This window comes from Equus quagga, chromosome 20, assembly GCF_021613505.1.
Source record: "Equus quagga isolate Etosha38 chromosome 20, UCLA_HA_Equagga_1.0, whole genome shotgun sequence".
NCBI lineage: Eukaryota > Metazoa > Chordata > Mammalia > Perissodactyla > Equidae > Equus > Equus quagga.
In genome coordinates, this window is record NC_060286.1 from 30,788,485 (window position 1) to 31,076,842 (window position 288,358).

Below are 288,358 nucleotides of genomic sequence, written 5' to 3' on the forward strand. Positions count from 1 at the left end.
CTTTAGGAGGCTCAGCTTTTTGTGTTCGTTTCCCTAATTCTATGGTATTTTCTATCTGTCTGGCAGAGATCTTGTACAACCAGATAAACCTGCAAGTCCCAAGTTTATAGTGACGCTGGATGGTGTCCCCAGCCCCCCAGGATACATGTCAGATCAAGAGGAGGACATGTGCTTTGAAGGAATGAAACCCGTAAACCAAACTGCAGCCTCAAACAAGGGACTCAGAGGTCTCCTCCACCCACAGCAGTTGCACTTGATGAGCAGGCAGCTTGATGACCCAAATGGTAGCTTTTCAAACGGTGTGTTGAGAGCGCAGATTTGCCCTTTTCAGGGTGCTGTCATTGTGAAGGGAATCTTTGACATGTGTCTCTACCTTGAGTGAATATTGGTTGGAGGCCTTGCTTATATTTATAATTCAGTAGTGGCCTTTTTTCTTTTTTCAGACAAAATGACTAGTTAAATGTGAGACTCTTTTTCCTGTGTGTGTTTCATAGGTGGCCTGTTATTCCAGTGGTAAAATGGAATTCAGCCATGGAAGTCAAGGAATACCTCTTAATTAGGCTTGTTAAAGGATGAACCATCATTCTTGTTCACTGTCTACCTTTTTGCCTTTAGAAACTATACTTGTTACTTTCCCCTTGTACCAGCAATACTCTCTCATAATTAACCTGACAGAAGGATGAATTTTGATTTTGATGCTGTTTCTACCTCAATGAAATTCTCTTGAAAGGAGTTTCTGACCTAATCTGTCAAAATACTTCTTGAAAGTTGAGAAAAGACCTTATGTTTAAGTTAGTTTTGAAGCATTAAATATTTAGTAGACGTCAGAGGAATTCAGTTCAGATAGTAGCCTGCTTTCAGGCAGAAGAACCTTTCTCATCACTGCTGCTGCTTTCACTGGCTGCCAGTGGCAGGTGCAGCACCATGGCTCATTTTCATTCATGATAGAGAATGATACGCAGGCTCTCATCCCTTCTAAAGTTTTTAGAAACACCTTCATTGGCAGGGGAGACAATTAGTCAATCTTAAAAATGAAATAGTTTCAAAGAAAAAACAGTAATAGGTTTTGAAATTGTTCCAAAGTAATCCTTGTCTTGACAGAAGTATGAAAATGTATTTTCAGTCACTAAAAATACATTAGCCTTTAGGGGGAGATGATGAGTGAGTGAAGAGAGATCACTGTTATCTTGAACCGAATGCTTTTTCTGCTAGTCAGTAATGTAGTGTCATGGTTTTGATTGTTGGAAGGAGTTGAAAATCTGAGCCTATCGAAAGGAGGAAAAATTTTAAAATGATAACAAAGGTGGTAAGAACTGTAGTAGTCAGGCAGGGCGAATTTCTTGCCCCTGTGTATTTTATCTAAAATAAGAGAAAATTCTGGTGTTTTTGTTACTTTGGTTTTCAGTTTGGTAGCTTAATTTTTGGAATATTAACGTCTAATTTCATTAAATGTTATTATCCACATTGGGCTTCATTGGCATATATATCATAGCTGTGACATTCTAAACAATGTGTTAGTAAAAATTCTTGCCTGGGTCGCACAGGCTGTGACCATTATGGAGTGGTGATGAGTCCTTTACCATTGCTTTGATCTAAGTGTTTCTGCTGCTCAAGGATGGAGCTTTGTAGCACTTAGAACATAAGTGATGCCAGAGAGACTCCTGAATAACAGCCACAAAGAGGCTCTGCTCTCTCTTGCTCTGCCCTTCCAAGCAGGGAGTTTGAAACTTTGTAATTGCTTTTGGTGGCTTTTTGTCCAGTGTTTCAAGGATGCTACCAACAGCAGCATCCATTTTAAGCCACCTCCACTGGCCATTATATGGCAACATAGATCTTACGGCTTGCAATAAAAAGTGAATTTGCCTCTTAAACAGGAGGAGGAGTTGTTGGGTGGTGTTGTCGTCGTTGTTTTTGGTGAGGAAGATTAGCCCTGAGCTAACATCTGTGCTCATCTTCCTCTATTTTGTATGTGGGACACTGCCACAGCATGGCTTGATGAGCAGTGCATAGGTCCCTGCCCAGGATCCGAACATGTGAATCCTGGGCCACCAAAGCGGAGCGTGTGAACTTAACTGCTACACCACCAGGCTGGCCCGCAGGAAAAGTTTTAATAGCTTGTGAAGTACATGTTAGGTAAAACCAAAGTCATGACCTTGGTATATATGACTTAACAGTACCATCAGAAAGATAAAGTTTCCTTGTAAAGTATTTAACTTCTTTAATATTGCTTGTGAGTATCTAGCTACCTTACTCCATTTTCCAGCCAGTCTGCCTCTGGGTATTCTCTTCTTTCATTTGGCCTGGGTTCTCGTGTATATACGTAGTCTAAAGTATGTTTTTTTTTTTTTTTTAAAGATTTTATTTTTTCCTTTTTCTCCCCAAAGCCCCCCGTACATAGTTGTATAGTCTTCGTTGTGGTCCTTCTAGTTGTGGCATGTGGGACGCTGCCTCAGCATGGTCTGATGAGCAGTGCCATGTCCGCGCCCAGGATTCGAACCAACGAAACACTGGGCCGCCTGCAGCGGAGCGCGCGAACTTAACCACTCGGCCACGGGGCCAGCCCCTAAAGTATGTTTTTTAAGAGGAGGGTAAGACACATTTTCTCTACAGGGATGACACAAAAACCATTTAAAATTGGAGAAAACTCCTCCTTCCAGCTCTATCAGATTTTATTTGAGACTAAGGATACTTTTATGTCCTGGAGATAAATAATGACTCTTACTGTTTCTAAAGTAGCATAGAAAGTTTATATATCAGGCACAGTCATAATAGCTCTTTGATGATGCTCCTATCTGGGCTTCAGGACTGGATTTTCTCCGTAAGGAGACTGAGACTGGGTCACTGGAACACTAAGTACTCAGATACTAGCTGCTTGCATTGTTAGGTTTTGACTGGCTGCCTATTTTGCCTTCTCATTTCCATTTTAATCATAAAACTCTAAGGAAGACATTATTTTCTCTTTGTATAGATGAGGAAACTGAAGTTCTGAGATGTTAGATAACACTTACCCAAAATGTCTAGCTCAGCTAGTAAGTTACAGAGCCCAATTGAAGGGCCTGACGTCGGGCAAGAGGACTAGAGGGATGTGGTTGGAGTGATAGTGCTTTCATAAACATAAACCGTGATATGTAACACCCAACATGCTAATTTTTATTGGCTAGGGTATCTTGGGCCAGAAGTTGGCAGCTCATTATGGCCTTCAGATGTAATTTTATTTGATTTATTCTGTGTTTCAAATTTGAATTAGTTGCCAGCATTTAAAATTTAGATGTCACATAAAAATGCTTTTGGCTGTCTGAGTCAGGAGAAAATCTAGCAACACAGGTTTCCCACATTATAGTAACTGACATTGTAACTGGACACGACCTAGTGAGTGGAGTGGCAGGGAGCCCTGGGGATGGGGCATGTGCTTGCTCTCCGGTTAGCTCTTCCTCACCTCTCTTTGTTTCTTCCGCACCGAGACTTTCTGCCATTGATCATCTTACACCCAGCCAAACTCACTTTGTTGGGTGATCTGCTTGGCACTGTAGGTAATATTTGTGACCCATTTTTGGCAAAAGTCTTTTCCTCCCTTTGTAGACACTGATGCGAGTTTATCACCTGGACGTAGAAAACTGGGTATCCCTGAGTGAGTGGGAATGCTTTTGTGTTTGAACCACTCATAGTCTTGCCTGAAAATGAGAAGTAGTTCACATTCTTTATCACCTTGTATTTTCAGTTTCCATTTCATTTTATTGGCTCCCTTCTTGATATTCTTTCCTCCTTTTTATATTTAATTCAGCTCTGAAATAATTTTGAGAATTGGGTTTTTTTAATAGGAACTTTGGCTCTATTTGCAGCATCACTGTCCACTTTACTTTTCACAGTGAGAACTACAGTCTGCTTACTAGGAGTCTTATAGGATTCTGTTATCAATGTTAATCAGATTATTTGGACTCATTTTTGTATAACTGTAGACATAGAAGAAGATAAGATGTTAAGGCTGAGTTTTGAGGGAATTTATTAAAGGTGCCATGTACTGAATTGATTATAATTAATGAGATGCTTTTAATCCCTTTCTCTTTGTAGCTGAGATGAGTGAACTGAGTGTGGCACAGAAACCGGAAAAACTGTTGGAGCGCTGCAAGTACTGGCCTGCCTGTAAAAACGGGGACGAGTGTGCTTACCATCACCCTGTTTCACCTTGCAAGTGAGTAGCAACAAACAGATTGTGGTTGTCAGGTTAATTTCTATTTCTTATAGCTTGTTTTGTTTTTTCTTTACTATGGACAAGTTTGAGTTTTGTAACTAAATGCTGGGACCCTTCCATGGCCCTTCCCCAGAACAGCACATCGTGTATATGTGTGTGTGTTTGGGGATGGGGAGATGGGAGGGGGCTTCTTTGTGCCTTATACCTATGAGATATTGAAATTTCTGGGTTTCCTTGAGGATTCGCTACATTTAAGGAGCTGGGTATATGATAACTGCCCCAGTTTGTATGTGTTGTGTTCATACATACACAGATTTTAAGGCATTGGGGAAACAACTAGTTACAGATAATGAGAAGACATTTTTGGACTTGGGTATAATTTTTCCTTATCAGCTGGCTGGTTCTATGGAAGGAGCTTTGAGAGATGGCTTTTAGAATTCTCACATATTATGTTTACTTTCTTGAGTTTACATCGTAGCATATTGCAAAATCCTTAATTACAGAGTGAGTGGTGTGATTCTTATCATTGCAAAAAACCCTTCTACCCTTTATAAGTGGCTTGGGCCCGAGTTGAAAATCTGTTATTACCCCAGGCTTTGGAATAGACAGTTTTGTCCTATTTTGATATCTGGCCTCATTTAAAAGTGGAGTTTCCTTTTTTCTTTTACTTCTGTGTTTCTCAAAACAAACAGTGATAGAGTATAAGGAGCCTCTCTACAAAAAACTAATAATGCAGTGAGATTAAATGTGAATATTAAATGCTATTTTTGTTTTATAGAGCCTTTCCCAATTGTAAATTTGCTGAAAAATGTTTGTTTGTTCATCCAAATTGTAAATATGATGCAAAATGTACTAAACCAGATTGTCCCTTCACTCATATGAGTAGAAGAATTCCAGTTCTGCCTCCAAAACCAGGTTAGTGACTGTGCACTATTACATTTGGGTAAAAAATGGAGAATGACATTTTGTGACTATAAACTGAGTTAAAAAGAAGAAAAAAAGGAATAGTTTTAGAAATCATTGTGCCAGAATCTGTTAATCTAACCATGTTTTAAAGAGTAAGTGTGTCCATCCTGTAGGATTCGCAAATGTTTTATCTTGACTAATGACTATATAAACTTCCTTATTGTATTTTAATTTAAAAATGGTTCCTATAAAAACATCAGACTACATTAAAAATTATTTTGCCAAATAAATTTGATCAGTCTTTGTCCCTATTTTTGTCAGCAGTTACAACACCAGCACCACCTTCTAGTAGTCAGCTTTGCCGTTACTTCCCTGCTTGTAAGAAAATGGAATGTCCCTTCTATCATCCAAAAGTAAGAACTTTCATTTTCCCAAAATGAATTTAGTGGTAACTTCTCAGTTCTGAGACTTGGAAGATCACTTGCAAATTCAGTGTCTTCCCTTTTTTCTCCCAGTGTAACTTTTTTGTTAGAGTTAATTTATGCTCTTAAGACCTTCACATTATTCCTTACTTGTCACTGAGCCCGTCTGGTCTCTTAGGCTGAGTGGTCTGAAACTATTTGATGTTAGTGTCCTAAGCTGTCAGGAGAGTGAAGCTCCTCTTTGCTAGTCAGTTTCCATTCTTCTCTGCCCCTAAGCATGTGGGTGGGTTTTTCCCTCACTTCTCATGCTGGAACTGAGATGATGAAATCCAGTAGTACTGCTTAATACCATCAAAACTTGTACTGATGGTTTTAACTGGGTACTAAAAATTAGTTGATGTATCTCCAGCTGTTACTTGCTCAGAGTGAATGATCTCCTTTCTGAAATAGCAGCCTGAAGACCATGGGAAAGGCCTTCACTTCCCGTGACTGCATTTGGGCACAGATGAGGGTGCTCAGTGAAGAATACGGGGGATGTTGGGCTGGATGTCCAGGGTGCTTGTTACGTTGAAAAGAAGCTTGTATTATATGCTAAGGTTCCTTTTGAAATTTGCCTTGCTGTTATTCTTTTGGTAGGATGTTGTGTCTTAGTGGGGGTTCATTTTTCAAGGCTTCAGTAGTAGTCACATGAATGTTATGGTCTGTATCTCTTGCTCTGTTAGTGTTAGGGTGAGCTGGTTACTGTCATCGCACATTGTTTTTTTTGTGTTAGCTTCGCAGATGCTGAAATTCTGTTCTCTCTCTTTAGCACTGTAGATTTAACACTCAGTGTACGAGACCTGACTGCACATTTTATCATCCCACCATTACTGTACCACCACGACATGCCTTGAAATGGATTCGACCTCAAACCAGGTAAAGATTAAAATTAGTTTTTCTAATGTCATTTCAAATACTTTCTAATATGTAAGTTTCTTAAATTTATAGGCACATAGATGTGGGGGAAACTATCACTTTGATTCTTCTGTTTAATTATAGAAGGGTCCTTTGGAAACATAATTTACTACATAAACAAAGTTTTGTGGTTTTTTTCTGCTTTTTCTCCCCAAATCCCCCCAGTACGTAGTTGTATATTGTAGTTGTGGGTCCTTCTAGTTGTGGCATGTGGGACACCACCTCAGCATGGCCTGATGAGCGGTGCCATGTCCGCACCCAGATCTGAACCAGAAAAAGCCTGGGCTGCCGAAGCGGAGTGCGTGAGCTTAACTGCTCAGCCACGGGGTCGGTGCCCCAAGTTTTATCTAGCAATTGCTTATATGTACGTAGGTTATCTCCAGATCAGATTTTTAACTTCTAAACATATGCTATGTGAACGTACACCAAGGTCTTCAAGAATTAAACTGCTTGCAAATGTCACGTCAGTTTTTTAGACATTAGTCATTGTAAAATATTGAAAGATATTTTCGGAATATTTTAGTTCTGCCTATAAATTTAAATATGTATGTTATCTTTTATGTACCTTATATTTTTTAAAAGGATAATTCAATTATATGATATTTGTAATCTGTAGAACAAATATTTGTTGTCTGAAAATACTCAACTTCTTAGCTGACGTATAGGGTTTATATGGATGGAAAGCCGTTGGTTAAAAATATTTTGGTTTTGTTTATTCAGTGAATGACACCTAGTCCTTCCTGGCAGAAGATCGTGGAGTTTGAAAGTTTCCATCTGCTGATGAAAGATATTTACAGAACTTGTCAAATCTTTGGAACTTGGAATATATTGCTTTCATAATATGAAGTTTATTTGCCTATCTGAAGTGTTTAATTTTTCAAGTTTGTAAGTTTATTAAGTGGTTATAACGTTGGGTGTTTTTTTGTTGTTTGTTGTTGACTATGGAAAAGACAGTTTCAGGAAAAGCTAAATTCTATTAAAACATTTGCGGCGTGTTTGTACACAGCTGTTTCAAGTATCAGCATTTACAATGTGGTGTATCATTGTCAGTACTGATAATCAATCCGTGTGGGGCCCCAGTGTTGCTGTGTGTATAGAGATGTAGTGAGGGGAGTGTCCTTATTCCGAATGTTGGATTGCTGCTTTCACTTTTCCCAAGGATTACATAATAATGTTCATGATCCACTGTGAAAACAGGAGTGGCCAGAAGTGCTGAGGCTGCTTAAAGTAGTTATTCAGTCCTACTTTTTAATTTTAAGTTAATTTAGTTTGAAAAGCATGGAACTACAGGCTTTTTGGGTTGAGTGGTGCTTTGGCAAAAGGTTCCCAAGTAGCTAATCCCTCGTCTTCTGGGAAAGGACGAGTGATGTGGGCACGTAAGGTGAAAACACTTGGAATGGCAAGGGCAAAAAATAGGAACAATTCCTTAAAATGCTTTCATTTACTATTAATGTATGTTTTTTAAATAAATATTTTGGGGAACTACATTATCACAAAATTATACAAAATTTTTTACAAGTATATACATAAAGTATCAGAAAACAGACTTTACACTCACAAGATTATACTTATACATATATATTCTCACATTCTGAAAAAACATTCTCAACTCCACAGAAAATATAGTTATTGAAGATGATTTTTTAAATGTAAAAATTAGATTTAGTATATTTTAAATGACAGACTATATAATTACAGAGATCAGATGGGTAAACTGCAAAATAGGACTAAACTTTTGGACTACTGAATTAAAATACAGAGTTTCATGTGTGTGGTTTTTAAAACTGTTAAGGCAAGAAGTGTCAAATGCTTTAGAATTAAATAACAAACAGATCACTGATTTTAAAGACGATGTATAGTAGTTTTTTGAAAAGTAAAGCTTAAAGTTGGTTAGAAAAAGAGTGAATTAATGCAAAAGGGATAATAAAGACTCAGACATTCTCAGGACCAAATTAAACTAATTATTAAAAAAAAAGGTCATTGACTTGCTTAGTAGTATACCCAAGGGGTAATAAAACCACATGTGTAAAAGTCCATGTTTAAGAGTGTAAATCCAGCAGTCTCTTTAGTGGCCGTTGCTCTTCCATTGAGAGAAGAAAGAATTAACCAGCTATTAAACCATTTAAGTTGCACTTGGCTGTGCTGATTCCAAAGTAAAGGCTTGAAACATCAGAAGAGGAAAGACAAAGCACACAAGAGCGTAAAGCTATCACATAGTTAGGCTTGGGTGACATGACAGTTCCACTTCATTCTGAAAGTTTACTCCATTGAATATAAGGCATTTGTTCATTCCAGTGTTACTTAACTATAGAAATGCTTTACATCTCTGCAGGAGAAATTTATTTTAAATTGTCTTTTCAGAAATTTAAGCAGACTTTTAGTATCATTTATAAGTGGTTACATAGTTGCATTCTCATAATTCCACTATGAAGAACATAAATGGGAAACAAGGGCTTAAGTGGTTTAGTTCAGCCATATAAGGAAACAACATGCTAAAACCGGGTTATTTTTTTCTATTTAATAGACACTGCCTGGAAACACATTTAAGAGTTTAATCCTGTCTGTCAGTTGCTGTGGTTTATGGGCAAGCTAAGGTTGATTCTAAAACATCTGTTAGATAACTTGGTCTAAAATGAACCACCATCAAAAAGGATCACAAAAAAGGAAGGGAACAAGTGTGGCTAGTGGTATGCAGTGGGTGGCACCAGAGTGCACAGTGTGCTTTGGCATGCATTTATATACAGAGATGGAGCTACCAGTGCCAGGAGAAGTCTCAGGTTACAAACTCAGGAGCTTAGTTAAATACTGCACACAAAAATAATTCTCTGGGTTAAAAATAAACACAGGGCAGAATATGTGGCCTCTCGCCATTACTCACCTTCCCTTAGCTGGTGGTGAGTTCCAGCAAGGTTGTTGTGGGATGACTACTTAAAACCAACATGACTGGTCGTGAAACTGACAACAGAGGTTAAAGCTGTCTGACCAGGTTGGCCACTGGGAAGAACAAAAATGCAATGGAAGCAGTTTTACCCTGTATAGTTTCCTTGCTTAAGGTTACAGTTAGGGTTTCTACCTGCACTGCAATGGAAATGGAATTTCTCTTTCGCCAAAAGCTGGCAAACTTGACTCACAAGGACAATTTGAAACTGCGACAGGCTCAAAAATGGAGGGAGAGAATGGTTCAGGGGAACTTTTTCCCCTTTAATTTACTGATGACTCCTTTATGATAGAAATGTAATATTAGTAAAGTCTAAAATTTGGCTTAATTTAGGAGAATTCATTGATGTGAATAATGAAAGAATATGATCTTATGTTTCAAGCAAAACAAATGCCTTAATCAGTCCTTCAGACACAGCTGTTCAGAGCTTTAAAACTGACCAGGTTCAATCACTGGTTAGGCTTTCTCTGATGTAATTCAGCCATTTCTGTTTTTAGTATTTACAAGGTGTTAGACATAGAAAACTGAGATCTCCAGAAACCTGAAGGGGTCTGTTACGCTACAGAGATGATTAACATTAAAATAAAGATAGGACCAATAGAGCATCTTAAACTTCTTCACACTTAGAAAAATATATTTTTAAATAGCAGTCTACATGATTTTCAGTCTTCAGGAAACTACAGATAGGGTAAACCACAAATTCCTGAATGGCAAGTACTGATCTTTGGCAGCATTTAAAGTGAATAGAAATAAAGATCTAAGAGTTCAGCCCCAATCTACCAAAAAGGAACTTCAAAAGACAAGTTTCACAAGTGGACCTGTGCTCATTCCTTTTGGAAGTCAGCCTACGGGGTGGCATACGTCTAACTAAACAAATTTTTCCAATAGAAAAAATGCTATAAAAATTTTATTTCAAGAGTTACTAAATTGTATAACTTTGTAAATGTGAATGCTTTATATGTTAAACAAATGTTTCTATAAGACTACATCTTTAAATATTCAGTATTCTCTCCCAGTTAAATACTGTTGATATGTAAAACCTTAAAAAACTGTACACCATTGGAAATGATTGTTCGTCATACTACTTTTTCATTAATGAAGCTGTAATTTTAATTTTTCAATTATAGAGATGTCTTCTGAACATAAGACTGACAGCTCAAAAATGAAAATGTAGCATTCATATACTACTAACTTTGGATTTGTTCCTGAATTTAAAACTGCCAGGAGAGAAATGTCGTTTATAGAAAAGGCTTTATTAATGCTTAAGCAGCATTATATTCTCCAGTAAAGCTTGTATGTTTCCTTAGGGAAAATGTTTGCCTTTTGAAAACTGTGATCCTTTAGGGTGATGGTGTGTTTCCTTTCCTTTTGTAAACACAAGGATAAAATACTTCATTAAACAATGAACCTTGAAAATAAAATCTAAAAGAAAAACAATTTTGCTAAAAAGATGAGAATTATCCAAGTTGGGGTTTTAAGGTTTTGGTTTGCTTTTTGAGGAGTGCTCTCCCCTACACCTCCCAGCAGGTCTGCCAAATCTGCACACACCCCAGAAGTGGGGGGTTGGCTTTCACCATCAAGTATTTATGCAGTCCTTCCTTGAAAAGTAATTATCTGGCAGTGTATGAATTATGGACAAGTTATCCAGTGCATATCGAAAATATTTTGAACTTATCAATCTTCTATTTTGATGATTCTGGGCATTTATCTCTGTTACAATCTTAAGTTAGCACCACTTGACCATGCAGGGTTTGGTTCTGTTTTGTTTTTTTCTTCTTTAATTCTGGTTTCTCAAGGCTGTTAATTTATATAGAGTCTTCTCAGCATCCATATCTTTCAGTGAAGCATATGTACACATTTCCAGACAAATAAACTGCAATCAGAGAAAAAATTGCAGTGAGTTCATTATATTTCTAGATTTTCAGAAGTTTGTTTTTCAGTTGAGCTTTCAAATCATAGGTGTATAAAATTTTTCCTCATTAACTCTTTTTATTATGTATTTACATAGTATGTGACTCCAAGGAGCCATCGAGTTATGCTACCTTATTATGATATTGACTAGCTGAGTCCATAAATTGAAGCTGTAGAAGCAGCGGTATTAAATCTCTTAATAACTAATAAAGGATAGTCTGCTCTTACTGAGCTGAGGAAGTAACCAACCTGCAGTCATCACCTCCAGCACTAACAACATGTCGATCACCACTGGTAAATCGAATATTTGTCACATGGGGTGAATGACCCAAGAACCTTTTGTGCTTTGCCTAAAAAACAATGAAAAACAAACAAAGCTGAGGGGGCTGGCCCCGTGGCCAAGTGGTTAAGTTCACGCGCTCCACTTTGGTGGCCCAGGGTTTTGCCAGTTTGGATCCTGGGCGCGGACATGGCACCACTCATCATGCCATGCTGAGGTGGCGTCCCACACAGCACAGCCAGAAGAACCTACAACGAGAATATACAACTGTGTACTGGGGGGGCTTTGGGAAGAAGAAGAAGAAAAAAAGCTGAGGTGGTGATGCACACAACAGTCAAAGGTTCCTATCAGGAACCACAATCTCCGTCAAAAAGGCTATGGAGAGAGTAAGCAGTCAGGACCACAGCCAATGGTGAAATGCTTTTCCAGAGTTAGTAACCGATCTGCACTTAACACAAACCAGGTTATTTGGGCAGTCAGATGTCTCCAGGTACTCTGAAAATCTTCCTCTGAGGAAAAAGCACTTGAAACTTGGTAACTGATGAAAGTTTTGATGAAAGGCTTATCACAGCTTTGTTAGCATAAGTTTGCAAGGATGGTGTTACTTTGGGGCAGAGGGAGATAATTTCTAATAGTTTTTATTTCAAAGTAATGGATTTAGGAAGCTGGAAAAAATTTTAGGAACACAAGTATTTTCAAATCAGGAGACAATAACATTTTAGCTATTATGTGGGGAAAAAGTACTGATGGGTAAATTGGGAGTAAATTATATAAAATACTAAACCAAACACAAACTTACAAATTTTTCAGGACATGGGAAGTCAAATAACTTAACCATGCCAAAGTCATCTCCTGTTACAAGGCTGACTCCTGAATGAGATACGCAGGCACAGTTAACATCGGCTCTCTCAGCATGTCTGGACCAGATTCCCATAACTTCATCTCCTAGAATACTAGAGAGAAAGTAAAAGAAAATCCACCAGAGCAAACACAGATAGGTTTACCATACTAGAAAAGTTTCTTGGCAATTAATCTCTAAGTACCTCATTATGTTATTTAAAATAGAGGAAGTAAATTATGATAAGGCAAAGTTATCTAGAGGGCTGAATTTCACCTGGGATGTTAACCCTCCCTCCACACTTTTTCTTAATGAAAATCAATAATTACGAGAGTTTATACATTAAAGAATCCTTTACAAATTCAATTAATACTTTATGAGAGCTGACAGAACTACTTTTAAAATGAAAAGCAGTGCATATGCTATAGGAATTTGATGGCATTTTCATTGACTAAAAACATGGATACTCGTGGTTCCCTGTTACACAGCCAGCAAATTTTAACACATTTATAAGGTTTCATTTCTAACAGCTGCAAGATGGCATTCTTTTAAATAGAAAAATAATACCACTGCCTACCAGTACCCAGTATGTGTTTTTATTGTCTGTTATTAAATCTATGTTAAGGAAAATATCAGGGCATCTTTAAAGTTATAACTTTGATTTTCTTTCTTTAAAAGAACTGAGAAAGCATAGAAACATGTTCAGTCAAAAGAGGTCCCAGCATGAGCATATCATTCTCTTAGGAAGAATTCAAGATGTTAATAAACACAAAACTCTATCACTATTCCCTAGTGAAATGGCCCTAACTGTTCAGAAATAGGGTTTTCCAGTTTTCCTAACTGACCTTCGCTCAGTTCTTCCCTTCTGAGGATATGAAATGTTTACCTAGTCCATGTAGCCCACGTAATTCGGTTAATGGCAGCCTGATCCAGAAGATGTTTTCCCGAAGGCACTTCATAGACACGCCGTTTGTAGCAACCAGTGGAGACCTTTCATCATATTAGAACGGGACAAGAATTCCATTATGTGAGAGGCCAAATCCAGAAGAAGTTTACAGCATACTAGCAATGTGCTACTTGATTTACATTTCTAACATTAAGAATGTAAAAAATGACTACAAATCTGTTAGAAAAAATGGAGAAAAGGACTGATAAGAATAGGATAGTAAAGAAATTACACAGAAACAGGGAATAGTAAATAAAGGCACAAGTTCAGAAGCCCTGGCACTCAGGAGTTTTACATGCATTCACTAACAAAATGTGAAAGCAGAACTATTCTTGTAAACTGAGTATATAGTATTGGTACATACCTGGAGATACCTGCTGTCTGCAGAGAAGTCCATTTGAATGACAAAGCTTGGAATGTCTTTGCAGTAGCTGATTCTGTTAAGGGTGGGGCCCAAGGTTAGGTCATAAAAATCCACTGAGTTCTCACTAGAACCCACTGCCAGAAACCGGCAATCTGGACTAAATCTGAAAACATAACAAAATATGTGAAAGATGCATTAGACCACGTGAAATAGTAGAAACATTTTAAGACCAGTGACTTTCCCTTTTTAGCTCTCAAAACTAAGTTTATGTATGATATGGGTCAGACAGACTGAGCTGATAGACACAACTGATTATGTATTCTGACACATTTGTCTGTATTACAGCAAACAAAAAGCTTTCTATATTTCACCTCAATTTTAAATGGTTCCTGAATTTTCATCTCCTAATTCCTTTAAAAAATCTCAGTTTTTAAAAAGCCAGTAACAATTACATATTACGAAGTTATGTAATTCACTAAGATAGTCAGGATCATCTGGAAAGATTGTGTCTTAATAGATGAAGAGACACTACTTGAAGCTTCGAAGAAGTTATTGTAAAAGACATAAAATACTATTTGCCTCGTGATGATGAGAAGAAGTATGGGACAATTCAGTCTTGTGAAAACATTCCATGAGTCTTGCCGAGGTACCTTAGGGACACCGAGGGGCTAAGGGCAGCCACCATTACTGGTTCATATACTGAAGTGCTGAGGAAGGTTTCAGTGGTAAAAGGGTTCTTACTGGTGAACAGACCTGGATTCAGTGCGCTATGCTGATCACAAAGACATGTTCAGTAAATGACGGCCTCTGTGGAAATAAGCTTAAGCACTGAAAAATAAAGGTTCAAGAAGCATCTAATTGACATTCTAGGGCACAGTAGATGTTTAACGAATACTGAACTATATATTCAATGGAGATTATGAAGAGAAATAAGAGATGTTTGTGGTTATAACTTCAGTTTTCCAGGCTGCCAGTCCTGAAGGGCAGATGGGAGATAATTCCTGGCAGGATGAACTTACTGAACATGTCCAGTGTGATACTTACTCATCAAACATTCCCTGAGTACTTGCTATTATAAGGCACTGTGCTTGGTTGGTGCCCAGTGGACTCATAACTTAGCAAGGAGAAGTAAATAAGTACATAAACAGCCGTATTTCAAGATATAATTTATGATGTGATAAAATGCTACAGGCACGAGGAACCTTTTTTCAAATGCAAGCTGGATCACTTAAGAGTATACCAGAAATACTATTCCATTTGTTGACTAACCTGATATCATGGATTGCACATCGTCTATCTCTCTTCTTTCCCCATATTTTTAGAGAGCTCACCAGTAAAATAATAAATTCTCCATTTTTCATTCCAATAGCCACCATGTCCCCTTCAGGGCTATAACACACAGTACGAGCAGCATGTCCCAAATTCACTTTGTTTAACATCTTCTGCATAAGAACCAAAAGAGTCATAGAGAACTACATGAAGTAGAGTACTTACGAAGTAAACCAATTTCTCCCCCAAATTCTCAACATAATTCTGAGAGTTCAAGTGCTAGCAATTTAGAACTTTTCTTCTTAGAAACTGTAACATCTTTTACAATTTTTTTGTACCTACATTGTTTGTACCTACTTTATCAGCAATATCCCATAGTCTCACTGTCCCATCTTCTGCAGCAGAAAGGAAGAAATCCCTGGAAGGATGTGTTGCTAGTCCCCATATGGGTCCATCCACATGACCATTAACTAAAATATTACACGCTGCATTTTTCTCTCCAACTTCAATTATTTCAGCATTCCTTGTCCCAACTAGTATCTTGCCCTGAAACACAAGTGGGACCAATATATTTAATGTAGTACAACAGGTGCTCTTAATAATATAAGAAAGACCCTGTTGCCTTATGTGATATGGTGATTTATAATAACAAATAGATAGGGGGCCGGCCGGTGGCCAAGTGGTTAAGTTCACGTGGTTTTGCCAGTTCCAATCCTGGGCGCAGACATGGCACTGCTCATCAGGCCACTCTGAGGCGTTGTCCCACACAGCACAATCAGAGGCACTCACAACTAGAATATACAACTATGTACTGGGGGACTTTTAGGGAGAAGACAAAAAAAAAAAGATTGGCAACAGTTGTTAGCTCAGGTGCCAATCTTTAAAAAAAAGAAATAGATATTTGGTCTTAGTCCCCCTTTTCTGGCATAGAACTCCTAAAACCCTTAGAATTTCCTAAGTGATGAGCACCACAAAGGTGTCTTTTGTTATGTTAATGAGGTGACTTTTGGACCCCACTCAAGGATGGGGGCTGGTTGCCAGGAGACCCAACCATCTGATTAGAGGGTTAGAACGTGCAGTCCTACACCCGGACCTCTGGGGAGGGGAGAAGGGCTGGAGATTGAGCTCAATCACCAATGGCCAATGATTTAATCAATCATGCCTATGTAATGAAGTATCCATAAAAACCCAAAAGAACAGGATTCAGAAAGCTTCCCAGTTGGTGAACACGTGGAGATGCAGGGAGAGTGGCCTACCTGGAGAGGGCATGGAAGCTCCGCGCCCCTTCCCACACACCTTGCCCTATGCATCTCTTCCAACTGGCTGTTCCTCAGCTACATCCTTTTACGATAAACCGGTGCCCTAGTAAGTAATATGTTTCTCTGAGTTCTGTAAGCCGCTCTAGCAAATTAATCAAACCCAAGGAAGGATGGGGTCATGGGAGCCTCTGATTTATAGCCAGTCAGTCAGAAGTACAGGTTACAAACTGGATTTGCAACTGACATCTGAAGTCCAAGGAGGAGTCAGTGGAACCTCCAACCTATGGCTGGTTGGTCATAAGCACAAGTGACAACCTGGGCTTGCGACTGGTGTCTGAAGTAGGGGGTACAGTTCTGTAGGACTAAACCCTTAACCTGTGGAATCTGATGCTATCTCCAGATAGATAGATAACCTGCTTTCAGAGAACTTTTTGGTTTGAACTAATCTAGCAGCACGCCAATCATCAGTTCCTGCCGAGGTTTCTATGACTAGAGGTACACCTGCATGAGCACGAGGCTGGGCTGCATGTTGAGAGTTCACACTAAAATACAGAACTTTAGTTTTGACTTTAACTATGATATTTTAATTTAATTGAGGTCATATTGGCTTATAATATTGTGTAAATTTCAAGTGTACATTGTATTTCATTTTCTGTATAGACTACATTGTGCTCACTACCAACTGTCTACTTTTTATCCAATGACTACGATATTTCAGTCTGAAAATCTTCAAAGAGTTAGTCTAAGTGCATTGGGATTAGAAAAAAGTATTGGATTTTAGTTAAAAATAAGTATATAAGCTTAACTATTATTTAATATACAAACTGAGAATAACACATTATATAATCTATAAATACACTGATTATGAGTGCATGCATGGTCAAAACTTTTTACAGAAATGTGTATTTTTAAGAAAAACAGAGACAGCTGCTCTAATCAAAATGAGTCAACTAGCAAGGAAATGCAATTCTACCACAGTTGAATTAGCAGATTCAGGAAAACACAGGGTTTAAATACAGTGAGTAGACAGAGGGACGCTTCCCATCTCCTGCCCCGCACCCTGCAGAGGCTGCATCTGTGCCCACAGCAGAGCGGCCTCACAGCAGCAGGACAAGGCAGAGTCCCAGCGGCAGGCACCGCCACCTCTGCAGCATTCAGTCGAGTTGCAAAGGGTGAGAGAACCACAGAAATAACTGTTCTGTTTTCTGCCGCACCGTAACAGCTCAGAGAACATCTTACTTTGCCTCTGCACACAGAACGAACACAGTCTGTGACTTGTCCTGTCTCAAGCCTGAAGGCTCGGCATCGCCTCAGTTCCTGATCCCACAGTTTGACTGCTCCTCCTTCCTTTGACCTGAGTAAATAAGAACCCAAACCAAAATAAGCATTATTGACTATTACAAATAATTTTTACTGTAAACAAATACTGAATTATAAGCAGAATATTAAAAAAGGCCCTGATTATAATTTACTTCTTATATTCTCCTAAACTTTCTATGGCAATTTTAAGATATACTCTCTCAGTTAAACACTCAGTTTAAACAAATTTTACTTTATGAAAATTCATTTTTCTGACATGAACATAATTTTAGACTCCTCATATATGTATCTTCTCTCATGGTACTTCTTGATTAAGGAAATGTACAAAATGATTTTTAATGTCAAAAGGATAATAGAAATGTAAGGCTAGATAATAGGATTACAGATGCTATAAAATATATTTTTAAGGGCCAAAAGAGAAGCACATTTCTTTCCTACCATTATTATTAGAACATCCTCCTGAAACAGGTTTAGCAGCCTACTAAAGATTAGGGGCGTACAAGGCTTGACAACGTGTGGGAAACACAAGTGTCAGAGTAATGTGTAAAAGACAAAATATCTCCTGTTTACAGTTTTTCTCTTGGAAGAACTGGAAAATGCATTCCTTTATTTTCTGCTAGACGAATTGCTTATCTTAGGAAAAACACATGCCCATGTACCACGTTACAGTCTTCCTTTATGTGAAAAGCAAAAACTACTGCCTTCGAGATTAACAAGTATATGTGGGTTCTTTCAATCCTGCGTCGAAATGTACTTCCGTATTGGTCATGTATACAGTATATTTTAACATGCATATGAATACGTTGGTAAGAAATCAATTACACTATCTGGTTTCTGTTGGAAGACTGAAAATCACTCAGAAAAAGGTTTCTCCTCAGACTTAAATTTTGAGGTCTTGTATTAAACAGCTTTAATTAATAAATCTGCTTCAAGCAAAAGCAAACAAGGCAAAGTTTGTTCCTAGCACCCGCTCGTCTTTCTCTAATGCAGCACTATGCATTGCACCCTGAGTAGAGTTTGAACAAAAAAGAAAGCAGGCATTCAAGATGCATCCTGGGTTCAATAGCAAAAATTCCCCCATGGGTCACCTCAGCAAATACTTATACAGGCATATAGACATTAAGAAAATCAATTCTTAACTTGCAGGATAACTACCTCAGAAAAATTACCACTCAGTTGTTGGAGTTTAGGTTTCTCTACAATGTGAAAAAATTGGAAGCGATTTAAGACCAGAAATAAGAACCAACAAGAAGGCAGATAAAAGGCAATAAAGGAGAAGCATATAAGGAGGAGGGTCAGAGAGGATAATCCATATAGCTCAGAAATAATTAAAAAAACTAACTGCAAACCTCAGGTAGATCACAATGCATATTCAGTAGGGCTGTAAAAAGAAAGAGGACTCACGGCCTTTCCTTGCCACCAGTCACAATAAGTCCGTCTCGCAGGGTGGTGTACATGGCAAACACAGGCCCATTGTGAGCTCTGGCCACAATTCTACACAATATGTGATCTTTCCACACACAGACATCTCCACTGATGGTACCTGTAAACGTCAAGTTATTCTGAAAAGGAGTGGGGAAGGGGGAGATAAGTTCAAACAGAGTTCAAACAGATGCAATTCTCTATGTGAGTGCGCGCCTATCTCACCTTCTTTGATACAGAGAGCATGGTATGGTGGGAGACAGTGGACTCACGAGTCAGACAACCTGAACTCGAGGCTTAGCTTTGCCAGGGCCTCTTCCTTTCCCAGATCTGCTGCTCATTAGCTGGAGTAACCTTAAGGAGGCTTTTAACCTTTATGAGTATCAGCTTTTTCACATGTAAAATGAGGGAGTTCAGTCTCTAATAATTCTAGTTTATATTCTCCCTTTGGATTACTTCTCTCTAGCTGCCCAAGAAATAACTTAAAAGTCATTAATAACTAAGTGAAAAAAGAATAGGAATAGGAAGTGAAAATAACTTTTTATTAGGTTTGATAAAGTATTTTGTCACAGAAAGTAAAACTATTATCTATAACAAAATTATATATAAAATTAACATTTGCCATGATTTCTTAAAATCAAAGTAGCAAAAGTTAATGCAGTTCTGCAGTCAATCCAAAATAAGACAAATCTGATAAGGTAAGAAAAGTTTAATAATGCTTTAGGTCACTTTGGGATTGCAATCCTGATACAGTTCATTCATGGGGAATCTGGAGAAAGCAAATCCCGTATCATGTGCTACTTTCATCCCATTGTAGCTCCACTTTCAGAGCAACTAGTATAAGATCTTTCACCAAAAACAATATGGAAAGAACCAACAGGAAAATAAGACTTTGAATTATAATGAAACAAACTGAGATTTCCTTTAATCTTTCTTAGAATATTAGTTTATAGGTTTAATTTCCCTACAACAATTTAATGTTACTCCAAATTCCTCAGCATTTATGCTTATTCTCTATATCCCATATGTGGAGAACAATAATTCTATTTGTTATCCAGAAGCATCACTAACTCGTGCCTCACCTGTGATTAGAAGGTAAACGCTTCAAGCGTAGAATCCAGTATTTTACTTCCCCTGCTCTTTCATAGCCCCTAGCACAGAGGACATTCAACGAGGCCTGAACTAAACATCAACCCACCTTGTGATGTAATAAAACATTCTCATTGATTGCATTGTTGCTTCAAACATAAAAAGTCAATTATGACTAATATTTTCATCTTCAAGTTTATTTTCTATTAGGAATGGGCGACTGACTACATAAGGAGTTTTATATGTGAAGAAAGTTAATCTACATGGGCAAAGTAAGGGCCAGAAGCATTTGAATGTGTGGGTTTTTCTTCGGAAAGGAATTACTGGTCTTACATTAAGAATCCCCAAAATATTTAACTGAAGTTTGACGTGGCACGACCAATATTTTCAAAATGTTGAAAAACATTTTTCTCAAAAACACAAGCATGCTTAAAGGTTCAAAAATTATAATTTTCTTCCCTCAAGTATCACATACCCACATAAACGCTTCAGTAGAGAAATCCACTTAGGTTTTTTGATGCACCACAGGATTTAAAAAGCCTGGTCAGGGCAGGGTGTTAAAGGAAAGCAGATGTGGATTGTAAACCGCAAGCCCAGATGGGATGGGGGAGGGGAGAGAATGGCTCTTGAACACTTTCTATTAAGCCCAGGAACTGTGCTCTTCTGCTTCTTCCCCTAAATGAGAGACACTGACCCAAAGCACCACTAACTACGTGATAAGCAGTAAGTTAAGATGACAGAAAGCAAGAGAAATCCTAAACTCAAGTACCACCTTAAACACTTGAAAATTACATTTCTTGATTTATCTTTCTTTGATTCTGACAAATTTTTAGGACCTAGGAGATTTAGGGTGACAATTACAAAATTAATGAAAGTTTCTGAGAACGGCAATGGCCCAAGGACACAAATGTTTCATCATAATCCTTCTTCCTCATTAACTTTCTTTCCCACACTCTGATTTCTGAAAGAATCAGATTCTGAAAGATGAAATACATGCATGACTAGGAGATATATGAATGATTGGTAGATTACAGTGCCATAGAAACAACATTAATGTGGCTTATCTAAGGCAAGAAAATTCACAGTAGCCCAATTTCCATAATTCAAAGTTACACTACCACACGCATTTTAAGAGACATACTGCACCAAATGCAACAGCAAGCATGGTCTGCATCCGGGCGTCTTCCAGTGTGCTCAGTAGCCCTTTTTTGCTAAGAAGAGCCCTTCCTGCCAGTGTCCAGAACTTCACATGTTTTACTCCGACAGAGACAAACTGAGAATCTGAATCTGGCCGGAATTCTGCCACAAAAATACGTTGGTTGTGACCAGCCCTGCTGGCAATTTTGGCACCTGATAAAAAAGATACAATAAAATCATCTTAAGTTAGTGTAAGAAATAAGCTAATTTTTACAGGATCAAACAGTTATTCAAAATATACAGTTCAAGAGTCTGGCCTGGTGGCCTAGTGGTTAAGTTTGTGTGCTCTGCTTCGGCAGCCCGGAGTTCACTGGTTTGAATGCTGGGCATGGACCTACACACTGCTCATCAAGCCATGCTGTGGTGGCACCCCACACAGAAGGACTAGAAGGACATACAACTAGGCTGTACAACTACGTGCTGGGGCTTCAGGGAGGAAAAAAAAAAAGAGGAAGACTAGCAACAGATGTTAGCTCAGGGCCAATATTCCTCACCAAAAAGCATACCTTAAAAAAAAATACATATATATATATATATATATATATATATTTCAAAAAACAAATGCTTATAAAGAGAGGCCATGTCCCTTGCACTGCTACTTCGCAATCACATGATGTACAATGTAGAGGGTCCTTTTTACATATTTTTGCAACTGATGTATGTATTTATGGAGAGCTTCATAATCAACTAAGGGGCATTTTAGATTTTAGAAACCATTAGCTTATTTTTTTCTATGTAGCTCTATGAATTTCACTTTTTATAGTAGCTATGGAACAGAACATTTTTACCTGAAGCGTTAAGTAATATTACCCTACTGATCTTCCATTATCACTTACAATATACTTGATTTCCATTCTTGATTAAGATTCTCCATAACCAATCAAATAATAATTAGCAAAAGTCACTTATATACATAGTTTATTACTGAAAGAAAAGAGCAGTAATATTAATAACTTTCATTAATTTATGTTTTGTGAGCTTAAAATTTCACTGGTTTTTGTGTGTGTGAGGAAGATTGGCCCTGAGCTAACATCTGTTGCCAACATTCCTCTTTCTGCTGAGGAAGATTGTCACTGAGCTAACATCTGTGCCAGTCTTCCTCTATTTTGTATGAGGGATGCCATCACAGCATGGCTTGATGAGTGGTGTGTAGGTCTGCACCTGGGATCTGAACTACAAACCCTGGGCCGCCAAAGCGGAGCAGGCGAACTTAACCACTACACCACTGGGCCAGCCCCTTCACTGGGTTTTTAAAGTAGAACATACAATAACACCAACTGTGTATTATGCATTGTGTAGGGCTGTAGTGAATAATGGTTTCAATCACCAAGTTATGGCAAATATCGAATAGAGAATTCACACTACCCAAGTATTATTTTTAAAATCACAGAGACAAAGAATCCTACCTTCTTGCCATCTCCAAATGGTAATAGTATGTTCTGGGTCTAGTCCCACAGACAGTAAGAGTTTGCCAGTAGCACTGAAGCTGACTGAACACACTCCCTTGGAATGGTAGCATCTCAGTATAGATAAAGTCTGCTTGTTCATTGCATCCCAGATGTGGATGGAAGGAGCTGTAGCTAAATAAAGATAAAACCCAAAAGTTGTAATAGACCTTTTACAAGTGTTTCCATTTCTAAAGCTTAGGATTACTTATCCCTGAAACATGGAAAAAATACGTACCAAAGAAACACTGTGTACTTAAAAGAAAATAGCTCAAAAGTAAGACTAAATTTTTAAAAAAGAATAAAAGGGAAAAGGAAGGAAAGGAAAAGAAAATACAGAATACTTCTTAAGGCTATAGTCCAAATTGCACTTTTGAGAAAACAGCATTTAGAAAGGCAATGGCAATCACAACTTTAAACAACTCCTTAAAAATAATGCATGTTTTAGACACATGTTAAATCTTTATATAATTATGTGGAGAAATATACAAATATTATATAATAATTAAATACCAGGGTATATTCAGTACTTATCTGAAGGAGAGATGAAAAGCAAACAAACTGAGACAGCAACAGGTAGGAAACCACTTGAACGATCTCAAAAGAAATTTCCAACCATATAGATACGTGGTAAAAAGCTAAGTTCACATCACTTTATAAGACAGTAGTTTGGTTTTCTTAAACTGGATTTTATGGGAGAAATAAAGCTGTTAACCTTTAAAAAAAACTCTATTTGTTGTTATTCATCTTGGGTAACTGTTTCTACTGCTTAAAAAATTTTCCCAATTCTCTGCATTTCCTAAGTTAAAAAAACCCCAAAGCTTTGCATTGTCCTTATGTCATAAATAAGTCAATTCAGCAGCTAACTCAGTCTCAGAAATTAAGTAATTTTAGTAATCAAAATACTAAAATGCATTTGCTTCAAATTGTAAATCTGCTACAAATACTGCAAAAATAAGGAAATGTTAAATAAGACAAGCTGCCTTAAAATCATTCGATGAAGAAAGAAATTCTGGTCTCTAAAGAAAATATTCTGATAAATTTAGACTATATTCTATCCTATCTACAATTTATAGTATACAATGATAAATTAAATCTGACAAGTTCTTTAAACAAAGCAATTAAAGTACATTAAACCAGGAATTTGAGTATCATTAAGTAAAAATTGTTTAAAGATTTATACAACCATAAAAAATAAAAACTACATGGAAAGAGACATAAAAGTTTACCATACAATAGGCTATTTCTATGTGAAAAACTGACCACAATAATTTAAGTACTAGACTAAAATTAGAATTTTCCTCATTAAATAAAAGTCAAAGGATATGAGGGACTGGTAAACCTAATAATCTCAATAAGGAATTTTAGGTGGTTTAGATCTAAAATGCAAATATATACTGGCAGATCACTCTATAATTTTTTGCCAGTGATAAATATTATATAGATTTTCTGTGATATAGAAACATTTTCACCTGTTTACAAAAAGCACTTCTGGGCAATCCACAAACTACATATGCCTAAATGTGATGAGGTAGATAACGGATTTTCAAGAAACATCACTGAGTTCTTTTTGTCTCCAAATTTAATAAGGCACAAATTATAAAGTTTCATCCATCTAAAATTTAAATAGCAAGTAATCTTAAGTAAATTGAATTAATGAGCTTTTCAAACATTTATAAAAAATTAAACAACACGCAAGTGAAATAAGCCAGCGAGAGAAAGATAATCTGTGTATGACTCCACTCATATGAGGAATTTAAAATTATGGACTAAGAACAGTTTAGTGGATACCAGGGGAAAGGTGGGGTGGGGTGTGGGCACAAAGGGTGAAGTGGTGCACCTACAACATGACTGACAAACATTAATGTACAATTGAAATTTCACAAGATTGTAACCTATCAATAACTCAATAAAAAAAAATTAGAAAAGCTAAAAAAAAAAAAAATTAAACAACACGGTAAGAAGCTTATACCAGAAATTTATGTTTTAAAACATATAGGTATGACTATTATGGGACTGTTACACATTTAGACTGTTCTAAACTCACATCAATAACGTTCTATGATTTAAATTTGTGGAAATTCTCAAGGCCTGACTTACTATAGAAAGATCAAATTATGTTCATTAAGTACACTTTATTTTCTCCTATAATGTGAAATGGTCATTCATCATGCTAGACTAGTGTGGATCCCACTCTTACTCCTCCCCTTCCTGTAGGCCACCAGATCTAAGTGCCTATCCTGGGCCAGCATGTTCCAAGGGACATCTCACACTTTCCAATCCCTGCTTCTAGGCAGGTATTTTGTTTTGTTTTGTTTTTTGTTTTTTAGGAAGATTAGCCCTGAGCTAACATCTGCCAATCCTCCTCTTTTTGCTGAGGAAGACTGGCCGTGAGCTAACATCCGTGCCATCTTCCTCTACTTTATATGTGGGATGCCTGCCACAGCATGGCTTGCTGAGCAGTGCCATGTCCACACCCGGGATCTGAACCAGCAAACCCCGGGCCGCTGAGAAGCCGAACGTGCAAACTTAACCGCTGGCCACTGGGCCGGCCCCTAGGCAGGCATGGCCGGCCCCTAGGCAGGTATGTTTTCACATGAGCTCAGGCTCAGAGAAGTTAAGCCACACACAACTCAGAGCTGTTAGAGCCAGCAGTGGTGTGCTGTCATCAGTCCCCAGATCCTGCTCCTGCTCTTTCCATCATGTCAAGCTCTCTCTGGAAAATCAATCTCACCACCTTTTCATAACCCCCCCTTTTTTTTTTTTTTCCTGAGGAAGACTGGCCCTGAGCTAACATCTGTGCCCATCTTCCTCTACTTTATATGTAGGATGCCTGCCACAGCATGTCTGCACCTGGGATCTGAACCGGCGAACCCTGGGCCAGCAGAGTGGAACATGCAAACTTAACTGCTGCACCACCGGGCCAGCCCCTTCATAACCATTCTTGACTTTTAGTCTCCAATATAGAGATTCCTTTAAACTATTAATAGGATCTCATAAGATTCAAAGTTTTAAAGGATACTCTTTCTCTATGCTCTAGTTTGCCTTTGATGTAGCATAATAAAAACCATATTTTAAAACAAAATTGTAATATGGGCCATTAAGTGGGCTAATTGTATCTTTCCCTTCAGTTTCTGTAATAGAGAATTCTTTGCCACACACCCAACATCCATTCCCTTTCTCTTTTTTTTTTTTAAATTAGAGCACTATTTTTTTTTTTTTTAAGACTGGCACCTGAGCTAACAACTGTTGCCATCTTTTTTTTCTTTTCTGCTTTTTCTCCCCAAATCCCCCCAGTACATAGCTGTATATTTTAGTTGTGGGTCCTTCTAGTTGTGGCATGTGGGATGCCACCTCAGCACAGCTTGATGAGCAGTGCCATGTCCGTGCCCAGGATCCAAACTAGAGAAACCCTGGGTCGCTGAAGCAGAGCGTGCAAACTTAACCACTTGGCCACAGGGCAGGCCCCCCTTTTTTCTTTCTTAATAAAGCTCCAATTTTATTCAGGAATCCACTTCTCCCTCATGTAGTGCAAGTTATTCAGGGGAAAGACACTGCATGCTCAACTTATCTCCCACTCTCCACCCCCCCACCCCTGACATCAGTGATTTAGTTCAGTAACCCAGATTTAAGCCAATCAGCACATGGGATTCCCCTGGTGTCTTCTTAGTACAGGGTTTGGCTCATGTCTTAAAATGACTCAGGCTAAAAGGAAGTACTTTTAGGTCATGGATTTGAAAAGTGTTTTTACCCACTTTCCCAGTGGATGAAAAAGCAAGGAAGCATGTAACTCCAACTGCTCCTGGAAGTTCTTTTATCACCACCAATGCAGTCAGCCTTATGGGTGAAGCCACTGCTGTGGATGGCAGAGCAGAAGAGACGGGAAGTACACGGAGCTCCTGCAGCAGCAAACTCAGACCACCCTCCCTCTTCACTCGTGCGTGCTAATGAATTTCCTTATTTTTCTGTCGTAGAGGGCACACAGTATACTACCAAAGTACACTACTAATGGACAATTGCCTATTGTGACTAATAGTGACCAAGGCCAGAGAGATAGCTCTCTCTCCTTGAATTGCCTTAAAGATCAAAGATGTCAAATTCTTAGCTTCCGATACAAAGTCTTAGGTGGGCTGAAAAAGCTGCTTCAGAGACAAGATGTTCTCTTAAGCGTCTACTCAAAACACATCTAAGGTATTCAAATGGTAACTATATCATATCTTTTCTAATACATATATTTACTCTCCCACATTCCAAAGTGACAATTTCAAAAGCTTATCCCCACCTATTTCACCACCTCCTCACTCCGAGCGGATGAAAGGGAGAAAACAGAAGCCATCAGACAGGAGCTTCCTTCTCTTCCCACCCCTAAACCTACCAGTCTTCTTGCATTTGAACCTACACTCCCGTCATTCCTTATGTCTGTGGATAAATTGCTCCCTGCCCAACTATTTCTCTCAAAGTATTCCCCCATCTCATTTAGCCAGATGCTCAAGCAAAAAATTAACAGTGAGCCTGATTCCTCACTTTCTGTCATACCCCCACATCCAATTCATCAGAAAAGACTGCTGGCTTTACCTTCAAAATATATCCCATATTCATCTAGTTCTCTCCATTTTCACTCCTACCACCCTAGTCTAAAAATGTCTTTCGCCTGGACTACTATAATAGCTTCCTAACTTCCTGATTATTTCTCTTTCCCCTTTACATTCTCAACAGTGCGGAGAGTGATTTCCTCCAAGTATACATTAGACCACATCATTTCCTTGCTGAAAGCTCCCTAATGATGGACCCTGCACTTGCCATGAATCCAAACTCCTTTGCATGACCTGCAAAGCTATGCGTGACTGACTCCTCTCTCTTGCTCTAAGTCCATCTCAGAGACCTTACTCTAGTCACACTGACGTTACTGTTTCTTGATCCAGCTTTAGGGCCTGCACAGGAAAGAGTTAAGGGTTACTGTCATCAGAAGGGCCTGCTAGCTGGGCTAGCCCTTGGCTAGTGTGGCTAAGACTCTGACTTTTGAAATGTTCCCTATGTTGATGAGGTTGTTTTGTCCACCCAGGGCACTGAATACCTGCTATCTTCTGGGAGTACGGTATTACAGTAGCTGTGGCTTTGTGCCTATGTGACCAGCCGCCCAGTAAAGACCCCAGACTCTGAGTCTTATGTGGACTTCCCTGGGCAGAAACACTACACCTGTGTTGCTGCATCTGAACACTGGTGGAGGAAGCAGGTTGTGTGTGACCCCGGGGGGAGTTTGCTGGGGGGAGACAGAAAGCCTTTGCCTAGATCCTCCAGACCCTATCTGACATGTCTTTTTCCCTGGCTGATCACTGTAATAAGCTAGCTCTAACTATCTTGGGGTCCTTTGATTCCTTCTGGTGAATCACTGAATGTGTGGGTGGGTCTTGGGAGTCCCAAAACAGGCCTCAGCCTGGAGCCCCCAGATCATCCCTCGGCTATCATTTTTGGTATCATTAGTGGCCTAGCTAAATGTTCCCACCACTGAGTAAACAAACATTTTCTTTCACTGCCATCACCTTGTTTGTTGTTTATATTACACTTATTACCATCTCAGCCCATGTTAGTTTTAAAAATTTACTTATTTATTGCCTGTCTCCCTCTAGAGCAGGAGTCAGAAAATTTTCCTGTAAAGGGTAGATAAAAGGCAAAATTGAAGATACTACGCAGGTACTCGTGTAATGAGAAAAAAATGTCCACAAAATTTTTATTGATAAAACTCACTGAAAATGTTTATAAATACAGATCTACTAATGAGAAGAATGAAATTTTTTTGGGTGGGAGTTAATAATTCACTTTAAGTGGGTTCAAAAATTGATTGCAAATGTTCATCTGCTAATGATGATCTGTAATAATTTTATATATTTCAACTTTGAAAATGTCTCAACATAGATAGGTACTGCCAAATACAAATAACAATCCACAAGCATGTTGATTTTTAACTGAGCATATTAATCACTTGGAAGGCATTTAGAGAATTCTATCAGGGTCGCGTCTTGATATTTGCCTTTCAGCAAGTATTACATTATAGAATAATCACTTTAAACTGAAGGTTAGAGGAAACTTCCTCAACTGTATAGTTAAATAAATTTTTGAAATATGGAAATTTTCTTTGCACTTGCATCAAGATCTGAAAAATGCTGCTGGAACTGTAGTCTGAGCTCAGAAAACATATTTGCTGCAAATTTGTGGGAATGGGCACCTCGATTCCTGTTTTAATTTTTGACAGCATGGGAAGTGTATGATGCAGTTTGGCATTACCTGTGATTCAAATATTAGTTGTCATCAAATGACTTTATTACAGTATAAGTTTCACATATAAGAACTGAAATTGTAACTTCAAGTTGAATTCATTAAGAAACATTATCAAGTCTGCAGCAAAAACTAATTTTCAAAGCCATTCAGTTTTCCATAACAGAGACTGAGGACAGCTATTCTCATTCAGAAAAATTTCAGCCTTGGCTCTGAGCTCCAAAAATTGCAAGCAAACTTTACCACTGCTAAAGCATTGAATTGCTGTGGGGATAGGCTGAGTCAGGATATTCACCTTCTCTTTCTAACAGAAATTCATGGAACTGATGATGGTTAAGTCTATGAAAGCAAATGAAGTTAACTGCTGACTCTCAATAACAAAATACTGAGATTCAATAACACACGATAGATTGAAATATTTTCTACAGATCACCTGCCGATTAATAGCACAATGAATAATCATAGACTTTAAACACCTTAAATTTTCATAAGCTTCGTAAACTTAACTAACTAACCCTTTTTTCTGCTCCACCTCCACACATATTTTTACTACCATCAGCTGTGATACATCTTAATATATTCCATTTCAGGTTGTACTAAATTACTGTTTCCTTAACTTCTTTGAAAATATTATCTTTTGTAGTTGTTCCAAGGAGATTATTTATAGACACTAACTCTTCAGCCACTCAAAAGTCAGCACTGATTCCTGAGATAAACAACTGCCAACATTTGTCCACCAATGAAGAGCCAAGGGAAACCAGTCAAAAGCATTTTTTTTTGTCTTGTTTTTAATTGACTATTGATGCTATACCCAATGTCCTCAACTCTTTTAGCAACGGTTTTCCCAAAAAGCTAATACTCTTAACCAAGTTTATTTTCTCTGGACATGTCAGTAAACAGCTTTTCTTGATTGGCTAACAAATGAAGCATTCAGAAACTTACTTTGGTTCTAGCCTCATTTTATTTTTTATTTTTGTGACGAAATTCTTTTGTGATGATATATTCTATTTTAAACTTTCCAATTTTTCAGATTGTTGCTTTCCTGTGAGTTGGGAATACTGTGATGAAATCTAGGGTGAAAACGTTGACATATACATTGTCTTCTTTTAGCACACCTATAGTGTCATTGCATAATAAACACAATGTTTTACCATCTAATTTGATAACACTATAGTCCATACTTCACTGTGCCTTAAAAGTGTGACATGAAAAGCCCACTTCATTTTTTCCCCCTTGTTTTGACATGATAGATACATAGTGGTTAAAAAATAAAAAATCTTGTGGTACAGAGATACACATAGCACTTAATATCTGTCAGGTTATAACTGCATCACTGCAATTTGTAGTATGCCAAGGCAGCAGTGCAAATCGATGACAGTGTCATATACAGTCTCTGTTGCAACTATTCAAGTCGGCCATCGTAGCACAAAAGATGCCATAGACAATATGTTAACTGAATGAGCCTGTGTCCAATAAAATTTTATCTATAGATACTGAAATTTGAATTTCATATAATTTTCATGTTTTGTGAAATTTTATTCTTCTTTTGATTTTCTCCAGCTATTTAAATTAGTAAAAACTATACTTAGCTCATGGGCTATACAAAAACAGATGGTGGGGCAGATTTGGCCAAAGGGCTGTAGTTTGCCAACCCCTGCTCTTGAGTGTAACCAAGAGAGCAAGGACCTCGCTTGTTGGGTTGAACACATTTGTAGTTGAATAGTCAAATCACAAAATCATGCTTTACCCTAGGAGGGGAGGGAAATAGATACAAATCACTGGGAAATGTTTCTTATCAAACTGCCAATTCTTACTAAATTACGTAACTGAAAATTGAGTTGAAAAAACATAGTTATTATAATATCTAAAAACAACTAATAATAGCTTTTCTAAATTCACAAAGTCATGGTCAAAATAAGAATAAAAGTTATTTAAATCTTTAAATGATCTGTTGATCTAATACGTGCAATAACTGGGATGTCATATAAAAATAATAAATTTAAAAAAATTTTTAGCCAATAAAATTTATTGATTCATATTTAAGATTAAGTTTTAATCTCACCTCCACTCTTAAGAATTATAGGATACTGGCAAGTTAATACCTACCATGAAGAATTCTTGTGATGACTAAATAGGCAATACATGTAAAGTACTTACCCCGGTGCTAGGCACTCTAAAAAGGTCAAAAAATATTAGCTTCTTTAAAAACACTATTATTATTATTGCGGATTGGGCTCAGTATCATGCCATTAAAATGATGCATTTATTCTTCATTAAAAAAATCTAAAATAGGTTCCATATCTTATTACTCTATAAAAATTTGAGCTTCATTATTGAACAATATAACAGAAAATGATAAATTTTCCTTACCTGACATATCTGCTGAATCACCTATAATGGAAAAGTAGCAGAAAAATAATTATCCATAAATACTAAAAGTAAAATTTGTAAAAACTCAATTATAAAATAATAATTTTTAAATAATTTAGATAATAAAGTATCATATATAAAATTTATTTTATTACATGAAATTGCATAAACTGTTTCTAAGTGAAGTCACTAATACATTTTAACATTCTACGTATCTGAACTTTCAATCTTTGGATCAATATTTTATTTTCTTAGTTTTCAATGAGTTACATGAAATTTTAACAACTTTTAAAATAATATTGATATGGTTTAAATTGATGTGACCACTATTTTGGTTACAAAGTGAACTGTTAATAGACCCTTTAGAGTTTAAATGTTTCTCTACTTGCAGGAAAGAATTAGATCTAAACTTTCTGACAGAAATGATGGCAAAAATTACCATATAACTCAAGAAAGAAAAAGTTCTTAATTCAGGCCATAAATTAACCACTTTTTAAGTTTTTTTAACTAAATATTTTCTGTATGATTAAAAGATCACCAAGAAAGAAAGCACGAGAGCCTATGCTCCTTATATTTGTGTGGAAATACCTCATTAGCCAAAATTTTAAGTCTTTAGAAAGAAAGGAAGGAGTAAACATTGAGGAATCCTTTCAAGATAGATGGTTATACTTTGCTTTGGTAGAGCCTTATAGCCCTAGGAAATAATGATTTCAAGGACATATTGATAACATAGGCCCATAGTGTTCTGATCAGGAATATGGGAGAAAAGAGAGGAAAGTACTTGATTCTGCTGAGCAGACCACTCAGGAAATACCACTTTTAGTTCTGAACATGCTCTGATAACAACCAAATGGTGAGAAGACTGGAAACTATGCCACATGAAGGATGGCTGAAAGACTGAGGGTTTTTGGTTTGAAGAACAGGCTTGTCCCTGCATATCTGCAGGGCCTGGGACAACAGTACAGATAAAGACCTAAATGTCATAGGCCTAAATATTTTAAAGTTATCAATCAAGATAAGATTATTAAATTAAATACATTCCATCCTCCTATCTTGACAAATACACCCCTGTAATAACCTGGAAGGCATGGTTCAAATTCAGAACTCCTTAGAGTTTTGGGCAGCATGATATAACCTTATACCACTCCCAGCTTTATCCCACGCCACAAGGAGCCATGGAAGCTCATGTGTGGTTATTCCAGGCTGCAGATCAAAACTCCATCATCACGAACCCAATGAACAGCTAACCCTTGGCCATTTCTCAAGAGTACCCATATTGGTTATTCAATCTATCATTAGGAGCATGGACTCAGAGAAGAGGCTCAAGCAGGTCCAGATGTAGGTTTAGGACTATTTGACAGAGAATTCTGGGATTTCAGATATGCAAAGCATGGTCCAGTGGGGAGGAAGGTTCCCCCATGGAAAGCAATCCCTTTGCTCTCAAGTACTCTTTGTCTCATGGAATGTAGTTGGAGGATGTCCAAGTGGGCCTTCTAAAAGGGAAGTAGTAGATTAGACTCAGGGAGAATATGATAGTTCTCTCCAAATACTGGAAGATAATGTCATGGGGATAAGTGATTAGCTGTTCTAGGTGCCCCAAGAATGAGGATCAATGACTTGCAATTAAAGAGAGATCAATTTCTGTTCTATATGAAGAAGCACTTTATAACAGAGCTTCCTAAGGAGAAGTTAGACTATTTTGTCAGGCATTAGGTGACGACAGGGTTAAGGCATATGTAGGAGGCCCTTAATCAGAGATGTTATACAGAAGATTCAAACGTCTAACGATAAACTAGATAAAATGATATATTTGGCTCTGAGATTCCAAGATTCTAGACAAGAAAAAATAAAAGTCTGAACATAACTGACTAAAATACCACAAAAGCAAATATTTCAAATCCTCTATAATCAGTATGATTTTTAACAGAGAAACATAAATATTTTAGGCAGTGTTTCGTGCTTTGCAGGTATTTCACAAACTTGACAGGCAAAGTAACTACTGATTCAATTCTCTTTAGGTTCAGAAGAGAAAAAGTCCCTCACTCTTTGGTCTTCTCTTGAGTCTTACACTTAACTAGTCATCAGCGAAGAATTTTCGTTATCTGTTTTCTGGAAGGGTACAAGTGGGGCAAGGCAGGGGGTAAAAACAGGGTCTAAAATTCACCTCTGCACTGCTGCACTTTGACTTGGAAGGAAAGAGAGGGGAGATAATTAGGCATTCCACATTCCCTACGGTGTTGCCTTTCAAAATAAAAAGAATACATATATTAAATCATTATGTTGTACATCTGAAACTAATACAGTGTTATATGTCAATTATATTTCAATACAAAAAGTAAGGAAGTGGAGGAGAGGGTCAAATTTCATAAAAGATTTGTGACCACAACATTTCTTAATCAAAAGAGAAAACTACAGCACTAATACGTTAAACAAACTTGCTTAGCAGAGGAGCAGAAGGGTAAGGAGAAGGAGCAAAGTTGGGAAACGAAAAAACCATACCTTCTAGAATTCTATTCATAGAATGTAAATTCCATTAACATAAAGACTTTGTCTTTTTTTGTAAGCTGCTTGTATCCCCAGCACCTAGAACAATACTTCATAAAGGGTAAGTGCTCAATAAGTTTGCTGAATAAATAAATGTATTCAAAAATTAACTGAGCAATAACTATATGCCAAGAGGCACTGAACTTGGTGCTTTGTGACCAAAATGATAACATGGTCTCTCTTTCCTCATGCAGAGTGAAAAGAAGATTTCAATTTCAAAAAGCTTAGCACAGAAAGGGCCTAGACCTAGGTATTTATCTTCAAAGATCAGAGTGTACTGTAGATAAAGGGGGAAGTACAGTAGAAAGCTTTACAGATGGGAAGCATACAAGAGCCTTTGTGGCTAAGTGGGAAATAAGCAACCCAGAGAACAAGTTCCTAACTGATCAATTTAGTACTTATATGAAAAATGAAGATATTATAAGCATAAATTACGTTATTCAAGAAGAAAAAGACATCTGGAAAGCTGGCTTAGCAATTGAGGCTCACTGAGATTCAAGAAACCCAACGATTCCAATCATTTTTACAAACTGCCTCAGAGTTGTGAAGGTCCGACTGACCAAATCTATTACGTATTATTCATCGTGCTCACTGATTGGCAGATATGTTCTAAATAGACCTGCTATCCTCTCATCATTTTGCTTGCAGACTTATAGCCTTTGTTTGAGTTTTTTATAGAGTTAAAAGAAGACAGCAAGACAGGTGATTTCAAAACAGTTGGCAAATTAGACCAATGCCAAAGAAAAGAAAAAGGCAGAAGGGACTTACTACCATGGAACAGACTTGGCTTCCTTCTTTCTAGCCTAACCCCTGCTGGAGCAAATAATGTTCTACCTCTCTCAGTCTAGTTACTTTCTGGTCCCCCTTGTTTACCGTTTTCTCCTCAAATTCTTCCTTCTTGCTTTACATCTATCAAATTAAGCCTTTTTGGTGATCAGAAATTTCTACTAAAGGACTAAATCCAACTATTTCAACCACTATAAAAGAGATTACTCAATTCTAAACTATCTGAACCAACTCAGATAATCACCAAAGTGAAAGAAAGTTACCTGGAAGCAAATAATATGGTAAAACCGGGTGTGTGCTTTATGTACAAAACACATTTTGAAAAATACATAAATACATTTTATTTTTTTCCCCAGGATACTGAATTAATGTAAACAAGACTATTGGTTAAAACAGTTTATTTTTAAAATATAGAAACATACCTACTTGGCCAGTTGCTACTATGTTGATAAATCTGGGGTGCTGATTTACAGTGAGGCATAGAATATCATCATTATGTTCCTGATAAAAACTCTGAGTCCCTATAAAAAAGAATTTGAGAATTAAATTTGAAAACTTTTAAGGTATAACCATCAAATTCACTTATCCAGAGCAATAAACGACTCTGTTTAACTTATTTAATACAGATTTTTTGAGCACTTAATATGTGCATATCAGCATAAGGATGAAAAAAATAACTCAAATCTTTAAAGGGATAGAGCCCTGAAACACATAAACCATGGATTACAAAGCTAAAGACATCAAGTGCCACATTAAAGATCAAAATGCTATGGGACTTCATAGCAGAAAAGGTCTTCTTATCATGAGTATATGGCACTCCTGCACTGACATGACAGATTTTGTAAATGTGAAGATGGGTGGGGAGGGACGTTCCAGGTAGAGGAATACTTTAAGGAAAAGTACAAGGGTACAAAGGCAGTAAAGTATTGGTATGCATATAAATGGCTCATTTGGCTAAAATATAAGGTCATGAAGAAGAAAAGTGAGAAATATGGTTGGAAAGGCATTTGGAACTAGAATTAAAGAGGATTTTGAATGCTAGTCTATTAAATTTCACATTTATTCTGTCTCAGTGGGGAGGTACTGAAGAATTTTAATCAAAGAAGTAACGTGATTCATCTAGTAGCAGTGACAGTGAAGAGACCTTAGCAGACTATGACCATGCAAGAGGTAATAAAGGTGGTCTTATGCCAGTAAAACACAGAGGTGGGAAATGAGGTCATGATGGTAGGCTGGATCCAGATTATAGAGGGCCATCAATCAATACTAGGTCCTCCAAAAAAGCAAAACAAAACAAATTTAACAATGACATTTAACAGACTTAATATTACTTTAAAACTTCTTCTCAAAGTGAAAGGTGCTTTATATTTTCCAGGGCTGAGAGTTCAGTTACAGGAACAAACAAGCAATTATACAAGCTGTTGGCTAAATCAGTAGATCAGACTGTAGTAGATAAGACTTCCTAGACTGTGAACACAGCAATGTATCCCCATACTGGTGAGAGCCAAATAATCAGAACTGGGGCAAATGCCTAGTCTTCCCTCTGTCCCCATCTCTGCACCCGATCATTAGAAAGGTGATTAATTAGAAATCAGAAAATTAAAAATAAAGAAAATTACAAGTATAAACATGAAACTGCATTTACACATTCATTCCTTTCCAGCTTGTCCTTTCTTATTCTCTCTAAAGAATACAGGAACCCTCAATTAAAGAAGATTTTCTCTCTAAGTAGTATTTTTTTAAATGACACAAATTGTTAAATGGAAAATCACCACTGATTTCTGTGTGATCTTGGTGAATCCTTTTCTTTAGGAAATCAAAACAGAAAGACCATATTAATGATTAATATTAACCAGGTGTAGGAGACCATGACTCACATAATCCACTCTTTACCTATTCAGAGTGAAGCTGTCAGAGAAAAAGTCAAAAATGTTTGGACTAGATGATCTCTATTTTTTCTTCCAATTTTCAAACTTTACGAAATTTAGAATTACATGTAATAAAACAGAATTCAAAATTAAATACTGAGTGTCACTAGTACGATTATCACATCATTGGTCATCGAATGATGCTAAGAGAACTTTATTTGCTTTCAAACAATCCAATCAATTAAATAAACATCAGAAGTACCTTCTCACCTTCTTGAATCAAACAAGGTATCAGGAGTAGGGCCACAGGCAAGCAGCTTGCTTAGCTAACTTCCTTGGCTTTCCAAGGCCTCAGAAAGAACACTGGCCACCTCACTCCCACCCCATAGCAATCACTCACCCAACAAGCTAAAGTCACTAACTCTCTGAGACAACCATCCGACCATCCATTTTCATGTTAAGGTAATGGGGAAATAGAATGAAGTTACAAATATTTAACTATAAAACATGGCTTCAACATACAGGAAACTGTCACTTCTAATATAGACCTCTGAGCACTCTACATTGTGAAATCCTTTTTTGCTGTCTTATACTCTCAAGACCGTAAATTTGGTTACTTGAAATATTACTAGAAAGTAATACAGTATGAAATATTTATATTCTAGACTCATGCACTTTAATTATTTATAGTTTTAACAAAGAATTTTAAGATGCTAACTAAAAAATTCTAAACTGAAAAAAAAGTAGAGGACAGAGAAGCAGAGTTTCCTACCTGTAGCAACATTGTGCAGAATTCCAACAGATGCAGCGTGATAAATTATATCATCACCATCATTTAAATAGTGAACATTATTCCTACAGTCTCTGCCTCGATAGCCAAAAACAAGCTCCAACACAAGATCCTATAACAATGATAAAACCATTATCCAATTCCTCATGTCCAAATGTTCACCATTATTTTGTTGTATACAGTACTGGTGTCTTTAGTCAAAACAGAGCATGTTTTTTTCATGTTTTACAAACTTCAAACACAAAATTAAGCTAGACATACTTCTCTACATAACCTGTTCTGGGCAGCTGAAACACACATTCCATACTTCTCTGCATAAAGTTATAAAAATGAAAAGGGATTCACAACCTGATCTCATTCCAAGAATTTCAGTTCTTATGATTTCACATGTTAAACACCAAGATCCTTCTTGTGCCCAAAAGAAGATTTTGATTTATGTTAACTGTTAATCAAAATATCTGATCTGCAAACATAACTCAGGATAAATTATGTCCAAGTGATATACTTGTAAGGATCCAAACAGTACATCAGTATCAGTGCAGAAAACTAAGCACATTCTCTCTGAAAACTCATGCCAAAGTTCTAGCAGGTAATTCTGCTACTGAAAGTGTCCATTTTCATTGACCTTTTGAAGCTGAGTTGGCAGGGGTGAGGGAGTACAACCACCACCCTCCCACAGCCTTAAGCCCTTTTTAAAAAAAAATTATTTCACTGAGGTCACAGTGGTTTATAAGATTGTGTAAATTTCAGATGTACGTTATTATATTTCAGCTTCGTACAGACCGCATTGTGTTCACCACCAATAGTCGAGTTTTCGACCTGAATTTAGCACAGTTTGTTTGTTGCTGCTGATACTGGGATTGTGAAATGCCTGGGAGAACGTTCCTTCTTGCCCAATTATTGTGGAAGGTGTCTTTGGTTGGAAGCAGGGCCTTCTCTGAACCCTACAGTGAATACATCACATAGGATAAAAGTTTCTGATTTGATATAAGTCTTTAACTTACAAATTCAAACCACTAAGTATAAGACACTTCCAAGGTACCTATGCTTCTATAAACCATAGATCATTCACACATAGTTAGATTTAGAAGTTCTCTGAGATACAGTTCAATTCAAGGTACTATTCCTAGAAAACTAACAGAAAGACTAATAAAAATTATTTTTAAAAAACAGGATATCAATCCAAAACTCAGACTTGACAATTCAGCAATTTTTACAACCAACCAAAGAAGATCTTCAATAAGTTTATTTTCATAAAAACTAATGACAAGATTTGCGTGTTTTACAAAAAGGAACCGAATGAACTCTGGGTACATTTCAAAACATAAGTTAACACTGGGGAGTGGACTTTCCTCACCTCTATAGGTCTCTTTTTCTTGCCGACATTGTTTGTCTGGAGTTTCTCTGGCTGTGGCGGAGCCCTGCTCACGGGGGGCCTGAAACAGGGAAGTGCGAATGAAGAAAGGCATCCAGTGCTGGGTGCCTGCACTGAGCCTCCCTTGCCTGCCCTCCAGAGAGGGATGTCTGACACACCTTCACAAAAATGAACCCAATCTGTGTTCCTCACTAGACCATGCCTCTATATCTTGATATCTTCTAAAGCAAGAAGGTGGAAAGAAAATAGTAGAACTTCTGTTCATTTTACTTTGAATTTCTTTGGTGTATGTTGCACAGTGTAAATCATATAATAGCACATTGTAATTTTTATAAAGATAATTTATACAAGATATATTATTGCTTAAAATTATACAACTTGTAAAATTATACAAGTTAAATGGATAAAGTTTTAGTAAACCAGTTACTTCTGTTGTATGAATCCAATAATTAAGATGCTACTCATTTCAGGGATACTGATTTCAAAGGAGAAAAATGTGGAAAATGTGAATAGAGGTAAAGAACACCAAGTAACACACCTCATTAGTGGTAAATATGAAAGATGACAAAAATACAAAGTGAGGCCTCATAAAGCATAGCAAAGAGAAAGGATTACCTGGAACCTCTTTTCAGCAGCAGATAAAAAAGGGAAAAGATTACAATATAAATTTGAATTTAAAACAGTAGTAAAATACTTCCTGTAATAAAATATTTTCACAAGTTTAATGCCGATAAACTACATGGCATATATTAAATACCTATTGTTTTTACTTAATATACCATATAACAAAAGGCTGAAGTTACTCCATTAATGGCAGGGAAATAAGAAACAACAAGGTGAAAAAGAAAAATAAATGCAAATTCAACATATTCTATGTCGTAAACATTAAAGCTTGCCATTCTTAGTTTTCTACAGTGCAATCTGAATTTCAAACAAAATATTTAAGCTGATCTTTGTTTTTAAGAAAGGGCAGTAAAATGTTGACAACTAACTTAAAACGCTGGTAGCACTGGAGCTGCTATTCAGGAAACTGTCCAAGGAGCCTAAGCTCCCTCCCTCACGCCCCCCAAAGCCCCCACCCCCTGTGACCCAAGACTTGTTTCCCAGTCAGCCAGTCCAACCAAGTAGGCAGAGGGAGTCACTCAGGACCATGCTGGATTTGGGATTTTGCTAGCAAAGGAAGTAACTTCTTTTAAAAAAAATTCCCCTAAATAACATAATGATCGAAACAGAATAGGAAGGGATCACAAAAGTCATCTCATCCATCTCCCCACTGAAACCAGGAATCCTCTTTCCATGTCTAGAATATCCCTTTAGAGCACCAGTGACAAGCAGTCATCTCAGCTCTGCAGGAGCACTGCTTGTGACAGGGAGGTAACGTCTCCGTAAAAGTCGTTCACACCCAAGACAGCAATTCCACTTCCACTTAGCTTTCTTCTTTTTGAAACAAGTGATTCCCAAAGCAGCGAATTACTCTTTATGTGAAGTGGCCTCTAGAACCTCCCTCATCCTGTGTCTCTTTCTAGACCACTGTAAACTGTCAGTGTTGCTTTAAAATGCAGAGACCAGTCTTGAATAAGCTACTCCTGATCTGAGGCGAGATCTGAATGTTTTATTTCTGTTAAAACAGTATAAGACTGTGTGGGCCTTTTTGGAAGTCACATCACACTCTAGACTCACATCTTTGCACACATCATCCCCTGCTTAAAATAGATAATGGATTCCTGCTGTCTGCCAAAGAAATTAAGGAGTGCCTAATATTGGAGTTTCTGCACAATCTGGTCTCAAATCTACTTTTTTCATCCTTATCTTCCAGCATTTTCCTAATGGTACCTTTTTTACTTCTAAAATAGACTAGCTTTTTCCACACTGTCCTGTTTCAGAAACTATCTGAAGACATTTTCATCTCACTAAAGAGGCTATGAAAGTACCCCCAAAGAGTCCTTTCATGCACATATCATTTTACTAAACATACAAATACCATCATTGCCCTATGTTCATGTTTTTAAATTAACGAATATATTAAAGATGCATTGAATGAAGCTAACAAGTTTATAAACAAAAAATTTTCACTGATAAATATGTGTGGTTAACAGTTTGTTTTTATGAGCCTCTGAAGCTTAAAGAAAAACTGAAACTATCTAGAGTATAGGAGTTTGTAAAAAGTCATTTGTAAAACCAATGATCATAAGGAAGACCCTCATAACACCACCCACATATTGTATTAATAAATGCAACGCTCTTGTAGGATTTTTCCTATTTTATTTTCTGGTTCTTTCTCAATAAATATAGTTCAATGTTTTATAGGGGGAAAAATCAATACCTTAAAATACTATAAAGACCAAAAGAGAAGAGTAAATTTTTGAGTAAAATATTTTCTTCAATAAAATACTTACCTTACTACCCCCTGCCTTTGAAAGGAGCAAGAGGAAAAAAGGAAACATACATGAAAATTGACGATGAATAAAATGTAGCAGTTCCATAAACAGAATAAAGGCAACATGTTAACAGAATTCTAAGGAAATACAAAAATGCCTAAATTTTATGTCACATTGTTTTGAATATTTTTATTCAAAAATATTGGAAATTTGATTGACAATTAACTATTTTAAATATATAAGATTTGCTACAAAAATACATATAGAAAACAAAATTATTAAAGTCATTTATGAAAAAAGACACTACAAAACTATCAGCCAAGTACAGTAGTTGTCAAACTGCCATCAGAAACATTTTCTTTTTAAGTGGATCAGATATTTGACAAATATTTGTTTTAACTGCCTACAAAGTGTTTTGTTTAATATTTGATGACAATATATTTTATTTGAAATATGAAAACAATTATTTATACACACCATTTTATCTCCTCACAAATATATTCAAAGTTGGTAAAAAGAAATATCTCTTCTTTTTTTTTTATCTCCTTCGATTGTTTCATTTTATGAAAATGAAGACTCCCAACTATGAACCACATTAATAAATTCTTGTGCCTCGGCATTTTCAGAAAAATATAGTATAGGTGAATCGTAAAATAATTTGAGAACAAAATGCAAAATAATTTCAAAAGTAATTTTGAAAAAGGTATAAACAATGCAAGCTAACAGCAGAGATTACAATTATGACTGTTAATTATTCTCTGTCAGCAGTAAAATATTTCCATCTATCATAATTTGGGTCACTTCAGCAATGAGCAAGGAAATTTAACATGGCTTCAGATTAAAATTAGGTCACTTTTTCTGATATATCAAATTTATCTGATAAATGATAATACTTTTCTTAAAAAAATAATAAATGAAAAAGATTTATGGGAATGTCCAGGGTTCCTTCTTCCCTACGGTATAGATATAATTTCCTTTAAGTTTAATATTAAGCACTATATTGCAAATATTCTATTAGAAACATCTATATTTGCATACTTAAATGTATTACCCTAACCAATAAATACACAGGTAATGTTCATTACTTGGTGAATATTTAACTTCAGAAAGTGTTTCTGTATTAACCAGGGTATCTCCTCAGGTTACTCTGTATTTCCATTCCAAGGGAGGGATGTCACTGGTGAAGATCTAACATTTAAACTCTTTATATGCATTATTTCATTTAAACCTTGAAATACTCTATAAGTTAAGGATTATCAGGTTCATTTTACCTCTCAGAAAACTGAGGCTGAGAGAGAATGGATAGTTTTTCAAGGTCACACAAATGGTAAATGATACAGATGAATATTTTAACCCATTTATCTGAATCCAAAAACCATGCCCTTTGCATTGTATGATATCGCCTCCTACCAAGTCACTTCAACCTTGAATCCTGTACAAGTATTTAGATTATAGTATGGTTAGCTTTCTTAAAACTTACCTTTAATTTAATATTTTGCCTCTTTATACATGACGGCAAAATTGATTACTACTCTCTATCCCTTTCTGTAAGGTGACCGTCTATTGCTATTGTCTGAGGTGTATCCTCAGCAAATCGGGCACCTGGAAGAAGAGCTGTGGAGACATCGCGACCTCAACATTCCACCTAGAACTTTCCTGGGAACTCTGGGGTAGTCAATTCTAGAGAGTCTCTAGCTCTCCCGTTCTCCACCACCAACATGCCTCTCACCATTCCAACTTCATCCTTTTCCCTAAATCTTAAACCCAGACGTGCAAACCCAAATCCGTCTGCCAATGCCTTCTTGTGATACCACTTCTATCTAGCTGAGCACCAATGGTCTTTGGCACCACCCTCACCAACTAAAACACTCAGTTGAATTTTCCACAAATTCTGTTCAATGCGAATGAATTTGCTTTCTTTTTTAAATTCTCCCTCAAATACTCCTACTAACTTCTCATAATAAAGCTTTTCTCATCACAGCTTTCTACAGAAGAGGTCACTGCTGTTTTCTCCTCCCACTCCCTCTTTGTTCCTCACTGTTGTTTCTAGATAATTTTTTCTTTATCATTTCTTAAAACCTCTTTGCTTCTAAAACTTATGCCATTCACTGATCCATATGCCTCTTTATTGTTTTCTATCTTCCCTAATGATTTTAAAAGCATGAGGTTCACAATTTCTCTCTTGATCCGTCACCTAGTTCAGAGACTTTATTAAAATATCTTTCCTCATAAAATAGCTGTATATGTGTCCTTATTTTTGACTTACTGATTCTAGACAAAGACCAATAATTCCCGTTAGACAAGCTATACTTCAACTTGCCTTTTTGGAAAGTTTTTGAAATTATGATTTTCTATCCTTGATTAAAGGCACATGGATAGAGAAGCCTTCTCAAAATTTAATCATATCTCTGTTCATGTGCTTCCTAAAAGGAACTTGGTATTAGATTCAATTTTTATTATCTCCTCCAACCCCATCACATATATTTATAAAAGTTAGCAAATAACATTCCTTTAATCATACAGACTTTATACATAGCACCATTCTCTCAACTACTTGTAAAAGACTGCATCACCACCAAAAAGCAATTAAGGATAAACTTGTTTTCTAAGAGATGCTGGGAACTGTACAACGCAAGAGTACCACTCTTTCTTAGTTTTCGCAGAAATTTATTCAGTTAAGCAATAAATTCAATTTTTAACACCAAGATCTTTTTCTTCATCTAGTTTTAAACTTGATTGTTACCTCTCATCAACTGAGGGTTCTTTTTGTTGCAAATGAGGCTTGATTCCAAACATTGGGCGAATATTTGTTGATAAGGCTCTGATGGTGTAACTGATTTCATTCTCCCTTGTAACATCACTGTCATAGCCTACCATCAAAATATAAGAATTATTCTCTAAGTAATAACTTAAGACACCAAGTATGATTTTATAATTTGAATATAAGGACTTCAACAATATGAAATGTTAAATAAATTGTCACAGCCAAATTATGAAATAATATACAACCAGTAAAAATGATGTAGAAGAATATTTAATGATATGTAACAATGTTTTCAAAGTATTTCTAAGTGATAATGGCAGGCTACAAAAAGTAAGTCAATATCACACCATTTTTGTTAAAAAAATTATGCATATAAATGTGCATACCCTTATTGATATACCCCAAAATGTTAATAGAGGTTACCTCTGAGTGGTCAAATTATGGATGCTATGTTTATTTTTCATTGCAAAATGTATTTTCTATGAGCTGGTATTACTGGTATATTAGGGAAAAAAATTATTTTAAAATATGAGGTTAGATATTATAAAATTTATTTTAACAGTACTTAAGTTATGATTATCTTACATTTGTAGATGAAGAATATCTAAGTCATCAATACATGCCAGCCTGTTATTCTTGAGTCAAAAGACCAATTTTGGTGTTAAATAAACCAAAAAGACTAAAAACGCAATTATTCAAACATTATTATTGCTTAACTTCTACAGTTTAAATCAGTTGTGCTAAATTTTTTCTACGTTTTTGTTAAAATAAAATATTTTAAAACCACATACCCCCATCTTCTTCAGAATCTATATCAGATTCTTCACTATCACAAGGCCTTTTTTCTCGATAGCCCTCCATTTCATTTGTCCAAACCATTAAAGACATATCTGCACCTCCTAAGGTAACCAACATGCTGTCATCATAAGTCCAGCGAACATTTGTGACATGTGTACTATGGGCCACATACCTCTTAAACTTTCCAAATTTTCCCTAAAGATAAAAAAAATTCAAACAGTCTTTCTGAGAAATTTCATTACTTGAAAACTGTGAGTTATAATTTTGAATTTGTTTCTTAATATATGATTAGAAATTAATCATTACAAATGCAACTTATAAAAAAAAGTGAGAAAATACTGAAAGTCACTAGAATAAAAAATAACGATTCCCAAGCCTGGTGAGAAATGGATAAAACTAGTAGTTTCACACACTGCTAGTACCATGGACAACTTCTTTTGGAAATCAACTTGGTATTTTTCATTAAAAGCACAAAAGTGTTCTGACCTTTGACTCACCAATCCCCTTTCTAGAGATCTACGCTAAAAAATGCTATGTGTGCAAAAAATATTTACCACAGTATCTACTTATAGCAGTGAAAAACTTTAAACACCTTAAATGTTCAATAAAGTTGTAGTTAATTACAGTGTACATCTATGGAATAGTACCTATCTATTACAAAAAATGGCTACTGTTGTTGGAAATAGACAAAATAACTTAGAAAGTCAGAATATAAATGCCCATGCACAGCATGGCCATGTTAACAAAAGTAATTATCAACCATTTTGGTATATACCCATGAAAATATGTTTTATCGTAATTCATTAGTGTTTCTGTTTATAAGTGCTACATATGGGAATGTATTTTTCTTTTAAATATCAAGAAAAATCCACATTATAGATACTGGCAACTTTTAAATCTAGAACATTAGCATTATCAAGTTACGTAAGTAAATCTCAGATCAATGTATCATAAGCAGGTTTTATATGGACATCTTTTCAAGAGTGTTAAAATGAGGAATGCCTTAAATATATGAAATATAGGGATAGCTAAATCAGTGAATTCTCTGGGAATGAAGATTCAATAAAAGTTAGCTGAAATAGGAGGAGGATCTGTCAACAAAACACTGCAAGAAGGTAGCTTCCCTAAGATTTTGCGGTTCTTGCTACAGTAAGGTGAAGAAGGAATCTGTAGCTCAATACCCTAGAGTCTATTCTTAGGGCATCTCTACCATCAGAATGCTAGAAGTGAAGTTTCTGACGAATAAGTGTTTTATTGGAACACATTCTTATCAACTAAAGTTCTACCATTTAAGTGTACCTAAAATAGGGATCTGCGAAATATTTTCTTGTGCATTTGAGTTTGCTATATGAGTTTTTAAACTTGCATTTTCATTTCAATGCTGAGCTTAGAATATGAATATGAGCAGTTACTTGAGACCATCATGAACTGAATATCATAATATGATTTCAATGCTCTATTTCCAATTTATGTTTATGTTCATGTTGGTGCCACATTATAACATATATCTGAATTTGTGACAATTAAGAAACAAATGCATCTGGACTTGATAACGTGAATTTCATTTTTGTGCTAAGTGAAAGCCTGATGTTTCCCAGTAGTCTGAATAGAGGAAAGCAAGAAGAGAACTGAGTAATCACACAGTGGCAGAGGCATGTAGTACTCCAAAGAATCTGGACAGTTTGGTTTTAGCAAAATAACATCATTCATCACATTAAATCAATGTTGTTTATGTTAATTTTATAGGTGTTGCACTTATAATATCTTGTATTTAATTGCTTAAAACATTTTAAACTTATAAAGCTGTAAATATAAAGTTTATATTTACTGTTAATAGTATATATTTAATCAGAAGAATATTAAAATTAAGTTAATATTGGAGACAAAAGGTAGGTTTCCTCTAAAATGGATTATTTATATTATTCAATATTGAGAAACTGCACAATTTAATATATAATTTAAGGCACAGGATCACAAATTATAATAATTCTTCTAGATAAAAGCTATAAATATGATGTCAAGAACAGGAAACACAATTCTGAACCTTTCATATTATATTACATATGTAATAGTAATATTACAACAACGAAATGCTAGGAAAGGGAATTACCCTAACCATTTTCATAATTATGATCATTAGGAGAGTTAAAGAAAAACACATACTTTAGCAGGATATCTAAATAACTTCACAAATCCCAAATCATCCCCAGTAGCTAGGATCATTTTGTCACTGGTGAGGCAAGAGGCAGTTACATCTGTGACTTCTCCAATTACTGGCCAAATTCCCTCACAGCATAAACCAAGCACACTTGTCCATGATGCCCAACCAATTTTTTCTACCTAAAAAGGGGAAAAAAAAAATGCTGTAAGTCTGTAATATCCAAACCTAAAAAATTAACAATCAAGTCTGAATATTTTTCTTTGTAATTAGATGTGCCACAATTAAAATTAAAAATTTAATTAAAAAAGTTATTAGTTGTCTTGGTTTTGTAGCTTCCAAAGTCCACTAGTTCCTGCAGAAAAATTTTACATAACACTATTCAATATTTACTTACTAAATATCCACTGTATGTTCTAGATGCTCAGCATACAGTGATAAGAAAGAAGACCATTTTTACTCTTAGAATAATCAAGAAACTTCTTCTTACACTTCATGTCTAAATTTCTACTAATACATTATAAACATGTTTTCCAATTAATCATTACTGGAAGTTAAGAACTTTTATTTACAGTCCTTTTCTTATTAAGCCACTTTCATGTTAAATTTGTTTAGCCTCTCTTTCTTAGCCATGTCAAAAATTTCTGCTAATACTGTCAGGCACAAAACTGAACACATTTTTTTCTTTAAACAGGAATTTGCCAACAAACATTTTAGGCTTATGGGTTCCAAAAGACTTGGCAGACATGCAATACTCCAATCTTAGATGTCATGTCTCCTATTTGCTATTGTCTGCTTCTTTAAGGAAAGTATTAGAGCACAGCTAGACAAACAAGCAATTTATTCCCTTAATACAGCAGCTCTTCCTTTACTCATCTAGGTAGTCTGACCCAATAAAATAACTCGCAAAGAGAATATCAATAATTCAAATAATCTGAGAACAGGCTTCATGTGTAACCAAATGATGGAAGGTACATATCAGTTTTCTAACCACTCTTAGTCATATTAACAACACTACAACAGTACTATCTTCCTACCTCCACACTGGGGATGGTTTGTTTCTTTCCTCTGGGAGCCTCAAAGAATAACTGTTCTTTAGCACCAGTGTTGACCTGTAAAAGCTTTCCTTAAAAAAAATTAAAAATATATATACATATATCATCTTATGTTTATAATTTTATATTTTTATACATTTTATTATCTTAAAAGAGACCATTCAAAACATAACATGAAAACTTGAAAGTATAAAGAAAGCAATTAATAAAAGTAAATTTTACTACCTAAAAATATAAACTTCATATGTTAAAAGAACAAAAGTAGTTAATAAAAATTACAAAAAGTCTATGAAAACAAATACTTTAGAAATGCAAATTAAAAAAGAGACGTCATTTTTCACCTAGCCATGTCAAAAACTGAGAAAGTTTAACATATCCAATTGCTGCCATGGGTGTGAACCCTGATGTTGGGCATATAACCTGATACAATTATTCTGGAAGGAAGTTTGGCACTTGAATAGTTTTCAAATGAAAATATATATATATACACACATAAAATATAAATACATATTCAGTTAGTGTGATGTTTAACTTTTACGGGAAAAATTAAGCTTAAACATAAAAACCATTTTCCTCTGCAGTCAACATATATTAAGAGCATTTGACTTTCTTAATCTCCATGTAATTAATTAAACTCATAAATTGTTTAATTTTTGTGTATGTATATACATAAAAACTATTTCTGTTGTTACGCATATCTAAAAAATCCTAGAAACAAATTTTGCAACTTTTAAAAAAAGTATTTTAACTGCATTTGGAAAAAACGTTAATTTATAATACTAGATTTATATAGATGAAGACGTGAAACAAAAATCCTTAAAAACAGAGCATTTAAAATATTTATCTTTTATCCAAATTTATTAAACACTGCCATATGCCATGCATTCTGCTAAAAAATAAAGATACACATTAAATTACGCATATTTTTAGAGAATGTATTTTATATCAAATGATGGGGAAATGACATTAAAATCCTCATTACTATTTTCCAAATTTTCAATTACTATTTATGTCAAGTTTATCTGATAAAAGGAAAACAAATGATTAAAAAAATTTTTTGGTATAGTATTTAAATTACTTTATAAATTAAACAATTTACCCCTTACTGTACTATCATTTGAATTACACTAGGAGAAGTATTGAAAAGTCTAAACTTACAGCATTTCATCTCCACAAGTGAAATAAAGCAGTGGAAAATAATTTTGAGAATGTTTATTTTTCACAATGCTTTTGAACTCATCCATTGAATCACTTTGTTTTTTTAAAACAGCTATACTAAATCAAATGAAACTTCTATCAAACATTAAGTTATTTAAATTCTTACCTCTAATATCCCAGTCAATATGGGTTATGTAACTGGTAGCGCCTTTGCATATTCCTACTCGTTTACTACTCATTACATTGTATATATCTATAAAGCTGTCATGGGATGCTACAGCAAGATATTTCCCAGAACCTATAATAGAAACGTATTTGCTTGACATTTTCTACATTTAGAATATTTTTACACTCAACAACTAGAGTTAATTTTCTTAATATTTTTGGGAGGAACTCTTAGGTGTTTCATAAGTTATAACAAGACGTGTGAAATGACAAATGGCAACATATTTTTCAAGCATATTGTAATCAACAAAATGAAATAAGTTTTTATTGTAGTGAAGTAGTTCAGTGGAAAGCAAATGTCAAAAACTATATGCAATGTAATTTTGATACACTTTGCATTTAACCAAAAAACCCTCTAAATTTACAAAACATGGAAGTAAACCAGCATAAGTAAATTTTGCCTTAACTATAGTAATTCCTACATTACAGTAGGTTTGTCATAGACAATGAATATGTGAAAAGTGATGAAGCAAAATTAATGTAATTTCCAAAGCATTAAGAATATAATGAAGACAGTCATCCAACCCCTTTTACATTACAAGTGAGGAAACTGAAGCTCAGAGAAGTGCTTTGGCCCAAGTCACACAGAAAATTGAGAGAGAGAAATGGCACTAGGCAAGATATTTTGCCACGGATCTAATACAGGGCTTTTACTTCTCACCATGCTGTCTCTTCTAGTCAAAAAAGTAAAATTATGAGATAAAATAACCGTTAACAAAAATTACACACTGATATATTTACTCACTGCCAGACTCAAGTAAATAATCAAATATGATTTCAGTGGAATCTTACCTGGTGAAAATCGAATATCTGAAATAATATCTTTTCTGTGGTGAAAAGAAACAAGATCCTCTAGAGTATCTGCATTTGCCATTAAGAAACTTCCATCATTGAGACCTACAGCTAAAGCTTTACCATCAGGAGAAAAACAGCAACATCTTCCACCTAAAAGAGAAAGAGCATGTATCAGGTAATCTTCTTTAATTTAAAAAAAGTACGTGCTTAAAATCAAAACTACACTAAGATATCACCTTACACCTGTTAAAATGGCAAAAATATCCCAAACAAAATGTGACAAATGTTGGAGAGGTTGTGGAGAAAAAGGAACCCTCATACACTGTTGGTGAGAATGCAAACTGGTGCAGCCACTATGGAAAACAGTATGGAGATTTCTCAAAAAATTAAACATAGAAATACCTTATGACCCAGCCATCCCACTACTGGGTACCTATCCAAAGAACTTGAAATCAGCAATTCCAAAAGTCCCATGCACACCTATGTTCACTGCAGCATTATTTACAACAGCCAAGACATGGAAGCAACCTAAATGCCCATCAACTGATGACTGGATAAAGAAGATATGGTATATATACAATGGAATACTACTCAGCCACAAAAGAAGATAAAATCATCCCATTCACAACAACATGGATGGACCTTGAAGGTATTATGTTAAGTGAAATAAGCCAGATAGAGAAAGACGAACTCTGTATGACTCCACTCATAGGTGGAAGTTAAACATAGAGACAAAGAGAATTGATTGGTGGTTACCAGGGGAAAGGGGGGTTGGGGGGAGGGAACAAAGGGTGAAGTGGTGCACCTACAACATGACTAACAATAATGCACAACTGAAATTTCACAATGTTGTAAACTATCATAATCTTAATAAAAAGTTAAAAAAAAAACAAAAAACAAACAAAAAAAGTACGTGCTTAAAGAACCTTCAATTTCAAAGGGATTCCTTATTTATTATGGCCTCAAATCAATATTAATACAGAGTCAAGGGATCCAGATAATAAAGTTTTCTACTGAAATTAGTCGTATGGAATTCTAAGCAATAATTAATACAAATCATTCCCTCTTCTGAATGTAACAAAAGTACTGATATTTACCTTAAAAGAAATTAAGTTGATGAAAAAGAACGAAAGATTTTAACTGACACAAAAAGCCAATGACATATGTGAAAAATTTCTTTTTAGGGGGTTTCCACCTTTGTAAGTTTCTATCCAACAAATCAGAAATTTAAGAAAAAAGGTCATTTCTATAAAAACGCTTTCAAATTTAAAAAAAATCTGACAGGCAATTAATAGTTTGAGGTAAAAAGATCCATCCATACATGTTTCAAAACTGCACATGAAGAAATAATGACATTAATATAATTAATATTAAAAAATAAGGGTTAATGCTGCATTGGCAAACACAAAATATGGGCTTACTCTGACAGCAAGGGATGCAGCAGGCATTTTCAAATACCCTAAGGCTGGGGCCGGGCCTGTGGCTGAGTGGTTAAGTTCACATGCTCCACTTTGGCAGCCCAGGGTTTCCTCAGTTCGGCTCCTGGGTGCGGACACGGCACCACTCATCAGGGAGTGCTGAGGCGGCATCCCACATGTCACAACTAGAAGGACCCAGAACTAGAATACACAACTATGTACTGGGGAGCTTTGGGGAGAAGACGGAAACAACCAACCAACCAACCCTAAGGCTTTTGGAGTCTTGCATAGACTTCAGAGAGGGAAGATGGGGTACAGCTGTTACAGAATGAAAAATTACAGAATGAATTGAGAACAAGTAGTCATTTAATTATGAAGCACATATTGGTAATGAAGAAATTAGGGTATTATTTCTGAGATTTATAAGAGTCAAGAGATGACAATGACCTGGAGCAGAGTGGCAGCAGCAAAGGTGATGAGAAATGGTAGGATCTGGATATATTTTGAAGATAGAGCTGGCAGGACTTTGATGAATTGCAAGTGGAGTAAGGGAAAAAGATAAGTGTCAGGGCTATGCTTTTGTTTGAATGGTGATGCCATTTACTGAGATGGTACAAGTGTTTAGTTTTGTACCCATTAAGTTAAGGATGCCTATGAGAAATTCAAGTGAAGACATCAAGGAGCCAGTTTGATAATTTAATACTTCTCTGGAGCTGAAGGGAGAATAGGCTAGAGATATAAATATAGGAGACAGTAGCATACAGATAGTAGTTATAGTTAAGAAACTGGTTAAGAGCTTGTTATTAATTTATTATGTCTCACCTCCAAATCCACCCCTCTTTTTCCTGCTATGTGAGCCAGACCCTGTTAGACCTTTTTCCTTTGCCAGCTGATTTGATTTTGGCCAATAGAGGGTGCTAGAGGACCCCTGAAGGTTAAACTAAAAGGAAGGGATTTTTCTTCCTTCTGGTGTGCTGGAGCTAGTGACCAATGAGGAGGTAAGGGGTGTGGTCAGGGAGGGGATGGGGGAGTTTCTATGCCACCATAGCAGAGGATTTCCTAGATCAGCCCTCTGACCAGTTTCTTTTCCACTGGCAGGTTGTGTTCCTGTGGCACCCACACCCTTTCCAAGAGATGTGAATCTCAGCCTGGGGGAAGAGGGGAAGCGTCCATCCACTAAGTTTACTCCTTGTTCACTGTCCATTAGCCCTATGGGTGGTCACTGCTTTCTGCAGTTGCTACATCTATACACCTTAGAATGCTCTTTTACTCCTTTTAGTAGTTAACCATCATTTATTAGTTGACACTTCTTATTAAATTTTCCCTGTTCAAATTACTGGGGTGGTTTCTGTCTGCTGATTGATATAGAATTGGTATTGAAATGGTCACAGCAGACAGACCAGTAAAGATAGGATTTTTGGAATTGGTTAGTCATGCCTTTGGGCTTAAGCACAGTGCTGAGCCCTTGCCAGTGGGAAATGGGATGCCAGTAATGCAAGGTATCCATTGGCATGACAATTAATCAAGTTATCTCCTGAGGTTGATTGTAGCGAAGTATATACTGAAGTGCGTGCCCTGGGAGTCCAAGGGGCTGCTGCCCCTGATCATTACAAAAATGATGATGACACAAAGACTGTGTTGTGCAATAGATTCCACTGAGTGCATGGAGCCTTTACAGAAAGAAGCGTCAAGCTCAGGTCCTTAAACTTTCAGCACGAGTCACAGTCTGAGCAGGGAGAGCTTCTGTGGCAAACCTAAAAGAATCTTTGATGGGGCTGATATCGCTGAAAATTAAACACAAAATTTAACTGTATAGGTTGCAAATTTACAATGTCAATTGAATTCATAGCCTCACCAAGTTTCTTATGTGAAAGTTAGGGCATTTATTGGCAAGGAAGGGAACTCTGAAACTTGGAATGGGAGCATCTGGTTGGACTCAGACAAAACTGAGAATCTTAAATTTCTGTGTTATTCTGAGTCTCACTGGCCAGTGCAAATAACCTGCTCCCCTGTGTCTGAGAAGAATGACAATCTGCAGCAGATGCCTCGCAAAGGGATGCTTAACCTTCTGAAGAACTATGACAACTATTCCTCTGTTGTCACTAGACCCCTAACTTGGATCAAATCTCAACATGCTCTAGGGCAAACTTGCTCTAGGGCAAAAAGTTGGCAAACATTTTCTTAAAGGACCAAATAGTAAATATTTTCAGCTTCGCAGGCCATATGGTCTGTCTCAACTAATCAACTCTCTACTATAATGCAAAAACCAACCTAGACAATATATAAGTGAATGGGCATGACTGTGTTCCAATAAAACTTCATTTAAAATATCAGGAGCTAGGCTGGATTTGATCCAAGGGCTGACCCCTGATGTAGAGAAAGGAATCTAAAAGCTTAGGAAGGCAAGAATATTGAAGTAGATTTTTCACATGCAACCTGCACACCCACCCACCCCTCAAAAGTCTAGAAAATAGTCCCTTCACAAAAGCATTGAGAAATACGTTAATTAAGGGTAGCATCTGCATCCTTGAAAACCTCTGTGGCTATTCTCCTATGTAGGTAAGCAATGGGAAATGTTCCCATTAATATGGGCTCCTTGCTGTAGCATCACTTAATCACCAAAGACAAGGTAGATTCTTTTACCAAAAAGGGCAGCAAGGATGTACTGATAATCAGAATGTTTTGGCCTGTGAGGATTTCTGTTGGTGGCTAATTAATCAGGATATCTCCAGGAATAAAAGAGATGAATAGGCTACTAGATTAGTGTTTGATCTATATAACAGAAAAATACCAGACGTGGTGGCTAAAAAAATCTAACTTAAATCACCAGAGTGGAGAGTCACAGATTCTCAACCAGTTTTCAGACCTAAGCCAATTCACACACTCAGACCCCCTTGACTTAAGAGGAAAGGCAGGTCCCTTTGAGGAAGGACCTTGTAGCATTGCCACAAGTATATAATGTAAATCTTCCTCCAAAGATCCATGGCCACTTATTGGAATGACTGTGACTGAGAAAAGGAAATATCCAAACTTTGAGGAATTACCAGACATAATCTTGAGAACACAAAATGCTGCTGTTGTGCACCAGTAAAAGTGGGACCTGACGGTGATCATGTGATAGAGTTTTAGTCAAGTTTGAATCACAGTGGACCCAGGTGGTCTGTGGACCCCACCCAATTCCTGAATTTGAATAGATATGCTTGGCAACTGGTAGAATTCTCTGTGCTGGCTCTCTGACCCGTGGGGTAAGGGTCATTATGACAGGAAGAACGAAGGGAAAACCCCTGGAAATTCCTCTCTCTACTAAGACAATAAACCAGAAGCAAAACCACAAGCCTGAGAATTGCAAAAATCAGTGATACTACCAAAGACTTGAAATATGCACAGGTGAGAATGACTATCACATCATCATTTAAACTTGCCTGTTTGGTCTGTGCTGAAATCAGATGGATTTTAAATAATAACTATGGATAATAAATTTAATCAGGTATGACTCCTATTGAAGCTACTCTTCCAGTTCTTTACTAGAACAAATTAACAGAGCCCCTAGCATTTTGCATGCAGCTATTGTCCTGGTTAATGCTTTTTTTTTCCACTTCAATTTGTAAGGACCACCAGAAGCATTTGCTTTTACCTGGCATGCATCTGTGTACACCTTCAAAGCCTTGCCTCAGGGCTATTTCAACTCTCCTGTTCTTTTGCCATAATATAGTCCACAGAGATCCTGATCGTCTTGACATTCCACAAAACATCACAATGGTCCACTACATTGATGATATTATGCTGAATTGATCTGAGGAGCAGGAAGCAACAAGTACTTTAGATGCCTTAGTAAGACATAAGTGAATCAAGAGAGTGGCAGATAATCCCCACAAAAATTCAGGGACCTGCCATCTCAGTGAAGTTTCTGATTTGGAGTATGTCAAGATATTCCCTCCAAGATAAAAGACAAGCTGCTGTACCTCCCATCACCTACCACAAACAAAAGGAGAAAAATGTTTGGTAGGCCTTTTTGGAAGCAACATATACTACATTTGAATGAGCTGCTTCTACCCATCTGTCAAGTCACTTATAAGGCTTCTAGATTCCAGTGGGGACGAGAAAAAGAGAGGGCAAGGTGATTTTCCACTTGGGACTTAATGATCCAGCAGATCCAATGATACTAAAGTGTGTGTCTGTGGTAAACAGGGATGCTTTAAAGATGGAGCCTCTGGAAAACTACCAAAGGAGAATCATACTGCAGATCTCTCAGATTTGGAAGAAAATCCATGCCCTCCTTTACAGATAACCATTTTCCTTTTGAGAAGCAGCTTCTGGTTTGCTACTAGGCCTTGTTAGAGAATAAATGCCTAATCATGGGATATTAGGTGAATATGTATCCTGAGCTTCCTATCATGAACTCAAAGTTACATGACCAATCCAGCCATAGATTGCATGTGCACAACAGCAATCTATCATCAAGTGGAAATGGTATATAAAAGACTGGTATATAGGAGCCGGCCCTGTGGCTGAGTGATTAAGTTCATGCACTCTGCTTTGGCAGTCCAGGGTTTTGCCAGTTCGGATCCTGGGTGTGGACCTAGCACTGCTCAGCAAGCCATGCTGAGGTGGTGTCCCACATGCCACAACTAGAAGGACCCACAACTAAAATATACAACTATGCACTGGGGAGAAGGAGGAAAAATTTTTTAAAAAATTAAATTAAAAAAAAAACTGGTATATAAAAGACTAGGTTTGAATGGATCTGAAAATTACGAGTAATTTGCATGAACACAGTTGGCCTGGAATCCTTCAATCTCAAAACTGCAGTCTTTCAGGGTTTTGCAGTTTTGTCTTACAGGATGCAGTATATGCTTTGACTCACAGACCACTATATGGTGCTGTCTACCTCACAGCCAGAATACGTGGGTCTAGAAATCAAGAGGTAGAAGTGGGAGTGTTTCTTTTGACTATTATATCTAATAACCAACTTGTACAATTTTGTTTTACATCCTCGCAACTCCGAGTTCTGCTGATTTAGTCTTAGGTCCTAAGAGCAAGGAGAATGCTTTCAGCAGGGGACATAATGTTTCCACTGAACTGAAAGATGAGACTGTCACCTGGTCATGTTGGGCTCCTCAGGCCAATGAACCAACAGGCAAAGGAAAGGATTGTTACACTTCTGGCTGGAGTGATGGATCCTGATTACGAAGGGGAAATTGAGTTACTGCTACACAATTAGGGCACAGCGGACTACATCTGGAACCCAGGGGATTCACTGGGATGCCTCTTTGTCCCTCCATGACCAATGGTAAAGCTTAATGAAAAACAACAGCAACAAGGAGAAAAAAAAGAGGCAGAGAGAGTGAGATTTCACATCGCTCAGTAATGAAGGTTTGTGTCACCCCATGAGTAAAGTAACTCCCATCACCTGAGGGTCTGGCTAAGGGCAAACGAAGTATGGAATGCATAGTTCCATCCCCATCCAAGACAGAAAGTCAAAGATACCAACCACAGCCTATAACCAGTTACAGAAATGGACTATACATAAATGCTTGTAATGTGTATATATAAACTATTTACTTCTTCTCTCCCCTTTTTCTCCTGAATATTTTATACAGTTTGTTGGAGGTTAACTTTATAATTTACTCCTAAGGTAACAGAATATTCAGTCAGACTGTGACTGAATTGGAAAGTAATTAATATAGTCAGCAACGGATACAATGACTGTTGGGATTGTGTGTCTTTTCCCTTTGGGTAGAGGATGAGAATTTCTTCACCTGTACCAAGGGTAGCTGCATCTCTTTGGGTAAAAACTTTTTGGGTAGAACATAAACATAAGGTTAGGTCTGTGGTTATACTGAACTTCAAACGTCTGTACAAAAGATGAATATGGATGCTGATTAGACAAATAGGTTATTCATGTCTTGTTCCAAATCTACCATTCTTTGGGCCTTATAGAAGATTTTTCTCTTCTACCAGCTGACTGATCCAAGTTTTGCCAATAAAAGGTGCTGTAGAGACACTACAAGTCCAAAGCAGGAGAAAGGAACTCTCCTCCCTTCTTCCAGTACTCGACTTTACCTACAGAGGCAGGGCACTGGCATGCAGGGGGTCTGGCTGCATTCCCCACAGTGGCAGCCTCCACTGAGTCCTCTAGCAAGTTTTCCCACCAACACAGTAATGGCGCTAATGATTCAGCTGTGATTTGCAGCCTCCAGCAAGATGCCCCACCCACACAGCAGCAGTCCTCACAGTTCAACAACCTTTGCCCTGGTTAAGTTCTTCTCCAAGCAGTGGTCCTGCCATTCAGCTCTGGCCTGCAACCTCTGGCAAGCTTTTCCTTCACCCAGTGACCACTCTCACTGTTGCACTGAGGCCTGCAGCCTCTGGCAAGCTTCTTCACCACTGACAGACTGAGCGTTCAGCCAGCCACACCCTTTCCAAACAGGTCTGAGTCTGCTTTAAGTTCTTTCTTTGTTCACTCTCCCTCAGCTAAGGAAACCTAGTAGTTGCTTTCTATGGTGGCTACTGCTATAGCCTTTTCAGCAGGAAACCATGTTTTACTAGTTAACAATTCTTTTTATTAAATGTTCCCTGATCAAATGACTAGTATAGTCTCTGTCTTCTGACTGGACAGTGACTAATATAATCATCTACAGTGATGGTGTACATATGAAAAAAGGAAGGCCAGGGAGAGAAGTCTGGAGCATTTCCATATGTAGAGAGCAGGAAGAAGAGGCAGGGCCAGCAAAGGGAATAGAAAAAAAGAAGCCAGTAGAGGGGGGAAAAAAAAAGACATGCATGGGTTCCAGAGTCAAGTGAAGAAAGAATTTCAAAAAAGAAGGAATGATCAATTATGTCAAAAACTACTCTGAGGTGAGTAAGGTGAGGACCAAGAGCTGACCAGAGATTAGCAGCAGGTTCAACGGACCAATAGAAATAAAAGCCTAACTGGAGTGGTTTGTGAAGCAACTGTCATGTGAAAACACAGAGAAGTGAGCCCACCATATCAAGTTCTGCTACAACGGAGAACAGAGAACCAGAAAGGTACTGAGACCAAGCATCACAGCTGCACGTTTTACTCAACCTTAGCCAGGAGTTGGGCAAAGAGCAGGTGCAAAGTTGAGTTTAAGCAAAGATTAACATAACAAACATCTTTAAAATACATAGCTGAGCTCATTAAAAACTAAGAGAAACTCCCCAGGGATTAAAAAAAAAAGGTAGGAGAAAAATAGAGTAATAAGATAAAGGCACATCTGCCCTGACCGCAGAGGAGACTAGTCTTGCGCCTGGTCCTCCTGGATAAAAGTGGAATTCTTGAAAGGCTATACATTCATTGTATTCATACGGCACTGGTTTTCAAATTCTATGCCAATTTTAAGTTCCAAAATATCAGTAATACCGTTATTTCCAAATTTAAAAATAATCTGAAACATTAGTATCTTGAGGCATCCAGAGATGCCTGCATATATACTGCAATACATTTCTTAATTGAACATACGTTATATAAATCATGTTTTATTTTCTTCTGTCAAGTTTTATGGAGAGAATAGTCAACTAAGCAAAGCTTCGACTGTGAGAGTAATTCCTAGTCTAGTTCAAAGACTTCCTGTACAAGTCGAATGTGAACACTGTACTAGCTTCCTAGAGCTGTCATAACAAATTACTACAAACTGGGTGACTTAAAACAACAGAAATCTATTCTCTCACAGTTCTGGAGAATAGAAGCCGGAAATCAAGGTGTTGGCAGGGCCACGACCCTCTGAAAGTTCTAGGGCAGAATCCTTTCTTGTCTCTCCCTAGCTTCTGGTGGTTGCCAGCAATCCTTGGTGCTCCTTGATTTACCTCACTTTCTGCTTCTGTCGTCATATTGCATTCTCCCTATGTCTGTGATCCTATATGTTCACACAGCCTTCTTATAAGGACACCAGGCATTAGAGATTTACAGCCCATCCTAATCCACTATCTCCTATTAACTTGATTACATCTGGACCTATTTCCAAATAAGGTCACATGCACAGGTACTACGGGTTAGGACTTTCACATATCTTTTTGAGGGACAGAATTCAACCCACATTAGACATGATAATAATGAGTTAGGATTTCCTTCTATAAATCACAAATCTAAAGACATTGAAAACTGAAATGCTTTCTATGAAAAAAACATTAAAGCTCACTATGAATAAAAGGGCTATAGTCCCTATAAAAAATAAGTTATTCAAAAAGACATCCTCAAAGCTATCAAACAAGAGAGAGTATTATATGATGAAGGAGCGGAAATTTAGAACTGAATTGTATTTATCTTTTCATCTTACTCAGACTACTGTATAGCGTAGTCAGTAAGGGCCTTTTGGACATCTGGGAAAATCTGCACAAAATTAATTACTTTTGCAACTCAATGATAATACCATTAATCAAGTTTGCTTTTTAAGACTGCTTTAAAAAGAAAGATTATTTCGTTTTCAATTTTTCATGCTGAAACTTTCTTCATTTTATGAAGCATTTATTTTTTAACAACTTATCAATAATTAAAATAATGTAGTTATACATATATTTTTGTAATTTATTTTTACTTATTTATGTTTACAAATTTTGTATTTAAATATACTATTTAGCTTCACTGATTTTTACTTTTTAACTTTTCTTTTGACTTATAAATACCTTAAGATATAAAATAGATATTTAATTATACACAATTTTTTTTTTTTTGCAAAAAACTTTCAAACACCTATATCATCATTTTGTTCTAGTATTACAATCATGTCTCAAAGGAAGAAGAGACTTTTTAAAAATGTGCCTGGCAGTAAAGAAAGACATCAGGAAACACAAAATCTCTTTGGAAGAACACACCTTCAATTCAGACCTGAGAGGATTCTCACAAGCAAAGAAAGCCCAAACAAGCATGACCGTACAATCCAAATTTTTAAGCACACAAGAAAATGGACCACCAGGAGGGAACAAGCAGGAAAATAACCAGAAAACCCCAGAAAGAAAAACACAGTAGAGACAGATCCCCAAAGATGTCACATAACTTGATTTCATATTCTTTATCTGATAAGTACAGTTAGAATTAAAGACATAAAAGAGGAAATCTAAAACATAAGGAATAATATGTTATAAAAAAAAGTCTAAGGCAAATTTGAAAAGAAAACAAATAGAATTTCTAAAAACGAGACTTATGAAAATTAAATACCTAATGGGTAGGTTAAACAGCAGATGTGAAACAGAATTAAGAACCAGAATAAAGATCTTAAGAATGCTGCACAGCAAGACAGAAAATGTGAAAAGAGCCAAGACATGGAATAAAAGTGTAGAATTAAAAAACAAAAAGCCCATTAAAAATCCAGATTTGATCATAATTAAAAGCTAAAGCCAAGGGATACAAGTTTCTAATGAGAACTTTCTACGATACCATTATACAGAAAAGGACAAAAGGCTGGCAAATATTTAGGAAATATTTACTCTACAGACACTAAAAATATGGACATTAATTCATATTGCATATTTATACTTCTGATTATTCTATAACTAGTTATCATAAAACTGAATTATTTGGTAAAATTCTCATATAATAGTCTACATTAACTATAACAGCTTATTTTTATAAAATGTTAAGCCTCAGGCCATAACACTTGTATATTCATTTGTTGAAGAAAATATTATTCTCTTACTGAATGTTTGAAAGAGATAATTGTGCTTCATAATATTTAAACCATTATGACTTCAGTAATTTTAAGTAAGTCAACCAGTATAAAATCATACATATCCCTTTGAAAATATAAAAATTCACCTGTTTTCCTCTTGAATCAATGATGACAGAAAGAAACATAACAGTGACTACAGAAGAATAAAAATATAGAATCATGATTTTTCTTTAAAACCTAATACAAAGATCTGGTCCTAGAAGGAGCCAGTAATACTGGCAGACAATTTTTCAGGACTGATACAAGAAATAAATTCACAGATTCAGGAAGCACAACAAAATCTTAAACAGAATAAATTAAAATAAACCAAACACTATGCCTGATTTTATTAAACTACAGAACTGCAAAACAAAGTAAAAGAGAACACGGGAAACCAGAGGAAGAATAGCTCTCAACCAGGAACTCCAGAAGCAGTTAAATTAGCATTCATGAATGAAAGTAAAAAATCCAAACACCTTCAGACTAGCAGCACAGCATACCAAGGGCAGGGTGGCGGTAACAACTCACCCTGAGGGCAATACACTTCCTATTGAGAATTTAAAACAATAATAAAACTGAATAAAAATTAGTTTGCTTTTTAAGAACTGCAATGTCAGTGATAAAACAATTCTGCTACTGATAAAACAACAGACCATCCCCACCACTCTGTTCTTAGTATGCCACTGGTTCCGACAAAAGAAACTGAGAATTTCCAACAAATCTTTATTAAAGATATCCTAAGACTGTATTTTAGGAAGAAGGAAAATGACGATAGAAAAAAAGTCTGAGATATAAGAAAAAAAGGTGAACAAACAAATGTATAGACACATAGATAAATCTAAGTAAACACTGACTGCATAAAACAACAATGATGTCCAACTGAAGGGGGGTTAAAAAAACCCAGAGATCCTCAAAAAATTAAAAACAGAACTACCATATAATCCAGCACTTCCACTCCTGGGTATTTATCCAAAGAAAACAAAAACACTAACTGGAAAAGATATACGCACCCTCATGTTCACTGCAGCATTATTTACAATAGCCAGGACATGGAAACAACCTCAGTGTCCAGTGATCAATGAATGGATAAAGAAAATCTGGTATATATAGACAATGGAATATCATTCAAATAGCTGTAAAAAAGGATGAACATGGATAGACCTAGGGGGACATTATGCTAAGTGAAATAAGTCAGTCAGAAAAAGACAAAAACCATATAACCTCACTTATATGTGAAACCTACAAAAAAAATAAAACACAACACCAAGCTCGTAGATACAGAGAACAGATTGGTGGTTGCCAGAGGAGGGAGCTGGGAATGAGTGAAATGGGTGAAAGAGGTCAAAAGATATAAACTTCCAGTCATAAAATAAATAAGTCATGGGGATATAACGTACCTCATGGTGACCATGTTAATAATACTGTATTGCATATTTGAAAGCTCCTGACAGAGTAGATCTTAAAAGTTCTCATCACAAGAAAAAAAAACTTTTGTAACTCTGTACGGTGATGGATATGAATTAGATTTATTGTGGTGATCACTGCACAATATATACAAATATTGAATCATTACATTGTATACCTGAAACTAATATAACGCTATATGTCTATTATACCTCAATTAAAAAAAAAGAAAAAAATCTGATGGGTATTAATAGCAAGGATGTTCCAAATTTGGTCAGGACTTGGCCTTGTGAAGAAAAGAATATCTGGCACCGTGGTTTCTGTGTACACAGAGGTGTGACTGGTTTTGGAATCTTATGGTAACCTTTCACATTGGAAGTTCAAGTACAGAACCACTGAAATTTGGTAATTCTCTCTAGTTTTCACCAAAAAGAAGAGAATGAAAATGCTGGACATCAATAACTTTAAGAAAGGGACAGTGACAGGAGTTCAAGTTTCTAGAGACTGTGATTAACTTCACATTTTTACTTAAGTGTACACGCTAAATATTTAACAGTAACCCTAGAAGAAGAGAATAGACTCCGTAACTTTTAAGTCAGCGGAAAGAAGTAAAAATAAATTAACTGATTGAATTACAAATTCATGTTACCTAACTTCAAGTTGGCCCTTATGATGGCTAGACAATCTTTTTCTTTATCCGCTGATTCCATCACATTTCTTACAGTCACAATTTCCAACTTTTTCAATCAGAGCTCCTCCTACAATATCCCCATTCTAAAAACTACCACTCCATACGACCTTACTAAGAAATTTGAAGCTCTCTGAATATCCTTTCCGCCCTAGGTTAATAGTAACAGCCCTGCTCCAACAGTGGCACCCCTTGTCTCTCTACACTGATAGGCTAGCATCATTTGCCTCCTACAAATGTGCTCAGTTCTGTTTCATTCTCCCCCCAACTCTGCCACCCCCTTTTAAGGTAAGGCCTTCTTTTTTAGTTTCTGATTTTGAATTACACATAATCCATAATCATAAAGGGTAGAAAACTTAGCTTCTATTTTCTTCCTACATTCTTTCTTCCAACACGAGGTTGAAAACTGGCTCAGTTTGATCACAGCAGGTCCCATAAAGGAAAGACTGGGTATAACTAGTTTTTTTAATATAGCATTGTGAACAAGTGGACATAGAATAAATATTTAGTCTTTTTTATATACCTACTATTGCTTTCTTACATTTGTGAGGGTTAGAATATTATGACAACTTAATCTATATTCAAGTCTGAGAGCTCTTACCCTTTTTCAATTTCCGGACAGCTAACATACAATGACTAGGAGACAGATCCCATATTCTTAAGGTTTTATCATCACTCACAGTAGCACAGATGGGCAGATAAGGATGTGTAGCCAAACCCCACACCTCTCCTTCCATGTGTCCCTATAAAGAAAACATAGTTCAGATCAACTTAACCTAAAGATATGTGTACTCAGAAGACAACTAAAGATAACTTTGATAATATATGATAATGATTAATGGATTAATCTAATAAAAATTTTCTCTTTATGTTTGGAATACACCTTAAAACACCTCTGTAACAACTTTATCTCCACAATTACAATATAATCAGATTACTACTAAAATTAGCTTAAAATCCTAAAACATTCACTGGGTGGAGAGAACAGGAATTGGCTGCCCTGGAATGTTACTAATTGCCACACAGGAGGGACTTCCTGCATGAGAGAGTAAGAAGCTCCACAGACCTGCTCACCAGTGAAACTGTTGAAAATTATTTTTTTAAATAACTATTTAAAGTCTCTGGAAATAGTTCTAAGGAAATACAACAAATGAAGAAACATTTACTCAAGAAAATCTGCTAATTATCAAGAACAGTGAGAGTCAGCAGTATTTGAACTGAGACCCACTCCTTTCCTGCCTCTTCTCAACTCATTGACAGAGAAACTCCTCACCAGACTGATGTAACCAAGAACACAGGGCTCTCTCTCTCTCTCTCCCTCCAGCCAGTAGTTAGAGGGCTATCTTCTCAAAAGGGGCAGGTGTCCGCATTTCTCATCCTGCCGTAAGCTACCTGCTAATGAGGCTAAATTCTTGGTGAGTGCTGCTGAGAGGTGGGAGCTCCCTTCTTTTGCCCGCCCCCTGTGCCTAAATGGGGGCTCTACCTTGGGTGCAAGGCCACTAAGAATACAGGGGCCTCAGCGTCAACCCAGTAAGACCTGAAGCTTCTGCTCCCTTCCCTCTCCAGTATTAAGCATCTACAGCAAGGGACACTCCAAAAGAAGCGCTCCATTGTCCTCACCCTCAACACCAGAGCCTTTGATCAGAGATTTTGCCTGGAGGGAGAAGCAAGCCATAAAACAGCTCTTAATCTCTTCTCATAGGAACTGACCTTATTTACTGACTGCACAGTGTGGAAAAGTTCAAATCTAAAGGTACTCTCAGAAACACTAGAGGTTGCGATGAAAGCTAACTGGGAGGCGACTGATAGAATCATCGGACATAAAGGCTAAAGTCAAGGCCAGCTAGTTTGTCCAAGAGAACCAGGGAAATCTCAAAGGCAGTTGAGAGAAGACTGCTTAAAGTCAGAACAAATCTCCAACACTACCCTAGGGAACTGCTGCTTTTAAGGAGACTGAATTTAATTGGTTTAGTGGAGCAATTTATGCTTCAGGGAAATGTTGAAAACAATAGAGCAATCAGCCATCCATCAACAGAGTTTAACAGTTGGGTGTGGTCAGAGAAAGAGAGTATCAAAGAGGAGAGAACTCTTCACAAATCATTTCTTTAAGCCAGTATTACCATGATGATAAAATCAGACAGATGTCACCAGAAAACTACAGACCAATATCCCTTATAAATATGGGTACTAAAATCCTCAACAAAATACTAGCAACTGATTCCAACAACATATAGAAAGAATTATACACCACAACCAAGTGGGATTTATCCCAGGAATGCAAGGTTGGTTTAAAATCTGAAAACCAATTAATGTAATACACCAGATCAATAGAACAAAAAACAAAACAAAATGATCTTCTCAATAGACAGAGAAAAGGCATTTGACAAATGAAAGTCTGTCATGATAAAAACATGCAACCAACTAGGAATAAAAGAGTAATTGAGGAATGTGGATAAAGGGCATCTATGAACAATTCACAGTTAGTATTATACTTAATGGTGAGAGATTGGATGCTGCCTTCCTAAAATTAGGAACAAGCCAAGGATGTCTGCTCTCACCACTTCTCTTCAACATTGTATTGGAGGTTCCAGACAGGATAATTACGCAAGAAAAAGAACTAACGGCATCCAGATTGGAAAGGGAGAAGTAAAACTATCTCTACTTGCAGAAGACTTGATCTTACATATAGAAAATGCTAAAAAATCCACTAAAAAATTATTAGAACTAATAAATGAGGTCAGTTATTTTAACAAATAACTGAGACTTGTACACTGTAAAATGATAAAATACTGTTGAAAAACGTTAAAGAAGGTCTAAATAAATGGCAAGATCCCATGTTCAAGGATCCAAAGCCTTAATATTGTTAAGAGGCACTACTCCCAAAACTGATCCATAGAATTCTGCTACTACAAACACTGTTGTAGATTTTTTTGGGGTGTATACATATATGTACTTCCATTGTGTACATACATTCCCACACTTTTAATTACTATAGTTTTATATTATCTTTACTTCTAGCATGGAGAGTTTCTCAAAAATTTGATTATTTTTGAATATTTTCCCTTTTAGATGATTTTTTAAAAATCTTTCCAGAATTTGTGAAAAATCTTATTAAAGCCTGGATTACGATCATATTGAATTTATAATATATTTAGTTCTTTTATGTCTTTAGTAAAATTTTACAGTTTTCTTAACACGTCTTGCATATTTTTAGCTATACAGGCATACCTTGTTTTATTGTGCTTTGCCTTATTGCACTTTGCAGATACTGTTTTTTTTGGTTTTTTTAAGATTGGCACCTGAGCTAATCTTTAATTAATTAAATTAATTTAGTTAATCTTGAATTAAGATTGGCATCTGTTGCCAATCTTTTTTTTTTTCCCCTTCTTCTTCTTCTCTCCAAATCCCGCCCCTGGAACATAGGTCCTTCTGGCTCTGCTATGTGGGATGCTGCCTAAGCATGGCTTGAGGAGCAATGCTAGGTCTGTGCCCAGGATCCAAACCAGGGAAACCCTGGGCTGCTGAAGCAAAGCATGCGAACTTAACCACTTGGCCATGGGGCTGGCCCCTGATACTGTATTTTTTAAAAGTTGAAGGTTTGTGGCAATCTTGTGTCAAGCAAGTCTATTGGTGCAATTTTTCCAACAGTATTTGCTCATTTCATGTCTCTGTGTCACTTTTTGGTAATGCTCGCAACATTTCAAACTTTTTCATTATTCTTCTATTTTTAATAATGCTCTGTTATCAGTGATCTTTGATGTTATTACTGTAATTGTTTTGAGGTGCCACAAACTGCATCCATATAAGACAGTGAACTTAACCAATAAACGTGTGTGTTCTGATGCTCCAACCAGCAGTTCCCCTGTCTCTCCCCTTCTCTTTGGGGCTGGGTCTCCCTATTCCCTGAGACACAACCATATTGAAATTAAGCCAATTAACAACCCTACAATGGCCTCTAAGTGTTCAAGTGAAAGGAAGAGTCACATATCTCTCTTTAAATCAAAAGCTAGAAATAATTAAGCTTAATGAGGAAGGCATATCAAAAACCAAGATAGGCAAAAAGCTAGGCCTCTTGCACCAAATAGCCAAGTTGTGAAAGCAAAGGAAAAGTTCTTGAAGGAAATGAAAAGTGCCACTCCAGTGAACACATGAGTGATAAGAAAGCCAAACAGCCTTATTGTTGATACGGATAAAGTTTCAGTGGTCTGGATAGAAAACCAGCCACAACATTCCCTTAAGTCTAAAACTAATCCAGAGCAAGGCCCTAACTCTCTTCAATTCTATGAAGACTGAGAGAGGGGAGGAAGCTGCAGAATAAAAGTGTGAAGTTAGCAGAGGTTGGTTCCTGACGTTTAAGGAAAGAAGCCATCTGCATAACATAAAAGGGCAAGGGGAAGCAGCAAGTGCTGACGTAGAAGCTGAAGCAAGTTACCCCAAAGATCTAGCTAAGATAATTCATGAAGGTGGCTAACTAAACAACAGATTTCCAATGTAGATGAAACAGCTTTATACTGGGAAAAGATGCCATCTAGGACTCTTATAGCTAGAAAAGAGAAGTCAATGCCTGGCTTCAAAGCTTCAAAGGACAGGATGACTCTCTTATTAGGGTGTAGCACAGCTGGTGACTTTAAGTGGAAGCCAATGGTCATTTACCATTCTGAAAATCCTAAGCCCTTAAGAATTCTGCTACTACTCATTCTGTGCTCTATAAACGGAACAACAAAGGCTGGATGACAGCACATCTGTTTACAACATGGTTTACTGAATATTTTAAGCCCACTGTTGAGACCTCCTGCTCAGAAAAAGGATTCCTTTCAAAATACGACTGCTCATCAACAATGCACCTGGTCACCCAACAGCTCTGATGGAGATGTACAAGGAAAGTAATACTGTTTTCATGCCTGCTAACACAACACCCATTCTTCAGCCCATGGATCAAGGAGGGATTCTGACTCTCAAGTCTCATTATTTAAGACACACATTTCTTAAGTCTATAGCTTTCATAGGTAGTGAGGGATTCCTCTGATGGACTTGGGCACAGTAAATTGAAAACCTTCTGAAAAGGATTCACTATTCTAGATGCCATTAAGAGCATTCGCAATTCATGGAAAGAGGTCAAAATATCAACATTAACAAGAGTGTGATTCCAAACCACATGGATGACTTCGAGGGGTTCAAGACTTGAGTAAGGAAGTAACTGCAGATGTGGAAATAGCAAGAGAACTAGAATCAGAAGTGGAGCCTGAAGATGCAACAGCAATCTTATGATAAAACTTTAATTGAAGAGGAGTTGTTTCTTATGGATGAGCAAAGTGGTTTCCTGAGATGGAATCTAACCCCGGTGAAGACGCTGTGAAGACTGTTGAAATGACAACAAAGGATTTAGAATATTAAGTAAACTTAGTTGATAAAGAGGTGGGTTTGAGAGGATTGACTCCAATTTTGAAAGAAGTTCCACTGTGGATAAAATGCTATTCAAACTGCATCACATGCTACAGAGAAATTGTTCGTGAAAGGAAGAGTCAATCAATGTGACAAACTTCACTTCCGCCTTGCTTTAAAAAATTGCCACAGCCACCCCAACCTTCAGCAACTACCACCCTGATCAGTTAGCAACCATCAACATCGAGGCAAGACCCTCCATCAGCAAAAAGATTACAACTCGCTAAAGGTTCAGACGATGGTTAGCTTTTGTTTTTTACTACTGAGGAAGACTGGCCCTGAGCTAACCTCTGTGGCCAATCTTCCTCTATTTTGTATGTGGGTCACCACCACAGCATGGCTGACAAGTAGTGTAGGTCTGTGCCTGGGAACTGAACCCAGGCCGCCAAAGTGGAGTGCACCAAATGTAACTACTAGGCCACAGGGCTGGCCTCTGGTTAGCATTTTTCAGTAATCAAGTATTTTTAAATTAGGTATGTACATGGGGCCAGACCAGTGGCACAGCAGTTAAGTTCGCACATTCCACTCTGGCAGTGCAGGGTTCGCCAGTTCGGATCCTGGGTGCGGATATGGTACTGCTTGGCAACCCATGCTGTGGTAGGCATCCCACATATAAAGTAGAGGAAGATGGGCACAGATGTTAGCTCAGGGCCAGTCTTCCTCACCAAAAAGAGGAGGATTGGCATCACATGTTAGCGCAGGGCTAATCTTCCTCCAAAAAAAAAATTAGGTATGTACATCATTTTTTTGGACATAATGCTATTATACATTTAACAGACTATAGTGTAAACATAACTTTTATATGCACCAGGAAACCAAAAAATTGTGTGACTTGTTTGATTGCGATATTTGCTTTATTGTGGTGGTCTGAAACCAAACCCACAGTATCTGCAAAGTATGCCTGTTTTTATTCTTGGTTATCGCAGTTTTCTTTGTACTATTTTTGTGTCATATTTTGTAACTGATTTGCTGATATTTAGAAATACTGTTGATTTTTATATGTTGACTTTGCATCTACTCACTTTACAGGACTCCTTAATTAGTTCTACTAATCTTTCAAATTATTCTCTTGAACATTCAAGACATAGGGCTATAATATCCGCAAATACTGAGTGTTTGTCCATTTGTTTCCAATACTTACACCTTTTATTGTTTTGTTTTACTGGATTAGCTAAGACCTCACACACAGTGTTGGACAATAACAGTGAGACCTGGTATCCTTGCTTTGTTCCTGATGTTTAGGAAACAGTAGATATTTGAAAGCTTAAACTCCATAATAAATATAAAAAATAATAGGATGTCATTTATGACTTCGAAATATTTTCTTAAAATTACAAAACTGTTTTTGAATAATTCTATGGATTCCTCTGCAAAAGTGCACTTGTGTTAATATTTTCCAAGAGATCATAAACATGTTTAACACTATGACTCCATCATCTTTTTACTTCAAAGGCATATTATATGACTGAAATTAAAGAGTAAGACACCAAAGTCTGACAGTTAATTTAATATAAAATGTTTCGTTATTTGCTTATAAATTTTCCTTGGCACATTAGGGTATTATACTACCATTAAAGCATGTCCAATGTTCTCATCTACATGTGCTCTCTGGAGTCTTAACAGGAGTGAAGTGGGGACTGGAGAAGAAATAAGTCTGTATTAAGAAAGAACGTAATTCTTTTTCAGGGTAAAAGGCATATTCAAAATTGGTGTTACTACCTAGAGTTGCATGGGGACAATTTTTCATTAGTGGAGATTCTATCTCACTTGCTATGTTTTATAGTATTGACTTATTTCTCCTCTTACTTTTCAGAAAAACATAATATCTATAGGAAATGTACATCTAAAAAATTAATACAGCATTCCTGATGTTAAGGATCAGCTAATCCTGCTGTTTCATTTTATATTTCTACCACACAAATTTTTACTTTTATGGATTTTTGTTTTATTATTAATATATTTTCACTGATAAATGTTTTCACAGTAAAATTTTAGCATACATTTGTTTTTTATTTTTCTAAGTTAGAAACATGGGTTTCACAGAAAAACAACTCCCTTACATTCAACAAATATACTTCAAATAAAATTAAATATTAAATAAATGGACTGTGTTAAATTAACTACATCTGTCTTTTTCTTTCCACTCGTTTTTTATTTTGTGATAAGAAATTACTTGAATTGTTGACAATAATTCCGCATGATAACACGCATATTTATTTACTGATGTCTACTCATTTAGCTATAATTAAATTTACATTTTTTGGTATATACTAACATCAACAAATATTTCCCTAACATCATTTTTCACCACTGCCAACTTTTGGCTCTTATGTATTGAATCAGTCATATTAACATATTAACATTTGAAATTACCTGGACCAGAAGTGTTACTGGGCCACTTTTATCCACTTCTAATATTTCACCATTCTTTGTGCCAACTAAAATATGACCATGTCCTAATGATATGGCACGTATAGATGGGTTATCTTCCAAGAGAAGACCTGAAATGTTAAGTGGAGATTTTCTTTAGGTATGAAGTTACTATAATACAAGGATGTATATATTGCCAATGATGTTATTTTGACAATGAAAATCACACTACAAGGTTGCTTTCTCCTATATTTTAAGTATTCTAATAAAAGCATGCCTTTCCCCCAATCGTTCAATTTACTAATCTCAAAAGTAAGCACCATTTATATACTACAATTCTATGATTCTGTATTATCCCAGATCCCCTGCTACCATTCTGACAACTGTTTCTTTTCCTCTTAGATGTGCCCCTCCTCATCTACCTCCTGTGCCTCTTAGAGCACATACAATATTCTGGTTGGAAATTTTAATTCAACTTACGATTAATTCATTTATGTCTACTGTGTCCTAGGCAGGCTTCCGAGATCTATTGGTAAACATGACAGAGCCAGCTCTTGACCTCACAGGGCATACAATGAGAAAAAAAACCCTGTGTGAGGAGCATATGCAAGAGAATTTAACCTCTTTCAGGGGGAGGGGAGTGGAAGGAATCATCCTAGAAGAAATAACATTTGAGATCTGAAAAATGAATATATGGTCAGGTAACTGGAGAGGTCAGGAGGGAGGAGGAAAGGTAAATTCTAGGCAAAAGTAATAGCAGATAGAAAGGCCTGGAGGTCAGAGTATGATGCAGCGCCTTAATGTACCGAGAGAAAAGGGAAGGGGAGAACGGCCTGCAAGGCTAGAGAGGCAGGGTCAACAAAACACCAAGTTTGATGATAAATTCCTGACTGGTGCTAAATGTGATTTTCTTTGGAAAATTAAAAATGTTAAGAATTAACATTAGTAATCTTGTACTTGGTTAATATTTTACCATGTATACACCACAGAAAATAGATTTTGAAAGGGCAGCAATGATTCTGGCACCCAACTAAGTGGCTTCCCCCATTTAACTCTGATGCCTGTCTAGTAAAGAAGGAAAAATGCATTCCGTGTGTTCCACCTCAGTGACCACACATATTAATGAGCAATTAATCTTTTTTCCTACAAAGTAAATTAAATCTCAAACCACCTTTAGACCCTGGGGCCAAAGCAGCTCTTTTTATAGCATAGGTCTTGAGACATCTTTCAAAGGAGTCATCCCAAAGAGCTACCACACCATCTTTTCCTCCAGTTACAAATCCCTATGAAAGTAAAAGATTCAAGTTAATAAAGATTTAGATATTTAAAAAAATAATAACCGTCTTTATATTGAAAAACTCTAGAACAAAGAACATTCATAGCCAAAAGTTACAGCTCATAAAGAACAAGAGTTATCCTAAGAATTCAATGTTTTTTTAAACATCAACATGGAGTCTGCAAAAATATTTACACTGACACTAAACATTCTACTTTTAGGATAGGACTTTAAAAACACAATTTGTAATTTGGAACCATAAAATAGCTCTACCACTTTCAGCAAGTTAAATATATTCTCCTGGAGGTTTCATAATCCCACCCTTTAAAAAGAGAGGATAGAGCCCTAGCGGTTAAAGTTTGGCGCACTCTGCTTCGGTAGCCCAGGTTTGGTTCCCAAGCACGGAACCACACCAGTCGTCTGCCAGTAGCCATGCTGTGGTGGCAGCTCACATAGAAGAACTAGAAGGACTTACAACTAGAATAATAATATGTACTGGGGCTTTAGGGAGGGGGGCAAAAAAAAAGAGGAAGATTGGCCACAGATGTTAGCTTAGGGCAAATCTTTTCCAGCAAAAGAAAAAAGAAAAAAAAAAAAAAAAGAGAGAGGATAGTAACAGTAGCTACCTCACAGGACATGGTGATAATATATAAAGCACTTACACAACTTTTGACACATAGTGATTAATAAATATTAACTTTTTAAACAGCAGACCTATTTCACTGTGTGATCAGAAGTTTAAAAGGAGGAATGAAACAAGGTCAAAAAGACTCTAGTTCATAGATCATTATTGGGTGGCCAAGCTAAGCAGGAAGGCAAAATTCCTTTACTTGTGAAAATGTTCTATACTCCATGATCAAATTGTGTTTAACTTAAAATATCTTTAGGTTACTTACTTTTTCCAACGCATGCATACTGAAGACTGGCCCATCATGTGCTTTAACTGTTTTTACAAGAAAGACATCTCTCCAGATACACACATCTCCTGTGGATGTTCCAGAAAAAGCCATCTCTTCAGTCCATCCATACACTGCACACATCATTGTGTCATTTTTCCCCAGTGTGCCTATGTAGCCTTTTCTTCCAATCAATCCTCCCCCTGGTTCATAAAAAATATTACAAGAGTACCACTTTCAAAACGTATAAAATTATAAAGCAGTAAAATTTCTTTGCTACTGTTGTTTTTGTTTAAATACAAAAACATGGAACAGTAAGGAGAATTAAAAAGAAAATTACAGGTCTCTCATTCAGTGACTTGGGCAACACTTTGCCCAGCTTAGGCAGCCATACCAATGGCTGATTTTAGGCCATAGCATTTTGGATAAACAAAAACACGTGCTAAGTCAATTTTAATTAGTTCTTAGTACTTCTGATTACGTTTTTCAAAATTTTTATTATGAAGCATTTAATACAAAAAGGTATAAAAAACAATGCAATGAACACCTATATCAATACACTATCAACTTACATAAAATTACTAAACAACTGAAAGGCGATGACAATCCCATCTCCCTTTTCACCTCTTATTCTGAATGCGGTGTTGATTATTCTCACACATTCCTTTATATATATTTTAATACTTATTTATGAATTCTTAGGGCAATGTCATATTATTTTTCATGTTTTAAAATTTTCTATAAATACCATCCTGTATGTATTCTTTTGCAACTTGCTTTTTTCACTAATGATTTGTTATGGAGTTTTATACATGCTGATTTGTACCTCTAGAAAACTCATTTTCATAACTATATAGCATTCCATTATATAAACAAACACAATCTGTCCACTTTCCTATTAATGGTCACTTAAGTTGTCTCCAAGATTTGCTATTGAAAACAATGCTGCTTTAAACATTTTTGTCAGGGCTTCTTCTATACAAGAGATGCTCTAGTAATGCCTAGGAATGGCCATAGGGTATGTGCAAAAGGAACAACACATAAATGAGAGGTATCATCTGTTGCCATATTGTTATCCAGGGTTGATAAATCTATTTACACTCCCATTAATAGTGAAGAGAGTTCCTATTATTTCCCAGCTTTCAGGAACACTTGTTATTGTCAGACTGGGGGATGAAATACCAACTAAATTTTATTGTGGTTTTAATTTGCATTTCCCTGATTATTAATGGGCTGTATCATCTTTTCCTATTTTAATTGGCCATTCACTACCTGTTGATACCTTTTGCCCATTTTTCCAATTAAAGTCATTCATTCACTCAAGAAATACATATGCCAGGTACTATTCAAGGCACTGGGGGTAGAGCTTTGAACAAAACAGACAACGAAATTCCTTGTTTTCATGGAGCTTCCTGGTGAGAGATAGTCAATAAATATGACAAATAAGTAAGATGTATAGTATGTTAGAAGATGATAGGAGCCATGGAGAAAACATAGACATAAAAAGGAGATAAGAAGTGACATGGGTCCATTTTCAGTACGGTGGTTAAGAAAGGCCTCACTGAGAAGGTAATATCTCAACGCAGACCTGAAGGAGGTAGCAAGAACAAGCTATGCAAGAACAGTGTTCAGGGCAGAGGGAGCAGCAAGTCCAAAGGCCCCAAATGCAGGAATGTGACAAGAATCTTCAAGGAACAATCAGGGAGGCCAGTATAAAGTAGGAAAGAAAGTAAGGGAGGCACTAATGGGAGATGGGGTCAGAGAGGTCAAAGGCAGTATTTCAGGCCGCTGTAAGGATTTAACTTTTACTCTATATGAGATGGAAAACATTTGGGTAGTTGGAATGACAAGATCTGGCATATGATTTATTAACAGGTTCATTCTGACTTCTGGGTTGAAAGAAAATTGAAGAGCAGCAAGGATGAAAAGAGAAGTCTATTTCAATCATCTGGGCAAATGATAAAGGTGGCATGGACCACGGTGGTAGCATGGAAGATGATGAAAAGTGGTCACATTCCAGATCCATTTGTAAGATTGTCTTTTCTTAACATAGCAGCCAGAGTCATCAGTGAACCTCAAGGGCAGTTAAGTGGAGAGGTGAAGGAAAAAAAAACATTAGACTTCTCTCAAGAGAAAGAAGACGACACATTGCAAATTGAAAGTGTAAACAACTGTTTGGAGGTGTTTCAGTACGTGGGTAAGAAGAGAAATTGATTAGCAATTGGAGAAGAGAGTTGAAGGGGTTTTGTTGGGTTTTAAGATGGAGAATAACACCATACTTGTATGCTGAAGGGAAAGTCTGTAGAGAAGGAAAACTGATGATGTAGGAGAGAAAGGGAAGCAGAGTTGAAGTCATGTCCTTGAGTAGGTGACAGCAGAAGAGATCTAGTACACAAGCGGAGGGATTGGCCTTCACTAGAGCACTGACTACCCATCTAGAACAGGGTCAGCAAACTACAGGCTGCAGGCCAAATTCTGCCACCATCTATTTTGTACGGTGCGCACTGGAGCAAATTGGCACTATGAGCTGCAGAGGTCACGCCTGTTTCCTTCTCTGCTTCCAGAGCCTGATTCCCTGACTTTTGGCTGCTAACTAGCAGCTGCCCGGGGCTTGAGTTGGTTACTATCTGGAAGTTGAGGATTTTGCTAATGGCAACTGCTGGGACCCAGCAGTGGAACTGAAGTCAAGGAGTCGCCTTGCCTCTGGCCAGCTGCCCAAGTTGAGAAGTTAGGGCTCTCCAGAAGGAGACGGACACACTAGGATCTCTGCGTTACTTGGGCAGAGTGAAGCTGACCATGATCCCACCCCCCAAACGTGCAGGTCCCCTCTGCTGCAGCAGGCTGATCTTGGAAAGAATGTCTCCAGTTAACGGCAACTGGGTGCAAACAGGGTAGAGCAGAGCAGGAGTTCTCTCTCTTGTTCTATAAATACCTACATAATATTCTTGATTTTGTTCCTGGGCCTGGAAAATCTAAAATATTTATTATTTGGTCATTTACAGAAAGAGTTTACCACCCCTGGTTTAGATAATCAATAGCTGTGTCTTCTGATACATACAGCATAACATGTTCCTACTGCACAAGGTCATGTTTTCCTTGCACTCAAAAACTTTCAATGGCTCCCCACCCCCACCAGCCACAGAATAGAGTTCAAATTCCTTAAAGGATAGACTAATAATTCATAACTTGGAATTCTCAAAGCCTATACCTGGAAGGTAAAAAGGTAAAAAGCACCCTTTTAACCTCAGGCCTAAGTCATCTTTAACTTAGTTTACATAAAGCTATACATTCAGAGATTAGACAGCATTTACTCAGATTAATAAAGTGGCTACTTATTTCCCACTTGGCTAGCGAACGCTGTAGATCAGAACCCCAAAAGTGAAGAAGGTTAAAATGTACACCAAAGCCTTAACATTTATCCTTCTATGGTTCAGTTTCAGATCTATTATATGTCAAATCAAACTGAAGGAGAAAAGTTAATTGCAAATCTTTTCATTTTAAGGCTACTTACTTTCATTAAGTCTCTTATTTCAAATACACTTATAGTTTTTTTTCAAGACAGAAATAATAAGCATTACTTGCTGGGTATTTGCAATTCCAAGTAACTAAGATACTCAAAATTTTTCTCTAAATGTACGGGAATGAAATCATAAATGTGAAAATACTTCTTTTTAATTTGTAAATGTATATACACTATGATCTGATGAATCTGGGATGAAGATCAATTCGTGTCTTACGCAGCTTACAACTTGAAAGTTACTTGAACTTTGGAAATGTCTTTAATGAGCCTATTCTTGTCTAATAATGTTTCACTTTTTCCTATATTTATGTATTTTATCTGAAAGGTTTAAGTGTGCTGAGACTTTGATGTTAAATTGCTGGAGTTTATACTATTCTATTTGGAAAAGAGGCTTTTATTTTAAAACATGAACTTCTTCCACAGTTATTGTTTTACAGTTACAAATGACTAAGTAATATGAAATTCCATTTCTATATCATTCTATAGCATATGAAGAATTTTAAAAAAATTTTTCATGTTCAGTTTAGACCAAAAACATCTTTAACAGAAGGAAGGAGTCTGGACATCACTTGATTAATCTTCTAAGTTAAATCCTGTTGCAAACATGAATACTACATCAATGCAGCCAATAAATGACAATAAAATAAATCTTACATTTGTTTAAAATGTACCAAGACAACTGTGCATCACTTTTTCAAAAAACGAACTTTGTATTTTGGATAATTTTAGATTTTCATAAAAGACACAAAGATAACACAGAAGGTTCTCGTATACTCCTTATCCAGTTTCGCTTAATGTTAACATCTTACATCTATAGTAATCTATACTATACTATATTACAGTACATCTATAGTAATCTATAGACTATTTGTCAAAACTAAGAAACCAACATGTTTGTTACATTACTATTAACTGACCTCCGACTTCATTCAGATTTCACCTGTTTTTCCACTAATGTCTCTTTTCTGTTCCAGGATCCAATCTAGGATACCACACTGCACTTAGCTAAATCACTTTTTAAAGTAACAATTTCTTAAATTTCAAAGGAGTAAAAAGAAGCACTTTCTTACCTGCTCTACGCCAAAATTTCATGTGTTTAATTCCAGCTGTAATTAATTTATCAGGCACGTAGGGGTTCATCTTTACAACAAAAATCTTATCTTTACTTCCTCTGAAATAAATACCAAAATGTTTTAACTCTGAAGATAAATCTCTCCTGTAATAATCTTTTGCCTAATCCATACCTTTATCCTGATTACTCCATTACTGAATGCTTGGCCCACTTGTCTCTCAAGTTTGGAATATGGAATCATGCAATTTGTACATTTGTTATTTTGTCATTATTTTAATATATTAACTCTAATCAACAGAATCTTAAAAGATAGGAACAATGAGAATTGAACTTCTTGTGGATAGTACCTATTGCACCTACTACAGTACTGTGCACAGGGAATGCTATTTTTGGAGTAAATAAGTTAAAGAAATTTTTTAAAATACTCTGTTATAGCTTAATATAGCCTTTCCAAACACAAAGTTCCCCTTAAATTATTTTATATTTGGGCATTGTCTATATACTCTGGAAAAAAAGCACTTATCTATGTATTTTAAGTGTTTTAATGTCTTACTTTAAGGAACAGGAAATTAAAAAAAAGAGTCTCTGACACTGTTTCCTCCTTTAAAGCAACTATTCATATTTTTTATTATTATAGAACTAATACATGCTCATTGCAGAAAATTTAGAAAATAAAAAATATAACATAGAAAATAAAAATAATCTATAATTTATTTGTGATATGAGTGTGTACATATCTTCTTTCATTCAAATATATAAGCATTTTATCATACTTTCCAAGGACTTTATAATAGCTTATCATACAGTAGAATTCATGCTACCTGTAAATGGAGATTTTAGATAACAGCTTTTTTCAAATTAGTTACATTACTAATTGTCATACTAGTTACATTAAAAAGTAGGTTCACAAGGGATAAACCTACAAATGAATCCTGAAATTGTTTGTCTTTTTACCATGATTATACTATTTATTTGATGGTAATAAAGACAGCAGCAATAAACAAAGCTTCAAAATTGTTTTAATTAAAAAATTTTTAAGTCCAAAGTAATGGTAGTATTTTGTCAACGTGATATCAGGGTTTTTTCCCTACCTTGCTATTGAAAGTTTCTCTCCTTTCTTCCAGTCCCACAGCACAATAGTATGGCCATCATCTATTCCAACTGAGGCCAAACGTTTCCCATCCGCTATGAAAATTCATCAGAGAGATATACTGAGCATTAACATCAGAAGATAAAAAACATTCAGTACACATTCTAAAACCACAGCACCATATTTAAAATTTTATCAAATAATGCTAAATGTTAGGCATGCATACATCTATTAAAAGAATTAGAATTTATAAGGGGGGACAGTTTCTCAACATATCTACTGGCATTTTCTCTGAGCTCATTTACTTTATCTATCCACCAGGATGGAATGAGGGGAAGGAGGAAGGTAAGTAGATAGACTTAAAAAATGAGGAGGAAAGGAAAAACTGACAGAAGGAAGAAAATATTTACTTCAATTAAATTCACCATAAGAATTCCACTGTGATATAAGAACTTACAGCAACAATGAAAAGTTAATCATTGAAAAAGATGTAGGTTAAAACTATATATTGCCATTAATACGATGATTTTTAGTGAAGGTTAATCACTTTAGTTGTTACTATTATCAAGCAACAAGCAATGACTGTATTAGACAAATGATTGAGCTAAATTAGTCATGCTGACAGGTGTGCACGTGTTTACAGGTTATAAAGGCTCAAACTCCACTAAAATGTTTGCCGCTCTACCACACTTTTTGCAGACCTCAATTAGTTCATTGCTACCAGTGGCATTTTTCCTGTTGACTCCCTTAGTTTGCCGTTCATTTTCTTCCTTCTTGATTCTTAGCAGATCCCTGAACGTGTATATACATTTTCTCCCAAAACTCTGCTATGAATAATTCACTATCACTTTAGTCAGAGCAGCAGACAGCACAAATTTACTGTTTCGTTTATTATAAATTTCTCTATTAATGGTATTTCCCTCCTCTTCCCGAACCACATGCTGGCTTTCATTGTAGATCTATCTGCAGCTCTTAAACTTTCAAACATACAGCAACAACGTAACATAATCTGAAATTATTTTGGTAAAAGGGCTTGGAATTGTCACTTCATAGAAATGTTACAAAACAAATACTTCAGTTCTCAACTCTTTTTTTCTTAGCTTTCACCCTAAACATTTTCATAATTAACTCTGTGGCTGTAAAATATTAAGTGAGATCAGGGTTTGCCCAAAGTAGAAGATATATACCACTAGTAGTAATTGGATAGTTTTAGATGTTATGCAAACATTTTTTATTTTAATAGAAACATATTTAAATTAACAGGTATTCAAAATTACACTCATTAAATTATAATTATAAACCAGCCAGCAAACCCACTCTTTCACAGCCCTGATTGGTTAGGACAACAGTATGCATATTTGATAAAAATTGTGAAGGTCACAGCTAAATGACAAGTGCAGCACTGATTTAGACTAAAATGCTATGTATTGCACCTCTGTATTTTGGTCATTCTTACTGAGATAGAAAACAGCCTTACCTGAGAAATCAACAGCACAGACACCATATTGGTGGTAGCCCTTTAAAATTGACAATGGTTTAATGGTCTCTGTATCCCATATGTGAATTGAGGGATCCCTACCTACCTAAGATAGAAAGAATTATAAAAGTCACTTTATACAATTAAATTATTTTCATATCTATTAAAAAGAAATAAGACAGGAGATTTTACAGCCTGTCTTATTTGCTATAGATATTTATCAAATAAAAAATATAAAGTAGGTGATATATGTGACTAACATTTTTTTCTTACAATTATTGAAAAGCTAATGACACTAAGCTCACTGTTTCTAGGAATGTTCCAGAACTATGTGATTCCTAAAATTTATTCTATTCTTCATAAATAAAGATGCTTACTGAGTACCTTTTATTGGCAATGTTCCTATGCTAGATACAATGAACACTACGACATTCAGGTACATTTTGCACACTTATTGGGAAAACAAGATACTTTCGGTTAAATAAGAACATCTGGAAATACATGCCTAATGAGGGATGAAAAGGCTGTAGAGAAAAACTTCATAGAAGAGATGATACTTGACCTGAACCTTCAGAAACCACAGGTCTTGGATAAAAAGAGAAGAAAGCAGGCCCATTCTAGGCTAGGATAATTATAAACAAAGATACAGAGGGGTTAAAGCAGGTAAACAAGACTCTGAATAGACAGTTTTACTGCAGTGGTCTATCACTTTTTTTTTTTTTTTTTGGTGAAGAAGATTGTCCCTGAGCTAACATCTGTGCTAAGCTTCCTCTATTTTATATGTGGGATGCCACCACAGCATGGCTTGAGGAGTGGTGTGTAGGTTTGAGCCTGGGATCTGAACCCATGAACCCCAGGCTGCCAAGGCAGAGTGCGCAAACTTGACCACTATGTGACTGGGCCAGCTGCTCTATCACTTATCTTTAAACTTGGTTTATGATGTTCATGAATGCACAGATAAACTATCAATTCTAAATTATTCCTTTAGCCTCAAGTAATCACTGTCTTTAACTATAAGGATAAAGAGATATAATAGCTTTGCCTATAAAGGCAACTCCTGAAATAACTAAGATAGCTACCAATTATCGTTAATTCTGAGATTGGTTTTATATAAAGACATAACAAAAAATGACACTGCAATCAGTCAATAATTCACTAAGTTATTCAGCCAAACATTACCAGTGAGTGTTAAGTTTTCTTTCTACTTAACCTCTGCAGAGCTTGATACTTCTGATAACTTCACAGGACTACTCTCTCCTAGTTCTCCAGTCTCCTTGACTCTTACTACTGAGCTTCCTTCACAGTTTCAGCACCTGTCCCTTAAATGCAAACTTCCCCAAGATTCCGGCTTTCATACTACGGTCTTCTCATCCTACATTTTTGCCTGGAGGTAACTCACTTCCACTTTCAACAGTTAAATCAACAAATGACTCCCAAATTCTACCCTCCAACCTTCAAACTTTTCTTCTGAATTCAAGACTCACATGTTCAACTGCCCACTGGACATGTCACACGGAAATGATGATGAAGACTAACATTTACTGAGAACTGACTTATGTGCCAGAAACTATTCTAAACATTTTACAAGGATTGACTCATTTAATAATCAAACAACTCTATGAGATAGGCACTGATAGTACTCCCATTTTAAAAGATGTGGAAACTGAGGCATAGAGAGGTTAGGCAATTTTCCCACAGCTAACAAGTGAAAGAGTTCGTTTTAAACAGCATATTCAGTACTGGCTTAAGTAATATGTAAGTGTTATTCAAGCACACTCAGGGCATGTCAGATAGGCATGAGGGGAGAAGGGAGAGATGGGGCAAGTTCTCAGACATGTTACTTGTCCTAAGCCTTAAAAGGAGGGGTAGGAATTAGATAAAGTTGGATGATTGAACGGACCTGAAAGGGAAGAATTTTCCAAGAGGAGAGAACTATATAAAAGACCTGAAACAGCATTACACATGTTGGACAAATTCTAAATAGCTCAAAAGGCAGGAGTATAGTTTACAAGGAGGTAAATGGTAAGAGAGAAAAAGAGAAGTTTGGAGACTTAGACTAGGTTAAATGCCTTGAGGTGCATGTTACTGAGTTTACATATTAGCCTAAAAGTTACTAATACACACTGAAGAAAAGAAAGATTACTAAGGGACTGGAAAATGGATAGGGGTAATTAAAGGTGGGAGAACAGTTGGTTGGGTATAGCAATAAATTAGAGATTATGAAGCATTGAATTGCCAGTAGAGATGAGGTTTTAAAAAAAAAGAAAGCAAAGATACATTCAAGGTAGAGAATCAAGCTATATTCAGGGCAAATAACGGATGCAACTCTGGGACTGACTGGCTATCAAGGGTGAAGAAGAACAAGGCTGACTCTCAGGCTTAGGCAACCAAGTTAACATAGCACCATGTTCTAAGTAGGAAACAGCATGAGCATGAGCAGGTTTGGAAAGGAAGCTTAATCCCATTTATCTCCATTTTGGACATGCTGAATCTGAGCTGTCCACAAGATATCTAAAAGAGCGTATTTTCCGTGAATTGTAAACATACAGTAATTCATCCAACTCTGATACTAGGTTGTGAGCTCTTCATAGTGGCAGCCAATCTAAGTTATCTTTTTGTTTCCCACAGCACTCGATGCTTTCAAATAGGAAGCACTCAACAAATATTTGTTGAATGAAACAAAATTTCTAAATTATGGTACAATCAGTCAGGGTACTCAAAGTGAAATACATAAATAAGTTGCTAGGTAAGGTTCTTTCAGCTCCTTTCATCTAGAATTAGGATCACGGTTCTCAACAAAGGGGAGTTATTTGTACTCTATTCTTCAGAAAACAAAACACCGTTTAGATTTGTCAACTAAATTTCAAAACATCCAGATAAAATACTTTGGACATATCTTTTTATTTTTAATAAATTTTTTTTTCATTTTGAACAATTATGAGAAACATTTATTTCAGAAGTCTCTAATTATAGAGACGGGACTGGTTGGTTGTAATATAACACAGGAAAGAAATGGAAAACACTGGGAGAAGTGGAGGAGGCAGCGTGAGCCTGTGCCTTGGGGAAAAGGTTTTGATTCTGCAGCGTCTAAAGCAGATACGCTGTTGTTTAAGCAGAAGCAAAGGAGCTATGGCTTGATGGTGAAGGAAACCAGAATATGTCACCCCAAAATATGCCTCTTTGACATAAAAATTATTTTAGGCTTAAGGCAATAAAATAGCAGCAAACCCAGAGAAAGCTCCTCCTTTTCTAAATAAAGGTAGGTAATACATATAATTTTTTTCAATTTTATTGAGATATAATTGACAGATAACATTGTATAAGTTTAAGATGCACAACCTGTTGATTATATAAATTCTCCTTTTACTGGAGACAGACTTGCAACCCAGAGACAGCACCAGGGGAATCTGCAAACAAGCCTTTCTCTATTAGTTTCCTCCTATATATTTACCTTTCCACAGTTTGTTGTTCTTGGAAGCCTAAAACTGGTTTCCTTTGTCCTGTCATTTCTCTACAAATTTACTGTTTTCTACATAAGCTGGAATTCTAAGTTTCCATTTTGAGTTACTTTTGGTTTAGGTTTCACTCACAGGATAAGCACTGTATGCATAAATACATTGTTTTTCTCCTATTAATCTGTCTTTTTGAGTCCCAGATGAAAACTAAGATGGGCAGAGATAAAGTTTTGCCTCCCCTACAGCGGGTATCCAGGGATATCCTGTGGGCATACTCACTTTTAATTCAATCTGGCCTGAATTCCCTAAAATCCCAGAATCATGTTAGTAAATGACCAGTTTTTACATTTTTCATTCCAGTAGTACCAGAATAATGTCCAAACTCCTTGCCACAGCACAATGGGTACATAACTGTACTTTAAGAGGAACCACTTATACAAACTAAAGGTAAAGGTAAATGGTGCCCTTAGTTCTTCCACTAATGTCCATCACGCACTCTAAGATTTGAATACCTCAGGCTACTCTCACTTCTTTAAATAAGCTGTGTTTTGTTTTGTTTTTTTGCCCCACTTTTATACTTGAAAAAACACACTTAGAACACTTTCTCCAACCTCCCCTCTGTCAGTAAATTACTCAGCTCAAATGTCATCATTTCTATGAGGGTTTCCTTGATTCTGTTAGGCACAGGTAATCAGTCCTTCATTATATTACAAAGGACTTCATACACATCTATACATTAGTGGTTCTCAGCAGGGAGTGATCTTTGCCTCCAGACAACATTTGACACTGTCTGGAGACGTTTTTTCAGTTGTCACAACTAGGCAGGGTGGTGTTACTGGCATCTAGTGGGTAGAGGCCAGGGATGCTGCCAAACATCCCACAATGCATAGGATTGCCTTCTACACAACAATGCAATTATCCTCACAACAAAGAATTATCTAGCCCCAAATGTCAATAGTGCCGAGGTTAACAAGCCCTGATCTATACTTATGACCTCATATCAGAACTTTTCTTGCATGTATATCTTTCCCCCTCAGAATATGAGTCTTTACCATGGCAAGATGTCTTACTTATCTCTATATTCCTAGCACATTTCCTAGTACATCGCACATGCTCTATGAATGTTTTTGAATGAAGGGGAGACAGGAGGGAGAGAAATAAGGGAGGAAGGGAGGAAGAGAGGAAGAGAGAAAGAGTGAGCAATGGGGAGATACAAACACAGGGAAGGAAGATGGGACAAAGGAAAAGGGAAGAGTTTTCTCTCCTTTTAGGGAAGCTACATAGGATGATGAAAGCTGCCTACCCCCCGGCCCTCAATATATCCTAGAAGGTATATTTACATGGTGTTTAAAGCCAGACAGATTAGGGCTTTAGGCTTTCTCCCTTATTTGCTGAGAGGTCTTTGAGAAAATTATTTAATTTTGTTAAACCTAAACTTCCCCATTTATAAACTGGGGGAAATGGTTTCTCTCTTCACAGACATGAGAATAAAATAAATATACATTCAGAAACTAGAAAAGTGCTTATATAGAGCAAGAATCTATAAACACCATCCCTTCCCTTCCCTGTCTAAGAATATCCATATAGAGAGGTATCAGTTAAGATTTTTCTCAATGTTTGCTATCTCAATACTTCTTTGTACTTTGGTACACTTGAATAGGTTACTATCATGATAGTAAAATAAAAACACAGTCATCCTGTTTGTCATAGAACATTTGTTAGATAACATATTATTTTAGATAACTCAACTTAGAGAAATCAGATTTCTAGTCTTTGTTTTCTATAATTTTTACTCACAAATTTTTAAAAATTAATATTATCCTGACAGAAGACAAGCCAGAGCTCTTAGTTCCAAATTCAAATTAAAATAATAACTAAAACAATAAAACTCTAAGGAAAACTGTCGGACAAAAGTTGAGATAAATTTTATTTGTAATTTGAAAATAAAATCCCATTCTAAAGAATTCTTTATTTTTCATTTCCTAGAATACTAAAGATAGATTTTTAAAAAGTGGATTACCCTAACTTTAAACCCAAACAAAGGTCTAACCTATCTGGTTGCTGTCACACAGTGTTTCAGAGGACCTACCTGGCCCGTTGCTACATAGTCTTTCAAAGGATGAAGAGCCAGGCAGAGAATGTCATCATCATGACCCAGGTAAAAGCGCTGTGTGTTCTGCTGTCGATTGTAAATGACACCCACTGCTGCCACGTGGTATACGATTTCACCAATTTGAGTATAAAACAGATTACTTCGACAGTCATAACCTCTGTAACTAAATATAGAAAACATATGGCATAAAAGTACCTTTGGCCTTTTATCTGATAAAGGTACAGAGGAAAAGCAGGTACCTTTTAGGTCATTCAATTTCCAGTTTTACAAAGTACTGAAGAATTAAAACAAAATACAAGCATCTGAGATCCCACAAACTTTTGTGAATTGCTCTGATTACAAATAGTAAGATCCAAGCTATAATACTGAGTGAAAAAAGGCAGAGAAAAGTGTATATACACTACTATTTGCATAAGTATAATACTAAATTTGTATACTATAAAACATAAATAGTTGTTTTTATTTACAAGTGAAAGAGTATAGAATATATATTTGTAATTGTATATGCATAAATATTTCTGAAACTAAGTAACAGTGATTACTGTTGGAGGGGGAAAATGCTGGCTGGGAGGGCAGCAGTAGGAAGAAGATTTTCAAAGTGTATCTTTATATATACATTGTTGAATCATGAGAATATAATATATACTCCAAAAATAAGTTTAAACAATTTCAAAACATTATACACACTAAGAGAAAAAGTAGCCAAATCTTCTTAAAACGGTCAATATAATTCCATTTATATAGCAACCTTTCTTTGTGCTTCAAAGAAATCCAATTCATTAAACATAACGAATAGAAATACTGCCTGTTTTAACACTGGAGGAAAAATACTTTTGGTAAATAAACCCTTTTTCAAATTCCTGAAGGCATTATCAGCCAGGTAAGAAAATGACCACTGGGTCGGGGAAGGAAAGAGTTGGACTGGAGAATCTGTTGTTCCAGGATGAAATGTGACACCTGTATTGTCACATGTTCTAAGAGAATCCAGAAACTGTGTTTTATTTAAATTAAAATATGAAGGCCAAAATAAGCCACAATATCACTCCAAATTAGACATATTTAGGGGAGGATAATCTCTTACATTTTACTTTTTTTAATTTGCTTAAAGACGAGATCCATTTCTATAAATACAGTAATACTAAACTTTCATAAGACAAATTAATTTTTTTATTTAATAAACACTTATATAGTGCTTATTATGTGCCAGACAACACTCTAAGTCACCAAAAGTACTGACTTTTTTACTCCTCATGGGAACCCTATGATGTAAGTATTATTATCTCCATTTTACAGATGGGGAAACAGAGGCACAGAGAGGTTAAGTGGCTTGCTCAGAGTCACAGAGCTAGTAAATGTGAACCAAAATTCAAACACATAAGTGAAAAATAGTTGTTTTATACCCGTGAACAAAGTGTAATCGAATGCTATTTCCTGGAGCCCATTCTCTTCTTTTAGAAGTACCACTTTTTTGTTTCTCTTTGCATTGTTCTTTAAGCTGAGGTAGATCTTCTTTGTAAACCTTTAAACAACACACATAAGTAGAAATATTCTTAGAACATATATTAATAAAAGTGTTCACAGAGTCCTAATGTAACTTTCAGACATTGTGGCTACTGCTGATCACTAAAGTTTTAACTGCCTTAAATAGAAAGGTACTGTATGAAATTTACTTCTTTGGAAAGACAAAGTAATTTACATTTTCTATATCACACTGACAACATATTTAGTGTTCCATGAAATTTTCATACTTCATAGGAGGATATTTTAAAGCGAATAAATGGGAGTGTACTGTGACAAAAAGCTATCGGCAATTATCACACAGGCACACTTAGTATATCAAGCACTTAGCATAAAATAACATTTTACACAAGTGTACTTTAACTCTTAAAGGGGAAAACTGAAATAGCTACACATTTCTTAGAAAATTAAAAAATACCAAAGATAACAATAGATGATTAAACAACAGGTAGCAAGATAAAGAAAAAACTAGACTTTTTCAGGGAAAAATCATGCGATAATGAAACTTACCTGCCGACGGTAGGTGAGCTGTGTCTCTTGTTCAATTTCAGAATCCAGTTCTGGAACATCAGACAGATCTGAATCTGATTCATCACTATTAGAATCAGCCAGACTTTCTGTAATTTTTTTAAATGAAACATTACTTGTTTAAAGCAGATTCATTTTCAAAACAGCACTGTAAAACTAATGTTTAAGAGCTGACTGTGCCAACTGAGATGGAGACAAGCCATGAAACAATCAAATGAAATTACCTATTCAAGTGACACAGACGTCAGTAAACTGTACTACAGATTATCTTCCTCTCTACTCACTGCAAACTCAATCTCTCCTTTAAATCCCTTCACTGGCTTCCCAAGGACTGCTACATCAAATTTAAATGTCTGTGCAAATATAAGTGAATATAATCTATAATTAAAATGAAAACTAGCTAGAAAATACTACTCGCAACAGATGAATTGACATTAGATAACTTCTCGTCAAAAAAACCATATATGAAGCCTAGATACCCATCACCCAGAGAATATATTAAATGTTTACTAATGTTACTGCTACCTCACTCATCATTTGATGGATTAAAATGCAGCCAAAAGTACATTGTATTCCATGTTTTGTGACATCTGACTTTAAACACACAGACCTAATATTTTAATTTGAAATTTCCACTAATAATAGTCTATACTCTTAACTTATGAGGCTAGATTATTACACTTTAGCAGTAAAATTGTTATTTTGGGGTTATTGAAGAGTTATTTGACAGAGAAATTGTTTAAGTGGTGTGTACTACTCACCTTGAGGTGCTATATGAAGAGTATCTTTTAGCTTTCTTTCAGTAATAAATTTCCACTGAAAGACAGAGTGATCTGCTCCACCAATAGAAATAACCCACTGATAATCATGTGACCATCTGACATTAGTTACGTGAGCCGAATGGCCAATATATTTTTTAAATTTGGCCCCTATAACAAAAATATACCTTTAAATTGATAAACAAATGCCAACACACAAAAATACCACTTCAAACAACAATTTCTATACCTGAACCAACATATCCTCTTTCTATTATCTTAATTATGATCAAAGGGGAAAAACCTTAATTCAAAAATTTGTTCAATAAACAAATGAATGAGTCTACATCAAGGGATATAAATCTTTGCTCTACTGATTCACAATACAATTTGATAGGAACCACCAGGGCTGTGAGGTATTATCTTACTGCTCTGAGAAAAGCCTGCAGCCACAAGGAGATCAACTGTTTTCATACTAACATATTTGAACGCTTTGACCTGAGGTCTTAAGTGACATTCAGCCAGTCTACTCCACACCAACCATGATCAGCCCTAGCAGCCAGAGGGGATCCTTTGAAACTGAAGTCATCAACAAAATACTAGCAAACAAAATACTAATACAGCAACATATAAAAAGGATTACATGACATGACCAAATGGGATTTACATCAGGAATGCAAAGTTGGTTCAACATACAAAAATGAACATAATATACTATATTGATCAAAATAAAATATGCCCAATGACCTGAACTTGTACAGTTGACTACTTCATCGGAATTCTTGAGAAAAAGACATAAGAAAAATGTCTCCTAAAACATATATGTTCAACAAGTTAAATGATTAAAGAGAATAAGCCATAAGAAAAGTATAACTCATTGTATAGTCTGACTATATGAAGCAATTCTGGAAGTGGGAAGAAAAATGATTCTTTAAAGAGGTAAAGTATTAATCCATAATATATGAATTCAAAAATAATTTTCTAATAAATATTTCATGGCCAAAAATAAACATAACATATGACAATAATTTTTGAATTAGCAAAATAAATGGTAGCTAAGTCTGGTCATTTTCATGAAACCCTCCACCAAATAATCAGTATACATATTTTTTAAAACATAAACCCTCTTACTTATCTCAAAACTAATTTTCTGCAAGAACTTAAAAGTCTTTTATAACTTTGAAAGAAAACATACCTTTTCTTAAACAAGGATATCGGAATAATTTTATAATTCCATAGTCATCAGCTGTAACTAAAACTTGGCCAATATAGTTTCCATCTACTGAATTTATATCATTGATATCTGAATACTTGGGCCAAATTCCATTTACTTCAAGGCCTGAAACACATGTCCACGAAGCCCAATGAACACCTTTGATTTCGTCTTTATTTGTCACTTCTTTTCCTCCTAAAAATAATAAAGAGTCTTAGTGTAAGGTTATTTCATTTGATTTTTATTCAAGCATAAATTGTACTGATAACATGATGAACTCCAAAATTTAAATATCTTCCCACTCTAGTTAAACAAGAATATATAAATAGGTAGGTGAATATGGTAAGGAGAGGAGAAAATTAAATGCAAAGAACTAAAAAAAAAAAGCCACCACCAAAATTATATTGGTTCAGAGACACACACAAATTTAATTATGATGTAGCTTAGCAGCTTCAACCATGTGGAGAATAAAACTGAACTCTGTTAAAATCATGCTACAGTCACAATAGCGTTTAAGTTTGAAGAAAAAGAAAAAGCCATAAGAACATGGCAAACTGAGTATTTAAAAAGAAACCTAAGAAGATAACATGATTAAGAAGAAAAGAGAAAAGGACCAGGAAGGATTGACAAGTGGGGAGTAATACATTTTCATTAGGTAACAGGACTTTAGGATTCAGTCAATCTTCATGTTAATGAAAAAGTTTTGGGGAGATGTATTAATTATGCAGTCAGTCTTATTAAAGAAATTATTGGAAAATAGTGACTAATTCACCAAGCATCATACTAAATAAATTAGAGAGAGATAATATTTTGATAGCTCTGTTTTTATTCTTCTCTTTTTAAATCTTTGATGAGAACTCTGTTTTTCATATTTAGTTTGTCGGCTATATTACTAATATTTGCAAAGTTTATTTGAGGTAACCACAAAAAACCCAAATAATTTATGGCCAAACATTTGTAGAAAATATATTTAGTTAATTATTTCCACCCATTAGAAATGGCATTTTGACTTTCTAATATATACTAGGACTTTACCATATAGTACTCACATGGCAGGGAATTCAACATAAAGTAGTTCTGTCTTAGATCCTCCAAGCAAATAGTTTTAATCAAGAACCAAAAGTATTTCAATATAATAGCGGAGCCTTATAGAAAAGATCACAATGCCCAAAATATTAGCTCTGATGTTCTTTGATTTCCCATAATCAAATGTAGCTTACACTCTGCTTCTAGTGAAATTCTAAAATATTTTATAGGCACTAAAAATCTACAAATTATATATACTTTATTAGAAATTTTTACCTGGCATCCTATAAAAAAGTCTTTTACCATTTCCATCATTTGTCTGTAAATATCTACTGTCTGAGGACCAGTCCAGGTGAGTGATGAAACTAAGTGATCCAACACATTCCCCAAATTTTTTATAACGCTGAGCAACTCCATAAATATCAACTGAGCTGTCATTGCATCCAACAGCAAGGTACGTTCCATCTGGGGAATATTTTAACTCATGAATTGCCTCCTTCCTATCTTTAATATGTACAACTTCTGTCATATCTCTGTAAAGAAAAAAAAGATCATATGAAAAGGTACCTACAGAATTAGTTCAGTTTTCAAATGTGTCTAAAATGACTGTGAGGCTGTATCCAGTATTTATAAGCCATAAAACAAATGTAGATGAGACAAAGAGTATTAATTCAGGAATAATTATTCTGTTGAACAGAAATATATGAGGACAACATATGCTGGAAGTAGATAAAAATGCTGAATTTCAGTCCTTAAATTACTTTATTTTTAAGTAGTTTAAAGATTCATACTAAATTTCTAAAGTCACACAATAAAGGAAATAAAGTCAGATTTTTATGATGAAGTTCCTTACAAATACTGAATTTATGAAAAATGCTTAATTATAAACACCATGATTTTCAAATAAATTTTTGTAATGAGCCAAATGTGCAAAGTCACATTCAGGAAATAAAGAAACAAGGAATTCATTTGTATTATTTCAGTAATACACTTGAATATATATCTTTACGTAGCTACCATTAGTTATTTTTATTTCAACCTCCTCCATCTTTTTTAATAGAACACAAATTCTTCCCATTTATGGATGATGCTGACCAGTGAAGTTAAACATTTTTTTCAATCATGTCTTATAATTGAGTTTCCACGCAGGTATTGGTAGCAGCCATAAAAATAGATAAACAGTTAAGTTTAACACAACTGAGTTTCCAAAGTTGTGGAGTTGGTCAGGAGTGGGAGAAGAGGGAAGCAATGAGGGAGAAGGGCAGGAGGAAGGGAGAATTCTTATTTCCAATTAGTGCCAGGGACTTTTTCCTATATAAATTTTGTATTACCCATCGGTAATGCTCTAAGTAGATAATTTCAAAAACAGAAGTTTAAATAGATAGTTCCCAATTTTTAAAGTTTCAATATGGCCAATTTAAAGCAATCAAACTCAAAATTTCTTTCAGCAACACTCACTAAGTACTTAACTTTGTTTTAGGCACATGGGATACAAAGATGAACTCTTCTTCCATCAAAGAGGGATATAAAGTAATTAAACTTCATAACTGTTAAAATGCAGTGAGTGCTCAAAAGGTATGTGTGAAGTTCTACAAAAAATACTGAAAAAGGATTAAGACTAGACTAAAGGCAGGAAAGGATCAAGGAAGAATGATATCTATTTTGAGCATAAAACCGGAGGAGTTGGCTACGTATAAAAGAGGAAAGAATGTTTTCCAGGAAGAAGACACGGAATGAGAAAAGGCATGGAAGTATGCAAGTATATGGCACCTCTAAAGAACAGTAAATAATATAACGCGAATACAAGAATAAGTGGGAAAAGTTGTGATTGATGTGGTTAAAGAAAGAAACTGAGGACAACATGTGACAGATATGATATGTTGCCAAGGAGTTTGAGCTTCGCTCTGGTGTTAATTATATAAAGAAAGAGATGAAATCAGCCCCTTAGCTATAGAAGAAGATCAAAATAAAACAAAGGAAGGAAAAAAAGTACTTTTTTTTTTTAAAGCTTTCCCGGTCAACAACAGTTTTGCATTAGACCCTGAACTTGCAAGGTCCTCTTACCTAGACTCATGTAGCTACCTCTATACTTCCCAGTGACTCCTTCTTTCAACTTTTAATTAAATCTATGCATCTTATTTCCCTTTCTCCATATCTATCTATCCATCCATCCATCCATCTACATCTATATGGAACAAGATTTTTATGAAAACGTTTAAGGCACTATTTGATAGTTTTTACTTTTTATGCCTTCTTTATTAAAGATATTACCATTCTAATCTTATTCACAAACATTAATTAAAATGCTCCTGGAAAATTCTCCAAAATTATTTTGGTATTTTTTTTTACAGCTTTTTTGTTCCAGAGACGTAACTGCTCCCAATTAAAAAGAGAAATAAACGTGGCTTATGAACCAGGTTGGCTCTTGCTTTCTGTCACTATGCCCCTGCCCACCAAGAAACACACACACATGCACACAGAAGAAACCAACAGTGATGGAAAGATTCTGATTGACTGATTGGTTTTGTGGTATCCATTATGTTATTACATCAACACTAGGAATTATGACTGTCTTCTCTCATGAAGAAGTTTCTTTGACAAATTTATATGAAAGAAGACTATTAGATGAAATGTATTAATTTAAAAAGAACCTGAATTAAATCTTCTGGTAAACTGCTATGTGAATTATATGGTTTCTTCAAGAAGCAGAGGGAGGTCAAAGCCTGGGAACACTCATACATTAGCAATTTGTAACACAAAACCTCACAGAAGTAAAGTGATGATCCAAGTGTTGATCTGAGCATAGAACAGGAGAACTGTTTCTAGCTGAGGGAGTTGGCAGAGACAGACTAAAGGAAGTGGAATTTAAACTTCATTCTGAAAAATTAATGGGACTTAGCTCAGCAGAAGACAGGAATTGGGAGGTAAAGAGCCCACATTCCAGCAGAGAAAACAAGATGTAAAAGAGCTGATGGCAAGAGAAAGTATTCAAGCTCAGCTTGAGAAGGCCAGTGTAATTTGCCTGACACAAGCAAAGAGGGCTTTGGTGTGAGATGAGTCTGATGACAGAGGCTGAGGGAAAATCATGAAAGGCCCCAGAGATCTTAAGATTTTTGGCCTTAATTTGTCAGTTTAAGCTAGGGTAGGGTGAATCAATCAGATCACTGATCTGGTTCGACAGTAAAAAAACAAATTGAAGGAGAAGGGTCAAGACCAGTTAGAAGGCTACCACATATGGCAGTCACTCAGCCTTCAGAAGGAAGTGAAATGATTTGAAATACATACTATACATATTATAGTCTCTAGTATTACAGTATATAATATATAGTATATGTTAAAGATATAATTCTGATCTTATTCACAGACATTCATTAAAATGCTCTTAAAAAAGTAAAATCGAGAGGATGTGGTGATGGATTAGAATTGGTGACTTAGAGAGAGAGGTATCAAGGATAACTCCCAGGTTTTGGGCTAGTACAAGAGCATGGAAAATGGTGCCATTCACTAGAATGGGGCCCAGAGACTGATCAGTTTGCAAGAGAGGATTATGGGCTCAGTTTGGGACATGCTGAATTGCAGATGCCTTTGAGACATACAAGTGATGCTGAATAAGCAACTGAATATGCATGGCTGGAGTTCAGAGGAGAGATCAGGATTGGAGCTACGCATCTGGGATCATCAGGCTATATGAGTGGTAACTGAAGCTAGAGGCAGTATGAAATTACCTAAAGAGAAAATACAGAGTAAAAAGAGCAGAAAGCCCAGGTCTGAGCTTTGAGGCACTCCACTATTTGCTGGGTAGGCAGTAGATAATTAGCCTAAAAAGAATATGGAGCCAGAGAAGTAGGCTGAAAAGAGCAAGAGAATTAACACTCAAGGCCAGGGAAGAAATGTTTTGAGAAGGAGCAAGCGATTCAGGGAGTCAAATACTGCTGAGAATCAATTTAGATGAGAACTGAAAAAAATGTCTCCTTTCTTTAGTGATAGGGTACTATTAGTGAGGGTTTATTCAATGTAAAGATGAAGGCAAAAGCTATATTGGTATGGAGGTAGAAAGTTGATAAGTTAATTGGAAGAAAAGAGACAGCATATTAGGCAATTTTTTGAGAATTTTACTGTGAAAGATAGGAGAGCAGAAACATGATATAATTAGAAAGGGTCTTAGGTTCAAGGTAGGAATTTTAGGATAGGACTTATTGGAGCATGTTTTAATAGTACCCTTGGCACAGGGGGAGAGGGACAAAAAAACTTTGATGTAAAAATATAATGGACATATACAAAGAGTTACTTTTTTAAAGCCAGGAAACAGCTTTTGGAATTTATTATTCTCAAGAAACAGAGCAGACAAAATATAAATAGGTTGAAAAAAATTTTTAAATAAATGCATGGTTAGGGAAAAACTATCCTAATCCTTTTAAAGTTGATATAATGTAGTAGCGACACTTTCAGAAAGAGACAAATGGCTAGCCATTGGTAGAATCTAAAATGGCAACGTCAATGTTTTTCACAACTAAAGTCTACCCCATAACCTGCAGGAAATCTTATTCTATCTTCAGCATAATTGATTAATGATGCTTATCAATGAAGCTCTTCCATTGAAGTCTCCCTAACTATTCATGAGAATGAATCAGTGCCTCTGAGGAGTTTGGGGTTGATAACACCACGCAGCCCATTATAAGTCAATGTTATGTATCTTCTAACTGGAAAAAGATTTGCAATTTTTCATTTGAATAGATGAATTAGTGTTTCTTTTAACATAAAATTGTTAACATTTTTTGTCACAAGGAAAAGGAAGGAACTTCTAGGAAGTTATGTGACTTTGCCCCGGCACATCACCTTATACCCCAATTTAAGAATCAGTGTGTTGCATTCCAATCTACTGTATTCTATGTTTCTCCAATCGTAACATAACCATTCCTGTGAGGGTACTTAGTACTGCTATACTTATGAATCCTGCTTTATGATATGGAGAATATACACAGCAAACCAAGAAGAAATAGTGACCAGGTAAATTTAGAAGGATTAAGAATATTTTGTGAGTTAGAATTTTTTGGTTAAACTACAAAGGCATTTAACAGTCATAATAACCATTCCAACAATCCTGTCAGCAATGCTGGACTCAGTTGCTAACATAGTGACTTATGAGAGATAAGAATTTATACACCCAGTTTCTTGCATACAATAATCGAAAGGGCAAGTAAATGTGTAATAAAAAAAATAATCACTATTTTAATGCATACCAGGTATATGATAGGAATTCTTATAAGCATCTTAAATTTTTGGTTAAAAACAACATAAATGTACTTAATGCTAGTGAAGTTTATGTTAAAAAATGGTTAAAATGGTCAATTTTATATTAGGCATATTTTATCACAATAAAAAATTAGATTAAGAAAAAAATTTTAGTATATCTCATTGCAAAAACTTGTCCCAGAAAGAGCATCTACAGAAGCTCAGAAGTACAAGAGAACATGTATCTCAAGAAGCAAAAGATGTTTTATATATGTTGAAAGAAAAAGATTGAGGTAGAAAGTAACAGACTGGAGAGAGGCACTACAGGCTACGTTAAGGATTATGAACTTCATCCTAAGGACAGTGCAAAGCTTTTATCATATTCTTAAAAGAGGAGGGATGCAAACAAATGTGTTTTAAAAGGCATCACCATAACTGTAGACTGAAAAAAGGTCTTGAAGGAAGCAAAACAAGAGGTAGCGAGACCAGCTGAGACGCTAGTCCACCACCCAGTTAGAAGATGGCAGAAGCCTACACAAGAGTACAATGGTGAGAACGGAAGGAAGCAGATTAATTTGAGAGCTATTTAGGAAGTAGAGTCTTCAGAACTCTGTGATTAACTAGACAACGAAGGCAAAAGAGAAAAACTAATGGTTTCTAGATTGGGCAATCAGGTAGATAGATGGTCCAACCATTTACTAAGCTAGAGAAAAAAAGATACCATAAACACTTATTCTTGTGAACATGCATGAATCTACAATAAATTTTTAATGGCTGTATAGAATTCAATTGAATTCAATTGAATGAATTGTACCTATAATTCAACACAAGACGTTAATGGCTCTAACGAATTTTGTAAACTTTTCTAATTATAGAAACAAAGGAGAAGATGCAGGCATCTTTTTCAAGGCATAAAGTTGCAAATAACAAGAAAAATATTCACTCATTTTTAACAGCCCCAAAGTCTCCACTCCACCCGCCTCTGCCCCTTTCAATCCCCTTTTGATCCTTGGAGGATCTTTCCTGAAAATCAATACTATCAAGGAATGGAAGTCAGGACCCAAATTTATAGCTCAAAATCTTAGCCATTAATTGACTAAGCATTCTTAACCACCAAAACCAAGGTTTTTGAGTTAACCTAATTTTCTGACAAAGTCATTTTAATAAATATGTTTTTTATATTTAATGAAACTAGTATCTGACATATATATATATTAAGAAAGAAGGAAAAGAAAATGGGTAAAAACGATGGGTATTACATATTCTATCTCATTTAACAGAATTTTACTATCTGTTTCTATTTCTACCCTAATACCATACCTTACTCTAAGTACAGTGAATGAGCCATCCTTCATCCCAAGGGCAAGATGGATTCCATCTACATTTACAGCTGCACAACGAATTGGTTCTTCCATATTACACCTTGCTATTAGTGCATGATCTACTAGGCTCCATATCCTGTAACATTTAATTAAAATAATAGTTAACTGATGTACGCTTAAAAAATGAGAGACTCTATGAAAAGTTTTAGTTAAGATAATCTCATTTTAAGTAGGTAAGATAAATCTAGATTTTAAACGTATACTTTGTGGCAGGGAATTCATAAAATGACAATGGTTAACAGAATCTTTCATTTTTAAAACAATATGATGACACGAGTTTTTTCCAATCATTCATTTTAGGTAGACAATGTCTACCCTGATCAAAGGGGAGATATATATATATTTATACATATATAAGTAGTATAGCGGTATATGTATGTACTATAGAGTCTTTTAAAGATAACACTTAGGACTACACAAATTCAGAGTGTGTTCCAGACTCTAATATTAGAAATCTACAACAAAAAGATGAGTAGAAAATACTCATGGTTTGAAAAGTAGGAATTACATTTCCAAATAACCCAAAGGACAAAGACAAAATCCTAATGAAAATTAGTTAATATTTTGAAGTAAGTTAGAACAAAACTGCTTCATATCAAAACTTGTGGGATATGGCTAAAATCATACTTAGGGAAAATTTTAAATGCAAACATTATAAAAACAAAGACAGACTACAATTTAATGAACAGGCATCTACCAAAGAAGTTAGGAAAAGATCAGCAAAAGGAAACAGATTATTAAATGTTTTTATAGCAGTATGTATCTTTAAAAACAAAAACCTTCTGTTTGTTACTGTTTTATAGAAAAAATGTTTTTAAATATTGTTTTTATATCTGGGAAATGTGCTAAATTCTCTTTTTAATTCCAATAATTTCTCTGCATTTTCCTTTTGACTTTCTACGTATACAACCGTAATACCTGCAAGTGACAGTTGTTTCTTCCTTTCCAATCCAAATATCTAGATCTCTCTCTAAATATAAATATATATACATATATACATATATTTGACCTTACTGTGCTAACAAAGACTTCTAGTCCATAGCTGAATATAATGAAGAATAGAATGGTTAAAGTGGGCATCACTGTCTTCTTCCTGATTTCACAGGAAAACTTTCAATGTTTCAACATCAAATATGGTATTTACTGAAGACCTTCTATGCTCTACCACAGGGGTCACCCAACCACAGCCTGTGGGCCAAACTGAGCCCACTCCCTGTTTTTGTATAGTCTGCAAGCTAAGAATGGTTTTTACATTTTTAAATGGTTGAAAAAAATTAAAGGAATAACATCTTGAGACATGAGAAAATAATATAAAATTCAAATTTCAGTAACCATAAATCAAGTTTTACGGAACACAGCCACACTTGTTTGTTTACATATCGTCTGTGGCCACTTACACACTACAGAGGCAGAACTGAGTTGTTGCAAAACAGACTGTAGACGGTATGTGACGCTCACATCACTTTGCAATGCTTCTTCAGTGCACTACAAATTGCAGTGACCTGGTTATAATCTGATAGAATTTTGAGTGCTATGTGTATTATCTTAGGGTAACATTTTACTATATCATGTCAAAACAAAAAAAAAAGGGAGAAGTAAACTTCGAATGTTGCATTCTTAAGGCAAAGTGAAGTATGGATCATACTGTTATTAAATTAGATGGTAAAGCATTATGTTTATTATGCAATGACACCATAGCTGTCTTAAGAATATAAATGTATATTAACATTACCAGACTAAGCACTCATCACAATATTTTCAACTAACAGGAAAGCAATGGTCAGAGAAATTAGAAAATCTAAAACAAAATATCTCATCACAGAATTTCTTTACAAATTTAAAAATTACGAGATTTTAATAAAACTAAGTTTCTGAGTGGTTCATTTGTTAAGCAAGCAAGGAAAGCTGTTTATTGGCAATCAATTAACTAAATCATTTTGGATTGCAGCAGCTGGAGAAATGTCCAGAGAAAATAACTCTGTTTAAGACTATTAGTCTTTTGGCAAGAACAGTTGCTCAAAGAATTATATGAGTGTTGCAAACACCACCAATGGTTAATTAAAAAGCAAGGCCTAGGGCTGACCCTGTGGCATAGTGGTTGGGTTCGCATGCTCCACTTTCACAGCTCAGGGTTCATCGGTTCAGATCCGGGGCACAGACCTACACACTGCTTATTAAGCCATGCTGTGGCAGCATCCCACATAGAAGAACTAGAAAGACTTACAACAAGGATATACAACAATGTACTTGGGCTTTGGTGAGGAAAAAAAGCAAGGCATATAATTTTGAGTGGTTTTCCTTGAATCTTAATGAGTCAACAGATGTTACTGATACTACTCGGTTGTTTATTTGAGTCAATGCCAAGTTTGAAGTAGTGAAGAATTAGCTTCTATGAATAGTCTATGTGGAACAACTACAGGCTAGAATATTTTCAAAGACATTAGTGAGAAAGCACTAATCCAACACAACATAAAGTGGAATCAGATGGTGGTAAAAAAAATATGCGCAGAAAAAAAAAGTTTAGACAAATTTACAGACTGTGAAAATGTAGGTGTTTAAAGCCTGTGATTTCTTCATTGTATTATTCTTTAGCAAATATTTTGCAAAAATATTTTGAATTGTGTTTCTGAACCAATAGTGTAAACGGTGAACTTCCTTTGCTCCTGTGGATTTAACCATCAGTTCTGAATTTCTGTCAGGAATAGAAGCTAAAAACCCTGACTTGCCCTACCACACAGCAGCTTAATGGCTAGGAGTAGTAAGGTTTTATTAAGACATTTTTGATCTCATAGCCAAGACTGAAATTTTTCTGAACCAGAACTGCCCTCAACTTCTATTATTAAACACTGAATGGCTTTGGAAATTAGCTTTTGTTGCAGATTTGATACTGTTTCTTAATGAATTCAATCTAAAATTATAAGGCAAAAGCAGGACTTACATGTGAAACTTATACCGTGGTAAAGTTATTTGACAACAATTAACGCTGTTTGAATAACAATATCAAGCTGCTTTATATACTTTCTGTGTATCAAAACTTAAAACAAAAAGCAAGATCTCCAATCCCACATAAATTTGCAGTAGGTATTTTTTCAGAGCCTAATCTATAGTTTTAGCATGGTATGTCGGATTACTTTCCTTGGGCAGCCCTGGGTCTTGACTTCTGCCCCAAGGGCCCAGGAGAAAGCCATAAGCAAAACCCAAGTTTATTCAATGGAAGAAAAATGTCCTCAGGGCAAAAGTGGCTTTGGCCCACTGGTGCTCCTAAATTCCCATTTTCTTTCACAATGTGGCTGACAGTTCCTTACTCTCTTGACTGTTCTTGGCACACACATTTAAAGTGATTTACATTTTAACTAGCATTTTTAGTTGTTTTCAACGGAAGAGTTCTTTCCAAAGAACTTGTCCACCAATAATAGAAACAAGCCTGAGCAATTACTTTTTAAAGGACCAGCTGCCCTTTTTTCAACAGCTATGCAGCAGCTAACAGTAGTTCTCCTAAAATGAAAGGAACTATAAAATAGTTCCTAGCAAAGCACACAGGTAAAGTGTAGCCCCACAGCAAATTTCCACCTGGACACAGAGCTATGGCATCTCCCACCCCGATAAAACCAAGCAGCACAATGACAGTAAATGGCATGACTGATTAACATATTATTTAAAAAATCAGTAGTTATCTGTAAAGAATTAGGTTGCATCCCCACTTCAATCCTTACACTAAAGTAAACTTTACACAGATTAGGAGTTAAACATAAAAAATAAAACCACTAATGTACTAGAAGAATATATTGGAAAACTTTTTAACTTTGGGGAAGATTTCTCTGATAGAAAACTCAGACGTCATAAAAGAAAATACTGATAAATTCAGCTATATAAAAGAAAATAACAACAGAAAGACTTTTGCACGGCAAAAAAAAACCCAAACAAAGTAAAAAGCAAGTAACAAACTGGCGAAAATTATTAAAATTATTTGCGGGGCCAACCCCATGTGTAGTGGTTGGATTTGGCACACTCCACTTCGGTAGTTCAGGTTCATGGGTTCGGTTCCGGGGCACAGACCTCCACCACTCAATCAGCCATGCTGTGGCAGCAACCCACATGTGAAGTGGAAGAAGACTGGCACAGATGTTAGCTCAGAGCTAATCTTCCTCAAGCAAAAAAAGATTGGCAACTGATGTTAACTCAGGACTAATCTTCCTCAGGAGAAAAAAAATTATTTGCAACTTAGGTCACAAAGGGTAAGGATATATTATATAGATAATATATAAAGAGCTGCTAAAAATAAAGGAGAAAAAGATCTACAACCCTACACAAAAAAATGGCAAGAAATGTGAATAGATCATAGAAAGGATTCTAGGAAACTAAATATTTTTTAAACTAGTAAATGGGAAAGAATTAAGCACTTTTCTGCTTTTCCTGTACAAATTGTACCCAGGATAGCTAAATAGTTGACAAAGAGAAATTCTCTTTATAGAAATATGGTAGCTAATAAATGAAAAATAAATGATAAAAAAAAAAGTTAGAATACCACCATTTGATACTCTTAATAAAATAATAGATCTAGGTCATGCATTCTCGATAGGGGCAATATTGCGCCAAAGGGGCTAAAAATTAGTTCTTAAGGATGGAAATTTTAAATACTACAATTGTTTGTGGCTCTCTGAAGGGCCATAGTAGAAAAACAGATATACAGGTTTTCGTGGTGTTAAAATTTCATAGGGAGGAGGTGTGACCAGGGAAAAAAGTTTGAAACATCTCATTAGGAAAGCAACAATTTAAAAAAAGGTTGAGAAACAGTGATCTATATAAAAACCATCAATGGCTGCTAACATGACAAAAAAAGAGACTTCATATCACACACCATCAAACAAGGATACATATCACCACCTAAGAAATATTCTTGGTAAAAATTCATAAGTGCATCTCATCAAAACTCTAGATCTAACTATCGGTTTACAGGTTACATGGAAGAGAGGATATGTTAAAATATGCTATGAGTACGCTATTAGCCAAATCCAGAAGGTGGGGAAGTCCAGAGGGCAAACACTTATTTTCTTGAACAAATAAACTGTAAGAACACAAAAAAATGAAGGAAGAAAGCTATAGAATAAAAGAAATTTAAAGGACATATCAACAATTGCATTATGCGGACCTTATTTGGAGCCTAATTCTAAGAAGCCAAAGTAATGCTGTGTGCTGCACTATGTGTTGTTGTGGTGTGTACTGTGGTGATGTTTAGAGTTATCTTTTAGAGCTACAAATGGAAATATTTACAGATGAAATAGGAAAAAAAGACAGTGATAAAGTGGAAGAAACATCTCAACACATTAACCAGTGGTTCTCAAACTTTAGTGTATATCATAGCCACCTGACGTCTTGTTAAAACACAAATTAATGAACTTCTGATATTAGGTCCTGGATAAGTCATGAGAATTTGCATTTCTTACAAGTTCCCTGGTAATACTGATGCTGCTGGTCAAAAACCACACTTTGAGAACCACTGTCATAGAAAAAGGGCTACTTTCTTTAATATGTAGACATGTTATTAGATCCTATTTTTAAATAACTAGAAAAAGACAAATGAACTAATAGAAAATAAGCAAAGAGCTTGGACAGCTCACAGAAAAGGAAATACAAATGTCCTCCAAATATATGAAAACACACTCAACACCACTCAATATGAGAAAAATACATGTTTTCAAAACATAACAAGGTATTACTTTTTACCTTTTGGGATAATAATTAGCGCTGGCAAAGGTGTGGGAAAATGGACTCGGCTATACATTGTTGATAGGTATGTAAACTGTTGTTGCCTCTGCATAAAGCATTATCAAAATTTAAAATGCATATATCCTTTGAACACTGCTAAGAATTTACCATAGAGATATTCATATTTACACATGTAGAAAATGGCTTAAATATAAGGATAGTCATTGATATCATTGTATTTAATAGCACAAAACCAGAAGAACCTAAACTTTCATCAATAATGGATTAGTTGAATAAATTCCAGTATATCCATGTGGAATATTAAACAGCCATTAAAAGGGTGGAGGTTGCACTGTAATCTGATATGAAAAAAATGCCAACTTATGTTTTTAAGGGAAAAAACCAAATCTCATAAATAGTTAATTCTATTAATTTTAAGTACCTGTAAATTATATTCATGTTATACTATAAGCTGATAAAATTTAAATCCAAATTTTTTTTAAAGTTTTTCTTGTGTTTAGCTAACAACAAAATCCAGCCTATGCAATTACCTTATGATTTGCTTACCTGACTGAACGATCATCACTTCCAGTCACGGCCAAAGGTTTAGTAGGATGGATGGCAAGTGCCCAAAGTTCACCTTCACAATGCCCTTGCATAATCAGGAAAGGTTTATTTCTTTCATGTACCACAATTTCAAAAATCTCACTGTCCTGTGTTCCAACTAGAATGTGGTCACCTCGCCAACAAACACTCCTCACAGACAAACCTAGTAAAAAATGAATTGTATTTAAGATCAATGCTGTGATAACAGAATGCAAATCTGCCTAATCAACATTAATTTTTGTATCTTTTATACCTTAAATATAACAGAAAAGGGATCAGCAAGTCTTTGATCCACACATTTTCTTCATTTATCCATATTGTTTTCTATGTGGAATGATATTTCTCTGTTTTTTGTTTGCTCGTTTTGTTTGTTTTGTTCCTATTGTTGTTTGTTTGGTTTTTTGAGGAAGATTAGCCCTGACCTAACATCTGCTGCCAATCCTCCTCTTTTTGCTGAGGAAGACCAGCCCTGAGCTAACATCCGTGCCCATCTTCCTCTACTTTATATGTGGGACACCTGCCACAGCATGGCTTGCCAAGCGACGCCATGTCTGCACCCAGGATCCAAACTGGTGAACCCTGGGCTGCCAAAGAGGAACACGTGAACTTAACCCCTGGGCCACGGGGCCAGCCCCTATTTCTCTGTTTTTATATACCTAATTTCTACCCATCCTTCAAGACATACACTCTTCTTCCATATTAGACAACTTGAGTCATAGTCTGACCACTTCCTCAGCCAAAGTCTTATATAACACAGTTTGTATCATCCAAAAAGTTAATTATTCAGGGATTACTTTTCTTTTTAAAAGATTTTATTTTTGTCCTTTTTCTCCCCAAAGCCCCCCAGTACATAGTTATATATTCTTCGTTGTGGGGCCTTCTAGTTGTGGCATGTGGGACGCTGCCTCAGCCTGGTTTGATGAGCAGTGCCATGTCCGCATCCAGGATTCGAACCAACGAAACACTGGACCGCCTGCAGCGGAACGCGAGAACTTAACCACTCGGCCACGTGGCCAGCCCCTCAGGGGTTACGTTTATGGAATTATATTATTTTTCTAGTATAATAATCTGACTTTTCATGTGTCTATATTTCATTTCTTCAATCTGCTCAAAAAATCATTAAGAAGAGAGACTTCCACTTTTCCTGTAAACTCCATAATCCTTTTTGTAACCTCAGGAAAGCTAGTGTTTCTCTCAGTTTTCTCATCTATATAACACGGCCAACATAAAGGGGCTGTGTACCTCACAATGCTGTTGTGAGGATCAAATAAGAAAAAGTGTCCAATTATTTTGTAAACTTTAAAGTACAATAATGCTCAGCAAAACTAATGAAAATGCTATAACAGTTAACATTTACTGGATGATTATTATGTGTCAGACACTCTTCTAAACGTTTTACGCCTATTAACTCATTTAATCCTATGAGACAGTTATTCTTATTCTCATTTTACAGATGAGGTTAAATAATGCAGCCCGAGGTCACACACCTGGTAAACAACTAAAACATGGCTTATACATAAAACTGTGTAACTTCCAATCCTACTCTTATGATACCACAATAGTGAAAATATGTTTATTTCTATAGTGAAAGATTCTGTTTTATTACACCAACTTTTTAAAATCCCCAAAAGAAAAAAATATCTCCTGATGGCTGACAAATTTGGATGAAGGAAAAACACATCCACACGCATTTAAATCATCCTGAACAAAAGTTCCCCCAAATGTCAACACGCTTTATTTTCAACAGTTTATTCGCTAAATAGTTACATCCAGCATTCTAACAGCAAAACGTTCTCAGAATCCAAGGTTACCAAAGTAAGTACCTATCACATGTCTCTGTAGGTCCCATTATAACAGGCATTAGACATATGAAATAATCTTTCTCATAACAGTAAACCTAGATTATCTTAGGCAAAGTTTCTCCTCTTCAATAGAAGGATTTCAATTAAATATACACAGTATAAAGGGACAAATGTAAGTCTCACTTATGTCTAGTGAAAGACACAGACAATCCTTGGTACATTTAGAATTTGCCTAGTAATAAGACATCTGTTTTCTTATTACCTTTGTATCCCTGGTCTGTTTCCCTGAGATCAATCACAGTAATTGGTTTAAAAGTTAAATCCCAAAGACGAATACAGCCGTCTCTGCCACCAGTAGCAAAACCTTCTTCACAAGCATTCATGCTAAAAATTCCCGCCTAGAAGAAGAAATAAAATAATTTAATACGATATGCTTTTTAAGAAAATCTACTATATAAGGCAGAAACCCACTTTAAAAGATTTTGATATGAGATAGGAATCAACAAAAACATCAGAAAATACAAATGAAAACCTAGAAATAAATTTATGTGTAAATAGAAACTCAATATATGACTAAGGTGATATTTAATGATATGAGCATAACATAAAGTTAAACCATATATCATATATAAAAATGAATTACAGATAAAAAATATTTACATAAAATTCTTAATGCAAAACATAAAACAAATATGTTAGAAAAAGTCAGAACACTTACGTAACTTTTGGCTGTGAGAGATCATTTTATGCATGGCAGGTTATCACAAACCATAAAGGAAAATTTTTAAATTTTTCATATGAGAAAAGATATCATAAGCAAAGACAAACAGATTGGGGAAATATTTGCAATGTGTATGACTGTCAAAAAGTTAAATCCCTGATATACAAATAAATAAAGGAAAGAAAGTCCAACACCAACAAAAACCAAAAAAGAGCAAAGGATAAGAAAAGCCAATTAAAAGAAAATGAAATTTCAAGTAGTCAATTAATATATGAAATTTCACAAACAGGGAATAAAACTAAAACAAGAAGTTAGTTACTATTTTCACCCAAAAGACAAGCAAAAATTTACAATCATGATCACATCCTGCGCTGATAAGCATGAGGAAGGGTTTGGTATTTTTATATACTGATGGTGAAAATGTGAACTGCCATAACCTTTGTGGAAAAGAATCTGGTATTTCTAGTCTTTAGGCATTTTGCTTAAAGCAAGTCCTGTTCTAAGTAGTTCTTTAATATGTTTAACGCATAACACATTATATATTTAGCAGTGGTTCATATTAATATATTTAATAACTTTTCTACTTGATCTTACTGCTAACAACGTGACAGCTCTGTGCTCTCTAGCTCCCTTCACTATCTGAGGGATCCAACTGTCAAAAAGCCCAAATCAAAAAACACTAAAAGGTTTTAACAACAGATCTTTTTTCCTGGTTTGATAACTTTTTGATATGAAAATCTCATGAGGTACAAAAATTAAATTCCTTTGCCACTCACTTAACGAATCAGTGATATTAAAATTTAAAAGTTATAGGGGCCTGCCTGGTGGCTTAGCAGTTAAGTTCGAGTGCTCCACTTCAGCAGCCCAGGGTTGACTGGTTCAGATGCAGGGCACGGACTTCCACACCATTGATCAAGCCATGCTGTGGTAGGCGTCTCACATATAAAGTAGAGGAAGATGGGCACAGATGTTAGCTCAGGGCCAATCTTCCTCAGTCAAAAAGAGGAGGATTGGTGGTAGATGTTAGCTCAGGGCTAATCTTCCGCAAAAAAAAAAAAAAATTAAAAAGTTTTATGCTTTTCTAGAACTGTCCCAAATTTTCCATTGGTAAATTAGCCACTAGATCACTATCTTATTCTAATGTGGTTAATCTAGAATACTTTTAGGATGAATTTAACAAGCTTTTTTCCAACACTGCAGTCATGTGCTGCACAGTCTATGACAGACCACATATACCATGGTGGCCTCATAAGATTAGTACCACATAGCCTGGGTGTGTAATTGGCTATACCATCTAGGTTTATGTAGGCACACTCTATGATGTTCACACAACAATGAAATCACCTAACGATGCACTCCTCGGAATGTATCCCTGTCATTAAGCAATGCATGACCATACTCTGAGAAAGACACTAAAGCAATGGTTTGAACAAGATACTAATTACACAAATAAATTTCCATGCGTCTAACTGTATAACGTTTCCTCATTGAAATCTTGAAAACAAACAAATTCAGTTATAATAGCATTTTTCAAGTAACTGAATTGATTAGAAAGTGCTATATTATGTAATCTTTTGTTCTAGGATAAGAAGATAAGTAGTTAACTAAAAGTGTTTAAAAATATTTAAATATACTTACAGTATGGGCTCCTTGTATTGTTCGTATCAGATTAATTCCTTTCCAAACATATATATCTCCATTGAGTGCACCAGAATATGTTAATTCATCTCTTGCACAGGCTAGGCACAATATTGTCTGAAGATCACCAGTCTTACCAAAAACCCCTCGTTTTGGGGTCAGAGCATTTCCACATAAACTCCAGAACTAAAAGGTACAAAAAATAATCAAAATTATCAAAGAACGCTTATAAAATAAAGTAAAACATTTCCAATACCTTGATGCTATATTCAAGCAGCAGACTAGAAATTACCTAAGAAATTCCCTTATGATATAATAGCACTCAATATTCACATCCTCATCCTAGTGTTGTCAATAGCTATGTTATAGTAGATAAGTCACTGGTTTCAATCCTTATCTGTAAGAATAAGGGGAATTGAACTAGATTATTTTTAAAATATGCTATGCTTCCCTTAGGCTTCTGAAAACAGTCTACATGAAACTTAGGTAAAAAAGTTGGGAATGGGTTACTAATGAAAAATGAAGATAAGACACCATACACTAACAGGAAAAAGGACCAAACCAAATATTCGATCTCTGATCAAGAGAGTAAAGATGGGGGAGGGGAGTGATTAGTAGGTTGCTCTCGTGATATTTTCAAAGCTGAGCAATTCTGTTACTTGTAAACCTTAAAAATAAGAGAGATACACATTTGGAATAATTTGTTCATCCTTGGGAGAAGACAAGGAAGTCAAACATAAATCTTCATGACCAGCATTTTTGTTCTTTTATGTAGATTCAGGTAAATTTTAACCATTTTCAGAGAAAAATAAAGAAACAAAAATAGAGTAGGGCAGGGATATACAAATTAAATAGTTCTACATTAAGAAATTAGGACCAGAGAATAAATTCAACTTTATAATAAGTAAATTACCATTTAAAATAATCTAATTTGTTAATATTATATACTTAAAAATCTTACCTGATCTTCAAGATCTTATTTTAAGACCTAAAGATCTTAGTTTAAAACCTTGAAGCCTCAAAGAACTAAAAATTACGACACTTATCCATTCAAATGACTAATGAATGCTTTACTCAATGAAACTTTATGATTTTTTAATTTAAAAGCTCCATGACTTCTGTGGATAAGAATAGCTGGTTCTCTTCCTTTCAGCAAGTCCCAACTTCAATCTATTATTTTCCTCTAGCTCAGTGATTCCCACTTTGGCTGAACATTAGAATCACATTGGGGAAATTATAAAACATGCCTGGGGCCCAGTGAGATAAACTGAGACAGAATCTCTGGAGAGTGAAGCCCAGGTATCCAAATGATTTTGATGCTCAACAAGAGTTAAGAACTATTGTTCTAGAATCCAGATCAAAGCTGTCCATAAAACTTTCTGTGATGATGAAAATGTTCTATATATATTTAGATATGCTCCATAACTATACATTTATATCTCTCTATATACATGTTGTCCAATACAGTAACCACTATATACTTGTAGCTCTTGAGCATTTGCAATGTGACTGCCGGTGTGACTGAAGAAATGAATATTAAATTTAATTTAATTTAAATTAATTTAAACAGCTACATGTGGCTAGCTGCTACTGTAGTGGCCAGTGCAGGTCTAGATCATCTTTGGGACTTAGTTTCCTCACATATATTGCCTGCAAAGAGAACCTCCATACTATTCATTGCCTCTACCAAAGGAAAAGAAATGTAATCCTATGAAAACACAGTTTGTTTAGTTTGAGAAGATGTTTCTAAAAAACCTGAAAATTAAACTTTTAGCTTTATTTACAATATAAAGCAGCAGTAAGATCTCTTTAATTTGCCAATAATTTATTAAGCAGTTAATATATATCATGTCCTATGTCAAACATCACCTTTTCATCAAAGATGAACAAGACAAAAATTTCTTTCACAGTGCTTATACTATGTACCTTACACCTAGCATAGAGCCTTTTGTTGTTGAATATTTGTTGAAAAAAATAAAGATTTAATACTATTCATTATCAAATCAGTACTAGAATACCAAAACAAGAATTGCAGCAGCAGCTAAAGATGCTTTGGAGAAAATGTGGATGGAAGTAAGCATATCAAAAGAAACAAGGTAAACACAGAACCTTACTTACTAGGAATTAACTGTTATAAGGAATTGTTACATCAGATCGTGGGAGGAAAGGGAGTATTTCCAATTTGCACCAAGGAATTAAAAGCAACTATAACATAAGAATGAATATCACCACTGACTACATGGGCTTCAAAACCTGAATTATAATTATAAAACAACTCTCAGAGCTTTCATAAGCAAAGTAAACAGTGGCTATCAAAGGCTGAGGTCAAATCAGAGGAAAGAGAGAGAGAGGAAAAGATAACACTTGCAGAAAGGTGACCATGTTCTAGGCACTATGACAAGCATTTGCATATATACTGCCTTATTTAATCATCAACTCTATGAGGGTGGTAACAACAGCCACAGTTTTAAGATGTGAAAAAAGCTCAAACAGCTAGTAAGTGGCAAAGCCAACTCTACCCATGTTGCTTCTATTATACCATTCTATCTTTCTGAATGAAAACCTCTTAGTTTACTTAGTTTACTATTCTCACATTTTCCTTTGTCAGCGAAACATGAAGAAACAAGATGAATACAGTAATGCCTACTTCAGTAGACTATAAATTCCTTTATGGAAAGTGTTTTGTTAATTCCCTATTCATACTTATATCCCTTACAGTGTCTTATCCACAGTAACTACACAATAAATATTTGTTAGATTGAACATAACATGCAAAACGTTGACATTTTAAAAAATAGTGCTGCCAAAATCCTAAAACTAGCCTAAATTGTAAATAGTGTGATATGTACTTAGTGGCAAAGAATAAGTAAACATGACTATTATAAAACAAGACCCTTCTAGTACCTTGATATGTTTTACACCACAGCTGACAAGTTTATTTGGCTGGTACAAATCCCAAGAAATATCAAATATCTGTAAACAAATCAGATTCATGGTTAAAATACTTATTTTCAGAATCATTTAAGAATTCTGTCCAAAATACCAAATAGCACAAAACCTTACCTATCATAGAACAACATTCCTCAATAAATAATAATCAGAATCCTATGCTTCAAAATCTTATAAAGAGATAAAGTAAATATGTAAGTGATAAGGAACAAAAACTACTCGTATTTTCTAGGAACTTTATGAAGGCACTAGCGGAGTGAAAATTAACACCTCCTTTTTTTAATTTTTTAAAAAATTCAGTCCATAAATAATAAGAACGGCTTAGAACTAGGGCATGAGACAGGTGCGTGCATAATTTCTAGAGAGGAACGATACTTATTGGAACACAGACTTTAGACTTATATAGCTAGAAATAGACACAGAACTACTTACATAAAGGATCCAAACATTTATTTCACAGTAAAAACTTTATCATTTTTTAGCTTTTTTTTTTATTGTTTACGAGTCAAACAAAAGTAACTTATACCTAAATTTTGGAGATCCCCAGGCTTTGCTCTTTTCTAAGATTCCATAAATTCTACATAAATACAAACCACTTTTGTTACAAAAGAAAATCAAAAAAACCCAGATGAAATAAAATATGCATTAGAAACATGCACTTTAACAATAAATGAAAGACAAACTAATATTTGAAAAAGAATTTCATAGCAGAAAAAAACCTGGTAGTCTTCAGCCTGTTTCTTTGACATCTGCCTGCATAATTACCTAAAACGCTTACTACCTCTCAAATAATGAAAAAATACATCTTATAAATTAATGTTTAACATTCACCATAATACAGATTATATGAAAAACATATTGATGCAACTTTAAAATACTAACCACAAAAATACTTTTAGAACTTCTAAGGACAGTATCATTTTTCATAATAATCAGTCTATTTACTAAATCTAAAGTACTGATGTGTGAAATGCTTTGATCCAAGTGTCAGAATACACAACTGTCTAATAAAATACACCTAACACTTAATTATCTAAATTGTTTGTGAGTGTGTACCCCTTTGAGAATCTGCTGAAAACCAAGTTTATTTTCCAAAGTGCAAATATACACAAAATTTTCTATACAACTTTCACAGATTCATAGATCCCCCAAAACAGAATCAATTACTACATCTTCTGTGCTAGTTCAGCTTGGGATTTTACTACACACAAAAAAAAATCCAACTTTTTTAAGACTTTATGATAAAATTGTTGATGCTTATAAAAGTAGTGTAATATTTAATTAAGAAGCTGACTACAAAGTATTCTTTATATTAATTTTCTACAACCTGGAATAGGAATATATTTTTAACAAGTTTCCAAAGTAAAAAATGTTAATTTCTAAAATATTAACACTAATACATTATTTTAAAAGTAACAGCATTTTTTCACCTTAACTGTAATACTTATGTAATAAATTAGTGGTAAACCAAACTAAACAGACCCTAGGCATGAACCATTCAATTTTTAAATTAAGGTCTGAATAACTTAAAATTCATCATTTTTGTTGAAGCAAACACTGGGTTTAAAGTTTTGTGTTAACACTATACATATCGAGTCATGTTTTTGAGTACTATAATACATATTCATTCTAAAATTTTATAGTATTCACAATTGTACTTTAAATTTTTAATTACATATGAGCTATCTGGCAATAACAACACACAGAAACATAAACCCCCTTGACTCTCCTCTGGCCTCTTCCCATCCAGTACCCATTAGAAACCCAAAGGAGAATACTTACTCTATCTGTGTGACCAGGAGCCATAGATAACATTTTTCCCCTTTTCCAGTCCCAAACACAAACTGCATTCTTTGAATCCAGTCCAACTGAAACCAAGCGCTGAATTTTGTCCAAGAAGTCCAGGAGGGAATAAAAAGGCAAACAAATAAAAAAGAGACCAAAATATAAATTGTAAACAAATTCTACTCATGGGTATTAGAAAATAAAAACTTACACACTGATATTTTATTGCCCTCATAGAAAAAGGCTGGATATATTTTATCTTGTTAATGTTTGCACATGTGTGATTCTCCACATTAAGAAACAGAAGAGAGACTTCCATTTCCAACAGTAGGATTGACAAACTAAACATCTCTCCTGCCAAAACTAAATATGCTAGATAAAATTTAAAAACATCTTTTTAAATGCACTGCGGAGATGTCAAGGAATTAAGAAATCTGAGAACAAAAACACAGTGATTTCCTATGGGAACCTTGGAGGGTAAGAGAGCTCCTACACTCTCTTTAACTCTAAAAGTATCAGCTAAATACTGATAAGCCTGATGTTTGCTCTGTAGGCTGAACAGGAATAGGAGATAAAGGTTAGGGCCTGCCGAAGGTGGGCATTTGAATTGCAGACCTCTGAGTACAACAGTGAACTCCTCAGAGAATGGGAAAACAAGAAACCATCCCTTTATAAAGAAGGGGTTGGCAATGCATGAAAGGCGAGAAAAACCTCCCTGAAAATTTGTAGCCACAAGCAGCCTTCACATGGTTGTAGGGCCTAAATCCACATTAATCAGGAATCCTTCGAGTGGAAAACTTCATTCAGAGTGGTCTTAAGAATTGCAGAGTCTTCAAGCATCTTCAGCAATGTGGCATAGGCAAATATAAATCCTATGTGGAGGACTGAAACCTCAATCCATTGTCCCTCAAAGAATTCCCACAGGTAGCAATTCAGTAAAAATAAACTTAAAATAAACAAACAACCCCCCCCCCCCAACAATAATCACAGGAAATAAGGGACCATGAGTGAGAATCAAGAAGTCATAACAAATAGCAAAAGCAGTCCTAAAAACATCAGACATTGGAATTATCAGATGATATAAAATAAGCTTAATGTGAGTAGAGAAATAAAATTAAAGCTTCAAAATATCTTCATATGAGCCAAGAATACGAGTATCCAAGTCAATTTGAAGAAGCAAACAGAATTTCCAGAAATGAAAAATAAAATAAATGAAATTTAAAACTCAGTGAAAGAGGTAAATAGGTGATTAGAGGGAAAAGAAGAGACAGAGTTGAGAACTAGGAGACAGTCAGATGGGAAGTATGAGAGAAGTTAAGAAATATGAACGATGGACTTCTGGCCATGAAAGATTATCAGGATCTGAACTTGCCCTCCTGCCATCAACAACTAGAAAACTGTACAAGATATACGAAAGAAATGTTTTCCGACATTCATAACAGGAAGTGAAGACCTGTGAACCCTGGAAGAGGGGGAAACAAAAAAAGTAAGTCCTGCAATAGCCCTAGTTTTCATCTAAGAGGCAATTTCCAGACTACAGCACAGAAAGCTGAAATCCAAATAGGGGCCAGGAGCCTTGACAAATTGAGAAGACAGAGCCTGGAGTTCAGAGAGGCCAAGATGGCTAGAGTTTGCAAAGTAGAGAAAAAGCTCTGGAAAATGTGTTTATGGGTCCTCTTGAGAACGCCAATCTTTACACACATAAGGTGAAATCCATGAGGCCATGCAAAGAACAAATTCTGGAAAAAGAACAATTATTCGGGAGCTAAAGCCAACAATTCCCAGAGATCACAAAGGGTCAAGAATGTAACATACACAATATGTAGCATCCAATAAAAAAAAAATTACTGGGGCTGACCCTGTGGCTGAGTGGTTAAGTTTGCGCACCGCGCTTCGGCAGCCCAGTGTTTCATCAGTTCAGATCCTGGGCACAGACACGGCACTGCTCATCAGGCCACGCTGAGGTGGCATCCCACATACCACAACTAGAAGGACCCAAAACTAAAAATATACAACTATGTAGTGGGGGGCTTTGGGGAGAAAAATAAAATCTTTAAAAAAAAAATTACTAGACATTTGAAGAAAGAGGAAAATGTGACCAATAACCAGGAGAAAAATCAGTTAATATAAACAGATCCAGGAATCACAGAGATGACTAAAATTAGGAGACATTAGCTGTTAAAATGAAAATGTTCAAGATGCTGAAAAATTATTTTAAAACAAACATAAAGAATAAAAAGAGAAATTAAAGATATAAAAGAACATGTAGAACTTGTAAAAATAAATGTTAAATTATGTGAAATGAAAATTCACTCTGAAAGATTAATAACAGCTTAGACAATAAAGAAAAGATAAATGAACTTGAAGACACAGCAACAGAAACTATCCAAAATAAAGAGCAGAAAAAAACAGGAAAAAAATTAACAGAGCCTGAGTTACCTTTAGAAAAATATCAACTGGTCTAACATACAGGTAATTGTGGTTCCAAAAGGAGAAAAAAGATTGAGGAAAAGAAAAATAAAACAAAACTAAAGAAATAATGGCTAAAATTTTCTAAATTTGATGAAAACCATAAACCCACAAATACAAGGTGCTCAATAAACTGCAAATGGGATAATCAAACACACAGAAAAAACACACATGGTAATCAAATTGCTGAAACCAGTGCTAGAGAGAAAAATCTTCAAAGCAACCAGAAAAAAAGAAGACAATTTTGGTATGGAGGAACAAAGATTAAAAAATAATACGAGACTTCTCATTTGAAACTATGAAAGTCAGAGGACAATGAATAACCTCTGAGAAAGGAAAAAAAAGTCAACAAAGAATTGCAAAAGTATCTTTTGAAAACTGGATCAAAATAAAGTCTTTTTCAAGTAATCAAAAGGTGAGAAAATTTATCAACAAACCTGCACTACAAGATATGATAATGGAAGTTTCTTTAGGCAGAAAGATAATGATAACAAAGAGAGACTTAATTTACATATACGAATGATTGGTGCTCAAATGGCAAATATATAAGACTTTTCTTGCTTTTAATTTTCTTTTACAACTAACTGTTTAAGGCAAAAACAGCAATAGTTATTATGTGCTTTACAAAATATGTAGAAGTAAAATGAATGATAACAATAGCACAATAAAGAGAAAGAGAGAAAGGAAATAGAAGAATACATATTTTTATCCTTTCCAAGTGCACATGAAGCTTCATAAAATCACAAAATTTTGAATCACAAAATGAGCCTAAACAAATTTTTAAAAATTAAAATACAGGGGCTGGCCGCATGGCCGAGTGGTTAAGTTCGCGCACTCCATTGCAGCAGCCCAGTGTTTTGCCGGTTCGAATCCTAGGCGCGGACATGGCACTGCTCGTCAAGCCATGCTGAGGCAGCCCCCCACATGCCACAACTAGAAGGACCCACAACTAAGAATAAACAACTATGTACTGGGGGGCTTGGGGGAGAAAAAGGAAAAATAAAATCTTTAAAAAAAAAATTAAAATACAGACCATGTTTTCTGACAAAAACAGAATTAAATCAGAATTCTCCAAATGTTTGGAAACGAACAATACACTTCTAAGTAACTGAAGGGTTAAAGAAGAAATCACAAGGACCAACCCACAACACACACTTTGAAAAGCACTGGTTTAGAAGCAGGGGTGGGCAAACTACAACTCTCAGGCCAAACCCTGCCTGCAACCCGTTTCTGTAAATACTAACATTTTACTGGAATACAGCCATACCCATTCTTTTACAAGCTGTCTATGATTGCTTTCACACTACAATGCAGAGCTGAGGAGTTGCGACAGAGCTTAAAATATTCACTATCTGACTTGTTATAGAAAGTTCACCAGTCCCTGGTTTAGAGTACAGATGCTGGTACCAGACTGCCTAGGTTTGAACACTGGCTCCATCTCTCACTAACTGGATGACTCTGGGAAGTTATTTAGCCTCTCTGTACCTTACTTTCCTCACCTATTAAGTAGGGATAATAAAAGTACCTCATAGGGTTAATATTAGAGTTAAGGAGTTAGAAGAGTGCTTAGCATGTGGTTAATATTATATAAATGTTTGCTATCATTATTATTATTAGATTACCATAATCATAATTAGTTTTAAGAACCCATACCTTCTACCTGTCCCAAGGAGAAATGCCAGCTAGTACCCAGTTACAGTTTCTGCAAAGGAGAATTGCTATTTAAATCCCCAAATGGGTAGAATGAGAGGCTCACATAAAAAGATACAGAATATCATTTGTTATAGCTCTCCATCAAATCACAGTAGCAGATAACCCAAGGAAACAAGAGGAGATGATTTGCCCCTCCTGAGAGTCTTTAATATTTGGGAACTAGAGGGTATCAGCAAATACCTAGCTAAAACAAGGACATCTACCTCTTACTATAGCACACTGTGTAGAGATTAAAATTTCACAAGACAAGGATAAAGTGAGGAATAGTTGGAGAGGCACTGTCTCTTCTACGGATGCCCCTTCTCTCTGGATCAGCTAGGAAACTGGCCAAACTGGAAACAACTGGCCAAAAGCTCTAAAATTCCATGTATCTCAACAGAGCCTCAAAGCATCTAGCTCTGTACAGGCAGTAACAAAACAGAGCTGCGAGTGCTTCCTCTGTAGCCCTGATAAACATATCATGGCCAAAATCAACCTCCCTAAGCATAGGTTAAGCAACAGCAGGGAGGAAAAGGTAGACATAATCAAGCAAATACTATCTCCTCTCCTAGCTTTCTATCACTTTTTACTTCATCATCTTTTCTCACATTTAACCCAGCCTAGGAAGGTGAGGAAGAGGATAAAGTTTTCCAGTAAAAGTAATGCTTGAACCATATCTTGCAAGCTAGAGTAAAAGATGGTTGGGTATAGGAAAGTAAGAGAAAGTGCATTTCAGAACAAAGGACACCAGATTAGAGACACCATGGTGCTTTCAGGAAAGTGCCAGTAATTCAGTGTGGCTTAGGGAGGAGGACCAATGGGAAGTGGCAGAAGACAAGACTGGAGAGGTAGGCCAGAAACCAGGAGAAAGATAAGCTTTGTTTTTTAATAGAGTTGGAATAAAGAGACAATTCAGTTTCAAATGTGTAGTATAAGACATATCTATATGACACTCAAGGAGGGTATTTGAAGGTGCAAAGAGAAGCCAGGGCCACTGTCAACTAATATGGGAATTAAAGACATGGATCTGGATAATTACCTAGAGAGAATAAGCAAAGTGAAAAAAAAAAAAGAAAGCCACAGACTCCAAAAGAATACTGACATTTAACAAGCAGACAGAAGAAAAGGTCCCTTTAAAGATAACTAAGAACTAACAGCCAGAGAGAGAGAAAGAAAACCTGGTAATAGAAGCCTCTATTCAGCTTCCCAAATCCTCCCTGAGCCTATTCCCAAACAAAATCTTGGTTGCATCCATTAATTGAACCGGAAATATTTATTAAAAAGTTCTAGCACACTAAATACACAGATAAGAAAAATCCTAATAGACAGAACTAGACACATCCCATAAGTTCCTGCAACTGTGAAACATATTCAAACAATGGACAATTAAACTTAAAAGATTCCAGTATGGAGGTTCTTCTGATCTCAGGGTTCGTTATATAAGAACTAATTGTTACAATGTTACAAAGTAAAAATCACAAATTTTGCAAAAGATTCAGGACTTAATGGAATAAATATTAGTGAAATTATATATAAAGCCATTAGCAGCCAGAATCTGGCAGAGCAATAGAAGAGAAAAAAATTCAACAATAATACAATAGGCACTTGAAATACATCTAGTTATTAAGAGATTACTAAAAGGCCCTTGGAAAAAATCAGTGAACTCCTCTAATACTTTTGCAAAAATGACCCTCTTCATAATCATGTGCAAAAAAACAAAAATAGATTAAAGCATTTTATTTTGTACCAGCAGGTAAGTGACAAAATTAGGTTAAAAAATTAACATTTATTCTTTGCTTATTTTATAAATTAGAATTGTAACTATAAGCTAGATTTTGTTAAATATGAGAAAAGTGTTTTTATAAATTATGGTTATATTTTCAAAATAAAGTACCAGTCCTACTTTCCCTCCTCCTACCTCCTCTCCCATTTACTATGAAGTTTTAGTCCCTGTTTGACGTGGATTTATATAAACAGCCTTTTCAGGCCCTAATTATTCTCGATAAGGCAGACTTCCAGTATTAGTGTGGATATTCAATCCATTTAAAAGAAATCCTCTGGGAAAGGAACATTCAGCATTACTACCAACAGAGAAACTCATTCATTGGACAAATCTTAACTGATCACTTATAGTTTCAAATCTAGTAGAAAATGCAAAAATTATAAAATATTTCCTAGTTGATATCTCATAAACAGTTTATAGATATTAGTGAACGGATATATTCTCAAATATATGTTTTAACTAAAGCATTTTCAAAATTAACAAAATTTCAGAGATACTCTTAACAATCTTCAAGTGATAGCAGTTCCTTACGAGCTTTAACTGTACTGAACATGGATGAAGTCCTTTTGAAATATAAATAACCACCTCCTAAGTTTCATGTTTGGGAGGCAGTAGAGCATTGTGGTTAAAAACATGAGCTTTGGAGTGTGACTGACCTGGGTTCCCGCTCTGGCTCCATTTACTAGCTGTGTTACCTGGGGCAAGTTATTTAACCTCTCTAAGTCTCAGTTTCTTTATCTGTAAAATAGAGATAATAATAATATCTATTTCATAGGGTTGTTGCAAGGATTAAATGAGATACTGTAGGTTTAGCACAATGCCTGGCACTTAACATGTGCTCAATAACTTTTAGCTACCACGTTTTTTACAAGTTTAAATTTTTAAGGAACAGGTTCTCATGAAGATCTGTGATAATAAAATACATGCACTCAAGACTTTTCTTATAAGTTGCTTAAAATAAGCGAACTTAAAGCCTTTCAACTAGTAAAAGCTACGGGCACAATTTCTCCTTGTATGTATATAAGAAAAATTCCTCAGCAATGCAACACATTTAGAAAGGGCACTTTTAAAATTAAAAAGAAAACATCTGTATTTAAAGTATACAGGCACATAGTTAAAACATCTTGGATTTTATAACACCTGTGGTAAATGATTTTTACAAACAACTTTGTAGGTTTGTTTTATAAAATACAGTCTCCGGTAAAGTATAAGTAAAGAGTATTATTCTCTTCCTTTTAAAAAAAGAAAGGAAATTCTGATATGAGGACATTAAGGGACTTGAAAAATAATAGCAAAATTGGGACATGAATTAAGGTTCTATAAATGCCAAACACTGCTACACAGGGATATTAAACTTAGAAGCACATTTTTCCCCAAATGAGAGGTTCCAGTTTAGTCTTTATAGACTCTTATCAGAAAGTCATATTAATCTAGCCTACTCAAAGAAGCTATTCCTCAGAGTTATAAATAAAATATCTACTTGTTATCATTTTCAAGGGAATAGAACACAAGGTAATCTTTTCTGTAAGATCTAGATCTACAAAATTAATTTTATGAATTGAAAAGCAGATCAAAATTTTTCTGAAAGTTAAAACGGTTTTTAAAGTTTAATTTTAATGTAAAACTTTTAAAGACTACAAATTAGTCACACCTGCAAAATCCAACTTCTTATCACTTTGTAAATGTTTTAGGTATAACAAGTTCCATGAAAGCACCACAAAAAAGCTTTTGGCTTGTTTAACTTTGTTAAAATCAATGACTAGAAGTAAATAATAATTTGGGAACTCATTAGTAAGTGGAATGATAATTATATCCTTTGTTTTGAACTTTGATTTTGTACAATAGCTCATATTATAGAAACTTCCTCATCATTTTCAATAAAAAAATGTAATTTTAACAGAAACCTTTAAAATAACTGAAAATTAAAATGTATACAGCTCTACTTAGAGAAACTTAATTTTCCTAAGACGTCTTCCATCTGTCCTATCAACATACACTATCTGAAAAAGAGTTATATGTAAAACTTTCTAGAACAACCAGATAATATTCCACTGAGTCAGAATTTCTTGGGCTTTCATAATTATAATTACTTCAATTGAAAAGTTCTTGATCCAACGAAAAAAACCTTCTTATTGTCACTATTTTTCTTACATACATCAACTACCCAACCCACCTACCGACCTCCACTCTTATACAAACAAGTACTTTTCATCAATTGCTTTCTAATTTAACTTGATAGATTTATAATCATTTCTGATAGTACACATTTTTAAAACATAGTTTAGAAAAAGAGGAAAAATTATCACATACCTGTCCATCTAAGTCGAATGCTAAGCAAGCTATACCATGTGTATGAACATCCTTTAGAATTGATATGGTCTGCACAGTGTAAGAATCCCAAACACAGATATAAGGCTCCTTCCCCACTTGTCCTGTTGCTACCAATACTCGTTCAGGATGCAAAGCAAGGCTGCAAAATAAACAAACAAACAGACTTAAAAATTGCTTATAGAGCTTTTATAGCATTTAGTATATATAACATTTATATATATCAACATGAAAATTAGACTTTAATTATGTATCCATTTAAAATAATTTGGATTTAAAGTAAAATAACATCTATAAAAATTCATGTTGTTACTACTTCAATAGTATATGTGATAAACAGTTATGATAGACTTCATAATCCCTATAATTCGATATAAGCTGTGAAAACTTCTCAAAAAAAGAATTCTAAAGAGAGGGGCTGGCCCCATGGCTGAGTGGTTAAGTTCGCACGTTCTGCTTCAGTGGCCCAGGATTTTGCCAGTTCAAATCTTGGGCGCAGACACGGCACTGCTCATCAAGCCATGCTGAGGCAGCATCCCACATGCCACAACTAGAAGGACCCACAACTAAAAATACACAACTATGTACCCGGGGGCTTTGGGAGAAAAAAGAAAAATAAAATCTTAAAAAAAAAAAACAAACAAGAATTCTCACAAGGGATCAACTGAACCACAGCAACAAATTAGTAGCACCCCTACCACCTGCCATTTTCTTATTTGGTATTCATCTGTTTTTAAGCCCTCTCTCCCATTTTACTCTTTTATTGGATAAAGTTAGACCAAATCTTAGTGTCCAAAAATAGCATTTAGTAGCACTCATATTGTAACATTAATATTAAATTATAAATCCCATTTTAAGAAACAGAAAATTCACCCATAATTCACAGAAAGTAATCTATGAGTCTTTAGAGACAAGACAAAGACCTAACAGTTGGCAATGGTTTATGTACATCAGCAGAAGGCAGGAAATTAATATAAATTTCTCCTTGACAAATTTTTCTACAAGTAAATTTAGATGATCAGATTTGCCTTTTGAGGAAAAAAATCACTCCTAGCACCACGGTAGAGGATGAACTCAAAGAGGGAAAAGTTAGGAGGGTATTAAAGCAGAATCAACTGACTGGATGTAGGGAGTAAGGGAAAGGGAGCCTAAGATGACTCTTGGGTTTCTGCCTTGGGCATCTGGATGGGTCGCGGTGGTATTCATCAAGTCAGGGAATACTAAGTGAGTAACTAGTGAGAGGGAAGTGGAAATGGAAATTTGGTTCAAGATACTAAAATCAAGCAATGTAATATATCATATTAATAGAATAAACACAAAAAAATCCCACATATATTCATCTCAATAGATGCAGAAAAAGCACCTGACAAAAATTCAACTTCTTTCATGATAAAAAACACATAACAAACTAGGAATTAAAGAGAACTTCCTCAATCTGATAAAGGGCATCTATGAAAACCCACAGCTAACATCACATTTAACGGAGAAAGCCTGAAAGTACCCCCTCTTAAAGTATAGGAACAAGACAAGGATGTCAGCTTTTGCATTTCCATTCAGTATGATAGTGGATATTCTAGCCAGGACAACTAGGCAAGAAAAAGAAAGAAATGGCAGAAGTAGAGCTATCCCCACTTGCAGATGACATGATCCTGTATATAGAAAATCCTAAGGAATCCACAAACAAACTACAACAAAATAAATCCCAAGTAGAAAAAATTAATAAATGAGTTCAGCAAGGTTGAGGGATATAAGATCAATACAAAACACCAACTGTATTTCTATACACTACCAACGAACAATCTGAAAATTAAATCAAGAAAACAATTCTACTTAGAATAGCAAGAAAAAGAATAAAACACTTAGGGATAAATTTAACAAAAAAAGCACAAGACTTGTACGCTGAAAACTACAAAACACCACTGAGGAAATTTTAAAAGATCTAAATAAATGGGAAGGTATCTCATGCTCTAAGCTTGCAATATTGTTAAGATGACATTACTTCCTAAATTGATCTACAGAACCAACACAATCCCTGCCAAGGTAATAGGTGCCTTCCTTGAAGAAACTGACAAGCTGAATCTAAAATTCAGAATAGCCAAAACAATCTTGAAAAAGAACAAAATTGGAAGACTCATACTTTCCAATTTCAAAACTTACTGCAAAACTATAGTAAACAAGACATTATAGCACTGGCATGAGGATAGACATGCAGATCAAAAAAAACAGAATTGAGAGTCCAGAAATAAACTAATACATTTATGGTCAATTGACATCCAACGAGGGTGGTGCTGAGATAATTCAATGAAAGAAGAATGGTCTTTTCAATAGACAGTGCTGGGACATATGAATATCCAAATACAAAAGAATGAATTTGGACCTATGCCTCAAACCATATGCAAGAATCACCTCAAAATCTAAGAGCTAAAATTATAAAACCCTTAGAAGAAAACATAGACATATATCTTACTGACCTTGGGATGAAATAATGGTTTCCTTACATGTGACACCAAAATCAGAAATGACAAAAGAAAAAATAGATAAAATGGACTCTGGCTCTGCTCTTCACAGGGTTTTGGGTAAGTTACTTATCTTAGCCTTATTTTCTCATCTATAAAAAGGGAATATATTTAACAATAAGTAATGTGAAGACAATTTCTCCACACTTGGAAATTGGGGAGGAAAAACAGGAAGGTCCTCATACTTTAACCATAAAATCTACATACAATAGGTCAGAGATATTAGAAGTCACACAAAATAAAGAGGATACGGTAGGTACATGTTTAGTATTTACACAAAACAGCCAGTTTTCCAAAGAGGTTGCACCATGTTATGTTCCCACAATGTACGAGAGTTCAGTTGCTCCACATTTTCACTAATATTTGGTGTTGCCAGTCTTTTTAATTTGGATTTCCCTAATGAATAATGATATTGAGTAATGTTTCTTATAATCTATGTGTTCAAGTCTTCTGACCACCTTAATTGGGTTGTCTGTACACTATTTTTGAGTTCTGAAACTATTTTATATATTCTCAATACAAGCCCCTTTGTCCAATATGTGATTTTCAAATATTTTCTCCCAAGCTGTAGCTTTTCTTTTAATTCTCTTAACAGTTTCTTTCAATGAGAAAACATTTTATGAAATCAGTTCATCAACTTTTTTGTTTTACTGACCATGCTTTTGCATAACAAAAGGTAATAAAGATTTCTTCATGTCTTCTTCTAAAAGTTTTATAGTTTTATGTTTTACTTTTAAATCATCCATTTTGAATTAATTTTTGTATAAGGTATAACATAGGTTGAGGCTCATTTTTTTTCCCCATATGGACGTCCAATTTTTTCCAGCACCATTTATTGACAATACTATCTTTTCTCTATTGAATTGCCCGTGCACCTTGGCCAAAAGTCAACTGATCACATCTATGTTAATCTGTCACAAATTGTACCTTATATTCTTTCCCTTAATCTATATATCTATCTTTTCATCAATACCACACCGCCTTGATTGCTGTAGGTTTACAATAAGCCTTAAAATTGAGTACGTGAGTCCTCCAACTTCATTCCTTTTCAAAATTGTTTCGGCTGTTCTAATGACTTTATTTTCCCTATAAAGTTTAGAATCAGTTTGTATACCCTAAACATCCTGTTGGAATTGGGATTGGGATTGCATTAAATCTACAGAACAATTTGAGGAGAACTGACATCTTAACTACATTGAGTCTTCCAATCCATGAACATGATGCATCCCCCCTTTCTTAGGTCTTCTTTGCTTTTTTCAGTTTCATTTTATAGTTTTTAGTACACAGATCCAGCATGGATTTTGTTGAATTTATACAGGACTTTTTTGAGTTTTTATAAATGGTAGTGTTTTAAATTTCAGTTTCCAGTTGTTCATTGCCAGAATGTAGAAATACAGTTAATGTATTATGTTGACCTTGTATCCTGCGACCTTGCTAAATTTACTAATTAGTTGTAGGAGTTTGTGTGTGTGAGTTTTGTAGATTATATGGAATTTTCTATGTAGGCAATCATGTTATCCAGGAAGAGAGACAATGTATTTCCTCCGTTCCTCTAAGCCTTTTATTTCTATTTCTAGCCTTACTGCACTGGCTAGAACTTCCAGTACAATGTTGAATTAGTAGTGGTAAGAGAGGACATCCTCATCTTTTTCCTGGTCTTACAAGGAAAACACTCAGTCTCTCACCACTAAAGCATGATGTTAGATGTAGGTTTTTATACATGCCTTTATAGTTGAAAAGTAGCCCTCTATTCTTAGTTTGCTAAGCATCTTTTGAAACACGGACAAATGCTGAATTCTGTCAAACTCTTTTCCTGTAACTATTGAGAAGATCATATGGTTTTGCTTCTTTCATCTGTTAATACAGTAAATTACATTGATTAATTTTCTAATGTTGAACTGGCCTTGCATTTCTGGAATAAGCCCCACTTGATCATAATGTATTATTCTATTGATGGGTTTATTTGCTTATCAGCTTATTTTGTTGAGAATTTTTAAATCTATGTTAATGAGGGGTAGTGGTCTATAATTTCCCTTTCTTCTAAGGTCTTTGCCTGGATTTTATATAAGAGCAATGCCACCTCCTAAAATGAGTTGGGAAGCTTTCCCTCCTCTTCTATTTTCTGTAAGAAATTGTATAGAATTGGTATTATTTCTTATTTTTAAATTTTGGACAGAATTACCAGTGAAACCATCTGTAACTGGAGATTTCTGTTTTGGAATATTTTAAGCTATAAATGCAATTACCCAATAAATATAGGGTTATTCCCATTATCTACTGCTTCTTGGTGAGTTGATAGTTTGTATCTTTCAAGGGAATAGTCTATTGTATCTAAGTTGCCAAAAATATACGCATAGAGTTGTTTGCAGTATTTCCTTATCCTCCTCTTATTTTCTTTGGGTCTGCAGTGATAGCCTGATGAATATTAGTTATTTCTGTTTTCTCCTTTATGTTCCTGGTCAATCAAGCTAGACATTTATCAATTCAATCAATCTTTTCAAACAACTAGCTTTTGGTTTGATTTTTCCCTGTTTTGCTGTTTTCATTGATTTTTGCTCTTTATTATTTCCTTCTTTCTGTTTTAGGGTTTAGATTGCTATTCTTATTCTAGTTCATAAGGTGAAACTTTAAATTACTAATCTGGAATCTTTTTTTCAAGTATATGTATTTAATGCTATAAATTTCCCTTGAAATAATGCTTTAGCTGAATCTTACAAATTTTGATATGTTGTATTTTTCTTCCAGTTCAAAATATTTTCTGATTTCCTTTCTGTTTACTTTAATGATTTTTATTTTGATTCCATTATGTTAAGAGAACATATTTTATACGATTTCAATTCTTTTAAATTTGTTGAGGTTTGTTTTATAGGATATGACCTGTATTGGTAAATGTTCCAATGGCACTTGAAAAGAACATGTATTCTGTTATTACTGACTCATGCTATCTGTTATGCCATGAATAATAAAGTCCTTTATCTCTGACCCAGGAATTTCATACCTTTGCCAACATCCAAGAAACAGTAAAAGTCTAACATTAATTTTTAGAAAGGCTAAAAATATATCCCAGACTTTATCAGTTTTCTATGCTGCTGTGACAAATCAACACAAATTTAGCATCTTAAAACAAAATAAATTTACTATCTTGCATTCTGCAGAGCAGAAATCCAGCTACAGAGTAGCTCAGCTGGGTCCTCTGCTTAGAGTCTTACAAGGCCAAAATGAAGTTGTCAACACAATTTCATTCCTTTCCGGAGTCTCTGAGGATGAATCGGCTTCCAAGTTCATTCAAAATGTTAGCTTAATTCAGTTCCCTGTGGTAAAAGGACTGAGGTCTTCGTTATCCTGCTGGCTGTCAGCTAGGAACTTCTCACCTCCCTAAGGCCACCTGCATTTTTCATCACGTTGCCACTTCCATCTTTAAACCAGCAAAGGCACAATGAGTCCTTCTCAAGCTTTGAATCTTTCTGACTTCTGCTGCATCTCTTCTGACTCCAGCTGGAGAAAGTCTCTGTTTTTAAGGGCTCACCTGATTAGACTGGGCCCATCTGGATAATCCAAGACACTCTCTTAAGGTCCATATCTTAATTATATCTTCAAAGTCACTTTTGCCATGTAACAACATATTCACAAATTCCAGGGATTAGGGAGTAGCTATCTTTGGTGGGGGGCAATCTAGCTACCACACAGACTCAGACAGTGAGTCCACTAGGGAATTCTTTATTTCTATTTTTGTATTTTTCAGTTCTAAACATTACATTTTTCTACGGCTTCTATTTCTTTGCTGAGAACTTCTAACATTTGTTGCAAGAGCATTCCCCTTTACTTTGTGGCATATATTTATAACAACTCCTCTAAATTCTTTGATAATTCCAACAACTACATCTTCTTGAGGCTGAAGACTGTTGTCTTTTCTAAATTGTTAAGATTTTCCTAACTCCTTGTATGATAATTTTAGATTATATCCTGGACATTTTGAATATTATAAACTCTAGGTCCTGTTAAAATCCTCTAGAGAATGTTGAATTTTTTGTTTGTTCAGCAGGCAAGCAATCCAGTTAGGTTCGGGGTCCCAACTCTCCTTCTGTGGTTCCAATGTTAATTTCGTTTTTAAAGTCTTTGCAGGGCTACCACATGTATACACCAAGGAGCCAGTCTGAAATCTGGATGATTGTAGTTTAGTTCTTAAAGGCTTTGATATGCTGTTTGCAGTCAGTTCCAACCATATACAGCATAAGAGTGAATCTGGGACATCAAATATTGCTTTATGAGCTCCCCTTCTTGGGCTCCCTGCTCTGCATATTACCTCCACACTCTCCATCTCCCAGGGGCCCCTCTTCACGGAATATGACTATGAAGGTTTAGAGTATGAGCCTCCGCATACTGTCATGCACTTCCTGCAACTGGCTCTGCCTCTGGGCAAAAAGCATTCTGCCTATTTTTTTAATTGGTTAGTTGTGATCATATTATTGCATTGTAAGCATTCTTGATATATTTTGGATACAATTCTTTTCTCAAATACATGTTTTGTAAATGTGTTACCCAGTTCATGGACTAACTTTTCATTTTCTTCATGGTATCTTCTAAAGAGCAAAAGATTTTAATTTTTTAAAGAAACTTTTTTTAGACTAATTTTAGACTTATAAAGAAGTTGTTAAAATAGTACAAACGGTTCTCTTATATCCCTCATCTCATTTCCCTAACATAAACATCTTAGATATCCACGGTACAATGATCAGGAAGAGAAAATAAACATTAGTATGGTACCATTAACTAAACAACAGACCTTATTCAAAATTCATCAATTTTGGGGCCGGCCCTGTGGCTGAGTGGTTAAGTTCCTGCACTCTGCTTCAGTGGCCCAGGGTTTTGCCAGTTCGGATCCCGGGCACAGACATGGCACCATTCATCAGGTCATGCTGAGGTGGCATCCCACATGCCACAATTAGAAGGACCCACAACTAAAAATATGCAACTATGTACTTGGTGGGGGGGGGGGGGGGGGGCTTTGGGGAGAAAAAGGAAAAATAAAATCTTTAAAAAAAGAAATTTCACCAATTTTTCCACTAATGCCTTTTTTCTGTTCAAGATCCTATCCAGGATCCCAGGCTGCATTTAATTGTCATTTCTCTGTAGCAGTTCTTTAGACTTTCCTTGTCTTTCATAACCTTAAACTTCTGAAAAGTACTAATCAGTTATTTTGTAAAATGTCTCTCAATTTGGATTTGTAAGATGTTTTCTCACGATGGAGTGAAGTTATGCATTTTTGGCAAGTATATCGTAAAAATTATATTTGTTCTCCTTAGTGCATCATATCAAGGAGCTGAGGATGTCAATATGTATGATTACTGATGATGCGTATCTCGATCCCTTGGATAAGCTGGTGCCTGCCAGGCTTCTCCACCATTAAGTCACCACAAAGCTTCTCTTCATAGTCAATAAGCATTTGAGGGGAGATGCTCTCAGATTATGCAAATTCTGTTTCTCCTCAAACTTCCATTGACTAATTTTAGTGTCTATTGGTGGATGTTGCCAGAAACAGTTACTACTACAGTATTCACCTAATGTATTCCTCTTATTTCCCTCTTTTCTTTTACATTTATTAGTTGGAATTCCACAATAAGGAAGAACTAACTTTTCTCCCTTATTAGTTTATTTAATCCATTGTTTGTTTATATCAGCTTGAATTCACGGGTATTTATTTTTTTCCAAGGGTCAACAAACTTTTCCCATAAAGGAACAAACAATAAATATTTTAGGCTTTGTGGGCCATACAATCTCTGTCACAGTTACTCGACTCTGTGATACTATTATAAATGCCAAATCAGCCACAGATTGTAAATGTATGTATGTAATATGTAAACCATACATTCTCATTGGGAGCAATATCACCTCCAGGAGAGTAAAAATCAGTTCTTGTGTGTATGGATGTCTTATTCTTTTTATGTATAAAGCAGATATACATACAGTACATAAATTGGCATATAGTATATGTGTGCTATTAAAATTTTGTAGTGGGTTGGGACAATTAGGAAAAAAAATAGCTAAAAGGATTCCTTAGGGGAACTATAATGAAAAAAAGGTTGCAAAAACAGTCATGTCTGTTTTCCAATAAAACTTTATTAAAATAGGCAGCAAGCCATATTTGGCCAACAGCCTGTTGTTTGATGACTCCTGTTTTACTCTATTTGAAATTCAATACTATCATTATTTATTTTGTGGCTCAAATCATTCCATCTTTGGCCTTTAGGAGATCCTTCAAGTTGGTTCCCTTATTGTTTCAACAAGCCAACATCTCTTTTGCATTTACTTACTTTGTTGCATCACAAAATATTCCAGGCTTATCTAGTATTTTTCCTGCTCCAGCCCTGTAATGAACTACTTCTCCAGGAAGCCCTTGTTCCTTTTCTTGGAGAATGGTGTTTAGATAGCAAGATCTAGGCAGTAGGTGTGCTCATTGTTACTGGAATGTTACTGCTTCCAGGCTCTCTCTGTAGACTGAGCCAGGAAATGTATGTATACTAACGCATTTACACACACACATCTGCATTCTGTATCTATCTGTATATATATATATTTAAAAACCATGAGTTCATATTGATACCTCTGATTCTAATCCCAAACCACAGGGTTCATTTAATACTTCTCTCTTTCCTTATTTATAACTTCTTTCTCCAAGAGTGAGAAATCGGGCTCTCATAATCTGAAATCTATTTACTTATTTCATTTTAGTATATACAAAGTTGTTTCAGAATTGCTAGGCCTGTGAGAAACAATTTTACCAACTAGATTATAGTATTATCCATAGTTCTTTTTGTCTGTATCCTTACAGTACCCAGTCAAGATACCGTTATCTCAGTTTTTTAGTTTAAGTTGCTCTCCGTAAACCTCAGCAGTGGAGTCCTGGGAGAGAGCTTGTGAAACTGTAGTTAGAATTTATTATTCTCTTTTTATTTACAGTTACTTTACAGTTTTTACAGTCTCTGTTTAAATAATGGTAAGGCTAAGGTTTTGCATAGAAATTTCATAGTTGTGAAGTGATTTTGCATTGTTTGGAGAAGAGATTTTGGGAGGTTACTTACTACATACCTGCCATTGTCTTCAGTTACCTAGAAGCCTGAAAAGTTTTAATTCTAATGAGGTTCAATTTATAATCTTTCCTTTTATAAATCACACTTTTTATGTCCTATTTCCTTGCTTTTTTTCTAGAAATTTTATAGTATTAGCTTTCACGTTTAGGATATATGACTCAATTTGAGTTAAATTTTGTATACGGTGAGGTATATAGTTGAGGTTCATTTTTTCCCCATATAGATATTCAGTTGGTTTGAACATTTGTTGAAAGACTTTCCCTCCTGTCCCCCCCAACCCCCGCCCCGAGGAAGACCAGCCCTGAGCTAAAATCTGACGTGAATCCTCCTCTTTTTGCTAAGGAAGATTGGCCCTGAGCTAACATCTGTGCCATCTTCCTCTATTTTATATGTGGGACACCTGCAACAGCATGGCTCCATAAGTGGTGCATAGGTCCATGCCCAGGATCTGAACTGGCAAACCCCGGGCCGCTGAAGAAGAGCACATGAACTCAAACACTGCACCACCAGGCAGGCCCCTGAGAAGACTATTTTTGAGCATATTTTATATTCTTACAGGAATCATCCAGTAGAAGAATCATCAAAAATATTGATACAGGAGAAGGGCAGAATTTCTGCAGCAGGAAAAAAAGGGCAGGATATTGTGCACTAGGGGAGGGATTAATACGAGACAGGAGCTGGTGTATTACTGATGGGTGGGTGGAATCTGAAAGTTCTCTTCTGATAGCTCCAATTTTCTTAATGAAAAAGAAAGCATGAGTGTTTTTATAGTATTCTTGAAGTCAACTTAATATCTACAGTTAAGTTTTATTCCACATATTGCCTAGCATATTGCCGTACATATAGTCAAACTCAATAACACTTAGAAATTGATTTGGGAGAAAGATGATAGAAGCAACCATTTCTAGGTATGTTCTTTTTTTTTTAAAGATTGGCACCTGGGCTAACAACTGTTGCCAATCTTTGTTTTTTTTTTCCTGCTTTATTTCCCCCAAACCTCCCCTCCCCGTACACAGGTGTATATCTTAGTTGCAGGTCCTTCTAGTTGTGGGATGTGGGACGCCACCTCAACGTGGCCTGACGAGCGGTGCCATGTCCGAGCCCAGGATCCGAACCCTGGGCCGCCGCAGCGGAGCACGCGAACTTAACCACTCGGCCACGGAGCCGGCTCCTCTAGGTGTATTCTTATTCTAAAACGTTTAACAAGGTGATTACTCATCCATATTATGACACCGTCATTTGAAACACATGGAAAGAACACATTCTTTTTTTTTTTTAAGTTATTTTCCCTATTACTATTCCTGAGTAATGAGAATTACGTAGGTAAGAGCACTGTCATCAAATCCCACAATTACATATTAGTTATTTTAAGCATTTAATCTCTAAATTTATCATAATTAGAAAGTAGTAACGCATTAAACAAACATAAAGGGGGCTGTCTCCTTCAAGGTAGTTATCTTCATAGATTTCCCTTCTTATATACAATTGCGTTCATCAGTGTTCCTTTAAATTTATCCTCACAGATCTCAAGTGAGCATTTTTACACTATCACCCAATCCTATTAACACTTAGCTGATAAATTTTGCTTTCCTTCTCTCAACCTCCAAACTTCCTCATGCCCACAGTACCCCACCATCAACATTCACCTCATAACTGATAAGTCTGCCTTGTACTCAGCGAATAATATAGATGGAATTAAAGGAGATACTTTGCCCCCAACAAATTCACTAACCTAACTGCACTTGTCCCAGCAGACTCCGGCTTCCCTCTTGTAAAATGGAAGAAATGTCTCTATTCCTCAAACTCTTCACTTGTGCCCTGGATCTCATTCCCCTTACTTTCGAGTACTTTATTTCTAGAACTATGTTTTCTGGCATTATTGCTTCCTCATGACTGAGTCATTCCTATTTGCATTCAAATACACTTATTTAAAAAGCTCCCTGACCCCTCACCTACCACCCTATTTTCTCTGCTCCCCATTCACAGCAAAACTCTTCAGAAGAGTTGTCTCAACATTTTTACCTTTATTTTCTCAACTTATTCCAGTTAGGCTTCTGTCCCTTCTCTTTCCCTGAAGCAGTTCTTTTCAAGGTCATGTGTGACCTTGTCAAATCTAATGGTTAATTGTATGTCCTTGTTTTCCAACACTTTTCAATAGTATTTGACACAAATGACCACTCTTTCCCTTTACTTATTTTTTTTTGAGGAAGATTAGTGCTGAGCTAACTACTGCCAATCCTCCTCTTTTTGCTGAGGAAGACTGGCCCTGAGCTAACATCCATGCCCATCTTCCTCTACTTTATACATGGGATGCCTACCACAGCATGGCATGCCAAGCAGTGCCATGTTTGCACCCGGGATCGGAACCGGCAAAACCCGGGCCGCCAAGAAACTGAACCTGCGCACTCAACCGCTGCGCCACCGGGCCGGCCCCCACTCTTTCCCTTTAGAAACACTTTCCTCTCCAGGCTTTCCTGATTCTGTAATATACTAGCCCTTCCTTCTCTGTCTCCTTTGTTAGGCCCTCTCCCACTCCCAACCTCTCAATGTTAAAGTGTCCGAGGGGTTTGTCTAGGCTGTCTTCCCTTCCTTTCCCAGGTGATTTCATCCAATCCCACGTCTTCAGATGCATATGTACAGTGATAACCCCCAAATCTATATCTCTAGCCCAGAGCAATGGACATATTATGGGCAACTCACATTTCACACATTCAGAATTTTTTTCCTCCTTACTCACTTTCCAATCTACTTCTCCTCATCTTAGTAAATGGCATCACTACCCACTCAATTGCTCAGACCAAGAATCTAAATTTTATCCTCATCACTTCTTTTTTCCTTATTCATCACACACATTCCATAGCCTGTCCTATTGGCTCTATCATCACCCCCATCTTCTCTGCTACAACCCTAATCTGAACCACATACCCTTTGTCCTCTATTGCTTCCCTTTAGGGTTTTCTTAACATAGCCAGAGTGATATTTTAAAACAACACAAATTTGACCTCATCATTCAGCTGGTTAAAATCCTCCAATAGCTTCCTATTAAACTAGAATAAAAACAAAACTATCTATATGGCACTTCTAAGGCTCTGCAAGATCTGCCCTAACTTCTCGAACCTCAACTTCCACTATTTTCCCTCTTGTTCAGAGGCTCCAGCCACAGTGGCCTTTCTGTCCCTTCAAAAGACCAAGCTCATTAGGCTCTCAAAGTCTGTCTAGAATGATCTCCCAAATCTTGATTCGTTCATTATTATTCATGCTTCAGGTCAAATGTAACTTGCTTAGAGAAGCCTTCCCTGACTACTCCTAGTCATCCCAACATATTCTATCCCATTACCCTATTTTATTTGTAGTTGTTATCACTATCTAAAATTACTATTATGCATTTATTATCTTACTCTCTTCCACTAGAATGTGTACTCCATTAGGACAGAGACTTTCCCTTTTTGTTCATATTACTCCTTAGTACTCCTTAGGTACCTAGAACAATGACTAGCACAAAGCAGGTATTCAATCAATATTTGTTAACTGAATTTCCAAAGAAGCTGCTGGTGCTAAAATAAATTTTGTGAATGAAACAATCCTCAATACATAAAAATCATTATGTATAGCTTTTTGTCCCTGCATTATTACTTATAACAGTAAAAACTTGAAAACCACCTAAATGTCCAACATTTAAGAAATGGTTAAATAACAATGGTACACTCACAGGATGGACTCTCATGTAATCATTAAAAACATGTATGGAGATTTTTCATAATACTGGGGAAAACTTACTTTATAATGTTAAATTAAAAGCACAGAATCCATAATTTTATATATAAGATTCAAATACTTAAGAAAACACGTATCAGACAATCTGCCAAAACTCACACAAGAAACAGATGATCTGAATAAGCATATCTATGATGATGATCTACAATAGATATAGATCTACTAAAGAAATTGAATCAATAATTAATAACCTTCCAAAACAGAAAGCATTAGGCCCAGATGGGTTCACTGGTAAATTCTACCAAATATTTAAGCAAGAAATTATACCAATTCTCCACAATCTCTTTCAAAGGACAGAAACAGAGGGAATGCTTCCTAACTCATTTTATGAGGCTAGCACTAACCTAACACCAAAACTAGAGACATTACAAGAAAAGAAAACTACAGACCAATATCTCTCATGAATACAGATGCAAAAATTTTCAACAAAATATTAGCAAATTGAATCCAAAAAATATAAAAAGAATTATACATCACAACCAAGTGAGACTTATCCCAGGTATGATTCAAAAGTCAATTAATGTAATCCATCACATCAATAGCCTAAAAATGAAAAATCACATGATCATATCAACAGATACAGAAAAAGCATCTGACAAATGCCAACACCCATTTATGATGAAAACTCTCAGGAAACCAGGAATACACAGGAGCTTTGTCAACATGATCAAGAATATCCAAGGACTAGCCCAGTGGCATAGTGGTTAAATTCACATGCTCTGGTTCAGTGACCTGGGGTTCGCAGGTTCGGATCCCAGATGTGGACCTACACACTGCTCATCAAGTCATGCTGTGGTGGCACCCCACATACAAAGTAAAGGAAGATTGGCACAGACGTTAGCTCTGGGCCAATCTTCCTCACCAAAAATAAAAAAGAGTACCCACAAAAAACCTACAGCTAACAACTAGGAGCTGGCCCGGTGGCACAGTAGTTAAGTGTGCATGTTCTGCTTCAGTGGCCCGGAGTTTGCCGGTTCAGATCCTGGGTGCGGACATGGCACCACCTGGCAAGCCATGCTGTGGGAGGCATCCCACATATAAAGTGGAGGAAGATGGGCACGGATACTAGCTCAGGGCCAGTCTTCCTCAGGAAAAAGAGGAGGATTGGCAGCAGATGTTAGCACAGGGCTAATCGTCCTTGAAAAAAGAAAAAACCTACAGCTAACATCTCCTCATAGTGAGAAACCCTAAGCTTTCCCACTAAGATCAGGTACAAATCAAGAATGTCCCCTCTCACCATTCCTCTTCAACACTGTACTGGAAGTCCTTGCTAATGCAATAAGGTAAGAAAAGGATATAAAAGGTACACATATTGGGAAGGAAGACATAAAACTGTCTTTTTGCAGATAACATGATTGTCTGCATAGAAAATCCAAAAGAATCAGCAAAAAAACTCCTAGAACTAATAAGCAATTATAGCAAGGTTGCAGAATACAAGGTTAATATATAAACGTTAATTGCTTTTCTATATCCTGACAATGAACAAGTGGAATTTGAAATTAAAAATACAATACCATTTACATTAGCCCCAAAAAAACTGAAATACTTAGGTGTAAATCTAACAAAATAAATATAAAATCTTAATGAGGGAAACTACAAAACTCTGATAAATGAATTCAAAGAAGAACTAACTAAATGAAGAGATATTCTATGTTCATAGATAGTGAGACTCAATACTGTCAAGATGTCACTTCTTCCCAACTTGATCTTCAGAGTCAATGCATGTTGGGAGATCATGGAGAGGACACAGCCACTGGTTGACCTCAGGCAATCAGAGGCTACTTCCCACTCCCCTGTCCTTGGAATGTACCTTGTGCCCACTATTCCTATACAAGGATCCACTTCAAGGACACAGCCTTGAGAGAGTAATGTGTTATTGAGACCATCTGGACTGTATACATGACTGAATCCCATTAAAGCCTCTATATAAACTCTAAAGATTCTGGCAGGTAGGTATGGAGATCTACTCATCTTGTGGTCGCCCAAGACACGTGTAAGTTCCCTTGCTTATTAAAACTGCCTCTTTCTTCAGTCTCTCCCTGCCTTCCATGTACAGGGGACAGTTACGAACTTTCATCAGGGGAATTCCTGAGGCTGTGAACCAACAATGCAATCCCACTCAAAATCCCAGCAAGTTATTTTATGGATATTGACAAACTGATTTGAAAGTCTACATGGAGAGGCAAAAAATGCAGAATAGCCAACACAATATTGAAGAGGAAGAACAAAGTTGGAGGACTGACACTATCCAACTTCAAGACTCACTATAAAGTTATAGCAATCAAGACAGTGTGGTAGTGGCAAAAGAACAGACAAATAGATCAGTGGAACAGAACAGAAAGACCAGAAACAGATCTCCATAAATATAATCAACTGATCTGTGATAAAGGAGCAAAGGCAATACAATGGATCAAAGATAATCTCTTCAACAAACAGTGCTGCAACTGGATATGCACATACAAAAAGTGAATTTGGACACAGACCTTACACCCTTCACAAAAATTAAATCAAAATGGATCATAGATCTAAATATAAAACTATATTTTATATATATATAATATATTATATAAATTATATATATTATAAATATATAATAATATTTATATATTATATTAAATATAAATGTAAAACTATAAAATTCCTAGAAGGCAACATAGGAGAAAACCTAGATGACCTTGGATATGGTGATGCCTTTTTAGATACACAACCAAAAAAACGATCCATGAAAGAAACAACTGATAAACTGGACTTCATTAAAATAAAAAACTTCTGATCTATGAAAGACAATGTCAACATCATTAGAAGACAGCCACAGACTGGGAGGAAACATTTGCAAAAGACACATCTGATAAACGACTCTTATCCAAAATACACAAAGAACTCTTAACACTCAAAAACAAAAAACCCAATTAAACATCAGGCCAAAGACCTTAACATACTCCTCACCAAAGAAGATATACAGATGGCAAATAAGCATATGAAAAGATGCTCATCATATGTCATCAGAGAAATGCAAATAAAAACAATGAGATTATTCTACATACCTACTAGAATAGCCAAAATCCGGAACACAGACAACACCGAATGCGACAAGGAGGTGGAGCAACAGGAATTCTCATGCATTGCTAGTGGGAAGGCAAAACACTACAGCCACTTTGAAAGACAGTTTGGCTGTTTCTTACAAAACTAAACATCCTCTTACCATATAATCCAGTAATTGTGCTCTTTTGTATTTACCCAAAGGAGTTGAAAACTTGTGTCCACACAAAAATCTGCTCATGGATGTTTACAGCAGCTTTATTCATAAATGCCAAAACCTGGAAACAACCAAGATGTCCTTCAGCTGGTGAATGGATAAACAAACCTTGTACATCCAATGGAACATTATTCAGCACCAAAAAAGAAATGCACTATCGAGCTATCAAAAGACATGGAGGAAGCATAAATGCATATTACTAAGTGAAAGAAGTCCATCTGAAAAGGCTATATATTGTATGATTCCAACTATATGACATTCTGAAAAAGGCAAAACTATGGGGACAGTAAAAACATTAGTGGTTGTAGGGTGTGGGGTAGTAAATAAGCAAAGCACAGAGGATTTTTGGGGCAGTGAAAATTCTCTGTATGATATTATAATGATGGCTACACATCATTATACATTTGTCCAAACTCACAGAATGTACACCACCAAGAGTGAACCCTAAGGTAAACTATGGACTTTGAGTGATTGAAATGAATATGTAATGTGAGCTTCCACACCAGAGGCAATGGTGTCTAGTACTGTATCTCCTGACCAAGAAAGAAAATTCTCTCATAGTGATGAAAAAAGATAGATTCCAACGGATTTGAGGCAGAGACTGAATGTCCTTGTTGGCTGGGAAGTGAAGTAGGTACATGATTCCCAGGAACAGGAAGGGCAGCAGGATTTCCTTGACAAGGAGACCTATGGCAACTGCGCATCTCAGTTCTTCCAAATGATCTGGGGAACAGGCTACGTACACTTCTCTTGCCGTCAATTTATTTCTGGGCCTTTAATTTCAATTAGGTGCTCCCTGTTCTGCCACACATTCCACGTGTCCAGTACCCATGACATCTCCCTTTCCATCAAGAGTTTGAGCCATCCACCCCTTGGCAATGATAGAATCCAGAATTCTCATCTCGCAACCAACCTGTCTCTTTGCTTTATCCCTATATCCCCCAGCCTCTGAATGGAAGTAAAATCAGGTATTCTCCCCCGATTGTGAAGAACAAGGTAACTTTTAGAGTGAAATCTGAGTTAACACCTCCTACAATCACAACCCCTTGTTTGCCAACCCAGCATTATGAGCTGTCCATCCCAGAAAAAAAAAATTACGCATTTTGTGGTAGTATGATGAATTGAGCGTGCCAATGGCCTCCAAAATAGCTAGATCCAGGGTGCAATGTCAATCTTCAGTCTCATGCCTATCCCCTGGTTCTAGGAGTCAAACGCCACCAAGGAATTATTTAATGTTTTCCCCTATGCTTGTTACCTCAGATAGTGTTGTAAGGTGGACATGATATTTCACTTGATCTTTTAACAATCCAATCCACCTTTAAATTACACTGGCCACCTGAGAGTGATACCGTAGATAGGAAATCCACGAGCTATTAAGGCTTTTGTACCAGTTCTTGCTATTTTGGCCAATACGGTAGTATCATATGTCACCCTATAATTAAAATAGATACCACTGTAGCCAAGATAGTTTCTTTACGCTGGCTAGGTATAACCCTTTGCCAGTCCTATGATGTCTCAGAATACTGACCCATACTGAAGACACAAAGGAGGCCACTGGCTGGCCTAAAGAGAAGTCAGTCAGCTATTAGTGGCTCCTTCATGCTTGGTTAGTGGCAACGTGACCTCAAGCCCTACGAAGCACAATATCCCAGCTACTTTGCCCTGATTGGACATGAACCTAGGGTGCTATTTTCACTCTCCATGTGAATATATCCACTGTACAATTTCATAGAGTGGGGGTGATTTGTCCTTCTGACGGGCATTTATACTAAATTTTAACATATTAACATCCTGGATCAAATGCTAACATATTGGATATTTGGTCTACTTCTGACTGGAGCAGATCCTGGCTCCAAAATAGAAATTTATCAGTAGACAATCTTGGGCTTTCCATGGCCCAAATCACTCAGCCGAAGCCACTGCAACTGTTCCCTAAGTCTGTTGAAATCATCACCTGGGGCACTGGGTTACACCTCACTTGATACCATCCAGGATGCACCTAATTTTGCCCACTAAATGAACCTTCCAGGTCCCCAGTGAGTGACCATTTTTCTGGACGAACAATACAAAATATGTGTCTTTTAGTATTTTCAGCCCATGATGATACTGAGCAGATCCATCAACAGAAAATCATAGCAAGGATTGCTTTTTTGGGTAATCTCCAATCAAGGATGTCCAGAATGGGAGGACCTTAGGCAAGAGGTCCCAAGTTTTTAAAGGGATCTTAATACTTAGCAAATGATCCACATTGTTATATGATGCATAAGAGCAAGTGAATAAATTTGGCTAGGCCCTGAGTTTTCTGAGGTTGACTTTCTAGCCCACCAGCTAAATATGGATTACTACTATATGTAGAGTAGTGGTTTTCAACACTGGCTGCATGTTAGACTCATCTGGGAAGCTTAAAAATTAAAAACAGAAGCAAACAACAAAGAAACTATACCTGAGACCCACCCTAACCAAATTAAATCAAAATTTCTAAGAATGAGACTTAGCCACTGGTGGTTTTATTATGTTTGCTTCATTTTTAATTCTCCAAGTGATTCTAATATGCAGCCAGGGCTGAGAATCGCAATCGAGAGCAGTGGTTTTCAAACTTTAAAATACATCAATATCACCTGGAGATGACTAAAATGGACTGCTGGGCCCCATACCTAAAGTTTCCGATTAGGTCTGAAGTGAAGCCTGAGAATTTTTATTTCTAACAAGTTTCCAGGTGATACTAATGCTGCTGGTTAAAGGATAATGCTTTGAAAACCACAGACCTAGAGTGAGCTTTTGAAACTTTAATATGCTTACAAATTACCTGAGAATGTTGTTAAAATTTAGAGTCTAATTCAATAGGTCTGGGGTGGGGTTTGAAATCTGCATTTTTAATGAGCTCCCATGTGATGCTGACGTTTGCTAGTCTGAGGACTACACCTTTAAATAGCAAGGATGTAGGGCGGCAGGCCATGCGCCATTTTTCAATAACCAAGCAAACTAGAAGCTGCTGGGACAATCTTGAAGGAGGCCAGTTTTGTATACTAATAATGACAACTCATTTTGACAACTTCTTTCTGCTCCCTACCCCTTCCCATTCCCCTGAACCGGGGAACACACACAGTCTCCAAGAGAGTCTTGCGATTACAATGTAATTATTGCAAAACAGCTAACATTTCCCACTAAGGTGAAGCACTCCTCACCTCACTTGATAGAGCTGATCACTTCTTTCTCCCTGAAATACTCTTTTCACTTGACTTCCATGACTTCACACTCTCTTGGTTTTCCTCCTGCCTCTTTGGCCACATTTTTGTCAGTTCTTGTTTACCTCCCCTGTATTTAAATGTTGGAGTACCACAGGAATCCACTTTTTAGATCCTTTATCTATACTTACTCCCTCAGTGATCTCATCCAGGTTCATGGCTTTAAACACTATCTATATGCTGATAACACCCAAGTTTATACCAGCCCAGACTGCTTCCCTGAATTACAGACACATATGTTCAACTGCCTAATTTGCAACCGAAATTTGGTTGTCTATTAGTATCTCAAATGGAACGCTTCTAAAACAGAGCTCATGATCTTCTTTCTCCCAAAACAGAAAACTTACTCTTCCCACAGTCATTCCCAATTCAGTAACTGACAATTCCATTCTTTCAGCCGTTCTGGCCAAAAACTGCAAACATCATTCACCTTTCCTTTCTGTCACAATTTATATCTGATCCATCAGTAAATCATGCCACCTCTATCTTCAAAATATATCTGACCCTTTCTCACTACTTCCACTGTTACCATGCTGGTTCAAGCCTCCAATTATCTCTTGACTGGATTATTGCAACAGTCTCCTAAGTGGTTTCTCTGCTTCCATCCTGCCCCTCTCTCTCAGTCTGTTCTCAGTATAGAAGCCAGAGAGACCTTGTTAAACCATTAAGTCAAATTATGTCATTAATTTGATTAAATTGTTCCCATAACTTCCAGTCTCAGATGGGAAGGGTAAAATCCTCTCGATAGCCTATAAGGTCCTACCCAATCTGCCCCCACCACCATCACTTCATCAGACCTCATTTCTGACTACGTTCACACAAATTCACTGCACTCTAGCCACACTAACTTTCTAACTGTTCCTCAAACACACTAGGCATTTCACTTCAGGGCATTTGCACTTGGCAGTCCCTTTGCCTGAAAGGTCCTTCCCTCAAATATCCACACAGCACAGTCCCTCACCTCCAAGTCTCTACTCGTGTTACCTTTGTACTTTACAGTGAAGCCTTCCTGTCAATCCTATCCAAATACCTATCTAAACTGTTCCCAATAGTCTCTATCTCACTTTCCTGTTTTTAAAAATATAATTTAGCTTGCTTATTCTCTGTCTTACCACCCACCCCGCCAACCCCCAGCCCCAGTAGATATAAGTTCCATGAAGGTTGGAAATTTCATCCTTTTGGTTCACTGCTGTATCTCCAGTGCTAAGAATAGTTCCTGACAAATAATAAGTGCTCAATAAATATTTTCTGAAAGAATAAGTGAACCAATAAATACCTATTTCTACACTAAGATGTGTCCCAGGTACCACTTAAAGTGTCTCAAGAAGGTGAGAGTGACCCACTGTGGCAAATGAAGATGATAAATCAAAAAAGATGAGAACAGAGAATTAACCACTGGATATGGCAACGTGGAGGTCACTGGTGACCTTGACACGAGCCGCTATGGTGAAACAGGGTGGAGCCAAGACTGAACGGGAGAGAAAGAACTGAAGATAGTCAGTACAAACAATTCTTCCAAATATTCTCTCTCAACACAAGACCACTGCATACCATGCTCCCTCTTCCCAGAATGGGAGACCTTCACTCACTTCTTCTGATGACTCTTCCTCCCTGTTTTCCTTAAAGACTCAGCTTAGGTATTATGCTCAGCAGGAAACATCATTATGAACTGTTATGTCCCAAGTACACACCCTATCACAGGTATACTAGTGCTATCCATAGTATACATAGTATTCTAAGTGACTCTTTACTTGACTGTGTCTTTAAACTCTGAACACCTTAAGGCAGGGACCTTTGCACAAAGCAGATGGTCAATAAACATTTCTTTGATGAGTCAAAAGCCCTTGAAAGAACAGCAAGCTCTTAATAGTTTCTAAGAATGTATTATTCCATATGTTTTCCTTAATACATCCAAAATACATTTTATTAGTTATCTGCATATTTGACATGAAATATAAAATAAAGGAAAATAACTATGATGTGAATCTAAAAATTTGGCTTTTCCCTAAGTAAACAATAAAGATACATTTAATGTACATTTATGACAATTTGAACTATTATCCTAGATAATTCCTACCTTTCCCCAAAAACATGTCTTAATTTTATCCCTTAAATTATGCAGTATTTGAAAAACAAATAACCATAAACACTTTGATATCCAGACACATAAAATGAAATTTTACAGATTATATAGTCTGTGAAAATTAAGCTCACCTAACTCCAGTTACTTAAACAGAGAGACATTTTACTAAATCTGTATGTATTCTAATACTTTCTGAAGTACTGTTTCTAGATATTACACAATGCTTAAGAAAATTCTAGTACCAGGTTGAGGGGAGGGTTTACATCCATTTCTCAAACTGCTTATGTTAAGAATTCTAGGCATGCATGTTTTGGGATACAGATTGGCAGCGTGCTTCCCAAACAGAATCATCTGGGGCACTTTCAAAAAACAGATTTCTGGGCTCCAAACCTACAGGATTCTGACTTAGTGCACCTGAGGAAAAGGTTAGAAATTGGCAAAAAGTTCCTTAAATGATTCTGATGATCAGCCAGTTTTGGGAAATACTGACCACATATCTGGAAGCATTAACTGGACAACAAGTAGGTTTGTAGTAATTCCTGCCAGACCTTAAAAATTTGCTACCCTCAACCCCTATAAACACAAAAAATACTGATCTACCACAGAAACATCATACATTCTGAATTGCTTTGCCAACTACAATTTTGACTTGTGTTGAATAAATGATGTTTTCATACCATAAATACAGAGCTGTTAAAAAATCATATTTAGGGGCTGGCCCCGTGGCCGAGTGGTTAAGTTCGCGCGCTCCGCTGCAGGCGGCCCAGTGTTTCGTCGGTTCGAATCCTGGGCGCGGACATGGCACTGCTCGTCAGACCACGCTGAGGCAGCATCCCACATGCCACAACTAGAGGAACCCACAACGAAGAATACACAACTATGTACCGGGGGGCTTTGGGGAGAAAAAGGAAAAAATAAAATCTTTAAAAAAAAAAAATCATATTTACTAGATTATGGTGAGGCTTGATCAGTTTTCTTTCTTAAGAACACTACCTACCACAACTGAAGAAAAGAGCTACACTTTTCATTTTTGTCTAAAGGAAAAAACAGTCGTACCAAAATGCACCAAGCTAGCTATATTCCATCAATGGTCTCTACTGGTGATAAATGATTTGAAAACTGTCAATAATATCTACTATTTCAAGAATAAACTTGTCAAAAACATGTTGACGGGCAGTAAGCAGAAAAATAAATTTTAAAAGCTATCACATCCTTTGGGAAGACAACTGGCAAAAGTTGCAAAATACAGACAAAGCTATAGGTGTGCATCTTACACTAAAACTGGTGGTAGTCTAGTACATTTTATAACTTAGCCTTAAACCTGTAATAAACACTTAACAACTGGAGAATTTTATCAATATAACTTGAGACTCAGGAAAAAAACTAAGAAAAATTAACTCTAAAATTCCTGTATTATTTCTGACAGTGAAGCTAATTTCTAAATAAATTTCTACATAATTCAGTAGCACTGAAATAAATATAACTAAAGGATAAATTACTAAAGAAGTGTATAGAGATATATGGCAAAAAGAAGACAGACAACTATAAGCAACACAGACAAAATGATAAAAAGTCACGTGGCACCACCGTTGGCAATACTAGATATAACAAGATGACAGGAGAATTGAGAAACAAATGATAGACTGGTCATGATTCAGTCTTTACAACCAATACAGCACTTACATTTTTAAAACCTAAGGACAATGACCTGCTCAATCTGGAATAGTCTTAGCCCCAAACTAAGTTATATTTGACCAAAAACTTTTACCAAAGTTTCAAGCAAATGTGGAAACAAAACAGACGATAAAAACAGCAATGACTTTTTATTACTAAGGCTTACATTACAGCAACATTGTTTTCCACCATGCATCACATTTATGAATACTACATTTTCTGCTGGGACATAACTGAAAAACCACTGTAGTTTCTATACTTATATTTCAAACTTTGAACTGAAAAAAAGTGAAAGGTTCGAACACTTGCCTGATCTATTTCACAAACAAGAATTATCTCTGTCATTATTGTTTGAAATAGAATTTCCAGATCCCTTTGACTGATTTCTAAGTTATATTCTTAGTACGCATTACATTTGTGCCACCAATGCTATATGATTTAGATTTTACTACCCCACTGCAATTTTTCAGGAAATCTTTTTATGGTGTTATACATTATTTTAAGGATAAAATCATTTGCATAAAATCATAAGCAGTATCTAATTACAGCAAAATATTAATTTGTCATTTGAAATATCTTGAGATATATGTATGGGTTGTGCCAAACGAAGGCAAAGGCATTACTTCCTTACAGTTGATGGAAACACAATTACAAACACTCAAGTGATGTAACATATAATACAGCTTTTAATTACTGCTAGAATAAACAAAACATAATTTATCCCATCAAATAAATCATATCTCATTTCAGAAAGCTTTCATACCATACTGCTGTCAACGACCAAGTAGTAAAAACAAAAGGATGCACCATGAGAAGACTTCAAAATCCTTCTCACCTACCCCACCTACTGAATTCAACCGAATAGACTGAGCATCCAGAGGAGGGCTTCAGTCAAGCCTGCTTCAACTAGGTAAAGCTGCTATCCCCTGTACTGCGTGAGATCCAACATATGGAAAAGAACAGAGAAACTGGAAAGGATTAGCGAAAAAGACAAGGAACTGGGGTAAAGTCCACTCTTGGGGTGAAGAACAACAAATGAACCAAAAATACCACCTCATTGCTTATTCCACAATCTCAATTTTTGCTCTCTTTATCTTCACTCCATCTTGTCCTACCTTTTGTTTTTGTTTGTCATAGCCCCCCTTTTCCCTCTTACAGATCACCGATGTACAGAGATGCAACACAGAAGAGCAACTTTGTTATCGACAGAATTTAAATACCAGAGCTTCTTGCCTACAAGACATCAAACCGAGATACTGGATTTGAAATGCCCAATCTAAATCCTGTGCAACATAAATAAGGGAATAAAGCTGAGTAACGAAATCCAATCACAGAGCCTCTGTTAAAAACCCAGAAGCAGCACACACATATAGTCTCAAAATGTTTTTAAATATATTCTCCTCTGTCAAGGTCACAAATGCTGCGCTTGAGACAATAATCAACAACCTAGAATAATTTCTGTAGCTTTTAACTTTATTTGCCACAAAAATTCTGAGACACTGATTGAAAATCACATTTCAAATACACCAATCGTTCAAGATATGTAAACAAGCACTGGGACCAACTCTAAGATACTGCCCAAGAAGAATAAAAATGCAAACAAAAATTGTGATTTAAATTAAAATACAAAAGTAAACTTAATTAGAAGTAGCTTAATGAAGAAGGAATAAAAGAACGGGAAACCAGTGGAATCATTTTTAGCAGCTTTTTCAGATAAAACCTACCCCCAAACTGCCTTTAGGTGTGCAAATTTTAATGTCCAGTGAATAGCCTGAAGGTTGCGGGCTTCTTTTCTATCTGATGATAACAGCAGACAGTGAAACCTGAACTAATTCTTATGGCCAAGAGGTGAGTGCCCTCCAGGATGCACCTGGGCGCGCTCCCCAGGACCAGCCTACAGCTTGCGGTACTTTTATCAGTTCTCTATTAGGTAGCTTTCGCCCTGGTTTCAAGAACGCGTTTAATCAGGAATCTCTGATGGGATTTAAAGGAGTCAAGTGCCACCAAAATAAATCTTTTTGCAGTTTTCATACATTGACGGAGGGAAAAGGGTGCAAAGCCATAAAACCGGACGCCCAGGGGATCCGCGGACTCGGTGTCACCGCACCGACCCGAGGGAGAGACTCCAGGACACGAAGATGGGGAAAGGTCTGTCGGGTGGGTTTGGGACCAGACAGTTGCGGGTTTCCTGCTGGGGCGATGCTCCCCGCAGGAGCGGGTCCTCGCCCCCGCAAGGACAGGCAAGTGCAAACTCCGCGGGCGGTCCGCGGGGATCGGCGGCCACCCCCGGCCCTCGGTACCTGATGATGTCGTCGCTGTGGCCCCGGTAGAACTTCTGCCGGTGCTCCCGCGGGCTGTACACCACGCCGACGCCCGCCACGAAGTACACGATCTCCTTGGCCGCCGTGTAGTAGAGGTTGTTGCGGCACTGGTGGCCCCGGTAGCCGTACACCCACTCGAGCCGCAGGTGGCAGCTCGGGGCGCTCCGGGCCGCCATGTCGGGGCGCCCACCCCGCCGCTCCGGCTCCGGCTCCGGCTCGGGCCCCGGGCCGCGGGAAGCAGGAGGCGGCCCGGCGAAGAAAGCCCTCCGCTGGCGGCCGGGACTCCCCCGCCTGCCGCGTCCTCTAAGCCGCGCCTGGCAGGTGCATGTCGCTTCCCCTGGCCGCCGCCGCCGCCTCAGCCCACGGGCGGGAGGAAACCCCTCGCCTCGCGGAACATGCTGAGGGCCGCGGGCGCCGCCGGCCGGCAAGGGGGTGCTCGCCTCGTCTCCTCAGCCCGCAGCGCCGAGGTGCGAGTGCCGCCGAGCGACGGCCCGCCTCCTGCCTCCACTCCTCAGCCGCCGCCCGCGCGCCTTGCTCCCTTCCCGGGTCACCGGCGGCGTTCGCGCCCCTCCGCGGCGGCCGCGTCCTCCGGCCCGCCGAGCACGCGCCGCGCGCCCCCGAGCCGAGGACAGCAGCGGGTGCGCGGCCGCGCGCGGCCCCGCCCCCTCCCTGCCGTCGCCGCCGCCGCCGCCTGCGCTCGTCCCGCCCCGCCCCTCCCAGCTGGGGTCCGAGCAAGCGCGGGGAGCCCTGGGGGCTGGCGGTGGGTCGCCGTGCCCGCGCCGTCGCTCCCTACTTACGTCGAGCTCCCCGACCCCAGCCGTCCTGACCGCGTGCGGCCCCCGCGGGGCGCTGAGCCCCCGCGAAGCCGCCCAGGCCCGGTGCCGACCCTTGTCGACCCCCACCCCCTGCTGCTGGGAATCTTTGCTCCGGAAGCGTCGCCGGTCTTGCAAGGCCCCTGTACCCGGCCAGGGCTACGCGTCTGCCTGGGAGAATCAGCACCTGGATGCTAACCTTTTTTTTTTTCCTAATGCCTTTGTGTGCGTATATGTATTTTCTTTCTGCTTCATAGTGCTCACTGTATCAGACACTGAGTGGGGATAAAATCTGACTTCCTCAGTGTACGTTTTCTTATTTGTGTCGGTGACCTCAAAGCTGAAAGTAGAGTTTAGATGGTAAAATGACACGCCGGATCCAGTTTCTTAATAAGTACCAATGATACCTGAATTTATTTTTTTAATTACTATTTTGAACACCAATAAAATCTTGATACTTGTTACATTGTAGTAAGAGTGAAGCAAGATGGCATGAGATTGTGATCCTGGAGAATGCGCGTGTAACACAAAAGTGCTAGGAGCGATGAATTCCTCACTTTGTCAGTTCCCCTCCTACTCGGTTTTCTAAGTGTCCCCTTTCTGGCAGGAATACGGCCAAGATTTACCAAACCTGTAAAAATAATTTGAAATCCATATTTTAAAAGGTTTTAAGTGCAGGACGATAGCTGCCAGATTTATAACAAGAAATAATTCATGAAATACTGTTATAAATCCTCCATGTCTAAAAAATCACTGTTTTGGTTTTCCTGGAAAATACCAAAACTTGGAAATCTAACAAAAACTAGAATAAACTAATATCCTTTCAAAAAACAGTGACTGCACAAAAGTGATGATTCCTATATGGTACCCATACCTTGGAATGAATGCTACCCACTCTCTACTTCCTCAAAGATCCAAATTGGGGGCCGCCCCATGGCAGAGTGGTTAAGTTCACTCACTCTGCTTCTGGTGGCCCAGAGTTTCGCTGGTTGGAATCCTGGGCACCGTCATGGGACCACTCTTCACGTCATGCTGAGGCGGCATTCCACGTGCCACAACTAGAAGGACCCACAACTAAAAATACACAACTATGTACTGGGGGGCTTTGGGAAAAAAAGGAAAAATAAAATCTTTAAAAAAAAAAAGATCCAAATTGCCAATTTGAGGCAAGAGAATACCTTTTCAGTTTTCATTATGACTTCCACATGCAGGGAAGAAGGGCCATATCAGAGGAAGAAATTTGCATAAATGTCATGAAAAGTAAACTCTGAAGGAATGAGCAGATTTGGTGAACTCTGCCAGCAGAGCTAAAAGTAGAAATCAAATCCACTGTAGTTCACAGCAATCATCTAACAGAATAGTGAGGAACTATGATGCAGGAAAAACCGACTGTAAGAACTTCATAAAATTTCCAAGCTTTCAGAGATCCTCAAGTGTATTAGTTATCAGAGTGATTAGCTATACAACTCTTGTAATGAAAAGGGCCCTTGTCCTAATATCCAGGAGCAGCCAAGAATTACAAGAGGGTGGTGAGCAAGATTGGGGGAAGTGTGTCCCACTCCACAGCTTGTTACTGGCTAGGGATGACGAGAATCTCAGCAGAAAGAGAAGAGGATTGTAGATTGGGTTTCTGGCACTTGCTGAAAAGAAAAAAAGAACTCAGGCTTGAGAAGTGTCTTTGAAGTCATAAAAAAGCTTGTGTGGGATTCCCTGGAGAAAGGCACATACAATTTCTCTTTGTCATGTGTATTTGTTTTTTAATAAGAATATGTTTGCTAACTCGCTAGTGAGTTCCTTGAAAACCCCTGAGGAGAAAAAAAAATTTGTTCATTATTTAAATTTAAGCACTGAACTTAGAAAAGATAAAATATTTCGTTGCTATACATTTGTGGTACATTAATTGCTGGTTATGTGTAATTTTTATGAGATGTAGGGTAGTGAAGAATAAGAAAAACTTTGTTCTGTTGTTCAGATTTTTCAGTGCAATGTCTTATGGATCCCGTGATACATATTTAAGTACTCATATTAATAACAGATTTAAATAATTTATTCTTCCATTATCATATTTTCCATGATGATTTTTAATGACCCAAGGGTGGAGTGTGAAGCAAAAACATTCTTAATTAAACCATCCTCAGCTGACAACTCAAGACCCAAAGAGACAGCTGAGGCACAAAGGTGGCTGAAAAATGAAACATTCATGAATATTAGATGGGAAAAAATCCTCATTAGTTATTACCCCTACAATTTTATATAATCTGTTATTACTAATGTCACCTCAGAAAGCTTAATCAAGCTTTTATTGCTAGATGAGATTTCACCATCCATACCCTTTGAAAGTAACACAAATAAGGATGGAGGAGAAAGACCCCAAAAGTTATACATATCAACAAGTAGACCTCTATTAGGCATTTTTGATATAAGCTACAAATACCCTTTGGTAATCTATATCCTGAAACTTGAGTTCCTAGTATGGAGTTTTATATTCCGGACATTTGAGATATTTCTAAAATTCAAGCAAATAACAAATTACATGCTGGCTACTGACTTAGCTACCCTCAAGTCTCCAAAAGAAACTTAAGACAAAGGATACGAAATTAGATAAAAGCTAAAATTCATTCTATTAATTCTAACAAACTAATGCAGCCAACTTATGAATTATAATACTATTTTAATAAGCTGTCCATAAAAATATTTCTGTAGCCAACAGAAAACAAATATTTCTGTTTTATGTACAGAGGCTAACACAGTGAGTGGCACTACGTGGTAGATGTTTCATACGTATCTGTTGGCCATTACATATAAAAGACAATACTTGTGTATTCATAATAGGATCCTCTTAGTTTTATCTTGAATAGTTGAAACTTGGAAGCTTGCAACTTTTTCTCATCTTCAATACCGTATTAGTCAAGATTTCTTTGGTTGTACATGACAGAAACCCTCTCAAAATGGCTTAAGATAAAAAGGGAATTTTAATGCCACACAGGACTGAAACTAGAATTAGCATTAATGCACTTGGATCCTGGGGGCCTTCAGAACCAAGTCTTCAGAATTAACTCACATCTACTTTCCTTTGGGTTGATTCCATTGCCAGACAAGCAAACTAGCTGCCAACAGCTCCAGTTCTACATTGTATTCTCTTAGCAATCCCTGTGGAAAGATTTTTTTTTCCCAGCAGTTCCCCTGGAAACTCCTAGACGTCAGCCCCAATGTCTCCAATTGACTGATCTGAAATATGTGCCCACCGTTGGATCCATAGTGTAGTGCCAGGTGCACTAAAACCACGGGAAGGGAGAGTGGGATAGAGGTGTTCCTCCCAAGAAAATTGAAGTGACATTACCAGAATAAGAAGGAATGGATGCTAGCAGTGGCTACCCAGGCTGACTTAGATGCTTTAGTATTCCCCAGGCTCCACACATAACTAAATACACGTGCAATCTAAATTAAAAACGACAACAAGTGTTTGCTAAATAAATGCAGCTCTAAGACAAGACTTCTAACCAGACTGCCACCCAAATACCCTCCTCTGAAAAAAATTCTAAAGCTAACCCAAGATGTCACGCAGGCAAAAACAGCAGATGTTCTCCACCAGTAACCACATTTCCAAATGCCTATTAGATTCCACCTAAAGCCTTAAAAACTGGTATATAATTCAAATAGAAGAAGTCTCAAACCAAATTACCTTCTCCTACACATCTATACGCCTTGCCATCTTCTCTTTCTTTACAACAATATCAATAATCCCCCAGTTAGGCAGGTTGGAAAGCTAGACAGTTGGCTTTGGTTCTCACTGTTTTCGCTTCCATATCCAGTTACCAAGTCCTTTTGACTCGATTTTAGAAATATCCCTAAACTCCATCCCCATCTCTACATCCATACCCTCCCAATCTCCATTGCCATAGTTCAGTTCAAGTTCTAATCATCTTTTCCTTAGGTTTAAAACCGAGAACAAGGAGGTTAAAAAATCTTCCTAGAGCAAAAACTTTGAGATAAACTTTGCTAACTGCAGCTGTGCATATTCAGCCTAATCAACTGCTGTTTAAAACTAACCAGGGCTTTCTGTCCCTCCTTAGCATAAGAATGAGCTGTCTTTCCCAGAAATTCAAGGTCCAAATATCAAGATTCAGTCTTTAAGGCCAAATGCAGGCTGGTGGGACCACCACACAGCAAGTCCATACATTTCCCCTCCTCTACCTAAAACCCTAGATAAAAACCCCTACCTTTTTCCCTTGGAGGAAGTGGATCTGAGATCTAACTCCCATCTCCTCATCTGGCTGGGTTTCCATAATAATAAACCCTCTTTCCTTGCCACAAGCCTGATTTTTCAGTTATTGGTCCTACTGTGAGGTGGGTAAGTGAACCTGTTTGAGTTCCGTAACAGGTTGGGCAACTCCAGTTTTACGTGAAAATCATGTGTCTGATCATGTCATTCCCCTGTTTCAAGACACTTTTCTAGAAGCAGTTTAGGCATCTTGAGCTTCGAAATGTTCTTATCCTTTGACTCACTAATTTCTCATTTGGTTACCTGTCATAATGTAATAAAAATACAAATCAAGATTCATATACCAAAATATTTAACACAGCATAATTTATAACAATAAAAATTTAAAAACCTAACTGTCCAACCGCAGGGAAAATTTTAAGTAAATTGAGTCAGCCCATATGAAAAATATTGTAAAACCATTGAAAATTAGGTTTTCAAATAAGTTTTGGCAACATTGGAAATTTCCCATTAATAGAATATGAAATATTTTTTACAATCAGGATATTAAAAAAATGTACGTACAGAATGAGCCCAATTATGAAATATATTAAAGACTGGAACAAATGATACCAAATGTTAACAGTTTTGTAATGTGATGAGTAATTTTTACACTTTTATTGGTATGTTTTCTAAGTTCTTTAAAAATATACATGTAATGAGATGAGAAATTTTTATTTCTCAGAATTCCTCATGGGAAGGGTATTATATTTGTTTGGAAAGAAAATACCCAAATGGGTGCTTGGCACAGAAAATGAGATCCCAAAGGAGTCGAATGTAGGCAGAACTGTTCTGCATGAGGAATGAGAAAGAATTTGTTGCTCCAGGAAGATGAGGGAGGAATGAAGTCACAGAGATGGCAAAGCTGCAAGTTTTGCCGTGCAACTCTGTCCAAAACCTCTCAAATCTTAAATAAAGTTTCTAAACTCATGAAACGTTAGGTGGCTTTTTAAAATGGAAACTAGAGAAACAGGGCTTCTCATGCAGATTGACGTAGTAAGAAGCAACACCTCATGAAGAGAATCATGAAGTTGCTGGGGAGGGAGCAGGGGAAGCCCAGGATTCTAACGGATGAACTTGGGATTCAAGCCACATTAAACCCTCCAAGCGGTAGAGAAGTCCCAACTGACATGTCAATTACACACACCTGTTCCTTCTGTAATTAGGAAGAAGTAACAAAAGTAATCTTTAACAAATATTGGGTAACTTCCAACGGACTGCAGAATAAAGGACCATCGCCTCATTCTGACACATGAAGCCTCTAACTGTCACCCTGGCAAACTCTTATTAAAATGAATCTTTGAGGTCCAGCCCAAATGTACCACCTTGTTACGGGTTGAGTTGTGTCCTCCAAAAATTATATGTTGAAGTTGTAATCTCCAGTACCTTAGAAAGTGACCTTATTTGGAAATAGAGTTTTTGCAGATGTAATTAGTTAAGATTACATCATACTGAAGTAAGATGGGCCTCAATCCCACATGTCCGGTGTCCTTATAAAAACGGGAAATTTGGACACAGACGCCCACGCAGGGAAAACGTCATGTAAAGATGAAGGCAGAGATCTACCTGCCACAGAATACCAGGGATTGCCGTAATCACCAGAAGCCAGGAGAAAGGCATGGAACAGATCTTCTCCTCACAGCCCTCCGAAGGAACGAGTGCCGCCAGCACTTTATCTCAAACTTCTTGCCTCCAGAACTGTGAGACAATAAAATTCTATTGCTTAAGCCACTTAGTTTGTGGTACTTTGTTACAGCAAACCTAGCAAACAAATATACACCACGTTGTAGTTTGCTGGAATATCCCCATCCACACGCTCCGGAATTAATCAGCTTTCATTTAAGTCCCTAGTACATTGTATACACTCATACATACTTCTATAGTAGCACTTACCACATTGAATTATAGGAAATTGTTTATTTATGCTTCCAGAATGTGTATACTTGAGAGTGTATGTTTACCTGCTTATTCTTTTAGAGTCTATAGTGCTCCTTCTTTACTTAGCCGCTGCCTTAGCCTGGATTCTCAAGAAAACTGAGCCTGAGGCAATGGTTAAGGCACTGCTGTTTCAGTTGGAAAGGGCAACCCAGGGCAGTGAGGTTGAGGAAAAGGAAGTGAGGCAAGAAAATCTGTGAAACAATGTGATGTGACATTACTGCCTGGCTACCACCTTGTAAGAAGCCTTCAAGAGAGAGAGCAGGGGATTAGGCTGGTGTATCCACCTAGCACATGGGATTTCCCTCAGTGGGCCACAAGGGCAGATTGTGGCCTAGAGTAGTCCACGGGAAGGAGGAAGAAGGAAGGAGGCAGAATTTATTTCCCCAGTTCCCTCCTGCCTTCTCTTTCCCATTGGTTAACATTCACCTCATGGGGAGTTGGAGTTGATACCCACACTTCCAGGTTGCGTCATCCAGCTTCTTCTGTGATCTCTGGGCCACCAGCTCCCTGAGCCCCAATTCCCACAGGGTAACACAAAGTGGGCCAGATGGTAACTACACACATAGCGAGTTGCATTACAGGAGAGGAATCTCAACCAAGGTCAGGGAACCTAAATCTTTTATAATGGGCAGTAAGCTGTCTGACCCTTGGCCTGAAGGGAGACATCATCTTTATTACATGGACAATAAACAAAGCTGCCCTTGGCTCCAGAGGAGACACTATCTTCATCTTCCAAGTTTGTTCACTACACAAACATCCTTGAAAAGATAGTCTGGATCAAAGGTGGTCGGTGCCTCTGCAAATAAGATGTGCAGAAACACAGAACTGTGGAGCACATGCCTCCAACACGAAGCAGCCAAGTGCTTATTTCTTGAGTGGAAATACTACCAAATTGTGATCAACATGTAAACTATATTTCTGCAGCAACTGAGACTATTGAATTAAGCAGGTAATGAAACATAACATTGTCAAAGACAAAGTGGCCACTAGTTAGAGTGGCAAGGACAGATTTTATTCAGTAAGACTTTTGCAATAAGGAAGAGAATCCAGCATGTATTGAACTCGACATCTACAAAACAAAGTGCTGGAGACTTTTTGCAAGCTGGATGTGCCAAGGGAAAGGCACCATGGGCTCTTAAGGGGCATTAGTTCCTGTGACGAGTACACTGGATTTGTTAACTGGTGCTTATCAGGAGGAGAAATAAACTTCTACCTTTATGATGGAAGGCAGTGGTACACGATGAAGCCAGGCAGCTACCAAAGTTAGGCTCTTATCCTGCATTTAGTAATTACTGAATTTTAGGACATTATTTATGCAGATGCAGGGACTGAGAGTAAAGAGAGTTATCTCCCTGAATGTCTACATTTCAAAGAGACAGCTCTCAAGTCCTTGAGGAAACAGTTTTGGGTGGTAGAGTTACATCTCACAGGGCAGAGAAAGGTGTTGGTTTTTTTTTTTTTGTTTTTTTTTGGTGAGGAAGACTGGCCCTGAGCTGACATCTGCTGCTAATCTTCCTCTTTTTGCTTGAGGAAGATTGTCCTTGAGCTAACATCTGTGCCAATCTTCCTCTATTTTGTATGTGGGACACCACCACAGCATGGCTTGACTAGCAGTGTGTAGGTCTGCCCCCGGGATCAAATCTGTGAATCCTGGGCTACCGATGTGGAGCACCCGAACCTAACCACTATGCCATAGGGCTGGGCTGGCCCCTGAGAAAGGATTTTTTTTTTCCTTTTTCTCCCCAAAGCCCCCTGCTACATTGTTGTATATTCTTCGTTGTAGGTTCTTCTAGTTGTGGTATGTGGGATGCTGCCTCAGCGTGGTTTGATGAGCAGTGCCATGTCCGTGCCCAGGATTTGAACCAATGAAACACTGGGCTGCCTGCAGCCGAGCGCGCGAACTTAACCACTTGGCCACGGGGCCAGCCCCAGAGAAAGGATTTTTAATTGCAAGCTTTCTAAAGTGTCTGCTCTAAGAGGGACTTCAGAGGGCTATCTGTCTATCACTAAGCTTTAGCTGGAACAAACAGTAAATTCTCCTTGCGGCATTGAGCTTTCTTAGGCAGGTATTTTAAGGGGGGCTGGGGTCATTCCAGGGACACAGCCGTAAGCTCCTAGCACCATGCTCGAGTTGTCAAGTCTCTTAGTGCAGACGTTTGAATGGAGTTGTATGCCAAGAGTTCTGCAGTTCTCAGTATAGCAGTAATACAACTAGCTACCAGTAAGAAGTAACAAGCATATCTTGACATCAACCTAGTAAAAGAAAACAAGAGAAATTTTTGCTCATGAACTTTTAACAGAATACCTTCAAGGCCATAAACAATTCTGCTCAGTGAAGTAACTGTGGATGCTTGCACACTTACTGAAAGACATTATTATATACTGTAGTAGTGATTATTCTGTAATTATTGTTGACTTGTTTTAAGTTGCTTCATGTTTCTACTGCCTTCAAGCATATTGCCAAAAATTCTGCTATTCAAAAGCATGCCACAGAAAGAGAAAGGTTAAGAACCGCCACCATAATCATTCCTAAGCATAAACCGAGCCCCCACGTGTGAATCACTGGGCTTGGTACTATGGAGGAGTAATCAAGGAAAACGAACTCACGGTCTGTGCTTTGAAGAATTTATGTTTGAAAGAGGAAAACAAGATAAAGACATAAGTACCTTTAAAAACAAGTGAAAAAATATATAAACAAGTGATTTGTATATAAAAATATATATACATATTTTAATACAACTAAATACGTATCTAAAAAATTACAAGAGGATTACAGAGTAAACATGCTCTTATCAAAAGAGACTTTATTAAATTCTCCTGATCATTAACACCTACTGCGTTAAAAAAATGGATGAAGGAAACATAAGAAACAGAAGTAGATTTACCATAGGTTGTGCAAAAGAAAACCTTAGGTGCAAAGGATGCATGAAAAGATAAGTCTTAAGCTGAGTTTGATGTAGGAGGACATTTTCTGGAGAGGCAAATACAGTCGACTTGTAGACAGTACTGTACTAGAAAAAGGAGATACGATAACTGGAGCTGAAAGAAGATAAAGCTGGGAAGTATAAAAGACAGGACAGTAGTAAAATGCCATATATATTTTAAAGTCACAGATTTTACTAGCAAAGTATTTTAGTTAACAAATGAAACACTGTCTGTAAGCAACATCTTTACATTTTGTAATATTTGTTTTAATTTATTCTATGCACCCTATAAGCATTCAATAAATACTTGATTTACATATTTTGTAACACTTTGAAACTAAATATACCTGTAATAAATGTTTCCAAATATAGATTTTCTCATAGTTTATTTTGCAACATAAGGCCATGTAATTAAATGTGACTAACTAAGTTAGTTTAAAACTTCTTCTTGTGGCTGGCCCAGTAGTGCGGCAGTTAAGTTCACACGTTCTGCTTCAGTGGCCCGGGGTTCACCAGTTCAGATCCCAGGTGTGGACCTATGCAGTGCTTGTCAAGCCATGCTGTGGCAGGCGTCCCACATATAAAGTAGAGGATTTGGGCACGGATGTTAGCTCAGGGCCCATTTTTCTCAGCAAAAAACAGGAGGATTGGTGGCAGATGTTAGCTCAGGGCTAATCTTCCTCAAAAAAAAAAATCTTCTCAATTATAAGTTATATCCATCCAATACAGTATGGAGAGATCACCAGCCAATGCCCATTCTATAATCAAATGCAAAATATTTGCATATCACTGCGTAGTTCAAATGTTATTTGCTCCCTTATTTGTGATCCCTTCTGGTATATCCTGACTTATCTTTGGGAACTTTAAGGCTTCAATATGCAAAGTACAAACATTGTAGGATCTAAACGATATGTTGCTTACATATTATTTTCTTGCAAGTCTGATTTCAATTACTCCCCCTACCACCACCAACCCTAACGTGAAATTCTCTAATAACTTCCCACTGCTTAAAATAAAGACCGAAATCCTTAAAAAGGTGAGGAAGCCCAGCATGGTCTTGATCCTCTTTCCACCTTCATTTCACACTGTCTTCCCACTCTCTCAGTCCTCCCGCCAGCCTGGTCTTGTTTTCTTTTGGTTCCTAGAACTTGCCAGATTATCCTATCCAAGGGACTTTTTACATGCTGACCCTCAGCTGCCAGGAGTGTTCCCCTCCTCTAGGCCCTTCTTCTGGTTGACTGCACTCTGCCATCACACCTGAGTCAATGCTTCCTGAGGAGGTCACTCCTCTTGTGCACTCATAACAACGGGTTCTTTCTTCTTAATACTTGTCAAAGTTGTAATTTTATATTTACTTGTATAATTCATTAATATTGATCTCCCCCACCAGCTATAAGTTCCTTGAGGGCTTTCATCAGAAAGAACTCAGCGCTGGAGCAGGGCAGGAAAATGGAGAGAGATCCCCTTAGTGGTGCAGGCATACAGGCCTGATGGGTGGGCGGTGGTCAGCTGCTACTGGGCAACCGCAGGAAACTCTGTCTATGGACCTACACTCAGACAAAGATCCAAGGCTGATAGGGGAGGGGTAGTTACAAAATCCATCAGCCCTCAGGGAGGGGCAGGAAATCCTCTTGGGCTCAGGAACATAATACAAATACCAATACAAAGGAGAGGTCTGTTGCTGTGGGCCTAGGAGCAGAAAACTCTTCCCCAAACAGGACCAAACAGAGATACAAAGTAGCATTTGAGCATCATGAGAAGAGGGCTGGAGCACTAAAAAAAAGCCCCACTGCCAGGCCCAGGCTCGCAGCCCTGCCTAAGCCTGAGAGGCTGGACAGAAAGAACCAAGAACATCCTCCTGCCCCCCACCACAAACTTATCATGAGTAACAAATACCAGCAGTCTACTGCTGGGGCAGGGGGAGAACAGAGAGAGAGAGACCCCATTATGTGGCATAGTTCTGCAGGGACTACTGAAAACAGGGGGGATCAGGAGCACTGGGAATAATTCTGCAGCACCCCAGATGCAATACCACGCTCAAAGGAACAGCAGCCTACCTTTGGAGTTTGTGGTTCACTGACAGTAACAATAACACAATAAAGCCCCAAACCAGCTCAACTTTCGAGTAGATTAACTAAAGCCTCCATAGTAACAGCCTGATAGAGAAGAGGCCTACCTATTTCCAGGTGTACATACAGTCATGTGCCACATAAGGACGTTTCAGTCAATGACAGATCACGTATATGATGGTGGTCCCATAAGATCAGTACCATATAGCCTAGGTGTGTAGGAGGCTATACCATCTAGGTTTGTGTAAGTACCCTTTATGATGTTCACACAATGACGAGATAGCCTAACAATGAATTTCTCAGAACACATCCCTGTCATTAACTGATACATGATTGCACCATGTTCCTCATTCTCTTCTATTCTTCTACTCCAATACCTGGTTACCTGGTATATAATAAAAAATTATAAGGCACACAAAAAGCAAGGGAAACAAACAAACAATTCGTTGTCAAAAGATAAAGCAATCAACAGAACCAGATTCAGAGATGACTTGTCGGAATAATCAGATAGGGACTTTAAGATAGCTATAACTAATATGTTAAAGAATCTAGTGGGAAAGGTGGACAACATACATGAGCAATGGGAAATTTCAGAAGAAACAAAAACTGTAAAAAAGAGTAAAATGGAAACTCCAGAAATAAAAGACATAATATCAGAGCTGAAGAATTTCTTCAACAGATTCATCAGCAGACCGACCGACACAGTTGAGGAAAGAATTAGTGACCTTGAAATTCGAGCATTAGAAATTGTCCAGAATGAAACATAAAGGGAAAATCAGAGTGGAAAAAAGAAAACAGGTCATGTAAGAGCTGTGAAACACTATCAAAATGTCTAACACATATGTGGTTGGAGTCTTGGAGGGAGAAAAGAGAGAGAACGTGGACAAAGACATATTTGAAGAGATAATTTTCCATAATTAATAAAAGATTACAAACCAAACAGATGCAAGAAGCTGAGAGACTCTCAAGAAGGATATATTTTAAACACACACACATGCACACACCTGGACGTATCATGGTCAAAGCATTGAAAACCAAAGATAAAGAGAAAATTTTTGAAGAAAAAAAATTGCATTCAGGGGAGCAAAGATCCCAAACATTCTACCAAAAAAGCTGTTAGAATTAATAAGTGAGTTTAGAAAGGTTACATGTAAAATGTCAATATATAAGAAACAAATATAATTTACTAATGGTTTTTGTAATGCAAGACAATTTGTTAAACCTCTTTGTTAATAGCATTAGAAGCTATGTTCAAGCAGTCAGCTTTACAGGGGCATAATTCCCATGGAGATGCTGCAAGAGTTTTAGTCATTCTAATTTGGATGACAATAATAAATGATTTAAAGCAGTATATCTCATTCTAAGGAGACTGAAAGTAATAATCTTTCAAATATATACAAAAAATACAAATATATACAAAATTTGTATTTATATCAAGTATACATAAAAAATAATTGTATACTTTCTAGCACAAGCTAAAATATCAGCTTGTTTTGGGCTGGATCTCCCCTTGGATTCAATGATGACTTCGTTTTTATTTTGAAATAATTTCAGACTGAAGAAACAATAAAAAGAATTCCAGTAATATTTTGATTTTTATCCATATCCCTGATTTTTTGAATATTAACATCTATCACATTTCCTTTACCATTCTCTCTCCGTGTGTGTATGTAAATATATATGCAAATAGATACGTACATTCATATGTATATATGTATGTGTGTGTATATATATGCGCATACACATAAATGTATACGTGCTTGTGTATGTGTAAATTCTTTGAGTAAGTTGTAGACATAATTCCCCTTTTTTAGTCTGTATTTTTTGTTTAAAAATGACATTCTCTTACATGATTAAAGGATAAATATCAAAAAATCATGAAATTAACATTAATGTAGTACCATTATTTAATCTACAAACCTTATTCAAATTTTGCCTATTGTTCAATTCATGTCCTTTATAGGAAAAATTTTAAAATCTAATCTGGGATTCCATTCACATGTTTCATTTAGTTTCCATGTCTCTTTTAATCTGGAAATGTTTCTGAGTCTTTTTTTATCTTCCATCATCTTGACATTTTGAAGAATGCAGATCATTTATTTTGTAGAATGTTCCTCAGCTGGGTTTGTCTGATGTTTCCTCATAACTAGATTCACATTATACATTTTTGGCAGTAATATAAAAAGTAATATAAAAAAGCAATGTTGTGTTCATCTCAGTACATCATATCCAGAGGCAAATGATATCTTTTGTTCTGTTATTGGTTATATTAACTTTGATTACTGGGTTAAGGTGGTATCTACCAGGTTTCTCCACTGTAAAACTGTAAGTAATTAATTAGTATCTTGTGGGGAATTATTCAGAAAATTTTAATCTAAAATTTTGATTCATAACCATTGGAAAATAATTGATAATAATTGAAGTTTGGTACACATAATCTTTCAAGGCATGCTCTTCACGAGGGGTGTTTGAGGGTAATAACTTTATAAACTACTGACTTAGAATATCATTATTTTGATCTCTTATGGAGTGATAAAAATGCATGTGACAAGATCTTTCGTCTGTACATGATTTTCATTAAACTCTGTAGAGAATTTTCTATGAATGCTTGGAATAAAATCCTCACTCAGAGGAAGTGACTTTGTTCAAAGAACGATCAACTGGTCTATTTTGTGTTGAAATTATTTTTTTTCAAAGGTCACAATGAAGCATTTTGAACGCCGGTGCACCTTAAAGCACATTCTTTCCTGCAAATTAATTTTTCTGGCTGAAGTTTTTTTTATCCTTTTTCTATTAATTTTTAAATATCAGATAATACACAGGCCTGTAAATAAAAATCTGATTATAGAAAGCAAGCATTACGAATATCTTACAAACTATGCTGGCCAATATTCCAACAGGGTTGACACAGTGACAACATTAGATCCACAGGATTCTTGGAAGACTACAAGAGAAATAGATCTATTTAAATCATTATTCAATGAGTTATTTCAGTTATTTCCTATTTTCTCCTGAGCAGGACTGTGAAAAAATTTAAAATTAAAACCCCAACAACTTGAACAGTTATTTACAGCATTAGCCTAGAGGTAGAGAAATGGGCAGAGGTTGGATTGGATGACCAGAGGCAAGGGGAAAAACTCTTAAAAATGTTGACATTAGATTATAAAATGTATATGTAAGAAAAGCAGTGTTAACATATTATCATTGCTACAGAAAGTAAGTAGTAAATTAAGAAGGCACATATGCAACACGGTCATTCTAAAAAGGAGGTCTGGAACATTCCAAAAGGAAGCAATGATTTGGCTAATTAATAATCCTTATCAAAACAAGAATTAAATGGAAGAAAAGATTGAATTAAAGTAATTCAATGGCGTTGATTGATTTGTTTGTTAGACATTAAGTGTACTTGAGTTGGGTTTCCAATAAACTGGCAGATTAGGAGATAAGCATCACAAAAGGTATTATATCACACTTATTATGATGTGGTGGTTGTTATCAGTGGTGAAAAGAAAAGGTTTTTTCAAACAATGTTACACATAGGGACTGGTAATACACCTAGATGAAAATCTGTGCCTTAGAATGCAAGTCTAGATTGGTTACACATAATCATGAGATGGGGCTTCTAGAATAAAGATATGTGATGAGTTAAATCTGCATTTCAGAAAAAGTCTCAGAAATCACTTTTTAAAAACGATTCTACAATTGTCCGAAGAGAATATTGGATGGCTCTCAACAACATAATCATAAATTGAAGGGTTTGTAGCCTTGGAACACAATGCACCCTTAAGAAAAGCTTAGGAGGTATACTGTTCAATCATTGACATCATCTGATACAATTTTTGAACAATCATTAATTTTTCTAATAGTTCTTGCTTTGTATCTTGTGAAATATTGTTTAGACAAATTATAAAAGAGGTTGAAACAACATAATCATAGTGTCTTAATGTATGTAACAGAAACATGGAACAATGTTATTAACTTAGGGAAAATTAGTTGTCTTCCTTTTGTGTCAGTGACTTAATGTACAATTAATAAAGTGGTGGAAAAATACGTATTAGCTTTGAAACTTTTCCTAGAAAGCAAGCAATTTATAACTAGACCCTTACTTCCATTTTTAAAGGCATAACATACTTTGTCTTATTTTTTCTTTCTAAATATGGGATTATATGCTTTTCTTTCAAAACCTATAGGCGTGTAACATAGTGGCATTAGATAAAATCAGATCTTACCTATTAGGCTGGGTGAGGGGGCAGATCATGTAGGGCCTTATGAGTTAGTGTGAGAACTTTGGTTTTTAATGTGAGTGAGATGGCCAGTATTGGAGGGCATTTGAGCAGAGGAATGACATGATCCGACTTAGGATATTTTGAAAGAATCACTTTGGCTGCTGTGTTGAGTAGTGTCGGTAAAGGGGCAACGACTAATGCAAGGGTCCCAAGAGCCTACAGAAATAATTGAGATGGGAGACAAAGATCGTTGGGGCAAAGTGGTTGTGGTAGAGGTGGATTCTACATCTATTTTGAAGGTAGAACTAACAAGATCTGCTGATGAATTTGGATGGGTATGTTTAAGAAAGAGAAGACAAGCATGTATGTAAGGTTTTTGATCTGGGCAGCTGGAAGGATGGATGCACCATTTTCTGAGATTGAAAAGATTTCAGAAAGTGTAGGGAGGAAATCAAGGGTTCTTTCTGGATGTTCAAGCTTGAAATACCTATTTGTCTCAAGTGCAGATGCCAGTGGCCATTATATATGAGTCTGGAGTACAGAGGAAATGTCTGGGGTGGAGATATAACCAACAAGTAGATGATATTTAAAGCCATGAGACTGGATCAGATCACCTAGAAGGTAGATATTGATAGACAGACGAGATCCAAGAACTGAATGCTGGGGTACTCTGACTTTTAGGCCTGAGTGGTGAAGGCAAACCAATGAACACTGAGAAGTAGCCAGGGAGGGAGTAGAGTCCCAGGAGAAGAGAGTTTAAGGAAAAGGGCTTGGTCAACCGGGTCAAATTTTGCTGAAAGGTCAACTGTGATTGGCTACTGGATTTGGCAAAGTGGAAGACTGCAGTCAGCTGACAATTTTTTATTGAATATCTAGTATGGTAGTTGTCAACCTTAGCTATATCTTAGAATCGCTTAGGAAACTTCTAAAAATTACTAATACCAAAGACTCAGTTTCAGAGATTCAGACTTAATTGGATTTGAGTGAGATTTGAGTATCGGTATTTCGTGAAAGCCACGCAGATGATTCTAATGAGCAGCCAGGGTTGAGAATGTCAGGTCTAGGTGTGTGCAGCAAGTTCTGATAGTTAGGGAGACAACACTACAGCATTGAAAAAAAAAAGATAATGCAAAACAATGTTAAATTGAGGTATAAAAAATAAATGCTGTATAATGTCACACCATGAGTGTATTCTGCAGGAATAAGGAAACATTCAGAGATTAGAAGTAATTTAGGCTGGGCCTAAAAATTGGTAGGCAGATAACTTATAAAGGAGAAAGAAGGACATCGTTGGAATGTGTAAAGCTGTTAAAAATAGGTGTGCATGTGGGGGTGGGGTTTGGGAGAGTGATATTAAATTTTTTAACTTACATTATAAAAGTAATACATAAATTTTCATTATAAAAATTAACTTTTTTTCCTAAAAGATAAATTTCCCAAAGTGAGATCACTTAGTAAAAGGGTTTTTGTATTTTAAACTTTAGAACTTTAGATTATTTTCTAGAGATTGTCGGAATTCTCAATAATCCTGCAATGGATGAAAGGATTGGTTTGTCCATATTCTTGCCAGCACAGTTTTTCTTTCTAATTTTTCCCAGTCTGCTGAGTGAAAAATAGCTGCTGCTTTAAATGTTATTTCTCTGATTAATAGGGAGGCAGAGCAACTCCTCAAATGTTTATACTTTGTCATGTGTTTTACAAATATTTTTTAGGTTATTATTTGTTTTTTACTTTATTCCTGGTTTCTTTTGCTTTACAGGATTTTAAAATGTGTTATGTAGTCAAATAAGTCCACTTCACAATGATGACTTTCGTTTTTTTGTGCCTGTTTGGCAAAGCCTTCTCCTGCCCAAGATAAAAAAAAAAAAAGATTCCTAACTGTTCTTCTTTTACTTTTCTAATTTGTTTTAACCAGACAATCTCTGTTTTCGTATACTGGTGAGTTGACTCATTTTTTTTCCCAAACGGAAAACTAACTATCCCCTACACAATCTGTGGAAAAGATTGTCTTTTCCTCATTGTTTTGAAATGCACGTTTATCATTTGGTAAATTATCACATGTCTATGGCCATTTCTGGCTTCTCTATTCTATCCCATTGATGTAAGTTGTAGGATAAGTCTTCCCTTACTGTCCTTCTTTCTCACGTTTTTTGGGGGGTGATTTCCTGATGAATGTCAGATTCAACTATTCTAGTTATTGAAAATACACTGAATTAAAAAATAATTTGGAAAGAATTGAAACTTTTCACTGTATGATCTTCCTATCTAGGAATGTGATACTTATTTATGTTTCTTTTTATGTGCCCTCCAGTAAAATTTAGTAGTGTTCTTCAAGTGGGAGTTAGCTATATCTTACTAATTTTATAGAAATGGATGTTAGAATGCTAAAGATGGGAGAAAGAAATGAGTATGAAGGTGTTAGCTTTGCTGCAATAACAAATGACCCAAACATCTCAGTAGTTTATTCTTTCCTGTTCACGTTGCATGTTGGCGGTTGTGGGTTGGTTACAGTGCTGTGACTTGATTGACCTTTGCTCCACAGGTCTTCTCATTCTAGAAGGCAGGCTGAAGGAGCAGAGGGAAAAGGATAAAATCCAACCACACAAAGGCTCTTAAAGATTCTGGTAGAACAGAAGTATATTTTTTCTGCTTGAAACCCATTGGTCATGGCAAGTCATATAGCCAACTCCAATGTCAATGGGGGCAAGGAAGTCACACAGCAATGGGTGAGGGTGTTTAATCTTCTTGTAGGGATGGGGTGAATAAGTAATTGGAGACAATAATACAATCTGCCACAATATCCTGAAGGAAAAGGAGTCATATGTAATGGAATTCAAAGCCCTATAAATGCTTAAAACTTTGGAACTTTCAGAGTGAAGGGGAAAATTTTTCAGAATATGGAGGGAAGGAGGGGGAATGCCAATAAGTGTAAATATAACACTTTCACAAGAAGACAAAAATATATTCCGCCATGCAGCTAGATGTTACCTGTAGCTATTCTCTTCCTCTTCTTAGGTGCCAGGGGTGGGGGTTCAGGGACGGTTGGTCAGGATGTAAACTAGAGTAGGTGATGTGCTGGGCAGATGACTCTTCTGGATTCCCTCTTCATCATTTCTCTACTAAATTCATCTAGTAATGAATACCATAAGAATAGCACTCGCTTATTGACTCTAACAGCAAAGAGAGGGCCAAGGCCAGGATTATGAATAGAACAGGATAAAGATGCAGAGATTCTTGAGACAACAGTTTTCTGTTTAGTTTTATAAGAAAGTGTAGGTATTGTGTTCAGTTAAATAATCTACACTCCCAAGTGTTATTATTTATCAAAATGCTAAGTAATAGTTGGATCTTTAAACTCAAATACTGATCCACAACTTATTTTAAGTATAATATTGTTAGAAAGAAAGCCATTTATTCAACAAATATTTTTTGAGCACCTATCATGTGCCAAGCACTATTCTAGGCACTGGAGATGCAACAAACTCTACTCTTGGTGCTTGCATTCTGGGGAAGAGTGGGTAGGGTAGAGAGAGATGTTAATTTATACACGCATACTTATGAAATACATCAAGTGGTCGTAGGTACTATGAAGAAAAATGTGGCAGGGAAATGAGATGGGGATGGTTTGCAGGAGGATGTCTTTCATGAAGTGACATTTCACTGAGGAGCTTTATGAAGTGACAGACTGAAGTAGGTGGCTATCTGGGGGAAGAGTGTGGCTGTCAGCAAATAGCAAGTGCAAAATTGCACTGCTAAGCCCAGTCAAGGACCAGCAAGGAGGCCAGTGTCACTTGAATGCAGTGAGCAAGTCATAGGGGGTGAGATATGGTCAGAGAAGTAGCCAGGAGCTAGAACCTATAGGACCTTTAGGCCTTGGTAGAGAGTTTGGATGGTGGTGTTACAGCCTCCCAGAAATTAATTTTTTTAAAAAAAGAGAAGTACTCCAGCCAAATCAAAGACACTTTCTTACTCATTGCCCTCCTGTTGTATGTGCATATAAGTATCCTTGTGACAGATCAGAGTAGAAGGCAGAGATGTAAGAACATAGTGTATATTGCATTTTTAAAACCAGTACTTTTTTATTGTACATTTTAAATATTTATACCAGGATTCCCTGTATATAAATGCCCTATGATAGGTAGATTTTGGTTTGATTGAAATGTCATTATTTTAGCTAAAAAAAAAAAATCTGTCTATTTTTCTTTTTAAAAACCATTTTAAAAGAATCTGCATGGCCCCTTACCAATGAATAGAAAGAAGGCTCTCTTTCATTATCATGTTCAATCACGTGAGGATAAAATGGAGCCAGGAGTGGTTGTCACATAAATAGAACTTACGTCGACAGAGTTCTAAGCTTACTTCAATTGTGGAAAATTAATTCATTTTTAGACTTCAGGATCTGATTTCCAGAGTAGAAGAAGCTTGATGGATAAGGCAATTGAATGTAATCAGCCTGTCTTTATGTGCTTGGTTTAAAACTGTGTAGGCTGTCATATGTGATATGAATCAGAGGGACTTGATAAATATTCCTGAGAACACCTAGATGGCTCACCTTAGTGGATGTGTAATTGCCTGTGAAATTCAGACTGAAACAAGCAAATTTAGAATAAAAGGGAACGTTTAATAATTGTATTTTCACGTTTTTAAGAACTTTGCCAACATAACAGGTGATAACTTCATTGGCGAGCACAAGAGTGAAATGAATCTGGGCAGATGGTCAGTAATTGAGGTTAATGTAGTACAGCTCATGTACTGAAATTGAGAAGCATTTTATTAATTTTCAGTGAAGTCACTAGTTTTAGTGCTTTTCGATTTGGAGTTTACTATTTTAGTAGCAGAGTACCATGAGAATATTTCCCACCAAGTTAGGAAAAATTATTGTTCAAGTATTTGAAATGCCAGTAATATCGGATTGTGACTAACTTTATTAACATAAAATAGTTTTCCTATGAATAAAGGCTTACGTAAGTTTGAAGACTTGAGAAGAATGTGAAGATTTGTAAATAGAGCTACAATAATTAAAACTGTTACACTTTCCTAAATATTGATCTTTATATCAATAGCCCTGAATAGACAACCCAGAAACAGTAATCATTCTGTACTAGAATTTAGTGTATAACGAAGGCAGCGTTCTAAATTACCGAATCAGAGTGTCCAATATATTATAGAATACAAATGTTTTAAAAAACAAGCTTTCTGGGCCGGCCCTGTGGCTGAGTGGTTAAGTTCGCGAGTTCCACTTCGGCGGCCCAGGGTTTCGATGGTTAGGATCCTGGGCGTGGTGGACATGGTACCTCTCATCAGGCCATGATGAGGCGGTGTCCCACATGCCACAAGTAGAAGGACCCACAACTAAAATATACGACTATGTACTGGGGGGATTTGGGGAGAAAAAGAAAAAAAAAAAAGATTGGCAACAGTTGTTAGCTCAGGTACCAATCTTTAAAAAAAAAAAAACAAGCTTTCCAGCATAAAATTTCTTAGAAAGACAATTGTTTGCAATTGGCAAATAACTCTAATTTTGGCTCTGCCTTTCCAGTAGTCAAACCTCTTATTCTGTTCATTGCATTGACTATAATTTTCTGAACAATATTAAATAGTAGTGTTAGCATGTCTTATTCCAGATTTTACTGGGGATGCTTCTAAAGGTATACTGTTGAGAGTGATGTTAACTGTGGTTTAAGACAGGCATACTTTAACATGCTAAGGAAACATCCTTATATTCCTAGTTTACCAATAGCTGTAATTTCCTCTCCTATCCATGAGAGGAGAGAGACTTTTCTCTAGTCATTATTGTATCCCCATAGCTTAGAAAGTGACTGGTGCAGGTAGGCACTGAATAAAAGCTTGGTGAATGAAAAATTAAGATTACATCAAGAAGATGTGAAATGACAAAGAAATTATCTGAAGAAAGTTTATTTGAGATCTTAAGAAAAATTTATCTAGCAATATTGGAGTTATACATGTAGAAAAGTTGTGTTAAAATATATTTATTAGCTTAGAACAAATGAACTTTTGGATAGTTTGTACAATATTTAAGCTACTTTAAAAATGCAAAAAGATCTTTAAACTGGTCATTTTTAAAAATAAAGACCAGGGGCTGACCCAGGAAAGTTTGCACGTTCCTCTTCAGCACCTGGGGTTTGCCGGTTCGGATCCTGGGTGCAGACCTATGCACTTCTTGTCAAGCCATGCTGTGGCAGGAGTCCCACATATAAAGTAGAGGAAGATAGGCACAGATGTTAGCTCAGGGCCAGTCTTCCTCAGCAAAAAGAGGAGGATTGGTGGGAGATTAGCCCAGGGCTAATCTTCCTCAAAAAAATAAAATAAAATAAAGACCAAAATTAGTTTGACTGACTTTCACCCCCTTCAAGTGAAAAAGAATTTTCAAGTTGCTTTAGATAAACTATACTTACATGGACTAGTCTTCAAAGACTTTGGCATTTTAAAGAAAAAAGTTGTATAGTGTTAAGCTTTGAAATGATTAAAATTAGTTCCTTAAGCATTTAAATAAATGCCAAAATGCATATTCAAACATTATTTATTTCTAAACGTAACTGTCAATTTTGCACTTAGTAGAAAAGTATAGTATTTATTGAACTTCTTTCAGCGATTCATTCAACACACATCTATGAAACATCTATTGCCATGTGCCATGTGCTAGGCTTTTGGGAAAGGGATGAATAACATTGAAATCTACTAGGGAGACAGACAGTACAATGTAGCATGGTAAGTTTTATAAGAGGAGTATTGAAAGCGTCTTGCAGACGGGTCCTTGGAGAACCAACAGAGTTCAAAGTAGAGTTGAAATTTGGCTTGGATCTATATCAACCAGACAAGTCATGGAAGAAGGAAATAAGGACATTGCAGGTATGGGGCAGTGTGTACAAAGGTACTGAATCCTGAAAGTACATGAAGTGTAGAGGGAATAGGAAGAAATTCAGTGTGGCTAGAGCATCTTGTACATTTGAAAAGTACAAGTTGCACCGATGGTGGAGGGTGTAGGATCTTGACTCAACATGAGTTCAAATCCTGATTCTGCCACTCGTTAGCTGGATAACTTTGAGCAAATGACTAAATCTAAGTCTCAGTTCTTTCCTCTGTAAAATGGAGATAATAATAGTATGAGGTTGCAGGGTTATTAGGAAGATTTAAGAACGTGTATGGAACCTAATATTGTGTCTAACGTACCCAGAGTAAGACTCAATAAATGGTAGCCATCATTATATCGATATTTAGATAAATCTGTTAGTGACTCCTTTAAGTAATATCAAGTAGCATTTGCTTATATATTGCTGGGAATTATTTACTCTATGGCTTTTTTTTAGCTTAAAAAGCAGAATAAGTATTTTAACATCATTTGCATGAGTGACTGTCCCTTGAAAGGATACTCTGTATTCACACGTCTATTTCTTTAGGTCTGTTTCTTGCCTTGGACTATTGCACTCAGGTTTCTGTGCCTATTCTCTCTTGACTCCTCTGAAACTATGCTGACAAATATTGTAAACAGATGACTAACGGCCAAATCCAGTTAATTTTTGTTTTTTAGTTTTTAGTTTCCATCATATCTTTTCAGAATTTAATGTGGTTGAACTGACTCTTCTTGTTTGAAATTCTCTCCATGCTTTGGCTTCATGATGCCACACTCACCTGGTTTTCATACATCTGATTTCTTACATCTCTGACTATTCCTTCTTGGTATGTTTTATCTTTCCTCTTTTCATTACCTGCCCCTTAACATTGGGGATCTTCAGGACTCTGTCTTTGGCTCTCTTCTCTTCTCATTCCACAAACTCTCCTTGGGGTAATCTCATCCTCTCCATTGTCTTCAATGAGCAGGTGTATAATTATATGAGTCTCAAATTTTATCTCCATCCCTGACCTCTTTCTATGGCCTCTGACATGTATGTATCTCTAGTTACCAACAGAACATCTCCATCTGGCTCTCTGAGAGACACTTAAAATGGTTATGCCCCAATATGAATTTAGTCTCTTTTCTTTTTCAACCCATCCCTTCTCCTCCATTCTGATCTTGGTGGCTGGCCTCCCTATCGATACACTTACAACCTGGAAACCTGGGAGCTAGCCTAGGTTTCTCTCTTTCCTTAGCCAAATTACCTCCACATATCCAATCAGTGTCTAAGTCTCATTGATTCTATTTCTTTAACATTTTTTGACCTCTTTGTCCATCTCCATTACTCCCAGCATCTCACACCTTGACTCTTGCAATTGTATTCTAAGTGATCTCCCTGCCTTCACTTTTAGTCAATCAAGTTGTCTTTATTCTCTGATAAAACTTCTTCGGTGGCTTTTCATTGAATATGCAAACTCCACTGTACGATGTTTCACTCTTTTGATGATCTGGCTTCAGCCCACCTTCTCCTCTTCTTTCCTGCCACACATCGTTTCTTGGTCACGTGATTTCATGCGGTTGTGAAGCTTTTCCTAAGCTACTGACTTCAGAGCCCTTTACCAATCACCTGTGCAGAGAAAGAATTGCCCAGTCCTGTGCCTTCACTTGTACCCATTTACCCTGATAAGTTTTATTGAGCTTATTCACTCTGCATCATGGCATCTCATAGTATGTATTTAAAAGCTTTTTTTGCATCAATATCAATATCAATAGATATTTATCAAGCACTTTCTCAAACAACTAGGAAATGAGAACCACCTCTGATTTCTTTGATATTGTCTCAAAGTGCTCTATCTCTAACATGTAATAAATGTTGTATGACTGAAAATTGAGGTGTTCCCTGGTTGCATATATTATTGGGTTCCACTCCAATGTGTTTCCATGTTCTTTGAAAAGACAATGTAATTATGCCTTACTTGAATTAAATTGATTCGATCTCCACAACCATCCCATAAAATAGTTACTATCATCATCTTCATTGTCATCATAGTTGTCATCATCATCATCATCCCCACTTTATATGTAATGGGGAAATGCTATAGTGGCTTCAAAGTACACAACCTGGCAGACTATCCCAGAGGTCCTGGAACTGAAAGGCTCATAAACCAAATTAAGTTGCTCAAACAAGTTAGTCTGTTAAATCAACTTAAAACATAGAGTGAGAAGCAAGGGAAAGAGATTGGGTAGGTTAAGACATTTAGTGCAAGCAGGTAGAAGGACCACACTACCTGAGGGTCCCTCAAAGTTCCTATATCCTGACTCTATCTTTGCCTCATCTGTCTTCATTACTGATGGTGTGGTTAAAGGACCAGAGTTGAGGGCAGGCAAGAAAGTTCAGAGATGGAAGGTTCATGGTCCCAATGCTGGGTTCACTGGAGAGATGAAGAGGCAAGTATGTATGGCTGCAGCTATAGCTTCATGATGCCTTTGATGAACAGCAGTGTTTGTTTTAAGCATAGGACAAATAGGCTAGAATAAGTGATTCCAATGGATGGCCAACTTGAGATAGATGAAGCTGATCCGTGCTTTATGAATATTTAAGATTCATTTTGCTTTCCATCTCTTCCTACAAGTCATCTGCCGCATAATGACGTTTTGATAAACGATGGACCACATACATGATGGTGGTCCCATGAGATTATAATGGAGCTGAAAAGTCCTATTGCCTAGTGACATTGAAGCCATTGTAAAGTCATAGCGCAATACATTACTCATGTGTTTGTGGTGATGCTGGTGTAAACAAACCGACTGCCAGTTATATAAAAGTATAGCACATCCGACTATGTAAGTAATATCCAACTATGTAAGTAAGTTGATAATAAATGACTATGTTACTGGTTTACGTATTTACATACTATACTTTTTATGATTATTTTAGTATACCAGAATATAGTATACTACATATACTATATATAGAGAGAGAAAGGTATACTCTTTCTACTTATAAAAAAAAGTTTACTGTAAAATAGTATGCCATGTTATGCCAGCAGTAGCCTCATACATCTCATACTTACTGCATCTCTTGATGGCATCATTTCTCTTGATATAATTTTATGTTGTTTTGTTCATCATGGCCCCTAAGTGTACAAAATCCACCACTATTATTGTCAGTAAGAGGATACATTGAGTGAGTGACCTGGAAACAAAATTAAAAAGTGATTAAGAACTATGAAGGTGGAAAATCAGTGATGGTTATTACTTTCCAGTCAGGCATGTCCCATTCCACCATAGCTGTGATCCTGAAGAACAAGAACAAAGTGACAGAAGCTATTAGAGGATCTGCTTCATTGAAGGCAAGAAGACTAACAAAAATTCAAGAAGGGCCTATATCAGACATGGAGAAACTTCTAATGGCCTGGATTGAAGACCAGACACAGAAATGTATCTCTCTCAGCCCCATGATGATCGTGGCCAAGGTAAAAAGTTCGTTTGTGATCTTGAAAGAAAAGGCTGGACCCAAATATGATATTGAATTTACTGCTAGGTGGTTTAAACGATTCAAGAATGGTTATTCATTACACAATGTGAAAGTGAGTGGTGAGTCTGTGAGTGCTGATGTGAAGGCAGATGAAGAATTGTTGGAGACTCTAGATAAGCTGATTGTGGAGGGAAATTACTTACCAGAGCAAATATTCAATATGGATGAGAACTCTCTATTCTGGAAACGGATGCCTGGAAGGAATTTCATCCATAAGGGGGCCAAGTCAAAGCCAGGTTTCAAGGCTTTTAAGGACAGGATAACAGTCTTTCTTGAGAGCAATGTTGTGGGCTACAAATGGAAACCTTTGGGATATGGCATGGTGAGAACACCAGGGTCTTCAAGCATATCAATAAGCACCCGCTACCAGTGTACTACAGGAGCAATAAGAAGTCATGGATGACCCAGCTCTTCTTCCAAGATGCCTTCCTGAATTGCTATGCCAGAGAAATGGAGAAGTACTATGTGGAGAATAACATACCTTTCAGTACTTTCCTTATTGTTGATAATGCTCCTGGACATCCTCCTTCTATTGCTGATCTTCATCCCAGTATCAAATTGATGTTTCTCCCTCCAAACACCACCTCTTTGGCCCAACCAATGGATCAAGGAGTTATAGCAGCTCTGAAGGCCTACTACCTGAGGAGGACCTTTGCTCAGGCTATTGCTGCACTGTAGGAAGACACTGATGCAATTCTGGAAGGATTACAACATCTACCACTGCATCAAGAACCTTGCTTGGGCTTGGGGTGATGTTACCAAGGAATGTATGAATGGCATCTGGAAGAAGACACTCAAGAGGCTCGTCCATTGCTTCAAAGGATTTCCCAAGGATGAGGAGGTTACAAAAATCAACAAGGCTGTGGTTGAGATGGCAAAAGCCTTTAGCCTGGGTGTGGATGAGGATAACATTGAGGAGCTCCTAGAGGTGGTTCCTGAGGAATTGACTAATGAGGAGTTGTTGGAACTGGAACCGGAATGCATAGCTGAAGAAGAGGCAGGAGAAAAGGAAACTGTGAGAGAAGAAAAAGAAAAAAATCCCCAAAGAAAATTCACAGTGAAGCGTTTAGCAGAAGCTTTTGCAGACCTCAACAAGCTTCTTAAAAAGCTTAAAAATACGGACCCCAACATTGAAAGGTTTTCATTAATAGAGAGGAAAGTTCAGGATGCATTATCCACTTACAGACAAAGCTATGATGGAAAAGAGAAAAACCAAGCAAACCACCAGGGACATATTTCTCAAGAGCCTCTGGCAGTTCCTTGAGGAGGTACTCCAGAAGAAGGCATTGTTGTCATAGGAGATGACAGCTCAACGAGTGTTGCTGTTCCTGAAGACCTTCCAGTGGGATAAGATGTGGAGGGGGAAGACAGTGACATTCATTATCCTGACCTTGTGTAGGCGTAGGCTAATGTGTGTGTTTGTGTCTTAGTTTTTAACAAAAAAGTGAAAAAAAATTTTTAAATAGAAAAATCTTATAGAATTAAAGTATAAAGAAAGAAAATATTTTTTTCAGCTGCACAATGTGTGTGTTTTAAGCTAAGTGTTATTGCAAAAGAGTCAAAAAGTTTAAAATACTGAAAGTTTATAAAGTAAAAAAGTTACAGTAAGCTAGGATTAATTTATTATTGAAGAAAGAAAAAATTTTTTTTAAAGATTGGCATCTGAGCTAACATCTGTTGCCAATCTTTTTATTTTTTATTTTTCTTCTTCTCCCCAAAGTCCCCCAGCACATGGCTGTGTATTCCAGTTGTAGGTCCTTCTGGTTGTGCTATGTGGGATGCTGCCTCAGCATGGCCTGATGAATGGTGCTAGGTCTGAGTCCAGGATCCAAACTGGGGAAACTCTGGGCCACTGAAGCAGAGCATGTGAGCTTAAGCACTCGGCCATGGGGCCAGCCCTGAAAAGTATTTTTTTAAATAAATTTAGTGTAGCTTAAGTGTACAGTGTTTATAAAGTCTACAGTACCGTACAGTAATGCCCCAGGCCTTCACATTCACTCGCCACTCATTCACAGATTCACCCAGGGCAACTTCCAGTCCTGCAAGTTCCATTCATGGTAAGTGTCCTATACAAGTGTACCATCTTTTTACCTTTTATAAGGTATTTATTTATTTATTTATTTATTTATTTATTTATTTTAAGATTTTATTTTTTCCTTTTTCTCCCCAAAGCCCCCCGGTACATAGTTGTGTATTCTTTGTTGTGGGTTCTTCTAGTTGTGGCATGTGGGACGCTGCCTCAGCGTGGTCTGATGAGCAGTGCCATGTCCGCGCCCAGGATTCGAACTAACAAAACACTGGGCCGCCTGCAGCGGAGCGCGCGAACTTAACCACTCTGCCACGGGGTCAGCCCCTTTTATAAGGTATTTTTACTGTATCTTTTCCAGATTTGGATACACAAATACTTACCATTATGTTACAATTGCACACAGTACTCAGTACGGTAACATGCTGTACAGGTGTGTGGCCTAGGAGCAATAGGGTATATCATAGAGCCTAGGTGTGTAGTAGGCTATATCACCTAGGTTTGTGTAAGTACACTCTGTGATGTTCCCACAACAATGAAATCGCCTAATGACCCATTTCTTAGAAAGTATCCCCGTCGTTAACTGACGCATGACTGCATTTACAAGTAACACTCTCATTTGTTTCCTTGAACACATAAGTGTCTATTTATTCTATCTGTATTTTTTTTAAGATTGGCCCTGAGCTAACATTTGTTGCCAATCTTCTTTTTTTTTTCCTTCTTCTCCCCAAAGCCCCCTAGTACATAGTTGTATATTCTAGTTGTAGGTCCGTATTCTACCTGTATTTACCATGTTCTATAGGTTAATGATGTATGCACTACCTATACTTAACATTTCTTATGAGTTTCACCCATCTCATTAGTTTTTCTTGTCCTTTAAAGCAGAATCAAAAATTCTTTTTATTTATTTATTTATTTTTATACTTTATTTTGGGTGAGGAAGATTGGCCCTGAGGTAACATCTGTTGCCAAACTTCTTTTTTTCCTTCTCCTCAAAACTCCAGTACATAGTTGTATATCCTAGTTGTAACTCCTTCTAGTTCTTCTATGTGGTATGCCACCACAACATGACTTGACGAATGGTATATAGATCTGTGCCCAGGATCCAAATTGGCGAACTCCAGGCTACTAAAATGGAGCATGCAAACTTAACCACTATGCTACCAGGCAGGCCCCAGAATCAAAAATTCTTAAAGAATGCTGCAAACATACATTACATTATGAATAGAGCACATATCAGAGCCACAGGGCCATTAAACTACTTGCCAAAGATGCCCACATTTAGTACATGGCAGAGTCAGGGGTTCAAATATAGGACATTTGGCTCCAGAGCCCACTTCTTAATCATCATCCTATATTGATTCCTAATTTGCCTGAGAAAACACAGCTGGTAAGTCTGACCTCAAGTCCAATGCTCTTTCCAGTAACTGCTCTTTATGTATAAGTACCCTGGGGTGGGAGATCTGTCTTGTTCATTTCTGCATTCTTATTGCTAAGCGTGGGGCTGGCACTACTACCTGTTGACCAAGAGACTATCTCATTTTATACTTTTGCTTTTCCTTTGGGTTAAGTTCAAATGGTCCAAATACTTCCAATTTAACGTTTAAGAAAATTCAACCTTTCATATTTAAAGTTACATTCAGTATTTGATTTTAAACCGAATTAACCTAAAGAGATATCTAGTTGCTAGAGAGCAAAAGATAAGGATCGGTGAGCTGAGATCTGATTGTGAAACTGATCCTTTTGAAGGGTTAAGTTTTTTCCCTATGCTTCATTTTCTCTAGTAAGAAAATGGCCCAGTAATTCTTATCTACCCCCCTCATTAGGAACTGTTACAGCTACTATGCTTCCTATTACTAGCATGCCATTAGAAAATAGTAATGGTTCCTTCATTATGGATTAGAAATTATAAAAAATGTAACAAAGTCTACACATTCATAAAATTAATCAACTATAAACATATTTACATGATTAAAAAATAACAAATGTTTAACACCTTTTAAAGGCACATTTTATGCTATATTTGGACATGCTTAACATCCTACAATTTAAGTATTCTACAATATTCCTCATCCATTTGACTTTTCTGAAAGGAAAAAAAATTAGCCATCTGAAAGAAGCTAGGATGAATTATATACTCCTAAAATATTTGAATACCTCTTTTTTGTCCCCTATTTATTTTCATATAAATATGTGTATTTATTTATCTGACTTATGCAAATCTTGTTTCTGTCGAGGAAGTTGGCAATAATCTCAATATATACAAGACCATTTAGACTCAACACAGTGGTTGTTCAACACTGCCTGCCAATCAGAATCCCACAGGAAACTTAAAACAATACTTATGCTCTAGCCCTATGTCAAACCATTTAAGTCAGAATCTCTAGAGATCGAATTTGGGCATCTTTATTTTTAAAAGCTCCCCATTCTACAAAATACTTGACCAGCACTCTTCAAAACTGTCAAGGTCATCATAAACAGGAAACGTCTGAGAAACTGTCATAGACTAGAGGAGGTAAAGGAGACACGACGATTAAATGTAACATGGTATCCTGGAGTAGAAAAAGGATATTAGGGAAAAACTACTGAAATCCAAATAAACCGTGGAGTTGATAGTTAATATGAAAGATATAGATATCTGGATTAAATATAATGCATGCGTTATGGTACCCTAGCGGTTTGAGAAAATTGCGAGTGATTTATCTTTGCTAAGAGCTGTTGTCAGTTCTTTCTTATCTGTGAAAGAGATTTAGACCTGATCAGAAAGTTCTTCAGTATTAATTTTTCCTCTCCTGCCTCTCCTCTGTGGTAGGAAGGATGCAAGGACGAAAGATCTCCTAGTCTTTCATAATGAAGTCTACCTGAATTTAGCCCGGTCACACTGCTCTTTATAACCATTAAAGGTATTTGTCATCTGTGTAAATCTCTAGAGGAAAGTCAGAATTGTGCCTGAAGAAGTCACTCTGCACAAGTAAACCTTTGATAGCATGTGCTTGGAGATGGTGTTTCGAAAAACTCCTTTCAAATTTTTTGCATACATTATCTTGTTTGGTAGAAGTGTCACCAGTTTCTAATCCAGAATCCCGATGCATCGCCGAATTAGCAAACGAATTTAACAGCCTGTAGTCACCCAGATGACAGTCCAGCTCCCTAACTCCATGCGACCTTAGGTAAATAATTTCTCTGAGCCAATCTCAGTTTCTCATCTGTAAAATGAATAGATTGGGCTGTAATCTCTGATGCTCCTTTCAATTCGGACGTTGAGATTCGGTGAGAAGGACTTCGAGAAACAGACTGGAGAGCTTTAGGATTTAGGGTTTTGGTTTCTGATGGGCGGGACGGTGCTGAAGAAGCTGTTCTCATGTTTGTGCTTTTAGAGTCGAAAGGGTAAGTGATAAGGGTAGGAACGCGCAAAGGGTAAGAGCAGGAGAGTGAGAGTCAGAGGGTCAACTCCCAGGACTTTTCCAGGACTGGCAGAGTAAGCACAGCGTTCCGTTGCTAGGCAACAGCGCCTACTCTGGGAGGGTGGAGGACCCCAGTCGGAGGTGTCTAAATCACTGCCTGTTAATTTAGCCGCAGTGCCTTTTTGAAATTATTGAAATATTTAACCTTTAAAAGTACACATTTTTTGCACCTAGGTTTAGCAAGCCCTATAGCTGAGCTCTGCTGGCGGTGTTTTTTTTTTCTTTTTTCTGTTCGCAGGCGCGATGCAGGCTCCTCTCTGGCAAGGCCCCTGTCCCCGCGCGTTGCCGGGCAGAGTTGGACGCCGCCTGCTCCTCACCCCTCCTCCCTGGGCAGGGCCCTGGTCCTTCGCGGGCCGCCCTCTGCCGCCATGGCCTCGGAGATGGAGCCGCTGCTCCTGGCCTGGAGCTATTTTAGGCGCAGGAAGTTCCAGCTCTGCGCGGATCTGTGCACGCAGATGCTGGAGAAGTCCCCTTATGACCAGGTACTGGCCGGACCCCGTCAGCCCTGTGCATCCCGGCGATGAGGCAGAGGGCTCGGGGGGAATCCCCGAGCCCCGGGTGGGGGCTCCGGAGAGTAAGATCCAGGGCCAGGTTGACCGTGTGGTCCGCGGAGGCGCCTGGAGCAAAACCCTCGTGGAGCTGTGGCCGGCGGGTCCCTGTCCGCGGCGTCCCCTAGTCCCCTCAGGACCCACGAGTGCTGTGCCATGACCGCCCCCTCCTCAAACTTCAGCACCCACCTTCCTTTGAGTGTCCCTTAAAGGAACACTTAAAGCGCTGAATTTTGTAATTCATGTATACTTGCATCCGGATGGGCTCTTAAGCTCGCTGCATGTGCGTTTTTAATTTCTAAAACAATTATGTATAAACATAAAGATTTGGAACTTCCCTCTCCCTGTTGAAATAGCTGCCTTTTTTCTTTTGGATCTAACGTGTGATCCTTCCACTTCATCTTAAAAAATGTTGTTCAAGAGTGAAGGAGCCTTTGATTCTGGGACATGAGTGCAACTTGAGGCAAATAATGCAAGTTAGAAGAAAATCTAGGAGGGGAAGAGATACATTTATTATTAGGAGGGAGGGATGGGGAAAAAAGTCCCCCTAAAAGAAGGAATGATGGCATTGATTAAAATAGAACTTAAACTACAGTAATAGTTTATGTTCTCCTAAAAAAGAGAAATACTGAATAAAGCCAGTGAAAAGGTCATACTACGTGTGTGGGAGATACAACTTTGGTGGGCCTGTAGCTTTTGGAAGAGGCAAAAAGGAGGACTAGGGAAAATAGGAGCAGAGTTGTAGCCGTTTTTCAGTGCTTCTAGTAAATGCAGCATGTAGTTATATAGCTCTAGTTTCCCAGCTTTCCTCTAGTAGTGTTGCCTGGGAGATGTTAGAAGAAAAGGAAAATTGAGGGGAGTTACGTAAGCGGAGGAATGGATGTGAACAGTGTTACTAGGCTCTGCCTTAGCTCCCAGCAAATGGATGGAGGATAACCTGTTGAGATGAACATTTTGGCCTTTAGATAGACATGGCATCTCACCTAGAACAATCTGTGTCAGTGGGACTGCTAAGCTAGGTCCTGTTCGTGTTAGTTCCTGTTAGTTAATAGGACTCTGCTTCCCCAGACAAGCATTTTTCCAAGGGTGTTTCTTGGGACAGTAGTCCCACAGATGGTACTCAAAAAAAAAAAAGGAAAAGATAAAGATTCCATGATCAACTATGTTTGGGAACCATTACAAAATATTGACCCCTTTATGTGTGTACACCAAAAGTTTGATACAAACCTGTGATGGACCATTGTTCTAGGCACAATGGTTTGCAAGAACTTTACATAGTGTTTCCACTTTTCTGTTGAGTTAGGGTAGTTTCCGTTCTGTGTTCCACACACAAGTCCTAAGAGCTGCTCATAGGAGGAAAGTTTCCTCGTTAAATGCATTTGGGAAATGTGTATTCCCCTCTTAGAGGTTCAAGATTCGTACTAACGGCTCTGGAAAGTTCTGAAGGAAAGAAACAATTTTGCGTAATTTTGATTAACGCAATAGTTCTAAAACTTACTTGACTGCTGATTCCTGTTTTGGAAGCAGTCAAGGGTGAGATCTCTTTGTTGTTAGCATCCTAGGGAGCTGTCACCTTGGGAAATGTTGTTACAGGCAAAGCAGCAGTGTTTTTATTAATGATTAAGACCCTATAAACTTGATGACATATAATCATAGTGACATTCAGTGCTGCACCTATGAATTTAGATTTAGTTTGTGCTAGGCACTGTGATCAGGACTTTATGTGTTCAATTCAGTGACCTTTTATTGAGTGCTTACTACTTGCCAGGCATAAGTTCTATAAATGATATGTATTTCTGTGCTTAGAATAACCTTGCAAAGTAGGTAACAAAAATAAGAGCTAACAATTATTGAGTATTTACTCTGTGTCAGGCTTGGTTCAGATGGTTTATATGTTATTTAATCCTCGGCTATCTTAGGAAGTTAGTACTATTTCCCCATTTTACAGATTGAGCACACTGAGGCTCAAGGTGAAGTAATTTGTCCAAAGTTATAAAGCTGGTGAGCCATTCCCTTTGTCTATACTGTGCTGCCTGTGGCGCTTATGTAGCCTGAGTTTTCAAAACTGTGTTTCTGAACTTTTCCCAGTACATTTTCCCATGTGTGCCTTTTTCAAGATTCTAGCTAAAAGTAAAGTTGACAGGTCTTTGTACTTGGATTAAAGGCTCTGAGAAGTCCTGAAGGAAGGAAACCTGCCTAATTTTGATTAAGATAGTATTCTGAAACTTATTTGACCTCTGACTGGTTCCTTTTTGTGGGGACAAAGGTACAGATATCTCCCTTGTTATCCCAGGGAGATGTCACTTTGGGAAATGCATAGGCAAAACAGTAGTGTTTTTATTAATGGCTAAGAAGGGCCCGTAGAAGAGATCTTCTTGACCCTTTTCCTTTTATCTAGGAAGAATAGAATGAACAAATAGGTACTTCAATTAAAATCTCCCAAATTGCAGCTAAATGAGCTAAGAGTTTGGATCTTTTTATCTGGCCTCTCGTACAGTTCCCGTTGGCTTTCTGGCCCTCTTAGAAGATTGGCTTGTTGCAGGTTTTGGTGGAATTGATTTTGATAATGATGATGGAGGAAAAAAAGACACAAGATCGTCCTAGGAAATGGTGGTGGTGGTGTTGGTTAACCTTTTGACATGGTCAAGATCATTATGGCAACGGTCTTGTTAGGTCCTGGCCTGTTCCATTGTCCTATTTGTTGTGGATTTGAAATAATATTGCATAATATAGTACATAATTAATCTCTAATACCATAGACATGTTTTTTAAATGTTATTCTTTGTTACTGTTTTATTGTTATGAGCAGGGGTTGATGTATTCACCTCCTACAAATATCAGAGTAGGCCAAGGAGGTCAGTACCAGATCCAGAAGAATTTATGATATTCTTTTCCTTTCTAATCCTTTCTATTTGTCTTGCTGAGAAAGTTTATTTAAGAAGGAACTATATATATTGGCAGAACAATGAGTAGCATTTCACCAGGAATAGAAGTTTATCTTGACGTTACCTTACCAAACTGGGCTTTTGATACCTGGATAGGGCTTCTGAAATTATAGGGTTCGCTCATGTTAGTTTTGACCCAACCTTTAAACGCTGTGCTTTTTGACTGTATGCTTTTCTTAGCACCAACTTGTTTATTTTGTACCTAATTGTTAGTTCATTTTAGAAATACTTTCCAGTATGATTTCCCCAAACTTGAAGAAATCTTACTTTTTTCTTAATTAATTAAAAAAGTTTTAAGATATTTATGTTTGAGTGCTGATACAATTAATGAAGAGCTTTAGGAAGCCTAAGGAGGTTCCTTTGATTAAAAGCTTGAAAATTCTCTTTCCTTCCCTTAGAACATGAGTCTGGGGTGGCAGATCTGTGTGGTATGGCACAGAGTCCGGCCCACGGGGCTCTCGTTGTGTATTTGCTGAATGAGTGCATTGATCATATTTATATATGCGTTTTGATGGCATTATTCATATGTGCCAGCTTCCTACCTGTTGATGAAGATCATCTTAGTTGCCTGATGATCTTTGTCTCTCGCTGTCCCCCATCCTTAATTCTCAGCCCTATATGTTTTTAAATGTACCTTTACCTTTTCAAATAAATGTAATTACATCATAGACGTTCTTAATTCATTTCTTGTTTTAAGGGTCAGTTTTTCTAAATCAGTTGAGAAAATTCTTCCTAGATGCCTCAAGGAGAGTGTTTCTAATAGTAATTATCATTATTGTATTTCTTACAGTGCTCTTATTGTTTCGGTGGAGGAAGTTAAGTGATGGAGAGACTAGCAATTTATGAAAAGCTAACAGAAATGTGATCAGACCAGAAGCAGCTGGTCCTCAGCTCCATAGTTAGCTGGTTTATCTTCATGTGCTCCTTTAGCCTCATGGGGCTTTTCTGAGGCTTCTGCATTTTAAAGTACTTTTCCTCTTCAGCTCTTTGAATTACCATTCCTGTGCCAGCAAACTGATTGTAGTACAAATGAGTGACTTTGAAGCAGTGCCTGGACTCATAGAAGAGCAAGGAAATGAAATGTTTCTTCTGAGTGCCAAATGGATTCATTTTTGCTCTTGCCTTTCTTTTCCCCCCAGAACAAAAATAGTTTTTGTTTTTGATGTTAATTTTCACTTTTGGTCTTGCTGTTTTTTCCCCCAGATGAAGACAACTTCTCTGAAGTGATTAGTTGTTTCTTAATCTTGTAAGCTGGTTCAGGGAGCTTCAAAAAGATAACGTTTCGGTCCTGATATGTCAGCCTTCTGGTTGAAGCCCACCTTTAAGACTATTTCTTTTAAACTTATTTCTCCTTTAAGAGATACTGTTTTGGTATAGTATCATCAAAAATATTTAATTAGTGCCTGTGCTTCCTATTAGGACATCTGGATTTTATTTAATTTTGATTCTTGCCAAAGTCAGGGTACTCAGGTTGGCCAAAGAGGAATGATGTACTGTGGACTAGCATGTTTCTTTAGAGTAATACATTTTTATTTGGATCCAAAAGGCCTGAAGGGTAGGGTGAATATAATAACATGGTGTTTGGTAATGGGGAAGGCTTTTTGAAGAAGATGGATTCTGAACTGCTTCCCAGATGCAGGCTGATGAGAAACAGAGGGCAGGTCTGTAAGCATGAGGGATATTAAGGTTCTGAGTTGTTAAGAATTAAGAAGGATAACTGGATAATTTATCATAGTTTCCCTGTTTGATAAAATACAGTCAGAACAAGCAATTCGTAGAGAGACGTTGTCTTTTTTTCAAGTGTTCTTTAAATCATGACTGAAAAAGTGGTTAAAAGTTATGATGTAAAAAGGAGAACTGGTCTTCCACACAGCAATATGACCTAGAGGGAACGCTCGCCTCTACTGCTCATGTCGCTCATCCTGATTAGTTGCTTAATCTGATTACTGTTCTTTGTGTTCCATATGTCAGATTCTTGGCTTTAAAACCAGATCTGATTTTTTAGCTCCATTATAATTAAACAGTTCATAAAATATGGAGGTTTTTCAGGTAGTGGGGTTTTTAAAAGGCAGTGTCCTTTTGCAAATTGTTAAAATCAGTGATTCTGGGAGTCGGGAGTGTTAGCTGTATATCAGAATGGAGGTAATTCACATTCTCCTTCCCCACCCTCAATCTCTGCTTATAATGAGAGGTGTTACAGAGAGGAGGAGGTTTTTATTCTAAGTGATTTGAAGATAGAGAAAAGGCCGAAAACCCTTGGCTTAGATGGAAGCTGGGGAACAGGGCTTCCCAGTGAACTATATTTTAGTAGTTGATTGAGACAGTGATCTGGTGATCCAAGCCAAAAAACATCTTTCTCTGTGATTCTCTAATTTGTTTCCTCTTTGGGGCCATGGAGACTTCGAGCCAGACTTGATCTTTCGGGTGCATACCCTGCGGAGCAGTTCATTTTATGAATTTGTGTTTCTGCTGAGTTATACAGATTACGTTCCCACTTGGCTACTTGGTCACTAGCTCTCCCTAAACCTTCTGAAATCCATCCATTTCTCTGTTCTCTTACATTCTTTTCCTTCCTGTTATTGCTAAATTCTGAATAATAACTCCGTAGTTTAAGAGCAGAGCTGGATAGACTCATTAGCCAGAGTAAGTATTGGTTGCAATTAGGAAGTTGCATTTAGAATTATCTGGAGATTTAATTCCCTGAAGTAATAGCAGCAACCTAAGAGAAGGCTGGGCCCTGGGGAGGAAGGAAGGAAGCAAACTGATGTGAATTGAAGTGGATGCTAATGAGTATTTGTTGGTTCTAGGCAGTGGCGCTCTACTTGCCCTGTCGCCTTGCTCACTCACTTGGAAGGAGATTCAAAGGGAAGTTTTAATCTGTGTACCATACCTGGGAGTCAGTTCTGAGTTCTGAAAAGGGAAGTAATAGAGAGTTTGGTGCTTTTCTGTTCCTGATGTAAGTGTTTTTCTAGAGAAATTCTGTGTGACTGATAGTTCTTGTTGAAAGTGCTACCACCTTACACTTCATTAACCATGATAGTATATGTGAAAGAACTCTGAAATTCATGAAGTATTCTTAAAAATGCAAGGTTTTGTTGTTAAAACTATCCTATAAAGTAGGTGCTATTGCTCCAATTTGAGAGGAGCATGACTGTTGACTTGTTCAAGGTCACGCAGCTAAGTGGCCCCTGAGGATCAAGCCCGGTCTTCTGACTCTAGGGCTGGGCCTCGTGCTTTCTACTCAACCATGCTGATACCCATGGAAATAATTTGCTGGACCAAGTGAACCTAACCTGTGGTTCCCTTATGGGTGAATTAATTTAAATCACGAAACTATAATTGAGAGAGACTCAAAGATGAAGGTCTCACTGATTTAAAAAAATTTTGCCCTGTCTCTAAATTAATACATCCCGACTCTTTTCTTTCATGGTTGTGCTGCTCCTGATGGATCTCCAGACCAGCCATACCTCGCCTTGGTCTCCCCACACCTGATGGTAGTTTACTTTCCAGCCTTGCTATGATCTCACATACTCAGCAAAGTGCATGCTGTTGACCCAGAGTGTCTGTGTTTAAATAGCGTCTGTAGAACTTGACCTCACAGTTTTCTCATCTGTAAAATGGGGATGGTCATATACCTACCTCAAAGGATTGTTGTGAGGGTTAAGTTCATTAGTACATGGTAAGTCATCAAAAATATTAGCTACCATTGTCTCTATATAGCTAGAGACATTTGCATGTAGGATTCTGACATTTGTATTTTTCTGAAAGGATTGTTGGTAATCTGGAAAGCACCCGTGAGTAAAGTGTCCAGTGAAATTGATAATAAAATGATGTTGAATATAGTTCATAGATCATTGGCACTCAATAATTTCCAGAATAATCTCTTTCGTTCCTCTCTGACTCACTTCTTATCTCTCATGTGTTCTGCTTTTCCCCTCTCCATCCAAGTCATCTATAATCTTCCCTTCATCTGAGACCTCTATAATTGGTCCATAACTTGAGTATAGCATTTAACACATTGTATTGTAATTTATTTAACTATGTGCCTTCCCCCTTAGAATGTTTTCAGTACCTAGCAGAGTGCCAGGGAGGCCAGGAGGATGTTATGAGATTTATGAGTTCTCTGCCTTACTCCCATTTAGGCCTTGTTTTCATCTTCCATCCACACAACCTCAACTGACTCTACACCTTCCAATCCTCTAGGTCTCTCATTTTCTTCTCAGACCTTCTCATTTCACATCATTTCCTTACCTGCCCTTTACCTGTATGGTAGACTATAAATGTATTCCTCTGGAGAATAAGAACGAGACAGAGAGAACATGAAGGCCTTCAGCAGTGAACAGAGCTCTCTGAGGTTGAGCTGCTGGTTTTAGTTTGGGCCACTGGAGGAATCTTCCTGCCCTTGGCAGAATAACAAGCATCCAGCTTTTACTTCCTATCAGTGGCTTCTGTCTCCTTTCACTCGTTTCGTTTCTTTTCTTTTTCAAGCATTGTCTGCAATCACCTTTGATAAACTTTTTTTCCCTTTCTATATGAAACTTATCTTGTATCTCTCCTACACTTTACCCTTCAATCCTGCCTTATTATTTCAAACTCATTTTTTATCTCCAAGATGCACTGGCAAGAAAGAGCTCTGGCTTCTTTGTGTGACCTTGAGCAAATTACATGACATCTCTGAATTTGATTCCTTATCTGTGAAATGGATTATAACACTTACCTGCCTCCCTCAGATGGCTGTTACAAGACTCAGATGAGATAATGGGTCAGACAGACATGTATTCAAATAAGTAGAAGAAAGAAGAGAAAGGGTTACTTCCTACGTCATCTCATTGCCTATATCAGTGTGTTTCTCTAAGTATGGACTGTGGGAGCTAGGAAATCTGTACTTTTTCCAGATATTTATTACACACACTGGAGTTGGAAACCCCCAATTGCTCTGTGTTCTTAGTTGCTGTTTTGGGTTTGGTTCAGCTGATTGCCAAATATCCTCTAAATCCCACAGGGCCCTCACCCTCTAGCCTAGCTTAACCTTTTCCTCTCATGCATCCTACCATGTGTCTTGCTAAAGAAGCTGCTTATCCTTGAGTGGTGTCCAGGTGGGTTATGCATTGCTTGCACATATAATGTATTCTGGGTTTTTTTAAAGATTTTATTTTTCCTTTTTCTCCTCAAAGTCCCCAGGTACATAGTTATGTATTTTTAGTTGTGGATCCTTCTAGTTGTGGCACATGGGACGCCGCCTCAGCATGGCCTGCTGAGCAGTGCCGTGTCCGCGCCCAGGATCCGAACCAGCGAAACCCTGGGCCGCCAAAGCGGAGCACGCCAACTTAACTACTCAGCCACGGGGCCAGCCCTACACATATAATGTACTCTTAAAAACATATTTAGGGTATTCTTTTTGAATTTTAGAGCTGTAGAAAGCGAGGAAAGCAAGAATCTTTTTTTTTTCCTTTCCTTTTTCTGTTTCTTAGTAGCTTCCTCAATAAAACACGTTGCAGATTAAGTGTTCAACAGAGGCGGCTGACTGTAGACATGTAAGCGGAGATGTTTTATAAATAAGTTTGTTATAAGTCTGATTTTTTACCAATGGATTTCTATTTAATTTGGACAGAAAAGAACCTGAGTTTAGCAGCACCTGGCACTAATATATATTATATAGACCATTTATAAAAATTTCTCAGAGGGCGTACAGAGTTAATTTCTTATCTTCAGCCACTAACCGCATTATATTTGTGAGGAATAGAAGGGTTTATAGTTTGTGGGTTTTCCTTCTCCTCCTCAAGTGAGTAAAGTGTGAACGTTTTAACTACTATGAACTGACTTTTGAATATAAGGAAATGTTTCCTTGGTATACATTTGCCTGGTATCCTGAGATACTGTGTCTTCGCACAGTATACATATGTGGTATACTGGGATACTGTGTCTTCATTAAACAAGTAGTTAAGATGTCTTCTCTGTGCTCTAAGTGAGGTTAGAGTAATTAGAATTTTCTGATAATAGAAAATTTAGCATTCTTCAGTGTCTATTAGTTTTACAGAACTCCTGAAAGCACTTGTGGAGAAAGGTTAAAGTTAATATTTGGATTTTTATCGAATGAGTTTGAGTCCACCTACAGGCAGTTGGTAGGTCATTAAGACTTTCTATGTTAGAAACTGTATTTCTTAAAAATGTTTACTACCTTCTTAATGCTTTCCAGGAACCAGATCCTGAATTGCCAGTGTCTCAGGTAAAGGTTTAGCTGCAACCTTTAGTTTAGAGAATACTTTAATTACTATTGCTTAGTTGTTGTTATAGATTAGAAAATTCGCTTCCTATCTACTTGTGCTATTATAAAGTTAGCCATATCTACCTGATATTCTCTACCTTCTTATCTTATGTAAACGATTATATTTCTGACTCTTTTGTATCTCTGGGTGGGTAGCCTAGTGGAACTATGCACTCCACTCATTAAGACTTGGAGCTTAAAGAGAAATGACCAGTTTTGACCAAAGGATGAGAAAAATAAAGAAGGAGGCAAGGGGAAGCAGAGGCTTAGAAAGGGAGCCAAGAAGTCAGCAGAGCCACAAGTGTCTGAAAAGGCTGCGGTGGACTGAACAGTGTGTTTTGAGTAACAAGTAGGCTGGCTTTTCTTGGGAAGGTCTTGGCTTTAGAGAGAGGTGCCTGCCACAGTGAGTAAGAAAGGAAGGGATACTGGCCAGACAGCCACGTCTACCAAATCAACTTGGTTAGAGATGTGAGGCGGCCAGAGAGCCCTGCTAATCTGCTAACTGGATAAGACACAGCGAATGAGTGGGGAGGGAGCCCAGGGAGAGGAGGTGTGTTAGGGGGACTCCTGGCTGGTGAAGCTTTTACCCCAAGAGGGTTTCCAGTAAGTCTGGGAATAAGGAGAAGAGATGAGAGAGTGGTAAATCAGAGAGCTTAAATATTGCCAGATACTTGCCCTGCCAAGTGAGAGAGAATTTTAACAGTGGTTTTTAGGTAAATAAACAATTTGAACTTTATATGGGGTTCATATGAGTAATCATCAGGCCTTTTAAAAGAATGCGATATACAAAGTACTCTTCTGGAGGCCTGCATAGTATTAAACAAAACTCGGTAAATAGGTTAAAATATAGCACTCTCTGTTCTTTAAAAGGATAACATTTGTCTTTGGAATGTTCATAATCATGTTTTCCAAATTGATAGCTGGTGCAAAACTATTTTTTGCATAATATATGTAGAAGTCATTTTAAAAGGACCTAAATTATAAATAGAGTAAATAATGTGCTTTTTGTTTTCAGTGATTTTGATTTTGATTAAAATTAAATTAAAACATCAATAATTTGCTTTGTTGGTATGCTTTTACAACTGTAAATGGCATTTGGAAGTTTCAAACCAGCACAGGGACTTCATGAAGGACCTGTTTTTAGTATTTGCTGTTCTGTTACTGTGGACCTAATTATCCCCTGGATAGTGATCTAAAAGAATAAAAGGGAACAAGGCTGACTGGATTCTTTTGATCTCACTGTTCACGCTTTTTGCCTTTCCTCTTTTGCACATTTTTACAACTTCAAAATAAATGAGGCTTTACAACTCAATATTTTGTGCCTAAGTTTTCATTTTCGTAGAGTAGGCAGAGTGTCAAATGTTACTGATTCTCATGATGTCTAAATCAGGTTAGACAGACTGTTCTTTTGGTAGCTTTATTCTAATAATAACATAGCAAAATTGTTTCTTACATGCCTTAAACTACTGGCCTTGCATTCTGTATTAAGAGGAGCAGAACGATTTAAACATATTTTACTCGGTCAGTAGAGTTTTAACCTTTTCATATGTTTATTTTCATAACTAAAATGGGATTAACCTCACAGAAGGCAGTACAAGTAAGTCAATATTTTCTCGATGTTAGCTGGCAGATATTTGCCTCAAGAGTAATGTCCTGTACACTAACTCAGTAGGTGAATGAGGTGGTGTTATGTTTCACACATTAAAAAGGAAATAATTGATGTGATGATTACTCACATAGATTGAGAGGATCTATGCTTTTTTCTTAAAAAAAGTTTCTAAGCATCTATTATTTTTATTGGTTTCACAGTACTTCCAATACATAGGTATTCAAACAAGTTAAACATATCTGATAAAGCCAAATATTTTTATTCAGATTCAAGGGGCAGTTTGGGATCACTGATTGTGCTTTGATATGCATTTTATTTTAATCACTGATTAGTATTGAACTTTTTTTTTTTAAATTTAAACAAGCAGTGGATTTGAGGGCTGTAAAATGTGCTTGGTTTGCTTCCAAAATAAAATTTTTAATTTTTTTTAAAAAGCCAAAGCCCCATCTGCTATTTTCATTAAAATCCCAAGAATTATTCACATTGCCAAGAGCAGTTCTTTGACTACAGTCTGATGTTTAATCAAGCAATGATATGTGATTTTCAAGGTCATTTTTTGTTAGGACAGAAGGAAAGTCAGGAAGATTAATATTCTCAAATACTTATGAAATTTAAAATTAAATAATGGTTTAAGTAGATTTTATTGTGGATCTTTACATATCAAAAATTTACATCATTATTTCTGCTTCTTAAGAATTAGATTTTAGAAACTGAAACAAATGTAGTTCTATTTATCATTATTGAAAAAATGAATTCTTATGGAATAAAATTTTTAAAAAGATGTTTCTGTTTGGCTTCTGAAGCATTTATTCATTTGGTGGGGAGGGAATAGTGGATTTACTTTCCTAGGTTTTGGTTAGCCTCACAGAAAAACTCTTAATTTTTTGAGAGGTTAGTAGAAGGATGGATGTCAAGAAGCATGATGGATTGGACTATGAGGTAACAGTATGGACATGGAAATAGTTAAAAAAAATGCATAGATAATTAATACCCAGCTATATAAATGATACTATAATAATAAAAACTTGACTTTTAGAAAGTCCATCTAACTGGGACTCCAAATCATGCTTCTGAAGCTTCATTGGCTCCTCCTCATCAGGATAAACATCCATATACCTCCTTGTGGCATACAGGGTCCATTATCTGCTGCTGCCTTTTTCTCTAGCTGCTTCTCTGACTACTCTTGCGTCTGAATCTAATTCTTCACTTATTTTAAACTCTTGGAGTTTTGAAATGTGCCGTGAGCCCTCAAGCTGTGCTGCTTTTGCCCTGTTGTTAGCTTTACCTGGCATGTGCTTTCCTGTCTTGGCCACTGAGCCACACTCTTCTCTTCTACCCTTCCCTCCGGCCCGAGGCAGCTGGGTGCCTTTCTCTGTCCTCTGATAGTGTGCTCCAGGTGTTTGTTTTTACACCTTGCCTGTAACACTGAAACACTATTATGAGCTAGAAACTTGGGTTGTGGCTGAGTCGTCTCTATTCCCAGGACCTGGCACACAGTAGGTGCTCCCTAGTAATATGGGGATGAACCAGCGGAGCCCACATCCTGCTTTACTATTTCCGTGGGAAAGGCTACAGTCCTTCCTGTCCACTGGAGAGTGCTGAGCAAAGAATGCCCTTTTGAAAAATTAAAGCCATCAGATACTCCTTGGAGGGCATTATGAACTGAGGGAACTTCAGATAGATCAGGATTACTTATTTCCATCTTTGAAGTTAAATTAAACCGTTAGTCCAAGCCAGTGATGACTTCGCTGACCCCTGAGAATGCTTATATAGATCTGGCAACTTTCCTGATCTTTTATGAGTGAAAATCTCACATTGTTTCTACATTTTGGTGGCTCCCGCAGTTAGATGCAGTTCCAATTGGAGTTGATTTTTTTACAAACAAATTAGTTCTTGAATTCGTATTCTGCTCACTCAATTGTGTTAAATTTACACATAACATTTGAAACATTCATTCTAAATTGTCCGATAAGAATCCAGTAAACCTCAACCAGAAAAGTACAAGCCAAAAAACTAATCATCTAACCAAATGTAATTTCACTTGAAGAAGCTAAATATATTGTGAAAACAGCCTTCTTTAATCCCAGTAAAATGAAAGCATGAAGATTTTCTCTTCTTTAAAAAAATCTTTATTTATGCATCCCAATTAATTTAGCCCACAAAAAGATCTCTATTTTCTAATTCCTTTAAAACTATTTTCCACACCACACACTTATCACTATCATGCACTGCTTTGCCGTGTCCTTTAATCCGATAGGTGATGTGTTCAGGAAATTAGGATCCATGTTTTAATCTCCTCGTATCTCCTTTGCAGAACCTAGCCCAATGCTATGTTATTAGGAGGTGCTCAATTAATATGGACTGGCTGAATGGATTCATCTTGAGTTCTTTACGTGAGCACTTTTTGGGCCTCGTGTGGCTCCCATCAGCTCCTCTCTCAGTCCCTTTGCCTTCATTCAGCCTGCTTCTCAGGCAGATCCCTAGTGTGGTGAGCCCTAACCCCTCCCAAGGTTCTCTTGCTGCCGCTTCCTCTATGCTATAGAGTTAGTTCTATGCTGCTGCCTCAAGAGTTGCCTTCTCCTCGAATTCTCCATGGGACATGGAGCTTTGTTGTTCTCTGCTTCTATTCTGTAGTGAAGCAGAAAGGTAAACATTTCTGATAAAGCAATTTTAAATGTTTAACAAAATAATTGTGCACAACTTTACATCTCATTTCTCAAGGTAAAGCAAAGCTGATAAATTATTTTCCAGATTCCTTAATTACCTTTTCCATTTTTTCCGCCTACTTTCTAGCAGTTTTTCTACTGGCTAGATCACAAAGCAACCAAGATCGTGTTGATTAGTTATTGGGAATTGGGAGAAATTGATTTTAGTTCAAGTCAACATTTTTGGAATACCTGTTGTGTACAAAAACCATAGGTTTTATGGAAAATGCAAAAGTGAATGAGGTAAATAAAAAAGCTTGTGTTCTGGAGAAGGGAGGGCTAAACACATGCCCAGATAATTGCAGTGTTTGTCAAATATGGTAAGTACATAACAAGAAAAGTATAAAGAGAGTGTTCTGTGAGAAAGACAAGAGGGAAGTAGGTTTAGAGTTAAAAGATCAAGAAAGTCTTCGTGAAGGACTCAGCCCTGAAGGAGGAAGGCAGAAAGAGCACTGTGGTTGTAGCTTTATTCATTTGTTTTCAAATTATTATTCTAGTAAAATTTTCTCTGAAGATCTTCTTTTACGTATAAAAAAAGGCCTGTTAGAAGACTACCAGGTAATTACCACACTTTTATTTACTAGGTAGTTGATATATTGGTTGTTTCTTGATTAATAATGACCTTGCCTTCCTGTATTAGTTTCTTGACATAGCCCTTTAAATTAGTATAATGCATTAGGTGATAAACATGCTTAATAAAAAATCAGATAATAAATGATGGCTAGCTTCTGTAGGCTATACAGTACTTCTAATGCTCTTTAATATATGCTTTATTTTATCCATGCTTTTTAGGCAGTTTGGATTTTAAAGGCACGAGCACTAACTGAAATGGTATACGTAGATGAAATTGATGTAAATCAGGAAGGAATTGCAGAAATGATGCTGGATGAAAATGCTATTGCTCAAGTTCCACGTGAGTATTGGTTTTTTAGTTAAGTAAGTGAAATGCCATTAGGAGGAGAAATGCTTTATATCTATAAAATAAACACAGGACATCATATACATGAAACATGTATATACATGAGAAAAAATTACCTCAAGTAAGTCGTCTCTATTCTGCCTTATAGTACAAAGGCTTTCTTTCCACAATTCAGTTACATTATCTTAAACTTGAAGTGTGAGATTGATGTATAACAATTTTTCAATAAAAGCTATATTATGCATTTTTAAATATTTTGTAAAATGCATTCTATCTGAACTGCTTATCTACTATATCGGGAGATTGTGTATCTGAGAGCCTAAACACAAGAAGCATCCAAACAACAAAAGTATTCTAAAAGGATTTTTAAAAAAAAAAGTGATCATTTTTAGAAACATCACTTCCTTGTAATAATTGAAGATGATTTGCTCTAATGCATGATGTAAGGTAAAAGCTTCCAATGAAAATTGAGAAAAAAAATATGTCTCCGGTTAAAATGTCTTTTTCCCCATCATTTGCTCTTTTGGAGTTAAAATATCTAAATTCTAGATATTGTGTGTAAATGATCTTTTATTGAGAGAAGTGTGTATGAAAAATAAACTATGAATATAGAGCCATCATTTTGATGCTTTGGAGCTTTGGGGCCTGCTAGTCTTTTTTTTTTTTATTTTTTGAGAGGAAGATTAGCCCTGAGCTAACATCTCCCGCCAATCTTCCTCTTTTTGCTGAGGAAGATTGGCCCTGAGCTAACATCTGTGCCCATCTTCCTCTATTTTATACATGGGACACCTGCCACAGCATGGCTTGATGACTCGTGCTAGGTCTGCGCCCGGGATCTGAACCGGTGAACCCGGGGCTGCCAAAGCAGAGTGCATGAACTTAAATGCTACACCACCAGCCTGGCCCCCTTTTTTTTAATTGAGGAATTGACATATAACATTTTATCAGTTTCAGGTGTACAACATAATGATTCAGTATTTGTATATATTGCAAAATGATCACTACATCCGTCTAGTTAACAACCATCACCACACATAGTTAGAAAATTTTTTTTCTTGTGATCAGTGCTTTTAAGATCTACTCCCTTAGCAACTTTCGAATATGCAACACAGTATTATTAACTATAGTCACCATGCTGTATAGTACATACCCAGGACTTATTTATTTTATAACTGGAAATTTGTACCTTTTGAACTCCTTCACCCATTTCACCCCATCTCTATCCCCCTACCTCTGGCAACCACCAATCTGTTCTCTGTATCTATGAGCTTGGTGGTGGTGATTGTTTTTTTTTAGATTCCACATGTAAGTGAGATTATACAGTATTTGTTTTTCTCTGTCTGATTTATTTCATTTAGCATAATGCCCTGGAGGTCTATTCATGTTGTCACAGATGGCAAGATTTCATTCTTTTTTATAGCTGTGTGATATTCGATTATGTATATCTACATCACATTTTCTTTATCCATTCATCCATCGATGGACACTTATGTTGTTTCCATGTCTTGGGTATTGTAAATAATGCTGCAATGAACATGGAGGTGCACATATATTTTTGCATTAGTGTTTTCATTTTCTCTGGATAAATTGGAGCTTGCTAGTCTTGGGTTTGAATCCCAGCTCTACTAATAGGTTGACTTGTCTGCTTAACTCTCTGTGCCTTTGCTAAATGGCTTAATGATACCTACCATAGAGACTTAGTGTGAAGATTAAATGTGGTGACATAAAGTAACCTGATAGTTGCTCAATAAATATTAGTCTCAAACAGATTTCCCATTTATAAAATGTATTTCCTGTTATTAATATCTTTCCCACTAGGCCAGCACATTCTGAAAATTAGCTGACAGCTTTTACAGGTGAATAAATAATAGATAAATTGAATTTGCTGTCTCATCTCATAGGCCCTGGAACATCTTTGAAACTCCCTGGAACTAATCAGATGGGAGGGCCCAGCCCAGCTGTCAGGTATGCACTTCTATTTCATACCATCTTCTACTAAGTATTGGCCAGACTGATCTTCTTTGTATTTTAACAATTTACAATCTTCACAGGCCAGTCACTCAAACTGGGAGACCCATTACAGGTTTCCTTAGACCCAGCACACAGAGTGGAAGGCCGGGCACTATGGAGCAGGCCATCAGAACACCCAGAACCGCCTACACAGCTCGCCCCATCACCAGCTCATCTGGCAGATTCGTCAGGCTGGGAACGGTAAATTCTCAGCTTTATTGTGGCCTTTTGTTACCGACGTGAACTTTATGTTTGTTACATCATTTTTCACTATTGTTATCGTGGAGAATTACGTGGAAGAGTTTTGAGAGTGATTTTTTTTTTTTTTTACTTATGTTGCCTCTATAATTTTTATGCACATTAAACTCAATTTATGTTTCAAGAGAGTTTCAGATTTCTCATTCTATCATTTTTCCCCATAGGCTTCCATGCTTACAAGTCCTGATGGACCTTTCATAAATTTATCTAGACTGAATTTAGCAAAATATGCCCAGAAACCTAAATTGGCAAAGGTATGTACTTAAAATTATTTTATGTTATGCAGTAACGTTAGAAGTATTATCATAATGACATTGTAGAGATTGGATAAAAATTTGTGAAGGAGAGGCCATGTGTTGATTGAAATGAAAATGTTTAATTACTCTAATATGTAATATTTTTCTTAGTCTTGAGTTAAGGAAAGACAATCAGAATCAAGCATATATACTATTTTTATAGAAAGTTCTTTTTATCCTGGTAAAGAGCAGTAATATATATCAAAAAAAAGCAGATATACAGCAGCATCTTTGGGGAATAATGCTTAAGAGGTCATCTGTATGTGTGTGTATTTTTTTTTCTCTTCCAGCTTCAACTATTCTCAGAAAAGTAATTTTCTATCCTTGTAGGATTTCAGGTTGTCAAAAAGAAGATAAAAAATATGTACTCCTTCTAATTAGTCATTAATCAGGCATCACAATAAGGGTTACTCAAGCCAGACAACGGCAAGCCAATTAGTAATTCTAACTGCTCAAAGATTAAATGCACCTTTAAATTAAAGAAAAAGTGAGAGAGAGAGAGAGTAGTGTGTGTGTGAGAGAGAGTAGTATGTGTGTGTGTGAGAGAGAGTAGTGTGTGTGTGTGTGTGTGAGAGAGAGAGAGAGAGAGAAAGAGACTGAGAGAGAGAGAGAAAGGAGGGTTTTCATGACCTTTCCAGTATAAAAAACTAAGGTGAGCGTGGAATAATTCAGAACCAGGAGCACTTATCTTCTGGAAACTGGTTTAAGCTTAGCTCAGGTTTTTAGTTGTAATTTCTGTGAATTTTGTGCGTGAGTGAACTCATTCCTAATCTTACTTCTAATGGCATTTAACATATTTACTAAATATTAAACACTCTAGGGAAAATAAAAATGGAGTCTAGCCATACAGACTTGAAGTTTAAATCAGAAAAAGAAAGGCCAGTTGGTAGACAGGGAATCAGACTGTAATAATGCTGAAGATTTTTTTTTTTAAATTTCTTATGACAGCAATCCAGTCAACTTGATTTAGCAGAATCATAAAGCTTTACTTATTTCTTTTTCCTTTATGAGAGTGGAGTCTGAAAAACAATTTATTTGGAATATCTGGTTCCCTACCTTTTAGGCCATTTACTTGGGGTGACTGGATGGCTAGTTCATACCATTGCTATTTTCTAACCAGGAGTGTAGTCAGTGGAGGTATTTTCCTCAACTAAATTAAGATACTTCCAGGACAGACCTGGTCTATGTTACTAGATTTAGACTGAACTAGATTTTGTGCTTTTTTGGAATGTTGTAGAAATAATGCCAGGTTTTTCTGTCTTTGGTTCCCAACTTGCTTTGAGTCATCAAGACTCATTTCTAATATTGGCATTTTGCTTAGGGTGTTTTTGGTGACTCCTTGACACTGTCTTGGGTGTTGTAACATTCTCTTCATGAGAACAGTAGTACCAGCTGCACTCCCAACTTTTTTTCTTTGTATTTGAACAAATGAGAGTTTGCTGGAGTTTTTAAAAAGGGTCTTGTCCTGATTTCTTTTTTATTTTTTGGTTTTCTCCAAGTCTTTTCTGTTAATAACCTTGATGTCTTCCAGGTGCACTAGCCTCTTTGCAAGTGTAAAATAATGTTATTATGGACAAATGTAGTAGCACCAAAAGGTAATCCAGTAAGTGCTTGCTTATCCAGATGAGTTGGGTGAAGTGTAAAGTAGGTGGTTTCCAGCCACGGCTGCACATTAGAGCCATGTGCACATTAAGCAAGAAATACCCCACTTTAGGCTTAAAATCTACTTTGTTTCAGAAGGAACTTACAGATTTTCTCATATCTAAAGTGTCCTTATTAATATCACAATCACTGTGTAATATATGTAGAGTGTCTAGAAAATGGGCTGACTCTGTTTTACAACAATCCTAAACTTGGTCTTTTCATTTGTCTCTTTCTAATAAAATAATGTGAATAACGTGAAAAAAATTGTTCCATTATTTAAACTTTCCAGCTTATATTCTGTAAAAACAGGAATCACTTGTAAATAACCCTGTTTTAAAATGGGTGATTGTAACGAATGATGGATAGAACCTTTATTTATAAACCCCAGATACTGTAGAGTACCTTGTTATTTTGGTTCAATCCAGCTGCTGTCAAAATGGCCTTTGAATTTTGATATGACAATAGAGTGCTTTTGTTAAAATAAAATCTAATGTATTTTTGGCTTCTTTTTTCTTCGTAGGCTTTGTTTGAGTATATCTTTCATCATGAAAATGATGTTAAGACTGTAAGTTTTGAATTCATGCTATTTTCTTTTATTATGATTTTTCTGACTCCAGTTATTTAGATTCTGAAATGTTCTATTTCTCACCTCATAAACAGATGAAATTATTAAAGATTGGAGGATTACTAATACTTTCAAATCCGCTGTCGGTTTCAGTAGGAAAATTTGTGTAAATATAGAAGTGGTAAGAACTGTGCCTGGTCCATAGAATATGAAGATCTTTATTAAAGGGCAAGATATAGATAATTGAGAATACTGCATAATGTGTTTATATCAAAGTTTATTTTTTATACTCATAGTTAGCATTGTTTATCTGTTTTTTTCTTTAGTCCATATACTGTATTATAGATTTACTAATACATGTATTTCTAGTTTCTTTGTAGTGTGCCCTCTCTCTGCCCTTTAACATTTTATGATAGAAAATTTCAAATATGTAAAAGTAGAGAGAATAGTATAATGAGCTCATATCACCCATCACCCAGCTTCCACAATCATTAGTCATCTTGGTAGCCTCTTAACAGAGAATTTTGATATTATATGCACATGACTTCTCCGTTTGTTTCAATTTTTATATGCTAATATGCAAATGAGCAATAATTTCACAAATTTTGTCAAATTGAATGTAGTTAATTCTGCAGTGTCTAGAGATAGTATTCTCCCTCCTTTTTTTATTAGTTCAGGGAAAAAAACTTTATATCCATATGTTAAGTATTCAGGAAAATAAAAATGGTTTCCTCAGTTGTGTTTTCTGTGTGTCAACCACTATGCTATGTACTAGAAAAACTAATAAAAATGTGATATTTTTTCCTGTCTCTACAAACCATGCAATTTAGCTGAGGAAGTAAAATTGACATAATGAAACAATTAAAAGATAATTGCCAAACTGTGAAATTGCTACCAAATAGCAAAGGGAAAAATCAGAAGGGGTAATGTCAGTAAAGATTCATAAAATAAGTAGGCTATTTTGGAAAAGAGGGAAAATAAATGTAAAGAAAGGATAAAAACATGAACAAGGTATGGAATGAGAAATAAATAGGCTGTATCCCTAAAAATGGGAGTATCAAAGAGACCTTTTAAAGAAAGTGACAGAACCTGATGATAGATTTGATATGGAGAACAAAGGAAAAACACAGGTCAAGTCAGCCTCCTAAAGATGCTATGAGAGAAATAGTTGTTTTTTTCTAACAGAAATAGGATAATTAGGGAAGGAAGTCAGTTTGTAATGAAGCTGAATAATTCACTTGAAGGCATTTTGAGTGTGCAATTGTGAAAGGCTATCCAAGTGGAGATACCACTGCATGTGTTGCAAGATGTGGCACTAAGTGTAGGTGAGAACCTGGACCAGATGTACAGAATATGAGAGTTATCTATGATGAAGTGTTAGTGCACGTGGCCACGTAGGGGAAAGAGGAAACTAAGGTTGGGGCAACTGAGAAATCATGTGCATTTCTGTAAATAGCAGTCAGTACTTGCCATTTTCACTGAATATAAAGCTGATCAAAGGTCCTCAGTGTGATATGTAAAATCGTATAGTCATACTGTCATTAAAAAGAAACATCCAAATACCATTCCATTTCTTAAATGAGTAAATCTCTAAAATTACTGGGGTATTATAAAGTTATATCTTGATTTTTTGAAGATTAATTCATTTATTGAAGAGGCATTTATTCTTTCGTCCAAAATTTTTTGAGCCACTGCAGTGTGCCAGGGACTGGCCTAGATCCTGAGATTACAGAGAGAAGCAAGCAGACAAAACGTCTGCTCTTTCGGAGATTATATTCCGGTTGGGCAAGGAATAGAGACAATTAGCAAATTTAAAAATAAATGACATATCATGGGATAATAAGTACTATGAAAGCAGAAAAGCAGGTAAAGGAGTAGATAATGACATGGGGAAAGATGCTATTTTGGAGGGGGTGGGAGATGGTCAGTGAAATCCACTCTGAAAAGATGTTTAAACAGAGACCTGAATGAAGGGAGATGAACCATATAGTTAGGTGTAGGAAGAGCACGTAAGTCAGAGAGAACTTTAACTGCAGAGGCCCTGAGTAGAAGCATGCTTGGATTGTTTACGGACAGTAAGGAGGCCAGTGTGTCTGGAGTGAGGTCTGTGAGGGGGAAGAGTTGTAGGCGATGAATTCGGAAAGTAGATCATAATGCTGGTAGGTTGTGATAGTGTCCTTATTAATTGATTCGTTTTGAGGACGTCACTCTGCGTCTTGGCATCTACGTAATGTTGTTGAGAAATAGGAACTACATTGAAAAAAATAGGATTTATTCTCTGCACTAACTGAACTTAATATTTTAAAGGTTTTAAGGATACCCGACTTTAACCTTTATATTTTATGTATTAGAGAATGCTTTCACAGTTCTTCATATACATTGATTTTAAATCTTAAATAGAGCAGTGACTTTAAATGTTTTATTTAAGCAGCAAAACCTTTTTCTTTAAATGAAATCTTATCCAGACCCTAATAGGTAAAAGAGACAAAAGTGGAGCTGCTTGAGTTAAAGCAGAAGTAATGGATTAAGAACACACCCACTGGACCTCCTCCTTGCTCCTCCCACCCCATGTGATCCTGCCCCTCAAATCTTAGGACTGTTGGGCAGTTCCTACATCAGACTGTTTCTGAATTACCTGGGGAATTTTAAAATAATGGGTTTCTGGAACTATGCTCGGCTCCCTGAACCCAGATTCCCCAGTGGTACGTCTGGTAAATCTGTTGTTAATAAAAGCTCCACAGGTAATGCTAATTTTCAGCGGGGATTGGGAACTACGACTGTAGAATATAGTTTGAAAACCAGTGATTAATAGAAGGCTGTAGTGCCAGGCCTTCTGATGTGGAAAAGTAGAGCTGGGGAGCAGTAACAAGACTTGAAGGGCGGAGCTCCCTCTAACAAACTAACACACAAGAGGAGGTCTGTGTCCTGGCTCAGTGAAAGAAATCAACAAGTTAAGAGAAAAGGCACAACAAAAATGACTCTGAGATATGTCTCAGTAACAAGGAAGCGATACAAACTACTGTTGAGAACTGGAGACCCCCTTTATAAACTTTATATTTTTATTCTTAGGAACAGTGGAAGAGTCTTAATATACTAGGAACAAGCAACGTTGAACACAATTTTTGATTCTTTTTGAAATAGATCCTAAGACTCCATTAAACAATACTGTTCAGAAAATTTGTTTAGACTTTCTTTTATGCATTTGATCATTGAAGAATTTTACAAATTTAACCTAGCAAACAATAGAATATTTCACAGATTTGGTTGGATTTATGAAGCAATTACAAAAGAAAAAGACTTAGTGACTCATATAGATCACTATACTATAGTGAACCCAGACAAAACCGAAAGTGAAATGACAATGGAAGAGTGAAATATGTACATCAAGCATGATTTAAAAATTGTAGTGTCTGTCACATATAAAAAGCTTATCTGAATTTGTTAGAAAATATTTTTTGGAAATGGAAATGACCCAAATAACAGACAGTTTGCATTAGAGAAAATGCCAGTAAACAAGCATAATAGAGATGTACTTTCTCACTCACAACAAAAATGTAAATTAAAGAAATTTTGGATCTGCAATTTTACCTTTATGAAATTTGAAAAAAAAATACTGAGGGAGAATGGAGTATGTTGTTATACTCATATATTATAGATGATATTTTAAATGGTATAATAATTTGGAAAACATGATAATGTATAGCAGGTAGCTATAAAGATGTTTATTCAATTTGTTTCTGTAATTTCGCTTCTCAAGAAATTTCATGAAAAAATTAAGTGCTATATTTGCAAAGGTATTTATCGTAACATTAGTTGGAGTAGCAAATAAACTTGAAAAACAACCTAAATGTTCAAATGATGGAAGACAAGTTTAGTAAATTGCTTGATGGAATTTTATGCAGCCATTAAAAATCATAATTATGAGTAGGCAGAAACATGAAGTGTTTATTTTATAATGTTTAGACAACAAAGTATACCATTTAGAATGTTAAATAGAATTATAACTCTAAAAAGATAAAAGATACGTTTATGACAGATACTAGAAAGTAATACCTAAAAATGAAAAAATAATATTACGAGATTGAGATGTATTTATTTTATAAATATTTCTTTAATACCTGCATTGTGCTGGCAGCTTGAATTACAACAGTAAAGAAGCTATAATCCATGGTACTAATGGAGATTATCTAATTTTACCTTTCCCCCCTCCAAATTTTCAATAATATTATAGCAGCTTCTCATTTATAAATTTAGCTATAAATTAGGGGTAGTAAGAACTTAAGATGCTTGTAATTGTATCCTGCTTGTTATTTCCATCTGCTTACCCCTAATACATGTTCACTATTTTATAGAACATGAAATTAAGCAGTTTGTTTTGTTTTTATTTAGTGAAAAGCACAAATTGTTGGTTCGTCTGTTTTCCTTTTTGTTCGTTAGTTTTTTGATTGACTTATTAATTGATTGAGTTATTCTTTAAACAAATAATTATTGAGTGCCTATATATTGGAACTATTATGGGTGCTAGGAGTCCTGGGTAGAACAGATACCCTCTGTCTGTTTTCTTACTCTGTTATGGGTTTGCCACATTATAGTTCTGTTATGGATCAGATTGTTCCATTAAAATGTCATTTTAGATTTTACCACAAGTGTTATTTTCTGAATGGAAGAGGATTTAGATAATGAGCACAAAGCATGTATTTTTATACCTTTTGTATGTTTTTCAACTTTGGCTGGGAAAAGAAAAGAGAATTCTGTTTTTTAACATACTGAAGAAATCAGACATGCTTTTATACTAGTTACTTTGGGTGGCTCCCAAATTTCTTCATAAATAAACTATTTCATGCAAATATAGGGAAAATTATAGACAAATATAGAGAATACTGTGAAGTGGGCTTTAAATGTTAAGAAAGAATAAATTGATCTTCCATGGAAAACAATATTTCTGTCTTTGAGTTCTTAATACTTTTTCTATTTGTGGAAGGGCAATATTGACAAAACTAAAGTGGCATGTGGGTTGGTGGTTCTGTATTTGTCTATAAGCAAATATGGAGTATACTGTAGATAACTATAGAGAGTACTATGAAGTGGTATTTAATTGTTAAAAAAAGTAAAATCGATCTATGGAAAACTGTATTTCTGCCTTTGAATTCTTGATAACTCCCCCCCCCATTCCCTTTTTGGGGCAATATTGGCAGTATTGGCAAAACTGAAGTGGTGTGTGAGTTGGTGATTCTAGAATCTTTATTTCCTTATGCTTTTTAATTTCATCATCCTGAAACTGTTGCTGCTATGACAGTTGAAAGGAAGACTCTTTTCTTGAACTTCAGTGGTTGGAGCACTATTTCTTAGGAAATTCACTGAGCTGCCCAGTCGATGCATTCACAAACATTCCATTGTCTAGATCTGCTAAGGTTCTCTCTCCTTATGGGCTTTTATGAACTCAGGCCTTTTATGACATTCTAGGCCTTTATTAATATCTAGATATCAAATTGATTAAATTATTCAAAAATCCTTAAATATAAGTATATAGTCATTTATTTTAGAAAATTGGGAAAGACTTTAAAGAAATATAGATCTCTTGTCACCACTTTAAAGTTTTAAATGTTAATAGCTTTTAATTATGAATCTAATTACTATGACAGTATCGTTTGATTCTTAAGTTATTTTCAACATAAATGAGGAACAAAGAATAGAGTTAATTCAATCAACAAATAATTCTTGAGTGCCTCTTAACAGCACGGCAATGTACCAGAACAACAGTGATGTGTAAGAAGGGGCGCCTGACCTCAGGGAACTTAGGGTCCATTTGAAATTGTCACAGATGATTTTGTCTAGTGCAGGCTCAGTCTTCATATGAGTGATCGTTAAAATGTAATTTTTATTACGTTTGTTAACCATTTTTATTCTGCATCAATAATTCATATTAATTTTCTTAATTGGGCTAGTACAACATATGGGTCCTACATAGGAAGACTTGTTCAGGACCATATCTGAAAGCAAAATTAGCAGCCTGTAATAAGCACCAAATCTAATCTTGGAAAATTAGAATATGTAAAAAAAATTTAGAATGACTTTTATTCTGAAAACTAGAAGCTCTCTTATATTAAAACTGAGAATGAATATGATCTATTTGCTGGAAAAGGTCTCTATAAAGATTAAGTTAAAATTAATATGTTCAGATATTTACAGTACACTTGTGAGTTGAGCTGATTGAAAATATGTTTTTCTAGTATTTCCAGAGGTAATGCTAATTGAACTTATACTTTTTTTCCTCATCTTTTGCTTCCGTTTTTACTTCTGGCTTGGGGAAAAAAAGAAAAATAAGCATATGAAAGTAGCATGTGGCTTGTTTTTAATTTCTGTAGCTTTCAAGTAGAGACGTTGATTTTTCAAGTCCATTAGAACCTCAGCATGGTGACACCATTCTTTTATAAAGAGTTTGCATATTTAGAAGTCTCCCCTGGAGCAAGGGAAGATGGGGAGCACGAGGAAAAGTTATTAATTTTGCAGTAGGAGATTGAAGGAACTCTTCCATTCATTTCAGAAAAGAGTTAATATTAAGAAATGGACAGTAATATGTTATATTATATATATATTATATATTTATAGGTAATAGAATATATATATATAGAATAGTATATATTCTATATATTTAGGTAATAGAATAGTTCTATTCTGAGATAATAGAACTGAAAATCTAAGAGTTACTTTGAGTTGTTGGATATCATGATATATTAACACTGGCTAAAGAATAAAAGTTCTTTAACCTTGAGAAAAAGAATATCATAAAAAAATCAGAATTCTTTTTTAACTAAAACCCTAAATTTTTATTCACCAAATCTTTACATGAGCTTCAAATATCTGTGAGCTTCAAATTTGTGTAAAGATTGACTTGCTTTCCTCTTTGTCCAGGTGGTTTCCACTTCCTCTGTAGAAAACCCTACTTTCCTATTTAGTCATCTCTTGTCTGATCTTGAATAAACAATAGAAGGAACAAACTAGAAGAGATTAGAAAGGGATAAACACATGTAAAATATGAAAGCAGTTAAGATCTTTTTCAGTCTGCTGCAAAGGAAAGTCTGACCCCTAGAATTCCTGGAATGTCAGGTGATGTCAGAATAACGGCACGATGGTTGTTGAAGATGACGGTTACCCTAGGACTTCTGCTCCTTTCACTCTTCATGATCCTGTTTTTCAGACATTTTTCTGTCTACACACTTGATCTTTCTCTCTTTCTCCACATCTGTCTTGAAAGTGGTCCCTGCAATTGGACCTGACTCACACACCAAAGGCTTGACTGCCGCTAAGTTTGGAGGCATTTTGGTGGGGAGGGGGTAAAAACTTAGGGATTTTTTATTTTCGATTTTGTACCTTGTATATTAAAATTGTATTCAAATATATTGTGCATCTGCTTCCCATTGATCAATGTTTACTTCTCATCTGCTGTCAGCCCTCTGGTCTGGAACTGATTATTTAGGGAAAATTGGTGGGGCCATCTGGAAATATGAGCAACTTGAGTTTCTGTCTGATTTCTAATGCATGTTTTGATTTATGCTAATTGTATGGTTTATTTCATTATTTATTGTTTCTGTTTGTTGTTGGAAAAGAAAATCCTAATCTAAAATGACTTGTTTTCAAAGGCTTTGGATTTGGCTGCCCTTTCTACAGAGCATTCTCAGTTCAAGGACTGGTGGTGGAAAGTGCAGATTGGAAAATGTTACTACAGGTAAAAATTTGATTATTTTTGAAGGGCTTAGAAGTGGCAACATATTTTAGAGTCTCAAATCTGATAACGTGTTTTTTTTTTATAGATTTCCTCATGAAGAAATGAGAACTGTGTCTTTGGTTTACTTGAGAAACATTTACTTAACAATCACCTGGTAGCACTAAGAACTGACACCTTTAGAATAATAAAATTTTGGAACTGGGGAGGGGAAACTGAGACCATCAGGTCCAACACCTCTCTTCTGATGAGAAAGCTGAGGCCAGAGAGTGGATATGATTTGCATCAAGAACTAGTTAGTAACGTTCTGGGACTATGATCGAGTCTGTTGATTCCCACTCCACTCCCCTTGGCTCTCAAGTCTTTCTTATTTCCACTGATGCCTCACATCTGTAAAATGCTTTGCAGATAAGAGATAGCTTATCCGTATGTTACATTATCTCACTTAAATCTCTCAGCACCTTGGAGGTAGTTGCTGTGATTAGCCCTTTGTCCCAATGAGAAAAATTGAGCCTCCGAAAGATAAAATGACTTGTCCAGATTCGTATAGCTAGTTAAGTGTCAGAACAAGAATTTGCGCTCAACTTTCTGATGCCAGTTCTCTTACTATTTGCACAATTCCATAGTGTTTCTCTAGGATTGAAATATTCTTATATTAATTTACTTAATTTTTAAACACACTTTTAAGCAAATTAATTGAGAGATCAGAAAAGTTGTAATTAATTTTATGAATAAATATTATACAGCAATTAGTAAATAAGATCTGAAAATTGTTGCCTGATGTTGAAATGCATTTAAAGCATTTGAAAAGTAGAGATAAATGAGCAATTATATTTTATAAAGATAAATGCTTTTTATTATTCAAAACGATGTAGATTGGTTACTGTGAACGTCCTTCAATACTTATAAACTTTAGTTGTGAGTCAAACACTGAGGTAAAGGAATGTATAAATGGAATAAAAAGGATACTCCTTCTACTGTTGAAAGTAAGCCTACTTTCCATTTAGATATTTCACATCGAACTCTATTTTTTCTTGCTGTTAGATTGAGGAAGTGTTTTCTGCTAAAAGGTAATTTTAGACCATTATGACATTAAACTCTTATGAATATAATTTCTGAAGACAAGCTTGACATCTTGAGCTTCTAAGCAAAACCTTCAGAAACCTTTAATAATTAAAGAAAAGCACAACTTGGATTCCTTCTGCCATCCATAGAATGGCATTTAAATGAGTGCACTTTGTCATATTAATTATTCTTCTTCTCTGTTCTTTAGTAGCTTCTCATCTTTATTATGTATTCAGCATTCATTCATTCATTCATTCACTCACTCAGTAAAATATTTAATGAGCAGCTACCCTGCCAGGCACAGAGGTTACAAATATTTATTAGATAGTCCCTTCCTTCAAATAGTTTACAACTGAATGGGGGAGAGAAGACATTAACCAATTATAAGCGTGGTTTCTGTTATGGTAGAAGCAAGCGCAGGGCGGTACAGTGGGAGTCCAGAGAAGGAGCTCCTAACTTCGACTGGAGAGGTCAAGGATGCATTACCAGAGGATACAGCCCCCAATTGACTTCCGTCTCTTTGCTCCTGATTGTGAAGTGCTCCTGGATCTTCCTCTGCAATAGCTTTCACGTTGCTCCCTTACTACCCCTTCCCACTCAGGTGCCCTACTTCTGGCTTTTAGTGTCATTTGTTTCAGTTGTCACGTTAGCTTCTTATCTGGATTTTCTCTCCATTTTCTCACCCTATCAATCCTTCCTATATACCACTGTCAGAGTAACTGGTTGTGACAAAACAGCTCTTGTTGGATACTTTGGTTAATCTCCATTACCTCTAGAATGAAATCTGGATTTTAAGTGTGCCATCCATGATCTTGTCCCAGCCTACATGTTTGCTCATATGTCTCACTTTCTCCCATTCCTTATTATGTTCCCTTTTCTAGTTAAACTAAAACAACTCAGCGTTGCCCTAACATGCTGTGTACTTTCCTGCCTGTGTGCTTATGCTGATAATTTGCTTCTACCTGAAATGTGCCCCCAGCCCCACTTTACTCTATCTGTCAAAATCTTGCCTGTCACTTTCTCCCTGAAACTATCCTGGTGTGCTCCCCCTCTGTGCTCTCAAAGCACTTTTTTGTCTCTTTGCCATAATACAATTAAATTTATTTGTGAACATGTTTTGTTTCAGTCTTTATTGGTGCCTTCAGGACAGGATATAGTTGTTATCTTCATTTTCCCATCTTGCCATCATGAAATGTGCATGAAATGTGCAGTTGGTGCTTTGACAATGGTTATTGCATTAAATTGGAGAGAAAAAGTTGGCATTTGGTGGGGATTTGTCTCTGGACTCTGACTCTCTGATATTGGTGTGTGTTCATTCACCTAACTGATGTTTTCATTGTTCCTAAACTTTCTTTATACATGGTCCACTCTGTTTCCTTTACACAAGAACTCATGTGGTAAATCCCTTTTTGACAGTACTAGAAGAAGTTATCCTTTGAGGATGCAGCAATAAAAACATGTGACCCATCTTTCCTTCCTTTCTTTGGTTTCCAGGTAGCTCAATAACTCAGATTGCTTTTTTGTTTGTTTTTCGTTTATCCTTCCATCTCCATTGTTTTTAAAAAAAATCCATTTCTGTTTTCATATTCTTGTTTTATACGTATCTTTTCTTGTAATCCCTTTTAAATCATTTTTGGATAGAGAGGACTTGGTCAATACAAATATATAGATTCTCATGGATAATTAGGTGTTCATGGAATTTAGTGACTCAACTTCAGCTGTGTTTAAGACTAGCATGTTCAGTTGAAGTTATGTATGTAAATATGCAGTTTTCCAGAACTTTTAGAGTTCTTTGATAACATTTTATAAATGCTCCTGTAAAAGTTGTGAGACCTTTGAAGAGGGGGGTGTTTCTGCCATGTCACACGTCCTCTAACTTTAGGCCAGTTGTTTGGGGTCGCTTTTAACCTGTTTAATCACCATGTCTTCCAACGGCTATTTGGGTATAGCCACACCAACGCTTGGGGCTTAGGTTAGGAGAAAAGATCAAGCTATTCTCTCAAGCCTTTAAATGAAAGTAGCACAATGGGACATACTGTGTTTTGTTCTGACTTTATTTCACAAAATAAAAGCGTTGTTGTAAAGTGCCTAAGTAGCTCTTAGATGGCTAGGGTTGAGTAGTTATGAGAAAGCCCAACAGATCTATTAAGGACAGGCTGAAGTGTGCTTTAATGATTGATTTAGTGGTAACAAAATGTTCCCTAGGCAGAAGAGATGGGTGCTGACATCAGGACAGTTTTAGTTACACAAGGAGCAAGTCTCAAATTTGTAGATAGGACAATCAGTATCAGATATTAAAAAAGGAAAAGAAAATGTTTCTAGAATAACAAAATAGTATAGCTTTATACTCAGATGGCAATTACTACTTACATCAAAACTGTTTAAGAATAGCTTTAAAAATGGGGTTTTGTCTCAGAGCGGAAGATGTTTTCAAAGAAGTGTCACCCTTCAGTTCTTCCAGGAAAATGGAGACTAAGCATTTATTCAGGTCGCTTACCATATGTCCAGCTGATCATAAGCTCTTTGGGTGGTGAACTGCTGTGACCTGGCTCCTGGCAGCTATTAGTCCTGCTGTGACTAGGCTTCTGACAGACTCTTTACATAGCATTTGAGCATTAGATAGACAGTGAATTTGGGAAATAGGCAACTTTTTGCTGAACTGTGTAAACATTTATGTTAATATATGTGCGTGTACAACATTACCTTCTTTGGTACATGCTTACTCTTATAGATGTAATTTATCTCTATTCATATCCTCAGGGTATGAATAAATGCGGTAGTGTTTATTTTTAAGTTCAACGTCTAATTTTTTTAATGGTTGTTCTTAGGTTAGGAATGTATCGTGAAGCAGAAAAACAGTTTAAATCAGCCCTGAAGCAGCAGGAAATGGTAGATACGTTCCTCTACTTGGCGAAAGTAAGTATTCTTAATTTGAGTGAAATCGGTCTTCTTGGAGTAAGTGTTTAGTTCTGCTCAATGCACGGGGAGAGTTGCCAGTTTCTTCAGGAATATTCGGCAAGTTAGCATGTTCAGTCTTAACTTATTTTTCTTTATAGCAAGGGGAAACGTGAGAACATGTGGAGGGTAACGATCCCAGGAGAAACTGATTGCTATGAAAAATAAGAAAACCCTTTTGAAAGATTGCCCATCGGAGCAGAAGAAAATACCAGGAGCTTTCCACCCCCATGCATAATAGGCCCCAGAGAGGCCTTTTTTACCACGGTCTTGCGCCTAAGCGGACTGTAGAGAATAGGGATTGTTTTTGTGTAGGTCCTTCATTTCTTGTCTCTTCCATAATAACAAAAACAACATTCCCCTTTATTGAGCACCTACTCAGTGTAAGGTATGGTATCAGGTCCATTCCATATGCAGTTTAATTTAACCCTTATAGCTTCTCCTTTGTACCTTAAGGAAAAGGAGGATAACAGGATAAGTAAGATTTTCAGGATCACTTGGCTGTTAAGAGCCAGCATTCAAACCCAGGGCTTTCTGATTCCAGAGCCTGCTCACTGCCCCGTTAGTGCCACCCACAGCCACAAGAGAAGTGCAGGGCCACCTATAATTTTCAGTTTTGGGATAAAGTTACTTCACCCTCAGCAAGGCTGCCTGAAAAGAAATGTTTGATGAACTGGTGGTTATGAATTCATCTTGCTGTATCTTTAAGAATTTTTTAAATTAAAAAGTATGGTAAAGCACATTGAAAAGAAGATGAGATGTAAAAGGAAGTACTACTACCTCCTAAATATGGTATTAAAAATTGGCATACTAAAAGGAAACAAAATGAAAATTGTGCTGTATAAACTTACTGTGCTAATATTAGTATGTTTACAGTGGTTTTCAAAAATGCTTGAAACTATCCGGTATCTAAGTCTATCTTCTATGCATTATATATTAAACTTAAATTCTTAAAGAAGTTTCTGAGCATCCCAGTACACTTTTAAACTTTTCTGATAGCTTGAAATTAAAACTCAAGTCACACTATTTGACTGTCATCTTAATGGATAATCACTTGCCACGTAGTTAAGAAAATGTACTTTTAATTTTAACTATTGTTAAATACATGGTTTGACTTATTTATCCATAAGTTGATTTGTTTAAATCTGTTATTGCTTACATGACTGTATGGAGGTAAAGTGTACGTATTTTCTTTAGTATATGAAGGAAGGATTGCTAAATAATAGAGATCAAGCAGATTTTAGGAAAAACCTTATTTCTTAAAAATTTGGATTGTTAATTTAAAAAATTATCAAATATTTTATATTAGTATATTAAATTATTATGTATTATATTTAATAAAGCAGTTCTGAAGCATATAAGGTAAAAACTGAGAAGGTTTCATCCATATCTCTCCCTCTAATCTCATACTTTAGCCATAAACACTGTAAACGGTTTTCTCTGTATCCAGTTGGGCCTCCTTCAAAGCACAGTCTAAGTGTTTAGGAAGAAATAGAGGATCCATGATCATGAAGAAAAAAATGTCATAATCTTATGTTTCTAATCATAAAATAATTCTCTATTTTAGAAATTCTTATGAAGTGTATGGTTTATCCATGCTAATGTCCTAATTGCTAGTTAAGTGGAAGCCATCAAGGGCTAACTCTCTCAACTTCCTGACACCATACCTCACAATCAGTTTCTCCTCTATTTCTGAGGGTCTTCCACAAGCTCTCGCCTGCTGCTCTTTCTCAGACCTTGTTCCATGGGTCATTCCCCCTTTCTCCTGCATCTTCCACTTCAGTCTTAGGATTGATTCCTTAGTGCCAGCCTTTAGACATACTCATGTCTGTTCTATCCTCAAAGGGTTTTCCCTTGATCCTTTCTTGTCTAGTTACTGCTCAGTATCTGTGACAATAGTAAGCCTGCAATGAGCATTTGTTGAAGGAATAAATGAATGAATTCTTCATATGCAATATGAGGAGACAAAACTATAACATCATTGTTGAAAATTAATTCTACACATTTCTGACATTTTTTTACTGTGGTATCTAGGAGATAATTTGTTAGTAAGCAATTTTTACAAAATTGTAACAAATACTATTATTTTAAGAACCATTGCTCTTATTGAACTGTGTCTTGGTTTTAGGTTTACATCTCATTGGATCAACCTGTGACTGCTTTAAATCTTTACAAACAAGGCTTAGATAAGTTTCCAGGAGAAGTAACCCTACTTTGTGGAATTGCCAGGATCTATGAGGTAAGGTTCATATTATTCAAAAAGTTGATATAACCTTGAAGTTATATGCTTCTTAAGTAAGCTCATAGTCCCTTGAGATCCTAGCAAGAAGAACAGTTTATAAAATTATGATTGTTGGCCTGTGGTTTACCAATAGAATAAGAGATTTTAGTGTATGCATTTAGTCAAGCTAAGTTTTTATTATGAAATATTTCAAACATACAGAAAAGTATAGAGAATGGTATGAGATAGAGATTTAAATTAGTTTCCCCCTAGAGATAGCTATTTGTCTTAGCAAATTTGTTGATCCTTTTCCTGAGGTCTATAATGTCAAATATCAATTTTTTCTATATGTGGTAGGTATATCTTGAGGCTTTCTATTCTGTTCTATTGGTCTGTTTGCCTATCCTTATACCAGTGTTATACTATCTTAATTACTATAGCTTCGTAATACTCTTTGGTAGGGCACTTTGTTCGTCTTCATCAGGAACATCTTGGCTATTTTGGACTTTGGCTTATTCTTACAAATTTCAGAGTCATGTTGTCAAATTCCATGCAAAACCCCGGTGAGATACCCTCCTTGCTGCCTAATGCCTATAGCTTTCCAATAATTCCTGATACCAGGTGGGCAAATTCTACCACCTGTTCCTCTTCACAGCTGGTTATTATTGAGCCTTTGCTCTTCCATATTGATATGAGGATCGACTTCTCAAGAACCATTAAAAAAATAACCTTGCAGGTTTATTGATTGGAATTGCATTGAATATATGAATGATGGGGGGCGGGGGAGCGGCCTTTCTTCCCACTCTCAGTCATGATATAACTCTCCATTTACCTTGGTTTTCTTTTTTTGTCGTTCAATAAATGTTTTATAATTACCTCCATAAAGGTATTTTGTTGGGGGTCCCCGAAACCACCCTGAGGTTCGATAATTTATTAGAAACATCCAGAGCAAAGAGAAAAGGTACATGGGGCAAAGTTCAGAGGAAATGAGGCACAAGCTTCCAAGAGTTCTGCCCCAGTGTAGTCATGCAGGACACACTTAATTCTTTCAGCAACAATTTATGATGACATGTGTGAAGGGTTGCCTATCAGGGAAGCTCATTAGAGACTTGGTATACAAGGGTGTTACTGGGGGCTGGTCATATAGGCACCTTCTGTCTGTCATGTACCAAAATCCCAGACTCCAAGAAGTAAAGCAGGTATTCAGCATAAACCACATTGTTTGTCCAAACAGTTTAGGTATAGTGAGCCACTCTTTTCATTTGGGGAAAGTTTTATATCAATATAAGGAACCAGCCACATTCTCAGATGCCAGCAAATGGCCAACCTTCTGAGCCGGCCTTTCTAAGAATAGCATTCTCAGACCTGCTATGTTAACTCTTCTGCCCAGATGTATTCCTGGGTATAACTATGAATGAAATCCTTTTTTTTTTTTCTATTGTATTTTCTATTTGATTATTTCTGGTGAGTAGGAATGCATTAATTTTTTGAAGTTGATTTGATACTAACAACCTAGCTAAATACTCTGTTTAAATTTTAATATCTTATCCATAGATTCTCTTAAATTTTCTAAGTAATTAAAATAATCATCATCTGCAAATACAGTTTCATCTCCTCATTTCAGTCATTTTACCGCTTTAAAAATATCTTATTGTTGGGGCTGGCCCCGTGGCCGAGTGGTTAAGTTCTCGTGCTCCGCTGCAGGCGGCCCAGTGTTTTGTTGGTTCGAATCCTGGGCGCGGACATGGCACTGCTCATCAAACCACGCTGAGGCAGCGTCCCACATGCCACAACTAGATGGACCCACAATGAAGAATATACAACTATGTACCGGGGGGCTTTGGGGAGAAAAAGGAAAAAAATAAAATCTTTAAAAATATCTTATTGTTTAGGACTTCCAGTACAATGTTGAACAGAAGCATCTCTATTCTCTTTTAAATTTCTTGAAATGCTAGGTATGATGTTTTAAAATTATTTTGCTAGAAAAAGAATGCAAGGTATTAATAGTTAATACTATATTTGGGTGGTAGTATATAAATGACTTTTATTTTCTTCTTTATAATTTCTCTATTTCCTAGGTTTTCTTTAATGAACATGCATTACTTTTAAAATGAAAAACAAATACTATTTTTGAATTGTCTAGAAATGTTTTCCCTTTTGAAATATAATTTTTATAAACTTGTAAATAGAAGATTTTGAACATTCAATAAAAATACTATATCAGTATCTCTGTATGTTTACTTGTGTGAACCTGAGTTGAACATGAACTAAATTTTGACCAAGAAGCTTAGAAAGGAAGGAGATTAAATAGAATCGACTTTTGAAACCAGTGGAATTCATGTGTAGTGGTGACCGATGCACTCGGTGCTCTTTGACCTTTAGGCTCTGCCTTCTGCACCTTTCAGTCTTCTGCCCTTCTCTTCTTAGGCAGAAAGTGCTGGCAGAAAGAGCTAGTGAACGATGGCGTCTTTAACACGTGGTTGCTGGTCAGAATTCCTTCCAAACCTCTGTTATAGTCACTGTTGCTATGGCTGGGATAGGTCGTGACTCTCGAGTGGAGACTTTAATCAGCTACCTGCTTCCATTCTCTGCTGTGGGTTTGGCCAGGAGTTGGAGGAACATATTCTTTTTTGAGTGTACAGGGGAAGGCTTTCTGAGAAAAGTGGAATTAAAGTTTGCACTTGAAGGAAGAAAGAAGTGGAGAGGAAAGCATCCTAGTTTGGGGATGATGTCATGCACAAGTAGGGTGGTCAGGGACTAAGCACAGACTTGCAATAGTCGGATGCAGTATTTCCCCTTGAATTTACGTAGTTAATTTCCCTTATGCCAAGCTTTACCACACAGAGATTTCCAGTGTATTCTTTTTCTCTTTATGTGACAATGGATTTAGAGTTAATTGGTAAAGTTTGTTCCTTAGTATTGCAGCCTACACTACATATGCCTTCAGGGGTTTTTGTGTGTACATCATTCTATTCTCTGGAGAAGCTCTCTTTATGTTCTTTTCATTTATCACTTTCATTTTGGTCTTGATTCTTTTAAATGTTTTCTATTTTAAAATGAACTTCATCTTGTGCTGCCTATTTGTCATTGCTTGTTTTGTACAGAAAGTTGTTTAAAATGATTTATCCTTGCTAAATTGATTTGGTTGTGGTTTTACTTTTTCTTGAGGCATTTTGTTTATCCATGTGAAAGCCAGGTCTTTATTTGAACTGTTCTTTGTTAAAAGGTGTTTGAATTAGAAACATGACCCTGGGAAATATTATTCTAGTGGTCCTTGAACTTTACTGTGTATAAAAATGACAATGAAAGTGTTTGAAAAGTACAGCTCATCCCCTACGTAGTGAATCAGGCATCCTGGAAGGTGGGGCTCAGGCATTTGTATATTTAACGAGCTCACTAGGTGATTCTGACGTATAACAGAGTTTGAGAACCACTGCAACATTCACTTCCTTAGTTATTTGCAATTTTATTTTAAATAACTAAAAATCTAATTATAGTTAGTATTTTGTGAATTCGTTCAAAAATAACCACTGTAAAAGTCACATAATGATACCACAGTTATTTATATACTTGAAGTGACATTGATAAACTTGAAAATATTATTTTAAATCTACATTAATAAAAAATTTATTCTAGAGCTACTATAATTTAAACAATTCTGATGCCGGAATAGATAAAAGGACCAAAATAGAGTCTACATATGTTCATACATATGAAAATTTATGATGTGGAAAGATTGCTTATTAAATCAGTTGGATTATTGGATTATTTAATAGATAAAAAATAGAGCTGAATGAGTAATGACGTCTTATACTAAAAGAATCTATTACTGCCAGATGACTCAAAGATTTAAAATCATGAAAGTTTCAGAAGAAAACACAGATGAATTATTTGCATAAACTTAAAATGAAGAAGATCTTTCTAAGCATGATACAAAGTCAGAAAATCATAATTGATAAATTTGAACATAAAATTTCTATATAGCAAAAATAAAAACCAAAACCAAAAAAAAGATAAAAATATCAAATGGGGAAAATATTTGCTATACTTAGGACAGTCAAAAGGCTACTTTTAGTTTCCTCAATCTACACATGCTTAAAAAATTGCTGGGTTTCGGGTGGTTTACAGGTTGATGGACAAATTACACACAGACACACATACATATACAAAAGCGCGTGCCCACACACAAATTCTCATTTGTTTAGTCAAGAATGTAAATATTTATGGAAACTAGGTGTTTCCTCAGAGTAGTTCTGGGTCAGACTGTGGTGTGGCTTTTGCGTAGGTCTTTGTTTTCCTACTAGCCTACACAGTGGCCATTGACCCTCTCATGTGAGTCAAATCACCCCGGAGATGAAACAACAGCCAAACTCCAGCTGCATTTTGGCTGCACCACCACCCTTTCATGCTGGGGCTTGGTTAACACCGATCTGGAAGAACCTAACCAAGCCATCTGTGCTTTTCCTCTGAAGGGAACGTTTATAAACACTGGACCTTGCTGGTTTTTGAATTGAAATCAGCATCGGCACAGGCTCATTTCATCTGGAAGGAGAAAGCAGGGCCCCATCTCTGCCTCCAGCTCTCCTGCGTTCAGGAGGACAGTTTCCCACCCAAGTCCCTCATACACACAAATCGATAATAAAAGGGCAAAAGGTAGGATAGGAAAAAGGGAAAAGGACATGAATTGGCAGTTCATGAAAAGGAAATATCAATATCTGGTGTGTTAAATGTCTAACCTCAGTCATGATTAAAGAAATAAAAACTAAAATAATGTTATGCCATTTTTCACTTAGGTTGATAAAGATGGATGAGTTCTGTGGCAGCTAGACTTGTCAAATAAACTCCACATGTGAACATTGTTGCTGGGAGTGTCCATTGATACAACCCATTTGGAGACTGTTTGCACTTACAGATGAAATTTTTAAATGTCTGTGCTCTTTGGCCCAGCAATTTTACTCCTAGGAATTTTCCTTAAGGATCTTTTCATACAAGTATGCAAAGATGCATACAAAGAGGGTTTTATAGTATTTTTTTATGGTAAAAAAATGGAAACAAAATAATGCTTCATCAACAAGGGGCTGGTTAAATAAATTGTGGTCTATGTATTGATGGAAAACTATGCAGAAGTGAAAAAGTAATGGAGTAAAGCTCTTTCTATTCATCTGGAAAGAGTGTCAAGACACTGAGAGTACAAACAATAAACTATATCAGAATGTGCAGAATGATTCTGTTTGTGGTTAAAACATGCATACATGGATGTGTGCATATATGTGAACAAAATTTCGTGAAGAATACTCAAGAAACTATTATCAGAGCATCTACTGACTGGGATTTGGGGAGGGGAGGGGAGGGGATTTGGAACATTTTCCTTTTAAGCCCTTTTGCAGTGTTTACATTTATTTAGCATAAGCATGTATTTTACAATAACAAGTTTGAAAAACTACATATGAGGTTGCCAAAAACATGTTAGTTTCAGTCTAAAATTCCTGAAGATTACATAAATTAATTCTGTGCCCATTAATGAAGTATACAGACATTCTAAGGTAATTTGATAGAACTGAAAGCCTTGAAATAACTAGCTGTTCAGGCTGGAGCCTTCTTTGCTTTGGGCGTTGCTGCCTGGTATGGACTGAATTGTATTCCTCCCAAATTTATATGTTGAAGTCCTAAGCCCTCAGTGTGATAGTATTTAGAGATGGGGGCTTTTGGGAGATAATTACGTTTAGGTGAGCTCATGAGGGTCGGCCCCTCATGATGGGATTAATGCCCTTAAGAGACAACCAGAGATCTTGTTCTCTCTCTCTCTCTCCCTCTCTCTCCCTCTGTCATATGAGGACTCAGTGAGGAGGCATCTCTCTGCCAGCCAGGAAGAGTCCTTACTAGAACCCGACCATGCTGACCCCTTGCTCTTGGACTTCTGGCCTCGAGACCTGTGGGAAAATAAATTTGTATTGTTTAAGCCCCCTAATCTGTGGTATTTTGTTACAGCAACCCAAGCAGCCTAATACACCAGTTTTGGCAGCTGGAACACTGAAGCCTTGCACTGTGGGATGCTGTTGCCCTGGAAACCAGAAAAGTCATGTTCTTAGAACCCTATGCTTCATGGAGCCATTAAGGCTCACCGGTCAGGTTGCTGCCTAGGTGTGGAGATTATTCTTTGGAAGGAGAATGTCTTAATCTGCTCAGGCTGCTATAAGAAAATACCATAAACTAGGTGACTTAAACAATATAAATTTATTTCTCATAGCTCTGGAGGCTAGGAAGTCCAAGATCAAGGTCCTGGCTAATTTGGTTCCTAGTTTTAGGGCCCTCTTCCTGGTCTGTAAATGGACACCTTTTTGCTGTATCCTCGCATGGTGGACAGAGCGTTCATTCCTCTGGTGTCTCTTCTTTAAGGGCACTAATCCCATTCATAAGGGCCTCACCCTCATGACCTGATCACCTCCCAAAGACTCCACCTCCAAATGCTATCACACTGGGGATTAGGGCTTCAATATGAATTTTAGGGGGGCACAAACATTCAGTCTATAGCAGGGAAGGATTTGGGTGTATGTGTGGGAGTGGAGGTTGCAGGGAGGTAAGATACTTATTTGTTCTTTTCTTTTAAGTTTTATGAGGCTCGTTTTACCAAAAACTAGAAAATATACTTCTATTGAAATTCTTTATTTTTTTGTACTTTTCAGTGGGCTCTTAAAATATGAAGGAGTATTTGGAATGGTTGCACATAAGAGGAATGCAAAATTCAGGAGAAGATGAACTAACAATTAATTAACAAATGTGTCAATAGCGCTGTGTTTTGAAAAAAAAATTTAATTATTTTTCAGCTATAAGCAATCAGTGAAAAAACCTCTTAAGGAACTAAATCCTGGCAGGACTTTGAATAAGAATTTCAAATATAAATCATGTGAAAAATGTATATAAAGGATGAGTTTGGATCAACCTGTGAATGTTTTATTGGGGTTTTATGGGACTAATAAATAACACCCCTGTTCCTCACTCCAAATTGGGAACCAGCTGAGAGATAGATACAAGATTCAGACAAAATGGAGGATAAACCATTAACTTTATTACTGGGCAAAGCAGAATTGGAGCATGTGATTTTAGATCTATGACCAAAAGGACTTACTAGTGTTCTGCCTCCGAGTTAGACAGATAGTCCACCCTGCCACAGACCTGTGGGCCTTCTCCACCCGGGGAGCCTGCTCCACACGGCGGGGCAGAGAATGTGGCCATCTTGCAGGTGGAGTGGCTTCCAAAGAGACCCAGAAGGGGCAGAGACAAGTATGTTCAATTTATCTCATGGGAATGAGTGAGTAGGAGTGGGAAGAAAGACCTCAAATATCATTTTAATATCAACATTTCTCAAAGTTTGGTCCAGGGATTCCTAGGGGTCCCTGAGACCCTTTCAAGGGGTCCAGCAAGGTCAAAGCTAGTTTTACAATACTAATGTTGATGAGATTGGGGATAGTATTAATGGATGTAATTTTTTTGATACTGCATAATGAAATGCATGTATCTCTGTACGATCCCCTCAGTTTTTCTGTGAACCTAAAACAGCTCTAAAAAAATAAAGTCCTTAAGTTAAAAAAACAAAACTGAAGTCTATGGAGGTAAAAAAAAAAAAAAATTCTATGTGATAAGAAAGCATTGTTTGGCACTTCTTACAATCAGTGGAGTCTCTTAGATTTGATAAAATGTTATGATAAAAATATGTGAGTCCTCACATGATGAGACTGAGTGAATGGTTCACACAATATATCATGTGATTTGAGAGGCAGAAGAGAGCTGTGTGAAGTGAGGGCATTAGAGAAATCTCCATGAAGGGTGTGGAGGCTGAACTGGCCTTGAAGGTGGCTTTGAGAGATGTAACGTTCATTAATAACATTAACTACGTTTATTTATGATTATCAGGGAGACCCCCAGTCTCCTGGCTACCATTCCCTCCCCACTTTGGCATATCCTGTGTGTAGCCACCAAGTTATTCTTTAAAAAACTAAATACAATCACGTTACTCCTCTCCTCTGAACGCTCTAATGTCTTTCCTTCCATGTTGAAAAAACCCTGAAGTTCCTACCATGGCCGACAGAGCTCCCGGCTGCCTTCTGATGTCCTTTTGCGCCACTCTCCCTCTTCACAGCCTCACTCGCCTTTGTGTGGTTCTTCATACTAGTGTGTTCCCACCTTGGGCTCTACCGTTGCTGTGCGCTCTGCCCAGATTGTGCCTCCCCGAGATGCGCTCAGGTCTCCGTCCCCAGCCTCACTCAGGCCTCTGCGCACATGGCACCTCCTCTGAAGTGACTGCTCCTCCGCCCCTTCGGAAGCAGCACCCTCCCTCCCTCCCTCCCCCTCTCCTTACCCTGCTCTGTTTCTTTGCATCACTTGTCCTTGCCTGACATTATATTACATATTTGTTCATTTTTTGGTCTTCCTTACCAGATGTAACCTCCTTGAAGATAGTAACTTTATCTTTTTGTTCCTACAGTGTTCCCAGGGCCTGGAACAGAGTCTGGCACACGGCACACTCTTAATAAATATTTATTGAATGAAAGAATGTAAACCAGTCAGAAGAAAAATAATTTCTTGTTCAATATTAATAAAGTACTGCTCTTCTGTCCTGATGGGGAATAGGAAATGAACAATATTTCAGCAGCAGCTGAATACTACAAAGAAGTTTTGAAACAGGACAATACTCATGTGGAAGCCATCGCATGCATTGGAAGCAACCACTTTTATTCTGATCAGCCAGAAGTAGCTCTCCGGTTTTACAGGTGCGCTTTCCATTCAACTTGTAGAACCACATTCCTGTGAAATACTAGTGAAACAATAATAAAGATGGAATGAAAATGTAGAGAAATGATGTATAAGCCATGTCTATATGAGACTAAAAATTCAAACACGCAGATGTTTTATGAGCATTAAAGTGAAACCCCTCATTTGGAAATGCACAATTAGTTGGCATCTTACAGAAATATACCTAGACAACTGCTTGAGTTTTTAACACCATGTCATTATATGAGTTAGCCATTTTGTCATCAGCCAATACTGGGCACTTCTCACCATCACTGCCTCCATTAAAACCACTATACATAGTATAAGGACCCTGACGCTGAAATAATGACACAATTTGCAAAGATCAGTAGGCTGCAGGTTCTGAGCCTGATGAGGACCTGAAACAGGATTCCCATTTTGTGAAATACTGACAGCTCTTGTCCAAATATTTTTCCAAATCTAAATAAATTCTGTTGACTGGTTCTCTTGTGAGCACATACTTATTTTATCCTATAGATGGTTTCTTAAAATAATTTTATATCCTCTTCAGCCCTTAGGTGATACGCAAGGAGATAACTGGCAGCTGACAAGAATTCTTTCCAAACATATGCTAGAAGCCTGAAACATAATGATATGAAGGCTCTCTTGAGCACATGCAGCTGACTCTGCTCCCCAGCCCCCAGAGTGGGCCATGGGTTCCTCAGGGCAGCTGAGGTGGATTTTCATTTACTTCCTTGAACTCTCTTGTCCCTTGGCCTTTGGAATTAATGACGCATAGAAACAAAATGGGGTTTTTGAGCTGTAGCGTGAAAGCTAAGTGGATGTCATAGGGATCCACTGATGGGCTTGTCTTTCTGGGTGGAAGCTCATAGGATGTCAGTAGACGTAGCTAAACTGCACATTACAGGTAACCAAAAACAAGACCGATTCAATTGAAAACTTGGAGATACATGCTAAACACAGTCTTCAAATTAGATTAGAAGGTCTTAGGTATTCACCTATGGGCACCAAAGCTTTATGAAGCAAAAAATGTGTGGGTTTTACTTTATGTGACTACTTATTTCTTGTTTTGGTTCTGTAACAGAGCTTTTGGGGGAAAAAACTTGATTAAGTTGTTTCTGACCTTGCCTCTGGATACATTTCCCATGACTAGTACCAATAAAAAAGACATGCTTTTGTATTTGCTTTAAAATTTTTTTCATTTACTATAATACTTTCTGTTTATATTCTTTGGGAGTATTAAAAATTATAAAGTGAATTCATTTCTAACTTTATAAAGGTATATGTGTTAATATTTATAAAGTTCATCTGACACCAAAATTTGTGTGCTCTTTTTCTAAAAGGCGACTTCTGCAGATGGGTGTTTATAACTGCCAGCTTTTTAACAATCTGGGGCTGTGTTGCTTCTATGCCCAGCAGTATGATATGACTCTGACCTCATTTGAACGTGCCCTTTCTCTGGCTGAAAACGAAGAAGAGGCAGCTGATGTCTGGTACAACTTGGGACATGTAGCTGTGGTATGTTATTTCTCTATTATAATTTCTGTTATAGAAAAGGTAGCCACAAGTTAGAGGAAATTTTCAGGGGTTGTAAATTCAGGTTTGGTTATGGTCTTATTTAGCAAATTAGAGATTTCTAGGGGTCCCTACAGCTCATTTTATATTCCTGGGTTAAATCTTCTTACATAAAATTCACACTTGATTCTTGTGATCGGTACTTGTTGCTTTTTCTATGGTAGCAGAAAAGACTTATATGAGGAAAGAAGGGAAGAGATGGCAGGAGGAAGCATATGGATTTGTGTCTGCGAATATGTGCTTTTCTTTTGTAGGGAATAGGAGACACAAATTTGGCCCATCAGTGCTTCAGGCTGGCTCTGGTCAACAACAATAACCACGCCGAAGCCTACAACAACCTGGCTGTGCTGGAGATGCGGAAGGGCCATGTCGAACAGGTCAGTGAACTACCTGTGTCCCAAGGGACCATCTGCTCTCTTCAAAGAAAAGTTGTCACTTGTGGCTACTATTGCATATTTTAAAGTGAGCTCTACAGCCTGACAGGCCTGGGTTTGAATCCCAGCTCTTTCACCTTTGAGTGATGTGACCTTGGACAAGTTACTTAACCTTTCTGTATCTAAAATGGAACGCTTAATTTTATTAGGACAAATGGGCACCTCCCGGTCTTCCCTGTCTTAGTGAGCTGCTCCACTCTTCATAGTCCTCCATCCACCATCCCCCTGCTCGAGTCAGAATCTTAGGAGCCCCTCTTGACACCTATCTTTTCCTACTGCCTCTCCCTGCCACCCCATGCCCCTGTCGTGCTCGGCAAGCCCCCTCAGTTCTTCCTCCAGGCCACATCCTGAACCTGGCCACTTTTCTCCTCTCCTACCACCCAGCTCCACACTGCTCTCATCTCTTGCCTGGACTCCTGCAAGAGTCTCCTAGTTGGTCTCTTTGTTTCCACTTACATCAGCGAGTAAGGGCACCCTGTAATGCATCCTCCTCAGAACAGCCTAAGGGATTTTTTAAAAAACAAGATTATTATTATTTTTTTTCCGAGAAAGATTAGCCCTGAGCTAACATCTACTGTCAATCCTCCTCTTTTTGCTGAGGAAAATGGGCCCTGAGCTAACATTCGTGCCCATCTTCCTCCAGTTTATATGTGGGATGCCTGCCACAGCATGGCTTGATAAGCAGTGCTTAGGTCTGCACCCAGCATCTGAACCGGCAACCCCTGGGCCGCTGAAGCGGAACGTGTGAACTTAACTGCTGCGCCACCAGGCCGGCCCCCAAAACAAGACTGTTTTATTGCTGCTTTGCTTAGCATCTTCCAGGGGCTTCTGCTTGCATTTGGAATAAAATCTGGACTTCAAACCTTGGCCTACAAGGCCCCATGTAACCTACCCTCTGGCTCCTTCTCAGACCCCCCTTTGCCACTGCTTCTTTCCTACTGATGTCGGACGCCTTAGCTGCCTCACTCTTCTGCAGAGGTGCAGCGCCCATTCTTACTGTAGGGCCTTTGCAACCGTCTTCTTCCATCCTGCAATAACTTTTTTCTTTTTGTTGTTCAGGTCTCAGCTTAATTGCCACCTCCTTAGAAAGGCCATCTCCAGCATCAGTCTAAAGGAGCCCTCAGGCACTATCACATCTCCTACTGTTTCTTTCTTCACAGTGCTTATCGTTTTATGAGATATTTTCAAATTGATATGTAGGATGTAGAATGGTAGCTGTGTGAAAGAAGGGACCTTCTGTCTTCTAACTGCTCTGTTGTCAGCACCAGTGACAGTGCCTGGCACAGGGTAGGTGCTCAGTCAATATTTGTGGCATGAGTGGATGATGCGTAAGATCAGGTAATAACAGTACCTGAAGGTGTTTTTGTGACGATTAGCAGATCATGTGTGTCAAGCACTTGGCACGGTATTGAGCACAGGGTAGATGCTTAATAAATGGTATTATTATTATGTACGTAACAGAAAGTTAAAAATGCTAACTATACTCATACAATATTAATGGCAATCAGGGGTAGATATTATTACATTCTGTACTTTAGAGATGAAGAAACGCACTTGAGGAGGGCAAGTAGCTTTCCTCACAGCTGCAGACATAGTGAGCAGCTGCCAGGACGGTAACCTCCAAGCTGGTCTCCTAAGCACAGTGATGAGCTTTAAACAAAGCGAGGGAAGAAACATCACTGGCTGTTGCTTTTATTTCATAAATTCCCCCACGGTCAATAGGATGGATTTGTATTTTATAAACAAAAAGTAACTACTCTAAATGGGAACTTGTTCTTCACGGAACTTTGCCTGTGTCCATATCCAAGCAAGGATTTGTTTGTGGTTTTCTCTGTTACCACATTGCTGATTTTCTTTCCCTCCTAATCATTGTACTTTCTCTGGTATAGAAATGTTTTGGTGAAAGCTTTCATGATACTAACCCCATTTTATTAAAAATTCATATCTACCATCTTACATGAAGTATTTTATTTTCCATGAAAAAAAAGATCTGCGAATTTGTCCTCAGGGTCGTGGATAGAGGTTTTGGGTTTTGCTACAAGTAAGAGATTGTTCAGCTGCCTGGAATGCCAAGTTCGTGGTCTTAACAACGAATGTATGAGCATCTCGTGTCACTCAGTGGTCTCTGCGATGTATGAACCTTGGAGCCTGTAGGGGACAAAAATGATGTGAATTTTGTTTTTGAGTACTTTAGAGAACAGAAAGCTTGTCATTTTTAGTTGCATTCAGTTGTCCTTTTCAGGTCAGCAGTATAATGAATGCTTGCTCACTGTCATCTAGCACAGACCTCGGGGCTTTGAAATTTAATATGGCTTTTTGGTTGTCTTGGTTGTTGCATTAGAGAACGGGTAATTAGAAGCCTACAAAATCAATCAACAGCAGCAAAAGCTGGATTAATAAGACTTTTTTAGCATTGAGAGGATTATATTTTGAGTCGTATGTCATATTGAAATAGGAACTTTACAAGAGCAGTGGATCTCAAATAACTTTAAATCTACTCTGAGTTCTCAATTCTTTTATTTTCTCCATATTCTGAAGCATTTTATTGTTAAAATAATTTTTGCAAGATGTAAATAGTTAGCTCTGTATTAGTAAGTTGTATTTCATGAGGAATATCATCTGTGTTTATCACAGGATCTTGTTTATTAAGGTCCTGTCCTGGGTGAAGGATTCTTTTACCAAAAAAAAAAAAAGACCTCGGAAATATAGTGATGATTTATGCTCATATACCTTTGGTTTTTCTTTTCTTTCCTTTTTTTTTCACGCAGGCAAGGGCACTGTTACAAACTGCGTCATCTTTAGCACCCCATATGTATGAGCCGCATTTTAATTTTGCAACAATCTCTGATAAGGTATTCTCTTTCTTTATTAACGTATCATCTCATCTGTTTCTTTTTCTTTCTTGGTTTAAAAAAAGTGCAGATAATCAAGGAAATTCTGCCTTTCTGAAAAATGTGATTTTTTTAAACAATTTTTGTATACACGTCTTTCCTTCAAGGGACTGTTTAATGAACTGTAAAGGAATTTGTCACTTAATATTGACCAAACTTAACACCATTATAGATTTCAGGAGAATTATTTTATGTTTTAAAATATGACATTTAGTCATTGAAAAATACTCATTAAGTAACTCCTGGTTTGGGAATGATTTAGTAATTGGCTTTTACAGCAAAAAAATCCTGTATGTTATTAGTAGATCATATTGCCACCAAGTCTCTGGCATGATTACTGTAAAATTAGGGAGATTAGTAAAATCTGCTTTAGCTGTGAAAGTATGGGAAAAATGCAACTTTTAATACTGTGTTGCAAGTCGGTTGATATCCAAAACCTAAAAGGAGTCATGTGCCATTTTTAATAATAAGAAGAAAATAAACAAAAGACGTCTAATAGCTAACTTTTTATTTGGAAACCTTCTTTTAACATGGGAGGTGAGATTTGAGGATAAGGAAATGGCTAAAAATGTTTGCTGATGTAAGTAAGAGTCTTTATAGACCAACAGACATTATAAAAATACATCATTTTTCATAGTATGAGCACGAAGCCTCTGCACTCTCATTTCTGTTTTGAAAATAAGCTGTCTTTCATAAGTTGTAATTTTTGTTCACTGTTAAGTGTTCCAGACTGTTCCAGGGGCTCTACACACCTTCTTTAATTCTCCCAACAACCCTGCAATGTAGGTATCCCTTGCCTCCCTCACTCATTTTTTTGTACAACTGATATTTCGTTTATTGAGCCTCTGCTATACACCAGGCACTGTAGTAGGCACAGACGATGTTAGCAATGAATAAAACAGACAGCAACCTCTGCCTCATGCAGCTTATATTCTAATGGAACCGAAGGCTCGTAGAGGTTAGAACCTTCCGTAGGGTCACATGGCACTGGTAGGTTCAGAATTCACACCCAGCTCCCGATGATGCCCACGCGTTTTCCCCTGCACTGTGCTGCTGCGCAACTAAACCGCAAAGAGGACTCAATTGCTTTCCTTCAGGAATATTAGCACATTTTAATAATATGTAACTCCAAATGAGATATTTCTTTAAACAAAAGGCTACACTTTCATAAGAGAAAATAGTATGTTAAAAAGAAATGCTATGATTTTAAAAAGGAAACATGTTTTTAGCATATATACATTACAAAAAAATACCAGAATTGAATTACCTAGATTTTTTTGTGTGCACACACTGAAAACCCTCTTTTTAGAAATGTACACATGAATCAAGATATATTCAGATAGGTTCAGATACTGTGTGTGTTTTTCTTTGGGACTGGACTTTAACACAAAGTTTATTGAAAATCAGAGAGACCCTTTATAAACTTTTAAAACCAGATTACTCTGCTAGCACCATTTAAAACCTCCTAGAGCATGTTATTATCTTAAATACAATAGTTTTTGCTTGAGTGTTCTGTTTAAAAGAGAATTCCCTAATCAAAACATGTCTTTCTCTGTGGCACATTACAAATGGTGTTCCTGAGCTACATAGAGCTGGCCGTTTTAACTTGCAAATGGCATTGTATTTTTATAATACTATCAGTGACAGGAAGAGAAAACATGGGTTTATGAATTCATAACGAGACAGCTATCATGGAACAGAAATTGTTTGTATAATTGGTTGTTTTCTTTTTCTCATATATTTTTCAAGATTGAATTATAATCTGGGTGAAAGAATTCTAAGGTCAAAGTAGATCAAGCAGTTTACCTTTAAGAACCTTTGCATTTCTACGATAGGCAGGTAGTCTGTCTTTTATTTTTTGCTTTCTTACTCATTTTTTCTGGTCTCATTCTGTGGTCTTTTTCTGATGTTTCTTACAGATCGGGGATCTACAGAGAAGCTATGTTGCCGCTCAGAAGTCTGAAGCAGCATTTCCAGATCATGTGGATACCCAACATTTAATTAAACAGCTAAAGCAGCATTTTGCCATGCTCTGATTGTTCCTTGGAGCAAGTAGATTCTTATGCAGGGGCATTATACAAGGGAAAAAGTAGAGTCTGTATATATGTGTGTGTGTGTGTGTGTGTATGTGTATATATATATATGTATATGTAATACAAACCTGTGCTTGATATTAGTGAAGATGACATAAGAGAATTTAAACCAGAATCTATAATGAATTCTTTATAATAATAGTAATTTTGTAAGATAATATTATAAAATATAAGCTTTAACCATTTTTAAGTAGATCATCCAACTTTCTCCCACATTATATGCTAAATGTTTGTTCATAATGTTTACAAAACATTTTCATGAACTTCCTCAAATATTTATAAATGCACATCTGTAATGTCCCTTAAGCTAGCTATTAGGTATCTCGTAGCTTAAGAGGTCTGAAATCTGCCTTTAAAACTGCACTTTTGTGGCTAAAAGTGTGTATATTTTTCCTAAGTAAAGACTTTATTTAAAGCTTAAAAATTTTGTATTTAAAATTCTTTTTTATCAAATGTTTTGTGAGACACTCTACATATTCTTATATATTGTGCTTTTAAATAAATCAGTATGTAAAACAACATCATTGTTATTTTTCATGAGTTTTTATTTCAGTCATCTCAGATAAAGTAAGTTTTTCAGAAGTCCAGTAATCTTAGAAATCAAGTCATTATTTTAAATTTTATTTGAAATCATGTACCACCAATTTTGTTTCTTTCTGAGAAGCTATTCATGGGACATCACATTGTTACAGCAGGATTAGAAATGGAGTCAAGGCCCGGGGTCCCACCTGTGGTCAGCCCCAGGGAGGTTAGGCTGTTCTCCATATGGTGCCTTGTGAAATCCTGGCAAGTCTCTCCTCTCCAGTATTTAGTGGAACTCTCATTAACGCGTCCGTACAAGGAAATGTGTTAAAGGGCCAGGGCCACTTGAACTCGTATTTTGGACTTTGGGATCTGTCCATGTTATTTCTCATTTTTAACTTCATAAGAACTCTTTTATAGATGTTTCTGTTCAGATTTAAATAGTACTACTTAGCTTCCTGTGAATTCAAGGAATTACAGATCGTTAGAGGCTGGAGGTAACTTCAGAGAATTTGTAGAATCTCTTCGTGGCACAGATGAAGAAAGCAAGGCCCGGGGTTGCACAGCTGGTTGGTGGCACAGTCACGACTAGAACCCAGGATCTTGTTCCTGCACTTTAGGCTTGAACCTTCCTTGGTTCTCCAGGACATGCTAGTGCTTGTGTAGCTCATGAGAATTTCCGTAAGCACTATCAAATTTCCTAATACTGTATTCAATATTTAGGTTCCAATTTTATAATGTGAATCATTTTCTTAGCTAATTTAGAATAAGCTAATAACAATGCTTGCACTTGCTGAGGACGTTATATGTATCTAGCCCTGTTCCTGAGACTTGATGTGGATTGGATTAATTCATTGAATGCCCACTGCAGTCCTATGAGGTGCTGTTATTCCCATTTTACTTAGGAGAAAAAATGAGGCACAGAGAAGTCGAGTAAATTGCCCAAGATTATGCTAGGAAATGGCAGAGCTGGGGATCAAATGCAGGCAACATGGCCCCCCTGAATATGTGCCCTTAACCACTATGTTAAATTGCCTCTTAGTGTTCTCTTGTAAATAAAGCTACTGTCATTTAAAATGAATGTTATATGCATTCGTAAAATTGAATAATAAGGAAATATGAACACAGCAAAAAATAAATGAGTCAGTGTTCCTAAGGCGATAGAGAAATTTTTGTCCTGAGTTTATGTTAATTCAATGTGAACACCAGTGCAAAGAATGAGTCAGGATGGCTAAGGGCAGAATGATGACATAACATGTGCATCAGGAGCTACATGCATCTTTGTAACAAAACTATTTCGGGACTGCATAACTTCTGGCTTGTGTGCCAACCTTTCTGTAGAAGGAGACTTAACGGTTGCCTTCTCCCATGGCTAAAAAGCTATCCAACCCATGTCCAAACTGCAACCAAAATTAATATCATTGAGCATCCAACTGAGCAAAATGAGATATGGCCAGAAGGCTGCCCGCACTAAGTAATCACTGAGGTTAGAAGTTCTTCCTTCCCAAATATGTCACATCTGAACCAGCCCCCTACAGTCATAACTGCTCTGTTACATTGCTGAATGGTGTTTCCCAGGATTCAGCACCCATCGGAGTATGATTTATGGCCTAGAGATAGGAAAATTAACAAAGAGAACACAGCACTACACTTTAACCACCAACTCTTTATTAATATAAGGGATTTCTGCCAAAAGCTTTCAACTGGGATTGAGTTTAAGCATTCAAAAAAACCAACAAAGATCTTAGAAATACTGCAGGAAGACTCAACCTTGGAAAAAATCCAGGAATTGAGTTTAGATAAAAGGCCACTACAGGATAGTTTTAAATTCTAGGGAATAGGTAAATTGGAATGGTCCGTGGATACGTTCCAGAGTTCCAAAATGGTTCTCTAGGCTCAGATATTAGGGGAAATTTTTTTGAGCAATTTGAAAATAACTACAGTTATACATCCTTCCATTTAGATGACATTAGTGCTACTTTTGGCTAAAAACTTAACATTTTTGAGAAATGCTGACATTTTACTTCCTTGAGATGAAAGCCAAGTTCTTGAGGTTAAAGAAACATTAAATTATAATCTTTAGGGACTGTAATGTTTCTTGCAATGTGATCCTTTCCCTTACCTGAATCCTGACTAATAAGGAGTAATTGGTTGGTAAAATGTAAATGATGGAAATTTTTGAAAAAAGCAACCGTGTTATGTTAGGGAAGAAAAGTCCAGAGCTAGACTGATTTTTGGAAGGAAGACTTTTTTTCCTGTTTAAATCAGAGAAAAGAGAGACCCTCTTCCAGTGTTCAAAGCTCAAGTTCTTTTGGGCTCCAATACTTTACAACTGTCACTGCCCCCCTGCCCGCACCTGCTCTAATCGAATAGCTTCAATTTCTCTCTCTACTGAATTGTTTAACTTTAAAAAAAAAAAAAATCACGGTCCTTTTAAATCTTCCCCCTTTCTAGTACTACCCTCTCTCCTTTCGTCACAGCACCTTGAAAGGGCCGGTGATGTTGCCTACTTCCTCATCTCCCATTCATCCCTTGACCCTCTTAAATCTGGCTTCCACTCCCATCGCTGTTGAAACTGCTCTCACTGAGGTCACGATTAACCCCCAATGAGAAAGTCCAGAGGTTCCTTATTTATTTACTTATTTTTACATAACAGCTTTTTAAAGATATTATTCATATACCATACAATTCTCTCTTTTAAAGTGTATCATTCAATGGTTTTTAATATATTCATAGTTGGGCAACCATAACTATAATCAATTTAAACACATTTTCACTATCCCCAAAAGAAACCTCGTCCCCATTAGCAGATGATGTGGAATCTGTAGATTGATTTGAGGAATATTGCCATCTTCGCAATATTAAGTCTGATTCATGAACATAGGATGTCTCAGGGGTTAATTTCTAGTCTTTGTCTCACTTGACTTTTCTCACTGTTTGCACTGACCACTCTCTTGAAACTCTCTTCTCCTTTGACTTCTTTGGTGCCATCACTTTTCTGGGTTCTCCTCATACTTCTTAGAGCACTCCTCAATCTCATGAAAGACTCCAAATTACCCGATAGTTCTTTTTTTTTTTTTTTTTTTTTGCTTATCCTTTAAGTCTTATTATTATTCAGGGTTCAATTCTTCACCCTTTGTAATTCTCCTCTTTTTGTTCTTCCTCAGTATTCTCATTCTCTCAAAGTACATTCAACTCCCATACATATGCCAGTGGTTCCCAATCTGTTTCAGGTCCCATCCTCTCTCTTGCCTCCAGATCCTTATTTCCAACTTTCATCTGGAATCTCTACTTGGATAGCTCAGAGCCACCTCAAATTCAAGTAAAAGAAGTACTCATCAATAGCCCCTCCAAATCTGTTTCTCTTCCTCTATTTCCCATCTCAATGATGAGGCTTTGTCCCTGAGGAGCTCAGAGTCTGGATGGGACATGAAAATATAGACACTCCCTAAAATGAAACAGAGAAAACACTAAAAGAAATGAATAAAACATCAGTGAGTTGTAGTCAACTTCAAGCAGCCTAATATATGTGTAATTGGAGTCCTCAAAGGAGGGAGGGGGGCAGAAAGAAATATTTCAATAAGTAATGGCTGAAATGTTTCCAAATTTGATGAACACTGTAAACCCATAGACCCAATAGATGGAATGAACCCTATGCACAAGAAACATGAAGAAAACCTCATGAGGGCACATCAAAATAAAATTGTTCGATACCAATGATAAAGAGTAAATCTTAAAAGAAGCCAGAAAGAGGCATGTGATGTACAAAGGAATAGATATAAGGATGACAGTAGATTTCTTGTTGGAAACAATGAAAGCAAGAAGGGAGTGGAGAAACATCTCTAAAGTACTGAAAGAAAAAAGTCAACTTAGAATTGTATATTTAGAGACAATGTCTTTCAAAAACAAAGGTGAAATAAAGACTTTTCAGACCAGCATTATCAGGGATTTTAAAGGAAGTTTTCTTTTAGGGACACAGAAAATGACATCTGGAGGAAATATAGATCAACACAAAGAAATGAAAAGCACCAGAAATGGTAAATACATGAGTAAATATATAAAATATTTTATTATTTAAACATATAAAAATATAGTTTACTATTTAAACAGAGATAATAACAATGTAGTGTTATATAGAAGTTCACAGCATGTACCTAAGTAAAATGTATGACAATAGTACAAAAGCCAGGAGAGGAGACACGGAAGTATACAATTGTAAGCTTCTTATGCTGTACATGAAGCGGTTGAATATCACTAGATGGGCCGTGAAAGTTAAAGATGTATGCTAGAAAGCAATTGTTAAAATTATAAAAGAAAGAGTTGTAGCTAATAAGCTAACAAAGGAACCAAAGTAGAATCATAAAAATACTTGATCAAAAGGAAGGCAGACAGGCAAACATCCGTGATGAACATCAATGCAAAAATCCTTAACAAAATATTAGCAAACCAAATTCAACAATACGTTAAAAGGGTCATACATCATCAAGTAGAATTTAATCCAGGGATGTAAGGATAGTTCAACATCCAGCAATTAATCAATTTGATACACCACGTTAACAAAATGAAAGATAAAAATTATACGATCGTTTCAATAGATGTAGAAAAAGCATTTGATGAAATTCAACATCCATTGATGATAAAAACTCTCAACAAAGGGGGTATAGAAGGAATGTAGCTCAACATAATAAAGGCTATATATGGCAGATCCATAATTAATATCATACTCAATGTTGAAAAGCTGAAAGCTTTTCCTTTAAAATAGGAATAAGATAAAGATGCCCACTGTCGCCACATTTATTCAACATAGTATTGGAAGTCCTAGCCAGAGCAATTAGGCAGTGAAAAGAAATAAAAGGCATCCAAATCAGAAAAGAAGAAGAAAACTGTCTCTATTTGCAGAGGACATATTATATACAGAAAACCCCAAAGATGTTACCAAAAAACTGTTAAAACTAATCAACAAATTTGGTAAAGTTGTAGGATACAAAATCAATATATGAAAATCAGTTGTGTTTCTATACACTAACAACAAGCTATCAGAAAGAGAAATTAAGAAAACAATCCCATTTACAATTGCATCAAAAGGAATAAAATACCAAGAAATACATTTAACCAAGGAGGTGAAAGATTTGTACACTGAAAACTATTAGACATTGATGAAAGAAACTGAAGAAGACACAAATAAATGAAAAGATATTCAGCACCCATGGAGTGGAAAAATTAATATTATTAAAATGTCCATACGACCCAAAGCAATCTTATGGATTCAATGCTATCTCTATCAAAATTCCAATGGCTATATTAATATCAGGCAGAGTAGATTTCAGAGCAAAGAATATTACTAGGAATAGAAAAAGACCATTTGATGGTGACAAGGGTGTCAATTCATCAAGAGGACATAAGCAAAAACAGAAATGCAAAGAGAAATAGACAAATCTATTAATAGTAGGAAATTCAAATAGATCTCTTTCAGTAATTGATAGACCATGCAGACGGAAAATCAGTAAGAATATAGAAAGCTTGAACAACAGCATCAAACTGACACTTATAGAACACTCCACTCAACATCAACAACTTTCAAGGGTATATGGAACGTTTATCAAATTAGACCATTTGCTGGGCTATCAAGCCAATCTCTACAAATTTTAAAAGATTTAAGTCATACAAAGTATGCTCTATGACTGTAATAGATTTAAATTAGAAATTAATAACAGGAAGATATCTGAAACCCAAATTGATCTATGGATTCAACACATTTCCAATCAAAATCCCAGCTTTTTGGGGGTAAGAATTGACAGTCTGGTACTAAAATTAATATAGAAATGCAAAGAACCAAGAATGGTAAAAACAATGTTGAAAAAGAACAACTTTGGGGCTAGCATTACCTAATTTCAAGGTTATTTTAAAGCTGTCATAATCACTACACTGTGGTATTAGTATCAATATAAGTAAATAGATCAATGAAACAGAATAGAGTTAGAAATAGAGCCACACGCGTATGGAAAACTGATTTTCAATAAAAGTGCAAAGACAATTCAATGGAGAAAGGATAAACTTTTCAGCACGTTGAAACAATTAGATATCAGATGCAGAAGTGAATTTTGATTCACACCTTGTACTGTATACAAAAATAAAATAGATGATAGACCTAAATATATAACCTATAAGTACAAAACCTTTAGAAGAAAACATGAAAGAAAATCTTTGTGAGTTCAAGTCACAAAAAGTTTTCTTAGCTATAGCACCAAAAGCACACTCCAAAAAGAGGAAAATTGATAAATTAGATTCCATGAAAATGAAAAGCTTTTGTACTCAGAAAGACATTGTTAAGGGAATGGAAAGACAAACCACGGACTGAGAGAAAATGTTTGCAAATCTTATATCTGATAAAGGATTTGCATCCAGAATGTATGAGGAACTCTCAAAACTCAGTAATGAGGAAACAAGCCAATTAAAATACAGGCAAATAATTTGAACGAGTACTTCACCAAAGATGCTACATGGATGGCAAATAAGCATATGAAAAGATGCTCAACATAATTAGCCATTAAGGAAATGCAAATTAAGGGCTAAAATTAAAAAGGTGGACTATGCCAAGTGTTGATTAGCATGTGGAGCCACTATCATATCCTGGTAGTGGGAATGTAAATTGGTACAACCACATTGGAAAACAGTTTGTCAGTTTCTTAAAAGATTAAACTTACATCTCGCATGTGATGCAGCCATTCCCATCCCTTGATATTTACCCAAAAGAAATGAAAGCACACATTCAAGAAAAAATTTAGACCTGAATATTTGTGGCAACTTTATTAGTAATAGCCCCAAACAGGCAACGATCCAAAGGTCCATCAACAACTGAATGGATAAATGACCTGTGGCACATCCACATATGGAACATTATTCAGCAACAAAAAGGAATGAACTGTTGATATTCACACACCATGGATGAATATCAAAATAATTATGCTGAGTAAAAGAAGACAAACAAAAAGAAGCATGTGCTGTATTATTCTATTTATATAAAATTCTAGAAAATACAAACTAATCTATATTGACAGGGAGCAGATCCGTGATTGCCTGAGGACCAGAGTCGGGGGATACAGAGAGGAGCAAGAGGGAAGGATTACAAAGGAGCAGGAGGAAACTTTGGAGGTGATGGACAAGTTCATTATCTTAATAGTGGTAATGATTTCATCAAATATACGTATGTCAATCTTATATTTTATGCTTAAATATATAGTTTACTGTATGTCAATTACACCTCAATGAAACTGTTTCTTAAAAAAACTCACAGAACTCTACACCTTTATAAAAAGGCAGTTTTACTCTCTATAGATTATACTTCAACAGACTTGGTAAAAAAAACCCCCACAAATGTCACTGAATGTTAACTGAAGTACCATGCTATTTTTACAGACCTTGCAAGTGCTATAAAAGTTTAGGAGCTCTATAACTGTTTTTTAAAGAACAAACATCAAGGGTATATGGGAGAAATCAATGGATGAAGTGTCTTGCTTTGAAGGATCAGTTGGATTTTAACAACCAGACAGTAGAGAGAGGCTGTGGAGAGGCATTCCAGCCAAGGCTAATGGGTGAACCACTATGGTGGCCATTAGAATATCAAGTTGGCTGGATGGGAGCTGGGCAATAGCAGCAGGAGTAGGCTGGTCATGAGAGCTAAATTTGGAGGCACAGGAAGGACTGGAATATAGAAGGTTTCGAATCCCAAGTTAAGGAGTTTAAGTTTCATCTGAAAGTTGGAGAGGAAGCAGGTATTTCGTAAGAATTGATCTGGAAGTAATGTTTAGGGTCAGTTGGAGAATATAAATTTGGATATAGATTTCAAATCAAGTTTTCTAGGAAAAGTGTGAAAATGAAGACATTTATACCAGATAATAAATAAAAATTTCTCAACCACATAATATATGCAACTGATTAGATAGTTCATGCCACACTTCTGCTTGGTTACACTCTTCTCTCTTTCCTATCTGCACTAAAAAGCATAAAAATTTGCCCAGATAGTCCCAGCTGATGCAGAAAAAACTGAATGTCGCAGATGGTGCTTTATTAATTACCGTTTGCAGCAAATAGTTTTCTTAACAAGGTTGCTGTCTTTTTACAAATGCAGGGGCACTAGTTCTGTGATTTTTTTTTATTTCATGAAATAGGAATTTGGGGGAAGTAAAAACAGTAATACTTACCCCATGCTAGAGTTTTCTCCACTGTAATATTTGTTACAACACTAGAATTAGTGTCTAGGGCAAGGCTGTGATGATTCTGACATACCCTAACATTTGAGAACCACTTTGCTAGATCGTTTCTACGAGCGCTTTCACCTCTAAATTCCTCAAAAGACACAAAACTATTGAAGCTCCCTCAAGAAGAAATAGATAACCTAAATAGCCCTGTATCTATTAAAGAGTCTACCTATTAATACGACTGGAATGGGAAGTGTCCATACAGCTCCAATGTGAGGTGTCCCAGGTTCCTTAACAGAGAGCGCTTTAAACTGAAGAATCCAGGTTGCCTTCTGAGACCATCATGAAACACTCATGAAGAGAGGTGGGGAGAGAGAACATCACAATAACAGGTAATTACTATGTATTAAGTGCCTGCTGCTTGTAATCTTCACAAGTCTACAAGATAACTATTATAATTCCCCTTTTCCTGTGATAACCTCAGAAAGGTTACACAACTTGCCCAAGGTTACCTTTACTAGACGCTAAAAGGCACTTCTGGGAATCCCAGCATCTCGGTGTACTGTCTTCTCTCAGTCAATTAAGAGCAGATAAACTGGCAAAGTAGAAGACCAGGTGGTAGCTCCCACGAGTTTGATAAACATTGAGTTGTGACAGGGAACAAATGGGTCACAAAGGATGAGATGTCTCTCATCAGAATGGGTCCTGAAATTTCCATGAGCTCTCCTGGTCAAAAAGTGCTTTCATGATCTTCTCTGATCCTCTCAGCAACACTGTGGGGCTAGTAGCCCAGCAATTTGTGTCCCCATTGTGGAGGAGAAAAATAAAATCCAGAGAGATAAGATGATCCACCCACAGTCACACAGCTTGAGGACTTAAATATGGGTCTTCTGTTCCCTGCGACACCAGTACATTTCCACTTTCCCAACCACGCAGCCTGTTAATAATATAGACTCACTGAAGGGCAACCCTGAATGCATTAAAGTTTCCAGACAAGGGAGACCTGTGATTGGAAACAGTCACCTCAAACAGCACTGAGCACGTCTTAAATACATTACCCTGAGCAAGCATGGAAGACATTCATCCGTTCTAAAGGAAGCGGGAGAAGATGCCAAACAGCTCTGATAGATGGCATTACATAGCCTGCGTTCTGACTTGTCCAGACTTACAGAGGACTTATTCTAGTTTTCCAGTCCCTGATTGGATTTCAACCAGAAAAAAATTTCTCAAGAACTTTGATTGAAAAGAATTTGTGTTCTTAGTACTGTACTACGTTCTTGGTACTGATTTCCCAGAACAAGGCTTCTTAGTTTCATATCCTTGAAGCTCACGAGCTTTTCCAGGTTGTACAGTGATGCTCACTAGCAGGAGCAGGTGAGGTGACTGAGCCGAGAAAACCCGAATCCAGGTCACCACCCAAGAGGTCCACTGTAAGCGTGACATTTGAAGTTGGAGCCTCCTGGTTTTTTCTCTTTAAAATAGCCACCTGGATCTTGCAATTAACCCCAAAGCAAATCTGTATTTGTTTTAATACAAAAGTAATGTATTCCACACGTCTTCACATAAAGCGGCCGTTCCAGAATGAAGGCCCATAATTCAGCCTGTGGTTTCCCCTGCAGCGCCCACACTCTCTCCCTCTATTTTCTCAGCTCCAGGTAGAAGACCTAAGTGGGTGCAGTTTGCCTCGTTGAGCACCTTCCTCTCCCCACCTCCCGCTCTGGCTCTTCCAGTCTCTCTTCCTTGTGCTCAGGTCTCAGGGTCCTGCCTTGCCCAGCTCAGCAGCATCTCCTGCTCTGGACCTCTGTGTCTCTCCAGCAAAAGTTGCCAGTTCTGTGTCTTCTTCCCTCAAGATTACGCCAAATCGCTGCCTAATGTGGGCAGTTTTATGTGTTTCTCCCTCCTAAGTAAAACACTTGTAATGTCACGTTGGATTTCAGGCATCATGGCAGACCTATAGGAGAGACATTTAGGGGCAAGAGCTGCTCCATGGCATCCCTCAGCTCACAGCACGAAAGCAATCGCCTTGGCAGAGACACTGCTCTTGCCAATCCCAAAGCCACGAGAGCAGCTCGTGAGGTTATCACAGCAGAAAGCCAGAAAGTTTGAGTCCTGTTCATTCAAACAGCTTTTCTGGGCTCTCACATGGAGTTGCTTGGAGACTACTCAGTAGGGTTTAATTTTCAAATCAGGTGGAGGGATATGACAACAATGACAGAAGGATTCAAAGCAGGTCCACCTAAGCCCATGGTGGTTTCCGGTTTCCTAGGAGACCGGAAAATGGTGGCTATACTGGTTTATCCTTCGGGTAACCATTGGTTATTGAAAGTTGAATCTGTCTCTAGCACATCCTGTTAAAATTTGCAGGACCTACTCTCCCATGAGCAAAAGTGTTAATTACATTTTCAAAGCTGTAAACTCAACACAATGTTTTTGGAAGGCGGTGGGAGGATGAATAAGTATTGGGAGACGCTTTCTATGCTGGCTTTGCTCACACATCCATTTCTGCCCACATAGTGCCACAGAGATTACACCTCTGGGGTTCTGTTGGGTGTTTTCTTTGTGCGTCTGTGTGTGTGTGTGTGCGTGCGCATGCACCTGTAGGTGTATATGTGGTGGAGAGGATCATGTTCTTTATTTTCATTGCAAGTTAATCTAGAGAATCTGAAAGTTGCTATGTAGATACCATTTACCATTTGACAAATAAAAATCTTCTGTTTGCTTCGAATACAGAGACAATCTGTATGGTTCTGGGGCCTCATATTAACTATCAATCTACCACATGGAATAGACATATTTTTATGGTGCCTGCAGAGCCCATGATCTGTTTTGGAAGTATCTGCTCTCTATCCACAGACACTGTTTACACAATGTGTCCCTGTCCTCATACTCCTGCCACAGCTAGTGGAAACAGGAGTGGCAAATTCACTGTCTGAGCAGCGCTAACCTGGTTTTCTCACATGGTGGTGTGCACCAGAACTGAAAGGTGGAGATGAGAGGAGGTGGCCCTGGAGAAAAGCCAGAGAACATTCCCTTTAGCTTCTCTCCACTGATTTGGAAGTTTGACAATCTCTTTCTGTGTCTTTGTAGTAGTTACTCAATATTAAGAGGCATACTCAATTTGTCTATATTTGTTTTAATATTTCAACCTTTTTCCTGCGTAATGCAAAATGCTCCAGTCTTACATGTTAACATGTTACATGTCCAGTACTTGAAGTTTGCCTTGTTTCTATATCTCTCAAATTAGTCGTTTGTTCCTATTGTTGCTAATGCTTGTTTAGATTTGCCTACATGATTATGAATTTCTTTGTTCACTGTACTTCTTGAGACTAGTGGCATCTAGTTATAAAATCTCGGGGAGACTTACCCTACATTTGGTATGTGTTCCATGGACACAAAAATGTATATTCTCATATGAGAGGTATCAGATTTTTTTCTCTTTCTCTAATATACAAATCACTTTATCTACTTTGTTTATGTTATTATTCAATATATCTAGGTCCTTACTACCTTTTCAACCTATTCACTTTGTCAGATTCTTGAAAGCGTCCTAACTGATATACTATCTTACAGGGTCTTGATTTGGGTATTAAATAAAATGATGTATGTATACATGACAAATATCTAGCTCAGTACTTTACTGTTGAGCCAGTGTATGCTCAGTCTTCTCTTTCCTTCTCTTCCTCTCCCCTCATAATGGTCCAAGCCTTTGATGACCTATGGTGTCATGGTACAAAATCCAGAACAATGTTGTCTTACCTTAGTATAATTTTATTTGGAGGATCCCACTGTGCTGGATGCTGGAAGTCCAAAATCAAGCTCTCAGCGGGCTATGCCCCCTCCAAATGCCTCTTCCTACGTGGCTAGCAATCCTTGGCATTCCTTGGCTTGTCGCTGCATCACTCCTTTCTCTGCCTTTATCCTCACATGGCCTCCTTCCCTGTGTGTCTGTATGTGTCCTCTCCTTTTCATATAAGGACATCAGTTATTGGATTTAGGGCCCCCTCTAGTCATCTAAACTAATTATATCTGCAAAGACCCTGTTTCCAAGTAAGGTCATATTCTGAGGTTCCGGGTGGACATGCACACTTACAGGACACCATTCAACCCAGTACAGAGGAGGTGTAATGGTTCAATTCTCTGAATGTAGTCTGTCACTTCCCATCACCTTTACTGGGGCCAGCCCTCTCTGAAAGAGGATTTTAGAGTAATCTGGGGAACAAAAGTTCTTGGTAGATTGTATCGGGTAGAATGCTGCTCTGGGTGCGGCAGGCCATGACAGGAAAGGTATTCCAGTAAGAGAGAGACTGAAGTTCCCTTCTGCGAATCGGAAAGGCGCTGGCTGCACATCCTGCAGGGCCCAGAAAAATGAACCCCCTCCTCACCCTCTTTTCTGTGTTCTTGATAAAGGGCTCTGACTTTCAGGAAGAATACACTGCCAGCCAGGCACCCTGTTTACGTTGAAGTCCACATGGGAGCGACAAAGCCTGCTGGGAGGAACAAGGGCTACTGTATGTATGGCAGAATTAGTGTAGAATTGGGGTCACATCTTTGTTTGTGGTGAACACATGGGCTCAAAGTTCTGGGGCTGGAATGGCTGGCAAGTGAAGGGACGTTAGCAGACAGTGGGGAAAGGTTTGTCTTGGGGAAAATATTTAGTTGCCAGTTATTCATTCATTCAACAAACCCTTACTGAAGACCCACTGTGTGCCAGGCACTGTTTTAGATTGTGTATCTCTCCTTCAGCATAACTTAAATACTACACATAGGCCTATTTCTTATGCTTATTTATGCAAAAAGTGTGGGAAGGCTTGTCTGAAGATGACGTAGCATTGCTTCAAGTACTGCTTTAACTAAAACATGGGGTGTTGATATAAACAACAAGGCACTGGGCTCAGAGTTAAGTGGGAATGTCAGGGTTTGTATGGCACAGAGAGTCAGACAAGATCAACATGAACTACAGAAAAAAGGACACTCAAATCCACCAACCTAAGATGATTCCTTAGCCAGGGTCACACTAGGTATTGCGGAAAGGTTAAGAGAAAAGAAACAGTAAACTTTATCGAGTATTCAGGAAACCGTGTTGCCTTTTGGATTCATGTAAAACACAATCGCTAAAAGGAAAAAAGTTGAAACATCTTTTACCAAAACAATTTTGCACATATACCACAATAGTTGTGCTTCTCAACTGAGTGATCTCTTTCATCTCAAAGGTGTGTCTTTTGACACAGGGGCCGGGAAGCTCATGGAAGCCCAGGGATTTCTTTCTCTCCGTAGGCACCTAATCCACGTGTTCATTCATTCGGCCACATTTTTGGAGGGCCCACCAGGAGGCAGGCACTGGCTGATCATGGAATCATTAGCATTTTGAAGCCAGAAGAACCTGCAGAGTGTTTAATCCTTCTCCTGTACGTCTTAGATGAAGAAATTGCCCAGAATGTTGAAAGCCTGGCTCGAGATCACCACTGGCCAGGGGAGCCAGGTCTTCTGAGCTGTATCAAATGCTCTTTCTGCAAGGCTATTGTTATGAACTGAATGCTTGTGCTCCCCCCAAATTCATGTGTTGAACTTCCAATACGATGGTATTTGGAGGTGGGGCCTTTGAGAGGTAATTATGTTTAGACAAGCTCGTGAGGATGGAAGCTCGTGATGGGATTAGTGTCTTTACAAGAAGAGGAAGAGAGACCAGAGCTCGCTGTCTCTCTGCCACGTGGGGTCACAGGGAGAAGGCAGCCATATGCAAGCCAAGAAGAGGACCCTTACCAGTAATGGAACCTGCTGGCACTTTGATCTTGGACTGCTCAGCCTCCAGACTGTGAGAAATAATTATCTATTCTTGAAGCCACTCAGTCTATGGCATTTTGTTTTAGCAGCTCAAGCTGAGTAAAGACAGCCTTATTATCTTTTAAAAAATGTTTTCTTGGCTAAAGTTCTGGTATCAGCTTGTTTTTCTGTTATTTCAAACAACTCCCTTCATCTAACCCCATTCTCTAAAACAAAACAAAACAAAAAACCAAAGTAGAGTTTGAAATATAGAAGTCAAATCCAAAATACTAAAAAAATGATAAACAAATAAATAAAACCTGAATGACAAAGATATTTGAATCCCAGTGAAGCTATTTCAAATTATAGTCAGCATGATAAAGCTCTAGGACCACACAGCAATTTGGGTAGTTCTGAGAATTTTGCCTAGGTGTGACAATCAGCCCCGTGGCTGAGTGGTTAACTTCACGTGCTCTGCTTCAGCGGCCCAGGGTTTCGCCAGTTCGAATCCTGGACGCAGACATGACACCGCTCATCAAGCCATGCTGAGGCGGCCTCCCACATGCCACAACTAGAAGGATCCACAACTAAAATATACAACTATATACCAGGGGCTTTGGGAGAAAAAGGAAGAAAAATAAAATCTTAAAAAAAAAAAGAATCGGTGATTGTAAATGGTAGGAATGAAGGATCTCTTAGGTCTTTTCCAACCTAAAATTCTGTGATTCAATATTTTTTGCTGTTTGAAATCCATAATTTTGTCTATAAAGTATAATTGACCTATAGGGTTTTTCTTTTTCAAGAGATACTTAACAACAGATTTAATTTAATTCCAAGAATTAATTTCATTCCATCCACTTCTCTGCAACACAATATAATGATATATATGTGAGGGTTTTATGTCATCCACACCAAAATGTGTATGCATATACCCTTAAGGCAAAGAAATAAAAGTTTCTATAAAGACTTCTATTGTTTCTTATTATAACTGCCCTAAAGACTAGGAGATATAAAATTTATTTCTGATGCAATCTCAACATCAAGTTAGGAGGTTGGGCTTTCCTTTCACAAGAATGAGAGTCTTCTCCCAAAAGTCATTATTTCAAGGTTTCTGAAAAAGTATTGCCTATTTTAATATAAATCAGTCTGGAATTGACATTCTTTGCCTTCCTGTGCATATGCTTGATATTTGGGAGTTAGTAATTTTGTACCAATTATTCATTCATAAGCATTCCAGGTATCCTCTGCATAAAGGAAATACAAATAGAAAACTGAAGTCATGTAACTAGCCCAACAGCACGTACTTAAGTAGGAGACCCTACTGCAGTCATGTTTTCGTACCCTAAAACCAGCTGGTACTCATTGGCATGTCACCATACCTGTCCTGGTAGAGCCTAACCTTACTCATGGGGACAGCTTTTGAATGTACTGCGTTTCTCATAGTGTAGCGTGAAGACCTTCTGAATGAGAATCTGCTTGGAGAAGGGCTGCTTGTTAAAAACACGCATTCCGGGCTCCTATCACCATCCATCCTGAATCAGATCCTGGGGAAGGGTCCCAGGCATGAACATTTTAGACGTGCTCTATAGTTGATTCTTAGGCTTATTAATTTGGTAGAACTGTTTTTAGAAGGGACGTTGAGTCATAGCAGAGTAATCACCATAGCAACCAAAGAACTCTTCACCAAACTGTGTTCCCCACGATTTCATGTTTTCTGTCTTCTACTTTAAATGATAGATTAGAGAAAAAAACTCCACAAAGATCTGGTCAGTAAGTCATCGTTTATTCATTAACATAACTCCAAGTCCAGAAACAGCCTGACATGACAACTTATCTATCTTGGTTATGGTCCCCTCCAGACAGTAGAGTGACAGGGTCATGGATCCCCTTCAACAGACCAGAAATGTGCTTGCCACAGGGTGGCCTCTTCAGGGACACACCGTCATTCTGCCAGCCTTGCCAACATGCAACATGGGGGGTGACCCCCAAGGGAACTGCTGTGTCCTAATTCTATCCCAATCCCTCACCTCGTCAACACAAAGATCCATGAATCGGACAGCAAATTGGAGAGAGAAAGAAAAAGGCTTTCAGAATAATTTTAGGAAGAGAAGGGATGGGCCACTTTTAGGACTCCAATATGAAAACACGAGAGAGGAGGAGAAAAAGAGAGAATATGAATTTTCCACCTTCCATTTGCTGAAATTGTCTGCAATTCGCTCCCGATAAAGTGGTTTGGAACGAAGCTCAGGTGATGGGCTGCTGGTTGCCATGGCAATTACTCAGCTGTGTGCAGCTGCCTAACGCTTCTCTAATTTCCCCACAGAAGTGCATTCAAGGTCAGCAGAGGACACAAAGTGCCTGTCCCAGACTCCTGGGGACAAAGTTGGCTTCTGCCTGGCACAAGACCAAAACGTCTTTAAAATTCATTCTATTTCTTAAAATATTAGCTTTTTGACATAAAATGAGGCAGATTGGAACTTTAGCATGCAGGAAATAGAATTTTATTTTTACATAATTCAACTTAGTTATGATTTCTACCTGTATTCCAATGGACTAGTGGGAAAATTTAATCAATCTTTAGGGATCACGCTACTTTTGGGAGGTTGTGTGAATGTTTTTAGGCGGGGGTGGGGGGAGTTAGTTACATACTGCCAGATTTGGGGAGGGGACATCTGGGCACACAGGTTGTAACTGAGACCTCCCTCCTTTCTGTCTATGTGGCCCTCTTTGGTCCTGTAACTCTCTTGTTGCTCTTCTCCCTCATGGATGTGTACCTCTCTGAGATGCTGTTTTTGGTTCTCTCTGAACAGATGCAGCATCCAGGCATCCCACCTCAGGGTCTTGAGCATCCCTGGGGCTTTGTCCATAAGGCGAAGCATAGATTTCACTCTCCAGAACTCACCAAACTCTCTGCTTTCATCACTTCCCTTCAATCCCCTCAAATATTTTTCTAGTATGTGGGTAGGGAGGGATCGGTCTCCCTTTCAAGTTTCTTCCAGAAATTTTATCTACTCCCAATCCTTTCTAATGCCCAGAGGCTTAGAGTTTTAGAAACTCAGGAAGACTTTTTCTGTTTTCTCCCCAGCTGTATTTATCCCTTGAGACATTCATTCATTTATTCATTTAATAAATATTTATTGAGCATCTACTGAAGGCTAAGTACTGTTCTGGCTATAGGGATATAGTAGTGGAAAAAATACACAAAAATCCTTGTGATTGTGGGGCTTAGGTTCTAGCAGGGGAGACAGACGCTAACGAATAAACGTAGCAACAAATAAAGGAGCAGATACATGCTGGGGAAAGGAGAACATGAGAAGGGGGGTCAAGAGAGTGCAGGGGGAGCAGCAAGTTGCAATTTTAAAGAGAGACGATGGGATAGGCCTTGTGGACAAGGTGACATTTGAGCGCAGACTTAAGGAAGGTTGAGGGATTAAGCTAAGGGGGTCTCTTGGGGAAGAGTGTTCCAGGCAGACGGAATAGGGCAAGCAAAGGCCCTGAGACGGGAACGTGCTTGGTATTGTTCAAGGAGCAGCAAGTAGACCAGGGTGGCTGGAGTTGACAGAGGGAGAGAGTAATGCAAAGTGAGGTCAGAGGTGTGTGTGTGTGAGAGTGTGTGTGTGTGGAGGGAGATATCGGCAGATCATTAGGGTCTTGTAAGCCATTGTGAGGACTTTGCTTTTTTTCTGAGCGAGATGGGGAATCTCTGGAGGGTTTTGATGAGGAACATAACCTGATTCAGGTTTTAAAAGGACCTCTCTGGCTGCTGTGATGAAAAGAGACCATAAGGGATAAGAGTGAAAATAAGGAGATGAGTTAGAAAACCATTTGCAGAAACCCGGGCGTGGGTTCAGGCATCACGTGGAGGTGAGGAGAAGCGGTTCATTTCTGGGGCAAAGGGTGATAAGCCTTTCCACCTCCAACAGCTTTTTCGTGACGTTCACTAAGTTTCTCTTTTCCCCCCGCTGTTAGAGGCGGTCATCACAAACCCAGATTTTACACGTAACGTGATAAGTTTTCTAGGAGCGCTGCTTCCTGACACGCGGCACACACTTCAGAGGGAATGCAGGCGCTCACTGTGCTGCAGCACCTCCTGGTAACTGAGTCATTTAAAAACTGCTATTTAATAACTTGATTTTGCAAGTAGCCTCACAGTTTGATTCTGATAATCTGAACTTTTTTAAATCCTGGAGGACATGCCCTGTTATATGCTGCACCAATCAAACATTTTTGGTTTTTATTTTTTTTAAAGAATTTTACCTCTATGTTCTGTAGCTATTTGTGTCTTCTAACTGCTATATAACAGCCCGACATTTATCTCCACGAGTCTCCTGCGATTTTTGAATTCAATCTCAGCTATTTCCTGGGCTATGTTGGTACCCATTCTATACAATGACTAGGATATTGTTGCTCTGGTTTAAACCACAGGAACATTGGGAGCATTGGAGCAGGATGGGCTGGGGACGGGCTGGCGTCTCACTATTATTTCAGCTGCTTTTTGTTAACATTCATTCTGAAACAGATCTTTTTGCTCAGAAGGCATTTAAAGTGTAGTTGCAACTACTATACACGTGGAAGAAAACTTCTCTCTTTATTTTCACCACTTCAGATTCTTCAAGTAACAATCAAATATCTTGGGATTTTGTTTTGTTTTTGCTTTTGGTCTCATTTTGTAAGTCTTGTTAGTTTATCGGGTGCTGAGCCAGTCGGGGTTCCTGGTTGTGAACAATGGGAATCAAGTCTTGCTAACTTGAGTGGAAAGGGAATGTAGCAGAAGGATGTGAGACGGACCACAGAAATGATGAGATGGCTGAAGAACCAGGCTTGAAGTGCAGGCAGGAGCCAGGGGAGGAAAGGGACAGTCAAGGCCACTGCAATGGGCAGAATGTTTGTGTCCCCAAGATTCATGTGTTGAAGCCCTAATCCCCGTGGGACGGTATTTGGAGGTGGGGTCCTTGGGAGGTAATTAGTTCATGAGAATGGAGCTCTCATGGATCAGATTAGTGCCCTTATAAAAGAGACCCGAGATAGCTCTCTAGCTCTCTTTTTGCCCTGTGAGAACACAACCAGAAGTGAGCCGTCTACAATCTGGAAGAGGGCTCTCATCAGAACCTGACCATTTTCTTTGACCCCAGCAGCTAATCTGTCACCACATCCTATTGATTCTTTAAAATGTCTCTTGATTCCTTATTTGTCATTGTTAATCATGCCATCTTCATTCAGACCCTAGTGACATATTGTCTGGGATATGTAAAGTTCCTAATTATAGCCATGTGCCACATAATAATGTTTCGGTCAGTGATTGACCCCCTGTACGATGGTGGCCCCATGGGATTAGTACCACATAGCCTAGATGAGTAGTAGGCTATATCATCTAGGTTTGTGTATGTACACTCTACGATGTTGGCAAAATGATGAAATCACCTAACAAGGCACTTCTCAAAACAAGTCCCCGTCGTTGAGTGACAAATGACTGTAGTCTCCTTAACTCTAGTTTCTCCCAACCCAAATTCATCTTACAAAGTGTTTGCCAAACCCATATAATGACCTGGCTTTTTAAAAGTGCCCCTAGCAGATCCAATACAAGGTCTTCAGCCTGATATTAAGTACTCCCTCCTTCCATCATCTTTATCTCTGCAGCTTAGTCTGTATACATCATGCTATAGACATCTCAGTAAATTTCCTTTTGCCTTTGGTTAGGACCTTTCCATCCTTCCTCACTCCCCGTGGGAACAAGTTCCCACTCTTTAGCATGGCACTCAAGGCTTTCCTGACTGTGCCTGCCTACTTTTGATCTCTTCCCCAAAGTGTCAAGCTATTTTATTCCTCAGTGCTGATTACATATGCTTTTCTATTCTCTCAGACTGGAATACCTTCTCCTATTTTTCTTCTTTACAAACTCTTATTTATCCTTTAAGACTTAACTCACTCATTTAGTCCATAACTACTGAGCACCTAATGTACATCACACATTGTCCTGGACGCAGTGAATTGTCAGACAGAATTCCTGTTCATGGATCTTACGTTCCACAAGGAGAAGACCAAGAATTAATTGGAAACAAATAAATGAAACAAATAAACAGTATAACTCTTAAAGAAATAAAAGAAGATGTGCTAGAGAGTAGAGAGAATGGGGTGGCCATTTACTCTGGTGTTCAGAGAAGGCTGTCTTGGAGAAAGCGCCTTTTGATCTGAGACCCAAATGAGAGAAGGAACTAGCAATGCAAAGATCAGGGGAGGTCATTCTGGTTAGAGTGAACAGCAAGTTCTAAGGCCCTGAGGCAGGAAAAGTTGGTGCATTAGAGGAATAGAGAGAACCCCAGAGTGGCTGAAGTATAGTGAATGAAGGGGAGAATAATATAGATGAGCTCAGAGAATTGATAAGGGCTAGATCATACAATTTCTTATAATCTATGGAAAGAAGTTTGGATTTTTTGCTGCCTCTATTGAACTTTCTCTGCCCTTCTTTCACTAACTGTTTAAGCACAATTATTTGATCCTGAGTGACTCAACTACTGAGTATGCCTAGCTGGCCACCCCGCATTCTTATCATAACTTTCTTTGTGGATTTCTGGTCATTATTCCATGTATTCTTAGAAAATGAAACAAACTCTGTTTCATTGTTTAAAAATGGAAGCAGTTTAAAGAGAAAGTATAAATGGAAATTGAAAAGGCAATGAGGATATGCCCAGGAAATGTGATTCTCAGTGAACACATTATCCGTATTTGCAAATTTGGGAACTCCAAAGGTCGCCAGATATTGTCCTCCTGAATGTCAAAGGTCTCTTTGACTCACTAGCCCTAGTTATCATCTGGTTGCCTATTTTTTAAACCAGGTTATTAGCTCCTTCAAAGGTAGGTTCTGTGTATGAAACTCCTTTTTCTACACACATAAACTTCCATAAAACACCAAACACATTTCTGGTTTCAGGAAATGATAGGTACTCATTAAGTCCGTATTTAATTTGCTTTGAAGACCTTTGCTTACACTGGCAGAAGGGTTGTGTAAAGATGGTGTGTAGTAGACAGTTATCAGGGTTTATGACCATCCACCATTTGGGGAGGAATATCTCAAGATATAAATCCCACCCCCCATGGACCACGGTAGAAGCCAGCCTTCCTTTCCAGCCTCCCTTGCAGCTGGGGTGCAGACACGTGATCTTGACCTCTCCACTCAGAATCGCCCATGTGACACTTTAATTTGGAAGAAAGCAGGTGAGAAATCAGCTGTTTCCCAGAATCCAATTTTCAGATGATGGGGCAATAAGGCATTCAGTTATCAATAACAGAGGATGGAGAGGGCTGGTATCCAGAACCTGGGGTCAGTGGTGGGAGCCACAGGGTCTGTGTCCAGTGACAGTGACACTGTCTTTGCTGGAGTTGCCCTGCAGTGTGGCTCGCCTGTTCGTGTACTCCCAGCCTGACTCTAGGTGTCCAGGAGTTTCTGTAAGCGACCTCATATCCATTAATTCCTTTTCTGTGTAAACTGCTAGAATGCCTTCTATTTTTCTCAACTAAGAACTCTGACTGGTGTGGGCAGGCTAGAGGAAACAGGGACGCTTTCAATTAAGTGTTAGGATTGAAAATGAATCAGGAATAAAAAACAAAACTTCTGCAAGTTATAATTTAAGCCAGCAGGAGCATGATGGCTGATTTATAAAAATCCAATTTGCTCACAACCTCTTGGAGAGCAAAACTATTGAAAAAACAATGCTTCAAAACAGAAGGCAGGTATTTGGAAACTAGAAACTTACAAAGACATCATGACTGCAAAGCACCCCAGTGGGACGCTGCATAGGTGTTTAGAATAAGGCTGCTCTCTCACATTTATCCCGGCACATTGCCTGGTGGTATTACATCCTTTTCCAATATGAGCTGTTTTCCATTCGCCCTCGGACCCCGCAGCATGTATAATGCCACAGGAATGTTTCTACATTGAATTCCTGGCAACTGAAGGGGAGGTTTTGAACCACTTGGCAGAACTGGTATTCTTGTATTGTAAACAGTTCAGGTTTTTCCCGCTGGACTGTTTCATACTCTATTCTTCATTTTTAATGTAATCATGATACTAAGTATGACCTAGTTCTGCCAGTGGGTTCCAGGGATAAAAGCTAGCATCAATGCTGGGTTAAACTCTGAGCTAGAATCAAATATGATTCTATCAGTAACTCTATAAAAGGGATGTTATTTCTCCTGCTTTACAGATGATGAGACTGAGACTCAGGAAATGGATGTTACTTCCCCAAGAACTTGAGTTATGAAGTCAATGTGGTATATCACTGTCTTAGTCTGTTTGGGCTGCTGAACAAATGAGCTTAGACTGGAGGGCTTAAGCAACAGAAATTTATTTCTCACAGTTCTGGAGGCTGAAGTCCAAGATCAGGGTGCCAGCATGGTTGGATTCTGATGAGAACCTTCTTCTGGGCTGCAGACTGCCAACTTCTTGCTGTATCCTCACATGGTAGAAAGAGAGTGACTGAGAGAGCTCTCTGTGGCCTCTTCAATAAGGGCACTAGTCCGTTCTCAAGGAGTCCATCGACAGGACCCAATCACCTCCCCAAGGTCTCACCTCCAAATAGCATCACATTGGGGGTTAGGATTTCAACATAAGAATTTTGGGGGATCACACACATTTAGTCCACAATAATTACCAACAGCATTTAAAAAATACATAGGAAAAAAATCAGAATACATTGTGTTTCTTGGGGGTCTTATTTCATGAAACTATATTTTACTTTCTTACATACACGCAGGTGTAAGTACTGGATGGTGATGTAAAATATATTTTTTATTGCGAGTTGCAGTAAAAACTGTTTGAAACCTAATGATTTTAGTCTAATAGCTTCATGTTACAAGTGGGGAAACTGAGGCATAGAAAGATTAAATCAGTGGGCCAAAATTACTCAGCTGTTTAGAAGAAAGACAGGCCTAGCAATGAGGCTCCTACTAGTCTCTCTGTTTTCCTATCCCCATATAAAATGGTCACACCAATCCCTGCGTTGTCAACCGTACAGAATTGTTATAAAATTTCAATAAGATAATTCAAAAGATATTTAAAACCATAAACCATTAAACAAATGGAAGATACATATTTTTATCAGTCAGCGTTATCAGTCAGAAGACAGAAACTGTTCTGGGTCTTTAGGTGGAGAGGAACTTAACGTAGGAATTAGGTCACAGACTTATTAGAAGGGCCGGGAGAGCAGAAAGCAGAGAGGGGTGACATTACCCGGAGTCCAGAAAAACGCAGGAACCTGCTCCTGCCCCAGCAGGTGCCATGGAGCCTGCCCTCACTGCTGGTTAACCCCTGACAGGGCCAGAGGAAGGCTTTCCACTTTGATCCTCCCTCCTAACCTTGGTGAGTGCTTCTTGTCAGCGGAACCTAATGGAATTTTTCTGCTTTGTTGGGGAGAGCACACAAAGGTGGAAACGTGGTTAAAGACTACAGATGATGTCCAGCACAAGGTTTGATCCAAGTCTTCTTGGTCTGTACTGGAGCCCTATTAACCAAAACACTGTTTCTCTGGCTCTTGCTCCTCCACAGGTATGGGGTCTTCTGCTCTTTCTAAGTTACCATCCTGTTATTCCTATGGGTCCTCTTGAGTGTCTCCGAGTGCTGGTAAACACACCACTCTTGGGTACCATGTGTCAGCTGATGGAGTCTTCTCTGGGGCCCCATTTGGTGGTTCCTGCTGCCCAGGGAGTTTTGAGGCTGGTGGTCCTGTGGCTTTCCCGTCGACTCTGCTACTAAAATGTCCGGCATGCCCTAAAGCTCCAGATGCTGCCATACTTTTTTGTGTCTGCCATCCAGGGTGCCACTGCCATCATCCACAGCAGCTGTTGGTCCCACCATGACATGCCAGCTGAAGATGACAGCCTCAGCTATTAAGGCTGCCTGAGCCATGGCTCTGCTTTCTCAGGATACCGCCACTGCCACCTGCTGAGTCTGTCAGCTATCTTGGTGCCAGGTCACCACCCAGCACTGCCACTGTCGTTGGTTCCAGCACAATATTCTGTGGGTGTTGCTGAAGTGGCCTTGTATCCATACCACACTCTACTGCTTTGTTCTAGAGATGGCTGTGTTCATTGCCTCGAACTTATTGCCACATGTGCCCTGGCTCCCATATGTCATAGGTCTTTTTTTTTTTTTTTCTAAAGTGCTCTTTTGGTATTCTTTGTTTTTCAAGTCCACTACTCTTCTTTCCCTAAGAACAGAATTATGGGAGCCTGGGCCCGGAATGGTATACCCATTCAGTCACTCATTCCTTTGGCCAACAAATATTTATTGAGGCTGGGTATTGCCGGCCCCGTTCTCAGCTCTGGAGGTAAAGCAGAGAACAAAACAGACAAAATGTTGGCCCTTGTGGAACTTACAGTCAGGTTGGAGGTTCACAATAAAGGCAGACCACAAAGAAACAACTTTATAATACATCAGGGGATGATGAATATCATATCAGAATAGGGAAGATAGAGTGATCTGTGTGTGTGTGTGTATGTGTGTGTGTGTGTGTGTGTGTGATCTTTTAGCAGTGGTTAGGGAAGACCACCATGATACAGTGACATTCGAGCACTGCTTTTGCTATGGACTGAATGTTTGTGCCCCACCTACTCCCAATCATGTGATGAAGCCCTAATCCCCAATGGGATGGTATTTGGAGGTGAGACCTTTGGGAGGAGATTAGGTCATGAGGGTGGAGCCCTCGTGAGTGGGATTAGTGCCCTTATAAGAAGAGACACTAGAGAGATGACGTCTCTCAGCCATATGAGGATACAGCAAGAAGGCAGCTGCCCACAGCCCAGGAAGGGGCTCTCATCAGACACCAAATCTGCTGGCATCTTGATCTTGGACTTCCCAGCCTCTAGGACTGTGAGAAATAAATGTTTGTTGTTTAAGCCACCCAGTCTATGGTGTTTTTGTTATAGCAGCCCAAACTGCCTAAGTCAGCTTTCTTTCTATTGGCTGTTGCCATATATGCAGTTTCTATCCACATCTAATCATCTCAGTGACCCTCCAGCAGCCAATCATCAGGGATGCTCTGGGCATAATATCTGTTGGTCAATAGAATATTAGATAACCACAATAACCACAATCACAACTCTAACAGTTAATGTATCTTGAGCATCTCTTTTGAGCCAGACACTAAGTGCTTTGCATATGTGTTCTAATTTAGTCCTCATCCCAGTTCTATGAGGAAAGTACTATTATTATTCCATTCAATTATAGGAAAATGGAAACATAGAGAGATGGAGTGCCTCACTCAAGTCACACACAGCTAGTATATACCGGACAGTCTGGTTCAAGAGTCTATGAGTTTAAGGGTTATCTCATTTGACATGAAGATAGAGACAGAATGAGCCGTGGGGATATCCAGGTGAAGGAAGTTCAGAAAAAGGGAACAGCAAAGACCCTGGGAGGTAAATCTTGGCATGTTGGAGAAACAATTGGAAGGCCAGTGCGGCTAGAATGGAGTGAGAGAGATGTTATGGGCTGAGTTGTGATCCCCCCAAATTCATGTTGAAGTCCTGACCCCAAGTACCTCAGAATGTAACTGTATTTGGAGATACGCTCTTTAAAGATGTAGTTAAGCTAAAATAAGATCTTTAGAGTGGGCCCTAATCCAATATGACTGGTGCCCTTGCAAGAAGAGGAAATTTGGAAATAGACATGTGCACACACCAAGAGACAACCATGTGAAGACATAGGGAGAAGGTGCCATCAGCAAGCCAAGGAGATAGGCCTCAGAAGAAACCAAACTTGCTGTCACCTTGATCTCAGACTTCCAGCCTCCAGAATTGTAAGAAAATAAATTTCTTTTGTTGAAGCTGCATGGCTTGTGGTATTTTGTTATGGCAGCCCAGACTGACTAAGGCAGGAGGGGAAGAGTGGAATGAGGTGAGGAAGGAGAGGCCCCAGGCACCTGGGGGTGTAAGGCCTTGAAGGTCACGGTAAAGACTTTAGGTTCCATCTGAGAGAGGTGGAAAGTGATCTGAAGGTTCTGAGAAGAGGAATGACACAATCTAACCCAAGTTTTAAGTCTCATTCTGACTGTCAGGGACCAAGGGGGATCATAGGTGGAGTGCACTGATCCGGGTAAGAGATGATGGTGGCTTGGGTCAGGGTGGTAGCAGTGGCATCAGAAAGGAATGAGCAGATTCTGGATATATTTTGGAAGTGGGGCTGCCAGAGATTTGCTGGTGGATTAGATGTAGAGTATGAGAGAAAGATGCCTCCATGGCTTTTTGGTCTGAGCACTTGAGACGTTTGACGGAGGGGAGAAATCAAGAGTTAAGATTAAGCTTAAATTCCTATTAGCCATCCAAATGGAGATGTTGAGGTGGCAGTTGGATACAAGAAGTTGGGGTTCAGGCTGGAACACTGGGGAGTCATCAGTGGATAGACAGTATTTAAAACCATTAGATTGAATGAGACTGCCTGGAAATACATGTAGAAAGAGAAGAAAAGATGTCCAATGACTGTACCCTCCAAACTTTGGAGATGGGGAAAACCATGAGGATGCAGCAAAAGAGGCTGAGGAGTGGCCAGTGAATAAGAAGGAAATTAAGCAGGAGAGCGGTGGAGCCTAGTGAAGTGTATTTCAAGAGGGAAGGTGTCCAACAGTATAAAATGAGTCTTCTGATGGAGTAAGGGAAGAGCTTACATTTGACCACTGGATTTAGACCTCTTTGATTGGAGTGGTAGTGATGAAAATACGACTTGAGTGGATTCAAGAAAGATGGAAGGAGAAGAAGCAGAGCCAGCGAGAGTGAATAATTTTTTCAAGGTATTTTTCTGTAAAAGGGAGAACATGGACAGTATCTGGAATGGATATATGAGGTCAAGGGAGGTTATTTCTAGTTCTTGTTTTGCTTTGTTTGTATTTCATCATTTTGTATGCTGATTGGAATGATCCAGTAGAGAGGGGAAACTTGGTGATGCAGGAAAGAGAGGGGCCATTGCAGGAGGCCAAGGGGGAAGTGTTTCAGTGGAAGGCTGGCTTAGATGAAATGTAGACAGCACCATCCATAGGGACAAGAGGGAAGACAGAGCATAGCTGGGAATATACGACTTCCTCTTCTAATGGCTCTTATTGTTTCAGGTAAATAAACAGCATCATCAGCTGAGAGTGAGGAGAAGAGGGGAGAAACTGGAGGTTTGAGGCAAGAGGAGAAAGTGTATAGTGATTATTCAGGTAAATGCAAGATGGTATTGCCAACCAGCAGTAAGAGCCCCCTTGGGGATTGACAAGGCATTGAACATGAGAACAGACAGCAATGGCCATGGGCTTTTCTCCAGCCACATTCAGTGGTTTGGGTGCAGGCATAGAATGAATAGAGGGCTGGGGTTTTGCAAGGAGAGTACATTAGAGAAAGAGAGAATGGCACAGGCAAGGGAGTGACGATGATGATGCACTATTGGGTCTAAGCCTGGAAAGGGTGAAGTGAGAATCTGAGGATGGTGAGGGACAGTGGGAGAGAGGTAGGACCAGTGTGTTGGGGCTGCCAGTGAGGCTGAAGTCAGGGACTAACAGCCTTAAGTCACCTTTCCTCTGTCAAAGGGCTCAGGTTATTGGATTTATGACGCAGACTTATGATCCAGGCTTTTTTTTGTTCCCACAGAATGAGTTATTTTTCAAGAGACTGGGACTCCTCGTGCCAAGGGAATACTTAGACTCCCTCCCCACCAGACATGGGTGCATCTGGGATCCCTCCTCCATGGTTTGAAACTCGGTGCATCCAACTTGGAATTTCTGGTTGACCTGCTATGTCTGGATCTACCTTTAAGCAGGCCACCATATAAAGCCATTTTTTCCCTATAGCCCTAAATACCTCCTTACAAGGTGATTCACTTGTTGGCTGTCTTACTTAACCAAGTTATTAAAAATCAAACTGCAGTGGGAAAAAAGTACAGGCTCAATTTAGGTGACAACTCATTGAAATCTTGGCCCTTAGAGACTATAATTAGGAGAGAAAGAGCCCACAGTTGCTCCAAATAGAATAAAGGAGCAGGAGAGTGAGCTGAGGGCCAAGCCGACTGGGAAGTGTCATTCATGGATGCTAACCCTCTCAGAGGCGCTTCTTTTCCTTCTCTCCCTGTCATCTTGGCCAGTGGCAGTCCCTACTCCTCATGAGCTGCCTCCATCTGTGTAGCCCCTGCATTGAAGCCTTGGGGTTCATGGGGGTTAGGGCAGAACCTGACATCCAGAGCTGGTGTGAGTGGGTGAGCCTGGGACTCACTCAGGTAGGAGTCTCTCAAGAGGCACTGCCCGCTGCAGTGCTGTAGAGCTGACTGCAGCCACAGTCCCTGATACAGGAAAGAGAACATAGAGCTGAAGAGGAGCTTGCCCAGGGGGTGCCTTATCCAGAGCTTCTTTCAAGTCCCCAGAATGACTTTCACATCATTGTATTTAATTCCCCACCCCCACTTCTAGCTCTGAGCAGAGGTAACCAGTTCTTGGTGTTCTGTACTTCCAGAGTGTTCTCGCGGTGGTTATGACTCACTAAGGATGGTTGTGAGATATGAAAGGTAAGCTCAACTTTCCCTTATCATCGCTGCACATTTTTGGTTTTCAATTTAATGATAACAGAGGAAAGTGAATTCAGCTGGTTTGATCACCAAACAGAAAGGAGTACACCTGTAGGCAAGTGCATGTCAGGTGCATCCTATCAAAAAGGGGGTGTGTCGGGGGTGTTGGTTCATGTATCATTTTCTCCCTGATGTCTCTCTCGGCACTGGGGACTACTCTATCTGAAGCCATGGAATGGTGTCTTTGAATTTCCAGAGTGGCTGCTTCTCCTGCATCTTGCCAGAGAGGGTCCCCCTCAGAGAAGTGAGGAAGGTTTCCCAGGTCAGCCGCCACAGTAGAAAACAAAGAGGAAGAAGCACTGGGGCCACAAAATGAAAGAGTTCTCCAAGTAAGTTCTAGATTACATTGGGTACCATGTCATCTCCCCACAATTGCTACACACAGTGGTGGGCTAGTAAATGTTTAACAATTCGTTCTTGGGTCGTGGTGGGGAAGCCCTGATTTACAGCATGTGCCAATCGCTGTGCTGTAAAGACTCCCACCATGGCCAATCTCAGGCTTTCCAATGCGAGGTCACTGAACACAACGTTGGGAAAAGATGTGCACTATTGGCTCTTGTGAGTCATAGTGAGCCAGCACCAGCACACCATCAATGTTTTATTGTCAACAAGGTGAGGGCAGGTGGACTTCATCTCTCACTCTAATTGAAGCTGTAGTAGGACCCAGAGAAGTAAAAGGTTTAGGGATGCAGGCCTTGAGTTGGGCAGAGATGAATTTCTCTGCATAGAAAGGAGGAAAATTGGGGAAGATCTCTGTAGTAGGGACCAGGAAGAGAGAGACTTAGGAAGAGGGTCATAGGGGGTGTTTGTGGGGGGAGTGGTTAGGGGTGGGAAGGAGAGAAAATCTTATTTGACATTTATTACTTTTGTAATCGAAAAAGGAAAAAGAAAAATAATATTAAGAAATGCTCTGTCCTATGCAATATAAACTTCCCTGTACCGTCCTTTAAGAAATCTTCAGTAAAATCTTCAGATTAATTCTTCACTTTATGGTTATTTGAATGGCTGTGCTTTGGGAGGATATAACGAAGTGTTGAGTTCTGCTGTGAGGCTGTCATCGGATAAAGTTAGAGTCTACTTATGGGAGAGCAGCCATGTTCAAGTCCATCTAATAATAATCTCTTATTTTTCCAAATCCATAATCACTACAAGGTAAGCTCCATGAGAGCAAGAATTTTGTCTATTTAGCTCATTGCTATATCACTAGTGTCTAGAAAATTGTCTGGCATAGGGAAGGTGCTCCGGAAACAGTTTGAATGTTGTCGACTGACTCCTAACATCTCTGTAGTGCTCTGACACAGCACAGTCCGCTAGAACTTTCTGCAATGATGGAAATGTTCTATATTTGTGCCGTTCAATATGGTAGCCACTAGCCATAGATGGCTATTGAATGCTTGAAATGTGCCTACTACAATTAATAAACTGGATTTTAAATTTTATTTAATTCTAATTAATTTAAATATAAATGGTCACACGTGGCCAGTGGCTACCATAACCAAACAGCTTGTGACTCAAGAGATTGTCTATGGACCAGCAGAATTGGCATCATTTGGGAGCTTTTCAGAGATGCAGCATCTCAGGCTCCACCCCGACCTACAGAATCAGAATCTGTGTTCCATCCCCACATATTTGTACACAGCTCAGAGTCTGAGAAGCTCTGCTCTAATAAACACTAGCGCTTTCACATTCTTTATTTCACTTGATCCTCATAAAGAATCTATATTGTGGTTATCCCTCTTCTCAATTTATAGATGAGGTAATTGAGCCTGTGAAAGGTTAGATGATTTGCTCAAAACCACAAAATGGAATGGAGAGACTGGGTCTCCATGCCCAGCATTTTTTCTGTTATGTTCTTTCTCTGTACCGTTGGGATGGAAGGCAGCACGTTGGTTCCAGACAATGTCAGTACCACCATTTCTTCCAGTACTATTTTTAAATGGAACAAGATCACAGCACTTTATTGCTGGAAACATGAGCTGGAGATGTAAGCGATAGAGGAGATGGGTTGTGGGATGGGATAGAATTGTAGGGGCCGGTAAGGAATGAGCTATTAGCTTCCAGTCTCTTCCTCAAGTGCAGTTGAGTGAGAAGGATTTAAGACATGGCCAGATGTAATGTCAGGCTTGCTTCTAACCAGCCAAAGTGGTCCTTTTGTTGCTCAGGATCTATTTATACACATAAAACAAGCTGCAGCTGTCTGTTCTTTTGTTTGTTATTTCATCATGTGAAAGGGTTGGCGAGATTTTTAACAATTTGGAAATTAAATATTGATTGGCTTGGTTAAAAATTTCCTTTGGGAAGTCCCAGGGACAGCAGGGAGCTCCCTCTAGAACAACTGAAGGTGAGGTAAAATGACAGAGAAAAATGAACAGTGGTTTCAAATATGAACCCAAATCAAAAGAAGGTCACAAGGGCTGAGACTGTAAATTATAAGACTTGTTTTGCTGTCTAGCAGGCTCTCATGGAGGCATCCCTCTGTAGGAAGCTCCAGGTTTATATTGAATAAATGTATACGGATGGTAAATGAGTCTCCCAAGCAAAGTTAAGATGGCTGCAATAAGTACGTGCTGGTCAGTCCCTGAGTTTTCGCTGTGGTCACTTTCTTCTTCAGAGCAATCCATTCCCTGAGCAGCCTGCATTATTTCATTGGCCCTGTCTTTGTAGAACTCATATCCTCAAGTGAAGGACCTTGTTACAAAAAATAGCAGCTAAAACTAGGTGTATGCACTTCTGATTTGCAAACCGGTAAGGAGAAAGAAAAAGCAAAGGAAAAAATAAGTAAACAAATGAACAGGAAAAAAGTAAAATAATAATAAGATTCAGAGTTATCAACCAAGCCTTGAAATGACAAGTATCACCTCCTCCTGGCTCACTCACCCGGTGACATGCTCCTCCTCTGTTCTCTGGCATGGTGAATGGCGACTCCTTCACCCAGGCACCTGAGCTGGGAGCTCTGCAGTCACTATGGATTCATGTCTGTAAGCATGCTTGACTCACCTCTCTCTCACCCTTCGCATTGAATCGACCATCATGTCTGGTCAACTCTACCTTTTAAAGAACTGCTTTACGTCATTTCTTTTCTTAGGGTCATAGTTCAGGTCTTTATCATTTCACCTGGAGTTCCGCCTCCCAGTTGCCCCCTCTCAATTCCATCTTTACTCTCATTCCTTATCAATTCACCATTTCTGCAAAAATAGAAAGCTAAGTTCCAAGGATAATAAACAATCATGTATATTTCCATCATCCAGAATTGTCATATTTTCATCAAGTCTTTCTGAGATTTTATTACAGTTCTGCATAACATCCCCTTTATTCACTAACTCCTCTTCTCATTCCCCTTCCTGCTCCTCCACAGGCAATCACCATCACAGGTTTGGTGTGTGTGGTAGATTCTATTATTTTTCACGATTATTTGTTGTCTCCTCATCCTGTTGTTCTCCCTGGAGTCAGGACATAAACCCACCATAGTCCAATAGAACCTGGCAGAGTTGAGCAGAGCCATGGCCCGCCTGCAGCCCTCATGTAATATGAGTAAAAATATTTATTATTGTAACCTGCTGAGTTACTGGGGTTATTTGTTACACGTTATTTGTTAGTAAAAGCTGACTAATTCAAAATATGTATGTATGCGAAGGTTTACAAAATGAACGCAAACGTATCTATTGTGTCCGTTTTATATATGTCTATATACATATATGTGCATCCACAAGCAATAATATATGGTTCTGTTTGGTATGTTTTCACAAATGGTCGCATTTTATACATATTTTTCTACATCTTGATTTTTTTGGATCTCTCTCCATGTGGATGTGTGTGGATCCAGATCATTCCTTTTAAAAGCTGTCAAAAAAAATCTTTCTAAATCACAAATTTGGTCCTGTCACCTCTTTGCCCTGCAGGGCTGACAGCTGAAGGCATCACCAACAGCACTGCCGGCAGCTGGGCAAGAAACCCTTCCGGAAAGGGGCATCACAGCATCCACCACGGTCCACCCTTTGTGCAGTTGGATCCACTCTTCACATACACTCTGGAAGCAGCTCCTTCTGCAGCCCAGTGGGCCTCTTTCCGGGGGGAAACCTGGAAGATAAAGATCTAGAGTAAGACTAGCCAGAGCCCCCGCTGCTGCAGTGGGTCTGAGATCCACAACCAATACTCATCATCTCTCTTCCACCATCCATTCCAGCTTCCTCTCACCCTCAGCCTCGACGGCTTACCTGGTGGTGTGACCCAGACATGCATCCCTGAGAGGTTTGTGCCCCTGGTCACCAGGCCCTTCTCAGGCTGGGCTTGCTACACTCATGCACTTACTGTCAAAATGGTGCAAGGACCAAAAGGTGCTCCAGTGGATCAGCCGGGTGTCAAGCATAGTCCGTTGCATGGAGGCAACCCAAGTAGATTTTCACAGAAAAAAGCAAGTGAAACCCAGGAAGCTAATACTAAACCATTTCCTGACTCCACCCTCAGATAATAAGTCCATTAATTTGATTTCCTTCCCTTTGTTCAAACTAGGCTTATCAAAACATTCTGATTATAATTGTATGCATATGTGTAAAAAGCATATGAGTGTATGTATGTATCTATATATATCAGAGGCTACAGAAAAATATAAGGGATACCATATAAATCACCCAGATACCACCATCCAGAGGGAAATACTGTTATCCTTTTGATACCTTTCTTTGCAGTCTTTTTCTCTGTCTATTTCTTTGATTTTTCTAAAATGAAAAACTACCCATATGTATATATAAATTAGCATTCTGTCTCTTTTTTGTTAATGTGACAGCATATTGTAAATACTTCCCAACCGCCTCTATCTTGGCACTATATTCATGGAAGGGCAGACGAATCAGGCTGATCGTGATTATTTCTAGACAACATTTGTCGAAATAATTTTTGTGATAAGAACCAGTTGATTTTGAAGAATTTAACAAAGCGATTTCTCTTTGGAAGACAAAAAGCAGCCTACATAATACAGAGCATATATAGTAACGACTACCGTAATAGTAAGTATATTATCTCATTTAATACTGGAGCCGTATTACGAGTCCAGTGCATATTATTACTGCTACTACAGATGAGGAAATTGAGGTTCAGAGACATTAAATCACTTGTCAGGGTCACACAACTAGAACCTAGAATCAAAGATCAAGTCTAGATTTCCTGCCCTCGTATCCCACACTCATAACTACTGAAAGTGGAGAAGACAAGTTTGCTGGGTGATGAAAGCTCAGGAGACACAGCTGTCAGGAACGGAAGGAAGTCAGGCAGAGCAGGTGAATGATGGCATCCGATGAAGCCAGAGCTGCCAGTCAGGGTTAGGCGTCTGCATCCAGAGGGCTCACCTGAGGTCCCAGGAACTCTGATCTGCAGGTGGGTGACAGAGGATGCTGCAGCACCTCACCGCTGAGCTGGAACTCCAGGGGGGACATCACAGGGAATGCGTCAGCAGGAAGTCAGCCACGGGCTGAGAGAGAGTGCAGAGGAAGGTGGCTGGGGATGAAGGAAGGTGGTGCTAGAAGTGACACAGTTACTATCCCCTTTCCTACCAACCACCCACCCTGGGGTTACCTTGCCTCCACTGTGACAAGGGGAGAGAGCCTTGTTAGAAGAGGAAATAAAACAGGTGTACAAAACAAGAAAGATCACACACATTCACCAAAAGACATGTACCAGAAGGTTCTAGCAGCACTATTCAAAATAGCCCCATTTAGAAACTATACAATGTCCATCCAATAGGAGGCATGAATAAACGGTGGTGTAAACGCAGAGCGAAATACTACACAGCAAAGAGAGAGAACAAACTACAACTGTATGTGGCAATGCAGTGGATGAATCTTGTAAACCTGATGTTGAGTGAAAACAGATACAGAGCCATACATTCTGTAAGATTCCATTCATGTAAAGCATCAAACCAGTCAAAACTATTTTATGTCCTTTGCTGGACAATAAACAAACATATCAACAATAATATTTCAGACACTAATAATATTTTTTAAAAAGCTATTCTATGTCTCTAGGGGGAAGGCCATGCTTGAAGGTGGGGAAGTAGGGACTAGATCGAGTCATGACATGGCTTCCAGGGCACTTGTAATGTTCTTTTTTAAAAAAAAATCTGAGTGCAGGTTGCATATGTGTATTCTATCTAGTTTATCTAAAACTCAAACAGGGATTTATTAGATTAAAAATAAGAACAGAAGTGGGAGGAAGAGAAGAAATGAGTAAGAGCAGCAACGACAGCGGAATAGCACAAATCATTATGATGAAAACACTTAATTTCACTCAACTTCCATCTATAGGTAGAAAATAGCACATTTTGGGCCATCTGTTTCTATACGGTTACCGCAAGAAGTGTCCTAGCCCAGTGATCATGAGAGAATTGGCAAGGGGGAAGGTTTCACGCTGTCGAGTAATTTACAATTGTTCCAACCCACTTTGGAAGGTTCAGAGCTATGGGCTGCAGGCCATGGTTCCAAGTAGCTTTGAAGTCGTATTGCATTATTTCTACGTAATGCAAATTGACAAGGTCTCTAAATTAGGCAACTAACTAGAAAATGAGGTCTGAGAGCCAGCTGTATTAGCAGCCAGGAATCCAGTCTGAAATGCTTGTCTGTTTGTGGCTAGGGCATGGGTGGGGAGTACATTTTCCATGCACGGAATCAGGATGATGGGAGAAGCAGGGTGGAGAGATCGAATGGAGAAGCTGGGGAATAGGTCCAGGAATTGAAAATCTTTCTGGATTTTATTTAACAAATATTAGTAACTCACTTTCTATGTGCCAAGTGGTCTCTAAGTACTCGCGCCATGAAGAAAGACTTGTTTAATCCTTACAACAAACCTAGGGAGTGGGTGCTATTATCATCATCCTCACTTTAGGGTTGAGGAAACTGAAGCACAGAGAGGCTAAGTGACCAGCATAAGGCCACACAGCTGCTGACTGGCAGAGCCAGAATCCAAATCCAGTTAGTTAGTTTCTCACGTCCTTGTTCTTAACACGGAGCTATGTTGTTTATCACCAAAATGTGCCATGACTAAAGATGCGGCCCTTGGTTTTTCTCACAGATTTCCCCATTGGCAGACTCTGGCAGTGGATCGGGCATCTGCCTGCATGCTGTGATTGAAAGCTTGCTGACAAAACACCCCCTCTCCCTTCTGCCCGCTGCCCCTGGCACACCTTTCATATTGTACTATTGCAGCAATGCCTGAGCTTCCATCGTTGATATTTATTCTCTTGGGTAAGCCCTCGGTTTTCCTCGGTGCTCCTTATAAAAGAGCAGATACCTCTGCAAGATGTCTGTGCATCTACATCTGAGTGTAAAACTTCACCTAGTTTTCTGGGAAGGGGTGAATGAGAGCCCTGAGAGCCTAGGAGGGTAAGAAGATCCCAGATTGGTAGTGTGGCCCGAAGGCCAATTTCACGGACTTCACTGTTCTGTCTCAACAAAGCGAGTCAGCTGCTGGCTAGAGCACATTTCTTCCATTCATTCCATTCATTCCCTACATTTGAGCCCTTAATAGAAGCGAGATCTCGTTCTAGGTGTTGCGTGGGATATAACGGCTTTATAATCCTCATCATCCCTGTGTGTTGCCCATTTTAATTCACAGAGCCCTTTCTTACACGATCCTCCAAGGTCACTATTATTATTCCCAATCACCCACGAAGAAGGTTAGGTCGAGAATGTTTTCGTGAGCTCTCCAGGGTCACTCAGGTTATGAACAGCAGCTCTGGGATCACGTCTTCAATTCATCTCAGCAGAGGAGCTGGGGAAGGAAAGGGGAATCATTCAACACGTAGTGTTTTCGTTTTTATTTGTTTATTTGTGTTTATTGTGGTAAAATACACGTAACATAAAATTTGCCATCTTAATTATTTTTAAGTGTACAGTGCAGTGGTGTTAAGAACATTCACACTGTTGTGCAGCCAATCTCCAGAACGCTTCTTTTCTTGCAAAACGGAAACTCTACCCATTGAGGAACAGCTCCCCATTCTCCCCTCCCCCGGCCCCTGGAAACCCCCATTCTACTTTCTGTCTCTACGATTCTGACTGCTCTCGTACCTCGTGTAAGGGGAATCCTGCAGTATCTGTCTTTCCGTGACTAGCTTATTTCACTGAGCCTAATGTCCTCAAGGATCATCCATGTTGTAACATGTGTTATAATTTCCTTCCTTTTTTAAGGCTGAGTAATATTTCATTGTGTGTGTATTCCACATTTCATTTACCCTTTCTTCTGTAGATGGGAACTTGGGTTGCTTTAACTTTTCGCAATTGCGAATAATGTGGCTATGAACGTGGGTGTACAAATATCTGTTTGAGTCCCTGCTTTCCATTCTTTTGGGTCAACAAGTATTTTTAAGATCAAGTATTAACATGAACATTCTTAAGCCTCCGATGAGACCTTAGAGAAAACGTTGTGAAAGCCAAGGTCGGTCTGATGAGTAAGTGATTTTGCCTTTAGGGTTCAGACCATGAGACTCATGGGGAAGTGGTCAGACCAAGGCGCCTGCCTTCTTTCTGTGCTGGTGCCCCCACCCTCCAACAGTGCAGTCTCCACGTCTGACCTTTCTCTTCACAGTAGGACTGGCCGGTGCCTCTAACACCTAGTTCACTGCTCTCTCCTATGAGCAACTTGTCCACCTGGAGATATTGTCCTGGACCCCCAATGTTGCTGTGGACTTGTTGGCTGCAGTATAGTCCAGAGGACCAATTCATGATCATCTATTTTTCAGTCCCAAGTGGCTGACTCATCGCCTCCAGCCTGACTCCCTGCCACAGTACATAAGCAGAGTCATGGCAGGTGACATTCCCTCAGTAAAGACACCACAGAGCTGAGGCTCCACATTAGCTGTGCCAAAGGACCACCATCCAAATGAATGACACTATAGTAGGACAGAAGGTTGGACAGAACTAGCCTTTGAAATTGCAAGAGGAAGAGAAAGGAAATAATGACTTCTCCTAACCCTGTATTGTCTATAATGGGCAGACTTTAACTCCCGTTACACACACTATGTCCCAAACACAAGCTGTCTACGGTGTAACTGAGCCAAAGCTACACTTACCATTCCCATCTTGGCCACTTAACTTGGCAGAGAGGAACATGCCTTTTTCATCATCACGGACTGAACAGAGAAGCTTGGATTGTCAAGGAGCAGGCTGGCCACAGCAGGGGTGGCGATGGCAGAGTGGGGATGGCTCGCCCACACGTGGAGAAAACTCCAAGCACACCCTCTCCTGAGAGCCAGGGATGCCTCCAGGACTTTACGAACATCTTCTGCTCATTTGCTTGGACACATGAGTGTGGCATAGTTGGGGTGCAGGATTATTGACGGCAGGGATCATACCTATTTGTCTAATTTCCACTTGAGCAGATTTTTTCATCTTACCTTATGACAAGACCCAATCTTTGTCGTATCTTTGTAGCATCTCAGCATGGCAAATGGCCCCAGAAAGGACAGTCTATAGAATGTTTCCCTGTTGGTTCAGAAGTCCCAAGCAATTGCTTTTAGTGGATGTCTTGATCAAGGCCTGGTCTTTGATGTACGAAGGCTGCAGAATTTAGGCTAATGCTCAACATTTCCTTTCCCTCTAGTTCTTTTAACACCTCAGAAGTGGATCATCAAGACCTTTCTGCAGGCAAAGGAAAGAAACCAGGGAGGGGGAATTGTCCAGTTACCGATCAAAGGAGTGAGGGTTCAAGGCTTCGTCCCTCAACATAACACCGGGCTTTGGGCCCTCAGCCCATCTCTTTGTCTCTCTGACTGTTCTTTTATGCAGTGGAAATATAACTCTTTGGAAGCAGCAGATGAAATAATGGGCTGGAGAAACACTATTCCAAGGGGCATGTGCGCTATAGGAACATGGCCATGACCCCCTTCTATGAAATTGCTGAGGTTTTTACATAGCACCCCCGTGTCTGCAGCTCTCATTAGTCTTCAAATTTAACTCTGGGCGATGCCGACAGGTCCAGAATGTGTGTTATCACAGTCTCTTCTTGAGCAAAACAAAAGTAATATTCAGGTCAAAGGGAGATGGAGCCTCTGCAGAAAGTGAGATTTAAATAAAAAGCGGAAATAGATACTTTGAGAAAGGGCACTTTATTTTTAGAAAAGAAAAAGAATTAGGAGAAGATAATGGTTGCCACGGCAACGGCAGAGTGCTGCATATATTCCATAGGCCCAGCTTTAAATATGATACGAGGAACAATACGGAGTCCCTGGTGACTGTCTGAGAAAATACAGATGGAAATAAAAAGGCTGCCCAGAAACAATATCTCACATTAGCTCAACTGCCATTTCGCTGCCATTGTATAGGCTGTCTACTCCACAGCCCTGTATTAACTTAAAAACCCATTTTAATGTTTGGCACAAAATCCATGTTAAATGAGTCTCATTTCTTTTCTCTTCTCTGTTCCTAATTGCGCTTTAAAAATTGAGCCGTGAGAGCAGACCCGGCAGCATGGCTTGGAAACTTATAATTCTCGATTTAAATGGAGAGATGATGTAGGCAGCATGTGCCAGCCTTTGAATTAACCTAGAAGGACAAAATGAATTGGCTGCTAACATTTAAACATCTGGCAATTGCAATAAAAATTCAAATTTCTGTCTTCTCTTGAAAATTTAGAAACACTGACCATCCTGGATCTTCCTTTTCGTGTAGCAAAAATCAGTTCACTCATATGTCCATCGCTTTCCCTGCTGCCTAATACGCTTTAAATTATTCCCTCGTTTCTATGGGCATTTGGGTTTGGAACCACCATCTAGTTACAGCCAAAGTCCTCCTTCTAGATCAATGCTTTCAGTCTTTGGTACACATAAGAATTGCCTAGAGAGCTTGTTCAAACATAATTTGCTAGATCCCACCCCTAGAGTTTCTGCTTCCCAGAGTTTAGGGTGGGGCTTGAGAATTTGCATTTCTGCAAGTTCCCGAGGAATGCCTTTTCTTCTAGCCTAGGGACCACCCTTTGAGAACCACTGCCCTACATTAATGGTTCCTATACTTTTGTTGGCAAAGACCCCTTTTCTTGATGATTTTCCTCAAAGAAATTTATATTAAGTTTAATAAGACAGGAAAAGTTTTTATTCATTGCCGTTCATCTGAGCAAGAGAGCCATATTCTTGGGGGGAAAACACAACGATCTAGCTATGAAAGACGTTGGCTAGACCGCTTTGCTGAGACAAGGTGAGAAATGAGAAAGCAATGGAGGGACGAGGGAGACAGAGAAGAAAGGGAGTTTTAGTGTGAAGTCAGCGGGAGGAGGGGTCCTCAGCTGTGACCCCATCCTTGTGACCCCCAAACCTCAGTGAATTCAACAAACCCACAAAATACATGGTGTGAGTTGATAGCGTGTGTGAGTGTAAATGGCGGCATAGCCCCAGGCTGCAGTGGAGTCAAAGAGGAGGCAGCATGGGAGCCAGACGATGAGGTCACCACAGGAACCAGATCCTCAGAGATCTGCAGACCGCTCAGCGAAGGCTTTGACTTTCTCAAACTACGGACTTGAGAGACTTGAGCCAGGTTCCCTCAGATCTCAGAGGAGCAGGAGGCCCCAGCTGACCCCTGGGATCCAGAACGTAAGAAAAATTTCATCTGTGCCATGGTCTGAATGTTTGTGTCCCCTAAAGTCCATGCATTGAAATTACATCTCCCAGGGTGATGGTATTAGGAGATGCGGACTGTAGGAGGTAATTAGGTCACAAAGGCAGAGCCCTCATGAATGGGATTAGTGCCTTTATAAGAGAGCCCCTTGCCCCTTCTGTCATGTGAGATTACAGAGAAAAGGTGGCTGTCTAGGGAGCAGGCCCTCAGCAGATGCAGAAATGTGCCAGCACCGTGATCTTGGACTTCCCAGCCTCCAGAACTGTGAGAAATGAATGTTTGCTGTTTATAAGCTGCCCAGTGTATGGTATTTTCTTATAGACACCTGAATGTACTCAGTCAATCTGAGTAAAAATGTATAATTCATTTTGCCAGTTTGTAATCATCAAAGATGTGTATGGCAAAGAGTCTGGGCTTGAGTCAATGTAAGTTAACACCTGGGCTGACTTAATCCCGGACAAAGCAACAGCACTTGACCTTTTAGATAGTCTGTGCAGGTTTATACAGGGAAAACTTTGTTAGTCTTTTCTTGAAATACCAGTGATAGCTCCTGGGACCTCCTTATTTCCTTTGAAGACCTTTGGGGATCCAGGCATGCTTGGGAATATCTCCCGGGCTGGCGTGAATTCTAACACAGAGGGGGTCCAGCGGTAACGGGCCCTTGGAGAGCCATGTCAAAGACCCAGTGGAGAAATATTCAAAATGACCATTTTACTTGATGTTTCCAATATGTTTTGTTGTTATTGAGGATATACAGCTACATATATGAAAGCATGATAGAGACAGTCACATGCTATTTAAGTATCTTTCCTTTACTGTGCAAGTACCATGTGTCCAATACTTTGTGTGCACTTTTTAGTTTAATATTCACAACAACCCTGAAACATAAGCATTTTATCCCTATTTTGCAGAAAGAAAACTATGCTCAGAGAGGTTTAATCCATTTCCAAAGGGCACTCAGCTGATAAGTGGTGGAGCTGGAATTTGAAGCCATAATCTGTCTAACTCCAATTTCTCTGTTGTTTTCTCCCACCCTGCCCCACTGCTCCCTGATTCTCAAATGAAAGGGGTGGCCTTTCTCATGATTTCTACAGCTTTTGAGTGTGGCAAGCAATGTCCTGGTTTGCTTATGTTTGTTCAATGTTTAAAACCCATCCCTCAGCCCTAAGAAAAGTGTAAAAGAAGGATTCGTCCTCTGTTCCTTTGGATGGCAACACTGCTTTCCTGAGCCTGACCCCTGAAGGGGTCTTCGAAAATGTGATCCCTTGAGTGAGGAGTTCCAGCGGAACGTAGATTCGCTTCGCAAGGAAGAAAGTTCCACTCGGCTCCCGATGAATTTAATCTCTCAATTTTCCTCCGTTGCTTGGACGTGCTAGAATGAAACTCAGATGAGACGCTGTGATAAAGATCCTTCTTCATTAGTCTCTCTCACAGCTGGGCTTCATTTATGTGCCCATAAACCAGCTCCTCTTTGCAACACAGGAGCGACTCTGAGCTGGGAAACCGAGCTAAACCAAAAACAGCAAGACAAGCTTTCCTGGTTCTGCTGTGCTTGGCTCTGGTTGCCATTTTGATTGAAGAAAACGGGGGGCGGGGGTAACCCCGTTTAGAGGGCAGCTGTTCGTTTTTCCTTTATTTAAAACACTGTAAGAAGGAACTGAGGAGAATGCTGTCATTCTGCCTTGAGGTTTCTATGGAGAAAGCTCACTGGCGTTGGGCGGTCTGTTAACCAGAACTCCCGACTCATCAGTATTCCTGACTGTCTAGAAGCGACTATTTATAGATGCTTAGAAAGTTGATCCTGAGGAAGATTTGGAAGTACTCTAAAGGTCACTCACCTGGCTTCCTTGCCAACGGTCTCCTCCCACCCCACTCTCTACCTTAAGGTCACTCTCCATAGCCACCAAAGTGATCTTTCTAGAATATGAATCTGAGCAAGTCACATCCTGGCTTCAATCATTCCCCTGGAAGGTCTTTTATGACCATATCCCTGCTGACTTTCCTGCTGTAATGTACTTACATATCTTCCTGCTTCCACATGCTTTGGAGAGCCTAAATTGGATCATGTCAATCCTCCGCTCAGACATCTGCCCCACCCCCATGGTGTCCCATTGCATGCAGAATGAAATCCCAGGTCCTTATATTGGTCCAGGAGAGCCTTTTCTGTTAGGCCCTTGCTGTTTCTCTAATGTCATCCAAAGGGATGTTCTCTCTCTCTCTCTCCTTCTACTCCAGCCATTCTGGCTTCTGCAGTGTTCCAAGCCCACCTCAGGGCCTTTGCACCTCCTATTCCCTGGACCCAGAATACCCTTCCTCCAGATATCCACATGGTTCACTCCCTCAGTCCCTTCAGGTTATGGGGCCAAACGTCTGATTGGCTTTCCCAGACCTCTCTTCGTGAAAAGATCAACTCCTATCTCTCTTATCCTTTTACCTTGCTTTAGTGGTTTTCTCATCATACCTGAAATTATTTATTTATTGCTTATTTTTCTTATTGCTGTCTCCCGCATGAGTAGTCTCCAGGAGGGCAGTAAGTATCTCTTGAATGAAGACTGCTATGGGCCCCATAGTGGGCACTACACCTAGGAATTTTTAAACAAATGAATCTCCTTCCATACTGCCCTCAAAACCACACGTTCTAGTAAGTCAAGAACACTTAAAATCCCCAATCCTGTCAGGTGGTTTCACACCTCTTGACTTAAAAAATGCTTTTTAAATTGAGGAATAGCTTCATAAAGTGCACGAATATTAATTGTACAGCTTGATAAATATTTACACATATATATGCATCCATATATATCCCATCCATTTTGAGATATAGGGCTTTTCCATCATTTCCGAAGACTCCCTCTAGCCCCTGAGCAATCAGTACCCCCTAAGCATAACCACTATTCTGACCTCTATCACCATAGATTAGTTTTGCTTGATATAAATACAACCACAAAACATGTATTTTTTGCGTCTTAATTCTTTCTTTCAACACTGTGTGCTAGTGTCAGTAGTTTCTTCTTTTTTATTGCTGAGTAATATTCCATTCTGTGATTGCACTGTAATTTATTTACTCATTCTTCTGTTGATTGACATTTGGGTTGTTTCCAGTTATTGGTTACCATGAATAAAGCTGCCATGAAGATTATTGTACAAATCTTTTGGTGGACATAAGCACTCATTTCTATTGGGTATATACCCAGGAGTGGAATTGCTGGGTCTTAGAAGGTACATATGTTTAGGTTTAGTAGGTACTGTCTGAAATTTTCCAAATTGGTTGCTCCAATTTACACTCCAACCAGGAACAAAAGAAAGTTCCAGTTGTTCCACTTTCTAGTCCATATTTGATGTTACTAGTCTTAAATGTTACCCCTTAAGAGGATAGCGGTGTCTCACTGTGGTAGTGCTATCTCTCTGTGAGTTTAATTTGCTCTTCTGTGATGACTAATGATGTTAAGCACCTTTTCACACTTTATTGGCCATTTTGATATTCTTTTTTGTAAAGTGCCTGTTCAATTCTTTTTACCCATTTTCTCTATTTCTTACTGATTTTTAGGAATTCTTAGTACGGTCTGGATACAAGTCCTTTGCTGGATACGTGTATCTTCCAGTCAGTGGCTTGCCTTTTCACTCTTTTAATGTTTTATTTGTTTTTGCCAAAGTTTTAAATTTTAATTAAACTCAATTTATAATTCTTCTAAAATTAGTGTTTTTTGGATTTTGTTTAAGGAATCTTTGCTTATCCCAAAGTCATGAAGATATTTTCTTACTTTTTTCCCGCATAGTTTATTGATTTTACTTTCACATTTAGTTCTATGGTCTATCAAATTAATTTTTTGTATGGTGGGAGGTAGAGATTGAAGTTCATTTTTTCCCCATATGGATATCCTGTTGACCCAGCATCAATTATTGAAAAGCCATCCCTCCTCTGCTGAATTGCCATAGGGCCTTGGTTGTAAATGAGGTGTCCATATATGTCACACCTCTGTGCTTTTGCTAAATGTTCTTCCATCTGCCTGATAGCCCTTCCTTGTCCTTATTTGGAGTCTTTCTCACCCTTCAAGACCCTTCCTAAGTATCAGTGTGCCTGTGAAGGCTTTCCTGTCCTCACTGCCCACCCTCTTCCCCATTTAGTCTTTAATGTCCTTGGTACTCTGTCACGCGGGACTGCTATTGCAACATTTGGTTATGTGTCTGCCTCCATCATAACATTGGGAGCATCTTGAAGGCAGGGTCCTAGCTGTATTCATCTTTGTAGCCTGTGCCTAACACAGTGTGCCTAAAGTAAATGATCAGTAATTGTTTGTTGAATGAATAAAGTCAAGAACTTCTGAATAGCTAAAAAAAAAAAAAAAAAGGTTAAATTCCTTTCAGCGAATTAGAAGCAATCTGTTCAAAGAGTTTCACTCTGAAAAATCAATATGCAATGTGCAGTATGTGGTTTAACCCAGGGTGCAAAGATATACGGTAACTTGTAATCCAGTCACTTGGGTGATGAAAGGGAAGGCTTAGTCATGACAGAGGAAGGAAGGAGAGAAACAAAGCAAGTGATTAAACCAGAATATTCCTGAGGATGTAACACGGAAAGTATCTAACCAGTTATATGTGCATTAGTTCTTTTTTCTCTTCTTGTTCTCGACCAAGTCAAACATCAGTTTGTGTTTTTGTTTTCTGTCCCCGCCCCTAGTTTTACTGAGATATAATTGACATATAACATTGTGTTAGTTTCAGGTGTACAACATAATGATTTGATATATGTATATATTGTGAAATGATCACCACAATAAGTTTAATTAACGTGCATCACATCGTTACAAAGGTTTTCTCTTGTGATGAGAACTTTCAGGATCTACGCACTTAGCAACTTTTAAATATACAATATAGTATTGCTCACTATAGTCACCATGCTGTGCATTACATCCTCATGACTTATTAATCTTATAACTGAAAGTTTTGAGCTTTTGACCACCTTCACCCATTTCCCTCACTCCCATCCCACCCCTCTGTCTCTGGAAACCACCAATCTACTCTCTGTTTCTATGGGTTCAATTTTTTTTACATTCCACCTGTAAGTGAGATCATACCACATTTGTCTTTCTCTGCCTGACATTTCACTTAGCATAATCCCTCAAGGTCCATCTATGTTGTCACAAATGGCAAGATTTCCTTCTTTTTTATGGATGAGAAAATATTCCATTGTGTATACATGTGCCACATTTTATCTGTTAACTCATCAATGGACACTTAGGCTGTTTCCATGTCTTAGCTATTGTAAATAATGCTGCAATGAACATGGGGGTGCAGATATCCTTCAATATCGTGATTTTGTTTCCTTCTAATAAATGCTATGCATTAGTATGCATTAATTCCTCCTATGAGAGTCATAACTTCTACGAGCAGTCATATTGTGTACCTGTTAAAAGCATGGAATTTGGAGTCAGATCTGAGTTCTAATCCATCACATGCCTGTTATGTGACCTAATGTGACCTTAATTTCTCTCTGCTTCATTTTCATTGTCTGTAAAATGGACTGCTATTAGGTTCCAATGAGATATATGCAAAGTACGTAACACAGTGCCTGACATAGTAAGCACTCCTTAGATGGTAAAAATTTTTGGGAACTCCTTCCCCAGCTCTTCATTCATGATCTGCAAAGATGGGAAGCTGCCAAATGACACTTCCAGGAAGCTTATCCATTTACAAAATGATCTTCATGTTGCAGTCATTTCAACTGAACCAAGGCAAGAGCTGACATTCATCTATATTTGTTAGTTCAATGACAATATAATTACGTGCTGGGAGTCCTTTGGCTTTGTGGCAGAGGCTATGGTATCCCAATGCTCATTCTTTCCTCCTCCCTTTTAGTGTAGAGCTTGTTCACATTCCCAGATAAGTTTTTTCAGAGTGCAGGGTCATCTTGCTGGAAGCCACACTTCCCAGGCTCCTTTGCAGCTAGATCTGGTTCTGTGATTAAGTTCTCTCCAATGGTGCTTGCTAGTCACTTCCCCCCACTCCCCGCCTTCCTTGGGTTGAAATGCTGATATGGTTTTCGTGGTGAACAAGCTTTGATTATGTGGATAAGGAAAACACTAGAGGGATAGCTGAGCAACAAGATGGAAGGAACCTGGGTCTCTAAATAATCTTACAGAGCAGAGCTGCCTTTTTATCCTAGATGGTTATTAGAGAGAAGAATAAAGAAACAATTTGCTATCATTTGAGTTGTGTTTTGGGGGTCTTTTGTCACAGCAACTTAGCATCAACCTTAACTACTGCAAGCATCATGTATCTTTTTGGCCTTTGTGTGTGTGTCCTATTCCTCCACCTCTGCTGGAACATTCTTCTTATACCTTTTTATCTACTTAGCTCTTTCTCTTTCTTCAGATCTCAGGTCAATGTCTCTTTCTCAAAAGCCTTCCCTGACCTCCTCAGATAGGTTTAATTCTCTTACTATTTGCTTTCCTAAAGCTGTTTTCCTCTTCCAAAGGAGAGGCCTTATTATAGTTGGAATTTTACATTTAATTGTGTGTTTCTTTGATTAATGCTTATCTCCCTCACTATACCGTAAGCCCTATGAGAGGAGGGACCATATCCTAATTTATTTACCATAGTATCCAGAAGAGCTAGCACAGCTTACAGCATATAATAGGAGCTTAATAAATATCATCAATTAAAAAAATCTTCAAAGTACCTCCCACACTCTTGGTAATAAATTATTCTCCTTGTCATTGTTCTTTGTTACTCTCTAGAACACCGAGTGGGTTAAATGACCAAGAACCAAGGATCAAGCAAGGCCACTGGCCTATCATGTTGTGGGAAGAGATTCCCTCTGTCTCCTAATTCCTAATTTTAAATGCCAGCACATCAGTGTGAGGCCAAGACTGGGGCTGCTGATTATATCTATTAGCATGTGAGATGGCTAATAAAAATCAGAGGATGGAATTGATATTCAATCTGGCCATCCCTGAGAACTCTGAGTCACTGCATGGAATCTTGTAATATACTCCCTTTGTGTCATTCTGCATCCAAGTGGACTGGTTGCCAAATATCTTGCCATTCCAGCGTTTAATCACCTTTTTTCTTGGCATTTAATATCATTAGAACAAACTTCGAAGAGTTTTAACTAAATTGTATAGCTGCAAATCTCTGAAATGAAAATATTTCCCTAGTGGTAAAATGTTGTTCATTGTTTCTGCCAAATCAGGTGGTGTTTTATTCCAGAAGAAAGTTGTTTCTTTTTAAGTCGAGGCCAGCAAGCATTGATAACAATTCCTGTGGAAGGTTTCATCTCCCTCCTGAGGCATTGTGAAGGTAGGAGGTGCAAATGTTGGGAGCTGTAGTGCAATTTCACTCAGCACTTGTTTACATGTATCATTTTTAAAAGTATGGGGCTCTGTCCTCCACATCGTCTTCTTGAATAACCTCACCACATCTCTGAAGAACACGTATAAATCAATTACCTTTCAAGTGGCCTGCCTCTGCAGAGGTGAGCCATATTCATGAAAACAGTTTTCATGGACTAAAAGCCTTTCTCTATGATGTGCCAGGAAATAATGCCACACTATTGCCAGGAGAGGCTTCCAGAAACCAACAGCACCTGCATCACATTAAAAACTTTTGAGCCCAAGAATTAGGTTGAGGCTTGTTTAAAGCCCATTTTCTGTATTATGGCTCAAGGGGGATTATTTTGGTAACCTGAACTGCTCAAATCTTCCTGCTTCATCAAGATTCTCAGATTGCTTTGGAAGTATGTGAAGTTTGTGAAAACGCAAATTTCACTTGCATTTAGACCTTTGCCTGAGAACTTTCCCCCCTGAAATTCTGCGATTCCATGAGAAATTCCATGATAATTACTATCCGTGTATAACCCAGGGTCTAGAAGTGCTTCAATTCTAGGCTTTATGTGGAATCAACGGTCCAGAGAAGGACCTCATGAGGGGGGTGAGTAAATGGTGGCAGACACTGTTGGCTGCCTACCCAAGAGAGATGGCCCTCTTCCTTCCATGCTTTGTGTTTTAGGCCCCTCTGAAGATGCAGAGGATGGATCTTCGTTAGATTAAGCCAATCGTATGATTCTGTCCCATTTACCAGTGTTTGGTTTAAGGACAAGTATGTGACCCAGCCGCAACCAGTAAAATATGAGGTTTCTCTTGATACTCAAAAAGGCTCAAGGAAGAGACATTCTCTCCCATCCTTGGATATTGTTGTATGAGGAGCAGCCTGGAACTGCTGAAAATATTTTGTGACCATGAAGAGACAAAGATGAAGATAAGATTCATTTTGCTGAGGAAGGCAGAACAGAAAGACAGAATGTACCAGCTCCCCGAGCCGCCTTGTCGAATCACTAAACAAACCGTCCCCAGTATTGCCTTAGTCTAGACCTCATATTATGTGAGCTAATAAATCCCTTTACTGTTTTAGTTGTTGGTTCTCAATCTTGTTTGTATGCCAGCCCAGATGTCCTTTTAAAAGAGCTTCAGTTGATTTGAAAGGATAGCCAGGATTAAGAATGATTGGTTTAAGATATTTTGAATTGAGTCTTCTGTTACTTGCAGCCAATAACATTCCAACCAGTGGCCTCAGGCAATGTGCATAAGTCTTCAAGAGGATGGGATAATGGGTGGAGACACTGTGGGAGTCAGGAGGAAGAGCTTTAACTCCTACCAGAGCATAGTTAATTCAGAGGGTTTGGCTCAAATATTCGTGCTTTCCATTTTTGGAACAGGACAAGGCTCCAGCCTTATTAGTTGGCAAGGGAGAAGCTGTAGCATTGTGTGGGAAGATGCTTTATAAAGATGCTGATGCATTGGCAGACACATTGAGACCTCATTCCAGGGAGTACACTCCGGAAGTAACTTTGTGTAGCCTTAAGCTACTGTGACTGATGATAATGGACTGGATTATTCACGTGGGCTGAGGGAAATTAAAGAGTAAGAACCACTACCAAATTTGTGCCTTGCCTATAGCATGTGTGGAAGATTTAACAGCATCCATGAGGTAGGAGCTTCATTCCTACCTGCATTTTGTGTCCCTGTGTGTGGTTTTTCTTTTTCTCACTAATTCCTTAATCCTGCCTTGCTGTGCTGGTTGTTGACCTTGTCCCTCAGTTCTAAGCCCACCTTTCTGTATTGTGCTCTGGGATACTGGGGCTGGGGTTCTGAAAACTCTATTTTCCGGACTCCCTTGCCAAACTTGTTAGGTTCTACCCATGGGAGGCGCTAAATGGAGACTGGAAAGCAGAAGGAGAGGAGAAGAGAATTTTCCTCTTCCCAGTTTCTATTAGTGTTCCTAGTAGCAGCAGAAGTTATGGCTTCAATATGTTTCAACACTTGCAGCACCAGCTTCGCCATGCTCCATTAGAAGTACCAGAAGCAGCCACACTTCCTTATCCAATGGGCCATGTTCTCCAGGCCTTCCAGACATCTTCTAGGTCAGAACTCCTGCTTAGAGATCTGAACACCAGCCACAGGGTGCCCTCCTCCTCAGAAACCCAAATATCTACTGTGGAAGGGGCACCACGGCATGCCAACCAGTCTTGTGGAGGGCCCTGCTCTAAGCTCCCAAGTTCTTACGGCACCATTTTCTCCCTTTATTCCTCTGGGGGTTGTCACTACTTCCTTCAGTTCCTAATCTCTAGGTTACCTTGGTATCCTTTTTATTCTTCCAGCCTTCCAACACCTTTGTAAACAATTGCTTGAGTTAAATCCCCTCTGTTTAAAATACCTGGTGGGATGGTTAATTTTATGGGTCAACTTGACTGGCCTAAGGGACGCCTAGATAGCTGGTAAAACATTATTTCTGGGTGTATCTGAGTGGGTGTTTCTGGAAGAGACTAGCATTTGATTCAGTAGACTGAGTGAAGAGATTGTCCCTCACCAGTGTGGGTGGCCAACATCCAATCCACTGGGGGCCTGAACGGGACAAAAAGGTGAAGAAAGGGTGAATTCTTTCTGTCCTCTTGAGCTGGGATGTCCATTTTCTCCTGCTCTCAGATATCAAAGCTCCTAGTTCTTGGGCCTTTGCACTCCAGGACATGTAGAGGTGGCCCCTGGTTCTCAGGTCTTTGGACTCAGAATTACACCACCGGCTTTCCTGGTTCTCCAGCTTGTGGATGGGACTTCTCAGCCTCCATAACCACATGAACTAATTTCTATTGAAATCTCCTTTTATCTGTCTATCTAATTATCATCTATCTACTTATCTATCTATCACCTATTTTTATCCTATTGTTTCTGTTTCTCTGGAGAATCCTGATTAATATACCTGGTGTGGTTTATATTTTCTTTTCTTACTTACTACATTTTACATTTACCCATAAAGTCATCTAAAATCAATTTGCAAACAGAAGGCAGGGTACAACCAGATAAATAAGGAAATAAAAACAAATGATGTGACTTCCTGGGAGCTCAATGCTCCCTTCACACTGTGCAGAACTAGAAAGAATGAAAGTCATGGTGACCTGATTTTCTAATCAAACAAACTGGAATGTGGAGTCTGGTTTATACTTAGCTCTGGTGGGAGATAAAGCCCTTCCTCCTGATCACCATAGTGGCCGCATCCATGATGCCATCTTCCTCAAGACAGATACAGATTGCCTGAGGCCATTTGCATTTGTTCGGATGCTATTGGCTGCAAGTAACAGAAGACCCAACTGAAAATAGCTTAAACCAACAGGGAATATCTAAAATTGGTATTACTCTAGAAAATCTAGGGCATATAGTTGCCAATGGATCAGGCATTAGGAAATGTGGCTCTCCTAACATTATATGTGGCTCTCCTAATTCATTGTATGAATGTGAGAGTGTACAGACCGAGAGTGACCAAGGGCAGGAGCAACTAAAACCATGAGAGCAGATAATGAGGGTTTGGTGAGAGTGAATTGAAAGCAGCCCAATCCTGACATGAAGGAAAAAGTGGGGAGACCAAGGACACTGGCCCAGTGACGCAACGGTTAAGTTTGCACATTCTGCTTCGGCAGCCTGGGGTTTGCCGGTTCGGATCCCAGGTGCAGACCTGTATACTGCTTGTCAAGCCATGTTGTGGCAGGCGTCCCACACACAAAGCAGAGGAAGATGGGCATGGATGTTAGCTCAGGGCCAGTCTTCCTCAGCAAAAAAGGGGAGGATTGGCAGCAGATGTTAGCTCAGGGCTAACCTTCCTCAAAACCAACCAACCAACCAACCAAACAAACAAACAATAGTGGGGAAACCAAGGAAGCTAGTGGAAATCTGTAGCAAAATCCTGCTGATAATGGTATTGAGTACTTTTAATAAAAAAAAAGTTGTGTCCATTAACTCATAAAATTTGCTTGAAATCTGATACCTTCCAAAAGAATAGCTGTCTCAGCGTACAGGTTCCAAGTGGACAAAGGAAGATCCAGGAGATGAAGTGGATGTCAGGGACAAGAGCTGCAACTGAGACACCGACCAAGCCCCAGGCTGCTGAACCATCACGTTCCTGGGAGGAGAAATTAGAGTTCAAATCTCAAATGACTTTTGTAGAGTTGACTTAGAAGCCCTTAGCTGGAGGGCAGGAGGTACATCTTTGTCATCTTTGTATCCCCAGCACCTATCACAATGCTTGGCACAGAGAGGAGCCCAAAGAAAGCCTTTTGAATGAACGGATCCCTAATTAGTTTTGTATGTTAAATTCAAACCTTTAGTTCATTGAGCTAATACCCACCATGTGCGAGACAGTCTGCAGTTAGAAGTTTGTTCCTCTGATTAAGCCATCCTCAATCCACCCTAATACTTCTCTCCCTCTGATTTTCTCCTTAGCACTTACCCTACCTAACTGATCCCTTAAAGCATACTATATGTTTTACTTACTGGTGGTTATTGTCTTTCCACTAGAATGTAAGACCTATGAAAATGGGAATTTTGTCTGTTTTCCTCATTACTTGTGGCAGCTGTGATAATGTCTCTCTCTGATCTCTGACTACAAGAAGTGTAAGTGACCGAAGGCCCAGCTGCTGTGCTCTGAAATCCATCATGACATTTGCACCAAGGCCGTGCTTCCTGGGGTGCTCTCAGTCACTGACCAAGTATGGCATGGATGCTAAGGCCAGGCTGTTCCTGGGAGATGCAGGACTCCTCTGGTGAGTGACTTTGGCTTGAGGACTCAGGAATGACCTTGCCAAACCCCCTTAGAATTGCGCTCAGTCTAAGCTGCTTCCACTCAATCCTCCTTCCTTCCTGCATTAGGGTTCTCCGGAGAAACAGAGCCAACAGGATATGCATGTGGGTCTATACATATAGATATGTATATACACACACACACATATATATGCACACACATGTATGTATGTATATGTATGTGTGTATATATATGGAGAGAGAGAGAGAGACGAGGAGAGAGAAAAGGATTGAGAAAGAGAGATTGGTTTATTTTAAGGAATTGGTTCATGTGATTATGGAAGCTTGGTATGTCCAAAATCTGCAAGGTAGGCCAATAGGCTGGAGACCCAGGGAAGAGTTGCAGTTCGAGACCAAAGGCAGGAATCCCTCTTCCTTGGGTGGACTGTCAGTCTTTTTCTCTTAGGGCCTTCAAACGATTGGATGTGAGGCCCACCCACAATATGGAGGGTAATCCACTTTGCTCAAAGTCTACTGATTTACATTTAAATGTTAATCTTATTTAAAAACATATCTTCACAGAAACATCTAGAGTAATGTTTGACCAAATATCAGGGTACCGTGACCCAGCCAAATTGATTCATAAAATTAACCATCACAATTTCCTCTCTCTTTCACCCAGGATCAGACCTGCATTGAGGTCTGATGGCTCTCCCAGCCTCCCATGGGATCCCTCCCCATTCTCCCTCACAGGTGTCCTAATAAAACTTTTGCACAACTAACCTTGATTTGGCATCTACTTCTCAAAAGACTCAGACTAACACATTACTCTGTCTCCAGTAGCTGCCCTATAGTGCATGCTCAATAAATATTTGCTAAATGAATTAATGGATGTGAGAACAATTTGGCTTTGACACGTGATACTCCATGATTACTGGTGTTGATTCATCTGATGTGGGTGGCAGGAGGCTGTCCCCTTCCTCCTTCTCATTTCCTTGACTCCTCTTTTGAAATCTTAAGATGAAAGAGAATGATCTATCCAGATGGAAGAAAACCACACTTTAGTCAAGAGTATATGAATGCATATGCTTTTTAACCTAAAATCTCTAAGCTTTCAAAGAATCTCTTTTTCTTTGAAATCTCATTATAAGAATATGAATCAGGCTATTTATCAATTGATCACCTGGCCATCACCTGATGATCACCTGGCCATGATGCTGTCCCAAGAGGAATAGACTGTTGCTAACTGGACCTGCTTGCATCCCTGACTAGTGGGCAGAGGAAGCGGGATTATAAACATGGGACACTAATCAGAGGCAGGCCTGCTCTGGGATGCAAGTTTCAAGAGGAAAAGAACCACATGTCATGAACTTCTGGGCACTCTGACCATTTATAGAGAAGTCAAATGAGATTTAAATGTACAGAAAGAATGGCCCCTAACAAGAAGAGAAGTCAGAAGAGAGGCAAAAAGAAACTTAAGGAGCATTGTGGAAGAGCTGAGGAGGAGTCACTCTTGTCTCCATCATAGGTGAGGTTGATAAGTGTTGGTAATGATGTGACACGAGCCTCACGCACTTTTCACATTCTTATGTCAATGGATTAAGCCATGCCCCAGGATTCTCCTATTGCTAAGAAGGGTGGCTTCCCTGGATATGCCTTCAGGGAGGGAGACCCTGCAAAGTGCAGGTCCTGGGGCAAGTGCTGTGATTCGCTGGTCCTCCCTTTTTGTCCTCCTCTTGTCCTTTCTGCCAGCAGGATTCTGACCTCCCAGCATCTTCGTCTGCTGTTGGTGGAACACCATCTGCTGCGAAGGTAGCTGTCTCTCCACTAGATAGTCTTTCACCTTTTGAAGCCTAGACAGGTTTCCATCCAGCTCAATTCAAATCAAGCTCTCCAAGTAGCCCCTTTGAAGCCACTGCCACTGGATGGAGGTAAAGGAAAATTAATTTCTTCCCCACTGCCGCAGTGGGTCAGGGGGAGGGGTGCTTCTTGGACCCAGTTCTCTGAAAAGCTTTTACTGAAGAAATTCTACAGAGCAAAGAAAAAGCAATGAGCTGATGCTCTGTGCAACAACATGGATGAATCCCACAGGTTAACGATGAGCAGAGGAAGCCAACCATGAAAGACGCACGCCATATGATCCCATTGATACAAAGTTCAAAAACAGGCAAAGGATTCTATGGTGATAGAAGTTAGAACAGAGGCTACCTCATCAACTTAAGATTTGTGCACTTTACTGTATTTATGTCATATCTCAGTCAAAATTAAAATTTTCTCCCCTACCTTCTCCAGCTTCAAACACTAAAAAGGCTGGAGGTAGGTGGTAACTGACATTCACAAAGGCAGTTTCACAGTCTTTTAGCCTGTCCTGTGTGGACAGCCTACACCTTCTTCTAGAATGAGCAGGTGTTGACATGCAGTATATTGTCCTTAGCCTCCGAGTAATGGGCCAACAGGAGGACTTCCGTCTACCGTCATCCTGTCACTGCAGTGTCCCTATCAGGAATAAAGCAAGAGCTTGGACTGCAGTCTCCTCTCTTCTGCCACAACACTGCATTGACAGCAGCGCCTTGCAGGGCCCAGGGTCCTGTAGGTGCCTGGGGACCTGAGGCTCCGGCATTGAGGGCAGGCGGTGGTGGTTCTGAAGCCAGTCACCATGGCACAGCTTTGTGTCGATAGGTCCCCTCCAGTGGCCCCATAGGCAGTGGTGAGAGCCTCCCTCCCAATGGGGCTGGTGCTAAAGACAAGGACAAGGGCAACGACCATTTGGCAGCAAAGAGGACCAACTGTCCATTCATGGAGACACTCCCAGAAACACCTGAGTGGGACTTTGAGGAGGCCTGGAGGTGCTGTGACCTGAGTTCTAGGTGAGGGCAAGAATGCAAGAGATGGAGTTCATTTCTGCTCATGAAGTCCCATCTTTAATGCTAGACAGGGGCCGCCTGGGGAGACATGAGGCTAAAACGTAATAAATCACTTCTGGGTTCAGCCTGATTCAAGTGTCTCTGTCTATGTTTATCTTCCTTTTCTCCCTCCCATCCTTCCTTTTTTCCTTCCTTTCTTCCTTCCTTCCTCTTTCTCTCTCTCTCTTTCTCTTTCTCTTTCTCAATTCTTCCTTCCTGCTCTCCTCTTCCACCTTCTTCTCTTCCTCTTTCTTTCTCTGTCTCTTCCTCCCTCCCTTTCTTTCTTTCTCTTTCTGTCTCTCAATCTCTCTTTTCCTCCCTTCTTCCCTTTCTTCCTTTGAAAAACTATGTCCTCCAAATGCAATCCACTCAGCTTGAGTGAGCTAGGAATGGAAAACACTTCCAGAGTCCTAGATATTTCCAGTTCACTGGAAGTTCAACTCCAAACCTTAAGGGGCAGACTGTGTCAGATTGCAGCCCAGCTGCTTGGGGAGCGAGGCAGGGAGTGGGTGCAGTTTGCACTTGACCTTCGGTGCCAGACTCCCTGACAATGCAAGCTCTTCTCTTCTCAGGACTCTGCTGTCACAGAGTGGACCTGTGCAAGGGACCAAGAGCCACCAGAGCACAGTGGACAGCCCCCCATCTGGCCACACTCCTTCCCTGAATCAGCTCTTAAGATAGAAGCTTTTGCCGAATGCAAACTTTTTTGGTGGAGCTGGAAATGCTAAAACTGTGCAGTTGCACAAATGGGGCCATTTCGAGCCACATCTTCCCCTCATTTCTGGGGAGGTGCAACCATCAAAAAGAGATGTTTATCATCGTACAAACCAAATAGGACATGTGAAAACACTCTGTAAGCTTAAAGCTTTGTGCAGATGCAAACCTTAAGTGAAAAGAATGCATTTTATTATTGGGATAGAAACAGTATTCTCAGAGCCTGTTCAGCGCACTGCTCAGAAGTCCCAGCTATTATTGTTATTGCTGGCATTGTTATTCTTTTGTCCACAGAGAGAGAAACTAGAGGACTGCTGGTCAAGGACAGGAGAGAGGCAGCCTTCAGGCTGTGTTCCCACTTGTACTGTTCGAAAGCTTTACCATGTGCATGCATTGCTCTAAAAAAGACTATTTAAATTTTGTTTTAAAATAAAATGAAAACATTTCGCAGTTAAAGTCAGCATTCTCATGCTGTCAGAGAAGCCATGAAGCCGGAAGTGTAGGGAATTTTCTTCTTGACTTATAACGAATGCCTTCAGATAACTCACAGCTCCACGGCCACATGTCTTCAGGTCTGTTTCCTGAAGAAAATCGAATCAGGTGGCAGGGTGTTATTTCCAGATCGCTCAGGAAACACCAAGCTGTTTAATTGATTACCGTCACTTCATGAGCAATTGCCTATCTAATTTTATCCGGTTCCATCAGCTCTAGAGGATAATTGCGGGGTTCCATAGAGGTGTTGGAACAAGTGTGTGTGGTAGACAGAATAATACCCCCTTCCATCAAAGACGTCCATGTCCAAATTCCCTGAACCCGTGAATCTGTTACATTGCTTGGCAAGGGGAATTAAGTTTCAGATGGAATTAAAGTTGCTAATGAGCAGATAGAGAGAGTCTCCTGAATTATCCAGATGGATCCAGTGTAATCACAAAGATCTTTAAAAGTGGAAGGGGAGGCAGAAGAGGAGGGTAGAACAATATGTTATGAGAAGGACTAGATTTCCACTGAGGGCCTTGAAGACAGAGGAAGGAGCCATGATCCAAGGAATGTGGGCGGCCTCTAGAAGCAGGAAAAGGCAAGGAAATGGATTCTCCCCTTGAGCCTCTGGAAGGAATGCAGCCCTGCTGACACCTTGACTCTAATCCTGGGAGACCTGTGTCAGATTTGTAATGTACAGAAATGTAAGATAATAAGTTTCTGTTGTTTTCGGCCGTTAACCTTGTGGTAATTCGTTATAGCAGCAAGAGAAAGGACTTGCTGTCCTCTGTCCTCCAGCTGCCCAGGACTTCTGCTGAAGACAGGGCAGAGCTACAACAGCCGGAGTGACTCTGGGAAACCCTCTCTGTACTCCAAGCAAGGATGGTCCAGACTCCAGTGAGGATGCCTTGGACATGTGGGTGGGGCCGTCCTCATGGGTATGTGACCTGTGTAGTTGTATAGAGCCTGTGTTCAGAAGAGACCCATGCTTGGTCTAATTCTCTGCTGTTACTGTCTTTAAATTTTTAATAATGTTATCTTTGAATCTGTTCTTTGTACATGAAATGTGATGGGACAATGGAGCATGCACATGAACAGAGGAGATACACGCAATATTCCTGTCCCCCACTCTCTGATGCCTCTTTGCATATAGAATTTGTGATGTCCCCTGAACACAGAATTTTGGTGGACTCACGATGTGTGGGAATTCAGAGACACTCAAAGTGAGTACAAGGAAGCATGTTATGTCTACGATTGAGTGGGTGGGGGCACTGAGTGCCCCGAGAGGTCATACCTTCCAGTCAAACCAGAACTTGCTTTGAATGTAGAAAGAAGGCAATGACATTCTAAGAAACACTAATGACCAAGGGACTCTATCCTATTGTGGTCGGCAGAATAACAGCCCCCAAAGATGTCCACACCCCAATTCTTGGATCCTGTGAATACGTTGCCTGACACGGCAAAAGCGACTTTGCAGATGTGATTAAGGCTAAGGTCTTAAGATAGGGAGGTTACCCTGGATGATCTGAGTGAGTCCTTAATCACATGAGCCCTTAAAAGCAGAGAACTTTCTCCAACTGGAGTTGGAGAGGTGCAGTAGAAGTCAGAGGGATTCAAAGCAAGAAGGATTTGACCTACTATGTCTAGCTTTGAATATGGAGGTATATGAACCAAGGAATGCTGGGAACCGAGAATGACGTATGGCTGAAGGTAAGCAAGAAATTGCGGGCCTCAGTCCTATAAGGATGTAGAACTGAATTCTTCCAGCTATCTGAACAGTCTTGGAAGCAGAGCATCCTCAGAGCCTGGAGAAAGGAACACAGCATTGCTGACATCTTTTTTGAGGAAGATTAGCCCTGAGCTAACTACTGCAATCCTCTTCTTTTTCCTGAGGAAGCCTGGCCCTGAGCTAACATCCGTGCCCATCTTCCTCTACTTTACATGTGGGATGCCTACCACAGCATGGCTTGACAAGTGGTGCCATGTCCGCACCCGGGATTCCAACCAGCGAACCCCGGGACTCTGAAGCAGAACGTGTGAACTTAACCACTGCGCCACCGGGCCGGCCGTTTTTTCTTTTTTTTAAAGATTGGCACCTGAGCAAACATCTGTTGCCAATCTTCTTTTTTTTTTTTTCTCCTTCTTCTTCTTCTCCCCAAAGCCCTCCAGTACATAGTTGTAGGTCCTTCTGGTTCTGTCACATGGGACGCTGCCTCTGCATGGCTTGATGAGCAGTGCTAGGTCCACGACCAGGATCGGAACTGGTGAAACCCTGGGCTGCCAAAGCGGAGCACATGAACTTAACCACTCAGCCATGGGGCCAGTCCCCAAACATCTTGATTACAGTCTTGTGAGACTCTAAGCAGAGGACCCAGTTGAACCACACTGTACTTGGACTTCTGACATACAGCCCATGTTATAATATATGAGTGTTGTTTTTAGGCACTAAGTTTGTGGTGATTTGTTATAGAAGCAAGAGAAAATAGCCAGTCACTTACATAGAAAATGATGACACAGAAGGAAAGGGAAAGATGGAGAAATCCATGGTTTCTTTTCTGAGTCTTTCCTTACCTGTAATTATAAGTAAGCTAAAGGTAGCAAGCGCTGGTAGAATGTGGACGTATCAAGAAGTGAAATGAAAACAGTTGAGTTAGTTTTGTGCTGTTAGGTAAGAATGAAATACATACACATGTATGAACAATGAAATATAAATAGTCTAACTTCAGTGATTCCACATAAGAGTTAAATATCCTCACATTTGCCTTTAAAACTGGTGTTGCACAGTGTAAAGATGAATAGTAAAATTCATGCTAAACTCTCCAGTTTTAATTTGTATTTACTTAGAATGACATTAAACAGGGAATAAAAGACACCATGAGAATTCAAA

The 288,358-nt window shown here is 37.8% G+C and overlaps 3 protein-coding genes across 15 annotated transcripts in view; 2 read left to right on the top strand and 1 right to left on the bottom strand.

The window, feature by feature from the left end:
* ZC3H14 (zinc finger CCCH-type containing 14) overlaps nt 1–7,489 on the top strand; it is a 38,326-nt gene extending 30,837 nt beyond the window's left edge. For 2 of the 6 annotated variants that reach the window (XM_046647097.1, XM_046647099.1), the window contains 5 exons: nt 4,069–4,189; nt 4,968–5,104; nt 5,417–5,508; nt 6,326–6,432; nt 7,192–7,489. In XM_046647097.1, coding sequence (XP_046503053.1) covers nt 4,069–4,189; nt 4,968–5,104; nt 5,417–5,508; nt 6,326–6,432; nt 7,192–7,198 — 464 coding nt within the window. In that variant the 3' untranslated portion in view covers nt 7,199–7,489. Of the gene's footprint in view, nt 1–66; nt 300–4,068; nt 4,190–4,967; nt 5,105–5,416; nt 5,509–6,325; nt 6,433–7,191 lie in introns of all 6 variants that reach the window. The other 4 variants (XM_046647098.1, XM_046647101.1, XM_046647095.1 and 1 more) reach the window with 3 other exon arrangements.
* A 3,500-nt stretch (nt 7,490–10,989) lies between these two features.
* EML5 (EMAP like 5) lies at nt 10,990–147,653 on the bottom strand. Of its 8 annotated transcripts, none has more exons than XM_046647089.1 (43): nt 147,045–147,653; nt 121,091–121,250; nt 112,834–112,932; nt 111,007–111,075; nt 108,103–108,288; nt 106,006–106,141; nt 103,903–104,104; nt 97,568–97,705; nt 91,292–91,548; nt 89,972–90,184; nt 88,780–88,947; nt 88,001–88,107; nt 87,373–87,491; nt 85,949–86,135; nt 80,405–80,510; nt 78,929–79,022; nt 77,836–77,936; nt 73,246–73,334; nt 72,245–72,356; nt 71,077–71,204; nt 63,863–64,004; nt 50,084–50,236; nt 49,233–49,364; nt 47,891–47,979; nt 46,859–47,035; nt 44,689–44,890; nt 43,877–44,003; nt 39,371–39,379; nt 38,738–38,816; nt 37,363–37,492; nt 35,145–35,243; nt 31,393–31,413; nt 22,711–22,884; nt 21,249–21,457; nt 19,001–19,158; nt 17,516–17,630; nt 15,375–15,563; nt 15,018–15,190; nt 13,749–13,911; nt 13,325–13,428; nt 12,400–12,553; nt 11,570–11,670; nt 10,990–11,282 (listed from the first exon to the last, which is right to left on the bottom strand). In XM_046647089.1, the coding sequence occupies exons 1-43, from the start codon at nt 147,239–147,241 to the stop codon at nt 11,246–11,248; spliced, it is 5,805 nt and encodes a 1,934-aa protein (XP_046503045.1). In that variant the 5' UTR covers nt 147,242–147,653; the 3' UTR covers nt 10,990–11,245. The 8 variants fall into 8 exon arrangements, 7 of the variants coding, with proteins under 7 accessions (XP_046503045.1, XP_046503043.1, XP_046503044.1 ...); XM_046647087.1 differs by having other exon boundaries at nt 73,246–73,448; XM_046647088.1 differs by lacking the exon at nt 39,371–39,379 and having other exon boundaries at nt 73,246–73,448.
* Nucleotides 147,654–179,515: 31,862 nt separating this feature from the next.
* TTC8 (tetratricopeptide repeat domain 8) lies at nt 179,516–229,179 on the top strand. Its single transcript, XM_046646942.1, has 14 exons — nt 179,516–179,658; nt 194,041–194,161; nt 196,069–196,132; nt 196,219–196,378; nt 196,600–196,689; nt 198,896–198,940; nt 206,581–206,666; nt 210,557–210,644; nt 212,812–212,922; nt 221,533–221,672; nt 223,017–223,191; nt 223,503–223,625; nt 226,451–226,534; nt 228,493–229,179. The coding sequence occupies exons 1-14, from the start codon at nt 179,545–179,547 to the stop codon at nt 228,607–228,609; spliced, it is 1,518 nt and encodes a 505-aa protein (XP_046502898.1). The 5' UTR covers nt 179,516–179,544; the 3' UTR covers nt 228,610–229,179.
* The last annotated feature ends 59,179 nt before the right edge of the window (nt 229,180–288,358 follow it).

Bases quoted from the DNA above. Each gene is read 5' to 3' on its own strand.
- EML5 (XM_046647087.1), bottom strand. From the start codon at position 147,241: ATGGCGGCCCGGAGCGCCCCGAGCTGCCACCTGCGGCTCGAGTGGGTG. The intron at 22,885-31,392 runs GTAAGGAAAATT...ATCTTTATTTAG, and splicing joins TGATTCAGCAGATATGTCAG to CTACAGCTCCTTCCATCCAC. The intron at 17,631-19,000 runs GTGAGTCCTCTT...TTATTTACTCAG, and splicing joins ACTGGTGGCAAGGAAAGGCC to GTCAAAGGAAGGAGGAGCAG.
- TTC8 (XM_046646942.1), top strand. From the start codon at position 179,545: ATGGCCTCGGAGATGGAGCCGCTGCTCCTGGCCTGGAGCTATTTTAGG. The intron at 196,379-196,599 runs GTAAATTCTCAG...TTTTCCCCATAG, and splicing joins GATTCGTCAGGCTGGGAACG to GCTTCCATGCTTACAAGTCC. The intron at 226,535-228,492 runs GTATTCTCTTTC...TGTTTCTTACAG, and splicing joins TTGCAACAATCTCTGATAAG to ATCGGGGATCTACAGAGAAG.